Here is a 288358-nt window from a genome sequence, read left to right as displayed (position 1 = left end):
AAGAGACTTGGTATCGTGGTTGGGGCCTGGTCGGCAGCCAACCATCACGCAGTGACTCTCTCTCCCTTCTCTTCCATCAATAAGAAGGGACAGAGAGCCAGGCTTGGAGTTCGAGATAGGACTGGGATGGGGAAAAATCCCCCTTTATGATCACGAGTAAAAGGCAGACTCATTACGGGAAGGAAAAAAGAACATACATTTATTACAGACACTAACAACACATAACACAGTAGGACAGTGAGAAGCATTGCCACATCTTGAGAACAACTTCCCCCCACCCCCTCCTTCTTCCCGGGCTCAGTTGTGCTCCTGATATCTCTACCTCCTCCACCAGTGGCACAGGGGCAGGGAATGGGGGGTGCAGTCAGTGCTGCCACTGCCTTTATCTTTGGTGAGGGGAGTTTCTGGAACTTCTTCCCCCTGCTCCATTGTGGTCCCCCTCTCACAGGAGACAGTCCTCCACAAACTTTCTCTGACTTGAATTCCTCCCATGGGCCGCAGCGTTCCCCACGCTGCTCTGTCATGGGTCACTAACTTTCTTCAACTGTATTCTCTCCCACGGCTGCAGCCCTTCCCGAGCTGCTCCGGCGTGGGACTCCCCCGCATGCTGCAATCCTCCCAGCATTGAATTACAGCAGCGGGGCTACCTTTTTCCATGAGACCCCGGCCTTCTTCGGGCACAGAACCTTGATCAACTAGGCGGAAGCCACAGGCCATAAATCAATGTCTGCTCCACTGTAGATCTTCATGGGTATCAGGGGGGGGCCACCCTGCCATCTCACCACAGGATACAGGGGGGTCTCTGCTCCGGCACACCTCCCCCCTCCTTTCTTCCTCTGTTCCTCCACTGACCTTGGTGTTCACGCAGCTGCAGCAACTCCTCCTCACAAGTCCCACTGCACATCACCACGTCCCTTCTTAAATACGTTATCACAGAGGCACAGCTGACTGGCTCAATTTCCCAAACAGAAGTGGAGCTGGCTTGGAGCTGGGGGAGCTTCGAGAAGCTTCTCACAGGGGGCCATCCCGATAGCCCCCTCCCCTGCCACCAAAAAACTCCACCACTCACTCAACCCAGGACACATGGGTTTCATGAATTGACCACTTGATGGATAAGGAACTGGATGGATGGTCACAGTCAAAGAGTTGTAGTCAACGGCTCAATGTCCAAGTGGAGAGCAGTGACGAGTGGCGTTCCTCAGGGGTCAGTGTTGGGACCAGTGCTGTTTCACATCTTTGTTGGTGACACAGACAGTGGGACTGAGTGCACCTTCAGCAAGTTCACCAATGACACCAAGCTGTGTGGTGCAGTCGACACGCTGGAGGGCAGGGATACCATCCAGAGGGACCTGGACAGGCTAGAGAGGTGGGTCCACGCAAACCTCATGAAGTTCAACAAGGCCAAGTGCAAGGTCCTGCCCATGGATCAGGGCAATCCCAAGCACAAATACAGGCTGGGCAAAGAGTGGATTGAGAGCAGCCCTGCGGAGAAGGACTTGGGGGTGTTAGTGGATGGAAAATGGACTATGATCCAGCAATGTGCATTCACAGCCCAGAAAGCCAACCATGTCCTGGGCTGCAGCAAGAGAAGTGTGGCCAGCAGGCCGAGGGAGGGGATTCTCCCCCTCTACTGCACTTTTGTGAGACCCCCCTTGCAGTGCTGTGTCCAGCTCTGGGGCTCCCAGCATGAGAAGGACATGGACCCTCTGGAGTGCTTCCAGAGGAGGCCACAAAGATGATCAGGTGGCTGGAGCACCTCCCCTGTGAGGACAGGCTGAGAGTTGGGGTTGTTCAGCCTGGAGAAAGAAGGCTCTGGTGAGACCCTATAGCAGCCTTCCAGTGCTTAAAGGGGAGTACAGGAAAGCTGGGGAAGGACTCTTTATCAGGGGGTGTAGGGATAGGGCAAGGGGTAATGGTTTTAAACTGAAAGAGAGTAGATTTAGATTGGATCTAAGGAAGAAAATCTTTCCTGTGAGGGTGGTGAGGCACTGGCACAGGTTGCTCGGGGAATCTGTGGCTGCCCCCTCCCTGAGAGGGTTCAAGGCCAGGTTGGACGGGGCTTGGAGCAACCTGGTCCAGTGGAAGACGTTGTAACTAGATGATTTTTAAGGTCCCTTCCAACCCAAACCATTCTGTGATTCTGTGACTGTTCAGTTCCTTGCTGCTGTACACTATTAGGTACAGAACACATACATTGATTGTTTCACGATGCCTTTCATACACTGGTAGAAATTACATCTGTGGCAAAGCTCCTGATCCAAATCCATAATCCTGATCTGAGTTTCCTCCAAGCGGAAAAAATTGCTTGCATAATAAAGATATGCCTGAACTCAGATATTAATCTGGAGAGACAAAAATCAGAAGACAGGACTCTGGGATGCCAAGAGCTAGCTTATTTTCTCATATCCGGCAACAGCTCACTCTGTGATGTGAGGGAGTAATTTCGTCCCTGTGTACCCTGCTCTCTCCATGTAAATAAAGGTAATAATGCTTACCCTCACAAAGGTAATCTGAGGACTGTCACCAATGACCGCTATACACATTTATAACTGCATGGGAAATATTGTGTTTTGTTTCCTAGAGAATAATCAGGATATGCAGCTTCTACATAGTTTTGAGATGTTTACATGTGGCTGCCCAGATCAGCCCATTGTTAATACAAATCCTACAGGGTCTTTGGGAACCCCCATATATTTATTGTCCTTGGGTATGCACTGTAATTTATCTGCAAATACAGGAAGAAGCTCCTGTTTGGAGCTCTGTTTTTCTGTTACAGTGAATTTCTACTCCAGACATACTGGGAAAGGCGGAGAAGGGAAAGAGAGATCTGACAAAAGACACAATTTCTTAGAGCTGTGCTACATCTCTCTGGGAACTGGGCCACTTGCAGCAGACCCCTCTCTCCATGCCCAGCTCTCCTAAAGGAAGCCCGAGATCCTTGTGAGCTGCATGGTGCCTCTTCATGATGCCACCTGGGTACAGCCTTGCTGTCACCACTACCTGCTTTTCAGTTCAGCCTTGCTCTCTGCTGAGTGAATCTGACCTTTTTATTTCAAAGAAAACCCCATGCATCTTTATCCAGGAAAATATTATTCACCTGGCAGGGAAGAGGGTTGATGTCTGCGGCAGCCCTTTGTGGGTCGGCTGCTGGTGGCAGTGGTTGTCCCATCTGCTGCAGTGTGTTGGTACAGCTAACCCCAGGCTGGATATAGAGGATGCAAACCCTTCATTACAGGAACTTTGTCAGCTAGATACACGGTCTTTCTTCTTGCTTGTACTTTGAAGTGGTTTTGCGGTCATACAAAAGCTCTTTAGTCAGCACAGCTTCCCTGCCAGGCAGCAAAGTAGTTATTGGGATCAGGGATGAAGTGTCAAAGGAAGACAGAAATTGCACTTTTGTATTCATTTGGAAATTATGTGTTCATCTGTTTGTATTCCTGCAAGGTGGGAAGCATCTCCAAATTCACTTAGAGGTGCCACCATCTTCAGCTGTTCCCATCTTGGACTCGGAGTGAGTCACTGGCCCCAGTCCCAGTGTCTGTGCCCACTGTTGTAGGGTGGAGCCGAGTCATGGAGCTGCAGCTGGGGGTACGGGCTGCCAGCACACATGGCAGAGGCTGCTCCCACACTGCCTGCCCTCTTCCCTGCAGTAGAAAAGATCCCACAGTACAGTTTCCCAGGGCCTAAAATTGCTTCTACCTGTGGAAATCACCTCTTCTTAAATGTCACTAAATTATGGACCCCATTGCTTCCCAGCTGAGGGATATCTGACAAACAAATAGGACAGACTCTGCAAAGGCTTTGCTAGATACAGACACTTCTATCAAAGTCACAAGGATTAGGAAAAAGTAAAAAAGCCTGCCTGGAAAAGCATTTTACTAACCCTAAACACTTATTGAATTTAGAGCAGTCATTTCAGGGCATCCATTTTGTAGACCTCCTTACTCAGTCTCCACCTTTTGTTTACCTCTTATATTGAGATAGATCCCCTCTTTCTAAACTTGTAGTGCCTTTCATCAAACAGGGCATAGTCACTTCAAGTTCCTTCAAGGGATCCAGACCTTGGTTGATGGGGAGAAAAGAAGAAGAAAATAAAAAGCTTTCTCGGGTAGATGTATTGAGCAATACTGGTGCATTTGTGTATGTGATCTGCCAGGGTCATAACTCTTGTTCTCAAACTGTAGTTCACTTTTGCAAATGTTTGTGAGAAGTTCAGTTCAGCAAGAAGACAAAAAAAAAAAAAAAAAAAAAAAAGCAATAAAAAGCAATATAGAGCTGCCCAATCAACATAATATTCACAGAGCAAGACAGAGCTTTTAATCTGAGGAAAGTCTCCAATCTGCTGGTTTTTCATCAAAACATAAACTCTTTTTGTCTAAACATCTAAACTCTATCTATAAAATTGATATTTACTTGTATTATTGCATTACTTAAGGATTGATTCATGGACCAGGAATGCTATGTAGTTTCTTAGCAAATACATGCAGACCCACAGAGTTCATTGTTGCAAAGAGCTGATCTTAAAGGCTCAGAGAAAAAAGATGATAATGCAAAAACTTTATTTCCAATCTAACTCTCTTTTAACTCAATCATTTTTCTAGTTTCAAGTGTTCAAGAAATAGTGTCTTGTTTTATGTAGCTGATCAGTCAGTATTTCTGCCACATTGTAATCTGTGCCTTGATGTAGATTTATATATGAGAAAGCTGTACTTTGATTTTGTGTGCTCTACATGTATGAAAACTTTGAGTAGATTCATTTACCTCCAGAAGATTGCATTGATCTAACAAGTACACACTGACAAGAAATTAATTCCACTAGATTTTCAAGACAGTCAGGTTTTTACACATTATTTTTTTCCTTCTCAGTTTGGCTTTCTCTGTTTTTTTTTTTTTTTTTCTTCTTTCTCCCCTCGGTTCATCAGTCTTACCCTTTTTCTTCTGTCTCCTTGTCCTTCCCCAGTACATGTTACCCTCTGAGGTTTTCCTATTTGATGACTGAAATATAACAGGGAGCAGCTGCTTTTACTGCCACTTCTGACAATACAACAGTAAGCAAAAGGGTGATGAGGCTTCAAATAACAGCCACAAGTGCCTGTAAGTTGATCTTTTTTTTTTTTTTTTTTTAATGTCTCATGGTTTGAAATTAAAGGGAAATCAAACAGCCCAATACTAAGTCCCATGTTGAGCAAGTCTGCGTGACATGCAAGGGTATGTCCTTTATTACGGAGCAGCACAAGCAGTGGCACATCCTGAGGGTCAGACAAGACCTGACCAGAGTCCCGTTCCCTCTCCAAGGAAAGGGCTCTGCTCTCATCTCACCAGCACCCTCCTGGCAGCTGCGGTGCCGTCTGGTTCACACTACCCTCTTCTTTAGAGCTACAAATAACACCTCTGCTGAAGAGCAGATAGGAGTCACAACCAGGTTTTCAACGCCAGAGACTGGGCGGTACAACAGGCTGCTGTGCAGTTTGATACCTGCAGGAGACTGAGCAGAGCTGGAGTGGGATAGATTAAGCCTTTTTCATCTTAGAATTCCTTTTTTGAGACATATCTCTTCTTAGCAATATCGTTTCTTTTGCTATGAAATGTAGTTATTATTACTCCTGCTCTTCTGATTTGAATGGATTTACAGTAGAGAATAAAATCCCTTAAAGTTTTAAAACACTAAGCGTGCTAAAAGACAAAAAAGCTTCCTAAATGGATGAAAATATTATACTCGGAATATTTTTTCCTGCCATACAGAAGAACATGGTTGCTGTTAAAATTCAACATCCTGGAGGTTAAAGCCTTCTGCTTGCCAACGGGAAGAGGTGGCAGTCTGGAAAGTCTCTCACATTAGTCCACCAATGCTCCTGACCTTCAGCAAAAAGGGGACACCTCTGAATACAGCAAAGCTAGTTGACAAGATGACCCAGCATAGCTATCACCATTTTTAAACAGCAGTGGACTTAAAACAGTGCTCCATTTGGGAGCCAAGGTTCATCTGCTCAAGAGTTGAGGCCCATTTTTATAGAGCAGAGCCCAATACCCCTGTCCTCCCAACTCACTCAGGTGAGGAGGTTTGGTTCACAGCCCCAAGGCCCAGCTGAGGTTTACAGCATCTCTGCCCCTGCAGCTGATCTTCCTGCATCAGCCAGCCGCTTGGCACCGGCTGTCCTGGCACAGCTGTGAGGAATTATTTCATATAAAACTGCAGTTTGGAAATGCACTGGATTCATTCTTTTTAAGCCAGGGAGACTACTCTCCTTCAGACAGGAGTTTGAATTATAAATAGTGTCACTTATCTTTATAGTAAAAGATGACACTCAGTTAATAGGATGGCAAAGTTCATATGCTACCCTATAATTAAAAAACAAGGGGAAAGACAGGCCACTTAAAAGGGTTTCCCGCTGTGTCAAATTCTGTGGATAATAACATTTTCACACTGTTGTAAAAAGCTACTACGTTGGCTGTAAATTTACCAGCAAGGGTAATGAGTAGTAGAGTTAGCCTTTCATTTGTTTTGTAGTCTGATGCCCAACCTTTTCCGAAAATAAAAGCACAATGCTTGCCTCTCTTGATCAATTGATCCAAAATATATCTTAAAGAAACAGCTTTGCTTCACCTCCAGTGCCTAATTTCAGTTGTCTAATTAAAACGATATCATTTGCATTTCTGAGGTATGTGACTTTTGGTCTTCACAAATGCATACCATGTCCATGATTTAATTCTAGTATTTTTTCTCTAGCAGCTCACTTTTCATATATTCCTGTACATTGGCCTCATTTTATTTTGTTGGGGTTTTTTTTTAATATTATTTTTACTTTTAACTGAGTGTCTCAAAGCCTCCCATCCCCTCCTTCCACCATGAATTTTTGTGGCAGGGACCAACTTCTTTTGTCATCTGCCGGCAGCCCCTTAGCACAAAACCCTAGGTGAAACCCACTTCACAGTAGATAGCATTCCAAATCATAATGGGATCAACCTTTAAATTTCTTTTGCACCTTTGTTAACCTCAGAATATAGCCAGTTCACAGCTTTTTTTTTTTTTTTTTTTTGTCTAAAGTATAATGAAAGAGACCCCTCCTCCCATCCTGCCATTTCCTCCTGAGATTAATTGAAATGCAGCCCTCTAAACCTCCACTAATTTGTTTTGAAGCCAGCAATTTCCTCAAACAGTTGCAGAAGATGAAAGTTGTTGATAAGAGCTGCAAATTTTTTTTTTCAATTCCATTGTTACATGCCACTTAAATCCCTGGCTTTGCTCCCATATCTCTTGAAACATGTATCTGAGCTACCATGGATAAAAACCACAAGGCTCAAATACACATTCATTTGACCTGCAAGAGGGTTGGTTTGCTTTCTCTTGAACAGCTTTGTAACGGGCTGTGAATGCAGCAGCAGAGGAGGTGGGAGGAAGGAGCAAGGGTTTTAGCATTTAAGGTTATCATTTCACATGCCACTTTAGGGGTCAGATTTTTCCGCCCTTTCCCAGCCTGAGCACTTGGAAAGCACGCAGCTGCTGAGCCAACGCCGTGGTGTCCCCGCGCGAGGCGGGCAGCGTGCAGGGCGCACTGGTTCGGCTTGCAAAAAAAAAACCCTTGATTACAAGACACATTTACTTGGGCACTGGAATTCAAAGCAGCACAGAGAATAATTCTACCAAGTCATTGATTGGGAGATTAAAATTTGCCTTGACTATGTGCATGGAAGAACTAGCAAAAGCTATTCTCCTCTTGAAGGCTACACATGACTGGGTTGTTCGGACAAAGCTCTTGCTCCTTTTCTTTATCACTGCAGTTAGCTTGATTTCATCTGAGTCATTCTCATTCTTCGCATGACATACTCTGCATATGCTTGCTGCCAAATTTGCATTCTAAGTTGGTTGTGTCAAAACCTTCTGTACAATTATTTTTTTTTAGCTTCTCAAATGTAGACGTTTTCTTTCTGGGACTGAATCCCAGTTTCCTTCTGTTTATTATTGTCCTTAGTTTTTGGCTTGTTTAGGGTGGGGGGTTTCCATCACCCTGTTGGTGCTGGGGGAAGCTGAGCCGCAATTGATCTAGTACTTGACTGGTGTACTATGTTTCTGTTTCATCAGCTTTCCACACAACCGACGATAAAATTAAACCTTAATTTCTAAAACCTTTCAGCTGTAAAAATTACCCATTATGCTAATTTATTTGCTGTATGGGGTTTTTATTTTATTTATTTTTTTGTGTGCCGGTCTAGTACTTTGCATCTCAATGTTTCCATTAGTAAAAGATAAAAGGGGCATCTAAGGGCCACATAAGCAGGGAGACATGTAGCCACCAGGCTCTGAATCATGGGGTTTTTTTCCCACCTTTTGTTTCCACTGGCACTGGCAGTGTTCATAGCCCAATAGAGTCTGTAAGAAAATGTCTTCAAAGTGCAATTCTGTTGCTGCTTGACTGCGCTTGTCTATGGGGTTTTTGGCTGTCACTGAAGCATTGACTTAAGAATCACTGAAAACTACCATCAATTTGTAATGAGTAAGACTTTACCAAGCAGGTAGTTAAACAAAGAACAACAAAACCCACTTTTCTCTCCACCCCAGCTGCTTTTGATCCCATTGAATACTGGCAAATGGGTTAGAGTCATGCGTGAAGTTTGTCACTTCTGAGTTTCTGACAGTACCTACCTCAACGTACTACATGCTATAAATTTTAAATGATTTTATTGAAATAACCCAAAATTTATTAAAGTATTCACATCTGTTATGTAGCACTATTTTTCCCACTGACTACTGGGAAAAACAAGACAAAGTGGCTGCATCTTGGTGTTAGAATTTTTACTTCTGCAAGCTACAAACATTTCAGTTGCTGAAAAAAAGTAGTCACTATACCATATTCAGCCTATCTATTCCAGCAAATTTTAGTTTGATACTAAAATACAACTTCCCACTTAGGGCTGGCTGTGCTTTTACATAAATAAATATGTGAGAGGAATAAAATTTCTGTAGGTTCATAGTGATAGAAAAACTACATAGCAGACAAAACTGGCCTTCTTGTCTTCCAGCTTTCTAAAGGACACACTTTGCTGTACATGAGCCCTCTCTCTTTCTCAGCATGTTTTCATCAATACTGAAGGACTATGCAAATGCTGTTGCACATCAGACAATCCATCATGGACCCATCCATGGGTCCACACAACAGGAAGTATAACATCTCACTTAGGGATTCCTTCAGTATCAAACAGACTTCTCGGGATTATATTTAGTGTTGTGCTGAAGACTTTTTTCTGAGATATCTTTTGTGTAGAGGAGAATAATCAAGCAAAATAGTAGATCCCTTGGCAAAAAAAACCAATCCTGAGTATCAGAAATGTCTTTATCACCTACTGTGAAGAACACTTAATATAAAATAACCACCCTAAGCCCCACAGTATCACTATTTCATTATACATTTTAGACCATTTTTCCAAGACCAATAAGTATGAAAATATATTCATTGGGAATGACATTGCTGTGGTAAGATGTTAAATGAAGTTACTTTTTGTTTTGTTTTTAACCTTCAAAACTGCTACAAATTAAGGCATCATATTAAGTGGTGAAATAGAGAAGGTCCTTTTTAATTTAGTCTCTCTACCCGATCCACTCTAGAAAGCAGAGTTATTTTCTTAGGAGACCAGTTCTTCGATAAGATCTGTCTGTATCCAGCTATCTGATAAGCTGGGAACTAGAGATCCAATGTCACCTTTTATTTTCTTTACTTATTTATCTGTCAGTGGTGCAGGGATCTGGGGATAGTCACTCCAAAGTTTTCAGAATATTTTCTTAGCTATAATTTATAAATTAAATCCCCAAATACCTTTTTTTTTTTTTAAAAAAAATCACAAATGAAGTATGATTTTATGAAAGGAAAAAGAAATCTTTTAAAAGGTTTAGAAGCTGTAAATCCTATCTCCTAGGGATATCTCTTGGCATTTGTAGTCCAAACCATAAGGGATTGCCATTACTATTCAGACGTCACCTGTGTTGTACTGGCTTAGCATTTTGACTAGACAAGTAATAAATTGGTTTTACTGCTAAAACATTAACTGGGCTAACAAGCAATTCTTAACTCTGTATAGTTACCTTTTTTTGCTCACAACAAAATTTTGTGTGAAACACCTTGGACTAAGATTTTGAGATGCACCTGTTTCCAGGCTTTGTATTTTGATCTGTCCATCTGACTGTATTTTGAACTTTAATGCTCTGTTTTGAAATTCGGGCATGCTACTTCAAAAGAAAATGGCCTTGCAAGAAGATTTAAATAAATAATGATCAGTCATTTACTATTATTCAAGGGAGACTGCAATATTACATCTATTTTAACACCAAAGGGGTTTATATAATGAAATTATTGTACTAGTAATGTAATTATGACAAAACCACAGTTTGGGGCTATTTATTTATTTTTGTTACTGTATATGTATATAATGCAAGGCTTTCCACAAATCCTCTGTGTGGCTTTTTTATGCTCCGATTTGACCATATCTGGCTTTCCCTGATTAATGCACATTGATTTGCAACATTGTCTACCATATTTAAGCTTTAACTTTAAAAAGGTTGCCTAGTGTCTCTGTGAGCATGCCCACTCCATGCCTTTTTATCAGACAAAATCATCAGGAAGGAGGCATCACAGGAATCCCACTCTGGGCTCTGCTGACCATTAAAGCTTGACCTGTGACTCCATGGCATTCCTCATGTCTCCTGTGCCGTCATTCCTTCACTGCTACAGAAACTCCCAGTTATTGCTGGTAGCCATGGCCAGCTGCTTTGATCACCTGTCTTGCAGGGCGTGCTTGCTATAGAGGCAAACTATGTACACTCTGCCGGCACAGCTAAAAGGCAAAACTTAATGTTTTCCTCAATTTCTTCCTAAGTCAATAGTCCCTCAAACAAAAATACCATAAGTTTAAGCATTATTTTGACTGTGTCTGCATGGTGAGGAAGATGCTCAGCTTGCAGGGTTGATTTAGAGGCATGATAAATGTGAGCAAAATTAGGATCTGCCTCATCCCTTCTTGCTGGGGATTCTCTGTCCTATGTTATTACTACAGTTCACTTGATCATGGGAAAGGTGGCAATTATTTCTTTTCCCTTAAACACTGAAAATAAAAATCTTTATTTCCATTTGTTAACTATCACCTTCTAGTGAATACATCAGCTTCAATCCGAAAGTTTATCCCCAAGCTTGTTCCTTATCTTGTATTAGACTTTTCACATACTCTTACTTTTTTCTTTTCATATACTTTATGCAGCTGCATGGATATGTACATAACCATACAATAATATTTTTTTATACTCATTTTGTTTTCATTAATTTTTTTTTAAGTTGCTCTGGTACTTCATTTCATGAACACAATCTTACAAATGCTACTGAGAAATAAACCAAAACAAATTACATAGGGAACAGAGTCTTAGTAATGCCAAGATATTATTTTTTGCATTGCACATGCAAAGTTTTTCTAGTTAATTAAGAACAAACAGGCACACAGCACAACTAGCTCCTACAACATGAATTTCATTTCCTTGAAGCTAAATTAAGACCAAACAAAACTGTTCTGGTTACAATTTTGATCTTCAAAGGAGTTTATTTCCTTTTATAGGTCTGGGCAGCCTTGAGATATCTGTGTTTAGATTAAATCAGCACCAGAATCCTCCTGTCCCTCTTAGCTGTAAACAATGCTGAAATGGGAATGATACATCAGGATTAAAGCTGAAATTGGTGGGATTAAGTGGAAGGAGGTTGTCAAGAAGAAAATGTAGCCCTGGCCTAGACTCCCATGGTCTGGAGCCCCTGTGCTCTCCAGCACTGGGCAAACAGCTGGGAACAAAACCACAGTCCCCTGTTTGTTTACTGAAAGGGTTATCTATTCAAAACACACTAACCAGAGTATTAGAAGTAACACTAACACACATGAGTGTTGGTGAATCTATATGATGCATTCAATAATCTCATTCGTTTTCTCTGCCTTAAAACTGAGAGCTACACCTCCAAATTACAAAATTTAAACTATTGTTGTCCACTGCATTCTCATTTGTAAAGGGCTTACACTCCCTGCAGATTACTAAATCACAAATCACAGCATCAAGTCTAAGTTTTTTACTAGCCACCAATATTCCTAATTTTTTCTTCACAGTATTCAAAAAAATATGTTGAAACCTGTGAGCTGCCCATGACAAAAGAAAATATTGTCACTTCCTTTCCCTAAAAGCTGCATTTTGTTATGGCGATGTTGGAGCTGTATGGGAGACATGAAGCCAGCCGAGGAGTGATGAGTGCTGGATGGCTGGCGGAGCTGTGCTGGAGCCCACTGGCACAAGGACACCAGAGGCAGCCTCTGGGACAGGACTGCAGTCTCAGAGGTCACCCAGCATGTATTTCTTGTTTGAGCATAGCAAAGATGTGTTCAGGGTACTTTGTCAGGTGGAAACTTTGCCTCTGATAGGTCAGGAGAGGACAGGCAATTGCGTGTCAGCTAGAATGAAGGAGTATGGGAAAATTTATTTCAAAGCATATTATCTTCCTGTTATCTATCGGCATTGTTTAATAGTTTTTGATATACATTTTAAAATAACATGGTATGTGAAAAGTTCAGTTTGCATTGCAAGGTATAGTCTGTACAGAATGTACTTCTGTTCAGACAGAGGATCCCTGAAACTTAATAGCCTTGGCCCTCTGTCTTATAGCTCCTGGCTAGCATCAGAGCGCTCATTGCCATTGCCACTAAAAGATCAACTGTTCACCTAAAGCAGACCATCTGGCTAGACTGCTTGTAAACTCAATTTTCATGATTGGATAGAAAACATTACTCAAAATAATGCTATTTACAAGGCCCTTTATTATATTCTGGTTGCTCCTGTGCTGTCACTTGAGAGACTAGCTGAGATTGTCTTTGATGGATGAACAGTGGTTTATAATCCGGGGCCTACCTTCCCTCTCAGATTTGAAAATGCCAGTAGTGAAATCTCCCTGGAAGCCTGTGGAGTCACCGCAGATTAATATTAGAAAGGAAATCATAGTATAATACAATATTTCAATATAATACAATATTGCAATAACCCCATATTACCACTGCTTATTCCTAGCACGTTGTCTTTGTCGTTTCTTCCAATGAGAAGCAATTGTGTGGATTGAGCTGCTGCCTCATCTCAGGTATAAAACACACACTGTGAGATATCCCTTGCTTAATCCTAGAGTTTCCAAGCCCTCTCTCTGGCTTCCATCATTTTCTATAAACAGTTCCCCAGTAGAACTGAATTGTTGAATACTCATAGAAAGTAATCACTGTAGTGGTGTAAGCAGGACTGAGAGGAAATTGCTATATCTTGGAATGAACCAATGAAAAGAGGAATTTATGCCTGTGTCCATTGTCAAGACTGTGCATAGCACTCAGACTGATGTGAACCATACCTTGGCTCATCTGGGGAAAACCCACCCTACGCATGAAATAAATGTTTCATTGAGAGGCAAATGAAGAGCTCACTGTCTGCTCAGACCTTGTGCCAGCTGGGGGAAAAAGTGCTGGTTTGGGGACCTGTGTCCTTGTCCTCCCCATGGCTGTGCTGGTTTGGGCAGGAAGGTGCAATGCCAGCCCACATTCCCCTACCACACAGATCTCTATGAGGCAGTGAACACAGCAAGGGAAGTTTTTGACCCTGGACATCCCTGTTCTGCTCCCTTCCCCAGAGAGCGCATGGAAGCCAGTCCCCACCATTTCCCAGCCAAGGTGCAGGTGAGTTTGCTGGCATGACCGCATGTGGCATTGCTGCCATCAAGCCTTAAAACCGCAGTTATGGTGCTCGGGTGAAGGCTGCATGGGCAGGGATGTCACCATAGCAGGCTATCACACCCCATGGCTTGCTGCCAGCATCGTTCCTTCTGACAAGGGTTACGCCAGCAAATGGCCAGGCACCGTGGTGGGTGCCAAAAATGTTATGTTGACCTGGCTCTTGATTTAAGTCTGAATCTAAGAATCAGGAACAGCTCCATAGTCCCCAATCTCCTTTGAAGCTCTACACATCATCAGAGGCACTTTCCATGATCAGATCCCAACTTTTCAAACCCTCTGGGAAGTCCTGAGCTCAGCGTTACTTGGGAGGTCAAACACTGTGATCACAGTGGTCTCTCCCAGCCTTTTAATTGATGGGCCAATGATACTGGTCGTGTGAGTACTCAGATGGATAAAAATAGCAATTTTGAGTATTTGAGCAACACTAATTCTTAGAATCAGACCCACCTCAGCGTTCCTGCAGTGGATACTGGTGCTGAACCATTATGTAAGCAACTGCCTTTCCACAAGGTGAGGCTCAAAATTTTCTCCCGTTAGAGTAACAGCAAGTAAATTATATAGTTTAAATAATTCCCCACTATAACACAGGTCCTGCACGGTGACTTGCTGGCATATTTTCATGAAACTGCTTTTTATGCAATTAAAATAAATAAATAATACATTGGATTTTTAGTAGTAAACATAAAGTAAAACAATGTTGATCAAGAAAATTATGATGAATTATTCTCTGAACTCTGGTTAGGAGGAAGAATACCATGAAGAAGAAAATGATAATTTTATTTGAAATTAAGTTTGGCTAAAAATGTATTACAATATTTTTGGAACCAGTTATTTTAAACACAAGATTGACTACATTAGCTTCTGTTGGATAGCTCTTAAGTTGTTAAAATAAACATTCCAAGTAAAATAATATGAAATATGGTGAAAATATGGTATACATAAACTGTATGTAGAGCCCAATAACTTTTTTTCCCCTCATTGAACTACGTCTGCCATTGTTCAGTGATGAACACTGGCCAGAAGAAACAGAAAACTCACATCAAGACAGTACTGTGTTGAAAGTGCTGTGCTTAAAAGAACAGGAGGCTAATAAGGTCTTTGTTGATATTTCAGTACCTGAGAAGAACATAGTACTTATGGAAAACTTTTAAAGTTATTTATAAGGTATGTTAAATTGACTAATTCTCCTCAGACTACACTGGTGTGTGAGGAATGATGTTCTGTAAAAGCCAAAAGCCATTTCTTTTAATGAAAGGGATGCTTAATTTATATAGATAGAATGATTTTAAAACACTTTCATTTCCATTTATCAATATTATTGTCACAAGTAGCTGATCTTCTGCAGTATTGAAAAGCGAGTAAAGGTGAAGCTTGTCACTAATTTATATCATCATACTGGGCATGTTTGCAGGTTGTCTGCCTCTTAATCTCTTCTTATAATTGCAGAAATAATTGTACTTGCCCTCCTTTACACAGTACTTTCAGATCCAGAGGTGAAAGTACTATAAAAGCATTAAGTGTTATCTTACCAGTGGCAAGTATATTAAAAATGACTTCAAATCTTTTATGGAGAAAATGTTGCCAAACCTGAATGTAATTTTTATTGCCTCCTTTTTGTATTACAGAGACAATAATGTATTCGTAATAAAACTGAAACACGACTTCTTTTTTTTTATTATTAGATGCAATTTTGTAATTAGTTCCACAGTATAGCTCAGGAGACAAATGAGACAGATAAAAGTATTTAGCTGTTTCATCTTCAGCATGTGTGACAGTTCAAACATTACTAAACTGAATTTGCAACCGTCCTCCGGGATTGCAGACTGGCCATGAGCTGCTGGTGCAGTGAACCTTCCCTGTAGAAGTCATTCTCTTTTTGCTCTGAGCTGCCTCACCGCAACCACCACCAACACCCTGCCCTGATCTGGGGGCTGTGAAAGCCACATAACCCACTGGTGAAATGGGCTGCTTGTTTTTCTACTGCTGAAAAGCAGGAAAAGTCTGATGTGGACGGGAAACATTTCCAAAAGACACAGTTAGTCACAAGAAGGTTTTCAGCGTGATAACCCAGAGGAGGAAATCCTATCAGTGTGAGCAAGAGCTAGAATAAACAAGTCACTACAAATACTTCTTTCCCCTTTAATAAATATTTGACTGAGGTCATCAACCTTGCCTGAACTGGACCCGAATTTGATAATGCAAACCACTGCTTTGTCTTACAGCTGAAAAGTGGGTTTGCTTGTTTTAGAAGTCAGAGCTTGCAGATCTGTTTGCACACAGGCTTTTCTGCCCTGTAAATCAGCAAGCAACCAAAAACTGTTATTACTCAGGTATATTATCAAAATCCAAGGACATGGTCTCTATTCATTTTAATTAAGGCTAGTTAGTGAACATTTATTCTTTGTCCCTCTGTCCCAGCCCACCACTCAAAATTGTTTCTGAAAAGTAATGCACCCAGACCCATGTGCCCATTAGAGACAGACAAACCAAACTTTGACAGTTTACATCCATGCCACCATGCCATGCTTATCACTAATGATTCCAAAGAGTTTAGGTGACAAATCCTTCCGCTTTATTTGTCTCAGGAATGTTTGATCTATAGGGACAAAAGAATTCAAGTATTCTTCTGGTCCAAATTTCTCATGTTGTGTTTAGGGACACTCGGCTTTATTGTGCTTAGGTACACAGGATGAAGAATGGGAGGAAACCTGAGAAGCACTGAAAATGGTTATTACCACTTGCAAAGTATTCCCATTCACCTCTGTTTTCGGAGTTTTCTACCTAAATATTAGACCCCATCTTATGGAATCCTAATTACCTTGTATGACAAAAGCTCTCTAGCCAGCAGAAAGCACTGGGGTCTTTCCAACCTGCACTTGGCTTTAGAGTATTTTCACAGATATCAGCTTCTTTAGCATTTGATGAAAGATTATTTCCTCATACCATATATCTGTAATTATATGGTCTTACCATACAAATATAGAAGGTATCAAAATATTTGAAGTCCCACAGAGACAGCAACCATCACCTTGAGTTTGGAGGAAGATCCGTTTGATTATAGAAACAAGCATGGCAATTCTTTCTCAAATCCTGACAGCTGACATTGCAATTGTACAGAATGTGCTTCTCTTTGCTCTGTAAAACACAAAGCAGCTGATAGCTTGCAAGGAAACTGCCTGGATTCCTGGTAACCAGAAATTACAATGGCCTCACTTTCCATACACTGGTGCTGGTGGAGCACCAACTTCCAAAAAAAATAGTGTTCCTATCTGTAATACAGTGTTTCACATAGCCAAGTATTTCACAGAAAATGTGGCAAAGATCTTGTAACTCTATGTGAGAGATTTGGTAAGATATATTGTGTCCTAAGGGCTAAAGAAAACATGGCACAAATTGCCTAGCTGTCTGGGAGCCAAGGTGTTTAGTAATTTTCTTATCTCAAATTGTGTCCTGTAAATTTGGCATAAAGACTCAGACATCAACAGAGATTGCAGCTTAAAATGCCACCACCACTTATTGTAGCCAAGGAAAAGGTGTTAGAGGCTGGTGCTTCATAGGGAACCCAAGGGGGAAATTCTTAGGCCCCAAAACTTTATGTTTGCTGTCACACCTGTTACCTTACCATATGCAGCAGTTCCCAAAGTCTTTGGCTTTGCTTTGGGTGTTGATGTTCACAAATCTCCATCTCCCTTGGACTAGAGTAGGCAAAGTGAAAGAATATCTGCAAATACACAATTGCAAACATTCTTTAAGTCATTCATACCCCAACCACTGACGTATTATCCGTACAATCTGGCCTCCTCCAAGCCATGGCAGGATGCCCATGACTGTGCTGTCTTGCTATTTGAGCCACCAGTAGTAAAAATACTGAAAATCAAATACCTATATGTTCATATAGGGACACAGAGGTATGGACCTAGATTTCTTTTTAATAAACTCAAAATACACATCAGGTTTGACTTCCACAGCCTGTGGCACAAGTATTGATATGGATTTTTGAGAAGAACAAGCTTTCTCAAACATTTTTCCACTGCTGTATTTCTTCTAATATTATTTCAATCTGTTTCTCAGTGTGTTCCCAGTACATCCAAAGAACAAGAGCAAAGTCTTGTGACCATAAATTCTCAGAACATAGTGAAAGTTTGTGTGACCTCATGGACAAAGTGTTTGCTTCATATTTTGAAGGTCATAAATTCAAATCCTGTTAATAGTCTCCTTTTATTAAATGTCTCATAGCTTATTTTCAGCAGTATAATTACACATTAAGTCAGTTAATTATTACTGAATTCCTCTAGCAACAACAAAAAGGGCAAACTACCCACTAAAAACAACTAAGAAAGTAACACTTACAAAATTATTAGTAATTTACACAATCCAGTTAAATGAAACAATTAAGTTTAAGTAGATTTCTCATTAGAATAATTTTCTGTACTCATAACTATATAAAAGTCTTATAAGACTTTTTGTGAACTGGGGAGCTTGATGCATTTCCATGAATGTAAGCATGTCATGACGGGGGCTCATTTGTATGTATCTGTTGAAAGAATTTGGCTGGGGGAATTTATAAACACATGTATGGGAGCTCTTGGTCAGAGAGAGAGATCTATTTTCTTTAACAGAATCTTGTTTAACTTATTGAAAGACATACCACAGGCCTTTCCTGAGTTTATTGGGAAGAATGGTCTTATTCTATACTATAAGAGCAAATGACACCTTGTTTTGAAGCTATATTTCTTGGAGACGCGAGAAGATAATACAAATAAAAACAGCCTCCTGTGGAACATTATGGTTGTACATCAAAATTAATGTGCTGCTTCATTAAGTAGCTGTAACATTTTGCATGGAAACACCTTGCCTTTCCTGACATGGAAGAACATATACTTGTTTCTCAGGGCTCAGTGGCAATGGTTTTGCTTATATTGAATAACGCTTGACAGAATAAATAATAAGCCAGGGAAAATGCTTGTGATATAAAGGACAGACGTGTTAGAAAGTCAGTCTGCAATTATTAGTCATGTCTTAGAGTGTTAAAGAGGTTTCTGATTGTTAGTTGTGTTTTGTTTCCTGATACCCTCTTTCTTTTTAAATGTTGGATAAATGTAATAATGCCAGACAAATTATTCAAGCCTCTCTCTGGGAAAGCTTGCCCAGGGAAGGCAAGCTTTACCTGCCCACTGCTGGCTGTGATTTTTGGGAGACCCAGAGGAGACTGTAAGAGTTCTGTGTTCACCTTCAGGCATGTACCAAGAGAGGAATACCAAGCTGGGGAGAAAAAATTGTCATTGCCACAGATGACTGCAGCTCTGCCAGCAAGATGCAGGGCAGAAGAGCCGAGGCACTTCTCACTGAAGGAAGGGAGCCTGCAATAGCTGCAAAAGCCCAAAGCAAAGCAGCCCTCAGAGGGGTTTTATACCTGTATAACAGTGAAGAGTTTTGTATTTAAAGAGTAGGTTTTGATGTGACGATTTTGTCTTAAGGTGTCAGAACTTAAAAAGAAATAAAAAGTGACATGAATAAGAAAACAAATGTATTCTTTCCAGAGGTGACTTTCAAACTAAAGCCATGACCATTTGTCTTGAAGCTTATTTCACATTAGGACATGTTTCTTGCAATATGTTAAGCCCTAAGGGGATGCTAAGTTGAAAAATGTCTTTTAATTATTTTGTATAGGTTAAACAAAGAGACCTGAAACTTTATCTCTGCTTTCTACAGCCATCCATGCATGAAATTAAGAGAATTCTATAATACAAGCAAGAAAAATAAAGTGCCAACAGTACAATGAGTTTGAAATCCAGCACAGACCTCAGCACTGGGGGAAGAGGGCAGTAACCTTCCTGTGTGGAAATAATCCCACAAAATTCCCTGTTAATGCTTGTGCACAAGATATATCTATATCTTTTCAGATAGGTTGTCTTGTAAATTAAAGATGAAATTAACTGTCAGTAGCAGATATGAATCTATGAGTGCAAGTGGAAGTTATCAGAGGTAACACACAATGTTGTTGGTTGTTCCATGGGTGAGGATTTACTTTCCCTATCTATGATATCATATGAAAATACTTTTCTGTATAGTTATATAGTTATGGTTATTTCTGCACTGTTAGAGTCTAAGTTTATCCTCCTATATGGCTGCAGCCAAAGGAGATAAATATTTCCTTCTTCCAGACTGCTGGCCAGTTTGGCAGTCAGGATTGACCTTATGCATAGAGCAGAGGATGAAATAACACTTGAAAAGTGTTCAGTGATGAAGAATTCGTCATGCTGAGCTGTGCTACTGAGACTCTGAGGTCTTGATTTGAGATCTAGCGATAATAGGAAAGAAATACTGATGAGCTGAGGATAGCAAATGACACTTCACAGTGCTCTCTTGGAAGAGAAGAGATGTTTTTGTACATCTCTACACTGCTATATACAAATCCACAATCAGTAAATGTAACCTTAATGTTATATCTTCATTGCAAATTTAAAACCACTTGTGGTTAGCTTGTGCACTAACATGCTTTCTGATTTTTTCAACTTAATTAAAAAGTAGCTTTATCAATTACTAACTTATTCATAAAATCTACTGTTACAAAATTTAGCTTACAGCATGCTACTTATCAAAGAAATTTTCTTTGTTGCTTACATGATTGAATGCCAAGTGATTTCTCTTTAGTTCCCCAAATACTTTTTTTTTTTTAGTGGGAGATATTAGAGATGATAGTCAAATAGCTAAATAGTGTTCATGAATAACAAGAAACCAGAACTGTGCATTAGAATACAAGCTGGGAAAATTATTTATCTAGCTATTCTATTGGACATTCAATTAAGAAAATTATATGATAATTTTTATTTTTGTTCATGTGTTTTATTTCTCATTTCTTTTTTTTTGTTCCCTAAACCACAATTCAAAAAGGCTGAAAGGAGGAAAGTTTTGTAAAATAGGTACACAAGCATATTATGTATACAGAAACATTTTTAAACTCATCTGGGTTTCTTCAGTCTTGGCTTGGATGATCTTGACTGAGGTTATAGAATACATTAGCCACTGCCAAAATAGAATCCTAAACACTGTAAACTGAGAAAATATAATTCTGCAGCTCTCCCAGCTCAGGAAAAGCCAAGTAAAATCTAGAGCAGCCGTATTGTCTTGCAAAGGAAAAGGTCCTATCAAAAATCAATGATGATACTCCTTTTTCAAACTGTGGCCATGATTATGGCTCCATGAGAATAAATTTTTTTTGCGGTTTTGCATAATTATGTTTTTAATTCAGTTTGAATTTGATGAATGGTTTCAAAGAAATGAAAATATACTGAAACATTAATTAGCCCAAGCAGTGGAAAAGAACAATTAGCACTACATGGCTCCTTGCAAAAAGACAGTGAATCTTTGGAAAATACAGAAAAATAGCAGGAAATTGGGCTTTCTAACATATTTACCATATAAGGAAAGAAAGCATAACAAAAAAATATTAATGTTGACGTGTAAAGAATCATTGCATTAGACTTTCAAGCACTAGCTCTTCTTTAATGTAGATGTTATTTACTCTGTATACACTAGTGCTTTTGCCAGTCATAAGATGCAGAGATCAAAGTCAGCAGGTTGATGTAGGATTCAATAGATGGATGCAAATTAAAAACATATGAGGACAATAGGATCAGTTGGCTCTAGTGTACTTGCATGAATAAAGTTAGACACAACATGTGCAGGTCTGGGCCCAGATACATGCATTCCTGTAAAAACACTGAAGTGAAAGAATACAAGGAGTTAATAATGCCAGTTATGGTGGACTGAGTAGAGCTTTGCTCAGGATAGATAGTTCATGGATTTTGAGTGAAAAACATCACAAACTCCTGCTGTTAGTTCACAGAATCATAGAATGGTTTGGGTTGGAAGGGACCTCAAAGACCGTCTAGTTCCAACCCCCCTGCCACAGGCAGGGTCAACTTCCATCAGTGCTCCCAGCCCCGTCCAACCTGGCCTTGAACCCTTCCAGGGAGGGGGCAGCCACAGCTTCCCCGAGCAACCTGTGCCAGTGTCTCACTGCCCTCACAGGAAAGATTTTCTTCCTTACATCTAATCTAAATCTACCCTCTCTCAGTTTAAAGCTATTACCCCCTGACCTATCCCTACACCCCCCGATAAAGAGTCCTTCCCCAGCTTTCCTGTACCCTCTTTAAGCACTGGAAGGCTGCTGTAAGGTCTCCCTGGAGCCTTCTCTTCTCCAGGCTGAACAACGCCAACTCCCTCAGCCTGTCCTCACAGGGGAAGTGCTCCAGCCCCCTGATCATCTTTGTGGCCTCTTCCACTCAAGCAGGTCCATGTCCTTCTCATGCTGGGAGCCCCAGAGCTGGACACAGCACTGCAGGTGGGGTCTCACAAGTGCAGAGCAGAGGGGGAGAATCCCCTCCCTCGGCCTGCTGGCCACACTTCCCTTGCTGCAGCCCAGGACATGGTTGGCTTTCTGGGCTGTGAATGCACATTGCTGGATCATAGTCCATTTTCCATCCACTAACACCCCCAAATCCTTCTCCACAGGGCTGCTCTCAATCCACTCTTTGACCAGCCTGTATTTGTGCTTGGGATTGCCCTGATCCATGGGCAGGACCTTGCACATGGCCTTGTTGAACTTCATGAGGTTTGCACAGGTCCACCCCTCCAGCCTGCCCAGGTCCCTCTGGATGGCATCCCTGCCCTCCAGCGTGTCGACCGCACCACACAGCTTGGTGTCATTGGTGAACTTGCTGAGGGTGCGCTCAGTCCCACTGTCAATAGTTGTTTGTCTTTAGACAACCCCTAGTACTGTGTGTATTTGAACTGTTTATTTGGTTTGTGTTCTGTTTACATGCTCTGTTTTGCAACTGTGCCACCCATAGAAATCTCTCATCTGCCATCCGCAAAGAACAGTGCAGCAAAGTAAATACGTAACATGAGAAGAAAAATATAAAACTGGGAGAGGCCAAAGATGTATCTGATATGACAAAAGGGGATCATAAGCTGAATTTCAGTTCAGTGAGCATGCTGCTTGCCTAGTAATTACTTCTGATTTTTAGTCTAAAAGCTGCCATCTTTCAGATAAACCAACCTCAAAATAGAGAACTAAGTAATCACGCAGAAGTGAACTATATGGGAAAAATTAAGAGTTTGTCTCAAATAACAAAGGAAAATGTAGAACTAAGGTGTACAAAGCAAGTGAGAGGCAGGCAGAAATGGTAAAACCAAGTTGTTGTGTGTATTGAGTCAGGGCTGCATGCTGGAGTGACAAATATAGATGAAGGTTTCAGAAACAGCCAGAGGCTTTTGGGGGGATTTGTACTGTGTCAGCTAAGTCTCCTCACATGGATGCCTGTTCCCCTAAACCCTCATGCTATCAAAACTCCCAGCAGTTTCTATAGATGTTTCATCAGTAAGGAAGCAACAGGCTCGGCTGCTGGGAAAATAAGAAATCTGTTCACAGGAAAATGCTTCAGGATGCCAAACTGGATGCTACTGAGCATGGGCTTTTTGTTAGCTTCACCACCTTCAGAGGTAAAGTGTACCTGCCAATAGAAAAAAATAAAGCAGGCAAAGCACTTGCATAAGTGGACCCTAGGAATAGGATAAAATCCTGTTCCCACTGAAATCAATGTGCATGGGGTCACTGACTGCACTTTGGACAGGACTGATATCTAGGATAAGGGCGTCAATCTACTTATTGACATAAAGAATCATTTTCAATTATATTCATCTTCAAGGGACTATTTATAGAATTAAGGCACTTCAGATAGTTTTAATTAATATAATTCATAACCACTGTGTCCTAAATCTCCCTAGAAACTCACAGTCCTGAGCTATTTAAATCAACAGGAGTCTTTAATTGCAACAGAGTTCTCCATGGCTTCCAGTTAGGGAAGACTGAAGTTTGTGGCAGAAAACAGTGTTGACATTTCATAGTCACTGCATTAAAATATTCAGTAATGGGCAAATAACAGAAATTAGGGTAAACAAAAGAGTGTGCATTTATAGAGGTATGTACGATATGCCTCAGAGGTGCTGTGAGCACAGAAACGAAATCCAGGTGACTCAGCATCTAAGACAAGCACATTTATCTTTGGGACCGCACATACGTTCATTGTTCTACCTGCACAATGGCATATTATATTAAGAACAAAGTATTAGGGTAGAAGTATTTACATGCTTTAAATGTATACAGACCTTTTGTGTAATAACTATTTCATTGTTTTCATGTCAATTCCATATATAGTTACTCTGTTACTGTAGTTATGTCTCTCCAGTGATCTATAATTCTGTTCGGAGTTTCAGTGTGCACCTCATACAGTGACTGCAGGTAGTTGCTTTATGACTCCTTCATTAACTTTTAACCTCCAGTTTCCTATTTTCTCTGTAACTGTCACAAAAGAAATACCAACTCCATGGCCACTTGTATGCAATCATCCTGGAACCCTTTGGTGTGCACTACTACAGGAAAAAGGAAACAGGTTTTTAACTCCTTGAGAACTAAATCATCAGAAACCTATGAAAATGTAAACAGTAGTAAGCATAAATGAAGAGCAAAAATGAAAAACACATTTGTGGAGAGAGGAGTCAATATCTCAAGCAACAAACCCACTCCAGAGGTGACAGGGTCTAGGAAGGCTCACATGTCTGGAGGTGCTGTTAAAACAACAGCATGAATGAGGGCCTAGGAAAGGAAAACCAAAACAAACCAATTAAACTCATTTTTTTATATTTTGACCTTCCTTTAATCCACTAACTTGCCAATTATGGGCAACATCATTTTTAAAAGACTGCTTTACTCAGGAAAATTTTAAAACCTGATGCGCTTTGATAAGCTACATTCTTTTAAAGTCAACCTGAACTAACAGTTTAAAGCTAAATAATTTAGAGGCCTAAATTAAAATTCTGGAAAGGTTGTAGGTTAGGTCAATGAGCTTACTAGCACCTAGAAAATAAATGCTGCTTTCAGATATCTATTGCAACAGAAGAAACATGACCTTAGTTTATGATAGCATAGCCTCCTAAGAGATGGAAAATGAGGTTTCCAGTACCCCATCCACAAGGTTTCAGATGCTCTATTTGATGATGTTTTCTTGCAATGTGGGTGAAAAATCTTATGAAGAACAGATTTTCTCCTCTAAGGGCTGGAATCTAGACAGTAACATACAAACTCATCTTCCTATTTTCTTCCTTTCTAGATGAACCCCTGGGGACAGAGCAAGGGAAGGGGTTGTTGTTATTACTTGGATTTTCTGACTTTTATAAGACCTGCTTTGACAAGAGGAGTAAAATTCTTTGAAGTTTTTGAAGCCTTCAATACTTTCTCCTACAGTCCCACTTCTTCACATCAACCTAAAGCCTAGAGAAAACTTAGAGCCTGCTCTAAATATAAGGCACTTCAACCCAAGCTTCTTCTGACAAAGAATGTTCTAATCACAACATCAGGCTGACCACCTACATGTACCAGGGACTGTTTCTAGGTCCTTGATACCCTTTCCTGCAGGTACACCATACCACAAAGCCCATCTGTACCTAAAACAGAAAATGCTTATCTGCAGCCAGAGAGTCAAAGCAAAGCTCTCTACACCATACTTACTGGTTTGGGGGTTTTTTGTTTGGTTGGTTTTTCTTGTGTTTTTGTTTTGTTTTGGTTTTTAATTCTATTTTTTATTAAAGTATCCCAAATACTATTGAAATATAAACAAATAAGAGAGATAGACTTTGCCAGAAAACAAGACTATCATCTACTGATAATCAATACAGCCCAACTACTTGAGAGATTCCTCACCAGCCACTAACATTAAATACCACCCATTCCCCCCCTCCCCCCCCCCAAAAAAAAAAAAAAAAACACCAGAAAACTGAAAAGGCTCTCTAAACTGAATAAACTCTCTAAACTGCTTTTTTAAGCATCTTAACTCCCCTGGGCTCCACCCACCATCTCAGGTGAAAGTCATAATTTCTGGAGTCAGAAGGTGGGTGTTGTGATATATAAATAGTACACCTGGGTCAAGTAGGAGAAGATAGCCGTTATGTCTGAAGGTGAGCTATTAACAGAGGTGTTTTAATATATAGGGATCTGTCTGAGACTGGATGAAAGGAAGTAGGTGAGTTTTATATTGCTTTAGGAAAGAAAAAAAGTAGGAGAGAGAAAATAGAGAGTATATTAAATTACATATTTTAAGCTATTTTTTCTTGTAGGAGTAAATTCTACTAGTAGAGGAAGAGGAATTTTATATTTATCGATGTAATATATCAACAAGCATTTGGTGAGACTGAAGGCTCTTTTGTATCTTGAGAGATGCCTCCTGGGACTGGTTTTCAGGAAAAAAACGAAGAAGCGCTAAAGAGTAGTGGTAGAAGAAGGATGGGATCAGTATGCAACGCCAAGCTTTCTTATAAACTTGTGCTAAGAAGTAAGAAGGGCCTGGTACAGGATCTGAAGTCATGTTCTACAGACCCATTCAATATTTGCTTTACACACCATAATGATTCTTAGGGTATGCAATGACTTCTAAGATTACAGCCAAAATGTAAAAAGGTTAAATACCGGATTTCCCTGATGCAGAAAAAGGTGTACTGCTTTCTCGTGCTTTCTCATTGTCTTGCTCCTTATTCCTGTGTCTCTTTACCTTATGATATTAAGCTATGAAACAATTTGTATAAATCAGGGTACAGACTTAAAGTAATGCAGCAAATCTCTTATGGTAAATGTAAATATCAGAGGCTTAGGTTCTGTGCATAAATTGAATTTTTTTTGTGATCCCAAAGACATATAAAAATAAAAGACAATTATGAGAAGGGACTAGGCTATTAAAGACATATTTCTGCAATAAAGATTTTGCATAAACATGTGAGAAATTCAGTGGAGTTCAAATACAGTATAATCAGTGTAATTAAATTACAATTTAAAATATGTGAGCCATCTGTACTGCAATGTGAATCATAGTGCTACATTGGGAATATTGATGATGAGTCTTGTACTGTGTAGTAAAATAACATCTACCAAAGCTCTGGCTCTTTTCCTGTCCCTTCCATATTTGTTGTTAGAGCATTCCCCTTGGCATTATCTAACTTACTACTGAGTGTTACACTTCTATGACTCCATAATTGCTTCAAAGACCTTGCAAGAGCTGAATATAATGTGTTTTATCTTGTGTATGCCTTCTCTAAGTTCATAGTCAAAATAAAAGGAATAGCAGACACTGAGTTAGGTGAATTTACAGGAGAAAGCTTCAAGTGAAGAAATTGAAGCAGGCTGGAGACTATTCAAAATAAAAGCTTTTGCTGGATTGCTGTTTTTATGCTAGTAGCAAATATATGAAAGAGCAGCTGAACTAAATTTAGAAATCTGTTGGTGATATGTGTTTGTCTCATACTTTAATTTCTGATATTTTTTTTTGACCTTGAAAGCCATAGGAAACATACCAGGGAAAGATAGCTGACCTACTATGCCAACAGGTATCTCTCAGCTACTGAAAAACAGTGGTTTGGTTTAATGTGTTTCTTTATTAAAAGCAATATACAGGAACACTTCTGTTGCCTCTGATGTCAAGATTGAAACCCCTGTGAAAACCACTGGGATTGTGAGTGGACACTTGGAGGTGATGCTGTGTGCTGTAGACGCCCCTCTTCCTAGAGGATGCTTTCCGGGAGCGACCAGGGAAGATCCCATCCTCCCACTGTGTATGAGCCTGAGCCCTTTGTCCCCAGCCTTTCCACACCTGCACTGAACACTTCAGCAGGGGGGCAAGTGGCACTGAGGACCTGCTTGCCTTCAGCTCTCACTAATGGACTGAAGAACTTCAATATCAGGTGAATGACATTTTGCTGATTTGCTGGCTAATAGCATGCTTCCCTTCCTGGTTTTACTTGAATGCCAGAATAGAGGACTGAAATGTGATGTAATGGGAGTCCAACATCATGTTTCCAGGTGGTGCCATATGGTAGCCTCCTGCAATTTCCACAGCTGATCACTTTCAGTGGTATTTCAGGTTAATTCAAGAAGGCTAGGGTAGGGGGCAAACAAACAAAAGGACCATTAGGGGCTCTGGTAAAGAGAGAGGAAAAATTAAATGGGAGAACTTTCTGAAAGGAGTGATCAAGAAGTGGTGGGAGTTGTCTTTTAAATATTCTGAGAAAGATGTAGAAGAAGTTAGAAGTAATTTGGTAAGCAGACTGGGATATACAGCTGGACTTCCTGTTAAGTCAGAGGTGCAAACTAAATTGGTACTTTGTAGGATAGTTTGATGTAATTTTTCTTGTATGTTTTCCCTTTAAGAACAACCGTAGGAAGACTTTGGTGCTTTACTGACCAAGGTAAAGGTAAGAAAACTCTTAACTGTTTTGTATTGTATATATTTTGGTGACATGGTGTTTCCTCCTGAGCTGTGACATGAACTACTTGTGTATATTGGCTCTCAGATTGCTGAAAATCTGAGTACATTTAGGATTGGATTTGCAGTTCCATGTTCTTGCACATTTAAACAAGGGGAAGGATTAAAAGCTGGGAGGAGGAGACAAGGACAGATGGTTTTCACAAAGAAAATGCTTTTGCAAGGAAAAAGCAACAGTGAAAATGTTACTTCATTTGGATATTTGGTATAATGTAATTGTTAAAATTAAAGATGATAAAGGGTCAGGATTCTAGAGAACATTTCACAATAAAGTACAATAGAAAAGGAAAGTTAGCTAGGAGTGAGAATTTTCTTGGCCTGTATTGTTTATATGTGTTTGTAAACTTGTTTTTTAAGGCCTAATTTACCTTATAGATGCGAGGGGAAATTTGAGCCATGCTGTATGAGCATACATTTCTTTCCAGTCACTCCCATTCAAAAGACACCAAAACTATCCTGGGGAGATCCCTACTGCCACGTCCAACAGGGCTCCCCTTCGTGACCCTTCTCAAAAGGGAGAAGGGAAAGACTTTATAGACAAGTTCCATGTAAAACTGTAAACAAAGTGAATTGATTTAAAACAAAGTAAACAATAAAACCCCAGAGCATTGGAAGTCTGTGGAATTGATACTGTATCAGATAATACCTATATGTTATGCAATGCTGTTACAAGGAAGTCTTGATAAATAAAGAAATTTAACACCAAAGCTGTGACAGCAGTCCTAGATGACTGATTCTCACAGCTGTGAAGACTGCATCTGCACCAAAACTTTATTTCAATTTAAAACCTGTACCAAAGATAAATGATACACTAGCCAACCTCCAGTAAGTTTTAAGTGCACTAAGTAAAATTAGTCATGAGCAGAATCTCACTAAAACAAGAAAATTGCCTTAAGATACTGCAGGTCTATAAAAGCCATTAACAGTGATGAATTTCTAGTCTAGTTTCTGCAGCACATTACTGATAATTGGCAACTCCAGTATTGCTCACTCTGAGAGAATTCCTGTTTTCTATATTGGCTGGGGACTGTGATGCTGTGTAGTCAGAGAGCTGTGGTGCTCAAGATAAGGATGTTCATGGAGAGTACTTTTGGTCTAGACCTGTATAAAAGTCACATGCCTTACAGAGAAAGTCTAAAATATAGTTGTCTCGAAAATCCAAGGTAGATAACTTCCTTTTTATGTCTGTCTACATCACTTGTTTTGATTATAAGTTGTTAAAAGGAATATAGCAGTTATTGCTTCCTACTTCCTGTAGAGTAGCATGCTGGGGTGAAAGTGTGTGGTTTTGGTAGTTTACTTTTATTAATTCCACCCGATGTATCATTCTTCTGTATGCATGTAGAAATATTTAAGTGACAATTTCCTTACACTTAAATGATCTTATTTTGGTTGAATAAATACTATTGCCTAGGACAAGGAGCATAGAATAAATCCCATTAATGTTTTTTTTTCCTACAAAAGACCTCAGTCTTTGTTTTATCGATACTTAAACATAGGGCACGTGCTATTTATTATTCTTAACTTGAGAACATTAAAAAAAAAAAGCCCCAAACACTGAGCTGCTTGTTCTAAATTCTGCTTCCTGCTTTACATGAAGAATAAGAAAACTTAATGTCTTCAGTGTGAAAGATGGAGACAGACCAATTTTTAGACAAATTTATTGTTTGTCTGGAACAATTATACTTTCCATTGCTCATTGAGATTATAGTGCATGATTTGCATGTCTAATAAATAATGCATATTCCAGCTAGTCTCTGAAACCCTCAGAACAAAGATGAACTCCCAAAGGACTGCTGGCAGATATAAATTTAACATAAAATATGTATAAATATCTCAACTTACCTCTTTAGATTTTAATTTGGGTATCTGAACAAGGTCCCTACATGTTGTACTTCCTACTGTTCATGTCTTGCCTTTCAACAGTTCTCTGAGATAAAGTAGAAATGCGATATAGCTTTACTTGGTAGAAACCATCTTTCAAAATTAGCACAGTCTGGTCTTGCTACATTTAATCCAGCATTATATTAAATCATGTAATGATGTCATTATCAGTTTGGTAAAAATAAAAGTTGAGGGGAAGAAGACTGTCATGGGACAGTCTTATAAACTGTATTCCAGTCACAAGCTTTTCTTTTTCATCTCTGGGATATGAACCTCCAAAAAACCACAAGGAGTGGGTAATTGTAAATACCTGGCCTCCTGGGTAGGTCTAAAAGCATTTTCCATATCCTGAGTAGGTTTTCAATGCACATTCATGTCATGTCTTCCTGCAGACCCCAATCAGAGCTGGAGCATTCAGTTATAATGGCAGTGCTCTCATACCATTTTTTTGACAAAGGCTGTTTTTGCACCTGCATAGGGAGTTTGTGACATCAAAGGCAACATGTGAAAGGGAGAAAAAAACAAAACAGTAATTTTAATGATTTGGTTATTTATGTAAGTCATCATAGAGATGACATCTTTGTAGCCAGCACAGCCAAAGGTTAGAAGGTTATACTTAAGTGTGAACTGCTTTCCAGCTCCTGCATTGGTCTTCCTCCAGAGCAAGATTTTTAGTGCCATACAGTTTCCCTTTTTCATTTCCCCCCTTTCATAGTTTCCATAGAGAGCCATTGCTCATTCATTACTTTTGCAACTGCTGGAGAGATCAGTGCCAAAAGGTGTTGGGGTATAGCCCAATCTCCCTTTTGGTGTACTGTGGTCTTCAAACTAGCCCTCCAAATAAGAGGATATTTCAATGAAGTTGAAATCAGTCTGCTGAAATTTCCTGGAAACTGGGCTAGAAGCACCACAATAAAGTGATGGTTCTTGTGAAATCAGGCTCCTGCTGGAGACAGCCAAGTTGGGAAGGTGCTCTGAGCCTGGGAGATGCAAATTGGGCTCCTCTATGCTGAGAAGTAGCCTAATGTTGAATGTCACTGAAGGTCCTCTAGTCCCTAGTCTCACCCATATCATACTGGGAAAATCTGTTTTGCATCAATAAATGGTAAATTTAAAAGCATACTGGTGTTCAAAATATAGAAAAAGCATTTATTGTTTTAATCATACTTGATCAAGATAACTGTAGCTCATTCTCTTAAGCTAATTAGCTGAGATAGTGTTATCAGTGTCTTCCACATAACATGGAATTTTATACAAAGGTGTCCATTAGAGGAACTAGGTAAAATTTCACATCACTGGTCCATGCCAAAATAGCATTGCCTGACTTGGCAAGTTTGGTGCAACTACATTTACACGAGCTGCAGTACTACTCTTTGCCATGCATGGCATGCAATCCACAAGGTGAGTTTGCTGTGGGAACCCTAGCAAGCAGTGATTTCAAATTACAACTCAGGCATACTTTGGACTCACTCCTACTTGTGAAAGAAATCTCAGTGAAGTCAAGAGGATTCATTTAGTGAAATGCAGACTTTTAACATTAGTATTTTTAAGGCCTGATTCTGTTCTTGCATCTGAGTAATTTCTTATGCCACAAGACATCAATTTTCCTATGTTTTTAATAGAAAAGCATCTTTCAAATACAGAATTTCAAAGACATTTATCTCCGCAATATAATAATGAAAGGATTTTAGGGCTGTGAACTTAAAGGAATAAAAAAGTTCCTAAAGTGGAGCTTTTTGGCCTCTCTGTCATTATTATTCTACAGGTATGGGTGAAGTATAAATAATCACTTTGAGGAGGCAGTATGTGCAAGCTCAAGTGAATTTTCTTCTGTTAATTGGGCAGACAATTGGAGAAATGCATAGATGTACTAGAAAATTGCTCACAGGATATCAGTGATCTATCCCATGGGGCTGATGAGTGGATTAATTAGTAATGCTTGGTGAAATAGTCACAATCAATGTATTTTTTTTGGCTCGATTTTTTTTTTTTTTTTTTTTCCTTTTATTCCCTACCCCAACCCCCCCTCCATGAAATTTCCTATGAGGGGTGTATGGATTTTTAAAAAAGCATGTAATTGGGATAACAGTCCATCTGGATTTCAGATGCTTACCCAGCAAAGAAACCTTCCTGTCTGGACTTGGACTTTGGACTTGGACCTTTGGACTGCAGTCCCAAAATTATGCTGAAAATGTATTTCTCTGTTTCTTCACCTGCCTTCTCCATTGGACTGCTAATGGGGGTGAGGGCCTGACTCCTGTCTATCTGAGACTATAACATCTCCAATTCTGCCCAGCTCTAGGACACATAATGAGTATGGGTCTTGCTATGAGAGAGCATGGTTGTTTGCTCACCCTGCAGTTTGTTGTATAATGCTCCACTCCAAACATTTTTTTATCTTCAAGCAACAGTGACGTCCTTCAATAGATTGTGCATCAGACTGAATTTTGCCTTTAACCTAACAGTGCTAAGCTGCTGCAGGCAATTACCTAACCTCTTAACTCAGTGAAGATGACTTGAAAGAAATACCAGTGTTGATGACTTTAGGAAAAAAAGAAAAAGCACATTGTTGGGGTAGGCTTTTGGCTTATACTATTGAGGGAAACAGATGACCTTTCAGATCAGACCAGCAGCAACTTAAAGATACTGTAATGTTTCAATCAAGAGCTCCAGAAAGCTCTGAGAGAGGAAACTGCCATTTCCTATCCCGTAATAATGGATTATTACTTTAAAAATACTTCAAATGCATCCTGAGGCACAGAAAATTATCCTACATATTGAATACAGATTATGCACAGAGTATATAGGATAAAATGGGAAAAGTGTTCTTTGGAAAGCATGTTTTATATACATTTGTTTCACTGAAAAAATGTATTTTCTGCTCTTCTATATCAATTTTAATAGTGCTGATCAATATGAACTAGAAGGCATTAGAAGTGTCTAATGAGGAAGAGAAAAATACATTATATTTTCTTGATATTCATGTGGCATTCTAAAGCACAATAATAAGAAAGCAAGCAATTTGCATCTACATCACAGATTTTGTGTTTCATAGCAGTAAATTGCACTTTAAGTCTCAAGTGGTGGAGCAATGGATTAAATAATATGCTTGAAAGCAGACCAGTCACTATAATTTTGGAGAAAATACCCCTTGATGATTTCAGAAGGAAACGGGCTCCTTAACACCTATGGGCAGGTGGTGTGCTGGGGAGGGGGATTAAAGTTCTCTGAGTCAGTTGCTCAGGATTAACTTTTACATTCCTTGAAAATTACATCTAGGGGAAAATGTGATATGGCCTGTTTGTTTCTTTTTTTTTTGGTTTCTGTAAAAGTCATTTATTCTCATGTGAACATCTCATTAAAGGTAAGATCCAGGTGTAATTCTCAGAAGACTGAAATGAAACCAGCCTTAAGTGAACTGCCTCTCACGTTCCTCCCCAGCCCTGGGAAGCAGCGATGGGGCATTAAGTGTACACATTTGCAATCCTTCTTGCTTTCATCAAAAACATCTGATTAGATTAATCATGGGATTAAGAGAACATGTTAGGAAAGCCTATCATAATATGAAAGTGATGAAGTCTTTCTTTGAACATCTGTATGCATAGCGAGAGCATCATTTTTCAGCGGCAGTCATGTAGAAGGGAAGGGGAGCTAACCTCTCTGTGATCACAGCTGCAACATTTATTCCAGCATAGGCTTTGCACTTCTGTGCAGCGACCTTTTGTATCTCAGCATGGTTTAATTTAGCAGTGCTAATTGCGACAAGGTCCCCAAACCTTGGAGGGGGATGCTGCTCCAGTTGATGGGTCTCCAAGCGTTCCCAGAGAAAATGCCAGCTTTGAGACTGCCAGTCTGCTGCTGTTCCACAGCACACTGCTTACACTGATTAGTTTTGATGGATGAATTGCTTTGGAAATAGTATTATACGTCAGTGCGCTCGAAGTGAGTCTTTCATTCCCTTACGGATGTGATTATCCTCCTCCTCCTTTTGACAGGATTTTGTTGGAGAGGGGAAGGGCAGGAGGGGGAGAAAGCTGGATGCTCAGCCCTCGTGAGCCAGCTCGGCTGGAGCTGCTGCTGTTCCCCACATTGTGCAATTCTGAGGGGGCTGACAAGGTCAAATAAAGGTATTGAAAATTACATTAACAGTACTCCAGGTAGCAGCTTTTGAAATATCTAGTGACTGATGCATATGAATGACTAAACCCATTAGCTTTTCCTACTAATATTTCCACTAATGGTTTGCAATTGGTTTCTCTAACAGGGAAAGCCATACAAGGGAAATGAAAACAAAACCATTTGGTCTGTCCTAGGTAAAGCTCTTCAATTGGAGAAAATGGTACATTTTAAATAATTGGATCTTTTTTTTTCTCTCCTTTGTTCCCCCAAAGCATACAGGAAAATTGACAAAAGAACTTAACTAATAATTGGCTTTATGTCAATGTTCTATATGTAGCACTGAAGAGACAAAATCCTTCTTGAAAGCCTTAAGGCAAGCTGCTGGGATGGAGCATGGCCACTTTATGTCTGTTCCTTCAGCCCCTGGGCTAGCACAGCAGCTGTTACCTTCTGCATCTCTGAAGAAGCCTTTCCCAGCTAATTGTTTTGCATAAACATAAAGGGTCTTTTCCCTCAAATCTCCCCTCAAAGGCAGCCTTTTAAAAGCTGGCAAGAAGCCTACCTCTCCACTGAGCAGGGCTTTTTGTGGGACCCCTTTCAGCTCTGCTGCAGAATCGTTTTTACAGTCCTACCACCTTGCGTCGGGTCTCTGTGTGGGGTAAATTCAGTCGGGTAGCTCGCCTGTGACATCTCTTTGTATGCGTGTGTGTAACTCTGCCAGCTTCAGCAAAATGGATTGTTTGTAGGTAGGTCTGTACGTGACAGCAAACATCCGGATATTTAGCTCTCTAACAACTCTTCCGCAATCATCTGTCCACCTTTGGGTGAACCCCTGCAGTCTGCTCTGCTGTGGCAGCTTCTAGGTGCACAAAGAGTTTTGGAAATACCTGTGGACATAGTCATGTCCAAAAATATTCTTTCAAGAACTGTTTTATATTTGTGCTTAACAGTATTACAAATCAAGTCTTTTATTTATGCCTTGCATATATTTATGTACAATAAAGCTGTATTCAATTCCTTTTTTCTTATGCACATATAACAGAAAACTCAATTAGGATTTAACCTACCTGGTGCAATGTCTGCTTTCCAAGATAGTAGGCATCAAGTTATTTTTAAGTGATTGCAATGTTCTCTTGAACCTGCAGTTTTCCCTTGGGGAAGCCTCTGGCTTGTCTGAGACACCCTGCAGGTTACACTGTGGTCTGTGCTGCTGCCTCAGACATTGGTGCCGTCAGGTTAACTGGGTGCTATTTCCAGGAGATGTTATTTTCACACACCTCTCTTCCTAGATTGTGGCTTCCCCCCCAGCTTTGCTGGGGTACCTGGGGGACAGCTCTGTGATGGTCTCCTGTAGACCCTCTGCTAGTCAGGGCTGCTGTCATCACAAATGTAAAAATGAAATATATCCATTGGGTTTTTTTGTTTTTTGAGCTCTCTATTCCAAAGAAGCCCAGCCCTTGTTAGAGCAAATTTTGAAATGCTGAGGTTTTCAACAGAGCTGCAGTTTTGATTTTTCCACCAGCTGTACAGCATTGAGTGTGTTGCCACCTCTTTGTAATTAATGCACTGAATTCTAAACTTCGTGTCTCTTTTGATCAGACCCCCGTATAACTCCAGGCTTCATGGATTTGCTTCCCTGTGGTTTCTGTACAGACAAGGTAGCCAGATCTGTTAGCCACACAGCAAAAATTAAGGTCCTCCCATTTATGCCATGAAGCAAGGCTGTTCAGCAATTAGGTAAAGGGGACCAGATGGGAAAAGATTAAAGTGGGTGGACTAGAAGCAGTGTCTGTTGGGGTGGTGGTGGTCTGTGTGCATGACAGGCGTGCAGGTCAGAGGGATGGGAGCACGGGTTTTCTGTCTTACTGATGGCTTCTGGCTTTGTACTTGCACAAGGTTGTAATCAGGAGAGCTGATGAGCGCTGCAATTTCTTCAAACTCTGCCATATACCGGTAACAACCTGTCTCCAGTGGTTCCGTGCTCCCGAGAGCTCCTTCTCCTCTCAGCATATTTGGCAAGTCATTTAGTTTTGCCTCACAAGTCAAAATCTGACCTCTGGGCTGTCACTTGAACCCTGTAATAAAGGGGTTTGTGATATTTCTCGTAGGACCAGAAGGTAGTTAGCCAAAATGTGCTGCACATACTCTAGCTGGAGAAGCCACATCCACCTATGTGTACCTACAGCTGTCTCTAGCCCTGGAAATGGGTAACTATGTGTTTCTGCTGTTCCTAAAGGTGCTGTGCGGAGCTCCTGGCTCAGGTCAGCTGCTTCATCAGGATGCTTGAATGTCCCCATTACTCAGGTATTCTAGAGTTGGTACTGCACTCACTTGAGGGAGGACAGGGATAGGTAACTACAAAATTATTATTTGCATATCTGTGTTGTGTGTTATCAGAGATCATCACTGGGCCCAGTAGAGGGAGGTTGTTTTAAAGTTGCAGCTTATCAGACTTGAAAGGAAACTCGGGAAAGGGAACGACATTGATTCACTCAAGAATTGAATACTATGGTAAGCGTGGAAAGGCCGAAGGCCAGACCTTTGGAGCACACAGCCCTCAAGTTGTGCTGGTGCCATTTGGTGTCCTGAGGCTGGGAAGGAGCAGGGGAGGCAGCACTGACCCTGATACGGTGTTCCTCAGATCCGACCCCGGCTGTACCCAAAGTCTGCACCCAGGAGCTCTGGCCAAAGGGACCACAGGTACCCCTGGCCCCTCTCGAGCTACTAGGTCCTGGCTCCCAGGGGAAGCCCCTTCACCCTGGAACAAGCCACCGGCTTCTCAAGTTACCCTATTTATGATTACGTCTCAGAGCCGTAATTTTAAAAAAGCTTAAGTAGACGTATCCAATTAATCTGATAAAATGTCAAAATACTTCTGTGTACAAGATAATCATCTGTAGGCTTCCTACAAGTGCTCTCTGAGAATAATGGCAGCCTTGTTTAGAGAAAATACCTAGATAAAACAGCACCTTTTGAGGCAGGTAATCATCAGGAAGATATTCTGATAAAACAACCTATGTATTAGAAATGAGCTGTAGCTCTTGCTGGAGAACTACAAACAAACAAATACTTATATACCAATATCACCAAAATTAAATGGATGTCCATCTGTTGTATGTAAAAACTGATGTAGACCCCTTACTTCCAGTGCAGCTATGTCTCCTTTCACCACATGAGTCTATGAACTGATGTAATTAGAAACTGTGTCTTGAGAGGTAGTTTCAGGCAGGGCAAAAAAAGATGATGAGTGGCTGGACCGCCTCTTCTTACATTAGCCAAGTGCTTCTATGCTTATGGTTTTAATCTATTCTAAAAATATCAAACCTATGTACTAAGCTGATATTTTCCCTGGTGGAGGTCAGCTTTCTGGTGGTTTTATTTACTATTTACTCCAATAGAAATAATTCGGTAATCCTGAAGAGGAGAAAATGGAATATTTTACATTATTAAATAACTTTGGCAATCCTCTTAAAAATAAATGAATGAAAAGACTAACTTCCCATTTTGCAGCAGAGCATTTAAATTTAAGGAGGGAGTGATCTCTGTATCATAAGAGTTTCCTGACATGGTAAAGATTTTCTTTTGACGTGACAGCATTGATAGTATTACACTATTATTTTTCATATAACAGTGCAATAAATAGTATTATTTCATTTCCATTCAGACTGTATCTCTTCTCTCATTTCAGCCCCTTATGAACAAAGAGATACAAGGCAACAGGGCACATAGGAATTGTAAGTTGGAAATGAGTCCTTGCTGTAAGGCATAGCTTCAAACGCGACTTTCTCAATTTCAACCTCAGACTAAGTTTTCATTCTACTTCTTCCCTATGCAAATTGTTAACAGTGCAACAACATGAAGGATTAAAAAAACAACAACAACAAAAAAAAACAAAACAAAACAAACAAACAAAAAAACAACAACAAAAAAACAAACAAACAAACAAAGCAAAACCAAACAACAAAACAACCAAATAACAAAAATAGTAAAAATAAATGAGAGTTTCAAAAAAGCATGTGTATTTTGCTTCAGGAACTCTCTCTAAAGCAGAGATTGCCTTGCAGAAGTTTGGTAGTTGCCTGTTGTGGGTTTTCCGCACCTCCATCTCCCATCAGAGACAGGGTATGACTGATCAGAATTAGGACAATAATTGTATTAACTTCATTTGTAAGTTCATTTTGAGCTGAAAGTGGAAACTCAAGACAATCTTCATGTTATTGAGAAACTAGGGAGAGTCGCTTTATAAAACTCTGAATTGAATTTAAACTCTGTTCTCTTTTTAAATTGTTTTTCGCCACCACTTCCCCTTTTTTATTAACAAAGGCTTGTAAGGTGATCACTTTTAGTATACTGTAATGATTCTGGAAGGAAGATATTTCAGTGTCAAATGTACCAGTCGGAAGCAAAAAGCATAGTCCAGTGAAGAACATTATTTTCAAATTAAAACAACACTTTCCCTAGGTGCTTGGGGAGTAATGGTTCAATTCTTCACACAGGAGAATAGCATCTATGTAGTGGTTTAGAAGTGCTTATTAACAATAGGTTATAAGCCTAAATCCTGTATGATTCTCACATCTGTGTCATTAAAGATGAAATGTCTCAGACCAGAGGCAGTAAATTAAGAATTTTTTATATTTTGTGTGCACTGGATCTTTCAGATAGTCTGTCTTAGGCATGGTTTATTCTTTCTTTGCAAGAAGAACTTTCAGATTATGTCTGAGGAAAAGGAAAAAAAAAAAAAGTTTTACATCTTTCTCATGTTGTTTTGGATTTTCTCCGTTTCCTTTTCATTACCACGGTCACCTAATTGCTCCCTGCACATGTGTGTTTCCTCTTTGCTCCCCCCACCATCTCTCTAGTGCATCCTTTCTGGGTTTCCCCTTCCATTTGTTTTCTGCTTCAGCCCCACTTCTGGGCCTACTGATCCCTATGTCCTTGTCCTAATTTTTTTTCCAGACTGAACTCATTTCCTTTCTTGGCCATATTTCTCCTGACCCAGTCCAAGCTTCCTTTACACCTGCCCAGAGCTATTTTCCTGCCAAATCCAAAATACAGTAACTGTGCTATGAAAGTCTCTTAAAAAGGCCAAGCACTGGAAGATACAGAAAATAGTTGTGTTGTATGATGTGTTTCTCTGCACTTATAACAGCTTCTGGTGATCCAAGTATGGGCACCAGTGTAGACCAGATCAGGTATTGGGTAGCATGCATCCCAAAAACATTTCTGATGCAAAATTTCAGTAAATTCATGTAGGTCAGTTGTGATAATAAAATGATATTTTATACCAGATGTGGATTTGATCCCTGGAGGAGGAAAATACTGGAGATTATGAAATAAAGCACACTGAGTTTGCTGGTTTGTTTGTTTTCAGTGCAATAAACTTCCAGAGCTTTGTTTTGCATTGCGATGACATTCCTGGCATGTCTGTACTTTATCTTGCAGAAAAAAAATTTATCCCAGCCTGTTCTGTTTTTTTCTGAGCAAGAACTTCTGCATTTGCACTGCCCTTTTCTATTTCCTGTCTCACAGTTGGAACTTCGGTTTCTTTTCTCTGATTTAAAAGTCCCCTAAAGGCTGGTCAAGCACTGAGCATTAACCTTGTTAAAATCTAGGTTTGACCAGAACTTGTACATTTTCATTCCTCATAGCCTCCCTTGTTTTAAAATTAGCTAGTGCAATGGTTCCTACATTAGCTCTGCAAAATAGCATCACAGGAAACAAGTTACTATCGGAAGTTACTTCATGGTATTCAAATTGTGACAGGAGTCTGTAGTCAAAGACTAGCTTTTGCTTTAAATCTGGCTGAACTAACAGGAAAGACATACAGAATATGGTCATCTACGCCCCCACATACTATACTGTGTATGTAATCTAAGGAGTGGTGATGGCTACAGATGGTAATGTATGTTGCAGCCATAGCGTCTCAGGCTGTGATCTTGCCACATCTTAAAGTAATGTAGCTTTCAGGGCTGGTCTGTCTTTGGGAAACTTCCAAAGAAAACCTAAGTGTTATAATAAGTGATGTTGGTGATTTAAGAGGTGGCACTTTCATTTCGATATTAATTTTAAGCCAATGCCCCAGCATGATACTAAAGAGAATTATGTTTCTAGAGGTGTTATGCTTTGGAGGAGGTGCAAAATGGTGATGCATTGCTCATGTATTTATTTTCTGTCATTCTGTGATACCCTATGTGGAAGTTTTGTTCCTTAAAAAGCAGGTTGGAGACAACTATATTTCTTCAACCATTTGTTTCACACTTGTGTTAGGTCTTTGAAGTGCATTAGTGCAATGTTATTTTCTTATGATATATCATACACAGTAAACATGGGCTATGGCCACTGCTTCTTGGTGTTCTTCAATGAAATAGGGAGAAACACCCATAAGACTAACTTGCAGAATGCAACTAGTATGTAACCCAGTGCTCTTGCTAACCCTACGTTTTATATAGCAAGCTGAAGTTTCAAACCTTAGTTCTTGCACCATTTTCTCAAGGTATTTCTATCCATATGTGAAAACCATGCTCCTGAATGCAGATAGATACTTCCTCGTGCAAGTAGTTATTTTTACTTGAGGTACTTAAATGGTCTTTTTGCTCAACTGTTTTGGGATGCATCCTAGCATATTGTGTGTATCAATAGACAGATAATGAATAGTTGGAAAAAATACAGTCACTTGCATAAGGAGTCTAATAACTTCTCCCTGTTGGTGGTATTTATAAGACACAGATGTGGGAAACAGCAAGAGATCCTAATTGGTTGTGGTAGAGGAATACTGACAACAAGTAAAATAAAAGTAGTTGCAAACCAAGTTTTTAGTTCCCCATCTGAAAGAACAGCTGTACTACTGGAAAATAGTAAATGACAAAGCCAGGTAAACACTGAGTTCATTTTTATTTCCCGCTGTTCTGTAAAATCTAACAGGGTCAGGTTTTCAGTATTCCCTCTCTCCCCCAAATGCAAGCTGAATTTGATAGAATATCTCCTGTTGGACTTCGCATTGTCCTGTATATTCCCTCTACTACATCAGCACCTCTCTGTGATGAAAATCAGCTGTGCCATATCCCAGATGATTATAAAGTAGCCAACATCTCGCTCAGAACTCATCTTTCTTCTTGGCACTTGAAGGTCAGGGACGTTTTTGAAATTGATTTCTCTCCCTCCAATTATAAATGATCAATTCTCTTCCAGCCCTTGGAAGTCATCAGTTCTTCTGGGCTGCAAGTCCAGAAAGCTCTAGTGACGAAAACCTTAAGGTGTAAGACTGCTGTGGATTGGGGGATTTTTTTGCTTCATATTGCAGAGACTTCACCCAACTTCTGAGTTTCTCTGGGTTATGGGCAACAAGGACAGAGCAAAGGAGGTCAAGATAGGAGCATTTGCAGAGGCAGATGCAAGATTTTAAAAGAAAAAAAAAAAAAAAAAAAAGCAGTACTTGAGCAAAGATTAATCAATCAGCAGGCAGCAATCACAACTGTTATATATAAATGCAGTCTGTGTAAAATGGAGACATGGCAATTAAGCTTGCGACTTCTTTTTTTTTTTTTAATGTGGCTGGAGAAAAGGTTTTAAATCATGGTGTTCCCAAAAAAGCCCACCCTCCTTCTGTTTTTGACACATTTTCTTTCTGAAACTTTTATTTCTTCCAAAAATGAATTTGCCTCCATATGTCATAACCATTCCTGAGGAAAGATGTTTGATAGTATTAAAACATGTACATGAAACATTTGGGCTGTGATACACATTTGGGTATCATACAGTTTAATGGCCTCAGTCACCATGCAAAACTGTGATGATATTTTGAGATGTGTATATGGCATCAGTTGTGGCTTTGTCAGAAATCCAAGGTGCAGACGTCATTTTAGTACACTGCCCCAGGAGCAGAGGACAATTCATCATCTAATTTCCTTGGTAGACTGCATTGACTCTGCAGCTAGGACATGCTATGGTATGCTGACACAGGTCCACTTCCTGGTGTGCTTGCTGGACTGGAGTAAAAGTGCCTTTGCCCAGTGTACTCACCCATCTCCTCACCATCTTTATTTCTCTTACAATGCAAGAAGAAATACAGGGTAAAAAATTCAGTTTGTCAGACTACTATGCTAGCAGATGGACAGGCTACTGTTAGACACTAAAATAGACATAAAACGTGTTATACTTAATAACGAAAAATGTTATGACACCTTCTTTATGCCTTGCCAGTTCAATCTTTTAGTTAACAAAAGCCTTTACACAATGAACATGTTATTTTGAGTTCCAACCAGCTCAAATAGCAACATTAACAGTTAATATAAAACAAAATGTGATATAAAATTTTTTATTGCTTCCAAGAAAACCTAATAGCTGTGTTTGTAATAATGAGAAAAAAAGAATAACAAAAGGAAAGTAATCCTACTTTTAAACTCATGGCTAAATCCAAGAAGATTCTTGATTACTGTTAAGGCAATTCCAGATATTCACGTGTCAACCTCCATTATCCTGTTTCTTAGGCTGTAGGAAATTCCACCTACATCATTGACTTCCTGCCACTGTGGAAAATAGGTTTTGGTATAATGGTTTAGAGTTAGAATTAGCCCTCATCTGCCTTGTTCTCCAGTTCTCAACCATGCCAGTTTAATTACCCAGATATTATTAGTGCAGTCTTTCTCTTTTTCATCCTTTCATTCCCCAGAATTTCTCCTCTATTAGACAAAATCAAGTTTTTGCAAGCCAGAGCAAAAGTAAGATTTAAAGCAGTTAATGTTGCTCAGAGCAAAAATCTTTCTCAGTCTAAAAACTATACTGGACACAGGGAATCCCAAAACTGGAGGGAAAATCGTTGGTTCTTACCATTGAGAATAACTGCAGTGCTCATTTGCAGAGCTTTAAGGGCCAGTAATAATGCCTGCATTGCCTGAGCAGCAGGAAAGCTGCTGTTTCTCACAATTTAATCCAAAATGCAGCCATGAACTTTAGATTAGGGTTGCTGCTGCTGCATGTCAGAGCTGCCTGACAGGAGCTGCCCTTTTAGCTGGCTGCCTTTAGACAGTTTCCAGAGGTAGCAAGTAGCTGATACACCAGTGGGAAATTTCCGCTGGTTAAGGATGTGGCAATGACCTTCAGTGAACTATTTGGGGAGGGATTTTTACTTATTGGAGGACACGTGTGGCTGAGGCACTGGTGTGATTGAAGCATAATGGATTAATACAGGTGGTTTTAGGTCTTGTGCTTCATCCCCTCAGTCTCACTGTGCACAACAACATATATTTGTTGTTCATATCTGGCAAGAACGAGAAACAGAGAAAAGGAGATGATTCCAATGGTACTGTCAGCAATTTGTGCTTTTTGTTGTAGTTCATATATTTATAATCTCAAGTCAACACAACAGCAAGGGTAGCTGATCTTCTTATCCCTTTGACTGCTAAGAAAAGATTGAGAGCCTAAAATGGCAAATACCTTTCCTTGAGAGTAATTGCTTTATTGGTTTTACATTCATACCCCTAATGATCTATTTCAGGAAGGCAATGACTACTTATGTTAGCTCTGGAATAAATATTTGTGGGTTTTTTAATGAGCATTTTGCAACTCCCTCCCCATTCCCAAGTGAGGGCACTTCCACACAAGGAAGAGGAGGTGTCATACTCATCCATTCCCAACCCCCCCTTTTGGGTTTATTTTTCATCTGATGTGCCTGCCAGAAGCTCATTCCAAGGGCAGAGATTTCCAACCCAGGGTATATTCTTGTTTACACAGATTATTTTGATGACAGAAATGCCCTGCTGTGATATCAAATGAGAAGAAAACAAGCGGGACATTTGATTAATGAGCTGCCTGTTGACGTGGGGTTGCGTGGGCTGATTAGGCACAAAGGCAAAATTACCCAGCTAAACCTGGGAGCTGAGAGGGCTTCTCAAAGCACTAAGATATTTGCATGTGATTTTCATTCTCTAGACTGGCATCTTAATTCAAGCTCTTGGATGCAGTTTTTTAATAGTGAAACTGGGAGGCTTTGTCATTTGTCAGCTTACATGGGTAGTAATTAGCCATTAGAGTGCAGTCCTATTTTTTGTAATTAACTCTGTGTCAAAATTTCTCTGTTCATTATCTGTGGAAAACACTCACAAAACAATCAACACTCATTTTACTAGAAGTACTGCTGAATGCCCTTGGTTTCTTCAACCTATTCCCTTCTGATACCACAAATTCCCCTACTGCTTGCTATCTCTTTCACCTTAACATGCTTTGGAGGGATTGAATGAGGTTGGCATGAGTTTGAGGGCTTTCTTTTTTTTTGTCACCTCTATGAGCATGCCTGAATACTTAGCAAATCTCATTCAGTGCAAGTAAACAATACATAACTTCAATGATTGTGTTTAGAGTCATACCTAGAGGCTTAGTGTATATCTATCTATACTTCAGCACCATCAAAGACAGCAAAGCAAGGGAAATCTTTTAAACTAGCTATTTGGTTTAGCCCTACCTAGATACAAAATTTGTTATTGGTAACACATAACTCTTTGGGGCCTGATAAACCCTGCCCTGTTGATGCTACCCTAGAGAATGTGCAACAGCTGTCACCTTCAGAAGGTGAATTGAGAAGACAGTCTGCTGATCATGTGTTGATCCAGAACATTTGCCTTGTTTAATTCCATGAAAAATAAAGTTTTGGTTGTAAGTCAAGGCCGAGGATGATGCACTGCATGTATTTTTTTTTTTTCCATACCCTTTGATTTTCATGGGAAAAGAACATACTAAATTCATCTTTTCAGACTGTTCTCTAAAAACAAAGGAGGAAGTGGCGTCTGTTAGATAGAAAAATCACAGACAAATATTCATGGGAGATGACTCCTTCCAGTGAACGCCTTTTTTCACCCTCAGGCATCATGTAGGTATTACACGCATTCAGGAATTCAAAAGACAACAAAACCTATCCCTCTCCCAAACATTATTCTTTTCACTCCCCTCTTACCATCTGGAAATAGGCGGATCGCTAGCTTTGATGTCTAGGTGATAGAAAAATATCTATCTCTGCAAATATAGACAGGGATGTATTGTCATAGCAATAGACAGACATTTACTCCCCCGTCAGACAAGCCTGTCCTCTGAATGACCACTTTACTGCTAGAAAGCAAGAATTTTACCAGAAAAGGGTCCAAGTGATGAATAAGGCAGAATAGCACTAAGGAAAAGTCTAATTGGCCTAAAGGACATTCTTTTTCTGCCAAATCTGAAGTGAGCTAAGGAAAATCCCTCACAATGAATTGCATGCCAGCCTTTCTTGTCCCAGGGCTCCCCGACTTGCCTCCATGGGGAGAGCTGGGTGCTGGCAGCCAGGACCAGGGCACACACCCCCAGGATTCACAGAATTTACAAAACCTTCCCCCGTTTCTTCAGGACCGTGTGCCACTGCTAGGCAGTGCTTGGAGAAAAAATTGTATATAGAGATAAATTTTGTATTTTTAACACAGCCACAGCAAGGGTCAAGGTGTCCTTCAAGGTTTCTCAAGAAACCTGGGGTGTACTCACTCTTAATCCACCTACAAAGGAAGAGCAGGGAGGTCCCTTCCATGCCTTGCCCTGACTCCTGCTCTTTCTGTCCCCACCCTTCCAAGTCATCTACTCAGCTCAGAGGTGGTCCCCAAATGCTCATATAGGAAAGCCACCGACAAGGAAGCCTGAAGCTGCTGCTGTGTAAATCCTTATAAGCTGTGACTTGGCCTAGCATTCTTCTGGCTTTTCAGATCTTTCCTCATCACCTCTTATTTTCCCTTTTCATCCTAAGAGCAACTGAAAGAGCCAGTACATAGGGATTTTTTTTTCTTTCAGGCAAATATATCACCTCTTTATGTAATCAAACCAGATCTTTAATAGATCTCATTCCTCTCCATTTAAACAACAGGCAGCTACCAGGTGCAGTATTATTACTGTCCGTAATTGTAAAACAGCTTGAATAGTATAACACAAATTGGCTCCCAAGAGTCATGGGGACTAAACGTAATGGTCCATCAACTCTAATTTTCTAAAAAGTAGTAGGTATGAACTGCATTAGAGAAGTGAGTTAAAAATCCTGCATCACACAGTTACTTGCTTGAACTGCTCTCCCAAAGGACAAATTTTCCCCATGTTTATGCTCTGAAATTAAACCATTCCCTTCCATACCTGTTATTTTATTGGGTAAGAGGATGTCTTTTTTACAAAAGTTTTGGGTTTTCTTTCAATAAAAATAAATGCTATTATTTAAATCATGCTAAACTTCTCAAAATGTCTTGGGACATGTTCCACCAGTCACTGACTGAACTTGTACCTCCTTTAAAACATGGCAAACATAAAACACCCATCCACTGAATGCCCCTTGACACTATTTTCGATAAGAATGGGCAAGCCCAGCTTACCTCCTTTATTCCCTTTTTTATTCTGCTCAGTTGAATGTTTTCTTTTAGTCATCTCCTCCCTAAAGTGAGGGGGCCAACCTCTTCAGTCACTCAGGGCAGCCATCCCTAACCACATGAGACCGCGAAAGGGCTATTTGCAAGCTGACCTGAAGGCACAGGTCCTGCTGCAAGGTACCTTCCCATCTCCTTCTGCCCTAAACATACAGCAATTGCTGTAAAATAAGAGTATCGCATTCGCTTGCTTCAAAGGAGCACCTTCTTGGCTTTCTCATTTCTAACCCCGCTCTCCCAGCCAGCCTGACATTTTGAAAAGAAGAATCACTTCACAATTGTGGCTTTTTGAGGTGAGTAACATATAGGGTATTTTGTAAAATAGCACAGAAGACCATAAAGCTTTAGAAAAACGTTTCCTATTTATTGCAGAACACCTTGTTTTCCTGTTAGTGTAAAGACTAAAAGACACAAAGACCTCTTTCCCTCTAATCAGGTTACAACATCACAATATGGCTCTCTTTATAGGGGTCATTAGATCTTTTCTTTGGGAAAGAGAGTTCTTTCCATAGCTTTGGTGAATTAACTCTTTTGTCTGTAACAGAAGGTGCTTCCCTCAAGCAAGCCTTTTTAGGCTCTACAAAGCAGTCTCAACTGCCTGGAAGCTACATGTTTATTTTACTCCCTTTGTTTGCAGAAATACTTACTTTGTGAGAAAACACTACACAAACCTCACACTACCTCGAGTGCCTTTCTTTACATTCTGGCTTGTTGTTTATATGCCACTAGATCTCTGAAGAAACTTGGAATAGCTATCACAATATTCAAACAACATAAAACTTTTCAGGAAGGCTGTCAATGAAAACTCTCCGGTGATCATTAACTAACCTGAATTCTGGACGGCAAAGGCAATGTGTTTGAATTTCTATCCACTAAAGCATCAATTTTAAGAAGGAATGCTTTTCAAAGTAAAAATTTGTCTTCATTCAGTCAAGTGGTGTATGTATTGGCTAGTATCATACGGGTTTGTTTCTGATTTGCAACTTCTCACATCAGACTGGTTGCCCCAACCTTAGCTTCCACCTAAGTCCACAGCACCCTGCTAGCAGTGCTCCACAACTGGGGTTAAGTTCGAAAGCAGATAAATATAAAGATATATACAGATAGAGATATAGTTATGTACAGGTTCGAAAAGCTCTTGCTACATCTTTCCATTAGGAAATCCATAACAGAAAGTTACTGTTACCAGGCTCTTATTCACTAGATTTTCACATCTGAAGAACTCCTCTACAAAAACCATTGTTGCACTGAAAAATGCTAAGCGTCCTTCTGAGTTGAGATTTACATATCTGCTGCAGTTAACAGTAGGAAAATAAAACATCTCCACGCTTTTTATCTTGGGGCTCATTCATTACTGAAGCAATGTTTCCCTGTGAAGCCAAAGTGCCCCAATCAAACAACTCCTTTCGGAACAGAGGGGAAAAAATGATGTGATTAAGCAAGCAAGGAGGAGTTTTGAGAGAGCTGCAGTGACCTTGGACTAGGCAGCAGTCCCTGGGAGAGAAGCAACTGAATCGCCTTGTTAGCACGTGACTCTACAACAATTAACAGATTTTACCATAGCCACAGATGTTATCTACAAGGGGAATAATATATCATTGTATTATACCCAGAGGGTAAAAACTAGCTTGTGACATCCGTATATATTCACTGTAGCAAACAGGTAGACATCTAAGCTGTTAAATTCTTTGCCTGTGCTCTGCTGCTGCAGAACTGGTGGGCAAACCTGGATGGCCACAGATGCTGAGGAAAGTGGATGTCTGGTGGGATGCAGGTGGGGGACATCAGTCACTAGGTCACGCCGCTGGACCCTCACAACTGACCCTACAAGGGGCTGAAGAGGAAGCCAAGCAGCTCTGCGCAGGGCCAGTGACAGGGAAGGTCCCAGCTTAAATGCACTATCAGCTGGTTCCTATCCTAGAAGTTTGGGGGAGGAGGGGGCAGGCCAGCTCTGCCCCTCCAGGTGCCCGAGCTGGCTCCCCATTGCACATGTCCTTCCTCTGTAGTAACAGCCCCAGCCATGCTTTGAGAGAAGAAATGGAAGGCTCATTGCTAGGGAACACCACTCTCCTCATTCCCCTCCTTCTCCCTGCTCTGACTGGCAGGAAACCCTACTGTTGTCAGTCCCTGCCCGTAACTGCTGGCCTTCGCTTGTTCCAAAAGTACCAAATGCTCTCCCTGCTGTGAAAGACAAGATTTGGATTGCAGATGTCACTCAGAAATCTACCAACTTCTATTGCATATGTTACACTGTTCAGTGGACGGTAAGGAAGTGGTTAAATATGAAGATGGGAAAGAAAAAATGAAGAAACTACCTACTTATATATTATTTTTAAGATAAATAATTGTAGGCATTAAATGTGCCCTGCTAAGTATTTTCCACAAAGCCAGAGTAAGCTGATGGCATGTAAATAAAGGCTGAAACGTCCAGCATTTCAGTCAGAAAAGTATGTCACGAAATCCCAGAGTATCACAGTATGCTACCACGTGTAGGGGTCCCATTGACCACAGCCCACGCATGATCTGGACGAGCAGCCTGGATGGAGGAGACCTTCAACCTCCAGGCTGGGCAGGTTAAGGCTTTTCAACCACCACTACTTTTTGAGGTAACTTAGGGTTTATCTGCCTCTGCTATTTTATTTTTGTTAGACTTTTGGGTTTGTTTTATTTTTAAAATGTGGCTTTAGAAGGCAGTCACCATTCCATGTCCCTATCAAAATGATTTTGGAAATTAGAAGAACAAGGATAATTAGAATCTACAGAATCATCTATTTTTGCTGGCAGTACTTAGCACAAGTGAAATCTGTGCTTTCTTTTCCTCTTTCTCTCTTCTATTCATATACATATCTAATGCATAAAAAAAAAAATCACAATTTTAATAATACTTTGAAAAATCAAATAATAGTACAAATAATATATTGCCTGAAAATTATTCCTGAGACATCATGAAATTCCAAATGTGTTTTACCCTTATGACATGTTGGTTACTACTCAATGTTCTGCTCAACTTTGTTATCACAAGCAGAAATGCATGATTTGTCTTCCTTGAAGACACTCTAATTCTCCTTGCATGTTCCAAGGTCTCTTTCCCCCAGGAAATTAATCTTTGTTCCACTTGTGAGGGAAATTTTCTCCTTCCTAATTCATACTGAAAAATTTTGTAGTTTCTAGAGAATTTAAGGCTCCTGTTGCTGAACTTCAACTGAAATTCCAGCAATTCTATGGGATTTTATTTATTTTTTTTCTTTCAAGGCTACAATGGCTTTCCCTGTTTTGTTTTCCTTTTTTTAACTTGTTCAGTTGAAATCATAAAAATATTATTTTAAGGATCATTGGGAAACACTTTTTGTTATTTCTTTTTACCTTCAATAGCACATAACTTCAGTACAGATCTTACTATTTCTTCTACTCTTCTAGATTGGTGAGCTGTTTCAACCTTAATCATCTTGTTCCATTTGATTTATTTCCCACATATCTGAATTTGTTAAATAGTCTGCACAGCCTTGTCTTAATGAGCAGCCTCTGGGCCAAGAAATCATATAATTTAATTTACTATTCCTTATACTTTGGGGACTTTTATTCCTGCCTTTGCATGACATCTGAGCTCTGACTTTCTGTCCAGCTTTAAAATTGGGACAGGGATGCTGTTGGGATTGCATTAAGAGAAGTAACAACAGTAACACTCAGAAACTCCAGCTGAAGCTGAGAATCACTGTAGATGTTGTTCACCATTTCCAAGATGTCTTCTGTGAAAAGTTAAGCAGACAATTCAGATGAGGGAACAGCGGTAAAAAGAGGTAATGTGATCAGGCTTTATTATGGTCTCTGCAAAGAAGAAGATACCATTCTTCAGGCTCCTAATTTTGTATCAACCTTTTGATCACACTTCCTCCTGATAATCTGTTTTGCTATCAAACAATATTAATTATTACGTCATAAACTGAATGACCCAAAGCAAACAGATCAAACCCAGCCTGGCGGCAGAAAATAAACAAGAAAGCCATGGCAACACAACTGTAAAAGTAGTGGGCTGCTCTTCAAAAGTCTTTTCAAAACTGATTTTGCCATGTTGTGCTCATTCAGTAACCTTTTAAAGAACAATCTTCTTTTGCCAAATATTATTTTGGCACAAAAACTTAGGGAATAAGTTAATAAATCTAACAACATCTAAGAGCCTTTTGAAGAGTATTTGCTTCCACTCACATCTCCTCCTCACCCCACTCTCTCAGTTTACACTCCTGGCTTTTGTTTGTTTCACATAATAAATAATAGGGCTAATTGGTAGCATGCTAGAAGTCAGAACCTGATATGGCACCAGGCTCATGTGAGATGCTGACTCCAACGTCTGTTGGATGGAGAATGACCTACTTGGTTGCTGGAAGCCCATCAAAGCCTGTGGGGCATGTCCCTTCTGCAGTGTGGCTGTGGTGGCTGGTGGAGGACTCCACAGCACACTCTGCAAAAATAAAATCATACACTGGTCTCTTCTCCCCCTTCAGCATGATTACCACTGTAGTGGTTTTTCAGTTGTGAAGATGTACATGTATCATTTAATGGCATGTTTAATATATTGAAATGTGTCAAACAGAAGCTGCTGCATTTGGAGTCGTCCAAGGACTTGAACTTGAGTGTGTAACTGAGCGTGCAACAAATCAGACAACAGAGAGAAATTGCACAAGCAACAGGAAAGGTCCATTATAGGTTCTGATTTAAGTCAAGACCAATGAGTTTTCCATTCATAAGCCCACTGATCTTCATCATGGTTAAAAATACAGCAGCAGACACTAAGATGTACTGCTAACCTTTGCAAAGTACCTAAGAATAACTGAATAACTGTTTCCCCTAAATGTAACTACTACAACAAAAATCAGCTTTAAAGCTGTCTTTGAACTTACAGATATTTGGCCTATGTTTGTGCTGATTTTGATGAAAATATCCATGAACGAGGCCTGTTAGCAATAGACTGTGACCAGGTGTGTGTTTAGTTCGTTAATAGGCAGTTATAAAAGCAGGAATGCAGGTGGATATTTCTAGATCTGAGCCTGATGGGGAGGGGAAAATGAGGAGGAAATGTCTGCCTGGCTCATCCTGGATGTCATTTTAACACCAGCATTACTGAACAGCACCAAGCTGGACAGATCTGCTCCCACCTTGTTTCTGGATGATGGTCATCGTTTTTCTATGCTCTGCAATTTCATACTGCAATTATTTGAAGACAGAAATTATTATCTCGAGATTAATAGGTCGTCTTTCCACAGTCCTAATTCTTCTTGACTCTTGGTGAGAACACAGAACAAAGAGTATATTCTACTTCTTAATCAGAAAAAAATATCAATTCAAACCAAAGGGAAATTAACACTTTTTCCTTCACAGCTGCTGCCCTCTCTCTTGGTGAGACACTTTTACCGTTCCAGTCTGTTTGGTTTATTATATTTACTTTTTCCTCATATTCATTCATTATCACAGGTAACCTCAGGTTTACCTCTCAGTGGTCTCAAAACAAGCTATCAGAATACCTGGGGAAAATGAAAGCTCTGAAATTACAGTGCTTCGGGTGAAATCGTTGCTGGTGTGTCTTTACTGTTTGGGGTTTCCTTTGGGGGGGGGGGGAGAACATGGTGTTAGATAAAGCAAACCACTCATGCAAATCTATCTTTACCTATCCAGCATTTGAGTTGAAGTAATAAAAATAAAATTATGATAGTGTTTAATGGTGGTGAACCAATCTTTTAGCTGATGCGAATAGCCATAGATTCTGACTCCTCTATAGCTGTCCCCTTCTAAACCAATGAATGCAGGTGTCAGAGTCAAAGGGTGGAGTAGACCACTTGTGAGCTCACATTTTTGTGCTGACTAAATATTGTCTGTCCTACCCTTGACCTCAGTCAAAACACCTAAGAAGAAGGAAATTCATCATCACCACATCAAAACTTCTGGCTCTGTAATATACCTTATCACTATTTATTTTTCTATGCTACTCATCTTTATACATCAGTCTTGCTCTTTTTTTTTTTTTTTTTTTTCCCCTCCTTCTTCTGTATGTGAGTCTAGAAGCAAACATTTCTTTCTCAGGCCTACGACAGTTGATTTTCCTTTTCTGGGGCAACTACAGAAGTTGGTGACCTGAATTATGACAGAATAGCTCTAGCTACAAAAATGACAGTTTCTGGTAATGGCTTCTTCATTGTCTTGTCTTCTGCAGCATGAATGCAAGATTCATAGTTTTTGTTACAGTAAGAGATAAGTTTGTTGATAGGCAAACAAAAGAATACCCTTAGCCTGGAAATAATGTAATCTACTAGCAATTCAACAAAATTTTACACTGACGACAGACAAATAATCGATGCTTTGTCTATGATTTGCAAAACAAATCAGCTGTATTAAAATAAGAACTGTATTTATTCTGATACTTTTGGTTTTCACATATTCCTTCAATATTTAGAGCGATGTACTTTTTTTTTTTAAAAAAAAAAAAAGCAGCAAACTGTAAAGCTGTAAGCTTGCCAACAACTTCCCAGACCTCAACTTTAAAATCAGCTCTCTGCAACTAGGTGACAAATAACTTATTGTTTTACTGGATTATGCAGATGTTGAAAATATCGTGAAGTTTTCTTGGTTCCACTGAGGTCTGCTAGGCTGCTTGGGCTCGCCTCCACAGTACTGAGATTTGGCCAGCCTGGCTTTCTTGGACTCTTTGATGTTCATATGCTCTGTTGGGCTTCCTGGGATTTGCTCCTTCCTGATTAGAAAAAAATTAAGTACTTTCCCAAGCCCATCAATTCCTGGCACTTCTCTGAGCTATGAGTCACAGGAGGCTAATTGAATCAGTGGTGCTCAATTCCCTCCATCCCGAGACCTGCCCCCGGCTGCCGGCACCTATGTCAGGGAATTACAGCTGGGAGCTGCTGATATGCCGGATATGTATAGCAAAAAAAAAAAAAAGAAAGAAGAAGGATTCTGTGTAAGGAGGAGTGAAACGGTGATGGTTAAGTGGCACCTGAGTAAACGTTTACTGCAAAGGAGGGAATAATGCATGGTTATGAGGGCTACCCTCTGAGGTTTTTTTCAGACTAGGACAGATTTAATACCTCCCTGTTTATATATTCTTTACCATCTGTGCCTGAGCTTGCTGTGTCTCCTACACCTTATGCTGTCATCCCTTGTTTCAAACTAGAGAGGCAGGTTCAGCCATGCCCCACAACAGCGAGTCCAGCCAGATCAGCCTCGGACGGGCCACCGGCAAGCGTGGCCAGAAGACTAAGTTTCAGAGATGCTCAAGGCTACAAGAGGCAGGCGAGGTACTACTCCTGAAAAGAGGGTCGTCAGCCTCTGTCCATGCAAGCCGCTTTTCACAGCTCCTGTGGTAGCTGTTACACTTTTCAAAAGAGACTAGAAAACACCTCGGCCTGCAGACAGGGCTGTGCAGAGCCCGTGGGGCAGAGCTCAGGCCACAAGTCTCCACCTGCCAGGCAGCGCTGCAACCACGAGGGCAGGCCGTCATGTTCCTTCTTGCAAGCTCCCATTGAAGAGGGGAAGTACAGACGGATTTTGCAACACCTTTGATTACAGTTTCTAAAGTTTACAGAGGAGCCAAAACACACAAATAATATAAAACAATGAGAGAATCTGGATCTTCATGTTTAGCATGAGGTTTGGACTAGAGTCCTGTGTCTGGAAGGGAAATGAGACCTTCTTCAGGGTTTTGCTGGGACGTGTCCTTTTAGCACATGTCCTTTTTCTCCTAGAAGGCCAGATTGCAGGCACTCGCTACTTCTCAGGTAGTGCCACAATTTCATTATCTAGAAAAGCCTAGAGGAGAAAAATATGCCGGCTGTCACTATCTAAAGAAAAGCCCTATTGATTTACATTTAAATGCGGCTGTCACTCGCCGGTTATAGCCAGTAAAGCAAAGGCAATAAGACACGGTACTGAAACACTACAGGGCGCTTGTACTTTTATGTGCTCGCAAAGCACCTCGCTCTGCTGCTGTCTGAATAGCACAATGTGGCAGGAGGAAAACGAGTGGCAATGAATGCCAACATATGGGAGCGAACAGGCAGCTCTGTCCTTCCAGCTTCATGCACCATTCATGAGGGGCACGAGCAAAACCCACCCAGCTCTGGGGGGGGATTTAGGGGCTCTGTTTGCTTGCAGAGAATGGAGGGACTTGGCTACAGAGGAGAGCGGGGGGAATTGGGCTGCATGAGGGGAGCCGCAGCTGCTCGCCTCGCTGGCTCCCTCTCCCTGTGTTGCACATCGGCGCTTGCACGCATAAAGCGCTATTGTTAGCAGCTGAAAAATCGCCAGGGAGCATTGGACAGTACCGCCGCCTTACGGCATTGGAAACAGCACGTGTTCCCTCTCCCACCCGCACAAACACACACTCAACCAGTTGTCCAGAGCATCCCTCCATCAGGTGTGGAGAGGGGTATCGAAAAGCACCGCCGACTTCAGGCTGTCCCTCAGCCAGCTCCCGGGGACCACTCGGGCGCTCGGAGGGGTGGGAGGCGATGGATGGCCCCACTGGCCATGCACTTTGGTACTCCAGCTGGCACGGCCGAGCTCAGCAGCAACCATGAAGAAAACCTCTGGAATAGCTGAATGAATACCTGGTATTAAACTGCAGAGCTTATTTGTTATTTTTTTTGTATCTCACTTGGGATGGAATATTTGATTTTTACACGCAATTCTGGGGGGGTTTTGAGCCCTCTGAGATGCTTCTGAGTGTAGAGTGACATGTACTAACGATAAAAGGGAGTACTTCCCCAGTGCTAGTTTTTAATTCTGTACATGACAGACACTTCTTTCTTTAGTATTTCTTTCAACTCCATTTTTGAAGTTGATTTATATCTGCCTCCTGTTTTGCTCCAGTTTCAATCTTCTGGCGGTGTTTCTTGCCAAGCCAGCCTAATGCCCACATAAGCCCCATTAAGCTGCATGCTTCTGGATAGGCAGAAGTACATGTTTTTCCTGGGCTGAGCTTTGTTTGCCAAATCTGGGACTGTTTTCACAGATAATGACTTCCTTTTTGTCTCATTCTTCTTCTGTGTGCTTTTTTTTCCATGCACAGTCTTTTCAAAATGTTATGTGACCCTCAAACATCATTTTTATCAGCCTTATAAACCCAGCGTAGTACGGCGTATGATGTATGTAAATTCATGCATATAAAGGCAGTGAGGAAAAAAATCTTCTGGTTCTCTGTCAGGAACAAAAGAACACCTCTATGTCATCCAGAGTGAAGGTTTTTTCTATCTGAAACTATTAGCTACATCAGTCCTACATTTAGGATGAAAAACAGAAATACCTTCTTTTCAAGATGTCATAATTCATGTCTGCATTTTTTCAGATGTTAAGATTCTGACATTCTCTAAGTCACTTTTCATTTTGAAATGTATTTTTATGCAGTACTATAAAACCTTTTAAATCAAAATTCAAAAAAAGTGACCGACCAAATAAAATTTCACAGTTTTATTTCACAAAATAGTTGGAAGCTTTAGCTTGTTTTTCTCACTGGTAATGAAAAAACATTCTGGAGAAATGCAGAAATATACTTTTGGAATAGTATTCATCATGATCATATTTGTAGTGTTGTATCTGTGCGCTAGATACAGAATCATTACCAATGAGGTCTCACTGAATGGACCTTGGCCATTGAATCATAGAATGGTTTGGGTTGGAAGGGACCTTAAAGATCATTCAGTTCCAACCCCAAAGCACTCAGCTTTGCCATGGTAGCCAACCACAGTTTAAAGTTGGAAAGTAATTCTACAAGAAAAGAGTTTGTTTAGTTAGGGGCACCGCAAGAACATGGGGGAAGTTTTACGAAGTGTGAGAAACGTTCTCAGCGTGCTGTGAGAAAGCCCACACCAGCCACCAGCACCGCTAGAGAGCAAGCTGCAGGACACTGCATGCCAGCAAAGGATCTCCCATTGCTGGCGGGTCCTACAGTGCTGCATAGAGGAAAATTCAGGTCTCAGTGTTACAAAAGCTCATGAGGCTATGAGGTTTCAGTTTGTTATGTTATACTCCTGTCTATTGATACTCCCCGATAGCATCTGGGATTTCTGAGCACTACAGGGACTTCTGTAAATGAAGTCACCTCAACGATGTTTGTCCTAGACTGAATATGCTGAGGCAGACAACTGATAAGGGACCTACAAGCTTGACATCAATACACAGTTGCGCTGTCATAACAATGCAACCTCAGCCTCTAGGTTACAACTTCTCAGAAATAAGGAATGCTCAATAAGGGGAAAGATAATTGGGAGCGGTTTCCTCGAAAGGAAAGCCACTCCAGGCAGCTGCAGTGTTGAAGGCAGGCCTTCACAACAGTGGCATTGTTTAGAAGCCATTGACGTCTGCAAACAAAAATCTATTTAACTCAGTGTTACAGTCTAAGAAAAAAATATCAGGAATTTGTTGTTCTTCCGCTCCAAACCGAGTCAGCAGAGATTCAGCAAAGCTACCTACATCTGTAGATAAAACAGGTTTATGTTTCTGAAAGCGTTAATATGAATTCCACAGATTTCCTTTGAGGTATTTTCCTCTCCTCTGGTAGATGTGTGACTAGGCTATCTTGGCAAATATCAGAAGTCATGCAGGGTCAGAGGAGTAGAAATATTTTTCAGCAATGACTGTAATGAAGAATAGCGTGGTGTCTTTTTACTTCAAATTAGTTATATTTAGGTTTAAATGAAAACATTTATTTGAAATCTCCTAATTGTCATGTGTCTCAAATTCTTCAAATGTTACAGGCACAAGATAAAGCCATTTTTTAAAAGAAGATCTACTCAGAATTGAATAAAAAGTGTTTAACATACAGGCAAGTACCTCTAATATACAGAAACAGAGACAGGCAACTTTACCCTAGAGCTCTTTATTTTAAATCTAAAAAGCAGAGAATGGAAGGCCTGCAAGCCAAGCAAAAATATCTCAGATCAGTTTTATCAATAATTATTCTTTCCAATGTTACAGCAGAGACTGCAATCGTGTTCTTTAGGACATATCTTGCACTTGCTTAATGTCTAGTGTAATTCCACTTTGCTGACTTTTACACCACCCAGTATTTTAGATCCTTCATTATGTGGAAGGTAGAAACCAATTTATATTTGGTTATTAGAAAATTTACTGACCAAATATGTGACAGACAGAACTTGTTATGGCATGTCTTACACTCTTACAGACTGGAGGAATCGAGTCATTTGTGGCAGTATACTAAATCTGTGCCCCTTTGTGTCACAGTCCGGGTCAATACTGATCAGTAATTAGCACCTCTGAGGGAAGTGTCCACCAAGAGAGCAATTACAGGGACAGCAGCTCAACCCTCCCTCCTTGATGGCCCTCTCCAGAACCTGGAAAAAACATATTTCTGAGACCAGGCGTTAACTTTTCCGGTGGCATTACTTACGCTGTATGCCATCTGTGACCACACAGACCATCCAGAGCAAGGCAACCCTCGTACCACTGAATCTCTTTCTTCCACCATCCCTGCTCTTTTGGTAGAGCAACCTTCTTGCCTTTGTTTCTTACCTCATGTCTACAGAATTCCCACTGAAATAAAAATTCGCTCATGATTTTATATCTATGCTAAATTAAATTCCTTGCTAAGAAATACTAAGACAAACAAAAGCTCTTCACAAACAGAGGAGCAATTACGACTGGAGTTATGACATCAGTCCGTCTGATTATGTACACAGAGCATGCACCTGTGTATGTCTACTTCATCTTTTCTAAGTTAAGGTGAAGTTGACTTTTCTTACCAAATAAAAAAAAAAAAAAAAAAAAATAAAAAAACCCAAGGAGATGGAGACAGGAGGTTTTAAATAGACCCAGTTATGTCCATATTTGTTTTGACTCCTTTTTGCCCTCTTTCTTTCCCCCGCCTTCAAGACCTCCCTCCCTTACTCCCTCCTTCTCCCTCTATCTCTGTAATATGCATTGTTGCACATACATTGTGGTCAAAAATGAGAAGACAGAAGTGAAAGAAACATTAGGAAACTTCATGTTTTAAATTGTAAAGTCAAGACAATTTAGTAACTTTGTGGAACCAAAATCTTTTTCAGTTTTAAAATTATGAGATTTGCAGGTACACATATTTCCTTGTCAGAAAGAAAAAAAAAAAAAAAAAAAGTACCTGGAAAAAAATCCTTGATAGCCACCAGTTGCACATCAGTAGCTCCAGTATGCTTAACACTTGATGAACAGAGAGGTAGAAGTGAGGTATACAATGTTTTCTTTTTATGACAAAACCATATTTATGAGAAGAATAGGTAGTATGATATTTAGACAATTCTTTCCTTTTTTGTCCCTGAGGGATTTTTCAGTGGCTGTTTCTGAAATGAGAAACAAAAACAAAAAAGAGAAAACAAAAAGGAAATACTTTAATCCTATCCTTTACTTCTAATCCAGTGACACAGGATAAATTATTTAGACAAGTTTGTATCTGAGATGACACTTCTCAGTTCTTGCTTGGAGAGTTGCACTGCCTGTGCTGACCAGGGGTGACATTTTCCTCCGCAGTTACAGAGCATATGCCATGTCACTGCTTTGTGAAGCCAGTCAAAACAGTCAAACTATATTCGGGGATAGCTAGATCCTTGCCTGGATAAAGCATAGTTTTTGCATTCTTTCATCTTTTTGCTATTAATTATGGAGTTTTGTGGACTGCTGTAGACAGATTATTCTCCGTCTTATGAAAATTGAGATTTTATCTTTATTTTTTTTTCTTCTTGCGGGTGTTAATCGGTACAAAATGGAAGAATTGCTATGATGGTAATGGCACACTGGAAAATCCTCACAGCGTAAGTTTCTGAGCCAATCTGGCTATTAAAGCAGCCCCTATCTCCTGCTGTTTCATCCTGACGGATTTATAACACGCTCCTCAGCCGACCATATATTATTGAAGAGTTCTCTGGGTAAACATAGGCTACTGCAGTCCCTGGCTGTACAAGAGGCATTACCAAGGTGAAACTGTTGTGACAGCAGCCAACTCCTTTCAGTTCCATTTCTGACTCCTGCCTGAATCCAAAGGAAGAGCCTTTACTGCTGTACTCACAGAGAACACACCCTGAAGACTGTGAGAGGCTTTTGTCAGGTCCAGGGTTTCCCATCTTTAATGATGGCTTTTGCCTATCTTAGCCAGCCATAAATAAATCTAAGCCTGACCTTACAATACTCTTGCACTCTGAAACAAGAGAAGGGAATTTCTTAAATCACCTTTTAGTCAGAAGAAAAAAGGTGAGGATGTGGAGCTGAGGAACTTCTACAGTACCTGTGGCTGATAGATGGAGATGATAGGAGAAGCTCTCTAAACGTTAGATAGCCCACGTCTCAGCCTCAAAGCATGGCTTGGTGATTGAATTTTATTTGGCTTTTGAACAAGCAGTCAACACTTTTGCACTGGAGAAATCAATGTACCCGAGTACCAGCCACAGAGGGAAACCACCACATCTGAACCTGTGAAGGAAAAAGGGCATGTAGATATAGCTGGCTACCTAATCGGAATGAGGAGGGGAAACAAATAAGAGTACAAATACAAATAATCATGCATCGGTCTCTGTCTGTAAGACTGATAAAACTGACTTAATTTTATCTTTATCTATCGTTAACTCATCATGGACAGTGGGAAAACCATTGCAGAATGAATGTGGCTGAAGGTGTCAGATGATATGAACAGCTCAAAGGATCAGGGCAACTTTAATTACTAGTGCTTGATCCCATCCAAAGATAATTATTTCTTTCAGCCCTGCTGCTCAGGAGGTGGAGTAATACACACTCCAGGCTACATCTCTCTTCTACATATGACATATGAGCTAAGATACTTCAAGTTTTCTCCAGTATTTGCATCAGACAAAAAGTAGAGCATGCAGCTTGCTTACTAATTAGCACAGAAATTTAATACTGACTGTTTTACTGGATTAGAAGTATATTTTAGTGATTACAGGTATATTTTGGCAGTTACAAGAACCTACTGGATACTCTGATAAGGTGAAATCCTGGGAATTTTTTCATTAATTTAAATAAAGCCTAGATTGACCTCAATTCAGTAGAAGAAAGATGAACATTTTATCTTCTTAGGCATCTCTCAGTATTTTGAAACCTTTCCTCTTACGTTTAGTATTTCACATATGAATATATACAACATTTTTTGGCAAGCTCTTGGTTTGTTTTATCTATATTTTTAAAATATACAATAACTGGACATATGGAAATGCTTGGAAATAGATGAATTTACATAAGGTCAGTGTTGTTCCGAATTTTCTTCACTTAAGAAATTATAGTAAATATGCCACTGAAATTCATGCTCAAATAATCTCTGGTATTCTACTACATTTAGAAAATGCAATACTCCTTTTCCTCACTGTTCACAGTGCAGACATTGATTTCATGTTATCCTTACAGCCTTTATTGCCAAATAAAATTTGTGTTCCAGATTCTGATGCCAGATGCTATTATCTTGGAAAGCATTTGATATACGTAAGTGTAACAGCCAATTCTATAAAACGTTCCACGGCTGCCTGTGTTCCCATGCAGCACTGACAACATTTTGTTAATTAGGAAAATCAGGTTTGCCCAAGAAGGGAGAAAAGGGCATCAATATTAATAATGGCAAGATCTTTCTCTCATCATCTGAATCACACATTTCATAAGAAGAATCACAGGATTATGTTCTTTGGGGGATAGAAAGAAAATCAGTTTTGGCAAGCATCCATTGTAACAAGGGTAGAGAGGTGCTCTGCAGACTATGATGAGCAAAGTATTTGTTGTCTGAAGTGGACATACGGCAGCACAAGCTTTCAGATATGATTTCAGGCTCTAAGAGGAATTATGAGAAAGCTCTGCTCTACAGTACTGGTTAACGTGGACCTAGCAGTGACTATAACAGGGCTTTTCACTTCTGTGATGCAGCATTCCCAAGAATATCAAAATCCAAGGTGAAATTTGGCTCAACAGGATTAACTTTAAATGCGAAAGGAAGAAGCAGATGCCCAGTTAGCAGCCACGCAGAGGAGAGAGCTTTCCCTGTAAAAGAATAAAAACACGGCTGCCCCACTGGCTCCGAAGTGATGCCAGGAGGAGCGGGGCGTATGGGCAGGGTGCTGCTCTGCAGCTCTAACGCTTGCAACGCAGAATCCACAGGGCACGTGATGATCATTGATGTCTTTATTTTTTAAAGAGGAGGGTTGTCAGATGCTGTCAGCAAGGCTCTAAGGAAATACACTGACTTGGGAAACAGAAGGAAATCAAGAGGTACTGAGGGTAGCGAGCACTGCCTTTACAAACGTTGCAGGAAATGAGTGAATAGTGCAGGCGGGTGATAACCAGGAGGAACCTTAGCGGGCCTCAGGAATTTGCACAGCATCTGCCCAGCAGCACGAACAGGTTTTGAAATCGGCGTTGATAACAGAGCAAGGATCTGTGTTGTTTTTCACCTTGAGACTTCTTTGTTGGGGAACAAAGGGATGCGGGACCAGGCAGGCGGCACGGGGTCCCGGCGGTACCTCCTGCAGGCGCGGAGCGGGGAAGCCTCGGCAGCCTTCCCCAAACCACAGGAGCCTGCTTCAGTGCAGGAGGTGGCACGTCCACCCAGTGCATGCAAATCCACCTGCAGCAACCCTTGCCAAGAAAAACACCCTTTCGATTTCCACCATATCACATTTATGCCACAAATTTATTTCACAATGAAACAACACATGCAGACTAAAGCACCACTTCCTAGCAAAACAGCAGTCAATTTGCTCCACAGCGAACTACTATAATCCAAAGATGAGAAGATCCTAATCAAGGATTGTAAACTGTTTTTCTAGTAATCAGTTATGAATTGCTACTTTTCTATGTTTAGTCATCGTTCCATATCTATTACGTATCCACCAGAATGTCCCATTTGACAGTGGTGAGAAAGCTGGTGCACATGGATTTTGCTTGCTGCAGAATTTAATTGTGTTTTATAGGGATTCCCTTCTGTCATTGATTAGTTGGATATTGATCCACATGACTGGAGGACCTTCTTATTTTTAATTTTTTAAAAAAATAATTGATCTATAAGCAGACATTTGAAAGAAAACACACTAGGCAAGGAGAGCTTTCATCTTTCAAAATTCTGCCAGTAAAAAGCCTACTAATAACCTGCAGATATCTTGGAACATGTAATTTGCTGATGGAGAAAACTGAATATTATTTCAGGGAATGAACTGGAGTTAGAGTAGTTTTTTGGGTTTTTTTTTTTAATTTTTATTATTCTATAAGACATCCTATTATTTTTGTGGTGCACAACAGGTGCAGGAAGATTATTCATCTGAGGGCAGAAAGACCTAATCACAGGACTGCTGTTTAGATGGTACCACCTTGATTATCCAGATGCCATGAGGACACTGAATATGTTTGCATAATTAAGGCCTTGGCTAATGGTAGTGCTTTTAAATGTAATTAATAGCTTTCTGGGGATACGATTATTTTGAAAAACAAGAAGATTGTAGTAATTGAGGTTCAGATAACTGCGGTAGAACTAACAAGAGTTAGAATGAAATGAGAGAAGAATTACGTGAAAGATTAATTAATAAAGAAATATGGAGTTGCCATTCATTTTTGAGGATACTATCAACATATATTAGCAGATGACTTCCAGTCACAATATATATTTAACAGAAAGCATAAAAGCAAAATTACATTTGCAAAATTTTAAAAAAATTAAATGCTGTATTAGATTTAGAAAGGCAACTGACAAATTAATTTCATCATTTAATTAACAGTTTTCCTTCTTTCTTATTTGAGAAATGGTCATTCTCACTTTGTTCGAGATTCCTTCCTATATGTGTAACAGAAATAAGATACTTTCTTCCAGCACAATTTCCATTTTTTCCAATGATGTACATGATTCAAGCGAGCTTTTACTGTTTTTTTCTTTTTTTGGGAAAAAAAAAATAGTAGAATAAACTGAAGAATGATATGTAAATATCATACAAATATGCAAAATGCAGCCCCACTCTTAGAAAAACAAGACTACACCCGCACCAAAGGCAAAGCATCGCACCGGGCGGACGAGGGCAGCCCCCAGCGTGGCAGCCTGGCGCCCCTGGAGACGCGGGGGCCGGGGCCAGGGAGGGCTGGAGGCACCTCCTGCCCCTCCACTGGGGACGGGGTGCAGGGGGGACACTCACGCAGAAAGGTGGCTTTGTGTCCAGCAACGTTTGGAGACATAGTCCATCTTTTCATACGCTAAGACCTAGGCAGAGACAGCGAAGCGGGGTTTGCATAGATGCTCCAAGAAAATACTGAGGGTATTAGTTTTCACAAAATCTTTAACTTTTTTTTCCCCCTTTTAAAAAAATACAGAGAGCTACTGTACCCTGCTGAGACCAACATCTGTGCAGACAATTAAACCCTTTTAGACTTGGAGCTGGGGAAACTTAGAGGAACTGGCCCTTTTCTACTGCATCCTCTGAAGGATTACAGATAAAGAAAAGATTTTGCAAATAGCTAGGCACATACATAATTACAAAGAGGTCCCGCTGATTTGTTTTTAAATAAATTTGGTTAACAATGAAGTTTTATTTTCTGAAAAATACTTACTGATATTGGCACTTGGATCCGAAATGCAGCACTAACATCTTCGTTGTGTACCCCTTTTGGTAGGAAGCCAGATCTAAGATGACAGAATAAGAAGCTGAAGAAGTCCTTGGGTTTTATTCTTCAAATTTCACAGGAAATTATTTATCAAAATTTGATTCACGATGATATGACACCAAAAGCTCATTATACAGCATTCTGGTTTTCTTCTTTAAGGGTCTTATATTTTCCTTAGCTTTCTCTGTCATTTAGCTAAGGTTGGGCAAATGATGCAGAATATTTCTGCAAGTTATTTTTTCTAATTAAAGTTTATACCTGGGGTTATAGTTAAGAAAGGGACTTCAAACAAGGAGCGGGAGGCCACTGTGTTGTGGCTGGTTTAAATGCAGAGTGAGTTCAGTCCCTGCTCTGAAGGGTTTAAAATCTAAATGAACAAGGTGTGAGAGGAAACTGAAATGAAGAGTTCTGTAAAAGGAGGATGAATGAAAAAGACACAGTTGCAGATACCATTTTAATGGCACTTCTGCAAAATCTGCCCCAGGGCTGAGTATTAACAGCTCCCAGCACTAATCACTATACATGCGTCCTAGTGCACATACCATTCTGTACAAACAGAAGTCCATACATTTATCAAATTACGTTTGGTTCTGGGAAATGCCCACCAAAAATTTCAGCTTTCCAGGCAAACAGGCAGATTAGCTGTGGCCATCCTTCCTGGCACCCATCCTGCCAGCCTCTGCAGGAGGGAACTCCATGGAACAGGCAGGTTTTCAAAATCGCTTTTCACACCGTGATCTTGGCAGCGCTTTGGGTCACTTCGATGTGTAGAGGTAACACCAAGAAAAAGTATGCTGTGGGAAATACGGACTGCCTTCAAGTTGATGTGACTGAGTATGGCTGTGTGTGACACTTCCTGTCATAGAGAAACAATAAAATAACAAAATTTGACCTGCTGAGATTTAACCCCTTGGCATGTAAATGTGCAAGATGCAGATGTTGTCCCCTATCACACCATCATTTTTAAAAACAAGAACCCACCATGGCACAATATCAGGAAACGAGTTTTACACTGTTTCTAAATTGTCAAACCCAGTACAATTCTCTAAATACAACTTCAGGTTTAAAACAGCCTGAGGCAAATTTGCCTCCTGAGCTCCAAGTAGAGACTTTACATAAACATAGCAGTTCACTCTAACACCAATAAAGCAAAATTATTCCTGCAGACTTCCAGTAGAAAATGGGAAATGACAGACATTAGGACAAGTCGGGCTATTTTTTGCAAATTTTAAGAAAACATGACCTACAGCAGGAACAGTTCAATGGTGAGAAACTCCAGGGCAAGGAAGGAGGAGCTATCTCATTGCTACAGCACTGTGCCTGGCTCTCTGCCTCAGCACCCCTTCACCCCCCTTCCCAACACCCACATTTCCATGCTACAGAATTCTGAGGGCAGAAGCTGGGCAAGAGCTGTGATATTCCCTGGCCAGGGCCAGGGTGACTGATGCAGAAAGGCCACCAGGTCCACAGCACACCAGCCGCCTCCTCCAGGCACATTTGGCAAGGGCAAGGAAGTAAAGGCTTCTCTGGCTTCATGGGTCTTCTGCATCCCTTCCAGGCTTTGCCTCCTATTTTAAGGTCAGTGCTCCATCCGAGAAGTTATAAAGTAAATTTGAAGGTAGAAGATAAGGTAATTAATGTTTAGGTACATCCACCATGTAGCCTGCTCTGTCACTTGGACAGTGTATATTCTGAGGAACAGTTGGCGATAAACCTTGTTGTCTGTAAACCTGAGCTGGTCTGGCAGGAGCACCCCCAGGCAGAATAAAAGCCCAAATAGGAAGAAAAATTTGCTTATAGATATGGAGAGAAACCTTACCCCTCAAATTCAGCCTGATGCGTCATAACACTATGATATAAACTGTGATAGTTTTAGGATGCACCAAAACTGCAGTGATGAAAATGTTAATTTCAGTGTGAAAATATGAGCTTTCCTAATATTTAGCGTGTATTTAAATATTTGCTTTAAAATGTGGCTCAGATTATAAAGACAAATATTTTAAGAGCAAATAATTTTTTAATTAAGTTTATGCACTGGGTTAACTTCATAACAAGATTTATAGAACATGTAATTATGAGTGTTCATCTAATAAATGATCATGAGATGACAACACGCTCCCGTCAAAGCAGAAATAGTCAAAACTTAGATATCTGCAGTGCCTCCCCATGGTTAAACATATGCTGTCCCTGCTCTGTGAGAAGACTCTGCTGGCCAAGGGACCCTCTGCTTTCAGGTGCATTATGTATGAAGGAATTAGTTATGGATGTTTTCATGAAGGGACTGAAACGTGTTGTCCCTCTTTCCTACTGTGCCTGGAAATAGTGACTTTTAAATCAAACACAATCTTTTGGGTGATGGGTGCATTAGGAAGGGGGTTCTGGTAGGTTTGCTTTGTAAGGAAGCCAATCCTTTTTGTTCCTCCACTGAAGTCCAAGCTTCGAGAAACCAAATGAAAATGAGAATGTGTCTGTACGGTTCCAAGTGCTGTGCAGAGGTTGTCCATCACCGTTGCAGTGCCAGCTTCTGTTGGCTTTTTCCAGGACTTCTCAGGAATGGAGGCTGCTTTAATCCTTTCTCTCTTCACCATGAGTTCTGCGTTACAATTCCTACCGATTCCTGAGCCTGACACGTTCAGGAAGCATAATGGAGTGTAATGGAAAAAATCACAGTAACAGTAACGTCAACAGAAACATTTTAAGTGGGGATTTTGATTCTCATTACCTCAAAATTAAGTGGAAGCAGTCAACCGTAAAACAAAGGATAGGTCAAATGTAATGGAGAGTGGCTCTTCCATATGTATGGTGATTCCTCAAGAAAGTGAAGCGGCGTAGGCTGAAATACAGGCTTTCATACAAATAAATGGAAAAAACACCCTTGCTAATACAGGTGATCCTGTACTATAGCAAAAACTTCAAGGCAGCATTTGTTCTGAAATAATGCAAAAAGTGTATACTGCAGTCTGTCAATAATGTATTCACTAAGGAAAATCAAGGCAGAAATTTTAGTAATTACCTCTCCAAGAGCATTTCAGATAATGAAGAGGTGTAAAAGAAATACTTGCTGCGCTCATTCTCCCTCTTCTGGTTTTCTGTTTCTGTTGCTATTTAATTCCTTGATGGAGACAGACACATATATGTACACACACATCTAGGTGAAGTAGCACATACCAGAGAGATATATTATTAAGGTATCTAACAACCTGAAATCTGTGACGTCAAAGAGCATCAGACGGACTTTGCTCTCTGTCAAGGGGAGGTTCGAGGGGAGGGTTCAACTTCTTGCTGTGTTTGACAGCTATGCAAGAACACATGCTACCTCTGCATGGACACATATGGAGAGCAAGCATTAGGGAAGGCATTAAGATAGAAGTACCTGAATGCATGAAATCAGCCCCAGTATAATTAGGTAATGCTTGATTGTACCTGTGATGTAAGAGATGAAGAACGGAAGATTCTCATTTTATGTTTTATAAGAATAAAAAGACCTTAATTTCTAATTTGGTAGACCCACCATAACTTTCATATGCAATCTATTTTTTATCTTCCCTTGTTTGTTTTATTTATTTTAATAATGATGCACATTTCCACATTAAAAAAAGTTAGCAATTTTATAGAATTTGGTAGAAAAAAAAAATACTTTATAATCAGTGTTGTAGTTACCAACAACCCCTAGACACTTTTTCTCTGATAAGTACTATCTGCTGATTTTATATAATACATTTGACAAAGCTTTGTCTCTCAGTGTACATCATTAACCTCCCTATGAAATACCTATCTGTCTTATACTCAGTTTTATAACATTGCACATCAAAATGGTTTGGCACAGATCTCATGTGAGGGTTAGTTAGTCATGTCCATGTCAATCAAGTAAACAATACTGTAAAAGGATTGGATTGGCTTTACATGCCCCAGAGACTGGTTGCTTAGAAGGAGGGGTAAGCAGTTTCTGATTAATTATTTGCCTAATTGTGTTTCTACAACTGAATAGATATGATCTAATGAAAAGCAACTTCCATATTTGAGGTCTTGTAAGTTAAGGTAAGAGTAACCCAAGTACACTGAGTAACGGTAAGGCTAACTTTCCATTGAAGTTCATATTATATTGTGTTTACTCGAGTGCTCCTATGTTTCTCGAGACATGTATATGAACATCTTGAACAAATTTCAAGAGAAAGTTCTTATTTTGCTCAGCTCCAGATTAATCTGTCATCTTGGTATTATCAAATTCCTCTTACGCTTCAAGGGGCAGTTCTGTACAGAGACGTTAGGCAATATTCTACTAATCAGAGTTTACTTATTTCTTCTCAGATGACTGTTCCCAGGAGTGGCTGTTGGCATTTACCACGCTGTAAGGTGTCTGCTGTGACCAGAGCAGGGGTTGCAGGAGAAAGTGGCTCTCGACCACCCTTTGCTCGGGGCTCAGCCACCCTTTTAAACAAATGTTTCTTACCTTTTGCTTTTTTGGTGAAGCTAACCTTGAAAAATGTGAGTGCGAGGGGTGTCGTGCGGCCCTTCCTCAGGAAGCCTGCTATTGTTTCAGGGATGTGAACAGCCCTGGTATCCCCAGTGGACATCACCTCGCTGTAACAGTGCTATTACAAAGGTCAAAGCGTTGCTCCTGAAATCCTGCACCGTTTTTCCCTGGGAGAGGAGTCTGCAACCCTGCGTGGAGACAAGGGAGCCGGCACAGCAGGGGATGCGGGGGGGCCACGGCGCAGCCAGCAGCATCACCAGTGACCCCCCCAGGGCTCCATCACTGCCCTGGCCATGGGGGGCCAAAGTCCTGGGGTGCCACAGGGGCACTGCAGCTGCTTCTCCAGAGGTAAGTAACCATTCCTCAGTTATTGTCACCTGATGTAATTTCCAGCTCCCATTTACAATTCCCGTTCAGCACTTAGATTGTTATATTTTACCTTAGAGTAATGAAGGTACTCTTTAGGATGGCATTAGGTAGCAATATAAAGTGACTATGCCTTACCCTTAGGGTCCCTTCATGATATGTTAGAATTTTAATATTACTGCCATTTTTTGTAAAAATAAAATTCTACCTTGGTTACTCAATCAGTGAAAGATTAAATGTTTAATTAACATAAAACATGCTGTATTGCACCTTCTGTACTGCCTGAAGGCTCCAAGGTTTTTCCTTTTAGTATCAAAAAGTCTTCATAGTAAATCACCATGTGATACTAGAAGTAGAGACATAAAAGTCTTGTTCTGTGTTATTCCAAGCCTGATCTGATTCTGAGATCTGTATTTTTTTTATCGAGTGTGGAATACAGTAACTTGCTTTAAGGCAGCCTAGGATAAGGCCTACACATCACTTACATCTCACACAACTCAGTACAGAGCCTGCATGTTGTTTGTACTTGAATGCTTTATAGTTTTTCTAATGTATTTTTTTTTTAAATGAGGGAAGCGGTTTTGTTCTTTTTTTTTTTTTTTCCTCTCTGTAGAGAGTACACATTTCTGAATGTTATGCAGATACTGCCTCTTACCTAAATTTAGTTCCTGCTGTTTCTTCACAGGTTATTACCTATTAGCAACTTTGGTATCCCAATGATGATTTTGAGGAGATAATCAGCAGGGGATGAGCCTTGTTAGTTGTCACTGCATCAACAGCTCACTATGAGCTCGTTTATTTAGGTTTATAAGCAGCTGTGGCTAGGGCTTGGTAGAATGGGTTAAGGTGGAGGTTTGGGCTGTTTTAGGATTTTTATGTATTTTTCTACTGTATCTAGCTGCAGGATGCTGGGAAGTGGGAGCTGCTTTTGGATGGTGCTTTTGGTTCTGCAGAACAGCAGTGCAGTGATTGGTGGAGACAGCCCTTGAAAATGTCTAAATTATGGTAATGTATGTCAAAAATCTTTCTAACCAGAGATTTTCCTAGCTTTTCTTGCTTTATCCTCTAATTACATCCATGCTGAAATAGCTGGGATTGTAGGACAAATATACCAAAATTTTATTTTTCTGAGCTCCAAATATCCATTATGGTTACTTTATTTCTCATTCTTGAACAAGGGGCATCATGACAAGAGTGTTAGTAAAACACTGCTGAGCATCAGGAAGATGATCAGTAAAGCTGTTGGACACCAAAGAACAGATTTAACTTTCAGGTTTGTAGATTTGCAGAGCTGTTTTACTGGATAATAGGCTGTATTTCTCACTTAGAGACAGGTTTTTTAATGAAGACTGAGTAAAAGCCCAGCAGCTCCACAGTAACTGATGTACTAAGCTGTATTACAGATTTACTGGATTCAAATCTGTTTTTTCAATGTTTCATTGTCAGTAGTTGCATCCCATTACTAAACACATCAAATGAGAGAATGCCATCCAAAGGGTATGGTATACAGATGCTTCAAGGAGTAATGAGATGCACTCATTTACTTGCCTTCAAATAGATAACAAAGGGTATGCAAGCAAGAAAAAGCTCTCCAAATGTTTATATAGTTTATGAAAAAATTAAAAGGTTGAAATCGAGCTTCTGGAACACTAGTAAAATTAATTAGTAATTAGTTAACTGTGCTATATGTTCATAGTCCAGGCGGTAGTAACTCGGTGTAGATTATGCTACTACTCAGCTGAACTATACCATCTTGTGGGTTCCCAAGAAATTACAGTTTTAGTACCAAAACCATCTCTAGTAGTTTGTCTGTCTAAAAGTGTTGAAAGCATCGCTATTTTTTATGACCAAGTGGCATACTATGAACAGAACACTACTAAAGCTTTTCTGTAATTTGCACTTTCCATTTGTGACTTTCCAAGTCATAGTGCTATTTATACATTCCACTTATTCCAGTATTTTCCAGTTATTTTACAAGCTTCTAACTTGATCTGTGGAAGTTTTACAGGGCAACTAGAAAACAGAATGATGTAAACCTTCTGTTACTATTTAGTCTTTTAAATGGTGTGATGAGGCAATCAGAACAACAAAACTTAAGAGAAAGAAGTGAACAAAAAAGAAGCATTAACAATCACTTAAGAATCCCTTTCTTTCTCCTGGCCAGTTAAGGTGTCCTTCAGTGCCTGAGATCCAGTACAGTTTTATCTGGGAACTGTAGGACTTCTGCTTGTTTGGGGAGCAGAGGGTTTGTATGGTATATTGGTGGGGTTTTTTTGTTTGGTTTTTTTTTTTTTTTTTTTTTTTTTCATGTTCAGAAGTGATGGGAATCTTCTGCTCATTTGATGAGAATATGACTGAGTGGGACAATGCTGAATTTAGCACCTGACCCGTAGAGGATGTCTTTAAAAACGGGGCAGCTGCTGGCTTCAGCAGGGCTTCACCAACAGCCAGGCCATGAGCTAGTTTAAAAAAAAAAAAAAACAAAAAAAAAAACAAAAAAAAAACCCTCAACAAAACAAACCCTTCAATTTAAAAACAAAAATGCCACAGCCACGATGTATAGTTAAGAGCACTGCTGAGTACTCTAGCTGTTAAAGGAAAAATAAAACTTACTGTTACAGACAGGTCTTGAAAAAATAAAACTACTAAGTTCAGACCAGTATATTCCTAGGCTATAAAACATGGTTGGAAAAATATTTTAATGTTTTTTTTTCCAAGCACAGTGAGTCTATTAAGTGCTAAATATCAAAAGACCAATTCAGCTCTCATTAGTGTGACTGGGAAGGCAACTGAAAATTGAATCAGACTTGAAAGAGCTGATGCTGCTGTCACTACCTGTAACCTCAGTAACACATTATGACTATCCCAGTCTAAATTCTTTAGTGTCATAGCAAGAAAAACTTGAATGTTATAGGCATTAAATGTGGCATATCGATAACAGGGCTCTATGATGTGTTATCGATGTTGCTTTTTTTATTGACACAATCTGCTTACAGTGACATGTGAGCCTGAGCAAGCTCCCTTGCAGCCTTGATAGGAGACAAGTGTACAGCCACAGCAAGGGAAGGAAGAAATAGCTGACTCCTGCTAGCTGTTTCTGAAACCAGTGAAAAGTGGGTGTGCATGTTGAAAACAATAACGCCGCGCATGTCTGCATACAGGATTTCCCACAGAATATCAATTTCCAGAAAGATTTCCTGCATTGAGGTCATAGTTCTGAGCCCCATGACAGCATTTATCAAAAGGTCCTGGGCAGAGCTGGTTATCATGATGTGAGTTCCAGGGAGCCAACTCTCCCTCTCTTTTCCAGGAATAATAACAGTCTTGTATCTTCACACTTGCAGACTTTAAAATATGTCTTTCAACCAATGACATGGACCTTGGGAGATCTGTGAAAGACTCCTGAAAGTCTGTATGAAAGCCAATTGTGGAAAAGCAACCTCTTGTCAGGAGGCTTAAATTATCTGCAGTTACACTGCTGCGTTGCTTGCTCGTGGCTACAGGTTGGCTTCTGTTATTTCTAATTCACCTGTCACCCTACAGTTGGCCACCTGTATTCAGACCTCTGGTTTTATGCAGAATAATAGTGAAAAGGTTGGGTTCAATACCTACTGATTTAACTTGTAATTTTTCTGCCTCAATGACTGCTAAATTGCATCCTGAGAAAAATATTATAATATTTCATTCCTTTAATATCAAAAGAGAAAACAATGGAGCAAAGGTGTTTTCCACTGTATCTGCCCCTAACTGAAATACAAAGTGGTGTTACCAATTTGAATGCAGTTAGTAAAAGAAATCGATGGAGAAAAAGCTCAGTAGAAGAACCAAAGAGAATTAGATTTACTCATTTATCAAACAGATGCTGCACTTTTTAAAATAAATGTCTCAGAGGAGACAGAGGAATAAGACAAATCCCTTTTCAGATAAAAAGCTAGGAAAATATTTGAGGAAATCAAGAAACTTAAATGAGAAGCTGGTAAGAAAAGGTGGGAAATTCTTTTCCTTTGCCACTGTATATTTAACAGAATACAACTAATAAAACCCACATTTGCCATCAAGTTTTGTAGTGGGAAATTCATAATTTTATTAAGACCTAGAATTTCCGATTGCTGTGCTAGCCTAGGGCCTGAAATAACATTTTTGGGGGGAAGCAGATTCCAAAATGTGCCTGTGATAAACCAGTCTGAAGTCTGCACTCTTGGACCACTTTGAGGACGTTCACAATTCTCAAGCAATTTGGTCATCATAGCACCTCCAATAAAGTCCTGCCAAAACATAGAAATATCACTTCAGACGGGGTTTATAGGCCAATAAAACAAGCTGGCTTGGACTGGCATCGAGACATGGAATATAGGCTTTAGCAACAAATAAAGAATTATCAAATGTTACTTTATGTTAGTAATGACAAGACTGCTCCCATGTTAAAAGCTCCTGGAAAAACTCACATTATACCACTGATGAGGAAAACATTTCTTTTCTTCAAATGCAAAAAAAAAAAAAAAGAAATATAACAAAACCCAATATTTGCTGTACAGGTCAAGAACTGCAGCGCTCATTTTGCCTGCTGTAAAATGATACACCTTTACAAAACACATGAAATCCCAGTGAGATACATAACTGGAAATCTACTCTGTCCTGCCTGAAATAATTCCCTCCCAAAAACTGACAAGTAAAAATGAAGTTACTTTCCCCAAATAAAAGCAACACAGACAATTGACCCCAAACATGGACACCTGTAAATGCAACTTAAATCCTAACCCCAGTATCAAGTGCTAGTTTAGATGTCTAGATGGTATTCTGAGATCATAAAATTAGGCTTATTGACTTTCTATTTAACACTAAGACTATAAAGCAGCATGGCTTGAAGAAATGACTGATATATGCTGATATAAGCATGTGCTTTAAATTTTGACTGAGGTATAATTCTGCCAGGAAAACAAATATTTTTGTTAACTGCTTTCAATGATCTGAAAGATCTCCTCCATTCTTGGCAGCTGCTGTGGACTCACTGTATAATTTGTCTCTTTTCCCAGCATCTGATGGCTGGGTACAAAAATGTCAGCAAAGCAGCTATTCTGGATTCTGTGTATTTAAAAAAAAAAAAAAAGAAAGAACAGTATTAGAATAATTCTTGGCTTTGAGGACCTGGAAAGCTCATTTTAAACAAATCCTTGAGTATATCAATGAAATACTAAAAGATGGTTAAATATTAATATTATACATTTACACAGGCTGGAGGGGACAAACTGGTTAGTCTGTTGTCTGTCATACAATCATGGAAGACTTCTGTGGTGTGCAAGCACAGAATTAGAGCAATGAATGCCAAGCTGGTTTGTAACATATTTAAAAATAGGACTTATCTAAGAAACAAACAAATCGAAAAAATTAAGTTTGATATTGGTTTTGTGAGTAGCGATAAGGGTTCTTTACAGTATTTAACTTTATCCCATATGAATCCTGTTAAAATTTCCCTACCTGGAGAGTAGTCTGTGCTCAATACGCTAACACAAGTGGACTGATAGACCCCAAAAAATGAATGAATGAGTTAGCTTCATTCTTCTAAGATGTTTTTAGTGGCTCTGCCAGGAACCATACAGTCCTGGTCAAATACCATTCCAGATCTTTATCAATGGTCTAGAAGGAAATAAAATTATTTCTGATAAAAACATCAGCTGACAGCAAAATATGCAGTGCAGCAAAATGGTAAATCAGAGTAATTTGGAATGTTTTTTGACTGAGATACAGCACACATCATATGAAAACATAAAACTGAGTGGTAATGTCCCCAGACAAGCTGCATTATTAGTTATCTTTACCTACTGGGAAGCTGAACTCGGACCAACATGCATTTTAATACAGCATAAAGTTGTGTATATAAGAAGAACAAGGAGCGTAGCTCACACCGAGAAGGTAGCTGCTGGTATATCACTAGGACACACTAAGATTTTAGAAAGATATCTGCCTAATTTCCTGACTACAAAGCTCCCCAGCACAGTGCTGATGAAAAGTAAATGGATTCGACTGCTGCACGTAGGAGTACAGGAATATCTTCCTGGAGCTGTGTGGTGACATTTCCTTTAGATATCATCCTAGTGAAACTAGACACTACTTCCTGGGAAGACCTAAGCTGTCCTCTGAACAGCTTCCAGCTCCACCACATGTCCTTTCAGGAATGACATTAGGAAGGTGAGAAGATCAAGTCCATCCTAAAAGTACTCTGACATCTCCTACCATAAGTGAAGCTGGGGTCTGTAGATGATCATAGAATCATTTAGGTTGGAAAAGACCTTTAAGATTGAGTCCAACTGTAAACGGTAATGATGTAAATGTGGGCAGGATTCCAGCTGCCTGCAAGGAATAATGAAAATGCCCCATGCCAAGTCCTGCGTTACTCCAGTGTCGTGCATCAAACAGGGCTTTTGTGGTCTCACCTTCAGCTCATCAAATAGAAAACACAGAAACCTACCTGCCAGATCTGCTGAGTTCATAACCGGTTCCTATTCTGGCTGCAGAATAAAACTCTCTGCCTGTTGTAAGACCTGATTATAAGCCTGAGACTTCTTAGGACTGTGTGAGACAATAGGTACATATCCAATTTTCATTTAGCTTACACAGGAAGAAAATGTGTTCAAAAACTTTTTTTATTCCCTATAAGGCTTTTTATTTCATTCTTCAGCCCTCCACTTGCTTCTCTACTTTCTGGGCTGTCCAGCACAACATTTCAGCAGCATCACTGGCCACTTTAGGCAAAACAACACTGGAAACACATTAAACGTGACAGCTAGATGTGTTGATCTGTTGACACTGGACACTATGAGGCCGCTATTAAGACTTTTCAGTGGAACATGAGCTGGACGGTGCTGGGATTAGATTGCTTTTGCTGTATCTGGAGGTGAAAGCCTGATGAAGTGTTGGGCTGTGTTATCAACAGAGCTGTAGGCAAGACACAAAGTGCAAAATGACTTTTTCTTCACTTTGTTTCCGTTCTTATAAGTTACGAGTGGTGGAAGACTTCCTAGCACAGCCTTAACTGTCTCTAAATTTATTTGTGTTAAGCTAAAAGGGGTCAAAACTCTACCCATGCTTATGCTGATGCACCACCAAAGTAATTCCACTGACACGAGAAGGGCTGCTCTGGACTTAGGCTAATGTGAAGTTGGCTTAGGATGTCTTTCTGTCAAGGTTTACTCATAGGCTCTAAGAATTGCAAAGAGGAAACAGATCTACATGTAAAGTTTCCAGTGGGCTTCAGGGAAGAATTTGGAGAGTTTCCCTGAGTTTTAAGACCTCTCTTCTTTTTTTTTTTTTTCTCTCTCTTTATTACCCTCATGTTAGGCAAAAAGAAACTGTCTTAAAGTGCCCAGAATTTTAGTTTTTTGCAGCAACTCAGGTAGTACTTCCACTAGAGATGGTCAAAGTTTCCACAAGTTTTAGTTTTTTAGCAGCTTTCCTATGCCAACAAAATCATGGGGTAGTTTCAGTTTCAGTCTGAATAATGGGAACAAACTCTGCTGGAGGTGATGAATGATTTTTCTCCTGCTTCCTATACCAGCAAGCTCCTCATAATGACTTTTTCTCAAGGCAAGACGGGGAGTCCTCGCCGCAGCCAGGCACTCTGCTCACCTGAGCTGCTCGGCGAGACCCAGCCCCGGGGTGGCCGCTGGCCGGGACCTGTGGCTGGCAAACCAGCTTTCCTTATTGCTCTTTGTCTGGCCTGGCCTGTCTTCTTACCACTGACACGTAGAAATAGTGCAGTGTCTGTGACAGTCACATCCAAGTCTTCATATTAACGAATTGTTAATCTTTCAGGAAACAAAATTAGGGGCAGTGACAGAGGATAGAATGGATCCTGAGGGATTTATCACACGGCTCCACTAACTCATCTGAAACACATCTTGCTGATAGTACCAGTGACAGCATAGGGAGGTTCATGATGGTTTATATTCACCATATCTGCTCCAGTTTCAATTGATTATTTTTTTTCTTAGCCACTAAAATATTTTTTTTTTTAATAAAAAAAGAATAAAGTAAGATTGTTGTTCTTAAAACATACTCTAACTTTGGCTACGTTTCAAATAGAAGCTCACATTAAAAATATAATACAGCTGCAATATGAACGTTATAAAATTTTTATGCCCAAAATTCTTTTGGTAACTGAAAATTGACTGTAAAATTTGATATAATGTTCTGTAATCATTTTGATTAAAACCCCCCTTTTTGAATCCTATGAAATGGAATTTTGATATACTAAAACACTTCAGGAATTTAAGAGTTGTTTTTTTTTTTTTTTCTTTTGTGGGTGTCTTGGATCTAGAAATCCATCTAGGATGGCTTTACATCTATGGATACAAAAGGCTTAGGCAAATTCTGTCTTTGAAACAACTTGCTGATATCTACAGTCATCGTAACAGGTCAGTGATATAATTCCAAATACTAAATTACAGGGCCTGTAAACTGACACATAGATACTGTTTGATTTTGTATCAAATGAGGGTTGAAAAATTTTGCAATGTATCATTTGTATTAATATACTGCAATGTATCATAATTCTGGCATCTGATATTCACAGGCATCATTTGCAAGTGTCTAGAACAGCATAAATCTGGTACTTTAAAACTTATTGTCTAGATATTCTCCTGTTTTCTAGATATTTTATTTTCCAGAATTTAATGCAACTTACTGCAGATGTACAGCATTTAAATACTGATGCTGAGTTTTCGTATATTTGAATTTGCATACTTTTGTAGTGGCATTTTTAATTTTGATGCTTGAGAGAGGAGCCCAGAGGAAAGTGAAAACGGTGGGCACAGAAAAGCTTGAACAACATTAGAACAAGATTGTGTCTGTTCCACACATAAAACACTTGGTTAATGATTCATCCTGACGTTTTCCTTAGTGAATGCACCAAAGTCCTTCCAGGGGGTGTCAGAATGCCCACTGTGTTTCTCAGTGCTGTGTTCTCAACTTGGAGCTCAAATGTATCTGGTAGATATGAAAAATACCACGTAGTGAGTGAGAAAAACCTCCAGTGATCAAGCCATGGTGAATGCTTGAAGAGTTATTCTAGCTAAGGCTGATGTTAATGTACATTGGTAATCCTCCACTTCATATAATCTTTTTTTTCTTTGCAAATACAGTATTGCTCCTGTTTTCTGCTGATTCTAAACTCCTCATCTAAACTGGAGGCATTTTTGTGGTGCAAATAAAGAAGCCACCTAAGCACGCAGGGCTGCCTTTTGAGAAGACCCAGCGAATTTCTCGCTGCCGGCAAGGGTCGATGCACGCCTGTAGATGGAGTTAAATATCAAAGAACTGGTGCAGACCTGAAGGGCGTTATGTGATCCAGGCAGGCAGACAGGACGGGTGATCCCTCCTGCGCTGTCGCATCGGTTTACTGCCCAGCTCCTTGCAAGCGGGAGGGAGGTGTTGCCACTCGGAATCACTCGTAGATGAACTTGCTGTCTCCTACTGAACCAACTAGTGCAGCTAGGAAAAGCAGAGCGCTTTCAGGCACAAACGTCCGTCTCCAGGTCGGTAGCAGGTACCGAAAAGCGCAGAACTAAACACAGGCTGAGGACAGCAGCGTCTGAGTGGGAAGGTCCCCCGCGACAGCCGCGCTGGCAGGGGGTGGCCACGCAGGGGGGCCAGGCTTCCCAACCACATCAGCCCCCCGCGCTGGCTGCCGGGCCCACGGGGCTTGGGCTGGCCCTGGGCGTGGGGCTCCAGTTCCTAAAGGAAACAGGGATTTGCAGGAGTTAACGGTCTGAAGTATCTCTCTGCCTTAGATGACAATACCATCCAGGGACAGGAACCTCCTGCTCCTTCCTTACTAACCACTCCCAGTCAAGACCCCTGCTATTGTTTGTTTGATCTCCCCTTTTTCATCATATCCAGGGCAATAGCGGGGAACAAACCGCCTTTGACACCTTACCCTCCCAGCTCTTCCAACTCCACATTACTCATACGCTCTCCTCGTTTCTTTTTGTCTACCTTCTCTCTTTTGTTACTTTTCCATGTTGGAAAAAACACTGCCAGGTTCACTGACTACTTCACAAGGATAAATAAACTCCGTATTTGCTGATTTGTTACACGGTTATGCTGGATTTACCTTGTCAGCATAATGGCTGCCTACAGGTTGGTCGACGGCCGTGTTTACACCCGTGCTTGCGCTGAAAGGTTAACAAAGTCTAAATGACGACTTTGACTTCCACGGCACCGCTGGTTTGGGGGCTGCCCGCGCCCTCACGCTTGGCGGTGACCGCAGGCCGGCGGGATTAGGGCTCTCCGGGTCACGAACGGCTCTGCCCCACCGGGACGGGAGAACCCGGGGGCTTTCGGGCGGGCGGACGTCTCACCCAGACCAAGGGGCCGGTGTCGGTGTGATGCTCCCCCTTTTACCCCGCGCAATCCCCAGCCCCGGTTGCCGGGCCGGCTGGCGGGGCAGCAGAGGGCGCTCCCGGCCCGCGCGTGGAGGCCGTGGGTGGGTGCGGGGGAGGGGGGGGGGGGGCGGGCGTGGGGAGCCGCGGGATGCCCGGCACGCCGCTGCCGCTGCACGGTACTTTGGAAGTTTACCCCGCTGCGCAGCGGAGCATCTTCCCGGGGAATAACGTGCCTCGGCTGCCGCGCAGCCTTTAAGTACATTCCTGAGCTGCTTTAAAAAAATAAGGCGCCCGCCGCCACGTCCCCCGGTGCTCCGCGTCCCGCTCCGCCCCAGCCCCCCTCGGGGGGGTGTGGGGGGGTGTCCCCGCCGCCCCGACTCCCTCCCCACTCCGGGCAAGAGCGAAGGCCTTTCGGCGGGGAGCTACCCCTCCCTCCGGGGGCGGCCGGACTGATCCCGTCCCACCCTCCCCCCCTCGCCCCACTCCGCCTTTCCCCGGGGCGCAAGGAGAGAACCCACCCCCACTCCCCCCAAAAGGTGCGAGGGGCAGCGGGGCCCCCGCCGGGCGGGGCGGGGCGGTGGGCGGGGCGGAGGTGGGCGGGGCGGCCAATGGGAGGCCGGGGGGGGAGCCGGCCCCGGGCGTCAAGAGGGAAGGGATCAATGAGCGCCGGGCAAAGTTGGGGCCGGGCGGCGGCGGCGGCGAGCGGCGGGGCCGTGGATTTACAAACCCGGCGGCGTCCCGCATCGCCGGTGAGCGCCCGGGCATGGTGGCGGGGCGGCGGGCGCCGCTGAAGAGCGGCGAAACCCCGGGCCCCCGGCGGTAGCGACGGCGGCTGGCTGAGCGGCGATGCGGCGCGGCGCCCCCGGCCGCCCCCCAGCCCCGGAGCGGCGGCGGGAGGAGCGGCGGCAGCAGCGGCGGCGGCGGTAGCGGCAGCGGCAGCGGAGCGCGCCCCCGGGTCTCCCCCCTTCCCGTCCGCGGCGGAGCAGGGCGAGCGGAGCCTCCGCGGGTGAGGAGGGAGAAGGCGGGAAGCGGGAGCGGTCGGGGCGGCTGCGGGGGGGGAGGTGGGGCCCCGCTGAGAGCGGCGGCGCCGGGCTCCCGCCTCCGGGCGCTGACCCCCGGGGCGCCATGGGCCGCCCCGCCGCCGGCCGCGGGGCCCCCCCGCTGCCGCCGCCGCCGCCGCTGCTGCTGCTGCTGCTGCTGCTGCCGTGGCCGCCGCTGGGCGCCGCCGCGGAGCCCCGCCAGGTCTTCCAGGTGCTGGAGGAGCAGCCGCCCGGCACCTGGGTGGGCACCATCGCCACCCGTCCCGGCTTCACCTACCGCCTGAGCGAGCACCATGCCCTCTTCTCCATCAACGCCACCTCGGGCGCCCTGCACACCCGCGCCACCATCGACCGCGAGAGCCTGGCCAGCGACGTGGTGGACCTGGTGGTGCTCTCCAGCCAGCCCACCTACCCCAGCGAGGTGCGGGTCCTGGTGCTCGACCTCAACGACAACGCGCCCGTCTTCCCCGACCCCTCCATCGTGGTGACTTTCAAGGAGGACACGGGCAGCGGGCGCCAGCTTATCCTGGACACGGCCACCGATGCCGACAGTGGCACTAACGGTGTAGACCACGGCTCCTATCGCATCGTGGCCGGCAACGAGGAGGGGCGTTTTCGGCTCAACATCACCCTGAACCCCAGCGGTGAAGGAGCTTTCTTGCACCTGGTTTCCCGGGGTGGGCTGGACCGGGAGGCTACCCCCACCTACCAGCTGCTGGTGCAAGTGGAGGACAAGGGCGAGCCCCGTCGCCGGGGGTACCTTCAGGTCAATGTCACCGTCCAGGACATCAATGACAACCCACCCGTCTTCAGCCAGACCCTTTACCAGGCACGAGTGCCCGAGGATGCGCCTGTTGGGGCCAGTGTTCTCCAGGTGGCTGCAGCCGATGCTGATGAAGGCACCAATGCTGACATCCGCTACCGCCTGGAAGGGGGTGATGGTGGCGGTGGTGGGGAGGGGGCTGGCAGCCTCCCGTTTGAGGTGGACCCCGAGAGCGGGGTGATCCGCATCCGGGAACGCTTGGACTACGAGACGCGACAGCAGTACTCGCTGACGGTGCAGGCCATGGACCGAGGGGTGCCAGCGCTGAGCGGCCGGGCTGAGGCTCTCATCCGCCTGCTCGACGTCAATGACAATGAGCCCCGCGTGAAGTTTCGCTATTTCCCGGCCACCTCCCGCTTCGCCTCCGTGGACGAGAACGCGGCCCCTGGCACAGTGGTGGCCCTGCTGACGGTGAGCGATGCCGACTCCCCCGCGGCCAACGGGAACATCTCTGTGTCGATCCTGGCGGGAAACGAGCAGCGGCACTTTGAGGTGCACAGCAGTAAGGTACCCAACCTCAGCCTTATAAAGGTAGCAGCCGCGTTGGACCGGGAGCGCATCCCAGCCTATAACCTTACGGTGGCGGTGGCGGATAACTACGGGGCCCCACCGCCGCCCCCGGGCTCCCCCACTTCTGCCCTTTCCCCTGATGGGACGCTTGTGGCTCCCGTGAGCCGCTCGTCAGTAGCTAGCCTGGTGATCTTTGTGAATGACATTAATGACCACCCCCCCATCTTTGGGCAGTCGGTCTACAGGGTGAACATCAGTGAGGAGGTGCCCCTGGGCAGCTACGTGCGGGGCCTGAGTGCCACGGACCGTGACTCGGGCCTCAATGCCAACCTCAAATACAGCATCGTTTCGGGCAACGAGCTTGGCTGGTTTCGCATCAGCGAGCACAGCGGGCTGGTCACCACGGCCGGCCCTGGGGGTAGCACCACCGGGCATGCCGTGGGCACGTCCGTCTCCAGCGGGCTGGACCGGGAGACTGCTTCTCAGGTGGTGCTCAACATCAGTGCCCGCGACCAGGGGGTACAGCCCAAGTTCTCCTACGCACAGCTGGTGGTGACCATCCTGGATGTCAATGACAACAAGCCGCGCTTCAGTCAACCTGAGGGCTACCAGGTGTCCCTGGCTGAAAACTCCCCGTCTGGAACTGAGCTGCTGGTCCTGAGTGCCACAGATGGGGACCTGGGAGACAATGGGACTGTCCGCTTCTCCTTGCAGGAAGCTGAGCCAGCGCTGGCAGCGGTTGGCCCCTCCTCGGTGACCTCTCGCCAGATCTTTCGCTTGGATCCCGTGTCAGGCAAGCTCAGCACCATCTTGCAGCTGGACCGGGAGGAGCAGGCTCACTTTTCCCTGCAGGTTCTGGCCACTGATTTAGGATCTCCTCCCCTTTCTTCCATAGCCCGAGTTAATGTGAGTCTCCTGGATGTGAATGACAATAGCCCTGTGTTTTACCCCGTTCAGTATTTTGCCCACATCCAAGAGAATGAGCCAGCTGGAACCTATGTGACCACAGTGTCTGCCACGGACCCTGATCTGGGACCCAATGGGACAGTCAAGTACAGCATCTCAGCTGGAGACACCTCCAGGTTTCAGGTCCATGGCCAGACAGGGGTCATCACGACAAAAATAGCCCTTGACAGGGAGGAGAAAACTGCTTACCAGTTGCAGATCGTGGCCACTGATGGTGGCCATCTTCAATCGCAGAACCAAGCCATTGTCACCATCACCGTTTTGGACACCCAGGACAATCCTCCCATTTTCAGCCAGGGCATGTACAGTTTTGTTGTCTTTGAAAATGTTGCCCTGGGTTACCACGTAGGCACTGTTTTTGCTTCCACTATGGACCTCAACACCAACATCAGTTACCTTATTACAACAGGTGACCAAAGGGGTATGTTTGCCATCAACAGAGTGACAGGGCAGATCACCACAGCCAGCATTATTGACAGGGAGGAGCAAGCATTTTACCAGCTGAAGGTGGTTGCTAGCGGCGGGGCGATAACTGGAGATGCTATGGTCAATATAACTGTCAAAGATTTAAATGACAATTCTCCACACTTTATTCATGCAGTGGAAAGTGTAAATGTGGTTGAAAACTGGAAAGCTGGGCATACCATATTCCAGGCCAAAGCTCTTGATCCTGATGAAGGTGTTAATGGTGTGGTCCTTTATAGCCTTAAGCAAAACCCAAAGGGCTTGTTTTCAATCAATGAACAAACAGGTGCCATAAGCTTAATGGGGCCACTCGACATAAATGCTGGGTCTTACCAGGTTGAAATCCTGGCCTCGGATATGGGGGTGCCACAGCTGTCCTCTAACTTCATCCTGACAGTTTCTGTCCATGATGTAAATGATAACGCACCCGTGTTCGACCAGCTTTCCTATGAAATTACTATTTTGGAGTCAGAGCCTGTGAATTCCAGGTTCTTTAAGGTGCAGGCTTCTGACAAAGACTCGGGAGTGAACGGTGAAATAGCTTATAATATAATTGAAGGAAATACTGGGGATGCCTTTGGCATATTCCCAGATGGTCAGCTGTATATAAAAAGTGAACTGGACCGTGAACTTCAGGAAAGATATATTTTACTGGTTGTTGCCTCTGATAGAGCAGTAGAACCACTGAATGCTACTGTGAATGTTACCGTAATTCTGGAGGACGTAAATGATAATAGGCCTCTGTTCAACAGTACCAACTATGTATTTTATTTTGAAGAGGAGCAGAGAGGTGGATCATATGTAGGTAAAATAAATGCTGTAGATAAAGACTTTGGGCCAAACGGTGAAGTCAGGTATTCATTTGAGCATATGCAGCCAGATTTTGAGCTGAACACGGTAACTGGGGAAATAAGAAGCACTCATCAGTTTGACAGAGAGGCTCTTATGAGGCAAAGGGGAGCTGCGGTATTTAGTCTCACAGTAATAGCAACAGATCAGGGGTTGCCAAAGCCTCTAAAGGATCAGGCAACTGTACAAATCTATATGAAAGACATCAATGATAATGCCCCCAAATTTTTGAAAGATCTCTATCAAGCTACTATTTCAGAATTGGCAGCAAATCTGACACAGGTTCTGAGAGTTTCTGCCTCGGATGTTGATGAAGGGGTTAATGGATTGATTCACTACTCTCTAATCAAGGGAAATGAAGAAAATCAGTTTGCAATAGATAGTAGCACAGGCCAAGTGACCTTAGTAGGCAAACTAGATCATGAAGCTACTGCATCGTATTCGCTTGTTATCCAAGCAGTAGACTCTGGAGCAGTTGCCCTAAGTTCAACTTGCATGTTGAGCATCGATGTGTTGGATGAAAATGACAACAGTCCTTCCTTCCCTAAATCAACCTTGTTGGTGGATGTCTTGGAAAATATGAGAGTTGGTGAACTAGTGTCATCTGTCACTGCCACTGATTCTGATTCAGGTGACAATGCTGACCTCCACTATAGCATTACAGGGACAAACAATCACGGGACCTTTAGCATCAGTCCCAACACAGGTAGTATTTTTCTTGCAAAGAAACTGGACTTTGAGACACAATCTCTGTATAAGCTAAATATAACAGCAAAAGACCAAGGAAGGCCACCACGGTCATCTACAATGTCGGTGGTAATTCACGTTAGGGATTTTAATGACAACCCTCCTAATTTTCCTCCAGGGGACATCTTTAAATCTATTGTTGAGAACGTTCCCGTTGGTAGCTCTGTAGTTTCTGTGACTGCTCATGATCCAGATGCAGATATTAATGGGCAGCTAACGTATGCAATTATTCAACAGATGCCAAGGGGTAATCATTTCCGTATAGATGAAGTGAGAGGGACAATATTTACCAATGCTGAAATAGATCGAGAGTTTGCTAACCTCTTTGAGTTAACAGTCAAAGCCACCGATCAGGCTGTCCCCATGGAGTCCAGACGATTTGCTTTGAAGAATGTGACCATTTTGGTGACAGATCAAAATGACAATGTTCCTGTGTTCATATCGCAAAATGCTCTCGCAGCTGACCCCTCAGTTGTGATCGGTTCAATCCTGACAACGATTATTGCTGCAGATCCTGACGAGGGTGCCAACGGAGAAGTGGAATATGAAATAGTCAATGGAGATACCGAAACCTTCATTGTGGATCGCTATAGTGGAGATTTAAGAGTAGCTTCAGCTTTGGTGCCTTCTCAGCTCATATACAATCTGATAGTTTCTGCCACGGATCTTGGCCCTGAAAGGAGAAAATCCACCACTGAGATGACTATAATTCTGCAAGGGGTTGATGGGCCTGTTTTCACTCAGCCGAAATACATAACCATCTTAAAAGAAGGTGAGCCTATTGGGACAAATGTGATCTCTATTGAAGCGGCGAGTCCGCGGGGCTCTGAAGCTCAGGTGGAATATTACATCGTGTCCGTCCGATGCGAAGATAAGAGTCTCGGGCGCCTCTTCACCATTGGGCGCCACACTGGTGTCATCCAGACCGCTGCCATTTTGGACAGGGAGCAAGGAGCACGTCTCTACCTGGTGGATGTTTATGCCATTGAAAAGTCATCTGTTTTGCCCCGCACGCAACGAGCAGAGGTAAAGCTTTTACTCAGTAACTATTTACCTGTTTGCTTTCTAAATGAGTTGTTTTGTGTATTTTTGTTGTCTGTTTCACAGACAGAAGACCTGAAAGCTAATTCAGATCTTCCCATGCAGAATTCTGCTGATTCATTAGTTGAAGATAACCTTTCAATTGGTATACCTCAAACTGTTTTTCAAAAGGCCACCTCTAGAAATTTGAGAGGCTTAAATTTGGCTACCGTGTGCACAAAGTTGGTCAAATAAATTTTAGGTACTAAATACTTTAGGTCTTAAAAGCTTTAATCACTGGTATTTTGGAGTTTTGGATGCCTTCTCATTTTAGCAATTATTAATTATTTTAAATCTTTCTATTCCTATGTGAGTTATAACTGAACTTATTTTGCTACAGTCATGATGTCAGTATTTATCTGAGAACTGGCCAGAAAGGGATTGCTCTCTGAACAGCTCATCTAGTGTTTCAAGTCCTGGATGTGCTTGGCATCCTTGCATGGTTAAGTCCCTCAGAAAGGTCTCCTCGTGCATCTCCAATGTAGGTTACTTTTTTACCCTCACTGATGAATATGAAAATGGTCTTGTTTATGTTTTTGGATGTGACAGATGGTAAAAGTCTAACATTTTAGCTGGCAACTTTCATTATCACAAAGTCATTTGCCTTGACTGAAGGGTCTTTAAATGTTCTCTGCATGAGTGGCTTCAGGAGCAAAGGGTGGAAAACAGGTTTGAAACATCATCTGTGAAGTACAAATGTTTTATTTGCTCTGCCTGGTAACTGAGCCCCAGAGCTGATTGTTCACACCACTCTTGCCGTCTCCTGCAGGAACACTGAGAAGCCTGGTGTGAAAGGGAGCCTTGGGTTTGTTTTAAGTTGCACCATCTTCTGAAGCTGCCTTCTGCACTTCGTTGTGAGCCATTTAACTTGCAGTTCCTGCAAGTTTGGGGCTGGTGCTGCTGAGTGGGTCAACCAGCAGAGGATGCTGGTAGCGTGTGGTGGTTCAACCGTTTCCCTTGCCAGCTAAACGTATTAACTCAGTATTGCATGGCCCTATGCATCCCAAGCATCACCCCCAGCTATACTTCCTCTTCAGAATGATGTCTTAGTTTTGAACCACCAAGGATACTGTGGTGGTTTGTGTTTTTTTTTTTTTTTTTTTTTCTTTTTGACTTTAGCAGATGTGGTATTTCTAAATCTTACTTGGCAGCTGTAGATTTTTCTCTTCATAGCCACTTTTTTTGTTGTTCTACTGTAATTTAAGTATGCTCTGTATAGGTATGTAACCTCACTCTCCTGTACTGGCAGTGACTGATGTTCTACAAAGTAATTGTTAGGCAGGGAGTTTGAGCACTGTTCAAACTTAAAGGTTTCTTAGCATGTATGAGACAGTTCATCTTAGTGTGTGTGCTATGTGCTGTTGATTATCATGTTTTGAAGAGCAGTAATGTATTGGAAAATGGCCTGTTCTAGTAGTGCTGCTGGTTTAAATAATTCATGCTATTTTTATGAGAATATTCCTGTTGTTTGCACACCTGCTAGTAATTTGTAAAACATTAAACTTTTATATTTTTTTTCTTTTATTATTATTACGTCAGATTTTGTTTTGATGGACAGTTATTTTGAGGGTTAAGCCTTTGTCAGTGGGTATTTGGATCACAATCCTTGATCTTTGAGTCTGCCCATATAACCGAAAAGTTTCTTGACTGGAGAAGGTCTCATAGGAGACTCTATGGTTACAATAGTATCGTGCGTTGTAGAAGTATTTAACACGAATATTTGGTGAGCAGGGAAGAGAACAACCATTGAAACTTTTTAAACAAATTTTACATTGTTGAATACAAACCACTCCTGAAATCAAAAGCAAATGTTTTATTCTGTAATGAACATTTAAAGCAATAGTTGGGAGCTAGGATTTCATATTACTGGTTGTATCTTTACAGCTTCTAAAATGCTTCTTTTCCTAAATGTAATTAGCTTACTGTGCTTCTTTAGAAATGTATTACAAATTATAATCAGCTATCAACTTTAAAAAACATAATCATATGCAGTCTTTCTCTTGACTGAATTTCTCTGGAATGGCTTTTGCTGTCCCACACTTAAACAAGAGCTACTACAGTGGCATTCTTTGTGCAGGCTGACTGTCAGTGGGTGCTGAATAAGCAATGCAGCTTTTTTCCATGTTGCTTTTGGATGGCAACTTTTTTTGTTTTTGGTTTGATGTATGCAGTGCACACATTTTGGTTTTGGAGTTTGCTGCCAATCTTATTTCATAAAAAAACAGCCAGTACTGAAGTGAACACTACCCCTTATCTTTGGAAACCCACCTTAAAGCACACTCATGCTAAAGTCTTTGTGTGTCAAATGTGTAATTCAGAAGGTTTAATGTTTTATTCCAGTCCTGGTTTTTAAGGTGATTGCTTAAGTGATGGTATAATCAGAACACTGACAGGGAACAATGAATGTGTGTCAACCTGTAGAATATCTAAAGCCACAAAACTTAACTGTTTCTTTTGCCTGTAATATCTTCAGCTTTGTTTTGGTATATACATAGCAAGGTGGAGACTGATTGATTTTTAGATTTCCCCCTGGAGAAATAAGTTGTAAAGCACCGATGCAGGTGTGCAGACAAAGCCTAATAAGTCTGGTACCACTATAACTGACTGTTTTCTGAGAAGATAAGCTGGATATAAATTTTGTTTGTCTTCAGTTTGGGTTGGGTTGTTTTTTATGAGGAAAAAGCTTGAACATTGTGAATTGTCTTTCTTCCTTCTCTTATGAAGAGTATGTTGGGTTTTGTTTCTGAATATGGATAAAGAAAACGGAAAAAGTATAATAGGATATGCTTAACAACTTCTGCTTTCTTTGCTGCTTGCTATGGTTTCTGCCCTGATGCCAGACATCACCTTAATTGTGTTGTGTCACATGAGCAAACCACTGAGCACTGAGAGCCACCTGGTGTTAAACTTGCTGGCTGAGACTGATGAAGAGAGCAGGAGCAGCAAGAGAGTTAATAGCTCTTTTGTCTCCTGTAGACTTTAGGAATGGTTTTGGGTGGCAGATACCTGGTGTGAAATAGAGATGTTTACAGCTTCGAAACAGTGACTAGGCATTATCTAGCCAGCAGGCAGTATAAAAGAAGAGCAGGCGTGCATGAAATCACTTACTCTAGAAGTGAATCAATTTTTGTCCTTTGGAAATGGTGTGATTTTTTTTTTTTTTTTTTTTTTAATTTTCCCCCTAAATTCTGTAACTTTTTTTTTTTTTTTTTTTTTAATAGTATCAACTATATTGAAAAGATCCACCCAGTGCTCCAACTGAAAAGGTCTCTTTCCAGTCTTTCTCATCCATCCCTGGGGTTTGCCCTATAGGATCAGCTTTGATCCTGATTGTATTGCTACCGGGGTTGAAGAGAGGGTGCAAGGGAAGAGCTGTACAATGGCAGGGCTGGGATGAATCCCCTTCTGAACCCAATGCTGCTGACATGCCTTGAAACTGAAGGGTTACATTATGTTTTCAGTAAAGCAACAGCAAAGTTTAGAAAACAAAGAACAGCTTATTTACAGTTTGTGGTGTTTTTTTTGTTTTTTGTTTTTTTTTTTTTTGTTTTTAGCACTAGGTTTCATATTTGTGTAGGTTTCTGTACTTGTTATTACTATATGGAGAGAAAAGTGTGTGTGGGGGTATGTCAGAAAAGAGCAAGTCATGAGGTAAAGCTTTATGCTCAAAGTACCAAATTCTTTGAGATTTGCAAAGAAAACCCAAGTGCTTGTTCCACTGTATTTTACAGCTAAGTGGTGTAATTCTGGAAAGTTATTACTGATTTTGAGAGCTTTTAGCCTATTTCTGTGTAACCTACAGCGACAAACCAGATGATTTGACATTGTGTGAACATATTCTGTGATCAGTCTTAGTTTTTCCCTCTCTTGTATTAATCCTAAAGTGTTGCACTGTCCTTCTCAGATAAGAAAAAAAATAATGTAGATGTCCTGAAGGGAACTCTTCTGTGTGCAGTGTTACACTTTTTTATGTGTTTCTGCTGAAAAAAAAAACCCTCAGTAATTGCTTAGCTCCTTTCTCTTGTCTCCAATGTAAATTCTCTTTTAACCTCTTCAGGCAGGGCTGAGGGTTTAAGCATCATGGTTTTATATTTAATATAGAATGACTAATGCATATTGGCATCACTTGAAAACCATGTGACTTTTATTCAATCCTGCTTCCCAAAACAATGATCATATGCAGTGGGATATTTTGGGTGGTCGTATGTTGTACCCTGTTTCTCGGCTGGCAGTAATAATAGGAACCTGGGGACAATATCTCATCTTCTGTGCTGTGTTACTAGGGATTAAAGAGAATTAGACAGGATCTCTAGCTTGCATGTTTAACCCTTCAATGAACGGCTTCCTTGAAAGGAGTAGCAGGTTTGCTAGGGACCAGCGGTGTTAACATGTCTATCATGTTTGGCAAATGAGATGGTAACAGTTTGGGAGGTGAACTGCTTGGTCAGTTAGACATCTTTCATATACTTTAAGTAGACTCATAGTTTCCAAGGAAGGGAGAGAATGGTATAAATGCAGAAAGTGTATAAATGTTAAATGAGAGATTTAGTGATGGTATTGATTTGAAAATGGAAATTCCTGGAGAGGAGGGTCAGTGACTTTAGTAGCACTTTTTTACCTGTGAATGCTAACATAGTCTCAAAAGATGGGTTGTTGTCTTCATTTTCAGATGGAGAAAGGTGAGGCACTGAGTTTTCTTTTGCATTTGTACATTTGTAGCTGCTGTTTCTGCTACATTTCATGACTGGCACTATTGGGAAGCTTTGACTTCCAAGCTGGGTGGGGTTTTTATCTCCCAAATACAGTCTAGCAAAATAAGTGTTCATTCTTTAATAAGGAAAGATAGAGGAATTTTAGACAACGCTTACTGCTGGCAGTAAAGATCTGGAAGTTAATGAAGGTGGGCAGAATGAATGAAACTCTACTGGAAAGGAAATCATAGGACATTTCACCCTCAGTGTGAACTACAGCCATGGCCATAAAACCACAATCCTGGGATGTAACTAGTTGACATGGAGCTTTTTGACTCAGCCCAGTCTAGGTCCTGTGGCTTAGCTAGCTCTATATCACCCCTGCACCCCTTGGGTCCTCGCTGGCCCTAGGAGTGAGATGGAGGTACTCCAAAACCATGTCCTCCACTGCATGTACCTGGTGCAGAGCTCCAGAAACCTGGACTGAGAAAGGGAAGATGCTTCTAAGCAGGAACAACAGGATACGTTGCAGGAGAGGCTGCCCAAGACATAGGTGCACGATGCATCCCTTGTGCTGTTTGGGCTGGGTACCGCCTCAGGGATGTGGGGCTCGACCTAATATCCCTTTGAGAGAGGGAAAGGGGTGGATTGGTAGGGCAAAACATTGAAGGTGTTACTTTTCTAACCAAGCTGGCTAATGGCAGAGGCCTTTAAATTTAGCAAGAGAATTTGAAACACACTTCAGAGAAGTCTTATCTGCCTGTCTCATATTTACCAGTACAAATAAGAACAATGGGGTACTCCTTGTATTCATACTATTTATAAACTGTTTTATTCTTTAATGATACATGGCACATTAATTGTATCTTGACAAAGGAAACTACTTATGAAACGTTTGAGTAAACAATGAAAATCTGCTGCCTTCTGCCAACTCCAAAGCCACGTTTTTTCTTCCTAATGCTGATACTGCTGATTTTGAGAAATGTGTAATTATTTAAGTTATTGCTGTCATTTGCACTGATCTGAAAAGGGATCTCTAAGCTGTCCTTGAACTAGAGTGGGAGATGAATGTGCCTTATTTTGAAAACTGTTCCAAACCAATTTGTGGGTTTTAGTTCAAAGTTGTCCCTTTTTTCAACCTCTCCAATTTCTTTAATGATTCTGCCTCGCTACATTTTCTTAATATCTAGAATTTCTAATTTCTTTGCTATTTTAGCAGCCTCTGGGCATTTTTGCATGTGAGGTCACTTCATAATTTTTGTGTTAAAAATCACAAGACTTTAAAACCAACATTCTTTATTATGGAAAATATTATTTTTCATGTGTCTCTAATGCAAACACTAGAAATAATAGCCAAAAACCAGAGCAAAATTTTCATGTGCTTATTTTTGCTAAGTGTTAAATTCTTCATACAAATCTCTAAATGATTCTTGGGTTCTATCGATGTTAATAGGCGAGTCCTTTTCCATGTAAAATGATACCCCCAGAGCTCCTGGAGTGCAGGTTTCTTTCCATGTGTTAGTGTTACACAAAGTAATCGGTGGTTGTTCACTTAGGAGAACTGCAGAAGTTGGTCACCAAAGCCTGCTTGTCCTCTCAGTGTCTCCAGCTCTCACCACTAGCTTTACTGGAGTTAAGACTACATTGTTGCTGGCTCTTGAAATCTCTGCTGTTGTCTTTTCCTGTCTCTTGTGCATATCTTGAACCTCAGAACTGCATCTTATCAGAGGATGCTTGTAGCCTTTTGACTGACGGAAGGAGGCTCCAGGCGTTTCCATGGTCTCTTCTGAGTCTTTTCAGAGGTTGGATTTTGTTGAACCACCACTTCAAGGGCCACTTGTCACCCCTCAAATAACAAAGTGCCCATTTAATTTATATCAAAGGAACCCCTTAGCATGACATAGTTCTACTGGTACAGTTTGTTTTAACTATGTCTAGACTAGGGAGTAGCATTACTGCTAAGTCAGTTTGGTTTCTTACCCATGTAATTGTGTCTGTGCAGAACATGTGGGTAGACAAGTCCTAATACTCTTGGGTTTTAATTAGAAAAGAAGTTTACGGTGACTAAAATTGAAGTGAAACAAAGAGTTTTCCTAACATATTTTTGTAGTCAGGAAAAGTGATGCCAGATCAGTATGGTATCATACTGATTTGTTTCAGTAAATTTATAGCCTTACTCCTCTTTGCCAAGAATAATACCAGATATGTTAGAGAACTGTGTCTTACTGTGTTTTACTACAATGTTTCTCTCTACTCTAATAAATCTTATTTTTAATTAGACCCTTAGTCTAGACTATCACCCAGGTTTGTGTTTGTAGTGATCTATTTTTGTTTACTTCCTCAGAGCTATAACATGCAAAAAGGACAGTAGAACAGATGGAAACTGATAGCTATGATTGCACTGTAAAAATACATAGTTAATGCAAAAGAATTTCAAAGAGCCTATTCTGAAGTGGTAATTTATGTGCCAACAGCTATGCAGAAAGTAATGAAAACAAGTGTTTACCTCAGCTTTTCATATTCGGCATATACTGACTGTTAATAGTCTGTTGCTTTTATTGACATAATAATCTTCAATTAGTGTTTAAGGGTTCTGCTATATTTAATGCAGCCATCCAGAACATCCAGCTCTACAGACAGAAAGGCATGCTCCTGGTGAAAACATTCAGCAGCCTCTGAGGCTCAGACAGATGGAAGGAGCTTTGGGGGCTCCTTCTTTTGGGGAAGAGCATGTTGCAGTGCATCACCTTCCCCCTCTCTCTACCCTGTGGCATGGAGGTGGCATCCCCTGGCCAAGTTTGGGTTCCCCACAGTGGCCAGGCAAGGGAAGCTAACTCCTAGGAGCCCCGTGTAGTTCATCTAGATTCTCTAATAGAGCTGAAACACAAAGATCTCACAGATCTTCAAGTGAAACAAATACCAATAGATTGGAGATGTGCCATATGACCAGTATGTGAAGTATCATCAGCATTAACACAAAATCATAACTTTCTTGATTTCATATATCCGCATTTCCCAGCTTCATGGCTAGCTGTGCTCTTCTAAATATGCCTGTACATGCACTTGTCAAAATAATTATCTCTTCAGCCACTCGGTTGGATGTATGTGGAAAACAACCAGACCGGATCAAGCAACACTGTAGTTTTGTCTGTAAAATCGGCCTGTACTGTTTTCATTTCTCATCAGGTACCTATCTGGACTGGTCCCAAGCAGGAGTCAAGCCCCAATCTACCATTACAAGCAAAGAAGCGTGTAAAAGGCAAGGGAAGCATGCTGAAGTGACTCTTTGTGTTAGGTTTTTAGGAGATTCAGAAGGGAAATAAGGAGGATGCACTTGTTTCTTCCATAGTACCTGTGATACAAGATAGGTGACGAAGGTTCAGAGCAAAATTGTTGTGTTTGGTGTGGCATGTGTCTGCTTTTGTTGTGCTGCAGTTTGACCCTAATAACCTGAACTCTGACTTTTTTTTTTTTTTTTTTTTTTTTCTTTTTAATAAGTATAAGGGCATAAGAGAACACTGAAGCTGCTGCTTCAAGGATTGACGTCGGTAGGTGTCTTATGGGCCTCTGCAAAACTCCCCCAGGAGCCGGGGTTTTGTACCGGAGCTGTGCTGCTGTGCCCAGCCTGACATGCGCCGTGTCTGCATGTCATAGTCTACTTATTTAATTTTGTATGAACGGCACTGATAAAACGGATGAGCTGTAGACTTTGTGCCTTACAAGTCAGTTCTGATGCATTTCCAGGCCCTCGGTTGGATAAATCTTTTACGGGGCAGCTTATTAGTACAGAACACAAGTGTCACCGTTGCTGATGGGCCCGAAGAGTGGATTTACGGGCCGTGATGTGAGCGTGACCGCTTTTGGAGGCCTGTGTGGCAGCGCTGCGGTGCGGAGCAGCGCGGCGGTGCCCGTGTGCCCATGTGCCCGCCGCGGGGAGAGGGGCCTGCAGCCCCCCCCACCTCCTGCCAGGCCCGGCTCCTCCCTCCCCTCCGCGGTCGCTCGTGAGGCGAGTTTAACGTCCGCTGTGAAGAGAAGAATGAACTAAAGATAACTTTTCACCCCATGAGTTATGCTAGTGCCTGTTCGTTCTAAAATCATTTTTTTTTCCTTAAGGATTCCTTTGGAGGTATATTCAATTTTAATGCTTTTGAAGCTTTTTTCAAGATGTGTTTTTGTCTAGAATGTGAATGAGTAAACTTACATTTCTAAGCAAGCGCTTCATATCTAGTCCTCTTTGGGTTTTCAGGCAAAAGTTTTATTCTTAGTAGCTGCAACGTTTCTTGAAAACATAATCCAGGAGAAGACTATTAATTCTAAGAATGTATATGTGATGTTTCACCTACCCAAATCTGTAGTCGTCTTTTTAAGCTATGTTCAGAATTTCCATCCTGCTTGGACCAAATTAATTTAAATAGCATCCAACAGCTAGGTAGTGCTAAAATAAATTCAGCAATAGCAACTGACTATCAAAACAAGAATTTGATGTGTAGCATCCTGAAGCAGCTGGGGAGAATAAAAAACAAGTTCACATCACGGGGAATATATGTATATTGAGATAGAAAAGGCACTACTTAAAGCTTTAAGCCCTCAACTCGGTTTTCTCTATAGCTCTCCAAGGCTTTTCATGTCAACTCCTTTTTGCATAATTTTTGATAAATTAAGCGAATTCTACTGAAAATAGTTCAGAGGAATAAATAAGATGCCTGAGCTATCATACACATCTGTGGTATATCTGCTTAAAGCTTGTATTTTCCATAGGGGTTTTCTTCTATCACATTACACTTCAGGTTTCCTGGTGCCTTTCTCCATTTTACATTCTTTATTCTTTTCAATACAACAAATCTTTTTATCCATCAAAATATCATGCTGTCTGGAACACGAAGACATGTTGAAACTACAAGGCTGTTTAGAAACAGAAGGTGAACTCAGTAGTTTGTTGCACTCATTCTTTTTGAGACCTGCATTTTTGTTTGTATTTAAATGATTTTTTTCTGAGCATGATTCTATTCCCTTTGAAAGTTGCATAGTAAAGTTTTTATGCCTGCCTGCTTTGAGAAGAGAGTTTGAACCTTCATGATTTCAGTGAACAAATTAATGAAAATCCAGATTTTAACCCCAGTAGGGTCATGTCAGATTGTCTGGAAACTGATTTATGGTGGTGGTGATATTATATGAAGTAGAGATTTTCTTTCCACTGTTTTCTCTCTCCAGCAGTACACTTAACGCTTCTAACTTTCAGGGAGTCAGCTTGTTTTGTTTTATTTTTACATATAAGTTTCTTAACTTCAAATAATTCCTATGATCAGCATTGAAAGTTGCATGGGTTTTTACTACCTGTTTATTTCTCTGTGCCATGTTATCAAGTGGGGCTGCAGTTACTCAGAATAAGGTTAAGTGATCATGTTGAGATCATAATTAATTAAACATAAGCACCAGTAACGTCCTATTTGAAGTCCTGCAACTGACAGACTGAGAAGGCAGTCTGACCCGCATGCTGGTGGAGAGGGGAGGAAGTGGGAGTGGACTATTTCTTGCAGGGCAGGATGATATTGGGTAGGAGCAAGCTGCGCACACGCCTGCCAAAATACTTGGATCAGACTAGAGGAACACAGATGGCTGAGGCTGATAAAGGTGTCTCTTATTGTTGTTTTTTTTTTCTGCTCCGTACTGTTCTGAGTTTGTGTGTGAGAGGGGTAAGGGGAGAGGAAGACGACTACATGAATATGTTTATTTTAATACATTTTACAGCGTAGGAAAGGAGTTGTATAAATTCAATACTCCTGCTCGGTAGGATGCCAAAGGCTGGAGCTAAGCCCTCCTTTTAGGTTTCTATAACAAATGAACAATAATGTGTCCTCAGGGAATTTTGTCATGCTGTCCGACCTTCAGTTCTTATCTGCTATTAGAAAAATCCTGATGCATTGCTGAAAGTAATGCTAAAAATTGGACTGAGAAACCTTAAAAGCATGTGGCTGCCTCTGCTCATAATGAACCTCAATGTTAACTCTCCTCTTCCGTGGCCCCTTTCTGTCTCCTTGTTCCTCCAGTCATCTATTACCGTGATTATTTGTTTATTACTGTTCTTTGTGATGTGTGTGTATATATAAACATGTATACATGTGTGTACACACAGATATATATTAATAATGTCTTGTCCTTTGAGGAGATAGTGCCTAAGTCTGCCTGCAGTTTGTTTGGCAGAGGAGGAAGCCAACCCACCGCAGGACAGGGACGTGTAAGTGAGCTCATGAGGGAAGAGCAAGTTCCACAGACTTTTAATCTGAGCAAAGTCTAATTCTTCTTAGCATTTGTTATTTATTGTTGTAGAAATTAAGTGGTCGCTGCTATCTAAAAATGGTATGTCTGACCTTTAAAGTTGCTTGCAGAAATAAATTGTTGTCACCAGATGTAGTGGTGGTTCCAAGTCTGTCGGATCTGTTACACCTATGAGCAACACCATCTATCAGGGCAGGGCTGAGGAGAAGGGAGTAGAAGCAAGGCCTTTTTTCCTTCCATCTGTTTAAAGCAACATCCTAAACAGGCAATTTCATTAGAAGGCCTTGGGTAAAATCCATGTTTTGTAAATGATGGCAGTAATGTTCTCCTGCTCATAACAGCTGGAAATCTGCAGGATGTTCTTGCTGGTGAGCATGAAAGAAAAATGGTACTTGACTTCATCCGAGGACAATTAAAATTAATTTTGAATATCTTCTTCAATTCACAGTAATAAAGTAGAGATATTGCAGTTGTTTCTTATGGAAACTAATATATTAAACATTTAGTTGCAAAGCCATACTCCTAATGGTATACTGTAAATAACTTCATCCAGACTTCATCCAAAACAGTGCTGTTTGGTCTATTGTCTTCTAAATGCTCTTTCTGTCCTTCCTTGGTCACCCCATATGTATATGTTTTTAAAACAGACATTGAAATACTATTTTTTCTGGTGCAGCAAATATGCCTGAAACTGATGGAAGGACACAGTGTTTTATTCTGAGATTCAGTGCTATAGAAATGAATGTGCTTTTTTGATGCCTTTAAGTGTCACATGTGCAAACAGTCTCTTCTATAAATACACCATAATATTATGATTATTAATTGTGGCTACTACCATACAAATAGAAAAATAAATGCAGCCCAGCTACAATCCCTCTGAGAAAAAAAAAAAAGCCCTTTGTGTAACCAGGAAAATACTATTTTTTTTTCCATGAAAATGTATCATTGTTATTACAGCTTTGGCTCTGTAAAGGACATATGAGTCTGAGAATCTGGAATTTATAAAAGAAATTATTACTAACAGTGGACTGCCTTTTCTTTGAGTTATGCTAATTTTCCATCACTGTAACTATGTTTTATTTAATTAAATTACTCTTCATTTACATTGGTATAACGAGGCAGAAAATGAGGCCCAGAGTAAATAAGAAAGACCTTCTCTTTGTGTGAATTAAAATCTATATTGAAAGTGACACAGAGTAAACACTAAACATCTAACAAAAAACTTGCCTTTGCCAAGGAAATAAGGAAATCAAGACATTCTACAGTCTATAATTAGGCACTTTACATGGATGTAGCTCCGTAAAAAGGAATACAAGACAATGGTGTTACTACTCCAAGGAAGAGAACTAGTGACAAATTATAGTGTGAAGTGGGCTACAGGGTAACTTAATGGAGAACAGTTTTGTATGAGCCTCTGTCAGGAAGTCAGTTAAGCTCTAGAAATTAATTTGTAAACGTAGACATTGCTCGCTGTTCATATAACTTTAAAGGGGAGCTTTATCTAGTATTAACTTTGAGCGCTTTCTGTTGTGGCGTAGTTTACAACATACAAAAATTAGCTGCTTTATCCAGCCTAGATCAAGGGGTAGGTACTTGATCTGTACATAGACTGGTGAAAAGAATGTAGAAACCATCTAAAGTAGTTTGAGGGCGTGTGAACAGCCTAAAAACTGTACACATACCCCATCTATTCCAGCTACTACTATCTGCTTGCACTTAAGGAAAGAAGAGGAGTTGTACGGATATGTCCACCTAAATAATCTTATGGGTTTTTATCTTAATTAAAATCTTATTAAATATTTAATGGGAACAAGAATGGTTCTTTATGGGGGGAAGAGGTAGGCTTAGAAAATATAGTTGTTGAGAAACTTGAGTGTGTGCATGCATAAAGACCTACCTACAAAAGCCTGTTGTCTTTACTCTTCTCGTTAGTTCCTTGGAGACCAGAAGGACTACTAGTGTAAGGCTAACAGAATTTGACCTTTCGATGGCACCAAGATTTCTTATAGGCAATCTCCTGATTTACTGGAAAATAAAGTATTTCCTATGTAAAATAAAATGGGCTGCCCAGTAACATGGGAAGTCCTTAAGAAATGTTGAAGTGCACACTGTGGGGAAGGACTTCACCAAAGCCAGTTTGAATGGAGCTATTCTCCTCTTTTACTGCTGCCATGACCAGCAGTCCTTTCTGTTAAGTGGTGGTGAGCTGTGGAATCACCTTGCAAGCCCTCATCCCCTGCAAACTTTCTCTCTCAGTATTTGCTTAATGTGAGGACTATAGCATTATGATTGGGGTACTTCATTTGGCTCTCCAGATGCATCTAGTGCTTATGGTTGAATTCAGAGCATGTAACTTCAGCTTTGTAAGACTAATAAGCCATTTGTCAAGGCTTCTGGTATCTGCTCAGGAAAGGACAATAGATCTTCCAGAGACTGTCCTTCAAAGGCAGTCAAAAAGAGGAACATGCCCACCTATCATGGGGTGGGAAACGCCCTCCTCAAGTGTCCATGCTGTAACCTGTGTGACTAGCTTAAAGTAAGCCACTGTGAGATTTGTCTGAATTTAAGTAGTGAATCCCATAACAGATGCGGGTTTCTGTCTACATCAAGAATAGTGACCAGCAAATGCTAATAGCATGCTTGAGAGCAGGTTGGTGTTAACAGGTCTACCTTCCTATGGCCCCCAAGTTCACCTGCAGATGGAAGGGTAGGAAATAGACTGTGTATTCAGTGGTTCATAAATGTTTAACCAAGTTTACATGGCAATCTCTTCTTTAGAGGAAATTCAGTTCATTTATAGTTTTTTAAATTTTCACTCAAGAAATTTGTATTGAAGAGTGAGAATTACTTTTATTAGGCTGAAATACACTGGTTTTCACCACCACCCCAAAATATATTTTAAAGTTGAATATATCTGAGTGTGCATTTCTTCATTTAAAAACCAGAAGTCTGATGTTTACAATACAGGATTCTGAAACAGAAATAGTGCATTAGATTTCCTTTGCGACTCGCAGGGACATTGATTAATTAGGACAGTCAGCATGGCTTGCTTTTAGAAAGAAGCTTAATGATTAGCTAAGTTCTTTTTCTGTACCTCCCACCGAGCATATAAAATGCCTATGAAAGAATGTAGAAATAAAGCAGTTGGAGTTGTTGTGTACAATAGAAACACAGCTGTATATTTCACAATATACTATATATAGCCAGAAACATTAATTTCCATGTGATAGCTGTCAAGATCTGAATATAATCATGTATGTTCCAAGTAATTCAGTGTCTTTTTGGGAGAGAGAGGCTGTCATTTTCCCTGGTTGCAGGTAAAGTAGCACCTATATGGAACGATTTAGTGACACCTGGTTTTACATATGTTGCATCTGGAAGTGAAAACTGAGGGTTTGATAAGTTTTACCAATTCGAAGCTAAATGACATTGATCTGGCTTGACATTTCTAAATGCGTAGTGAAAAGTAATAAGACTGAAGATATGCCCTCTGTCAATGTCTGAATTTTTTCATTGGTGTCATCTGGGGAAATAAGAAATTTGTCCCATAGCTATGGGAATGGCAAGGCACCCAGCCTAACGCAGTTGGCAATGGCTGTCATGTTCCACTTGTAATTCCATGTTGCTGGTGACTGCCAGCAATGATTGCAGCATGCTGAAACATGTAATTAAGCATCTCCTGAATGAAGCCTACATAATATTCAGTATTTCTTTTACCTGGATCAAATTCAACTCTGCTGAAATTACATCTTCAGACCAGAAAAATGTATAAAACTTGGGCATATGCTTTTGCAAAACATGTTCTTGAGATTTGTTATATCAAAATATTAATCTTCTTATTTCTCTCTAAACTGGGATTTGATTTTTATCTAATGGAATAGCAGGCCGATAGCTGAGCTTCTCATGTGTTTTAGGAAATTATTTGATTTTACATCATACAAATCTTCCAAATTATTTAAGAATGTATCCTTCACATAGGGGAACTTGCAGAGTAGAGGTGTACTCAGGGAGCAGGACAGTAAGAGGGTTGATGGATCTTGGATGATTTAGATTCAACAGGAACAGCACAATGTATATAATAGATGCAAAGCTTTTGGAGATACTGTGATTTGTGGGGCACTGTGGGTTTTGCTCCTGTTCAGTAACATTTGTTGCATTTCTCTGTTCTTAATTTCTCTCAGGACCCCTGGTTTACTTTCTGGAAACTCTGCTTTTTTGGGGAAGTTTTCCTTGTAGTAGCTGATAGTGCTTTGTAAATTGCTGTTATTTTTTTTTTTTTTTTCCTTCTCTCTCCCTAGTCACGTGAAGAAGAATAGCAGGATATAGCTATAAGACTCACCACAGCTTTTAAAATATGGAAGTTTATGTAACAGTGTTGTACACTTGAATCAATTTAACAGATGTTATGTATTGACTTATGTGAAAGTTACAGCGGGGTAAATTCAATGTGGTGACTTTAATTTATATATTTTGAAAGATATACCCTTTGTAAAACTACTTTATAAATATGGGTTTACACAGTCGATGCCTGTCAGCAGCTTCCAGCTTGATGTTCTCGTCTGACCTGTAGATGTTGTTTTCTAAGTTATTAAACTCAACCAATGCTAGTTTCCTAAGTGCCAGCTTGCACACACCTAAGCATTTGCAATTTAGTTTTATCTTGATGGACACTGGAATTGGGTCTCTTACAGCATGTGAATGTTGTCATCAGAAAAATTTACAATTTCAAGTCCAAGTTTAACATACACTTTTGAGGGAGTGTTTGTGTTACAGGCTGATAGGTTTTGTCTGGCTCCCCTGGCTTTGTAAAACATTGATGGGATGATGTCAGGTGGTGTGATGGTCTGGTGGTCTCTCATCTCCAGGATTTACTTTCTTTTGAGGAACATAAATTTTACTACAGGCTGGTTTGTGTTAATTTTTATCGTGACAGTGGCTTTATTTTTTAAAGTGGCCTGCATCGGACATTACTATCAATGCGTTCTATAGGTTCAGAGTGTTCAGGCATCTCCTAGGACTTTGTTCCTTTCTTGTGTGTCAGTTTTGGGTGGGAAGGGGTGTTTTGGTAAGGCTGGAGTTTGTTTTCCATGAGAAGGGCCACCATACTGTATCCTTGACATAACTGGAGCCACCCAATATCCCCATTTTCTTTAGAGTCTTCTCTATACTAAGCCTTCATCTATTTTTTTTTTTTTTGGTTTTCTATAAAATTCAGTTATCTGTCCATATATCTTTTTTTAATAGAGGCTTATGTTTTTCTTTATCAAACAAGTAAACATGTTCTTAATTTTTAAAAACATAACTTATATGTTTAATAGCTATTATTTTGAAGACAGAAGTGTTGTTGTAGTCAGGTTTTAAGTGTCTTGCAACAAGTCGGCCAAAAAAATAAGAAAGTTATCTAAGGATTTAGTTAGTAGTGCAACTGCTCTCTCATTTCAAATGCAGAGCAGCTTGGGTGGATAATGGGATCCAGAAATGGGAGGAATGAAGGAATGCAGCTGGATCCCATGGCTCCAGGAGAAGTTAGGGTTGTCCACAGCCAGGGCTTCAGTGATCACTGCGGATGAGCACTTGGCCGGTTGCAAAGTGATCCTCCCCAGTCACAGAGGTCTCCTGGTTATTGAGTGCCCTGGCAGGGGAGGCAGGTAAACACCCACATCCCTCTTGCAGAGCATAGAGAGCCTTTGATGCATCACACGGGAAAGCTGAAGAGGGCAAGGTGTTAGAAAGCGGTAAGATATGTCACCTTCCCTAGGGAAAGAGCTGAAGTAGAGCCCCTGATCCAACTAAACATTGTTGCTGGCTCTTTTTTTTTTTTTTTTTTTTTTTTTTCTTTTTTAATCCATTGCTTTTGCCCTCCCTCCGAATGCTGTAGCCCACATCTCCAAAGCATCATCCAGGCTGTGGCCTTACATGCTGCACGCATGCGCAGTGATGCTTGCCCCAAGGGCTCCCACCCCTGCGTGCCTCTCATGCTCGGTTTTCTGAGCTACTTGCTAGTGGGTTGCCCAAAGTGAAGTCACTGCAAGGTAATTCCTTGTAAGAACTCAGGCCTTGGCTCAAAAGGATCACTTAAAAATAGTAAGGTAACATGCCTTCACTTTAGAAGACAGGTGCTGTTTTTTTTCTTTCTGTTGTACTCTAGTTTTCTCTATCACTGATGCCACCCATGAGTACTTTACTCTTCTGTTAATTTCCAAATGTTAATGAGGTATGCGTGTGTGTGTCTGTGTTTATTTTAGTGTATAGTCATTTGTATTTATTGTTTTTATTTAACATGTCTTCCTGCTCTGTTACTGGCAGCAGTATTTGGTTTATTTCTGTGATTAATTCTTATCCCTTTGAAATCCACAGAGCCTTTAAAAAAGAAGAAAGAAATCCTAACAATATAATAGTAGCATTCAAGTTCCTTTATCTTCATTTTGTTCCAGTGCAGTGGTGGATATTCCAAATTCTCCATGGTAATAGAGAAGTATTTCAGAAGCAAATATCTTGCCAAATCTTTGCATTTTCATTACAATTATTACTAAGGAGAAGGAGTACTTTATCAGCCATAGGCTTTGTAGCACTAGAACATGGATGTTTAAAGCTGATGCAAATGAGTGTTCTCTTTTCATTGTGAGTTTACTGCTGAAGTAGTGCAATTTTTTAAGAACCAAAGATCTTTTCTAAGAAAAACTTCACTGGCATCTCCTTGGTAAGCAAGCAGCGCAAGGCATCCCTGTGGTTTCTTACAGACAGAACAGAAAGATCTCCTTTACTTGGCCTGTTTTGTTACTCATGGATTATGTGCATTAGCTGTTATCCCATTATATGGTACATTCATAACTGTTCTGTTCAAGGTCTTAAGTAACCAGGTTGGGACTGTGTATAGTCCCGCTGCCATGAAAAGAGCACAGACAAAAAAGACCTGAGTGTTTGGCTACTGAGTGGACAAGTAATTAACCAAAGATTTTTATTTATTTAAATCAGTTCAACATTTATTTCTTCTTGTATGTTTACCTGCCTGACTGCTAGTCTCAGACAGGCATCTCCCTCTTTAGTGTCACATATCGCATCTGGCCTTAGCCAAAAACGGGAAAATAATTTGTTGCTCCTGAAGGTTCTGCCTCATCTTACCATGGCACAAATAACTACACTGTAAATGAACTGTCTTATGAAAACAAAGGTGGGAGGCTGCGGAGCTTCTCTGCCTTAATCGAAGAAACAGTCAAATTGCAGTAACAAGTACATTCCCTTTCCTACAGTAATGTATTTTTGTTTTGTTTCATTTTCTTAATACCATAACTGAGGTCTTACTTTGGACTGAATTTAGAATTAGTGTTAAACCATTTTAATATCCATTTATTCTGCTTTGAGAATTTATGGGACAAACACACCACTCTTCAAAGAAATAATTTTGTTGTTTTAATCTAAGCTTTCTTAGACTAAAAATAGTTTTTGTTGAGTAAAGGGTAGGAATGAGTGCAGCACTGTCCTTGATGGGACTAATTACCGAATACTTCAAATTAAGGATATTCATCAAGTAAACCCGCAAAAGAAGTGATCTAATAAAAAATAGTATTTAAAAGCTTTCATCTCCAGTGAGATTGCTTGCATGAGTCAGCTGAAAAACATTCACCTTTGTTCACTGATGTTTAAGTAATTAAGTAGCTTGGAGCTATTTGTTATGTTGTAGTTACTTAATACTTAACTACCAATTGATGCATCTATAATACGGAGGATTAATTCTCGAGAAAATGATAGCTAATCTCATATTTAAGACTTCCTTAATTGCTAAGCTAAATGATTATTAACAATAACACTTAAAAAATAATTATAATAATAATTAGTATAGTAAAACTACCCCCCGTTCCCTTTATGAATATGGTATAATATCTTATTAAAAATTTGTGCACTTACCAAGTTTTGCCTGCAAGGCAATGGAGGTTTGTGAGACTTGGGCAGACAATGGATCCAGCCACTCAGTTATGTCTAGGACAAATATAATAATGCAAGGCAGAATGCATGGAATTGTCTGCATTTGGATTAATTTAAGTGATTTTTTTTTTTTTTAATTAGACTGCTCTCTTCACCAGGCTTTGATCCGCATTCCTAGCGGCATAGGAATATGCATGTTGGTGGGAAGAAGAAAATAATAAACTATTTTATGCAATTGTGAGAGTTGAGAACATTTCAGTCAGATCTGTCATGTATATGTGTGTCTGTATCAGTGAAATATATGCAATAATATGTAAGTAAATGAAAAGGAATTGTTTCACTCCTCAGAGGCTTCATACACTTACAAATTTTCATGTTGATGGATTATTTTTTGAGAAATCTTTTTTATGTAGATAAACATTTCAATCCAAATGGTAGTCTCAGCTGTGGAAGATCTTAGACATAGCAGTACACATTATGTAGAGGACAGCCAAGAAGTGGATGTAATCATCCTGTCATCGGCTTTGAGAGATTTGTATGGCTCTGCTGCTGGGGCTTGAGTCCCTACTATGACACTGCAGAGGATGACATGTTCCTATGGATAACATACTGGTAACTCTTGAAGGTACTGCTGTCTATTCTTATAATGTTATCCTGATAACTTTCTGTTATAGCCCAGGAAAATTAACAAAGAAACAGAAAAAGACTACTATAGAGAAGGATGAACTTCTGGTTAAGGCCTGCGATACTGGGCATTGATGCCAACACAGATGCCAAGGAGATTACTCAGTCTGTGCCATGACAGCTCACCCAAAATGTGTCAGAAATATTAATCACCTGTTAGTTTAGATTAATGAAGTTTACAAATTTGTATTTGGCAGGTTTGGATAGATATTGCTAGTTTTTTCCCCGTAGTTTGAGAGGTAAGACACAGGGAAGCATGCCCCATGGGACGGTTATCTATACCAGTACTTGAAACCTCTGCATCTGCTCTGTTAGCGGGGGCCTGGTCACTAAAAGTCAGAGCACCCCACTGTTACCCAGGGCAGTTTTCTCCCCCTCCAACTCTTAAGTTGATTTTCCCTGGTCCTTCTTAAAGCTTGAGCACATCACTTATTTTCAGAGTTCTGCCTTGCAGGTTCTCCACTTCTCTTTATTCACAGGCTGTCTTGGTAGTCAATCCTTAATTTTGATTGATTCCAATTTTTAGTAATTTTAACTGAGGGGAATATTAGTATTAAAGGGAACCCTAAAGAATAGAGCTCTATCAGTTATATATTGTGCTGCATTGCTGCTTGGTGTAGTTAAAGAGCTCACATCACTAAAATATAATCTCATTACTGAAAAGGAAAGCGTTGGTGTGGTCAATCTGTTTGTGCCACACTATTTTTGAAGCATAAAGAAGACTTTTGGATAAAGAAACTAAATTGTCGCTACCTTCTAGATCATCATATTTAGTACTAAATGCTACTTGCTTGGCACTGATGCATATAGTTAACTTTTAAAACTGTTAAATCCATATTACAGGATACTGTGCTATTACTAGAGATTGTTTATGACAGGTGGTTCTTACACCTGAAAGATTATAAACTGGTATAAAAGACAGCAAACAAAAGCAAAAGTCAGTAACATGGGTCAATGAAAACCTGGTAATTGACATCAGCTGTAATGCCAGGGCTCTGTAATAATGCCTGGAGCTTAGACACTGTTTGAGAAGAAATCTTTCAGAAAGATGTAGTCCTATGGTAGTGTTCACAGATTTTTATGTAGTTTTTTCCAGTAGGAGCAAGGCTTTATTTAGGCAAAAGCAAAACAGTATTTGTCAGATGATTTTTGTGAAGGGGAATGGTTAGTTAGAGCAGGACACGGTATTTGTAGGTGCACAGCAGGTAGAATTAAGTCTTAAGATTGGGTAGGGGTAAGTCTGAAACGGCGTGGGACAAAAGATGAAATTTTATGTAGGTATATTCCTGTAATGTTGAGTGCAGCTGCGTTGGTGACACTGAAGTTAGTTCTCGCAGTGAAGACACATAACTGCATCAGCGTCAGCATACCAAGAGCTTCAGCCTAGTAGGATCTTAGCATGTGCTTATCAACAGCAGCTGCCCATGTTCTATTGTTTTCTGCACTACCTGAGTTCAAGTGTGCAAACAGGTAACTCTTCTAGTGATACAGCTTTATTTTGCCATGCAGAGGGTTTTTTTCTAAGGTAGAAAAGTTTACTTCAGTAAAAAGCAGGCAAACAAAACAAAAACCCAACTGAGAAACAGTGGTAAAAAATATTTCAATAGAAGCATTTAGAAGAAATTTAATAAACAAAATGGAAGTAGTATACAGTACTTAAGATTCTAAAGGATGGTGCCCTTGCAAACAATCCTTGCTATATAAATGGAGGGAACTGACTAGAGCTGCAGGGAGTTGTGTTGAAAGGAGCATGAAGTTTTAAGCACAGATCATCTGGTATAACTCTGGAGACAAAATGGAATCAGAGCTGATGCCTGCCTGATAGGAGCGGTGGTGCCTCAGGTGAATGAATGTGTTCAATAAACTGTGATTCAGGTAACCTGATTAATGGCAAAAGATGTCATGTGGATGTAACTTAATTTCAGTGATTTGTCAATGTCTGCCTGTACCCTGAAATGGCTAATATAGATAAACAGCATTTCTTAATGAAACTTGCTAGATATTTGTCCTCATTCCTATGTTTCATTACATGTGGGGGTTAACTTCAAATTAATATTTCATATATTTCACTTAAAGTTCATCTTAACTGTCACAAATAAAAGGAAGTGCTTGGTTGTCCTTGTAGTATAATATTTAAAAGTTTTGGAGTATTTTTGTCTTGTATCATCTTGTTTTCAGACATAGTTCAGTTGTGTTCTTGTAAGCTGAATGAGGAATTACTCATTTCTTAGAGGCAATGAAGTTTTTCTTATTTAACTTGCTGTTGACAAGTGGTTCTTTTTTTAAAAAGTAATGCTCTTAGAAGGTCATTTGACTTTTGAGGGTTATTCACTTTGTTAGCCCAAACACTAAAATCTCGTGTCCTTGGGTTCTGATTAGTGACACTTTAATAAAGTCATTTGAAGTTCAGTAGACTGAATTTTCCACCTTTTCTAATGTTTCTATGGTCACAGGGAAGCGACCTGTATTCAATCTTTTAAATGCAAATCTTTTAAAAGTTACTGTGCAATTTTGTGTACCGAACTTCTTCATGGGTTACAAAAAGTGCCTTTTTTTCTTTTTTTTTCTTTTTTTTTTTTTTTTAAACAGCTACAGCAGTGTCTTTTCTCTTTCTATTCTGTTTTCCTCCTCGCTTTCTTTCTAGTGATGTGACAGCAATTGACTGAACTCTTTTGGGTCCTTTGGGATAACAAAGGATTGAGAAAAATCTTAAAGGTTTTTATTGCTGCACTTTTTTTTTTTTTGGCTGGGCCAGAGCAGACAAAGGCCTTTCCACTTGATTAGATAATAAGGCTAACGTGGGCTCTGAGTGAAAAATATCTTTGCATTCTGCTCTTCTTTTTCCTCCAACCAAAAAAAAAAAAAAAAATGTGGGTGGTGGGGAAAGAGAAAACTATGCCTAATCAGCCACAATTAAATCTTTCATGGTGAACTCACTTTGGAGGAATTAATGCATTTTGTATTGCCTAACAACTCGACTGAACATTAACAACACGTGAGAAACTGAAGGGAAGAAAAATTATGGCCGTCTTTTCTTGGTTCTCAAGGAACAGGGAAGGGCAGGTCATTGACTTGATTTTCATGGGAAGATTGACTCCGGAGCGCTCGCATATCCAGGAACGGAGCGAGGGGGGTATTGACAGCTGGGGCTTGGGGAGGGGAGCGTGCAGGAGCCGTGATTGTGCCATGGCTTGTTGGGGAAAAACAAGGGAAGATGGAAAACAAAGCCCAGAGAGGAAACAGTAGCTGCAGTGTCCCAGGGCTGCGGGGCTGCTTCTCCTCGGTGGCTGGACTCAAGCGGTTGTGGTAGAGAAATATTAGTATAGTGAAAGGGGCTGCCCTTATGTGCAGAATGGTCTGCTCTTAATGAAGCTGAAGTTGTACCATGCTCCTCCATGCGTACATACTGAGAAAGGGTACAGAAGATGCTCGTTCAGCCCTTTCATCCTCCTTGCTGCTGAAGAGCAGCTCATGCAAAAGAACTTTGGGAATCCAGATGTGTTTTCCCAAGACTTCCTAAGTAATACTACAGGCTACGAACAATAACTAAAGGTCGTTTTAATTATTATTTTAAAGTTTTCTTTCTTCTGATGCCTGTTTTGTTTGTACACTATGATTAAAAATAATCTGGACAGTGAGGGGTGCTCACGTGAACGTATCAGTCCACTTATTTCCCCTTCACCTGCATGGGTCTTGGACTTTGACATAGGCACCTGGCTGGACTCTTACACATGCCTGGGAATGCGGATATTCATACAGTCTTCCCACCCCTTCTCCTCCGAGGGAAACGTGCACGCCCCATCCTCTGCTCATTGTTCAACCCTACTGCCTCTGCCACGCACGTCCCAGACCTTTTCTTCTTCCCCCCTCCACTCATGCGCGCCCATTCCCAAAACGGTCACATCCCTATTCATTTGCCTGCAAGACCTCAAATCATCATTTGTCTCCTTTTACACGATTAATCTCATGTATTTCTCATCCCTCCCTCTACCTCTACCAGCATTCCCCATTCTCACTGGATGCCAGCGGCTCTACCCCTAGTTAAGTTTCCTTCTAATGCAGTATTTTTTTTCAACTTCTTCCCCAGGAAGGTTTTGGTCCTTTTTGAGCATCATGTGCATGATACAAGACTGTTATTCACAGTAAATAAATTTTTCCTGTAAGAAGCCAACACTTACAGTGAAGTTGCAATACATTCAAGCCTAATCTCATGAGCTCTTAAAACAACTTTAAATTTGCATTTTTGTTTGGGTTATGTGGTTTTGCAGGTGAAGGAAACCTGGTAAGAGCCAAAACAAACACGTTTGGCCCTTAAATGTTGCCTGAGAGAAGGCACTTGTCAGTTTTTAAGGCTTTTACCTCTGTTCAGGCTCTCATCTGGGCTCTTAGAGGTGGATACCCCCATAGTAGCCAAGTGAACCCCTCTCCTTGCTTCCTTGCTCCAGGATCCCATGCCTGGTTGTGTAGGCCAACCCTGAATGTTTCACCACTGCATAAGGAAAAATAACCACCCAGACACTCAGAACCATTTTGTTGTTTTGTTGTGTTTTTTTTTTTTTTGTTTTGGTTTTTTTTTTTTTTTTTTTTTTGTTTTTTGTTTTTCTCTTTTTTTGTTTTTAAAGTACTTAACCAGGTTTTGGCAACAAAACCCTTTTCTATTATGTCAGAAGTTTCTTCAGTTCATTCAACTAATTCAGGTCATTTAGAACTGGGAAACTGATTAGAAGCTGGAAAAAATTGAGAAAGCATATTTTCCTTATCCAAAAATAATGATGAGACTGTGAGAGAATGATATCTGCTAATTGCAGGCTTCTGGAGAGCAGTGTGACAAGAGATGATGGCTAGGTTTTTCTTTCCGGTCTCCAAGGCCAGAGGAAAGGTGAGGAGGTATCTAACTCACTGTAGTCTGTTTTATAAGCTTTTATCTGACTAGCAAACAAGTAACTGGATTTTTTTTATGTTTCTCTGTATTTATCAGACCCTGTTTTAGTGTACATTGTGGGATTACCACAATGTTAGTGGCTGTCACTTCATAGTGACAACACATCTTTGTAGTCTCATTTTAATAGCCAGAATTTCATTAATCCTTTTGAATTGCCCATAGTGGGCTTGGAAATATATATCAAGATGTGCAAACATATCAAAGCTATTCATTTTATTTAGGTGTATATATGATGTTCCTCTGGGATGGGCTACCTTATTTTTTTCTCATTGCAATACTTATTACTGATTTGGTTTTTTTAATTGTTTTTTCATGAATTGCTTAGCTGGTCTCGTGCAAGTACTTTTTTTTTAATTATTATTATTTTTTTAAAAACTTCTGAAATTAATTAGCTGAATTTTCCTTTTTAGAAAACTGGAGTTACGGTTCACACATGTAGCTCTTAAAACAATTTACACAGTTGCTCTGAACTTGAACTGTTCTCTGCAATGGCATGTAACAGCTATCCAAAGCAAAGTCTACAGTTTTTGATACTGACTGAAAGCAAACCGACCCACACTCCCTGGCATCCAAAAAACCCTGGGGTTAGTGCTGCACAAAGATCACTATAGGAAGTGGCTGAGGGTTTTTTTTTACCACTGTCTTTTATCTGAATCCCTGCTTTGCTTGAGCTTTAGAAGTCAAATGAGCAGAAGAAATGCAGTAGATGATTTGAGATGTGTGTGGGAAGAATGGAAGCTGAAAGATTGACTTTCTGAAGGCTTCACTCAGTTCCTGCCTTCCCAAAGAGACCACGGGGAGGTTATTCTTCCTGACTGCATCTCTGCAGCAAAATAATTGCCTTGAGGATGCCGCTGTGGAAAAACACTTGTTTCAGATGATCTTTGTTTTAATGGAGGTTAAAAAAAAAAGTAGAGGTATGGAATTATTTTGGCTAAATTTAAGTGCTTTCTGGATGATTTAGTAATTATGAGTGGCATCATTAAAATCAAACAGAAATGTGGATTCCTAAACACGATGGCTTTAAGTAACATGCTGTGTTTCTCACAGTGGCAGTGGTGAGTGCTGGAACATAGCTGTGCTTTGTGAGTTCCTCAATCCGGATGGAAAGGGGGTCTCTTTATGCTTTTACGTGGTGGGGGGTGAAATGATGCAAATTTTGGTGGAGGAAGATCAGGTATGGGGAGATCTTCGTGCACTGGAAGCTCAAAGCAACCTTGTGGGTACTGCAGAAATGGGACTCAAACGTGGACTCTGGCAGCAAGTTTTTTCTGCTTGCCTGAGATACCTCTTACTGGGTGTCTTCCAGTGGTCTGCCTGAAGAGCTGGAAACACGTTGCACTCTCCCTAGCACCCATCAGATCAAATGCTGTCCTTGGTTTAGATCTATGGTACCTTAATTAACTAGTCCTGGGAAGCGCTTCCAGCTGTAATTGGTCAGATCTGTAATTTTACCACCTCTCCCCTCAGATTATGCATTTTTAGCTGATTTGTGGGCCAGCAACCTGCACTTCCCAGCAGGACGCTGCTGTCAGGTCACTCATGCTTGCAGCATTCTATAGCTGCCTCTTTTCCTTCTGGCAGCTCAGTGCCCCTCTAAACCAGTGAAAAGAATTGACTGAAAAAGGAACATCAGGTCAGGAGAAGATGGCACTTGAGTATTCAGAGAAAGCTACTCACTCAAGCACAAAAAAAAAAAAAAAAAAATCTGCTTTCATTGAATTCTGAGCTTTCATTGAATTTAGAGCTAGTGCATTAAGATGTCAAATCATGGTGATGTATGTTGTAGATAAACAAATGTAGTGATGTTGCATTAAATAGAGCAATATCTGTAAGGAACTGAAGGCACAAAGAATGAAAAATCTATTCTTGCTAGTTAGTATTTCTGCAGGCAACTGCCATTTTAATTCCAAAGCTGTTTCCTAGCATTAGGGCTGTTACCCAATGTATTTCATAAGTTGCAGCCCTTTTGTCTGAAGTTAAATAAAAAATTTCAGATCTGACTCACCGTGCATATTTAATGAAATTCCAACAGGAAAGTAGGGTGGAGAGTCATTCTTAGACCTGTGTCTTATTTGTCAGGATGTCAACGTGACTTCCAATTACTTGCCACACCTTCATTGTTGCCCCAGTACAAAAAGGGAGTGCTGGCCCACAGGCTCTAGACATTACAGCTGACCTTTCTGGACCCCACACTTTATGACCCTTTGGAAAGCCTGGGGTTTTTGTATTTCTACCCCTTTCTAACCTCTCGAGCCCTGAAAGGGTGGAATCTCTGATTTATCACTTCCATTGTTTGTATTAATCTAAGCCTTGAATAGATCTATTCTCGATCTTCAGCTTTTATTACTGATAGTTTTCCCGAGTTGCTTGGCACTTTTTCTAGTGGTTATATGGTTGAATATCGCATAAATAAGGTGTATTTTTAATTTTTCTGAAGTTAGTAAAAATCCCATTGCCATTGCTTGCAGTAGAATCTCACGATCTTGAAGAGCAAGCTGATTCTCAATGTAGTTTCTCAACTTTTTCTCTGTGCGTTATTAGAATAAAAGCACATATTCTATGTCCAATTTGGGATAGACAATTTAGATGATGTAGTTCTTCTAAGTTAGACAGCTTTTATTTAAAATTCATGTAACCAATTAAGTGGCTTGGCAGCCAGTCAGAATGATTGCTTAAGTACCGCAACTTCACAGTAACTTCAAAATGGAAAACCAGCCAGTAATTTGGTGATATCATTGAGAAACATAACATTCTTTCAAAGCAAGCAGAGACGTTATACACAAGGGACAGACATCATCCCTGCTTTGGGCTATTGCTGGCTCATACATTCCTATACACTGCTTTGCTCCATGCTAAGCAAAAATGAATGTTGAGTATTTAATCTAGTGCAAATTTTCCATTTGCTAAAGCTATACAAGACATTAGAGCACATCCACCCTAGAATTACAGACTCCTGCTTTGTGCTGTGTTAATCGGCTTAAGTTGTTACTGTTATCTCTTCAGGAAGAAGCAAGCTCTTTCTGACAATGTTAGTATGGGACAGCTTGTTTATATGGAGTGGCTGTGCTTTGTCATAAACATTAGGAAGCTAACTAGCAATGCTGGCTTGCCAGTGGTGATATAACTTTCCACCTATAGAAACAGCACAGACTATGATCCAGAAATCCCTACCATTCACAAGACAAGATGGGCAGTAGCATGGGAAGATACAGGCACAGAGAAGTAAGTCTTCTGAGTCACACTCCAATGCTGTCCCCTAGGTTTGTGTCATCTTCCATTTCTACCAGCTTTTTTACTGAAGGCACTGTACAGACTGGTGGAGTGTGGCCCATTATGGACTGAAGAATTTCTGTTCCAGTTGCGAAAGCCACCTCATTGTTTTGCCGTGTTGCTCTAATTTCCTACTGTTCATTTTCAGGACTAAAATGAATCATTGTCAGGCTTGAACATAATTCCATGTTTGGTCCTAATGCAGAGCTTGCCTATAAACCACACAAACATTTATATCATGGGAAATGTATTTTCTTATAAGGGGAGGCTGACAAACAATGGCTTGCTCCAATTTTCTTTGCAGAAAGGCTTAGTCTTGTAAATAGTCTCTTAGGAGCTACTGTCTGGAGGCACACATCAGTGCATACCTGAAGTGGTTTTTAGCTCTTGCCCGGCACTGTTCTCGGGTCTTGTTATTCTCATGAAGGTAAACCTGTCTAAAATTGGCACAGGGAAGCAGGCAAGAGTCGGGCTGCTTTGTCAGAGCGCTGCCTGTGTCGCAGCTGCATCCTGTGATTGACGCGGTTGCATCCGGAGAGGAGCAGTCCTGCCGTTTGGATCATCTTCTGTTTTCTGTCCATGGCGTGTGTCTCACGCTCTCCTCGGTGGTGCCATGGACCCTGAGTTGATAAAAGGCCTCCTTGTCACCATGCCTGTCTAAATTATTTGGGAGATGAGGGTCCCTCCAGCGCACATGGTGGTCTTGTTTACGCGCTCTCTCCTCCCCCTTACAGCGGTGCACGTCCCTAACTCATCTCCACCAGCTGCTTTATCCAGCAATGACTGGAAATACTAATTATTGAATAATTTGCCTTCTCTTGAGGGAATAACAGATGAGACTCGTGCGTGTTACATTTAGCAATGCCACAGCTTTAGGGGAGAGAATGCCAATAGTTAGATGATCCATTTTAATGTGATTTTAGATCATGCTTGCGTTCTCTGCATGGCTTACAACCCTATCCTTGCACAGGACAAGGACTTTCTGGGGGTCCAGAGGCAGGGGGTGTCCTTGCCCTCCCTGCCCAGCAGCCACAGAGGCTTGCTGCATCCCCAGGGGTGGTACCCACCCTGGGAGCACTGTGCCCATGCTGAGGGCAGAGAGGAGTGACCAACCCCAAGGGGTCTGGAAAATCCCACCCAGGAGTTCCCATAAGTGAAGCAGCTCTTCGTGGTCCCAAGGGTAGGAGTCAGCCTGAAGGCACGAGTGAGCCTGGTGTTTAACAAGTTGATGTAATCCAACCCTCAAGCTTTATCAAATGCCATTCGGTGTGGTTTTGGTCTCCGATGTGATGTGCGCTTCCTTAAGTTACATGTAGCAAGGGTATTAAGATAACGTTTTTGTTTTGTTTTGTTCTTTCATCCCTGTAAATGAAGGTGTTTCCTGAGAGAGTGCCAAAAAAGATTCCCGTTTGTTTGATAGGAAGTGCTTGTGATGTTAGAGAAATTACAGCTCTAAGCATTCAATAGTTGTCAAGAACAGTTTGCTCTTGAGAATAATTCTTAATAATATAAATAGTTAAGACACCCAAATGCCCTCAGTAATTACAAATTAAGAAAAATGCTCAAATCACATAACTAGAAGATGGTTTAGGCAGGAATCTGTTTCTTAAGCTCGGTTCTTCCAGCTAGTGATTTGCCCTGTACTCAAGGATATCAGGCAACCGCTACCAGGTGGCAACATCCTGAGAGCTAAAGCTCTGAGGAAAGTTTTTTCCATAGCATGGCAGATTGTATCTGCAGACTGCATTGCTAATGTATCAGTGTTGAACTGAGCCATGAGGTAATTTGTCTTGAAGAAAAATTTACCATGTAACTGAGACAGAAATGGGGAAAAAAGCTAGTTTAACAAACGACTTTTCATAGTCTCACAGGTCAAAAGTACTAACAGAATAATTGACTAAGTATGGACCAAAAAGATCTTTTATAGTCACTTATATTGCAGAAAGAACATGTGATCATACAATCTTTTTATTAACTTTTTTTTTTTTAAAAAAAAAAAAAACAACTTGCTTTCAGTCCTGAGCAGCACTACAGCACTACTGTCATTCTTCTTTCCATTAGCAAAATTAAATCTTTAGACCCTTCCCCCAGCTAATGTTTTTCCTCACATGGTGACATTCAAAAACCCATTGACAAGCTGCAAATGATGTGTGAAGCAAACTCCAGGATTAAGTTTATAATCTTTCCCCATGGGGAAAGAATTTGGAGGCAGGAATGAGCTTGGGATAGTAAAACAAAAGGGCACAACTGAGATGGATCAGGAAAACTCATACTCATATTTAGCTAAATGAAAAATACCAGCCAGTCCTAGTTTATGTGGTATCCCAAGGGTTTTCTGCACAGGTATGTAGGACGTTATTTTATAGCTCCTTCTCACAGGTTTTACTGCTCTCGCTAATGAGAAACTACATCTCTCTCTTCAGCTTTGCAGCTGGGATTTGAAAGTATGATAAATAAAATATAAATGATAGAAGATGGAGGACTTACGTCCCATGGATATGTTTAAATCTTGGGTTTCAAAAGGCATGTACTTTCCTCCTGGGGGGCTGTCATTTACTACTGTGTTTGTTGTTGGATGGGTGTGAATAGGCTTTGGGGGCCTTTAGACACTGTTAAATTGCAAATGTTAATGAAGTGATGGAGCTAGGGACCTCCTTCCCCACAGTAATCAAAGAAACAGCTAGTTCCTTCACATATCTATAAGATTATTTTCTTTCATCTGCCAGTATTAGTTTCTTTTGAAGTCGTTTAATCTTTGCTCCATATAAATTGAGAAAAGTTATTTTAAGCAGCTCAGTGGGCAAAAGAGAGTCTTGTGACTGAGTATTCACAAAAAGAGGTCCAACCACAGGAGTCAGCCCCTGTAACCCTGGCATCTGGTGCTCACCGAGGATGCTTCTATTTAGTTGGCCCCTGCTCTCAGCAGGATGCCAGGGTGAGTTGTGCCCAGACAGAAATGTGGCTTTACTGGAAATAGATAATTGAGGAGAACCACAATATAAAGTGGTTTAAGGCTTGCCAATTCTGCCACTTCTTAAAAAAAAACAAACCAAAAAACCCCAAAATAACCCAACCTGGGTTATAAATTCAGTAACAGGTATAAATCGGGCCTTGGGTAATTCCTAGGAAAACCAATAGATACTCTGAAGTAAAGCAAGCCTGGTGGGGTTAAAATGGAGTTCAGACATGGCCATAAAGCGAGCAGTGCACTTCAGTCATAGAATCATAGAATGGGTTGGGTTGGAAGAGACCATTGAAGGCCATCTAGTCCAACACCCTGCAGTGAGCAGGGACACCTTCCACTACATCACGTTGGTCAGAGCCCTGCCCAGCCTGGGCTTGAATGTTTCCAGGGATGGGGCATCTACCGCCTCTCTAGGCAGCCTATGCCAGTGTTTCACCACTCTCATTGTAAAAAATGTCTTCCTTATATCTAGTCTGGACCTACCCTCCTTTAGTTTAAAACCATTATCCCTTGTCCTGTTGCAAAAGGCCCCAAGAAGTCTGTCCCCATCTTTCTTATAAGCCTTCAAGTACTGAAAGGCCGCAATAAGGCGCAGTGATCTGACCAGAGCTGGCTTCCCAGCGCTCTTCTGTGCGCATGCGTTACTCAACAAAGTTTGACACTTGGGCTTTTGGCTTGTTTTTGTTTCCTGACAGCATACTTACAAAAATGAAAAATCATGATGACTTGCTAATGGTTGCCAAAAATGCAGAGAACTCCTATATAAAGCTGAGATCCATCAGCAGGACAATACAATGGGACAAATTCCTCTTGCCAAATTAAGATGCATGCTTGGAATGAGAGGTCAGGGCCCTGTGTCGTTACTGCGTCTGATGCTGCATGATCACCAATATGATAAATTACTGTCCTCTTTGTGGTTAGCTGTGGAGCGGCAGCATTATTCCTTCTAGATTTCAGAGCTGTGGATTGTGTTTTCTGTGTTTTAATTTTTTAGAAAAATATCGCTTTTTTTTTTTTTCCTCTTTGGGTCACTGTATGCTTTTGGCACTTCTGCTCCCTCTGCATGGATCACTGTTTTAAGGAGGGACCATAGTTTGGAAAGACCACAAATGTGCTCTTTCAGGAATTCAAGACAGAAAATATTTGGCAAGGTTTTTTTCTAGTTACCCTTTGGAAATACGATAATTCAAAAGTAAATATTAAGAAATAAATTCAGTACGAGGGGAAAAAATTTTGGTAATAACCAGCCTTTTGTATATAAGAACGAAGTTGTTGGTATCATCTATCTTTTTAACTGCAAACCATGAGTTCATATTTGTGTTTCCATCCCTTCTCTCAGCACTCACAGCCTGGATTGCAGGCATTCCTTCTGTGTCCACATCAGGGATGATGGAAAGAGGCAACAAACTATGTACAGAAACTAGCCAACCAAATTATGAAAAGTATGTAATCACACATTGTCATCTGCCGTTCCCCCAAGTACAGAAGAGTTCCTTTATCTGTAATGCCCCTCAGAAGATGAGAACTGGGCTCTGTCCCTGTGAAGTCCAGCTGGCACCTTTGGAGCACAGTTTGCTGCAGGCTGTGTAAGGAGAGTCCTGCCCTCCCTTCTTGCCTGCCCTCTTGGGGAATCATGGGGCCAGGTGTTTCTGTGACTGACAGAAGTGTTTACGGTATGAGGGCTTGGGATGGTGTCTTAAAATCTTTCCCTTAACTAGGCTTTTGTAGTCAGTTTTACTTGATGCATTTCAGAGAAAGGAGCGGATATTTGAGTATCTGCTCTCGTGAGTGTTACGTCCACAAAAGAAACTGAGATATTGCAGAGCCTGATGGTTTTTTTGTCCCAAAAGAATTGAAATATCACCATTTTTGATTCCTGAAGTGCTCCTTAAAAAAATCAAGACATACATATGCAATCTTTGGACACTTTCTTATATTTGAAAGTATGCTTTTCATAGAATCACAGAATGGTTTGGGTTGGAAGGGACCTTAAAGACCATCTTATTCCAACCCCCCTGCCATGGACAGGGAGACCTTCCACTAGACCAGGTTGTTCAAAGCACCATCCAACCTGGCCTTAAACACTTCCAGGGAGGGGGAAGCCACAACTTCTCTGGCTTTTTTTGTTCCTTTTCTTTAAAAAAAGCCCCTGTGTGTCACTATGCATTGTAAGACTCTTCATGGCTGAGATTTATTTTGTTAAATATTACAATGTCTTCAACAGTTGTAGATAATTCAACATCTGTCCTTCTCAGCCCTGGACCCCTGGTGTGCTCTGGCTGACCTCTGTCTCTGGGTGTGAAAGGGTGGTAGTTTCCAGTGACCTGATACGTCCCTGGTATCTCCAAGTTGTAACCTGGACGTGAAAGTCTCTGGGCTGCTGCCCGGCTGCCTGCTCCCTCTGGTCCTCTGGCAGGGATGCTTCTATGGGGGAAAAGTGGTGACAACAGATGATGTTTAACAGAGCTAAAATCAAACTGAGGGAGGGAAAGTACCCCAAAGTGGAATACTCCAAAGTGGGAAAACAGCTGAAAACTGTGGGTTTTTTTTGTAGGAGTCTGGAGCACCCTGGTCCTACACCCCAAATATTTTTCCTGTAGTCAATATCAAGCCCTGAATGTGATGTTTTGGCAATGTTTACCAAACATCATGGTAAAAAAGTATCTCTCCTGTTGAATAATGTAATTTTTGTTTTTACATACTGTTGTGTTGGAAGGTTCTGTGTCATTCTGTGGCTTTGAGCTGCGATATCCATCAAGAGCTTCCCTATTATTACTTAAACCCTTACACCAGAAAACATGCACATTCCTTAGGCTGTTTCATTCGGGTTTTGGTGTTGTTGCACCTGCTGCTATTGTCTAAGCCAGAAGTTGGAGACGATGGTAAAAGCAGATGGAAGCCATGGCCATCCGGAGTCGTGGCAGTGGCCAGCAGTGAGATTCCATCAAGCTTGGCCAAGAAGCTCATGTTGGATGTCTGGCCTTCTTGTTTTCAAAGAGACTTTGTTTTTCCTTGCTCTTTTTTGTAGTCCTGTTTTATAGTAGAAATAAAAGAGCAGATTACTGTTCTCTGGGAGAAAGGAAGGGAAGAGGAGACCCTTGTGCAGATCTTCTTTGGAGGTTATCTCAGATGGTTTTCAGATGATCACAGAAGAGGAGTGTGCCAAAAAGTTGAATCATTGCAACAGTGTCATACCAGAGGATTGAGTTTTCCAGAACACTTTTGTGTCACAAATAATGCCCACATCTTGGATGCTGAGCTCTGAAATGTTTTCTCAGTGATCCTGCAGTGCTTTGATGAGAAAAAGTCTTTTTGAATTACAGGGATTGGTTAGCTGTCTTTTAGAAAAATAAATTCCAAGTGGTCTTTGTTAACCACTGAATGATAGGTTATTGTGGCATAAAATAGAAGTTCACTTAGACTGCACATTTTTGTTCTGAAATCGGCAGGAGGAGGAAATGCTGATATGGGTGTATACATGGGAAGAAGATTTATCAAAGAAGCATACATTCACACACCCTCTCTTTTTTAAAGTTATGGTCAGTAAATTATAGGCTTCCTTCCCTTGTTTTTGAATGACAAATAGATTTCTAACAAAATTATTTATATACACATCCCTTTTAAAAATATAAAGCATCACCAGGTCAATGCAAGGCCTCAGTGTACAGTTTAAAGTGGGAAATTAGGAAACTTCAGGCAAAACCTCTAGCCTTTCCTGTCAGCACAATTTCTCTTCAGAAGGGAAGATATATAATGTGAATTTAACATTTTACTATCGATAGTTTGCATATCAGTTTCTTGCTTATTTTAATGTGTATGAACTGCAACAGACACCCCTTGCAATTGGCCAGCTTAAGTCTTACCGCTGTAACTTTGAGCATCTTTATGGCTTTTTGCTGCTTTTGTGTTGCGTCAGGCTCATGGTGTCAATGGCAGCAGAGCTGTGTGTGTACGAGCGCAGCAGCGAGGCCGGTGCCCCAGCAGGTCGGCGCTGGCGGGAGGAGCTGGTGCTGTGGCACTGGCTGGTACCCGCTCCCTCGCAGCATGAACGGGCGCTTCTCCTGCCTCCTCCATCAGCATGGCACCTTGTGAGCTGCGAGGCACCTTAGCGTTACTTTTTAAAATAATGCAAGCAAACACAGACAAAGGAAAGTTATCCAATCTGCAATCCTAAAACACTAGATACCGAGGGAAGTATTTTCCCTAGACCAAGGAAAACTATATGTATAGAAAGTTTGTGCTTCATTGATAGAGCTTCTATGTGTATTCTATTTATATTGTTGAACTCTCTGAGACAGTCAGGATGTAGGTTTCAAAGCAAATGAATGTGTATGTGTGCTTGCATAGCCTTCCTTCAGGGACATTCTTCCTGTTTCCTTTTCAGTGATTCTCCTAAAATTAGTTTCTTTCTGACAGTAAACACAATTGAGTACTTACATAAAATATTATGGGTAAAGGGGAAAGATATTACTGGTTTTAATAGTCTGGCTGTGGGTCTGAGTGATGCTAGTAGGGATTAATTAGTACCACTTGCCATTTTACTTGGTAGTGTTTAAGCTCTAGAAACTAAGGGCATGCTTAACCATAAATGACCAAACCATCTCCTGAAAGGCTTTGTGTTTGTAACTGGATTGAATGATCTGTAAATCTACAGAAATGTTTCTTTCTTTAGACTTTGTTACTTACCTTTACATTTTAATGGACAACTATAATTAGTTTTATGGTTACCATTTGTCTAAAGATTTTAAACTTCTCCTCCCTTCTGCCCCTGCCATACGGTGGTCCTGTGGGGAAGGCGTCCTGGCCCAAGGCAGAAAGCCGGGCTCCCCGTGACTGCCGCGCCGCCAAAGTGCCGGCTGCGGTGTGGCAGCAGCCCACGGAGGACAAGCAGTGGGTGTTTACAAGGGCCAGTCCATCGGATGTCCTCCAACCGGCTCTGCATCACCCCTGGGGAGGGGACACCTCAAGCCCTGGTGCATGTCACCCAGGCAGCTGGGACAGGATTTAGGGGTCCCAAGTGGCTTAGACTGCCACTTGGATCCATTGTCTTAGAAATCAATTCATTTAAAATCCTTCGTGTTTGCGTACTTCACTAGTCTGTTTAAAAATCTCCTCCTCTTTAAAAAAAGGGCAGAAAAATTAGTGAAATAGAACGAAGCGATTGGCAGAAAACCCAGCAATCTTTAGGTTTGATCAAGCTGTATTTTGCTGTACTGCAGCAAGAGCAGCAGAGGGAGCACAAGTTAACACATAATTCCTTTACCAAGAGCTGTATTGTCATCACTGTTGACATTTTGCTCGATGGATGAAGATCAAGAGTTAAAAAAAAAAAAAAAAACAGCCTAGTGAGTTTGCCATATAGGACAGGAGAAAAATGTCCTCTGCCTTAAATATGGAGGAGTAGCAAATGAAAATGTATCCTATTACGGCTTCTGTTTTAAATTTTAGGTTGTGCTGTCTATGCAGCTCCAGGTTGCATGATGTCAGTACGATTTCGTGCCAGGGTGCAACCAAGGGAAGATTGACGCTGTGTAGTTTTGGAAGGCTGTGGTCCTGTCCAGCCTCACAGTATTCTCTTAATAGACCTGAAGCAGCAGATTAATAATTGTAGGTATTGAAAGGGAAAATGATGACGTCAAATAACTGGCCAGCTTATCTTTGGTGGGTGAGATCAGAGCCATGAACTGGTCAGGCTCTTGCAGCACACAGCAGCCTGACCTGGCCTCCAGGGAGTATTTAAAGCAGAGCTTCATTTTTCTTGAGTTTACAGTCACGTATTAAAAAAACCCTTTTCCTTGAAGTCCATTGTGTCCTTTCAGACTTGGGCAGTGTGGGCTCTCTTCTTGCCACCTGGCCAGGGCAAGCGTGTGGGCTTTCGGAGCAGTTTACCATCAACAGTGTCACCAAAGCATATTTGTCACTGTCATCTTAACCCTTAGGCCTGCAATTTTGTCAGCTGTTTTTCGCATAATCAAAACTTTGGACAGGACTAAATTTCTTCCTGCCAGTCCCCAAAGCAAAGTCCCAAATAGGGTCAAAGAGGAGAGATTTTTTTTTTTTCCCCCCTCTCTGTGAGTTTTAATAAACAAAATCCAAGCTCTAAATTTTTCCTTCATATTAGAGATTGCCAATAGTAAATCTTTGCTTTGTTGAATTATTCAGCAGGAGTAAAGGTTATTGAAACATGCACTGATAGATGGCTGGAGACCCAGAGCGATAACTTTGAAAAGCCCTGGCAGCACTGGGGGCAGGAATTATTTTCGGTCTCAGAGAATAGAAAGAGTAGAAATTTCTTCATGCAGAAAAAATAAACTGTACTTTCACAAAATCACTCTCTCCACCTTGCTATTTTATTCATTGGTTTATTTTGTTTCCGAGGCCACCACTAACTGTATGCTGGAGATAGGCATGGGCCACTAAGAAATGAGAGGTTATCTGAGCAGGTCAGGCAGTGAGTTCATTGTTTTCCAGGAACACTTGTTCAACATGCAATTGTGTAATGCTCAGAGCTACTGAGCAGAAGTTGGATGCACCGATGGTGGCCTTTATTATTCACTACTTATTAAATTAATTACCAACTCCATAGATTTTTAATGTAATTTACTTGATAGCTGCTTTTAAATACCTTCTGGAAGTGACTGTTTATTCCCCTAAGTATTGATTTTTGTGTTTCGGAGAAGCTTCCCTGGTGTATCTTATTCCTAGTTCTCCCTTGAATCTTCACAAGGATCAGCTGAACTCCAAACATGTAAGCTGCTCTTCCCAAACCTCTGTAGGTTTTTCTGTGTGCCAGAGCACTGTTCTGCTGCTGCCTAGGAGCCCATCTCCTGTGGCCATGAAGAGGGGATTAGTAGATTAATAGCTTCAGGCTTCGAGACCAGAGAGACCACTGTGATACCCAGCCCAATCCCCAGCTTTCACAGGCCACAGTGCTCCTCTGCTTACTAAATGCGTCTCAGAGATATCTGATATTTTCTGAAGGGCTATGTAACAACACCACAAGTAGGAAAACCTTGCCTGTTTTTACTCATTTCATTGGTGGTTCTTTTTCTGAGGGACAGTCTCAGGTTAGAACAAGGTGAGATGGAGTTACCAACTCATTTGCATGAAGAATCTGCTTATAAAAACATTTAAGGTCTAATACAAGACATCTGGCATTATGTATCTGATACAAAACATGCTCACCTATTGTAGTCTGTCTTTTTAAATGACTCCCTTTCCTTTACCAGAAGCAGGGAACTAGAGATCAGAAGCCACAAGCAGGTGTCATCCCTGTTACCAGTGGTGGATAGAAAGGTGACTTTGTCCAGTATTGGTACTTCATCCATCTAATACTCTTAAGTGCAATAGTTTTAAGGAAAACCTCCAGATGCTGATATTGGAGAGGTAGATTTTTTTTCTCATTTATAATGGTGTTGGCTATATTTCTGCCATGAATATAAATACCATTTATCACATGCCTTGCTTTAGCTTCAGCCAGCTGTTTTTTATTGAAGGGCTGATCATGTTTCACCAGCAGGAGTGCTCAGAAGTGATAGAACTAGCACCCAAAGTGCAAAATACGGAGTCTAGTATCATCTGTAAACTTCCAGCACTGGCTGGTTTTGCTTCTAACCTTTCCTGTTTGTTTAATATAAAAGTTGGAGTTGTGGCGTTTTTGTGTGAGTGAGGTGTGAAGGTAGTTCTCTTCATGTGTGCCTGTATCTTACCAATATCCTGTGTGGAGAGAGAAAAATGTACATTTGCAATGGAAAACCAAAATGATTGTAATTTGTGACTAAGTTATTTTTTTGATGTAGACAACGCAAAAAGCAATATATGAGCATATCTGCCTGTACAGATGTAAAAAAAATGTTGAGCTTTGGGACTGGATTTACACAGATGTTTTTGCAATTATAAAACCTCTCTGCAAATAATGAGGCAAAGACAATCGGGTTTGTCACTTCTCATTTCTTTCCATTCTTCTTTTTCTCCCCCAAGGGGCAAGGTTTGGTCACCAGAGCTCTGCTTATGGTTAGTGTTTAGCCGTGATCCTCCTGGTGCTGCTTCACTGGTGTTAAATTTTGGTAGGCTTGTCTCTGTCAAGTCCCTCGATGCAGGTAGTCAGCAATCGCAAGAAACAGTGAAGCAGTGAACAGTTGCATGCCCGGGAGATCCATTTTTTTCATTTTCTTAGATCCAGAGAATACTTTGCTTTATCCTAATCCAGTATTCAGTTAATAAATGCTGTCAAGGCATTGGTTCTGTTTCTGAAATCATTTTCCTGGGTCTTGAGGGACAGACCATCAAGAGGAGTATAGTCTTGCTCTATCAGAGTGCTATTTGAAACAGCACATCATGTCAGTTTAAAGAAAAAAGGGGTATAAGGAGCTATCAACTTGTTTCATCTCCAGAAGAGATGGAAGGAGGTGGTTCTCTACACAAGTGATGGAGCTGCACAGTAGAGCTCCCTGCCAAAAAGCACTGTGTGTACTAAAAGTCAGCATGGGTTCAAGGGGACGTTGGACAGTATATAGACACCACATCTGACTTGAGAAGTCCTTGAACTTGAAAACAGCTGGAAGCTGGGGAAGTGTGTGTGGGATTATTCTTACATGCTTTCCTGTGCTTTTTTTATTTCCATAGCTTGAGACTTGCCTTTTCAGCCCCCAATTATGGGGGGAGAAAACAAAATAAACCCAAAACCCACCAATAAAATGCATTTTACTTAAGAAAATTTTCTATATGTACTTTTCATAAATCGCATCTTTCACAAATAGTAACTATATGGACTTGAACTTGGGCTCTTGCTTGTGGCAGTGTTGAAGGCCTGAGCAGCTGAGCCTTTGGTTTATCCCAGCATGATTGTTCTCATGCCATTACATAGCAGTACAGACAATTAAAAGGTAAGAGGGCAGCAGGAGAGGAGATGTGCCAGCTCTCAGAAACATGGGTGATTCCTGCAGCTCCGTCTATTGGAAAACAAAAAACGCTATTTTTGGCTTGCTACATCAAGGGAGGGATTGCTTAGTCACTTGGACAACTTTTTAATAGCTAAGATAGTAATGCCTTGTAAGGGCATGTCCAGGGAGTTTGTAAAATAGTTCTTAGCATATATTTATTAGAGTGGTTACAGAAGTGCCTGTCTGGGAGACCACAGGTACAGTTGATCCTCTTTTTGGGCATGGGGATGAACCAACTAGTTGATTTCCAGATTTTTCCAGCCTTATTTTTTTTCTGTTTGTAATGCAGGACAGAGGAACTTGGCATTGTTTTTAGGACTGCTAATCCTAGCAGGGTTGAATAACTCAGACGTACCCAAATTCTGGGCCAACCTGAAATATAGTACAATTAATAAATAGCAATTCAAGCTGCAGTGCCTCAAAATAAGAACAGATGCATTCTGAGCTGGAAAATTAATTAAGGCATTTACAAATGAATTGCTATCAATGTTAGAAGTTTTTTGTATGGCGGCTTACCTTTCTACATACTAATAACTGTTAGTCCTATAAACATTCTAGGTAGGTTTAAACAAAAAAAGTTACAAGATATTTTTTTTTCCCATCTCCTCTTCTCCAGTAGATTAGACAAGAAGCAATGGCTCGCTTGCAACCATTTATCTTTCTCTAGCAAATACTTACCTGAGGTGTTCTGGTGGTCTGTTAAGGTACACGCTTTCTCTGCAGCCCAGGGTACTGCACTGTTCTAGCGAGAACAGGGACTGCCAAAACCAATACTAAGCTGAGATTTCAGGTTCATTTCTTACCCACTGTTGCCTTCTTGCAGTGCATTCCTTCTTCAGTTAAGAGGATGTGTTTCACAGTGTCAGGAAAGGTAGTGTTTGTCCAGCCCCTGTGTTAATTTCTGAATCTTTTTTCGTCCCAATTTTGGTTAATAATGAAAACTTCATGCAAATATGTATTTTGGTTTTAATTTACAGTTCTTCAGGTGCTGCATAGTGTGTATGGAAAAAAGGTTTTGCCTTCTGCAGCGTTGTGTTGGGGGTACAGCAGAAATGCATTGTTTCAAAAATGTGGGCAGAAGCTGGTTAACTGGCTGCCTTTCTCAGGGCATCTTATTGAATGTAAAAGACACCAAGGGTTGCTAAAATATTCATGTACTGCCCTAACTCTGGGGAGGAGGATACATCACCTGAAGAGGTCAAAGTGGGGATAAATAAATAAACAATGCACATTCAGAAGCTGTTGATATTAAGTAAAGGTTGAGCAAGCCACAGGTTTTATTGAGGTAATGTAAAGTTTCTTATAAAATCTGTGAAGTCTAAAGTGGGAGATCTTTGATTTTTTGCTGTCAGGGTCAATATTGTATAAGGACTTTATAGCAATGTGTAGATTACAATGTTAACTCCACCGTCAATATTTGCTTATGTATACATACATTAAGTAAAGACAGCAAACAGACTTAAGCCCCACAAAGAAAAAAAACAAACAAACAAAAAAACAAAAAAAACAAAAAAACAAACACAAACCTGAGATAATATTTAATTATTCTTTTAAAATTGTATTTTAGTCTCTCTTTCTTTGAATAGAAGTGGATGAGGTGATCTTCCATCACCTAAAATAGTGTTAATCTTGATTAAAGTAATAATTTGGAAGATTTTTATTTTTGTGAATGGTTTGTCATGGATCTAACTGAAGTTTAAAGTCCTAATGTCCTTTACACATGGTATGCCAAAATTGATGAATATTGTTCTCTGAACTTTACAGATGATAATCTGTCTACCAGGGACAGATTTCATTAGGAGAGTGATGGGGGTAATTAGAATGAAGAACAGACTTACAGAAATGGGAGACATTTGTTACTAAGAGCCCTATAAAAATATTTCCTTCTGTAAACACAGCTGCTGTATGAAATGTTATTTTAAAATATATTGTAAGTGTCATATAAATGTCTAATTGACAGCTGAGATATTGCAGAATGTAATCTATGTGTATAGGTCAGGAAAAGAAAGTGATAATTCAGTGACAAGATTGTTTTTGACACATCAGTCGCAAATTCAAACTTCATGTATGCTTCTTGTTTACAGATTTAGATAATATGTACCTTTTCTTATGGGACTTAAATCTTCCAGGACATTCCTCCTCCCCATAACACTGGTTTCAGCTTCATCAAGAACCTGTTCAAAACCCTCTGTTGGTTGTTTGTGGAGGGGAGCGGCGCAGTGTATTTCTGTGCAATTTCATGGCCAGGCCTGGCATAAAAACCTTCAGTTGGCCATGTGTAGATGGCAGCATTTACCTACTGTACTTTCTTCTCAAATGACTTCAGGTGATGGGGATGATTAGTTGTCAATGCTGGAGTAAATAATCCTTCAAATAAACCAATAGGGATAAGAACTAATTTTATCCCAACAACAGAAATAAGTGGGGTAGGTGAGCGGGTAAAAAACATATATGCCCTGCTGATGGCCTCTTTATGTTTACCAGAAAGACAGCAATCCTGATAATGGGGATGGTGCTTTCTCTACAGGGAAAAAGTTAAAAGCACTGTCTGCCTTTGAGGGTTTGTCTATTTGACCTAAAAAAGGGCAGCACTAGGTGTTGGTGGGTCCCGATGAGAAGCGCTGCCTTGGGACCTTGCCTCTTGGCCATCGTGCCTGCAGTGGTGGCTTGCCTCTCCCAGGAACAGCGTTGCCGTTGGTTTGGGTCTCATCTCCCTCTGTTGTTTTTCACTGTGAAAAAATCTATGAGTGTTCTCCAAGTTGTTTTCACCTATTTGAGGTTTGACGTTTTTATTAAATGGCTTATTTCTTGTTATTCAAATTTAACTTGAATACATAAATTCTTAGAGATCTCTCTGTATGATTTTTCTTATTTATTTGAAAGCATTTTAAGTAATTGCGTGCTGAAGGATTAGACCCCACCCCCTCCCCTCAAAAAAAAAAAAAAAAAAAAAAAATCTTGCCATGAAGTCCAGCTTTTGGGCAAGTAAGAGACAGTTTTTGGAAAGTAAATACCATATGACACAGTATTTGAATGGCTGACAAGCACTGCACAAGGCAGCCCTCTTTATTTTGCAGCACTGGGAAGACTTTTAAGGGAGAGTTTTCAAATCACATTGCTATTTGTCTTTGACCTAGTTTATCCCTTAACTGTAACGTGTTTATAATCTGTTAAACCACTACTATTATTCCTCCCATCACCTTGCACTAAGCAATCCGTTGTAGGCAGCTCACAAGCAGCAGCTCCTGTGCTTCTGGGCAGGCGACTAGCTGGTACGTGTGTGATGCTGTGAGAAATCCCCTGCGGTGGTTGTAGAGACACCCTTTACTCCGGTAGGCTTTAGGCTCAGCCTTAGCCTAGGACAGTGCTTAGGTCAAACGACGAACCAGTGTGCAGTGTATGCTAGTGAGGATCACAATTCAGTATTCTACCTTCTTCTGTAAACTCAGACTAAGATACATGCAGAACAGACTGCCTCTGCCCCAGCGAGTTTGCAGTATAAATAAAATCATCAGAGTGCACTGGGAAAGCAAAAAGGAAATACCTAAGATTGAAAAAAAAAAAATCTTCAAGTTATTATTGTTGACTCATATTTCTGGCTATTATATTAAATATAAAATGAGATGAGAACAAAAACAATACCTGGAAACCCCACGATGTCCAAAAGTTGGAGCAATCGCACTGTACAGGGGTTTAGTATTATAAGATTTTTATAAGAGTCCATGACTTTGCAAGTTCTGTTGCCATAAGGATTGGCAGTGAAGCATAGTAAAGTAATAAAAGGGCAAGGCGTGGAGCCAAATACTTCTGTTTGTAATTGTGGTGGTGATGTGTAGAGCAGCAGGAAGAGCAAATCAAGTGCAGATGTTTTTTGTATGAAGTCTTGACTTTTATTGGTGATAGTGCTCAAGGTGGTGTTGACACTGAAATATCCCTGAATAAAGGCTTGCATTATGCAGCATTTAAAAGGGATGCAGACAAGTATCCTGCACGTCATGGATGGTGCCATGCTGAGTCTGAAGCATCATTTTGGTTGCTCCCTCAGTTTTCTCACTGAGGTTTCTACCAGGTTGGTCTTATCAAGTGCTGGTAGTAACTGCTCAACTAAACCGTTACCTGAACTGATACGGTATCTCAGGAGAGAGGGTTGGCAGGAGCTTGTGCGTTTTTCAGCACAGAGGCAGGACCTCGTGTGCCTTGGTTGTCCCTGGCAGTGGCTTCTCCTGCTCCTTCCTAGATTCTCCTCCCTTCCAGCATTGCAGTATTTCCTACTGTTGCTGACCTAAGTTGCTTTTATTACTGTTTAAATCCTCTGGTTTTCAGACGTGCAGAACAATTCATTCTCCTTCTCTTCATGCTTGAAGGCTATTTCCATATGATTTCTCCCAGTCTTTTTCTAGACCGAATCTCAGCTCTTTCAGTATCATTCAGCTGGTGGGTCACTTTTAATGACTATGGTCATTGTTGCTCCTCTTCTCTGAGCTCTTTCCTTTGGTTCTACACTATTACTAGATTTCTGTACTGCAGTTTGATCTGAGTGCTGTAGCTAAGGTGAGCCTATGAGTAGCAGAACAGAAGTATTATTCCTTATGCCATACGCATGGCACTCCTGGTTTTATGCCCTAGCATGTTGTTTGCCTTTCCTACAGCTGAGGCTCATTATTGGCTTGTGTTCAGATGGGAAAACACCCTCTAATAGAAAGATGTGACATCTGTGGCTTTTCCCCTCTACACATGGTCTGTTGCTTCATTGTTGCAGTAAACTACGCCTATTTTACACAGTTGGCTTTCTGCTGTTTTTTGTCTCTTTGTTGTCTTTTAGGTACTTATGAACCTTTTCTTTGGTTGTCTAGGTGACATCTCTCTCCTTTTGTTCTCCTCTAGAAAAAAATCTACTTAAAATCTCATGCCAATGGCTGGGGTAATCTTCCCTCCTTCCCTCACTTGCTTGTCCTTCAAGACTGATCCAGCATGACATGGAAACAATGCTGGGACATAACTGCTGTCCAAAAAGGATATATTTAACAGCTTGTACCTCCCATGTCAGACGCGTGTGTTGGAAGGTCACTTGTAAAACATCAAAATATACTGACTGCGCGTAGCTGTCGTGCTGCATTGCCCACAGTGTTGCCTGCTTGCTCAAGAAGGATACTGAAGCATGCACAGAAGAGCAATAAAAATTATGAGAAGATTGCAGATAGAGTATAAGGCCAATGAGGAAAGCTTAAGGGAGCTAGTTAATTTTTCAGTGGTTAGAAGACAGATGCCTTAGCTGTCATTCAATCTGCCTACTTACATACAGAGAGAGACATATGTATTAACGGCAATGGAATAAAAGTAGTGAGGTTAGGAAGGGGCAGTGACCTAAGTCAACAGAAGGAAATAGGTAGATTTCTGGAAGACTGTACTTTCTGTGGCAGCACGAGTGCCTGTAGCAGCTAGAAGAGGAGGGGATGAATTGTGGGTGAAGTTGGGAGTGATACCTTGGGTGATCTTTTATTCTCCTTTCCCTAAGGAAGGGTCAGACCCTGCAAATCCCACATTCCAGTGTGCAAATAGGTGAATACTCTGCCAAGGAAAGCAGTATTAGACTCTTCCCAAATAAGTCAGATGTAATTAATACTGTTACATTCATACACCCATAGTCATGTTAACTCAACCGATTTGTAACTGTGCAGCTGCATTTTGAGTGAGCTACAAAAAATTGAAGAGTTCTCACAGCATTTTTCCAAAAAATGGGATGTATTAGCGTGTAAGAAGTTGCACCACAGAGGTGTGAACCACCACTGCTTCGGTAGGAGGAGAACACAGTACAAATTTCATGTCTAGCAAAATATTTGGACCTCCTCCACTTGTTTCACATGTACTTGGCAGAGCAGAGACTGAAAATGAGATAAAAGGTCTTGTTTGCCAGCCCTGAAATAATCTCTGTAGTGGGCACCCAGAGGGGGAGCAGCCATTCCCACAGGATACTGCTCTGCATGGAGCTGGGAACAGGGAATAAACAGGCAGTCTCTGTTAAATACTGAATATATTTCACCTTCTGTTTGAAATCATCTTTCTGACAGTTTATGTGGATATTCACTTTGAGGATATTCAGTAGCTTTCAGCTTTGAGGTCTGTCACATTTCAAACTCCCACTCAAATTACTCAGTTATCCATCCCTCCTACTGAGATCCCCCTGCATCTGGTCAAGGTTTGCTCTGAACTAAGTGTTAATTTGATACCTTCAGAAACATTTTTAAAATATCAGGGAGTGTTAATGCTGACAGCTCTCTTTGGTTTAAAATGTGACGCTTTTCTTTTCTGACCATAAACTTTTTGTTTTGAGGAGACTTTTTACTAAGGTATATTTAACAGGACATTTTTATTAAATTCTTTGTTTGTAGAACACCATTCCTAGCCAATGAATACTTATGATGAAGCTTTCCAATGGAGATTTTTCTTTTGCTAATACATTCCTGGAAGGTGGCTCTTCCAGTTTCACACAAACCTTTTTGCATTTGAAAACATAAAGCCCAGTCCAACTACACACACCTTTTTTAAACTGAACTTTCATCTGGTAAATCATTAGCTTAGTCCCATCAGTGGTCTCATGCTCGTTATGTGAACTTCATATATTTTTTCACTTGGCTTGAAGAAGTTGTGAGATGATCCCTGGTCATGTTTTTAAGGTTATTATTGACAGTGCTGAGCAGGTGCATTCAAGCACATGCAAAGGCTTAAGAGCAGATGCTGTAATTAACAGAGTTATGGATGTACTAATTTATTCTTGTTTTTAAGACCTGCATTGATAAATTGTTAGGAATTAAATTTACCTCTTTTTTTTTCTTTGTTTTTAAACTGTACCCTATAAGTACAGCTATATTTTCTGGTAGGGTTTGCTGAGAGGATGGCTCACTCTAAAGCCACTGCCCTGAATGCATTGAACTTTAAGGCTGTATCTGGTAGCAAATGCAGTAACAACCTGTTGTTTTCCATTGTGCATCAGCTCTGTCATTATCTAGGTTACTGGAGCATTTGGCACTTGGCATGCCTTACCTGGCCCTGTGCCAAATGAGACACACGACTTTTGTTGCTGTGGTGCATAAGCTGTAGAAATCAGAAGATTTTTACACCAGAAGGAAAAAACACGTCAATTGAAATTCTTAGTCACCTTTTCTTAGTCACATTTTAGAGAAACGAGATGGTATCATAGCCATTGTACAGAGTTACACAATTCGAAGGGGCATGTGGCAAGGCTGAGTAAAATCTTTTTAGTTGGCTTTATTTTGTTACATGGTTGCTGTTTTCTGTTTTGTAGCAGATGACTAACATAATGCACTACTTTATGGCATAGTCAATAGGATTTGCATCAGCAGGAATTTTGATGTAATTTAATTATGATTTCAATACCAGGAAATAAGCTCAAGTTTAGAAGAAAAAAATTAAAGTGCTGCTCTGTTTCTCTGTAGTCTGATGATGTTTGTCAAACTGATTATCAAATTTGTGGTGTTAATAGAATCTTAATAAGTTGCATACATAAATGTACCAAAAAATTAGAGGAGCTGAGTTGTCTTTGTACATAAATTAGGAGATTTGATAAGCTACTATGATATAAAGTTAGTGTGGTACAGAAGGCTTAATTAGGAAGTACAAGTGAGGTCAATGACTGTACAGTATAAAAATTAGTGCAGAATTTGATATGCTTTCTGTGATGATTTTATTAGTTCAGCAATGTATTTGTAATGTTGTAGCTGTGTGTTAAGTTTAAGATCTAGAAATACTGAAAATCATGGTTTGCATCACACTTTCTAAATCTGCAAAGTATAGAATTATTAAAACAACACTATAAACTAAGCCCCAGAACTAAAAGTTTAAGGTTCATCAAGCTCTTACTAAAATACAGTGGGTAGATATAATTTTGAAGCTACTTGCATACACTTAATGATTTTTTATGCAAAGTAAGTTATGATAATATACTTCATAAGCTGCTTTCTAATGCTGTTCTGATGTCTGTGGTGTTTTACCAGGGACTGCTAGAAACCTAGGAAAAGACTTTTTTCTAACATTAATGGCAAAAGGATGTCTTCATATGTATCAAATGACTTTAGGTAATTATCTGTCAGTAGAAAATTGACTTCGGATTCCTGTTTGAATTTCTACTGTTCATTAAGTATGTGTTTGTTAGCCTGAAAAAAAAAAAGAAATGAGTAGAAGCATGGATTTATCAGAGGTGCCAACAGGACTTTCACACCCCAGGTGTGTTCCTCATATCTCCTGGATGTGGGGACATCCAGGCTGCCCAAAACCCTGAAATGCTGCCGAAGGGATGTCGGAGCAGTTGGACTCCTTTGGTGAGTTTGGTGGTCACCTCTGCTCGGTTGTGCCCCACCGTGTGCCCCGGTGTGCTGTGCCGTGGCTGTGGGCTTGCAAAGTCCCACTGGGAAACTTATTCTGCTTTGTACGGTTGAGGTTTTTTGATTTTGGTTTTTTTTGGGGTTTTGTTTTTTTTTTTTGTAAGACTTTTTCATTTGCTTGTTTTTCTCTAAGGGCTAAGATGGAAAATGTTTTAAAACCAACATTGGGTATAATCATCATAAGCCTCAATTGTGGCTTTGCTGATGCTCTACATGAAAGGTATTGCTGTCTAAGTCTACAGATCATGGAGGAGATGAAAGCAGTTTGCTTTGCCTGGTTCCCTCCAGCTCTGGGTCAGACCTGTTTTGCAGCTGGACTTGCGTGGGCAGGATGGAGTCAGGAGGGGAGAAGCTGGTGGGGCTTAGATACTGACTGGGGTTAAACCACAACAATTCTGAATTCATCCTAACTATTTTAATCATTAGTAATCTTAATGCTTAGCAAAGCACATACTCTCTCTTATTTTACATTACCTACTGAAACAAGCAGATAGAAAGTAAATTGCTTAAAGTATAACCTATTAAGGAAGAGTACATTGCAAGTATTTGTTGGTTTTCATTCACCTTTTGAAAGCAAACTGTTTATAAACATGTTTTCTTGTTTGCTTCTCTGTAATATCATCTTCCATATTACAGCTCTAGTAGTTTCAGTTGCTGTATATTCTTTATTATCTGTAAGTGTGACTATTTTGGTGATGACTAGCTATCAAGTTAGAGTTTCCTTCCCTAGGGGAAAAAAAAAATGCAGAAAGATTTGTATTTCTCAACTTGTGAAGCATACAAGATTGTCTCTTTACAAATCTTTCTTGAGGATGAAGGTGTTCTGTAAGGTTCTGCTCTGGATTTAACTTCTTGCAGTCTACTGCCTCTTAATAGGCAGGAAAGTGGTCCTCCAAGGCTAAAAGGAGTTTTCTCAGATGAAGGACTTTGACTACAACTTCCCCCGCCTCCCCAGTGTTTGTTATTTTACTGTTCTGATTCCAGCCCTGGATCTGCCCCAGCTGAGGAGCACAGACTCAAACAAGAAAGCTTGGTTACACCACCACTGGGTGCAGGAAGCCGGCACATGCTATTGAATATCAACTTACCCTGTGTGTTGGAAATAAGGAGATAGCTGTCACTGGAGATGGGAGAGGTGGTAAAACATTTCCTTTTTGCTGGTAATGTAAAAAGAAGGATAATTAGAATCATAGAATCACAGAATGGTTTGGGCTGGAAAGGGAACTTAAGGATCATCAAGCTCCAACCCCCCTGCCACAGGCAGGGACACCTTCCACTAGACCAGGCTGACCAAAACCCCATCCAACCTGGCCTTGAACCCTTCCAGGGAAGGGACATCCAAAACCTCTCTGGGCAACAAATTAATTACTAATTAATTAATTAATTAATTGGCCAGATTTAATTTCCCAGTAATTCAAAGTCCCGCTAGCTGAAGGAGATACTGCATTGTGTCAGTGCTCTAGGTATAAAGTAGATAAACGTTGGTGTGTGTTGTGGTAGCTGGTTCTCAGTTCCATTCACTTGGCTGTTTTCAATATAAAATTAGAAAGAGTACTGGCCTGGCCATTTGTGCAATTGCAGCTGGAATGTCACCCCAGAATATTAGGAAGTTGAACATGGTTATTAGTAGTGGAAGAGAGTGGCAGAGCGGTAACTTCTCATGAAAACTTTTCATTCATGCTGAAGCTTGTCTGTTTGTCAGGTTTGCTTTCAGTAGTAAATGCCAGAGAAGAGTATAAGATGATTTCAATAGAGTGTAAATGAGTAAGTTAAAATATGGTATGACCAGTATATTTTTCTGGTTCTGAAATTTCTGGAACATCAATATATGTAGCAGGACAGAAGATTAAGATAAAGCAACATCAAAGTCGAGCCTTCATTTTTGACCAATGCATTTTGAGACATGCCATTGCCTACACAAGAGTTTTATCTGAGGGTGCTTGCAGATGCTTCAATATAGACTAAAGATGCAGGGATTCAGGGGGTGTATGTTACTGAGAGCAAATTGCTAAAAAACAGAATTGTTAATGTCCCAGCTGTGTCCTGCCTGCTTGATACCTCCTGAGCTTCACATCGGCCTTTCCCAGCAAAGAGAAAAGCCAAAGGGGAAGGGGATCGTTACAGTTCCGGTCAACTGAGGTGAACTTGTGAGTTGCGTGTGCTAATGGGTATTTTGTATTTGCTCTGAGGTTCAAAGTTAAATCGATCTCCAGAGGCATTCCTAATTTCTTCAAGCCCCATAGTGGGGACCTTGGAACTGATGGGACAAAAGGGCTGTAACAGAGCAGAGCTTTATATGAAACAAGGCTGTATGACTTAACTGTAACTTTTCAAATTAGCACATTCTTTCCTTACTATGAGAACCTTTTTCCATGGATTCATTGTTTTGAAATGAATATCCATGAGTGTTTTCTAGCAAATAGAAAGTTTTGGCTGAGTAAAGTTATCCAGCTTCTCAGCCCCATCTTGACTCTCTTCTGTCACTGAGTTGTGTGCTTGCTTGCCTGGTAGCAGCCTGGACCCCGATTTGGATGCGCATTACTTTTCTGTTCATGTTTCTGTGGTCTGTTACTAACAAGTTTGGAGTTTTACTGTGGCCTCAAGTAACCCTCTATGGGTTAGCAAAGATGATTAAAACGGTGGCAGATTCCATTGCTAGTGAAGGCCTCTCTGTTGCATCAGAGGGGTAATGGACTGTAAAATATAAATACCACAGCTAGAAGAAAGGAATAGATTTTCTGTAGCAGTTATTAATGTGAGGCAGACTGTAGGTTCTGGAGGTCTAGATGGGAGAACTGTAATGTTTCTTCTGGCCTTTCTCATTAATTTTGACAGATTTGAGGGGTTTGCTTTAATGCACAGAGGCTTCAATTAACCCCTTTAACTTTCCTGCATCATAAGTTCATTTTAATTTATTCAGCAGTGTTTACCAAGTACATTAGTCTGTGAAGCACATAAAAAGAAAGGCATTAACCTTGCTGGAGTCCCTCGGGATTTGTTTTGGGATAACTCAGAATAGAATGTGAATCCAGTCATCAATTAGCATTGCTACAAATATTTCCCCTTCATTTTTTTTTTTTACTGTTGTTATTTTAACCTGAATTACTGTAGTCATTACCTGTAACTTTCTCCCTGAAGCATAGTGCAAATACTTACATCATTTTGCATACCATCTCATGCTGGTGAATTACCATAGCCTGGTTGGAGAGCATGTGTGAATTGCTGGGCTTCAAGAAGTAAGAAAGCTGTTGTGTGTTGTTTGGTGATGCCTATGTAAGAAATACAGGTTTGAAAAAACACACAGATAATAGTTATCAGGAAGATGGTTTGAATATACCAGGAATCTGTAAGTCATCATCTTAAGAAGTATCTTCAGAGACAAAATATAACATGTCTGCAAATGGCGCACAGCAAAGCGTGTGTCATTGATTTGTAAAGCATAAAGGAAAGGTAAATATGCCTTTAAAAAGGCATTTAAGTACTGTGAATAAGAGGATAGTAAACCACAAAGCAAGGTAATGTATCTGAAGTTATGAGAAATGTATATTATCCTTAATATTTGTAAGTCAGGATGGTAACATAAATCCATTTTTTATGTTAAAAATGCTACCACACTCAGCTGATACTCAAAAACAACCTTAAGTATTTATTTCTGTTGAAGAAAAAAATTTGCTGGCTATTTTTAATTTCTGCGTCGTTAAATCTCATTTTAACGAGTTTACGGTCATTTGCACAGTTAGCCCATCCCATAGCTAATGATGAGAGGGCTGAGGACCAGGCTACATGTGACAAATTTACCATATTTATTCTAGTTTCATAGCTTTCCATTCCCTGCCTGTTTATGATCTACTCGCATTTATTGCTTGCCACCAAATGTAACAGATGAGTATGTCTCTACAGTACTGTAGAAAGAGAGCACCACTTCTTAAGTTCATTTCCTGTAGCTATCGAAAATCCCCTAGGGAATGTTGTTTTAAATTAAGTTGACCTGGAAGATGAAGACATTAAGAGTTATCAATATAACTGTAATGAAAGGTAGAGTGTGGACGAGGGACAGTTTTTTACCAGCTTGGCAGGTGCTTAACTTTTGCCACACTATATTTGCAAAGGCATTTACAACTTAGAACTTTAATTGTGTCCGTTAAGATTGAGGAAATTAACATACGTCTCCTAAGCATCAGAACTAAACCTATCTCCAGTAGAAAGGTTGGTGACTTGATCAAATATGAGAATGTCCAGTTTCTGAGATACATCTAACAAAATTCCTTTAAAAGCTCGATGAGTGGTGTTGAGTTAATGAGAGTGGTGGTACTTGTCAAAACTCTCCTTGAGTATCTAAAATGAGATGCAGCTTGATTTTAAAAAGCCAAACTGAAAGAAACTGCTGTTAAGTCTAATTTGCCTTGTTCTGTACTGACTTCAACCAAATACCCACTATGCATCCATCTAAAATTACTCACAAGCAAAACTTGTGCCAGACTATTCTGTACAGTCTGAATATGCACAGTTGCTTATAAAAGTGTAGTTCATTAAAAGTTGATGCTAGCTTTCCCCAATCATCAATTTTGTTCTTTATCGCACTTACACGTCTCACAATTTTCTATCCATTTATTCAGCTATTAAAGAAAAATTTGACTTTTGTAGTATGTCGTACTAGCGCATTATGAAATAATTGCTAGATACATCTGAATTTATTATACCATAATTTGTTGTTTTAATGTCAAATTATGATGTAATAAATTCAGATGTGCATTTTAATTTAATATCATATTGAACATGATATTGTCCTTTAGGCTTTGAATTTGATTGAAATTTATCTGTGAAGGAGGCAAATCCAAGACTGGCTATATAAGTCTTAGAATTTCATATGACATCTTGCTAGGCAGGTTTAGTCCTTCTATTCTATTGTTTTCAAGGCTTTTAGTATTATTGATGTCACTGTAATTCAGGATTTATGGTTTTAAATGCCATTTAAATATCCAAGAATAAATGAAAGGCAACAGAGGTGTTACTTTTTCTTTAAGGAGTTTAATAACCTCACTCAAATGTTTCAAGATTTAATTCATCTGGTTTTAACAGCTAGGCTTGCAACATAGATCATGTTAGGGAGCAGTGGTTGTAAGTCACTAAATGCTGAATTCACAAGGAATTTTCAAAAATGCTAATTATCTCCTCCACTTCTTTTTTCTTCCATAACACAGTGGTAACAGGTCGAAGTAATGGTATCTATGTTTAATTATTGTTATAAAGCAGAATGATTCAGATCCAGATGGAGGTACAGGTTTAAGCTATTGTGTTATTTGGTTCCTGGTGGCATCAGTTCAGATGTGGATATTGTTCAGGGAAGCGCAAGTAAGTTTGCTAGTGGTTTAACTGAGCCAGCTCTCAGTAAGTTTTTTCTTCAGCTTGCTTATTCAGAGGACATTTGTCCACATAAGAACTGAGTAAATTGTGGAAAATTGCAGCAGAACATTTAATGTGTTCTGAACTTGTGCATGCCTGTATGATATGTATTTACTTAATAAATGGCCTAGAAGTGTAATAGGGTACACAAACTGGGATTTTTTTGTTCTATAAATAGAGAAGCTTGACAAACTTTCGTCTGCTCAGTTTTATACATATATTCGGGGAATGCGGGGAGCTACAGCTAGATTATCTCACCATTATGGTCATCACTGTACCAATAGATAGTGAATAAACTTTGACCTTGTGGTAGTACATTTCCATGGTAGTTTTACAAATGTAAAGTTACTGCATAATTATTTTTTTATCTTTCTGCTGCTTGCAAACTGTGGATTTTCAAAATGCAGTGTGTCCTTTTTAGACAATGTACCCATCCAAAATGGGGATACTGTTGATCTTACTATCCCTTGAAGTGTTTTCTGTATTAATAGCAGCTTTTGCTTCTCTGCTCTATAGTTTCTTCACAGAAGTCACTGAAGGAATGACTGCATTATACACATGCTTGGGGGGTCTTTTGTGGTGCTGAGAGCAAGACAGAGATTTCTTGGGAGAGGTTTCATTCCTTCCTTTGTCATTAGTGTCCATACAAGCTTTTGGATAATGGCACATTCTGACTGTGAAAATCAGGAATGATGAGGGCTTAGGCCAGCAGCCAGATCTGCCATAATCTGCACTATACCAATGGTATTGCCTTATTTCTCTCCTGGAAGACAAATATAGCAATCTTTTTACTGATACAAAGATGCCTGTAATCATGTTTGAGAAGTCTGCTGGAAGTTTGTTGTAGGCAGCTATTGATAAAGGCAAAAATTGATGTTATTAATTTGTCAGAAATGCTAATAGTGCTTTTCAAAGAGTATGTTTCTAGATAGGTATTTATATTTTCAGTTATAGAATATTTTTAAACAGAGCATCTGCATCTCTATTTCCTATGCAATAACCTGTAGTAGGAGAAGCAAATCCTTGTAAAGCACAAGGTACACTATGATGGCTTTGAGGTATAACTCTTCCCCAGTTGCCCTATCACCAACTGTTCATTATGAAATTACATTGGTAATTATGTTGTTGTCACAATTAACACTATGAGCTAGTGGAGGCTTCTGAGTTGTTGACATTATTTTAATTATTCAGAACTCTTTGGCTGCCTTGTTTTCCTTCTTTTCACTGCTTGATGACTTCTTCAGAAATCTTTCAGAATTACTACATTTGCACCTAGAAAATAATTTTTTACATGAACGTTTTCCTCTGACATTCTTCTACATTACGCTGAATTAAAAAAATGAGCAGTGTCATACTCCATGGAAGGATCAACCAGACTGAGATTTAGGAATTTTAGGTGGTGGTGGTGAAACAGTACAAAAGAAGGGGGAAGGGGGAAATGCAGCATTATTTTCTAGACCTCTCCATGACGCCCAGGTTTGTTGCTGTAATTTTCTTACTAACAGTCAATATATTACTTTCTTTTGTTTAATATGTCAATTTTTGCCTACCCTCTGTTTCTGTTCTCCTAGCCTTTAATATAATATAATCTTCACTGTAAACTGTTCCATTTTTGTCCTCAAAGTACTTTTTTTCTTGGGTTGTTTGTGAAACTGTTGAAATGCTTCGATTGTGAACATACAATGAAGGAACATCCTCTAATGTGTTCCACATGGATAGTGGGCCAGTTTGTACATCCAGTACATAGGACTTCTTGATTCAGTTAAAACCAGCAAGACTGATGCTGTTGCAATTTAACCTAGGAGATCACTTAGAAAAACTATACATTTTTTAAAAATCGCATGCCACAGCATAAACACCTTATTGAAGACTTGACATATATCATCACCTATGAGGAATGGAGAAGCAAGACAAAGGATAAATGCAAACTAATTGAGCTTAGGTTCAATCTTCCAAAGAAATAATGATGTCTTTCAGTTCTGTATTTAAGGGTGCTTAAACTCTGTGAAGAATTTCTGAATCTTTATGGTTTCATTTGAACATTCAATCTGTTGGGGTTTTTGTTTGGTTTTTTTTTTTTTGTTTGTTTGTTTTTTCTTCACTGAGTATGTTCTTCAGAAGGGAACTGGTGATTCTCAGCACTGCTAAAATTCTTCCCATACGTTTTTGAAAATCCAGAGGCTTGTAGTAATGACCAGTGGTGGTGAGCTTTCAAAGGATCAGAGATTTGGCATGAGGAGGATAATAACTGAAAAACCCAAGTGCTATAATGCAAGGGATATCTGAGTCGCTTTAGTCAGGACATCAGACAGGGACCCAAGCAAGAAAAGTCTCTTTGGTTTCACTTGTGCTGGAAATACCATGAGAACCCTTCTCTTGTGGTATTTCTGCTTCTTGCCACACTAAAATTAAGATACACACAAATGCCAGTATATTTCTTTCTTCTATTTTTTGTCCCTTTAAAGTTTACTAAGATTATCAAAACTCAAAGTTAGTTTTGACTTGATTGAAGGGAGGCTTTGGTTTGGTCACTCTTTGTCTGGAGTAGTCCAACTGGCCTTCCTAACAGCTGCGTTTGTACTGTAATTGTAAACTGCTGGTGATATTTCTGACTCAGTAATCAGGACTTGCTTAGGACCACCCACAATAAAACCATGTTCTTCTGATGTCCTTTGGGAGCAAGTAGCTGTGAAGTGTCCCCAGGTCAGTCATGGAGTGTCCCACAGGAGGGCCGCAGGACAGTGTGTACCATCAGGCGTTAGCCTCCATCCTCTCCTCCCAGGCAGCCTAGAGGTGTACTACACTAAAGCCAGAAAAAAAGGAAAGCATATCAGTCAACCCTTTGAGGAAGGAATTAACCACCGAAACTATTAAATAAGTTCACTCTGCTCATGTGTTGTGTCTCATGTGTCTCATATGTCTACAGTCTCTCTCTGCTCTTCTGTTAAGGTGTTGTCTTTGAACACGCTGAAGTGAATGACAGATTGCATGTGGTTCAAAGTCAGTGGTATTGCGGGAGAGCACTGTGATATAACATTTGGATATCAATATAGGATTTGGACTATTAAAAGTTCTCGTTATTGATTGTAGTGGCCAGAGAGTGTAACTTCATAGGCTGATGTAGGTTCTACATATAAGGAAGGATGTAGCAGATCTTTAGGAACCACTAAAAGCAAAATCTCTGAATTTATGCTCAAATAAAACACTTCATATTCTTTATTAAGGAGGATGACTCTAAGAATCCCACATAAGCACACTGTTCCAGCTATTCCAGCTATTTCTGTGAATGCCTGTTTTTTTTCGCTTTATTTTTCTTCCGTGCAGAAGGTCATATATATATTTCGAGAAGTGATGAAATGGTAAGTTTGAAAGGTACCTTTTAATTAGTCTTTAATGCTTGATTGTCTAAATTCTTCTATGTCAAATCCAAAGTCCAATGGCTGAGTAAGAAAATTCAAAAGGTAAGTGTGGGAAACTGAAATTGTTGTTGGCTGACATGAAAAATTTTACAAACTGAGTTTCAGCCACCTTCCACATCCCTAGGCCAAAAAAAATGTGTTATTCAGCTATTCAAAACATTTCTGGAGATCAAAGTTTGTAGTTATATGAAAATCTGAATCTTCCCAGTTTGATAAAGATCCAATATAGTGGTCTGTTTCAACTTCAAGAAGGGTCTTACTGCAAAACCTCATGGCTAGAAACAGCAGTTTTTTAAGGAGGGATAATGTAGACCAGTTGAATGTTGTTGGGCAGAAAAACAAAGTTTGGAGGCATGTAAGACTTTCTTTTTTGTCCAAGTGTATGAGTTCGTCTAAGATGTACTGCAGCAGCCTACTGCTAGCAAGAAGGACTTTCTTGATAATTGTAGTAGAGATGGTATAGTCGTGATTGACCAAAATGATAACTGGGGTAAGATTTGCATGAAGATACAGCTGTCCTAAACAAAGATTCAGATATATGTGAGAAAAGTGGATAAAGGAGGGCTAGTGTGCCCAGAAAATTGGAGTTCTTGGCTGTTTTGCTAAATTTTCATGAGGTCAGCAGGGAAAGTAGCATGACTATATTTTGAAGATGCAGATTTGGAAAGAAAAGGGAAACAGAAGGGTCTGCTTCTCTAAAGATAGGTTCCCCAAACCTGCAGCCCTGCAGGGTTAACCTTTTTCATTGTTATCAAGACACTCAGTGAGCATGGAAGGCCTTTGGGGTGGGGGCCAAGGAATGGCAGTGGAGTCCAAGGGCTTACTTTCACAAGCGCTCGTCCCACCAATGTGCATTTTGATGTCCTTTTCCCAAGCTGACAGTAGTCATGGAGCTGTTTTTTCCCCCAGGAGGAGAAGGGCCTTTCCAGACAGTTCTCAGCTGCCTGACCCCATGGTGGAGCGATGTTCCTGCTGCCTTTGGTGACTCAGGGGACATAGCTCAGTCACACAGTGCCAGTGGACCCTGGTTGAATGCATGTATTCCCATTTCAGAAGAGCTGAACAGCTCTGGTTTACTTGCTATCATAACCATTGTAAAGCTCCCCATCATGGATACTTGGGGGCTGTTGTCTGGGTCTCACAAATAAAACACCCCACATATTTCCAAATGTCCCCTAATCTGATTAGGCTGAAGCTTTGTCTCTCTCCTTGGCAAATTTTCTTGAGATCAAGGAAGCCGGAAGAATCTAAGCTGAATTTATTTTAGCCTTTTAGTGTCTGCCCCCAAGATGTTCCAGAGAATGTACAGTATTTTTAAAATTCCATGCGACCTATGTTTGTTTGAGCAGGCCTCCAGTGGCTTTTGCAGCCATGCAGAAGGGAGGAAAGGCAGAGGAGTGTGAATCTGCAGTGTATAGCCAGGTGGTGTGGATTTGCTGGCATTAAGCGAACTCACCGTAACAAACCTCTTCATGACCCTTTGAGTACCCAGAAACTTGCCCTGCTGGCAGAGGAGATCCCACCACCATAGCCTTGATGGTCAGCTGGGTCTGCTGAGGGCAGCCACAATGAGAAGGTCCATCTGTGGCCACAAAGGCTTTCTGGCCGCAAGGGAACCTCCTGCAATGCTGCAGGAGCAGATGGGAAGCTGCTGCAGAAGTGTGCAGCCTGCAAATGAGAAATAAGGTGAGGAAGCTATTTCCCTGGAATTTGTAGATGTTGTGAAAACATTTGGAGTTTCTAGCCCCGGAGTTGCCTGCTAGCAGCTGGTTGATGCTGTGGGGGGAAAAGCTTTTAGGTATTTCTAGAAAATGGCCCTATTCTTATAAATGGGGAACTGCGAAGTAACACTTTGTTCCTCTGTGTTTTATATGCTAAAATCTATTTAGACTCATAGAGTGTTTTTTCTCAGAAAGGTGCCACTATAAAACCTTATAACACTGCAAAACATGAGTTGGCATTCAATCCTATGTCTTCTACTCACATAAGAAAACCTGTAATTTCATAAGTGACTATAACAATGCTTTTTCTACCATGGCTCTGGGTAAAGAGCTTTTCTTCTGCCGTTTGGGCAGCCTTCAGTGATGGAGTGGATTTATCGTGTTGTCCTGATGATTTAATGTGTCTTAAATGTCACACCTGTAAGTTTAATTAGGTGATTTATTTAATTTAGAGGTGTGACATTCCCATCCTTGAACTGCTGATGCTTACTTTTTCTGTCTTTATCCTTCTTTTTTTTTTGGCATGGACAGAAATGTTCTTACCAATTCAATCCATTTCTTATTACATGGCAGTAGACCTCATTTAATTAAATGCAAAGTTATAAACTAAATGGTTCCCAAATGTATAATGTTTTGAGTATTTAAAGGAAAAAAAAAAAAAAGAAAAACCTCACTAGCAAGTGTTTGCCAAGTGTTTGTATTGGTTTGGCAGGTATTTGGAATAGGCTTTGTAACTAGAGGTACTGGTAGATACAGGAGAATTAATGTCTTTATGAGAAAATCACCCCTTTTATCAGGGGAAATGACATAGGGCCACATGTGTGCGTGTGTCCCGGCATCCATGGGTAGGCAGTGAAAGGATGGCTGGAGGAGTTTTTCTGTTCCCTGCAGTGGCCAAGCAGAGCTGCTGACTCAGCGCCTGAGGGAGGGATGGAGCCGCTCTGCTTGCCCTGCCCCCCTCGCCATGCACGGCACCTCGACGGCAGCACAAAAAGCAACTGCACCCCCGAACATGTGCCATAGTAAAGTGGTCTTTCTGGTACATGTAGTGGTCCCTCAGTGCCAGCCCAACTATATGTTGGTCCCATGGGGTTGCCATTTCTGGGCAGACCTGGTAGAAGTTGTAATATGTTAGCTGGTCCTTTTGAAATGGAGTTCAGAATAACTTATTTGAACAATCAATCTCTTTTTTAAACTGCATGAATATTGACTGAGCTACACATGTTACTCATTTACCAGTACTGACAAAATAACCTGTATTTCATTATGGTTTTGGTGGTGAAGGGGGGAAAAAACATGACTGCTTGTGGCATTTCTTATCATTTTAATTCCTTGTACCACTTTGATGTTTATCTCTCATTTATTGTGAAGTTGGATTATTTTGGGTTTCCATGTATATGATTATGTATGTTTTGATGTGTGTTTTAAAATCGGCGTGCTGTTGCTTTCTTAAATTAGCCAAGGTTTGAGTAGTGCATTCCTTAACCCAGTCTTAATTCCCTCTGTTGCATGTGAGACCGTGCCTCTTTTTAGAGAGCAATAAATGATGTAGCACTTAAACAATTACTTTAAAATATTGATTTCAGGAAGAGTGGGAATGGCAACGTGGCTTGCTTTGCCTCTAGAAAAACATCTTTTTCTGTTCTGACTTTTCAAACAGTGAAGTCAGCCTCCAAAGCCCTGCTCATTGTTATTGTACCCCATCCTCAGCAAGCCTTTGCAGGTGTATTAGGATGGGGAACGGAGGTACTGATGTCCTGTCCTGGCTAGTGGTCTTATGCTGGGTTGGCAGAAGTGGTCACATTTGCTGGAGCAATGCCATCAGTCATGGCTGCATGCGTGTAACACGCCCAAGCAATAAATAATTGCTATTTGAAACATAGCCTGAATTGTTTGCTTTACTTGAATTTGAATATCCATCCCTTCCTGTCGCGGTGCCCCAGGGTGCGTAACACAACATCGTGACAAACCTTTGCCTGGAGTGACCTGGCAGGGCCTCTGAACACGTGGACAGCTTGGTTGAAGTGGTGGGAGTCAGTCTGGGGAGCCCAGAGAGCGTCTTTTCTTCTGGTTTCAGAGCCGGGAGCTGCCGTGCAGCGGGGGCAAGCGCCGGGGTCCAGTGCTTTTTTCATTAATGGCTGTGTCGGGATACCGCTTGGGTCCCCTCCGGTGACGTACGGTATGTGTGCGAGGAGTAAGTGCTGCAAACAATAGTTTCTGAAGTTAATTTCTATATGCTGCTCTGGTGTTTATTCGTCTGTTTCCCTGAGAATGCAGAGGGACACGACTTACCAGCCACACGTGTTTACTCATGGGCTCACAGTGCCGTTTCCCATGTCACTGGTTTTAATGACTGTTCTGCCCAGGTATTGATGGACCCCTAGCAGGAATGGATAAATCATGCTGCATGCCTGCTAAAAGTGGTGCTTGCAGCTCTTTCACAAGAACGAGCCATTTCTTTTCAGTGGCGGTATCATCTGGACTTTGCTGTAAGTTAGATGTAACCACAGTAGGTAACACGTTTCCAGACAATGCCTTATTGTCTGCACAGGCAAGCACAAGCTGGACGCAGAGACCTTGCATACCTACTTAGAATCAAGATTAAATTACCAACCTTTTGGTATTTTTATGTAAAATGTTCTTTATTATGGTCTTCTCATAGCTAAAGCATGAGTCACTTGCAAGCCATAATAGATTTTGGCTATGCTGCATGATGAAGTGTTCTGGATGCAGTGAAACATTTAATCAAGACTCCAGGCACTGCAACTCCCAGTGGTCACCTTAACGGGAAAAAAAAAAAAAAAAAGGGGGGGGGGGGGGGGGGGGAGGGGAGGGGAGAAAGAAGAAACAAATTATGGCACCTTTTCTTTACATGACTAAGATGAATATTTGTTAGAGACAACACAAGAAACTGACAACTTTTTAAGTAACAATGAAAGCAGATGATTAACACCTGGATTAGACTAGATATAAGGAAGACATTTTTTGCAATGCGGGTGGTGAAACACTGGTACAGGTTGCCCAGAGAAGTGGAATGTTTTCCTCCCTGGAAACATTCAAGGTCAGGTTGCACAGAGCTCTGAGCAACTTGATCGAGTTGAAGATGTCCCAGCCGATGGCTGGGGAGTTGGACTAGATGACCTTTCAAGGTCCCTTCCAACCCAAACTGATCTGTGATTCTATGATTTTTCTAATTGTGTCAGTTAAATCACTGAGTTTTTGAAAGCACTCTGATCTCCCAGCACTTTTTAGAAAACATGGATGCTTTATAAAAGTGAGCTGGTTGCAAAACGTCAAATTGCCTCACAAAACTGTACTTTACAATATGATTTTAACTCCAGGAAAGTTACACATGTTAAAATACTGGAATTTGAACCCACATATTAAAAGTACCTGGAAATTCCATCATTACATATAAATCTTATTAATCATGTTTTCATGCATGTTTGTTTAATGGAGAAAATGAAAGATGTTGACAAAATGTATTTAGCCCTATGTTTCCAAACAATTTTAAGGCAAACAAATTTATCAGTAGTAATTCCTGATTTTGTGAGCGAAAAGGAAATATTGCTATAATCCCTATTCTAGATAGGTGCAAAATATTGTCTTTTTGCTGGGTCAAATTTGATCTGCATTGGGGTGACTGAAGTGGGCAGTCATGTAGCTCAGGACAGCTTTCACATCATCTCTTTCATTAAGGTACTCTTGAGCTCAGACACTGAAATTAAGTCTTGTGCCCTGTTCTCCTTCGCTGAAGAGTTCCTAAGTGTCTAAGTGTAGAGCTGATACATCAGTTTATTGCCTAAGTGCTTGTCACCGTCACCTAAAATTAGGAACTTTTCCTGAAATGTACTAGGAGGAGTTTGAATTATATTCACTACAGTGATTTTTTTTTTAAAGGTGTTACCCCAAAACTCAAAGATCAAGTGAGTGCTGCTGCCCCCAGACATTCAAACTTCTCTTTTTTTTTTTTTTTTTTTTTTTTTTCCTTCCAAATAGTGCCTTTTTAGAGGTTTTTTTTTCACATTTTCTCCCCAGCTGCAATCTTCCCACTGTTAATAGTGGGATTCTTAACAACTTTGTATTTCTATTTAACAGGTTTGCTGGCCTGCAGCACAATAGACTAATGTGATTTTTATTGTAGTAGCATGCCCTGGGATTGTTTGCCTCCTGGAAAATGGGATATTCAGATGCCTCGTTCAGCCTCTGTCTAAGCAAAAGCTATTGCCTTGTCCCAAGACGTTTTCTTTATAAATGGCTTTCCATCTTGTTGTGGAAATTGTAAATATGCATGGTCTGTAGTTCAGGTATTCCACCTTCCTGAGGTCTGCTATTATTGGTGATTCAAGTAATTGTAAAACATCAGTGTTTATTTTTTGACCCCATGCTTACTGTTTCCCAGTATTTTAGTTAGAGAAAGGTGGGAAACTGGTTCAGGATAGCCTATGGGTTTTAATAATTATTAGAAACAGTATTTTAGAGATTTTCAAGGAATACAAAGAGAAGGTTTTTTTTTAATTATTTTTCTTCTTTTCTTGAAATGCATTTTTGCTTGGTTGTACTCTGACACTTAATCTTTCTATTCCATTGCCTTCACAGTTCGGAGGAATCACGCACACACTGGTCCTGCAAACACTTAGTATAACCATAACTTCACTGATGTGAGTAGCCAATATGATTACTCACCTCAATAAAAAAGGAATCTACACACACATGTGTGTTTTTCAGGATTAGCAAAGCATCTTTTGCTAGATGAACAAAAAGGCTGAAGTGGTGGAGGCAGGAGAAAAATGGCTAGTGCTGGCCAGGTTCTTCATTTAGTTACATAAATTAATAGTTGAATTTTTCTCTTTTATCATGAATGATATTATTTGGAATAATTACCAAGGGATGGGGGAATAGAATCCTTTTGCTTTTATTCTCTTAAAATTGATAATGCACTGCCATGGTCTCCAGCAAAGAAGAATAAGCTCCTTAATTTTTTTGAAATGAAGGATCATATAATGGCTTAAGCATAAACAAAAGTCTTCAGGGCCATGTGTGCCAATGCTGCCTGTAGATCATTAGATGGTATCTCTTGAGAGAGGCAGTGAACATCACGGCAGCAAGCAAAGGGAAGAAGAATGATTCAACAACGTATAAATTGAAAGAAAAGATGTTGCCTTTCCACTCTGTTTGATCTTTAATCAAATAGCTGCAGCATTTGAAGAAGTATTGAACATGTGAGACATCTGGCAGTTCCTTTCTTCTTAGGTCGTGTTCTATCTATAGATCTCTGATTGAGTGTGTGTAACGTAGATAGGGCGGCTGCAAACAAGATTTACTGCATGCATTTTGGGACTCCCGGTGAAACTTGCTGCTGCCACATGAGCTCATTCAGGTTTCCTGTGGCATCTTTTTTTCCCCTCATTTTCATTCAATAGATGGAAGAATTTTAGAAAAGTATTCTGTCTATAAACCCTCCTCACCTTGAAATAAAAGAAAAATAAATGTTAGTAAGTGTAGTAAAACAGAGGGATAGGTTCTGGCCAAATGGGCCTATAGAAGGTGTTACAATTGGATAGAATTTGGCATGTTGCCTTCCAGTGCAATGTTTTATTTTACATACCTTTGTAGCTCATAAACCCAGTAGGTTTGGTCACTAAAATAATTTCTTGTTCCAGAATAAAACTCTCATGTTAAGCTTTTAATGTTGAGCATGGAATTTGTCTAGCCTGTTCAGTAATAATTGTCTGGGGTACCAGTATTTTTTAAGTGGATTGGTTCTTTTGCTTTAAGAAATGAAACTTCGTCTTTTAGCGACTGTTTCTTAATTCAACAAATTATTTTGAATATGTATAAGGATATTCAAATGCAAGCTCATGTTCATTTTCATTAACAAAAAAAAAAAAATTCCTTTTTTTTTCTTGGTTTACATCATAATTGAGTTCATCCTTGCCCCTCCCCGCCCCGCCCCCATAAATTGTTTTCAGAACTGTGTACAAAGTATGAAGCTAGCTATTGAAGACTTTACACTGCAGCATCACTCTTTGTAAAGAGCCTCTTTCACATAGACTCCTCATAAATGCCATCAGTTAATTCAAATAGGGTATTTTCTACTTTCTTCAAAGCATAGACAACATTCTGAAACAACAGTGAGTTTCCCGGTGACTTCCTGTGTTCAGGCTGATGCCGTAAATGCTTAAATAGATACTGTATGCTTTATGAAGTGAGGTCCTGGTATGATTCCTTATATCTGCTAAGACCTGAGGTTTGTCTGAATAGAGAAAAGAACTCTTATTTTCCTTACATCATCTACGTTTAAGGTAAATTGAGGCAAAACTGTTTGAGGTGAGTGCTGCCTTGCCTCAATCTGTTCTGAATTTGTTTGTGGAGAAAAAACACTAGAGATGAATTTGAGCAACAAATAAGAATCTTAACAATAATAAGGTAATTAATACTTCCTCTGCTTTTAAAATGTCTGTGACAGCAGGCTGCAGCAATCAGATTGCCACAGATGAGGATGGGTTGACCATCTGTAATAGTGGCACGGGCATGGCATTATTGTGAGAATGTTACTAAGCCTGCAGAGTTAGAAACTTGATTCAAATACTGGGAAATTTGTGGTATCGTCTGACTCGCTACTTTTGCTAATCTCTGTGGTTTGCTGTATGTCTATATTTTTGCATCATAGTTTAATATAGGTTGAATCAAACACAAAACAAACACATAAACAACCAAACCAAACAAACGCACCCAAAGGTAGTTTGCATAGAAATTGATATGTAAAATTACTGTGTTTATTTTACAAGGCATAGTAAATAAGCAACATGTATTTTTTCTGCAGAATAAGCTGAGGGAAAGCTTTAATTTTCAGTCTTTTTTTCTAGATGAGTTAAATGTGAGGGAAAAGCATTATACTAGAATCTGTACAAAATATTTGTACAAAAGAGTAATTCTGTGGAGATTTACACACATGTGCATGTGGATGGAACAAAGCTTTCTGATTTTTTCGTTTCCCCTTGAACAAATAAAGCAAGGCAATATTTTGAATCTATTCATTAGTTTTCCATCATAGTATTAACAGATTTGGAAGTATCTGTGACTATTTATGTTCCCATGGCTTCTGCAGAAATTCAAGGCTCTTCAGAGGAGTAAAGGCCACATCAGTGCCTGGACCACCAGAAATAGCAATTTAGAGAATTAAAAGGCACGAACATGTGGGAAGACACGCTTCACTACCTGCACTGCTGCTGCACTTTTTTTTAATATTTGAGCTCTCTGAGTGACAGGAAGTTTTAGGTCCTATGTTAAAGGTACTGTTGGTATAAATGGGAATTGAGGATTTGTCAGGTGGAAAGTTGCATAAGCATTTGGTCAGAGACCAGCCACAGTGCAGTACTTTGAGCGGTCCGAGGAGCGCTCTCAGGTGACTGGTTTGTGACTCTGGCTTGCTTTCTAGTCACACTGACTGATGGATTTGAGGTCAGGCAAGAATATTCCCCACATTGGATAGATTTGGAGAAGAGTGTGGTGGTTATCCCTTCCCACATTGCCTGGGCATGTTGCTTCCTACAGTCATACAGATGTTGTCACCTAATGGTTCCTTCCTGTTTCAGGGACTGAGGTTTGGACAAATCCCTTAAGCTCCCTTTTTTTCTCCCTGTGGCAAATGTCAGGTTTTGAGGCCTTTGGTTTCCTAGATATTGATTCTTGTACTTGCTGCTGTTGCTGATGAGTGTTTTGTCATCGCTGCAAGCTGAGAGCACAGCACACGTTCTGTAGACACTTCTGAACATGATGCCCATGGCACAGATGGCAGCTGGTAATACTGCCATGACCACCTTGTCTTGCCTTCATTAAGTCTGAAGCAGAATTGTACATAATTATGAATTGGTAGCATATGATATTAATCAAACTGTGTATCTCAAGAATCTGAGTGACACACATAGATATATTTATGCGTGTGGGATTAGAAAGATAGAGGCAGTTGGTTGGGGAGACATTTAGTTTATATGTTTGATTAAAGCTTTATGATTTTTTTCTTTTTCCTCACCAGTGAAGATGTGATGAGACATGCTGAAATCTTCCAGTGCCCTGTGGCAATGAAAGACTTTGTGGTTGTGGTTGTCCTGTGAGCTTCTGCTTGGGGTCAGAACTTCTGAAATAATTTCAGAGTGAAATTAATTTCTGAATTTCTGAATAGAAGACTGGACATTAAGTTTACACCCGAACTCGTTCAGGATGTATACTTTCTTAAATGAGGCCTTTGGCATAACACTTAACAGACTGTTTTGTTTTGGAGAAAATGTGAAGATTTTTCTCAAAGATGTATTACTTGAGTGAAATTTCTGCAAACAGGCACATCCCAGGATCTCATTCCTTATGTCTGCAGTACTGTGTGTAAGCTGAAATAATAAGTTATAGAAGAAGTAAAAACGTAGCTTTACACAGGGATGCTAATTAGACTTAGCCAACAGTGAATTATGAAGCAATATGCATTATCTAAGGCCTGTGGTTAAATAGTAAATCATGGTATAGACACTCTTTAATAATACTGTGGTCTCTTTCTAAAAACTTCTCTTCCTTATTTGAGAATTTCTTACTTTTCCACCATCTGAAGCACATCTTCAGTATAAAATACAGTGTCTTTGTTTACTTGTGAGCTGTTTTTTCAGGATAAAATTACTTCCTCTATTTTCCTCCTTTTTTAGTTGTCCAGAATCTAACTTTATAATTAATGTATTTTGTTCCACAACCCTTCGCCATCTGTATTCTTGGATTCTGACTATTTTACATTATGCAAGCTGTAGGCAATGCACAACTCCTAACCCAAAACCCCAGAAGTTGTCATGTATTTCTCATATGGTGTTTACAAAGGGCAATCTCTCATCATGAAAATTGGTTCTGGTGGTGAAATGTCACCTGCAGCTGAAACATGAGCTGTGTATGACATATATGGTATGAATAAATAAATTGCTGAGCTGTGCAGCTGCTTTACCTTGAAACCATATCTGGGGAAATGCTATACTTTGAGCAGAAGAGCATACATAGTTTGCTGTGCCGGTTCAGGGGCTAGGACCTGCTTGGCAAGGATAGCTGGCAAAATCCTTCATCTGTCAGTTCTACTGTGTCTCTCCCATTTCTGTGATTAATTGTTACCCAGATGCAGCACTTGCCATGAAAACCAACATAGGCTGTTTTATTCTCTGAAAGTTTGTGTTTGGTTAGTTGTTGAATCATTGTGTGTGATGCTCCGGTCAGCACTGCTTGTGCTTCTGTTGTCAGAGATTTAAATTTGACAATAATACCTCCTGGGTTTATCTGTCAAAGGCCATGGTGTGTTTTATGTACCATTTGTGAATGGCCAGAGGAATTAAATATGGTAGAAATAAATAATGGCCTTCTATAAAAGGCCATGTAGGTCCTATAGGACCAGTGTTTTGTCTGTTGTTCCAGCAGATATATCTATAATATTAATGTAATATTTCCTCTATATTCCTATAATATTTTAAAGACACTTCAGGTCTCTTTAATGCTTTGGAAAAGTTCTGGCAGGCTGACAGTAACAGTAACCTACTGTGGGAATAAATACCGAACCCTGAAACTGAAATAAAATAAAATAATTAAAAGAAAAAAGCTAACTTACTTGAGGTGACTGAGGATGGCTTTGACCCCAGGTGGAGAGTGTCTCCCTGTATGGCATATATACTGACCAGAGACAGAAGTAGTCATAATGTTCACAATGGTCTAGATCTCTCCACCCTTCGAAGAAATCCTGTTGGAGGAAAAATGGTCATCAGGGAAACAGCTGAGCTCCTTGCAGCCTTCTCTGAATTAGAAACATCCTCCAAGGCAGAAGACGTGGGTGCATTAGGATCAAATATACTCTCAGAGTATTTACATGTCTACAGCAATTTATATTTTCAGGGGTCTTTGATGAAGGACAGTAGCACAAGACACCAAATCTGTTCCATCACAAAGTCTAGCCTTGGTGGAAATGTTATGCTTTCTGAAGCAGTTGCCTCTGGGAAGACAGAAAGAAAGAGCATCCTTTAGGATGCGGTCTCAGGAAGCCCACAGAGGACTGATGACCCTAGGGTGCAACCACTGAGAGCTCGGGGAAAGATGCAGCAAGTGAGCGCAGTGACTCAGTTGTTCAATGGGGACAGCCACGACTCTGTCACTAAAATGCTTATCTTTGGGGTCGTCCTGGTGATCAAGACAGAATGGCTTGGCAATTGGTGGCCTGTATGAAAACAGAATGAAAAAAGAAAATATTACGGCAGGTAACTAGAAATAGTAGAAATCATAGACTTCAGATCACCAGAAATGTCTGTGCTGATTATATCCAGAGCAGCCTAACCCATATATTTTCAGCTAAGTGCAGGAAGATCCCCTGTGGATAATGGCATGTCAGGTACTGTAGCATAAATAATATTTTGTCTGTTGATCTAGGCATCTCCTTTAAGTCATACATACCTTTGCCTTCCTTCCTGTGCAACTGCCCTATCTACTTTTCTCTGTTCCTTGATGAGCAATAAAGACAGACTTCCTTCAGCTGTTCAGTTTTCTCGTTAGTGGGTCTTTAGAGTTTGGTCGCCATTTCATATTTTGGGTCCAAAACAAGCCTTTTTTTTTTTTTTTTTTTTTTTATGATAAATGTAAAACAGCTGTGTCCTCTCTTTTTTGGAATATTACATGCTATACCCAGCAACAAGGGAAAATGGAGCTCTGCAGCTTTTTGAATTTTCATCATCAGGGCAGTAATCTTGCTTATGAAAAACTAGGAATAAATAACACACAATGACTATTAAGAAACTACCAAGGCCAGGTTGGATGGGGCTTTGAGCAACCTGATGTAGTGGAAAGTGTCCCTGCCTGTGGCAGGGGGTTGAGACTAGATGGTCTTTAAGGTCGCTTCCAACACAAACCATTCTATGACTCTATGGTCATTACTACTTGGAAAAGCATACTGTCCTGGGTTGAGTGAGTGGTGGAGTTTTTTGGTGGCAGGGGAGGGGGCTATTGGGGCGGCCCCCTGTGAGAAGCTTCTTGAAGCTCCCCCAGCTCCAAGTCAGCTCCACTTCTGTTTGGAAAATTGAGCCAATCGGCTGCGCCTTTGTGATAACGTATTTAAGAAGGGACGTGGTGACGTGCAGTCAGACTTGTGAGGAGGAGTTGCTGCAGCTGCATGAGCACCAAGGTCAGTAGAGGAACGGAGGAAGAAAGGAGGGGGGCGGTGTGCCAGAGCAGGGACCCCCCTGTATCCTGTGGTGAGACGGCAGGGCGGCCCCCCACCGACACCCATGGAGATCTACGGTGGAGCAGACATTGATTTATGGCCTGTGGCTCCTGCTCAGATGATCAAGGTTCTGTGCCCAAAGAAGGCCGGGGTCTCATGGGAAAAGGTAGCCCTGCTGCTGTAATTCAGTGCTGGGAGGATTGCAGCATGCGGGGGAGTCCCACGCCGGAGCAGCTCAGGAAGGGCTGCAGCCATGGGAGAGAATCCAGTCAGAGGAAGTTAGTGACCCATGATGGAGCAGTGTGGGGAATGCTGCGGCCCATGGGAGGAACTCATGTTGGAGAAAGTTTGTGGAGGACTGTCTCCTGTGAGAGGGGGACCACAATGGAGCAGGGGGAACAAGTTCCGGACACTCCCCCCACCGAAGATAAAGAAAGTGGCAGCACTGACTGCACCCCCCATTCCCTGCCCCTGCGCCACTGGGGGGAGGAGGTAGAGATATCGGGAGCAGATCTGAGCCTGGGAAGAAGGGAGAGGTGGGGGGAAGGTGTTCTCAAGATGTGGCAGTGCTTCTCACTGTCCTACTCTGTTATGTGTTGTTAGTGTCTGTAATAAATGTATGTTCTTTTTTTCCTTCCCGTAATGAGTCTGCCTTTTGCTCGTGATCATAAAGGGGAAATTTTTCCCCATCCCAGTCCTATCTTGAACCCCAAGCCTGGCTCTCTGTCCCTTCTCATTGCCGGAGGGGAAGGGAGAGAGAGCTGCTGCATTGTGGTTGGCTGCCAACCAGGCCTAAACCACGACACATACAAATATCACATGTGAAAAGAACATTTTTTTAATTGTGCATATGCAAGGAGAGTAGGTGCTAGTGGGTGCTTCTAAAGTAACATTTATGTTTGCAATTAGAGGAGAGCTTTGAGAGAGAAAAACAGATTTTTTATTTTTTTTTTTTAAATATAAAGTGCAAGGGTGTTTTTTACTCCCTCAGAACGGAGAGCTGCCAATATATAAACATTTCAGAGAGAATTTTACACCACCTCATCTTTATGTCAGGCAGCATTTAATGGTTGAATGATCTCCTGCCCTGGGACTTGGCAGCTATCCTCCAGGGGCCGACTTTGAGGGTTACAATGACAGTCTATCAGTGGATCTTTTCCAATATAAACTAGACTAGGACCATTTAAAATCAGTTGCTATCAACAAGTCAAATTAACTTTATTTATGTTAGAGGCTTTCCTATGAGTATTTTATAACCATGTGGAATTTTAATATCCGGAGGGGCTTTTCCTGTTGTTGGTGTGATTTGGGAATGTTCTAATTCATGTGATTAAGAACAATTTGCCTGATTTCTTTCAAAATTATGTGATTTGTAACATTCAGGCCCAGTCAGCATCTAACTCACAGTGCTCACACAACTTTTTCTGATTCCTGCTTTTTACAGGTGGAAATAACACTTCAGGATATCAATGACAACCCACCAGTATTTCCCACAGATATGCTTGATCTGACTGTAGAAGAGAATATAGGAGATGGATCTAAAATATTGCAGCTGACAGCCATGGATGCAGATGAGGTAGGAACACCGTTTTGTATTTGAATACCTATACTATAAATGCTATTCTGGAAATACGTGTTTTTACCTGTTCCCTTCATGAGAGCTTGGCTTTGGGGGTAATTGTGGTCATGCTTTAAACTGTGTTTGGCCCATTCACAAAACTGTGTTCAGTATCATGGAGTCACACAGAGGCAAACACACACGAGCAAGAGAGACACATACTCTGTTTCTTGAAGGCTGCTCACTGGTTTGTATATAATGAATTAATGTTTTCCTAACATCTCTTAATGAGCAGTTCCACTAATGACAAAAAGTGCCCCACCATTTGGTTTTAGATGGTATTTTTGTTACCAGTCTGATCATATAGCATACCCAATGACTTGGCAAAGATGCTGGACTGCCCAGCTTGTGACAAAGGTTTTTTTAAATTCAGTTTAAGATCACAGCTTACTTGAGATCTAAAATAACTTTGACGCAGAGATGTTGTAGCTTAGCCCAATTTCAAGGTGTGAAATAAAATTAATGTGAGACAAGCCTTTGAAAACAAGAAAACTTTTGATAATGCCTGGTCGCTCATTGACTAGAATACTTAATATCCATATTCTTTCCTAAAGCAGGATTTATTTCACCAAAAAGAGAGGAAAAGAAGTAATGCTAAAATGTGTGTTCTGTACATAAACCTGTTTGCAAAATAGTTTTGTCTGCTTAGATTCATTACTGTGAGGATGCTGCAACTGCAAGGAACTGTTAAGAAACTAGCAAAAGCCTTTGAGCAACTGGTTTAAACAGTTTGCCACTTGGCTTAGTGAGCAGTCTTGTTGTATGCATCAAGCAAATACATCCACATATAATTCGATGTATTAATTTCTCTTGGAAAGTAAGTTATGAGAATGTTAATCATATTGTTTCATTCACTTGAACTGATTATTTCCACTAGGGAAAGGCCTAAAAAGTCAATATGAGCATGCAGAGAAGTTTGTGTTGACATTAAAATATAGGGTTACACTTGACAACAACGAGCAATTCTTGCATTCAAATAATAAGGTAATTCAACCTCCTCAAGAGAATTTTATTTCTGGCCTTTTTTGTGTTAGCTTAGTTAGTCGCCTGTGATTGTTAATTGATGTACTTAATCTTACTGCTACAGAGGGAACCCCTGGAACACTCCCAGGAATGGTACAAATGTGATGATGAACTTTCTGTTCTTCTCTTTATTTTCTGGTAGCAGCCTGACATACAGACAGAAAATAGGATTTTAGAAAGGTGTATATCTGTAACAAAAATTCTGGCCGCTTGTCTTCAGATTAGGAAAAAGTAAATATTGAACTACCACTCTGCTGTGATATGGCAAACAGATATCTAAGATTTTAGCAATATATTATGCTCCAGCCTCTTTTTGATCATTCCTAAACTGCACCTAATATGTTATCCATTATGAAGCACTCCATGTAGTAGGAATTAATCTGTTACCTTAGACAGAAATCGGTCAATCTTTTTATAAAAAGGGATGATTTCAATTTCCCTACCAGAACATTTGTAACTCAAGCCCTTTAGAAAGAGTCTAAGGTTATTTAGCAATGTTCAGTTTAGGGTCAAGATACTGACCTTTTTTATTCTTTCCTCCCCCTTTAAATTTGAGCGCAGAGTGCACGCTCCTTGGTTTTCATATAATATTCTTGTGACATAACACTTCTCTGGCTTCTTTCTTTCCACGTGCAACCCATATATGCAGCTTAGTAAAACAGCATGCTACCTTTGCTACATGCACAGATGCTTTCAGAATCAAAGTTTTAGCTTCAAAAGAGTAAGTGACAGAACCCTTAAAACTCATGGCTGAGCGGTGTACAAGAAACCCTCTTACAAATATTTTAGAATGGTAGTATGAGGGCAGAAAATTTCAAACCCTTGTCTATTATAATAAGAACATTATAGAGATCTGAGAAAAGACATAAAGACATTCTCTAGGTGTTAAGTGGTACCAAAGGCTTTAACAATTACAACAGCTTCTAGCACTTTGCAACTTTTTAAAGTCAGCTGTCAATAGGAGATTTCTATACAGCTTTTTAACAGGTTTTACATATTGGTATTTTGTTTTGCTTCTCATCTAACTCATGTAAAGTTACTACTTTGATTAAACCAGTATCACATGTGGCTGCGGTTTTAGCTGTGGTCTGTTAGGAAGTCTCTGGCTAGTCAAACAAGCGGTGAAGAATGTGATCACCTCTGAAATCTTAAATTCTCATCAGATGTTTTTGCTAAGCTGCACAATTGGAGAAAAGCGTGTGATGTCCCCCAGGTACACCTGAGCACACAGATCCTGTGTACGCTGAAGCACTGCATGCCGCTTTTCAGGGCTGGGCACCTGCAGGAGCTTGTTTTCTTTTTAGATTTCATGTTATCAGTTAGTTCAGTCTGACTCTTTGAAACAACACCTCAGAGAAAATGTTTGGCACGAGGCACTCTCATAAGGTCAGGTGACTGACGCTTGTCTCTCATCTCGCATGTACGGGTGTTTATCTCTGTTAATGTGCTTTTTTAGGCAAGAGTGTTTGAAACAGCTGTAGAATTTCTTTTTCCCTGATCTCTTTGATCTGTTGTTCACCACAGAAGTGCCACTCATGTGCTAACAACAGGTTTCAGCTATGAAAGCTGCCTTCTAGTACTTAAAGGGGGCCTTCAGGAAAGATGGGGAGGAGCTCATTATCAGGGCATGTAGGGATAGGACAGGGGGTAACAGTTTTAAACTGAAAGAGGGTAGATTCAGATTTTAGACATGAGGAAGAAACTCTTTCCTGTGAGGGCGGTGAGGCACTGGCACAGGTTTCCCAGAGCAGCTGTGGCTGCCCCCTCCCTGGGAGGGTTCAAGGCCAGGTTGGACGGAGCTTGGAGCACCCTGGGCTCATGGAAGGTGTCCCTGCCTGTGACAGGGGGGTTGGAACTAGATGGTCTTTAAGGTCCCTTCCAACCCAAACCATTCTACGGTTCTGTGAAACCCGAGCTCTGGCCTGGCACCAGACAGCACAGTAATTATCTGCTCACTCAGCAAAACATGTTGCCGGGCATCGTCAGCACGCGGGATAGAGCTACCCGTGTCCGATGCTGGAGGTTACCAAACCTTCACCCAGGCCGGTGCTGCACACTCTAGACAGCTGCTTGTAGCCCCTGGACCACCCTCTGGCTGCAGCATCATGCTGTACAAGCCATCCCTAGGAGGTGGGTGAAAACAGAGCTCAGGTAGCATCCCTTTGTCTAGGAAGCCTCAGTGCTCCTCAGAGCTAAGACCTGTAAGGCAGATGAATTTTCTTGTTAATAATCAGTGATACAGGCTGGATGCAGGTGGATTTTCTCAGTGTTTGTGACAGGGTAGTGCAAAATGTTCTATGTCAATATATTTTCAATGGAAGTTTCCATACTTTTTTCCTAAATTCTAATCTCAACCTTTAAGGGGGGAGAGGGGGGGAAGATAATTTTTCTATGTAACATTAACTTTCATTTTAACCAAAATGCTGAGAGTCCACATGAATCTTTTTTTTCCAAGGATACTTTGTTTGACCCAAAAGCAAATGCATTTGACTTCCAGCACAGTCCAAGAGATCAGAACTGTGATTTTAAACACACATGGTTTGTCACTTCGGGGCTGTTTATTTACAGTGGTAAATGTATCTCTATGGAGAAAATGTCCTTTGAAGGGCTGCTGAAAGCATGGCTCCTGTGAGTTTCTCCTGAGTGGGAGCTTCAGCTCTCGCCATGCATGCTAGCTTGTGGAGCTGACGTGTGGCCACCCCTGGTCCTCCCTCTTCTCATCCCGCCATCCCATCTCCAGAGAGCAAGAAAGGCAGAGCTGATCCCACTGGCAGGGTTTTAATTTAACCTTTGAACATAAGCCAGAAAGAATAAACACTGATCCTTGTTAAGAGGGAAGATGTTACAATGCTCATTGATGCTGGCTTGAAATTAAAACATGTATCAGAGCTTTATTGTATCAACTGGATGCGATCCTTTCATAAATAGTGGAGCAAAAAGCATCTGGGTAATCTTGTCATTTCACATCTCATACATAAAAACTGTGTGCGTATGCATCTTTACTGGGGGACTGAAGCAGGGACTGGGCAGGAAGGCTGTTTATTAAAGGAAACTGTTCTGAAAAATAGTCGCCAAGTGCAATTACTGGAATGATTCTTGTCTTATTGAAAATTATGATGTGGTTTTCCTGGCAAATAACTTGATTTGACCACTTCTGTTTTTACTTAGGGAGCCAATGCCCTCGTCACATACACTATTATTAGCGGTGCGGATGATAGCTTCCACATTGACCCCGAGTCAGGAGACCTGATAGCCACCAAGCGCCTGGACCGGGAGCGCCGCTCCAAGTACTCCTTGCTGGTTCGTGCTGATGATGGCCTGCAGTCCTCAGACATGAGAATAAACATCACTGTTAGTGATGTTAATGACCATATCCCCAAATTCTCCAAGCCAGTATATTCCTTCGACATCCCAGAAGATGCCACTCCAGGTAAGTAGGAAATGGCCCTAAAATTGACTGCTTTTTTTTTCTTTTTGTCAATCCACAGAGGTTTGAGGGGGAGGGGGTGGCAGACCTGTCTGACTTGGCCAGGAGACAGAAGATTCTGAAGGCGTCTGTCGGGTGGGATGGAGAAACAGAGGAAATCACATCATCCTGAAAGTCTGCTTGCTAGGAAATCTGTACCACTAGTGAGGTCAAATAGAGAAAATAGAGAAATGGTTGCCATTCAGATCCTAGGTGCAGAACAGGAATATGCATGAATCGCGATGGAAGCCTGTGTATGACTACATAAAAAATAGCAAACAGAAAAGGAGGAGGAGGAACAATTTACAGGGTACAAAGACTATAATCTATCATGAAGATGTAATGGTGATGCTAGTAGTGATTTAGTGAGCTGTCACCAGTGAAGATGACTTATAGTACTTAATTCATCAAGTGTAGGATCACAAAATGGGTGATCATTGAGCAGCCAGTAATACACTGATTCCTTAATAATACTCCCTACATGTGCTCAGTTGCTAACCCTAACATCATATTTCCTTGATCTTATCTTTGACTTCTGTTTTTTACAAGGTTTTTGTAGAAAATCTAATCTTTAGATAATTAATTCTAGTTCCTAAGTATGATCACTGTCTTCTTAAGTTGTTTTTTTGGTCTTTTAAAGCTTGTTTCATATGCAAGAGTGTTCTGATGTCTAAAAGTTAGGTTGTAAGATGGAAAATATTTAGACCAAAAAAAAGTTTTCAAAAACTGTGCTATATTATATGTCTCCAGATGAGAAATTAATATTACTTGCAGTGTTTCCAGTACAGACTGCTAGTATAAAAGCAGTATCTGTCGGTATTAGTAACTGAAGCATCTTAGAAGCTTGTTCTAAAACATGAATAAACAAAGGAGATTCAAATGACATGGTGATAGCTTTCAAGCTTTTATTATGGCTTTGACTTATAAGTGTGGGAGACTCAGCTTGGGACAACCAGGATTATCTCCATGCCTCCAACCTCTGCACCCTGTCCCACAGTCACAGTCCCAAAATTCAGTGGTGTTTTGTCTTAAATGATTAAAGTGTGATCAGCTGCACCTCGGGAATCTGATGTGGAAGTAATTGAGAAGTCTGTGTAGGATGAGGTGGTTTGGTTGCTGATCCCCAACTGTGCTCTTCTCTCTTGTCACTCAGAGTCCCGAGACTCGGTCTGTTTTAGCAGGAATAACCCTGGAAATGGTGAGCATAACTTCCTCCACATTAAGATGAGGCTTCTCTCTTTAATCATTGATGGGGTGCACATTTGTGCCTTGTACCCAGCTCAGCAGTTGATGGATGCTGAAGGAAGAAACAGGCTGACTTTGTACTTGAAGTGCTGCAGCATCCCCTTTTCCGCTCTCCAGCAGTCCCGGAGCAGCTGGCAGGTTCACCTGGAGGGGAAGTGCAGCAAGGTTTCCCCTTCAGGGCTCTTCTCTCTGTCACAGAGAGTAATTCCTGTTCCCCTTGCAGTCTGGCAGCTGAGATTGGGAACTGTACCTTCCCTGGGCCTCAGCAAGGTTCTCTGCTGAGTTTCCCTAACACCACCATGCTGCAAACACGCTGGAGGGCTGACGTTCCCATCCAGCTTTGGAGCAGCCCTCTTCACCTGTTAACATGCAATCAGAAAGGTCAAAGTATGAGGTAATCGAATGTAAAAGATACCAGCCTATTCAGCTCGAGGGTGGTGAGGCGCTGGACCAGGGATGCCCAGAGCAGCTGTGGCTGCCCCCTCCCTGGGAGGGTTCCAGGCCAGATTGGACGGGGCTGGGAGCAACTGGGCTGGGGGAAGGTGTCCATGCCCATGGCAGGGGGGTTGGGACTAGATGGTCTTTAAGGTCCCTTCCAACCCAAACCAGTCTATGGTTCTATGATTAAAAGAAGTTGTAGCACTATTCTTCATTCTGATGATAAGCATTTTACATTGTCACATTGCTCGAAAATAGTTAACTCTGCTGCAACGCATGTAATTCATCTGGTTCCATGGAACAGAAATTAAATGATTTATTTTCTTGGAAATGAGCTGATCCTGATTATAATTAGTGTTCAAAATCCTAAAAAGTGACACTTGATTTCCAAACTTTAGTAAGATAGGTCAGTTGTGCGAATGCAGCTATGTAGAAATGAAAACAATGGCACAAATTCACAAGGAGTTGAATTTCAGAAAACAGAGAAGAACAGACCCCTATAAGGTTTCTAATTTTCTAACCACAGTTACCCTGTGAAGGCACTTTTTCAAAAAGTAGAGCTGGGATATTTGGTATGTACTGACATTTCAGTTTCTGCCTTTAGAAAGAAATATCTAGGGGGCTTCAGAACTCATATTTGTCTGTGGGGAGGAGAGGGTCCTCTGAGATGTAGGAGGAAAATACCTAGCAGGAGAAAAGGTATTTTTGCCCCAGTTGATATCTAATCTGGACACGTTCCCATTTAAAGATAAAACCAAATATTCCTGGCCATTTCTTGGGGGTTTTAGTAGCCCTTTAAAATAAACATCGTACTGAATACTCTTACTTTCAGCTTTGAAAAACCTTTCATAGTAGTTAGTCATGCAGTATTGGGGCTTGAATTTCTACTGGAGTTTACCTCTTATTCTCCAGAGCTGCTTGATGGTGAGCTGAGTCTGACCACACACCAGTGAGGTGCCTTTTGTGGGTGACTGATTTTGCCGTCCCGTTGTGCTGTGCAGGTTCCTTAGTGGCAGCCATTCTAGCCACTGATGACGACTCCGGCATCAACGGGGAAATCACATACACCGTAAGTGAAGATGATGAAGAGGGTATCTTCTTCCTGAATCCCGTTACCGGAGTCTTCAACCTGACTCGCGCACTGGACTACGAAGCACAGCAGTATTACATTCTTACCGTCCGCGCAGAAGATGGAGGGGGCCAGTTTACTACCATCAGAGTGTACTTCAATATATTGGACATCAATGATAACCCACCAGTGTTCAGCATGACCTCATACAGCACGTCTTTGATGGAGAACCTGTCTCCAGGATCCGCTATTCTCAACTTCAGCGTCACTGATGCAGATGATGGTAGGTGCTTCCTCATATTCTGTATCTCTGATGATAAATGCATATTTCACCTTAGCAACATATTAGAAGACTTAGTAGAAAGGGCAAATAAGAGCTATCCTTAGGATGCCATCATATGCTTAAATTCCTGGCACACTGTGTAAATAGGCGTTACTCATATTTCACATTATGTTTAAGTGGATGGTTTCTTCCTTATTTTTATTTGTGATAAAATAAAAATACAGTCAAATACTGCTTTTAACTGCTGTTATGGAAATCAGTTGCAGAGCTGTATTTTACCTAGAGCATGTTACAGCAGTTGAACACCATGACTTCTCCCCTGGTGCTTATGTTGCACATTTAAATTAGACTTAAGTGTTCTTTCAGATTAGGTTTTTTTTAAAGTTTATAATATATTCTAAATGGGGTTCTGGCAATATAAGACATCATCTGCGATCATCTTAAGTATACTGTAACTTTTAAGTATATAATGAAAAGAATTGTGATCTACAGGGTATTGATAGTGGAGATTAAAAAAATGATTAAAAGACATTTTCTCATTAAAATAAGATTTAATCTTGGGATTATTTATGGCATCTAGAAGGTGTTAATGTGTTGGAGCGTAAAAGATACAATCTTTATAGCTTGCTTAACCATTTCAACATACGGTTTGTGTCCAAGGAAGAATAATTGTAGAATATGGCCATAAAATACATAGAAATTGTTCCATAGCGTACTGCGTTTTCTTAAGAGTCCACAGACATTAATCAGTGTGACTTAATATGAAATTATTCATAGCACTCACAGTGACTTTACAGGTGAAGGTTATTTTTGTGACATGTTAAGCAACCTTGTTTCCTTTCAAATTGACACTGGATCAGCAAACCCCATAGAAATCTCTTGCACTGAAATGTGTGCTTCCAGTGCAAAGCACCTACTTGCTTCCAGGAATCGCAGTTTGTGCATGTAAAATAACTGAGCTGATCAAGATTATTCAGTAAAGCAGTTTTTCTTCAGGAAATGCTGAGTTGTTGAACTCAGACATTTTTGTGGGAACATAAATTTTGAGCTGATGGATAGAACTTTCCATGGTAAAAATTGTGCAATTGGTTTTGAGATCAAACTGAGAGAGTGAGCAAGGAGAGATTCCATAAAATAAACCAACAAGTCAGAAATTATAGCTTGGTGATATTGGCTATTCTTGCATGGATCTCTCTTTCACCACTCTTGTTAAAGCTTTTATTTTATGTAAACTAACTATAAATTCGAGGAGGAACTTGTGCTTGCATCATGTGTATCCGGGGAAGGGATTGTTTCTTCAGACCTGTAGACAAATGGATTTGGGTTTAATCTATCTCCTCTTTTAATTCTTACTTTCCTGTGAGGAGTACAATGCTTGATTTCAAACCTTTTTGGAAGTTAATTTCACTTAACCATTATGGGTCTGTTTTCCTTTTCTCTTGCACCTCATACATTAATATCCATCTGCATGCAGTGGACGTGAACTATGTCATAGCATTAACGTATCATTTTACATTCATCATGCACTCAGTTATCAAGGAAGCAAATGAGTATTTGAGGAGAAATGCAATGAAAAGTCGGATATCTTGCCTTTTGTATTTTCTGGCACACTTCCTTTTCTAACAGGCAGGATTTAAAATTAATAGGGCAGAAATTTTATTCCAAGAGCATGCCAGGTTGAGTTCCCCCATAGGACTGTAACTTCAACAAATGTTATGATCTATTGGTGTTTCTGTTTCAAGCTCAAACTTGTTATCCTGTATTGTGTTATATTTATCTGGAGTACAGGAATAGCTAATACTATACTCCTCTGCATGTGGCTCACAGATAATACACTCAATGCTCACAAATATAATTTTGTTGGTTATTTATGTTGTATGATTGCATAGTTTGAAGGAGCTCTGGAAAGACATTGTTTTATAATGAGGTATGCCGATTGGTTTAGGATAAACATTGACACAAGACAAAAGCATGGTGATAGTGAAAAGCTCTCATTTTCATTTTCTTGTTTGACACAGTAGCTGTTTATTTCAGCTTCAACAGTTTCATATACAAATACATAGTAAATACCAGCTCCAGCTCTTTATTATTTGCAGAGCAATAAAGAACAGTTTCCTTAAACACATTCATTTTGAGATTCAGATTTTAATTTTTTCCATATTGAATTAACAGGAAAAATCTCAGGGCAAAGCACAAGCTTGTCTATTTGTTTAAAAGTACAGCAAAATATTCCTCCAGGCAAATACTGATGGGATTTCCAAGTTTGACTTTGCTCACTGGTAAATAAATAAAATTATCTCATTAGTAAATAAATAAAAATAGAAACAAGACCCGTAAAAGAGCATATTCCTGAAATTGGTGACCTCATGTCTGAGCTCTCACTCAGAGTTTTGTCATATTAACCCTCAGATTTAATAAATCTAAAGCTCAGCAAAGAGGATGCCCCTGCATTCTCCCTAAGAAAAGCCCACTCCAAACCTGGGGAGAGGGGGTGGATGAGGCGCACAATGCCAACTTGGCATGCTGTGTTTAAAAAATGGCGGCAGTCCTGGAGCCAGTAATATTTAGATAACTCTCCTTCTGCTTCACAGTTTAATCTATATAAGCATTAGCAGCATCAAAACCTATGAGAATACAGGACAAGGAAGGATAAGGTACGTGGAGGTGAAATAAAGAACAGGCAGTGAATTTTATAGGAACAAACACCACTATAAAAATGCTGGGGGCGTGTAAGAGTATTTTTAAAGGAATTTTCTTCTGTAAGATCTAATTTCCTACCCATCTTCAACGTGAATTGGCAAAAATCTTGATTAACCAGAAAGTACTTTACTGAAGAAGACTTTCATCCATATTAGTAATTTGAAAACACAGCTGAACAAAAATAGACTTTTATTAAGCTTTCATAGTGCTTCACTTGATAAAAGTAATGCAGAAACACTAATATCTGTCATGTAAACATATTGATTTCTTTAAATGCATTAAAATATTTTGTCTTTCATGTTTGGTTCTATTTAGTTTATAATTAGGTTCCTACAAGAGAAGAAGAGAGAGGGAGAGATGCCAATTAGAGTAGATGCTGAGGGAAAGGCAACTAAGACTAGAGTTCCCAAGTCTGAGCAAAATCATCAGCAGAATAATCTTATCAAAGCAATTCAGTCAGAGGAAAAAGAGCTTCTGAGTAAAAGTGACAAAAGGCACAGCAAAATTGTCAGCTACTTAAGCAGACAGCTTGGTTTCTTTGCATGAAAAAGCGAGTTTGAGGGGTAAATTAGTAGTGAACGGTCTGTTACTCTATTAATCCTAAATCACAATCTTTATGACACAACACAAGAAAACAAAATTTTCAAAATTAATTGAAATAGGAGTAAGACACACACACACACACACACACATATATATACGAGAGAAGACTCATTTCAATTAGGTGTTCCCAAATATTAGTTGTTTAGAGTGAACTCTGGAGTTGAAGCAGTAACATACATTTGTTTCCTGTGTGGCATATTTAAGGTCATTTCACAGCCTTGTCAAGACTCAGAATGCATTTCCTTTACCAGAATTATAAATCTCTCCCTTGACCATAATTGCTAGTTATGTTTCGATCATAAGATGAGGGCTGTTCATCTGATATTTTGGAATACCATGCCGTATATGGGAAGCATACCTTTCCCCAGTATTCACTCTTGGCTTGCTCCAGCTATGCTTGGGAGTTTCTGCTTGTGGCTTTTTATGATTGGGTGGAAGAATTCATGAAATAATTACATTAATAATAATGTTGGTTAGTTGAACTTGGGAGAACAGAGGAAAACAGATGTTCGGTGAGCAGCAGAACTATTGAGTCTTGGTTTCTGAAGGAAAACCCTTCAAAACCTTCATCCTTAACCATTGTAACGGGGAAAAGTTACACGTTACCACCATGCAGCTCCTGCTGAATGAAATGCAGGGATGAGGTCTGCTGGCCATTCCCTCAGCAACTGCTTCAATTAACATCCTTTCCTCTCTCTCTCTTCAACCCTTGTCAGAAAATAATTATTTCAGAGGCTTCTGCTCCACTGTGTAACTTAGCTGAAATTAGCTGATGGATTCAAAAATGGTTATGAGGAAGCTGAACAGGCAGCGTGATTGTAGAGTCCTCATTTCCACGGGAAATGAGTCCAGAAACATTTGTATCTAGGTCGGTGGGATGAAGTCATGTTCTCTGCCTTTCTTCTTCCTACCTCACCAGGCTCCAACTCGCAGATGTCCTTCAGCATTGCGTCCGGGGACAGTGCGGGGCAGTTTGGCATCGACAACAGTGGGGTGCTGAGCATCAGGCAGCCTTTGGACCGGGAAAGCCAGTCATTCTACAGCCTCGTCGTGCAAGTCCACGACATGGCCCTTCTCCCAGCCTCCAGGTACACGAGCACAGCCCAAGTTTCAATTATTCTGCTGGATGTGAACGACAGCCCTCCGAGCTTTATTTCCCCGAAGCTGACCTACATCCCGGAAAACACGCCGATAGACACGATTGTGTTCAAAGCACAAGCAACCGATCCTGACAGTGGTCCGAACAGCTACATCGAATACAGTCTGCTCAGGCCTCTGGGAAACAAATTCAGCATCGGCACTATTGATGGTGAAGTGAGGCTTACCGGGGAGCTCGACAGAGAAGCCGTGTCCAACTACACCTTGACTGTGGTAGCCACAGACAAGGGTCACCCATCTCTTTCTTCATCTACAGATGTGGTGGTTATAGTCCTGGACATTAATGACAATAACCCGCTTTTTGCCCAAAAGCTGTATAAAGTAGAGGTGGGGGAAAATACTTTGACAGGGACAGATTTAATCCAGGTATTTGCTACAGATGGAGATGAAGGTACAAATGGGCAGGTCCGCTATGCCATTGTGAGCGGAGATCCCAATAATGAGTTTCGGATTGATTCTGTGACGGGGGTGATAACAGTTGCCAAGCCTTTGGACAGAGAGAAAAAGCCCTCCTACGCACTGACTGTTCAGTCGGCTGACCGCGGGAGCAGCCCGAGGACCGATACCACGACAGTCAGTATTACTCTGAAGGATGTCAATGATTATATTCCCACATTTGAACTTTCTCCCTACTCTGTGAATGTCCCTGAGAATTCAGAGACACTCCCAAAAGTTATTCTTCAGGTGAGAACATTCAGCAAATAAATACGTATCTCCTACAATAAATAGCATGCATCAGTATATGGTATTAATGTATAGTGTCTTTCCTCCAAAATTAAAAAGGTGCAAGACAATTGAAAAGTTCCCTGTTGTCTGTAATCTAACATGCAGTGGTTGTTGGCTTGTTTCCTTTCAGTTTGTTTGGGTGGGGATTTTATTTAGCTTGTTTTTTCCCAGAAGTTTGTATTATGCTTTGTAGTTTTGTTTGTGTTTTCCCTACCTATCTTTTTTCCTACACTGGGATTTTTAAATTTGCTCTATCTCTCATCTCAATCTCAGTTTCCATACAGCAAATCTCTCAATCTGATCATTGCCTACATGAGATGAGGCCCTGTGCCAACTGTTGAAAGAGCACTAAATGGATTCAGCCGGCAGGACATGCAATGCTTGCTTTAATATGGAGCTCAGCCTATACCAGATCATCTGTGGTTTTCACTGAGCCCCAGTACAGTCTTTACTGTATTTATGCTTGAGAATAATAAGTAATCAACTATTTAATATTTTCATACTACGCTTTTATGTCTGTTACCACTGTGTTAAATCATTTTTGTAGTTACAGCTAATTTATACTAGCCCTTAAAGCATTTGGATTAATTCAATCCGTTAATTTCAGTTACTGTCATAGAGAATATTTCCTCTATCCCAGTAAAATTTTACAGACTCTGCACTCGTCAATTCTTAATATTTATTCCCACGTATTTGTATTGCTTTTGTAGGTTGTAGCAAGGGATGATGATCAAGGCCTAAACAGCAAGCTTACTTATGTGCTGGTGGCTGGAAATGAAGAAGGGGCCTTTACTCTCTCGGCCAGCGGAGAGCTGCGCTTGGTGCAGAGCCTAGACCGGGAGGCGAAGGAGCAGTACGTACTACTGATCACAGCTGCTGATGCAGGTAAGGCAAACGGGCAACCTCTTCTGGTGAAATCTCGTTGTCACTTGAAAACATTGCATTCTGGATAGAAAATAAATATTTTCATGATGGTCTGAAACTTCAGTGAATGGAGATTGATACCCAAACTTACGGTTCAGATCTCTTTGGGGAGAGGTGGGCTTACCAGATATCAAAGGGATTCCCGTTTCTGGAAGTCAGGATTTTATCTTCATGTCTAGTTGTCTGATATTAGTAGGACTCCGCACAGATTTAGGTGGGTTGATTTTTGCCCTGCAGTAGTAAGTGGTCCTACCTAGGTCATAAAAGCCTCATGCATGGCGATAAAAAAACAATATAAATGTCAATAAAACCCAGTATAATGTTGTCATCAGAAATGTGCAGACAGGTCAAGTCAATGGCCAGAAAATAGCTATGGACTAGTCAGTTAATCTTACCAAAATCTTACCTCTGAAAAGTAATGGCAATTTACATTTCAACATTTTAATTTTCTGCTTTGCTCAGCATCCAGTCATACATTTGCTCCAGAATCTCAAATGTATTCCCAGTTCCCTCACTTTGAAACAGGACATAAATTCTTTTTACAAAGATTAATTACACTTTCACTTGAGGTATCCGAGCACAAAATTTTGCTTTCAGATTTTGGTATGAGTATTGGTAACGAAGACATCCTGCATCATGTTCTGGACTGATCTCCAGTCCCCCATAGCCCAATGGATTTAATTTACTGCAGAACTTGTTCTTACTTTCTAATAATAAAAATAGAAGCAAACCCAGCTTGTTGACAAGTGGATACAGTATTGTTTTCTGCCATATTGTGTGCAGTATCTTGTGTCAGTGACAGTATCTATGGCTTATATTTTCCTATTGCAGCAGCGCTCAGGTATTTCACAGTCTGAGCACAGCTGAAGCTGTGAAACACAATTTTAGGGCTTGACATATCATTTGTCTTGTACTTTGGCTAAGGATACTGTATACTTTGTATTTTTTACACAGTCTTTCCATTACTCTGTAGCCGCAAACTGCTCACTTGTGAGTTGAAATTGCTTGGGCTTGTGCACCGTTATGCTCCTTCAGAAGCTGAGACTGGATATGCAAGGGAAAGCAGATCCTTGATATTTGTTTACTCTCGCAGTCCAAGTTGGCAGGACTCAGTTAGGACTGTGCAGAATTTACTAGCTCTACATACAAAATATCTGAAGACTGAACTGAGAAGCAGTGCCAACAAGTATTGTCCTCCTTGGAAAATGGAGAAGAGCAAGAAGTCAGTTGTAGCCCACACCTAGCACCATGTGCCAGCCAAAAGTTTGACAAAAGCACAATCTTTTCCTAGACTGGGGTTCCTAAAAAACATGAAATCCAGGAGATTTACCTAACCATAACAAATGAAAATATTTATTCCTGTTGGGTGATGTCTGAGTTTTAGGTAATCCAGGGGAGACATTAATACATGAAGCGTGCCTGGGGCCTTTGCTGTAAGTGGCTGACAAGAACAGCAGCATGTTTTATTAGTTCCTGCATTTAAACATGTAGATATTTTGCAGATTAAACACTATTTGAAGCTGTTTGTTTGTTTGTTTGTTTATTTATTTACTATGTTTTTATAAAGCAAACTCACAAGTTATTATTCCTTCGTATCAGTTTTAAAAGATACTAACCAAAGTCTTCAGAAGCAGATGTTGAATAGTAACTTTAAGTTAAATTTAACTGTTACACTGTGTTTAAATTCACAATCTGACTAATCTGCAGGTAGTGTGATTTGGTATAGTTTTCAACTAGCCTGGTGAATAATATTAGATAACATCATCTGATTAGACTGAAGATTTGCTCTATGTCATCAAAAAATACATTTAAAACTATGTTAGTCATGATTTATCTGAAATAAATCATCACAGGAAAGTGTCCAGCTTCAGTAGAAGTCAATGCCAGAAATTCTCTTTATTTCGTGGAAGTGGGATGTGGACCACAGTCATAATAGATACTTTAAGTACTTTAAATACATTACATACTTAAGAAAATCTAAGGGATCCCAGTTATTTTTGAATTAGTCACACTGAGTTCAAGCAATCTACATGGTAAAGAACACTCTGGCATGTAATTCACTGGAGACTTCTTAAAAAGCCATGTTTATCACAATGATGTGGAGCAAATGGACCAAATTACAGACTCTGTGATTTCCGTTGAGCTGCATCTCAAATTTTATATTACTGTGAATTACATTATCATACATAGAATGCACATGTAGTTCTGTAGACATTTGGCAGCTGAGTTAGAAGAATATTATGTGGGAGGAAGCCTTTCTCAAAGAGTTGCAACTTCTCAGAAGAGTGTATTTTTTATTTTTATTTTTTTTTTAATATACAAAATATAACAAAAGCTACCGGTATGGGTATGTGATGGATAGCCAGGTGGCAACAGACTGACCTTTGCTGGTCAGTGCCTACTTCATTAAATAAGGTAGTTCTAGCTGTACCACCAGAAGGATTGCAGTGACACATTCTTGAAATGGGTAAGAAAAGTGTTCTTAGTATTATATTCTTGAGTAGCTGCTAAACATTTATAAAAGAAACTCTCACAGGCACATCCAAGTCTTTTTCTAATGTTAAGTAATTCTTTAGAGTGTCTTAGTTTGTGTTTGTTTGATAATGCTTAGAAAGAAGGTTTTTGCATAGAGACAATCCAACCAGAAGCACACATGCAACACAGGTAGTGCTCTTCTGTAGGAAAATAATGCCTGCCAAAATGTTGAAGAAAGCAGACTTGCTTGAAATTATCCACATCCAATTTATCTTTGAAAATAAATGAAGGGAAATGTATTATACTTTGCATTTAGCTTTTATTAGTGGTAATAAACAGTCTTTAGGATTGTCTTTAGCAGCCTGAGCCACAGTCTTGCCATATATGGTGCATCTTATTTAGGTGGGGTTTTTTTACAGATAAAAATCATGGTAGACATACAGATGCCATTAACTCTGGAAATGTCTGGATAGCACATCAAGAGCAAAATTCTGTCTGTCCAATCCACTTCCCATTCTTCTTAGGATCTGCATCTCAGTTTTCATAGGCTACACTGACTGGTTTAAAACATGATGAGACAATATCCTGCCCCCATAGAAGTGTATGCCAACTCTTCCCTTTCTTTCAAGGAAGCAGACAAAATACATACTTAGAAGCACCTTTAGACATAAGAATTGATGGATTCCCAACTTGGTTTTGGCTGTCTTCCTGATCTCCCTATACATAATCAAGGATTTCTTACTTTTCTTATGTTTATTATCACTTCATAAACTTTTGACTCTGGTTCTTGTAGTGTTACCCTAGCCTGTGTATGGGGAAGTTGGTGGAAGTAGAAGGATTTTTAATTTTTCATTATTTTTAGAGGTGTCAGTCCAATGTACTGAAAACAACCCGTGGCCTCAGAAGGGGCAGCCACTTTGGTAGAGGCTGTTATTCCATCCTCAGTACCTTAGGGGCTTTATAGCACGTATTGGCAGCACGTATACTGAGTCCGTTTGTAGCAGGTGAAGGATTAGGACATTGCTAAGCAGCAGCTCACATAGCCTTAAGCGGGCAGGGTTGCATGAGGTGCTGGCTCAGAAATCTCTGTGCTTTGTCACACCTTGCAAACGTGCTCTTCCAGAGCCCAGATCTCAGTCCTGAGCACATGACAAGAGTTGTTGAATTACTAAGAGTTGAGCTGCTCATAAGCATGCTGGGCAGGTCAGATGGGGACTGCTGGTGGGACTACATGCACCAAATTCAGGCAGTTGTTGAAAAAAATGCTTTCCCAAGCAAGTACTCCCCTCAGGCCTAGAGAAGTCAGTCATGATATATGCATTGCCCTGGCTCTGGCCCAACTCTTCCTTGGCCTCGCCTGCTAATCCTCCACCCAGTCCTCAGGGTGGATCTTGGGCCGGCAGAGAGTCTTCCCTCTGCTCTGGGAGAGGGAAAAGATTGATAAAATGTTTTCTGGCACTTGGCTCAGTGATTTGTGGCTGTGTAGCTTGCTTCATGCCCAGTTTCCACATGAGAGTCTGCACAAAGGTTCTTGAGTTCAACTTTGGTTTATAATCACTCTTCCCTCACTTCTGCACTTCCACCCTTCTCTAACTACTGCTGGGTCTCAGATACTAGACTGCCACGCTAGGCAGTGGGGATTTACAAAGACACACAAAGCATCCATCACTAGGAAAGTTCAGCTTCTTCCAGAGCTGTACACCTGTAGCTTTGGTTGAGAAATAAAACATAATTCAACCCCAAAGTTCAGCCGTCCAAATTTAGAGCCCCACTTTGCAGCACAAACTGTAAGACCAGAGTGCATGAATTATAAATATAATGACAGGCAAAATGATGGACTGTGGAATAACATGATGGTGTTTAGATTGCAGATGCTCCCCTAAAATGTCTGCTAACATAAATGCCAAGAAATCTACATGCAGCTATTTGAATGTGTCTTTATGGGTCTGTTTCTACCACATAAATCATTTGTTTTGCTTCGCTATACCCTTCTTCGTGGCAAAATGGTTGGGAAAGGAGACTTTCTAAATTTTTTTTCCACCCCATCTGGTGGGGATTCAGTGCTGGGTAAACATTCAGCTCTGGCAGAATGACAAGAACTGGTGCAGCTGCTTTTATCATCCCTGTCTTTAACTCTTTGAGCAATTTTCTGGAGCAAATGTTAGCATTCCAACAGCCCTCCTCCTTTTATTTATTGGTTACAGGGATGTCAAGTAGCACATCTGCAAACCTGCTAGCTGCTCAGGACTACTGTTTAAATAAACTGCAACAACCATCTCTTGAGTTGGTTGATCAAAATGACACATTGACACAATAAAGCTAAAATCAAAATGTGATGTTTCTAATTAGAAGGTGTATTCCTGTGTTGGTTTTTTTTGTTGTTTTTTTTTTTTTTTTTAATAATCTAATTACTAATTTAGATAAATAGTTCTGAAATAAATGAATCAGTGGATTGATTATTATATTTAGTTAGCTGTTCTTTGTATACATCCCTGGCCTGCATGAAAAACAACCATATGTTTTTTCTTTAGAAAATGTTGGCCCCCGACTTATGCATTCTTTCCTTCAAGAATGCAGGAGGGCAACCAAGCAGAGAGGTTATATCCTCCTCAGGAATTCTCTTTTGAGATAGGCTTTTGGTTCCCTTCAATGCTAAAATCAAATTAAGTCTGACAATGTAGTTGTATTGCTTTTTAACACGTTTGAAGAGATTTCCCAGTTTGGTGTGACAAGTAAAGAACAACTGTATTTTCTAGTAATGGTAAGAAAGAGTCTCAGGGGTTAATATTGTGGGAGATTTATGTGACTGGGCTTAAAGACATTTATATTCATCCTGTTTTCTTAGCATACACTGTATTTCTACTTTACAGGCAGTCTACAGTGTGAAAAGATGTTGCCTGAAAAGAATGAGTTATATTTTTAAAACAAATTCAGATGTTTTTAAATCTTGTTGCTGTCAAAACAAACAAGCAACTCACAAACTTCACTTGGAAACGTCTTTTTTTCTGTGCTTTCTGTGCTACATCTAAATATACACATCACTTCAGAATTCAGTGAGCTAAATGAAGCTGACGTATGCTTACCTTGGTGCTTATCAGTTTCCACATTGATTGCTCTCTTCTGTGGTCTTGTTTTATACCACAGCTGTTTCAAAATTACTGTTGGTTTCTGTCCCAGCTCCATTTATTTCCTTGCCCTTATGGAAGCTCTTTCTCATGTCAATGCTGTCCACTTAAGTCTAGTTTTACTGCTTAACTATTTTACTAGTTTTATTTCTTTTTTTCTCTTTTAACACTGGTACTATAAAGCTATCCTTTTAGTAGTTTTTACGATTTTTAATTTATTTATAAATGACACAGAGGGAGAACTGAAATAGTGTCAGACTCATCAGTGAATTTGTGTTGTTCATTTTGTCTTAAGATCATCTAAAATCAGGAGAGAAGTTAATTGAGAGTGGCTTTTTATAGTTGTGGGAAGCTAATATCAGGATCTTACCCTTTCACAGAGCCTAGAAACCGTTAGCAATTTTAAATTTTTCTCTGGAAGACAAAAGCTCAGAAAGCTATTTAGGAAGCACGTTTATGGCAAAGTCAATCCAATGTCCCCTAGGGAGTAATTGTCAAGGAAGAGAGCTTATCAGTGTCTATATGATGTGATACTTTTACTCCCCAAATGAGATGAGGCCCATCCTTTCAGAGGGCTGCCTCATGAGATGTGCAATCAAGCCCCGGAATACCATTTGAGGGATTCAGTCTTCTATTTGGAGTTAAACCTCGATTATTAGATCACTATTTTCAAAATTGTTCAGTGAGAGACTCTGGGCTAAATCCCAGCGTCTGCGTTCTCTGGGGTGCAGTGCAAGAGACACGTATATTCAGGTTGGCAAATGGCTCAGGCTGGCTAGTGTGAGCTGAAATATCTGTGAAAACAATGAAAGTTTTTCACTTAGGTTAAAATCATGGACAGAACTTCAGTTTTGAAACCAACTCAAACTGATGGTGGATTTTATTTGGACAAGGCAAGCAGAGTTAGAAATACATGTTAAAGATGTTTATTCTCTATAGTTCAAACATACTTGTGGACTTCTAGAAGAGTTCTCAATTTAAGTGCATGCCTGTCCATTCAAACATTTCTCATGTGCGTAATTCCCTTTCTGCTCTCTGCAGGGATCATGGAGAATCCAGCAAGTAATTGATGGGCTTATTTAGGATGGGATAAACTGCTTCTAGCTGAGGTTTGTGGGTGAGCTGTTCTCCATTTCACTGCATTCAACAAAAGAAGGAAAATTGTTTTAAATAATGTTAAGATCTCCTAATTTGCTGTTATTAAACTACAGCCTTGAGAAATATTATCCTTTAGAATCAGGTCTTCAGAGGTTTTGCATTGACAGAGATAGAGGCAAGAAGGTTCAGAAATTGGGGTGTTGGAAGAGAGACAGCTATGGCAGAACTGACGTGGGAGGGGCTCATCAAACACAGTGTGTGCATGTTTGTGCTTTGCAATATAAAACCTGCAGTTTATCCACACAAAAATATAGTAGTGCTACTCTGATCCAAGTGGTGTTGAGAAACACACCATAGGTTCTACCTCAGTATGGGTGCAAATCCCATAATTGTTTGGTTTGGTTTGGTTTGTTTTTTTTTCTAATAGGCAAGGAGAATCCTAATGAGGTTAATGTATTTCTCATCGAGAGTCTAGGAAAGCATAAAATAAGATGTAGTAACACAGCCAAAAGTTTTAATCTCTCTTCTGACATTCTTGGAATTATAGTTGAAAATACCAAGTTTTATTAGGTAACTAAATCTTTTGCCTCTTTGCATCCCTCATAAGTAAAAGAAATCCAGACTGTTGGTAGAAATATCATTGTTTATTAAGAACTTTTGGTTAGTTGTAAATGTTGGTGAGAATTGTTGTCTATTTCAAGGAACATAATTTTCTGCCACCTAAAAAGACTGTGTATGTGATGGTCTTTCTTATTCTATCAAGTTACCTCATCATTAATGAGGTAAACAGGAATATCAAGTAACTCAGTGTTGTTTCTTAGCATCCAGACTTTCTTACAAAAACCTTGTAAAAATAAGAAAGGAAAAAAATAGAAATAAAGGGCTACAAATACCAGCTTTGCCAGGGATGCATGTGCCATGAACTGTCAAAGCTGATTTCTGCTCCTTCTTAAAAGGTTAATCTAGAAAAAAGCAATTAGCATTATCTCATTATCTTTAATACAGGATTACAGATTTATCTGATTAAAGTTTTAAATATTTTCAGTCATAAATGATAAAAGTATTGGTCTATGGTAAACTGAGATCAACTGTACTATGTACTGTACTGTATGGAAGACATAGTTCAAAGAAGTTCTTACTGTTCTTTTTTTCAAGTAGCTTATCTACTTGGTAGGGATATTTTTTCTCCTTTATTTCTATCCACGTTAGGATGGAAATTTCCATTGCACAGTTGGGAAAAAGTCTTTTTTTGTTTTGGTTCAAATACCATTGTTTTCTCAAGTTGTGTGATCATATCATGTGTTAATTTCTTGAATGTCACCCCCACATTCACAAAAGACTCGTGGGCACTTACCATAATATGTAGCAAATATGAATGGGATGCAGTTACTTTAGGGGTCTGCTTGAGTTAGTGTGAAGTTCATCAAATGAGCCAGTTACCTGATCCTCAGTCTCACCTCATGTGCATGGTCTTAAGACCTTCTCCTCTCAGCCTTAGCCACAGTTGCAGTACAGCTTTACTGAGTGTATATTGGACAGTCAGGTAGGCACTGTTACCAGTAAACAGTTTAGTGTGAACAGATATAGGGGAAGTGATGAAAAAGTGAGAATTGAACATATGAAATATGCCAGGGCAGTTCAATTTTCATTGAGTTGCCATGATACAGAAAAACATTGTGCAGTGTTGATCCAAATGAATGAAAACATGACTGTTGGATCTTTAAGCTGTCTTCACTGTTGCCCTGGGTTTTGGTTTTTTTGTTTGTTTTTTTTTTTTTTTTTTGCTTTACTATTATTTCTTAACTTCTTGGTACTAGTTTGATGGGAAAAATAGCAGGTATATCTGTCTGAAAAAAGATTCAGATGTATTTAAGCTGGAAAGCAAGCTAGAATATAATGCTTAATGTGTAGTAGACAATCAAAAATTTCAAGGAAGAACTGTCAGTTTGTAAATTTTCAGGCTGTTACACTTCCTCTCTTATCTCTTAATTCATCCATCTTACTATGATTAGTTTAGAAGTTTTAAATAAAAATTAATTTTAAATTCTTGTCCTTCTACTTACATTACTTATATGAAATTCTACTTCAAATGTGCTAATAAGTTTGCTGAATGTAATCTGCTTTGAAGAAGAATAAGATAACTAAAGTAGTCATTATGCTATGCAATTTCTCAGCCTTTGAGAAAAACTAATCTTTTTCCAGTCTCTGTGATCCTAAACCATTTTTTGAATTAAACATTACACCTTATAAATTGAAAGTCTGCTAGCCTATTATTCAAATACAAAGCTACAATTTCTGGAAGCCTTAATTGTGAGGATAAAACAAGTAAAACATGCACATATGGCCTGAACACTTATCCTGCTGGTTAATCTTCGCTATTTATACAGGGTGTTTTTAAAGCATAATTCAAAATCATGCATTACAGGAATTTCGCTGTGGGATATTCAGGAGTCACAAGCAGTCAAAAATTGCCTTAGTCAGCAGTCCCTGCAGGAGCCAACTTTTTTTTTTTTTTTTTTCCTGTTTACAGCAATAACTTATAACAAGGAGAAATAATTTGGTTGTTTTAAGAAAGTATTTTTTTAAATGTCTCTGCCTTTCTTCTAAGTTGCAGTTCCACTTCCTTTAAATCTTACTTTGTTCACCAGGGGCCTTGGTGGTGCAAATGGTCATGCCCGCTCTCCCAGAACTGCCTGCAGTGCAAGCACAGGGAGATGCACCCTTGCAACCAGTCATTTGCCAGGTTTTGTTATGAGCATTATATTCAGCTGTGAAAAGTTTTCCTTAAAGATTCATTTTCTGAAATGTATTTGGAAGAAGACGACTTCTTGCTCTGGAAATAAATGCAGTTCTGGCTGAGAAACCTGTGACACCTACATGTGTCTTTGCTAAGCACCATCTCCAATGACCTGTACCTTTGATGTTAATAGATTACAAGCGTATGTCAAGTGGTTTATGGCACTTGGGATTAATGCTTGTACCTTTCGTGGAGGGAGAATGAAACCTGACAGCCGCAAGTCGCTAACTGCCATCTCCCAATGTCAGCAACCCTGTATCCAGCTTACACTGTGGGCAGTGGAGCAGGACTCTTTTAGGCTTTCCTTCATACATTTTGAAATTTGCTAAAGAAAAGCAGAAATGGAGAAGAATGCTAAACTGGAGGAATATATTATCTACCATTTTTCAGTTTATGATAATGTGCGTGTGTACATGTAGAAAGAGATTGTTACATGAAACAGCTTGAAGCTTTGCTAAATATATACTATACTTTTGATTTATTGCATATGTTTTGTTCTCAGTCTCTATCTGTATTCCAGTAGGTCCAGCTCCATAACAGTACAACAGATTTTTTTTCCTTTCTGAGTAAAGAACTGCAGGTAACTTGTTCTGATGAGAAAATCAGAGGAAAGGAACAGGGATAAGGAATTGTATATACACCAGAGGACTTAAAACTGTCTTCGCATGTGTGTGCAAGTCCCACCCTTTCAACATCTTTTTAAATGTATTGCAATGTAATGTCCCTGTTGTGAAACTGCAAAGTTTAGTGAATTTATAGGGTGCAGTCAGTCAGAAACTTTGATAAGAAGCTATCCAAATGTAAAAATAATGTGGATAAAACCAGAGGAGAGATCTTGCATTTCTGTTTGGGATAAGGATTCCTTTTGTACTGTCAAAACACGTGAGTATGTGAGTTTGTACATGTGCATCAGCCTAAGCATGGCTGGACATGTTGCATGAACAAGGTTCAACTCTGTCTACTGATTTATTTTTTTTTACTTTTGATGGCGTATGTTCCCAAAGTAGGTCTCTCTGCTCCCAGTTTTATTAGGCTGGTGAATGAGGGAGGATATTGAGGTTTTTAATATCTGATGCAATACAGAAAATTTTTTTTTTTGTTGTCAGATAGTCCTTGCACAAGTGAAGATCTATCCCAACAGTTCCCTTGTTCTTTCAAATACAAGTTCTGTTAAACCAGCTTTGGGAACAACTAGCTACTTTGTACCTAACTATCAGAAAAACTCAGATTTGACACACTCAGAAATCTTGAAAATCTAGGTTCCTGCATTCACCAGTCATGCACTGAACTGAATGAGAATAGGTCTAGCTTTGAAGCTTTTTATTATGTTTGGTTATTGACTTCTTATTTCAGCTTTTGTCTCAAAATATACTAGATTCACCAGGCTTTTTGAGACTTATCATGGAAGCCTGTAGTGAAAAATTGAGTAAGAGGAAAATAAAACACAGTCAACATATCCAGCCAGGACAAATATTTGTGGTGCAATCTTGTAAAAAGAACTACTTATTTTTCTCATTTCTCAGACGCACTTTCTTTTGTGTTCCTGGTAAATAAGTTAATTTAAGGTCATCCACATTTCAAATCAAGCTTCGTCTGCAGTAGAAATCCAAAGCATAATGCAAGCTAGTTGCATTTTAACTTACTCTACCTCCATATTTATTTTAAAACTTACCGGTTGTGTGAGGCTCAGCACACTCTGTCTGCATTTAAATGCATTTAGAAAGATTGGCCGCTTTATTGTGAGAAAGGCCTTGTTTACTTGAGTGAAAAAGTTAATGCTCTGTAATAACACATACAACTTCTAGTCCTGGGACTCATTCACTGAATGTTTGACTGGAGAAGTGAAATCCGCTTTGTTGCAAAGCAACACATTTCAGTGAAGCAAAAATTCCATTTCTGTTAAATCGCTTTCCAATTTTCAGGATAATGATGTGTTTAATTTACCACAAAACATGGTAAACTGCCTGCAGTACGAGTTTTGATTAGTCATTTAGATTCATTTTATTTAATTTTAATCCCTTTTTTTCATTTTAGTGAAATGTATCTGTAGTTTTTTTGCCGAAGTTTATTGTTAGTTTTCTAGCACTTAATTTTGATATTTTAATGCTAGCAAAAACTTTGAGTTCCTGGTTTCTGAAAAGAAGGATCATTTTACTATCTGCTGTGCTAAGCATGGCACAGACAGGACCCAGAAGCCATTAAAGCTTCAAACAGTATGTGGATAATGTGCTGAACACATTCTCCTATTTCTAATTTTTACTGTGAGCCATACAGCCGAGATAATTTCCAATAGCATCATCTTTTCCTGACCTTTCTTGAAGAACTTCAGTGGCTTTGCAAGTTTCCTGCAATTGTTTTCTTTTACCACTCCAGTCCACTAGGTACTCTGATCATTCCCCACTCATGCTGGTGTCCAGCTGTGGTGTGGAGAGTTGAACACACACTGGAACAGACCGTGCCATGTGGTTGGGGATTACAGGGAGACAAGATAGTTTACCTTCCTTGTTCCCCAGGACAAGGGTGGATGAAGATAGGAGGTGGCACTCCCTTCTTCTAAGGGTGCATGAGTAGGCCAAAGCAAAAGAGAAAACAGTCTTTAGGTGCATCCCCTGTGGATGACTTCATGGCTTGTAAACATTAGCACAAATTAGGGGAATGATCGATTTATGAGCAGTTCACCCAGAAACATGTATTGTCCTCTGTTTGTGGTTATCCTGCATTTGAGAAGTAGAAATTGTCAGTTTAACTGATATTTCTCCCCAGTCACCTTCCTGCATTTAGCTTCCTTTCTTCTACTTGCGTTGCTGCACATAGCCAATATTTTTTGTCCCCCTTCTCCTGGATGGGGTGAGGAAAAACTTGAGAGGGCTTGTCATAACTTCTAAACTGACACATCTCCAACAGTGTAATTTTGTGGCAATCAGCCTCAACAAGCGTTGGTGAGTGGTGCTGAAGACCAGCTTGTAGGTCTTTAACAGTCTCACCTTGCTGGGAGAAGAGAGGTCCTGCTCCCATGCTGCCTCCTGCCCACCCCACGGTCCCCCACGGCTGTTTCTTGATGTCACCTCCTCAAATGTCCCCTGCCGAGAAGAGAGCCACAGCCCAGCGCTGGCCAGGCCCAAGGTGGCCTCTTGTTACCTCCCGCTGTAACTCATCCTCCACCACAGGCCTCCAAGGAGCAGGCTCCCAAGGTCTGCTCCTTCTCTTCGTCCCCAGACACGTGTTTACTTGCAGATGTAAGCAAAAAGCTTAAATTTTTGGAAGAACATCCGTGGGAAGAAATTTTCTTCCTGAACTCAGCATTACTATTTTGACACTATCCCAGGTTGATCTTTATTTCAACAATAACGTGTGGATGTTTGTGGGACTGTCTGCTTAATGTATATGTACAGCTGTCACCTAGAAAATAAACTACTCAGTTCATAGAAACAGACCATAGCACACAGAGATGGTAAATTAATAATAATGATAGTAATAATAATATATTAATGTCATCATCATTTAAATTTTAAAGACTTGATATTCACTGAACAGTCAATCTGATCTTTCCCATTTAGTTCACATAGTTAACTTTACATTCTCCAGTTATTAATTGTTTGATGGTTCTTTCATTCCTCCACCTTTCTAAAAAGCTTTTTTTCAACATGGATATCCTAAGCATCTGTGAGACATGGTATTTTGGGATTTGAAGAAAAACTAGTAGTAGTATAGCGCTAGAAAAATGCTCTAAATAAGATGTGTCTGATAAAGAAATAGTTTTTGCTTCTGCTGAAAAATAGTTCAGACTATTATGAAAAGTTGATGGACATTTTAGTGCAAGTACACGAAGGAAAAAATGTATGTTTGTTTGTGGCTCTAGCCCTCAGGGCTGTTTGTAGGAGTACTCAGAGGCTTGTGTGGCTGTGTACAGCAATTTTTATATAGGTTGTAACATGTCTGGTTTATTAAAAACAATTTAGAGGGCATCTTGACTGTTTGGATAATATTGCAGAATTCACACAAAATTTACTGCACTTATTTATGCAAAATGTTAAGTGCAGAAATAAAAAGAGATGATGCATAATAAGAATAACTGATGTGGGGAAAATTTGCTGTCGAAGCAAAACTAAGAAATCTGGGAACTCAGCCTAACCATGGAAACTACTTCTCTTACCACAAATATGACATGTACATTTTATGAAACCTGCTTATTACCAGGGGCCAAATTCTGTGGTCCTTATGCAAGCACAACTTTCACTGAAAGTTCACTAAGGACAGTAGAATTTGGCCCTGAGTTATTTCTTTTCCATAGAAAATTACTTCATTTGTAATTTCCTCTTCTTATATTTCTCAGTAACTGCAGAAATGTGAGCTAGACATTTAATTTCAAGTGAATAAAAGATTTAAGGACTCTCTGTGAAATTGCAACTTTATCTTTAAGTGTAATAGAATAAAGGAGTAAATTTGTGGACGTGATGTTTTACTTAGAGGAAAAAAAACATGTTTGGATAACTACGGAGACCAATGTAAATGTGTGAGTTTTTCCATCTAAGTAAAATGAGAAAGATTTTGGGGTTTGAAATGAAGAGGGACAACTTGGGATGTTACAAACAGCTGAATTAATATTGGACTTCTGGGATGTTTCTGTGAGCACAACACAGCCACAAGCTAGCACTGACTTTGGTTACTTCCATTATCCTAGCTAATTTTATTAGTATGGTGCTCAACCTTGGCTGGTATATTCACTTCTCTGAAGCTAATATAAATATGTCCATACTGTGCTATAGAGTGCCTTGTAGACGCATCTGATGGGGAGATGGAATTTGGAGAATAATGGCATGGAATATATTGGAGGCTGAGTCAAGGGCTGGAATCTGACCCTTAGAGAGTTTGTTCGATACCCTGCAAATTCAGATTCATCAGAGAGGAAAAGGGTCTGGGACTGGTTGGAGTCAAATGTCTGAGTCAAAAGCTGCTGCTGTCAGTGTAAGCTGCAGCAGGAAAGTATCCTTAGCCCATAAGCCGCGATTACATCTGACATCCCCTTTGACCATTTTCATTACGTGACCAAAGATTTAATAGCCATGCAGAAGAAAGAACAAACCCGTTGCAGCATTTTGCTGTTAGCGTATATCCACATGGTGCTTTGCCAGCAGACATGAACGAGTTCTTCCCATTCTGCTCTCTTCACCTGTCCTGTGAGTGTAAGTAGCACGGCACTGAGTCTGAGCCCAGTGCTCCCAGCTGGGACAGGGCCAGCCTGCAGAGCTGTGCTGGAGCTAGTCCCATCGCCCCTGAGTTGAGACACCTCTAAAGGCACTGCTACTACAGTTCATTTTTGTGAATAAACCAACAGTGTGAATTTTCCGGCATCGGCTCCTTGGGTTAGCAAATAAATTTTAAACAATGAATTTCAGGTTTTAGCTGTGAGTTAGCTTTCTTTTCCAGGATGATACTGATGCTCTTTGAATGTGACTTATGCAAGATTAATTTCTGAATTGTGTATAAATTGTTTAATCACCTGTGAAACTTAACAACTTTCAACTTTTCATTTCATTAGCTGCGAGATGAATGTGTTTGGAAGGCCAGAGCTTGATGACACATGCAGCAAACACCACTGAGGACTCTGTTTCATTTAATGCAGTAATAATAAACACTCCACAGGCAATATTTCAGCAATCAAGAGTGCTTTTGCAGTCTTGTCTATCTATATGTTTTTGGCTAAATGACAAAATCCGGGGGGAAAAAAATGGGTAAAAAATGAGTCAGACTTATTGCCTTAATGTAACCTTCCTGGCTGAAAGTATATTAATTGGCAAAATGAATTACCTCAGACTAGAGCAGAGAAAGGCCTCCATTGTGCATGGCCATGGCGTGAAACCTATACTCTTTGACTTGCGTGTTCTTTTCTAGGCATCATGATCCATCCCGTCCGATCAGCAGGCTTCAAAGCCAGCCTTGCAAGATTTATAGCGCCTTTCAATTGGAAGCTCTTTTGTTCAGTCCGTTTATGCATTAAGCCAAGTAACTTTGAAGCACTTAGTGGTGAAAACCCTCCTTCCCATGCAGAAGCTGCTCCCAGCTTCTTCCCGCAATGCAGCATGGTACTTCTTTCAACCTGAAAGGGTTAACATGGGAAGATGGGTCATTATTTCTTGTTTTATACAAGAGCTTGGTGTCTGGAGCCCTTGCCAGGACCACATGAGACCCAGGAGCAGAGCCTGCCTCCTTCCCAGGCCTAAGGTTGAGGTCCAGCAGTAACCTCGGGTAGCGGTGACCCCATCCTCTACTGGGTTGGAAGGACTAGGGTGGTTGCATGGGGGCTGCCTGTGTTTTATCAAATGACAGCTCCATGTAACATGATTGCCTTGCAGTAAGGACTTGAACCAGTGTCTGGCCCAAAGAATTTCATTATCATCACTTTTTTCCCAGTCCAGCAAATGTTGAATTGTTGTATCTGTTTGAGATTGAAGGGAAAAGCGATGCAATCTTGGGTAAAACAGGCATGGTCATCATCTGTCTTTTGAGTAAAAGGGGCCATAATTCATGTTTTATGTTCCACTATCACTCTTTCCTCCTCCTTTCTGTTATGTATTCAAAGAAAGGAACAATCCCATTTTTTTCAGGGACCCTCAGCAAAGAATTTGGTTAGCAGAAGATGTCTTGCTGATTCTTGGCTGAAAATAAGCATAATAGACTGGCAAAACTAACATGAACTTGTAAAACTCTTCATTGTCTTTTTTTTGGATTGGACAAAGGAAAAGCTAAAGAGAATAAATACTGAGAGATTGCACATGATTAAACATGCTATTTCTCACTCGTTTCTTCTCATCAGAGTTAAATATTAGAATAACAAGGAGGATAAAAGCCGTAGGTTAAATAAGCTCGGTCTGTTTTCCTGTAAGCCTATATCCCATCCAAGCAAGCATTCTTGTTTGCTATAAATGCTTGCTTCTGCAGAGAAATTGAGTCTGAATGGGATGGAGACTGTGCAACCTTCTCACCCACTCCAAGAAGGTCTCCCCAGGTCAGGGGTGTGATCGGCAGTGGAAAAGCCGCATGGAAAACTGGGGTTTGCCACTGTTTCCACTCTATTTGTTCTGTGGATAAATAAATTGAGGGCTGGAGTCTTAACGGCTGTCAGTGTGCCACCTTTGAGCATCTTCACTTAGAGAAATAGGAAAGTTAACCACATGTTCAAATTGGTCCTAATTGTTACAGGAAGGCTTCTGAGCGGTTCCAAGACCATCTTTTTCCACTGAGCTTGTATTACAAAATATTTCTGGAATTAGATGGAACAAGAAAAATAACTTTTTTTTTTTTTTCCCCCACAACTTGTACTTTACATCAAGATGCATTTGAAACAAATCTGACCCTGTCCTGTATGTTGAATTAGCTTTCTTGCTCTGTGAACTGTGACATACTCAAGCACTGGGCTTTAAATTGGTGATGGCAGACCTCGGATTAGCGTGATGGTATTTGTAACCTCTAGCATTTTGTATCCTGTTTTCCCGCAGGATCTCCTGCCCTCACTGGCACTGGAACCATTGCTGTCACAGTGGATGATGTCAATGACAATGTCCCCACATTTGCCTTTAATATGTATTCTGCCACTGTTCCGGAGGATGCTCCTACGGGGACAGATATTTTGCTCGTAAATTCCTCAGATGCTGATGCTTCTACAAATGCAGTTATTAGGTAGGTCATTTACTGTTGCTGTATGTAATATTGCCTCATACCTTGCCTGAAGTTTTTTTTTTTTTTCTGGTGTCCATCATTGACATGCCATAAAGCTGTAAGACACAAAAGGACAGCTGTACATGTGTAGCTAAATTGTTTCAGCAAATCTGGCTTTTTTTTTTATTCCTTATAGGCTTTTAGAATTCTATTAGGGACAAGTAGTGTTGAAGTGTTATTTTATTTTTTTTACTAAGTAAAAAGGAAATTAATTTAACTTGTACCTGAGTGTAATTGTTAATAGACTAGATTTGTACCTGAGTGTAATTGTTAATAGACTAGATTTATATGCCTAAAAAATTAGAATTTGGCATTTTTGCTTTAAATGCCAAATGATTTTAAGACCTCAGTTGATGCATCTTGACTGGGCAGTGGGCTGAACACTGGACATTCCCAGTTTCACAGACAAGAGTAATGAAGATGCTGAGTGGCAGTGACAAACTGAAGATTATCCACTGAGAACTGTTTTATTGCGAATAGAATACAAACCGGATTTCTTTTAGTTACTAATTGGAAGGACACGTAGGTAATCTCATCATGTTTAACTGTTGTGACTGCAAACACCTGTACCTCTGTTTCCAAACTTACAAAACAGGATACAAAAGTAGATTCTTTATTTACTTTTGTTAGTTCACCTCAGTTCATTCTTCAAAGCGCGTAAGTATATCACTGTGGTTGTCACTTTCTTTGAAAAAAGGAAATAAAGTAGAACTATGTTATGGCAAAGGAAGTGTGTATAAAATACTGTAATATTTTCTTTCCAACTAGCAACAGGCCAAAAATAGAAACTCGATGTTTTGGCATCTTTAAATATTTGAAAAGCATCCAAAATTAGCATTTATTAAATTGTGAAACAATGAAGCTTTTAATTCTATTCACTCTTACTCTAAGAAACTATTTCTGGCAAGCTCCTTAAGAAAAAAATAATTCCATACAAAGCATGAATGATTGTAATGGTTGCATCCCATAATCAGAAATTATCAGGGTGTTCTCAGATTTCTGTAGTGTGGTTGAATTGCTTTAATATCTCTGACATTAGTCTTTGTCATTTACTCAGTACCTCATAGTAGAATACTTGATAAAAATATTTTTTTTCCTTCATAAGTAGCCATTTAAAAATTGTTTTTAGGTTTTGTTTTACACTTTTTAGACTTGGGAACATACTTTGTTTTTCTTGGACGGCATTCGTCCAGATTCAGCATTTAGAGTAATGCAAATCTTAAAATATGACTGGTATTACAAAACCGGCAAAAGCCAGAGACCAAAACATGTAAGGCCTTCTTGTCAGAGATGTTGAGCACTCAGAACTCCTTTTCAGTCTTGTTAGAACCTTTTTCAAAACCAAATCTCTGGTTTCCAAAGATGGTATGTAAAATCCTCTGCTAAAATATTCATATAAAGTCAGAAAATGGACTGTGTTATGCAAGAAGTAGATAATCTTCTGCAAAACTGTTACATGCCCATACATACCAACTCTTATTTCTGGTCATAACCTGTGAAATCATTAAAGGAGGCTGATGAGGTTGTTAATAGCAATGCACACTTGAGCAGTCTTTTTAAAGAGGGTCAGCACAGACTAGTCGAAAGGCCAGATTTTAAGCATGTCAGTCAAATTCCTTTTATGCTAGTTGTCACCAGTAAAGTTTTGGGGATTTTGGTTTGGGGGATTTTTTGGCTTGGGTTTGGAACTTTTTTGTAACTATGCTGAGACACACTTACATTGTCCAGTTGGTTTGCATGCAGTTGTACTTGGATATAACTCAGAATATCCTATAGCAAATATCATTTAATATAATTTGGCTTTATTCTTTTTTATATATATAAAAAAAAAAGGTTCTCACAGCATCTTACCAGTGCTAAAGCTTGAGCCTTTCTATATATGCAAAAGAGGAAGTCTGTCTTCTGCAACACCTCGTACAGGGTTAAAATGTTGCAAATCACAGGTGAAATTTTCCTATGCTGCTGGTATTTAGAGAGATTTAAGTCGTGCTTTAGGCTTTGTGCACATTCTTTCCACCCTAGGTGCACGTTGTTATGGCTGGAGAATAATTACATATGGCCATCATATTATATCATAATTAAGCAATTAAAATATGCTCATGGCATTCTGTAGAGATTAATGACTGAACAGGAGAAGTTGTCACAGCTTATTACACAGGGTGGCTATCAATCCTCTAGGTAAAGCTTCTGGCCTGTGTTATTATTTCAGTCATAACCTGTCCTGATTTTAAAAAGGTGAAGATAGGAATATTACTCTCTTTCATGAAAGCCATTTTTCTTCTGCATCTTTTATAGAATCGTATACCTCAAAAGGGCTGCTACTGTGCTGTACCAGGCTTCTCTGAAGAAGCAATGCTAATCACACCTGTATTGTTTTCAGTCAGGTTTATAATATTTAATAAGGGAATTGTTCATTTTAGCTAGTTTTTGTTTCCTTGTTTTGTAGAAAACACATTATCTGAATTAATAAAATATGTAATATTTAACCCATTACCTTTAAAAATACAGCCTTTAAATTAACCATAAAGTATCTTTAAAAAGTACAGAACTGAAAAATTCTGTACAAACACAAGCTGGGTAAACATTCAAAGAGAAAGGACAAATTCACTGTGCTAGTAACCCAAAGGTAGCCCGTACAACACACTCCAGTAAGCATACAGTCAGTTCTTATCAGATCACATTTTTGCGCACACACATGGATGTGTGCACATACATACACACCAATCAAGGGTCAAATTATGGTCCCAGTTAGTCTCTATTAACGCAGCTCTGTGGTTACTAATTTGGTATGAATTAACATTGAAATCTTGAATAGTTAAACTTAGCTCAGTATCAGGAGACAATATGGATTATAAATCCTCATATTATTTTGTACAATTGTGATCCTTTTATTTCAGGAAGTAGTATTTTTTTTCTAATTACATTCTGTGGATTCAGTTAAGAGGTATATCAGCCTTTTGGAATAACACTTAATGCATTAGCTCAAGAAAATAACTTTGACAGCATGTCTGACTCTATCTTGAAATGTACAAAAGCTCAGTCTGATCCTCATTTATTAGAAATCTATCTGTGTTAAGGAACTGCGCTTATAAATCTCCAGAAAAGTCATTTATGACAAGTCTCAAAATATGGAAGGGAAAAAAAGTGAAGACAGATGGACAGTCAGAAGAAAATCCGTGTGTTGATACCCATCAGCCTGGTGGTCTGAAGAGTATAGAAAATTATTATCTGAAGGCAGCGGGCTGCCTTATGAAATACTAATTGAATTTTTCTTCCTTGTTTTTTCTTTCAAACAGCTATAGGCTTACTGGTGGCAATTCGCAATTCACAATCAACCCATCAACAGGACAAATCATCACCAGTGCTCTCCTCGATCGAGAGGCGAGGGAGAACTACACTTTGGTGGTGGTGGCAAGCGACAGGGGCTTTCCCAGGGCCCTCTCCAGTTCCACCAGTGTGCTTGTCACTGTCGCCGATGTGAATGACAACCCGCCCAAATTTCAGCACCATCCCTATGTCACCCATGTCCCATCACCTACCACATCAGGTATCGCGATCAGTGGCAGTGCTTGAGATCCTTTAGAGTGCATAAACTTAGTGCAGCGCAAAGCTGTGTCACAAGAAATGTTTCTGAGATGTTCCTTTGCAGCTGTTGTCCAATTTTTGTTACCTTCATGTTGCACAGGAATGAATAATGGCAAGGCTCAATATGTCACCCACAATTTAGAAATTTTTTTAATTTGTTCCTTCCATCCAAATTCAGTTTTTCCTGCAGTTATGTAAAGAAGACATAGTGGAAATGAGCACCCACTCAAACACGATTCAATTATTTTTCCAGGGTGAGGAAGGCAATGGCCTCTTTATTTCCTCTGAAAGTTTCCTCCTGCATGTAGATGGTTCTTTTTCCACTCCGAGCAGTTCTTAAAGAGGATTTTGTCAACCTCTTCCAAAAAGGCTGTATCTGTATCAGATGTTAATTATGTTGCCTTTCCTTGAGCCAAGTGGTGAAGAAAAATAAAATAAAAAGCCAAGCAACAACCTTCATTTTGTGGTTGCTACACCCAAATTAAAGTGACTTCACTCAGTACAGGAATTAATTTCTGATTATGTTTTATAAAGCCTGATAAATAGCTATTTGAGATGGGTAAGTCCAAAATACTATTTTTTTCTATTTGCAGAATTGACATTGCAAGGGAAAAGAAAGGAGAATGTGTGTATTTGCTGCATGAGGATGGAGAGAATTTACTGAAAGATTCTGCTATTTTGAGAATTTTTTTTCCAGTCTTTAAAACAGACTAATACCAGGACCTCTACTATCTCAAAACAGTTAAAGGATTTTATTATATGATCACTTTATTACCATAGATTCACCTGCAATCAGGGTGGTTGGCTGTGGAACTTGGCAACGCTGTGTGTTTTTATATGCATGCACATACATGGATATGTGATGTGTACAGAGAGGATTCCTAGACAAATAGTTTACAAACCAAGTTTTCCTTTAAAAGAACAAAAAAAGGGCTTATTTCAATGTCTTGGATCTTCTCTCTAAATTTTAAACAATTGCAAATACTTTTTATGGAAGAATTAAGTTGTTTACATTTCTTCCCTGTTTCCAGAAGAGCATTATGAAATTATTTTATTATTGTATTAGTGAATCTTTGTGTATTCTGACTAGGGCACAGTATCTTTGTGCAGTTCTTTTTGGGGTGCATTTCTTTAAATGCATTTATGAGGAATTCACATAGTTTTAACTGATGTTTTCTGGCAATATCTTTTCAGATGCTTTTTGTACAAAACCTGCTATAACTAGAAACATATAGAAAGCCTAAGTTATTTTTACTCTGGTTTTAACTTAGCAAAAACCTAGGGATGCATGCACTTCTTTATTTGCAACTTTCTCAGTTGATAGTTCACTTTCATTTAAAAGGAAATTTTAGTATCTTGCGACATTATTTTGAAAAGGCTCTTGACAGTGATGTTACAAGAAGTCATAGAGTTCATTAAAACAAAAAAAAAGAAGAAAACAAAACAAAAAAAAAACAACAACAAAAAAAACCAAACAAACAAAAAAAACTTTATTAGAATCCAATGTAGTGTCTGAAATAGCTTAAAAAAAAAATCCTCATAACTTGATCAAGACTTTTGTTTTTATTCCAATCACAGAATATCTAGTGTACATTTTGAAAAAAAAAAGCTTAATTTCATTGTTATTTTTAAATCAAGTTTAAAGGGGGGAACTAGTAATAATAATTAATAATATAATTTGCTTAACTGAAGCAAAAATCTTAATTTTTTTCCTGTCCCATTTCTCACAAGGGTTTGAATACTGTTCTTGTCTAAATATTCCTCCCCCTGGAGTACAAATCATTGCACATGACAAGTAATGACATGAAGTATAGTTTTAAGGGGATGCTGTCAAAGTCATTCCTCCTGTAAATGATTTTGCCTTAAGAGGTTGAATATGACATGATTTTTAAACAGGAGTGGGTATTTTCTAAATTTCAGTACCAGTAAAACATCAACAGGGTGTTCTACAAATTGGTTGGACAGTGTCAAATTCGAAAGATATACTGTGCACTAGACCTGTAAACTCTGCTGTAAAAGAACACCCTGGATTCTCCTTTCAGATAGGCAAATATAGAGATTAATGCAAATGGTGTGTGTATGGTCGAGCTCATTGTGAAGCATAAATTTGAAAGACCTGAAATATAATATATTCATGTTATTGCACTACTGTACAATAGTTTTGTATTTCTGTGTGATTTTACCCCTATCTTAGAGGACAAGCATGCTTTTAAAAATGAAGTACCATTAGTTACTGTCCTCAGCATGGTCTTACAAAATCAGAAGCAAGAGGCTATTGGGGGCAAAGGAGCAGCATCTGGGAATAGGAACAAAAAAGGCTGCAAGGGAGGTGGGTGTGCAGGGTAAATGTCCATGGGTGCAGTCTGTTCATTTAGGTAACCTTAATAGTCATTTAATTCCAGGTTTTTTTTTTACATGGATAAGTAAAGTATGAGAAATTAAAAAAAAAATCAAAATAACATTAAATCTTATCAGATTTATAGCTTTCATAATGTCAATGTTCTAGAAATAGGACTCTTAATTTCCAAAAAGTTTCAGGTCCATTTTCCAGTGCAGATGTATGTGTAGCCACTGACATCTGTACATGCATTTCTCTGAGTGCAGTGACCTATTTTTCAAACCCACATTTTTTGGCTGCATGTGCATCTTGCGTGCTCACAAACTCACCTACCCCTTGTTGAATTTAATGTCTTGTGAAAAAAGCAGTTCATTTTCAGAGCAGTGTAAGGAAGAGCATACTGCTCCAGGGCATGCTTCTGAGTGAAAAGCTGGCATCGCGTTTCCCACAATTGGTGCAGTCACTACAGAACTAACTTTGTTCTCCATTTCAGGTTCGTTCGTGTTTGCTGTGACTGTCACCGATGCGGATGCTGGCTCCAATGCTGAGCTCCATTATTCCCTCATGGGGAAAAACTCTGAGAAATTCCACATCGATGCAGCAAGAGGGGCGATCCTGGCTGCAAACCCACTGGCAGGAGAGTCCGAAGTCACTATTTCTGTTCATGTGAGGGACGGCGGCCGGTACCCCAAGACAGACTCTACGACCGTCACCGTGAGGTTTGTGAACAGAGCAGAATTTCCTCATGTTCAGGCCGATCAGGAGACCTTCACCTTTCCTGAAAACCAAGCTGTTGGTACGCTTATCACCACGGTTTCCGGATCTTCAGCCAGAGGAGGCTCCTTGTCTTACTACATTGCCAGTGGTAACCTGGGCAGCACCTTCCTGGTTGACCAGGTAACAGGACAGCTGTCTGTTGGGCGGGCTTTAGATTTCGAAGCCATACAGAAATACGTGGTTTGGATCGAGGCCAGAGATACAGGCTTTCCTCCCTTTTCCTCATATAAGAAACTGGAAGTAACGGTGATAGACGTCAACGATAACGCACCAGAGTTTGAGCAAGATCCCTTCATTGCAGAAATAGTGGAGAACCTGTCTCCGCGGAAGATACTGACAGTGACTGCTGTTGACAGGGACAGTGGTCTAAACGGACAGCTGAATTATGAAATAATTGAGGGCAATACGGAAAATAGTTTCAGTATCAATCGAGCCACTGGTGAGATCAGAAGTGTCAGACTGTTGGACAGGGAAAAATTGTCTCGATATATACTAACCATAAAAGCTTCAGATAAAGGTACCCCACTCCAGAGCACAACTGTCAAAGTTATCATTAATATTTTAGATGAAAATGACAATGCTCCAAGGTTTTCCCAGATATTCAGTGCTTCTGTTCCTGAAAACGCACCTCTGGGTTTTACGGTAACCCGAGTCACGACGTCAGATGAGGACATTGGGGTGAATGCGGTCAGCAGGTACTCCATAAGGGATATAAGTCTCCCATTTACTCTAAATCCCAGCACCGGGGACATCACCATCAGCAGACCACTAAACAGGGAGGACACAGACCGTTACAGAATCAGGGTCTCTGCTCATGACTCTGGGTGGACAGTGAGCACAGATGTCACCATATTTGTCATGGATGTCAATGATAATGCCCCACGATTTACAAAGCCATCCTATTACCTGGAGTGTCCTGAGCTTCCTGGGATTGGTTTGAAGGTTACCCAGGTTTCAGCCACCGATCCTGATGAAGGATCAAATGGCCAAGTCTTCTACTTTATAAAATCCCAATCTGAATTCTTCAGAATTAATGCAACCACAGGGGAAATCTTCAACAAGCAGTATTTAAGATACCAAAACTCCAGCGGTTCAAGCAATGTCAACATTAACAGGCACAGCTTCATCGTTACTTCTTCAGACAGAGGCAGTCCTCCATTAATGAGTGAGACAACTGTCACCATTAACATAGTAGACAGCAACGACAACGCACCACTATTTCTTGCTCATAAATATTTCACTCCTGTTACTAAGAACGTAAGGGTTGGCACAAACTTAATTAAAGTTACTGCAGTGGATAACAAAGACTTTGGCTTGAATTCTGAAGTGGAGTACTTTATCTCTGATGAAAGCAAAGCTAATAAATTCAGACTGGACAGGACTACCGGCTGGATTTCTGTGTCATCTTCTCTAATGGCTGATTTGAACAAAAACTTTCTGTTTAAAGTGAAAGCAAAGGATAAAGGTAATCCTCCACTCTCATCAGAGGTAGCTGTTGAAATAGTAGTAACAGAGGAAAATTACCATACACCTGAGTTTTCTCAAAGCCGTATGAGTGTTACTATCCAGGAGAGTCACGCTGTTGGAACAGTGGTCAGGACGGTTTCAGCCCGAGACAGAGATGCCGCTATGAATGGATTAATCAGATATAATATTTCCTCTGGAAATGAGGCTGGCATCTTTGCTATTAATACAACTACTGGTACACTGACACTAGCAAAACCACTTGATTTTGAGTTATGCCAAAAGCATGAGCTAGTTGTTACTGCCACGGATGGAGGATGGGTGTCCAGAACAGGTTACTGCAGTGTCACTGTTAATGTCGTGGATGTGAATGATAATTCTCCAGCATTCAGCCCTGAGGACTACTTTCCCAATGTGTTAGAAAATGCCCCCAGTGGGACAACTGTTATTCGTTTAAATGCCACTGATGCTGACTCTGGACCAAATGCTGTGATTGCTTATGCTATTCAGTCCTCAGACAGTGACCTCTTTGTCATTGACCCCAATACAGGAACGATCACCACCCAGGGATTTTTAGATTATGAAACCAAACAAAGTTACCATTTAACAGTAAAGGCTTTTAATGTTCCAGATGAGGAGAGGTGCAGCTTTGCTAGTGTCAACATCCAGTTAGAAGGCACAAATGAGTATGTTCCCCGTTTTGTGTCCAAGCTTTATTATTTTGAAATTTCTGAGGCAGCCTCCAAAGGTACTGTTGTTGGTGAAGTTTTTGCAAGTGATCGTGATATGGGAACTGATGGAGAAGTCCACTACCTTATCTTTGGCAACAGCAGAAAGAAGGGCTTCCAGATAGATGAGAAAAGTGGCCAAATCTATGTTTCAGGACCCCTCGACAGAGAAAAAGAAGAACGAATCTCCTTGAAAGTGCTCGCAAAAAATTTTGGGAGCATTCGTGGTGCAGATATAGATGAAGTAACTGTTAATATCACTATACTGGATGCCAATGATCCTCCTGTTTTTACCTTAGGAACCTACAATATACAAATCAGCGAGGGTGTTCCTCCAGGCACCCATGTCACGTTCGTTAGTGCCTTTGATTCAGATTCTGTCCCTAGCTGGAGCAGGTTTTCCTATTTTATTGGGTCTGGCAATGACAACAGTGCCTTTTCCATCAACCCACAGACAGGACAGGTGACTGTCACTGCAGAACTGGATCGAGAAACGTTGCCTGTGTACAACCTGTCTGTGCTGGCCATTGATTTGGGAACGCCATCTGCTACAGGAAGTGCCTCTTTGTTGGTAACTTTGGAAGATATCAATGACAATGGCCCTACCTTGTCCACCAGCCAAGGAGAAGTCATGGAGAATAACCGTGCAGGAACACTTGTGATGACACTTCAGTCGTCAGATCCTGATCTCCCTCCAAACCAAGGTCCCTTCACATATTACTTGCTCAGCACTGGTCCCGCAACCAGCTACTTCAGCCTTAGCACCGCTGGTGTCCTGACAACAACAAGAGAGATTGACAGAGAGCAAATCAGCGATTTCTACCTGTCGGTGATTACAAGAGACTCTGGTGTTCCTCAAATGTCTTCCACAGGAACTGTGCAGATCAAGGTAATAGACCAAAATGACAACCCGTCTCAGCCCAGAACGGTAGAAATCTTTGTTCACTATTATGGCAACCTCTTCCCAGGTGGAATTTTGGGCAACGTAAAGCCACAGGATCCAGATGTGCTAGACAGCTTCCAGTGTTCCCTTACATCAGGAGTCACCAGCCTCTTCAGCATTCCTGGGGGTACTTGCGACCTGCACTCGCAGGCGAGGTCCACGGATGGCACGTTTGACCTGGCCATCCTCAGCAATGACGGGTTGCATGGTGCTGTCACCAGCAGCGTCCGGATTTTCTTTGCAGGCTTCGGCAACACCACCATTGATAACAGCATCCTCCTCCGCCTGAGCACCCACAGCGTGCGAGATTTCCTGACGAATCACTATCTCCACTTCTTGCGGATCGCCAGCTCCCAGCTGACAGGGCTGGGCACTGCTGTCCAGCTCTATGGGCTGTACGAGGAGAGCAACCACACCTTCCTGATGGCAGCTGTCAAACGTGGCAACAACCAGTACGTGAATCCCAGTGGCGTGGCCACTTTCTTTGAGAGCATCAAAGATGTCCTCTTCCGCCAGAGCGGGGTGCGGATCGAGGCTGTGGACTACGACTGGTGCCTGCAGAGCCCCTGCCAGAACGGAGGGAGCTGCGTGAGGAGGTTGGCGGTGAGCCCAGCTCTGAAGAGCCATGAGAGCATCCCCGTCATCATCATGGCCAACGAGCCCCTCCGGCCTTTTGTGTGCAGGTGCATGCCAGGGTACGATGGGAGTCTGTGCGAGACAGACATCGACGAATGCCTCCCTTCCCCCTGCCACAACGACGGGACTTGCCACAACTTGGTGGGGGGCTTCTCGTGCAGTTGCCCTGAGGGCTTCACTGGCATGGCCTGCGAGAGGGATGTCAACGAGTGCCTTTCCAACCCATGCAAAAACAGTGCCGCCTGCCAGAACTTTCCGGGAAGCTTCAACTGCGTTTGTAAAACTGGGTATACAGGTACGCTTTTAATTCTCTGTATCTTACAGTCCAGAAGAGATGGAAAGTGGGTGGAAACATGCCTTTTTAGCACAAGATTGTCTGAATATGAGCATCCCCAATAGGTGAAGAGGTCATAGAAAATGAGGCATTTGTAGTTATGAAAACTCAGAAGACCAGGGGCCCACGGTATTCTTTTATTTTAGCTCTGTCTTCAGGCAAAACTCGCTTACCTGATTTGCATTAGAACATAAAGATTTTTACAAGAGCTATTTTAATTTTTTAAGTATGTAGACATCATTTCCAATGCTCGAGTATGTTTTTTTTTTTTATATTGTTATGCATATTGTGGTAGCATTTCAAGTCTGCTAGGAGTGTGCCAAGCAAGAAAATCAGCCTCTGCCCCAGGTTGCTTACAGTCATACAAGACAGAAAACAGATGAAGGATATGGGTAAAAACAGAATTCACACGAATTGATCAAGCATGTTTGTTCCGTATTTTGTCCCTTTGTCATTTATTTTTTTATTCGCCAACAGAAATGGATGCAGCATTCCTACCTCTTCTGAGTATTTTTTCTCTAATGTTTATTACACATTCAAACATAGCAGCACTTTATCCCTAGAAAATCAGGCTGATGTCTGCTTCCACCATGAGTATGATGATTAAGGAAGGTCTGAACAATTTTCAGTTTTAACCATTGCTTTTGGCCACTTTTTACAGACATCATAAAAAAATCTAACCAGAGAAGATTAGGTAAGGCTTTCATTACCTTTTCTAAGGAGTACTTCGGTATTGCAGATGCCCCATGGCATCCCAGCCATGGTCATTATGGTGTTAGTATTCGGGCTTGCCACCATTGCCACCAAAACTCATTGGTAACCAGGAGAGTGATCAAGGGGTTGATTGTTCTTTTGTTTTTTTTTTTTTTTTCTTAAACCAGATTAGCACTGGAGATGTGATACACTTTATTGCAAAGGAGAAGGTTAATCAATTTCAAAATTAAGTTTTAACTACTTCATTTAAAGCACAGCTGCAGCAGTGGGTACATTGTCAGTGTGAAAGGTCTGTTGATATAAAGGACACTGGTGTGATCTTTTCTGTGAACCTCACAAACTACCCCAGTCTTGGGTCAGGAGCAACTGTTGTTAATTGACAAGCAGTTCTAAGTAAGTTACCAATCAGGTTTTTATTTCATGTTGTATTAGTACATCAAATTATTTTTCCGGGAGCATGGCAAAATAATTCTAGGGCACCTGTCCCCTGTAACTCTTTAGGTCATTAGCACCAGAGATTACATGGGCATATGTTTGCTGTTGCAGTGAGGAAAACACTTCATTAACTCTAGCAGCATACTAGAGTAAATGCCTCTAGCTTATAATTTGAAACATTAAAGAAACATCCAGCTAATTTTTTCTGGTATTAAAGCTCGTATCTTAATGTTCAGCCCTTATGTCAGCTGAAAATAAAGCTCTGCACGTGACAAACTTGAAAAAAGAAAATGTGATGAGAAACTCTTACAGTTTGAAGTGTTGGAATTCTTTCACGCCATGAATTAAATGTGGCGTCTGATATGAGCTTTCTTAAACTCCTTGTCAACACAAATAGCTTTAAAATAGATTACTAGTGGGGTAGACATTTCTATTTGGGATTCAGATCTTTTTAAATTGGTTGGGCGTTGCAGAATGAAGAATTATTTAAGTGTCTGGAGGCTAACTGATCAGGACACAAAACAAATGGCACCAAAGTATGTAATTAAAAAACAAAACATCTTCAGAGCTGAATATCAGCACAGTTTATTAGATAAGATCACAATTAATATTCAGTGTATTTAAACATTTTATGTCTGCAAAAGCATATTTGAAATTCTGCAAATTTAATATGCAATAGGTTCTGCAAACAGCTATCAGAATACAGATTGTTTGAAAATGCTTGACATAGAGACTATTATGTCATTATTATACTGCCAACAGAAAGAGAACACAGCTGCTTGGGCATTTAATCTTGATTCATATATGATTAAAGATAGCCATAGTGAATATAAAAATAAAACCTCAAACTGTTTCTTTATGCCTCAGCAAAAAAAAAAAAAAAAATAGAGATACCCAAAGCAGTGGATTTCTAATTCAGTTTACCATATACAAAGCTGTACTGCTTCTCTTGGAATGAGAATACAGTTTCATAATTGAATTTGTATGCTCTGTAAAAAAAAAATATTTACATGGTACTGCATACAAGTAGAAATTAGTATTTTCTGAGACAAACTCTCTGTTCACCGTAAATTAGAGTACATGAGCTGTAGACCTTTATAATGGCCTACCTGAAAACTGAGTCTTACTTTTCATTGATTTATTATGTTTTGTCAGCTGCATTTCACTTCATCACACTGCAAAGGTAATGTAGTTCTTTTCAATGGATAGGATTATAAAGACTGATTACCTCAGAACAACATCATTAGGTCTTAAACAATCTGTTATAATTACATCTCTTAATGATGATTGGCTTTTGTTTTTAAAATAATCACTTTCTGAAGGGAATATACTTTGAGATTTACAGTAGTTATCTGCCCTTCCTTTGAACCCTTCATTTCCTGTTTTCCAGGACTCATTAAAATGAAGGAATGTAGGTTTGTGAAATTGTTTCAAATGCAAGATTAAAATATTAGAGCAACCACTTTAAAAGATGGGCACAGAGAAGCACGAAAAATAAAACTCTCAAATCAGCTGAAATCTAACCCAAGAGCATTCATCTGGTATCTGTTCCTGTTACGTTTTTCAATTAGAAAAAAAAAAATTCTCAGGAAGTTAGACTTTTGCATAAGCCCTTGCATGTGATATCATCAGCTTGAGGTGATGAATGATAAATGCTGAATGCTGTCTGTTACCAATTATCCAGCATAATTCTAATTTTCATGGTCTTCAGAAAAAGACCTTTCTGACACAAAAATGAATACCCCAGATCTTTCAATATTTCAGCTGAAAAGAGATTTATAAACTCAACTAACTGCGACATTCACCTGAACTGGAGTGTTACTGGAGTTACTCTGGTTTGGAGTCTCCCTGGTTCCCAAAACACTGGCTGAGACATTTCCTTCCCCGCTCTGGATTTGATACCCTGAAACACTAGTCAAACATATGTGATTACCTTAGTTCTTTATGCTGGTCAAATAAAATTATTGCCCAGGTGAGAAGTGCATAGTAGTCCGAATGTGTGAAAATGCTTCTTGAAAACTGATTTGCGTAAGCCGTGAAAGCACATACATCTCATAATTTTTCAGGGCACATTACTTAGGTGGGATAAATGTCTATCAGAACATTACTCTTAAATTCATGTTGTAAAACTTAAATCAGCAGACTGTTGTGGAAAATGACCTCTGAAAACCAAAACCACTCTAGTTTTGTGAGGTTAAGATCATTGGCATTATCTTTCTATAAAGCAGGAAAACTGAGCACTTGGTCAGGTGAGGATGCTTTTATGTATAGTGCCAAACAGTTACTTATCTTCTTCAATCCAGTAAGTTTCCTTGAATGATTCTTTCTATCAGTGCAACAGAGCATTGCAAAATGGCTAGCACTTGTGTAAATTCTCCACTCAAGAAAAACAGTCCCCTTTATTTTTTTTTCTTCTTTTTCTCTCCACAAAAAATAGTATCTAAATATAAACATATTATCTTAGCCAGAACAGCAAAAACAATGTGTTTGCAAACTATGTTTTGTTTTTCCAAATCTAAATCTTTAGTACACACCTTATTGTGTCTGTGACCCGTGAAACTGGTAGGCAATCAGGGTGGACTTGAACAAATACACTCTTTTACTAAGGTACTGGAAAGCTAGCATTAGCATGCTCTAAGGGAGATAACTGAAAGTGGTAGGACAACCTGCTGCCATCTTGGATGGCTCTACTTGATAGAATAATAAAGTGTAATAAGAAAAAAAGTCAAAGTTTCGTAGAAGTTACAGAAACACATACAGTGTGACTGGTAGCATAGCAATTTATCTGGAGAAATCCTCACAGTGGAGAAGACAAATGAGAAAAACTCTGCTGGGTAAAGCTCTGAGCAACCTGATATAAATTTGAAGGTTGCCATGCTTTGAATGGGGGTTGGATATCATGACGTCCAAGGTCCCTCCAGCCTAACTTTTTCCATTATTTCTGGAGTATTTGTCCTGGTTCAGAGGTCTAGAAAGATCCACATCTGCCTATCAAGTTTGGGCAATAAGAACAGAAGAAAAAAATAGTAGCACAGGGGGAACATGGTTTCGATGAAAAGGGAAGAGTAAGAGGGTGCAGTTTGAATGCTGATGGACCATCCAAAAGCCAGGAGTTAATAGAAAGTCTCTGAATGTCATCAGAGTAACCAATGCAGGCTGCCAATAATAGCTTGAAATATGGAGACCTCGCCTTAGAGGATGGACGAGGAATGCATGAGAGTTTCTGTCTCAGAGGAGTGTAAGGGGAGGGACTGACCAAAGATCTGAAGTAGCAGGAAATCTGGATGAATTGATGAAGTTCAGGATTCTGCAGCAATGAGGAAATGAGGCCTTGTAGCAGCAACTGTTTTCAGAAGAAGCTGATGTAAGGTAATTGGTAGGTAAGATTGCCTGGAGGGATACACATGGGAGAAATAATCCAGGTGAGTTGAAATCTTTTAGAAGAAGGAAGAAGTATAACTAAAAATTATCTTAAAGCAGGGAAAAAAAAAAGGATGTCTTTAAGAGTTTTAGGCGGTTATACCAGGATTTTATTTTTCAAATTGAAAATTAGTTATATACTAAATAAAAAAAAAAAAAGTTTCTATTCTTTTGGTAGTTACATGACATTGTATTAGACTGCTTACCTATTTATTTATTTATCAGTTTCTAGTTTATAACTCTCAACATCTGTTTACCAGGTTTTTCTAATGTTCTTGCTTTATCAAAGTAATTTATTTTAAATCCTTATACAGAACAACTGTAGTGATGAACTACAGTAGTATTCGCAAGTTATACTTTTGTCCTGTTGATATCTGGCTGAAGGACTCTTGCTTTCTAGGATAAGAATGCTTAACATGCTGTGGTGGATTGACCCTGGCTGGACACCAGGTACCACCAAAGCCGCTTTATCACTCCCCTCCTCAGCTGGGCAGGGTAAAGAAAATATAACAAAAGGCTCGTGGGTTGAGATAAGAACAGGGAGAGATCACTCACCATTTACCCTGGGCAGAAGAGACTGAACTTGGGAAAAAATTAATTTAATTTATTACCAGTCAAGTCAGAGTAGGGTAATGAGAAATAAAACTAATTCTTAAAACACCTTCCCCCCACCCCTCCCTTCTTCCCAGGCTTAACTTTACTCTTGGATTTCTCTACCTCCTCCCCTCCCAGCAAGACAGGGGATGGGTAATGGGGGTTGTGGTCAGTTCATCACACGTTGTCTCTGCCGCTCCTTCCTCCTCAGCAGGAGAATTCCTCACACTATTCTCCTGCTCCAGCATGGAGTCCTTCCCACAGGAGACAGTTCTCCATAAACTTCTCCAATATGAGTCCTTCCCATGGGCTACAGTTCTTCATCAACTGGTCTAGCGTGGGTCCCCCCCACGGGGTGCAGTCCTTCAGGAGCAGCCTGCTCCAGCGTGGGTCCTCCACAGGGTCACAAGTCCTGTCAGCAAACCTGCTCCAGCGTGGGCTCCTCTCCATGGGGCTACAGGTCGTGCCAGGTGCTACCACCATTGCTGATGGGTGGCCACCTTGACCAGTGGTAGGTCCAACTTGGAGTTGGCTGGCGTTGGCTCTGTTGGACATGGGGGAAGCTTCTAGCAGCTTCTCACAGAAGCCACCCCTGTAGCTTCCCTGCTACCAAAACCTTGGCATGCAAACCCAATATAGATGCATTTAAAGAGGAAAAATAAGCTTCATAGATGTCTCTTGTTGGATCATTTTTCCAAGTGTAAATAGATACATTTTTCTCAGGTCTTTAGCACTTCCGTGAATGGCAAAGAATAGCTGAAATTTCTTCATTTTAAATAAATACTAGTTTTAATTGCTCTGATGAATTGCTAAATCAGAGTATTCATCATCTCCTGTGTCAAAACAGTTGGAATAAATGCAAACACACTTTTATTAGTTTCATGAATTATTCAAACAATTGTTAAATATTAAGAAGATGTTGTTATTCGCTGGTTAAAATATGTGCAGCTCAAATAAACATCCATATTCCTGACTCAGCAAATATGCCACCTTTAATGTTAACAGAGAAAAAAAAGAGTACTTAGTTAGATTGAATTGCAAGTAAATGAGTAAGCCTTATTAGCTACACTTGTTTTTTGTGAAAACTAAGAAACATCACTGAGCTATTCTAAGCATCTCTGCCTCACTCTTGCTATGTCTTCTCCTCAGTAAGACAAAGATCTGTACTATGTACCATAATTTTAAAATAAAGAAAACAGCAAAATCTAACATAAAAAGTTAGCTCATCTTTCAGTCATGCCCATTAGAGAATAAAATATAAATAAATACCCCCAAAGCATAATTAGATTCAGACTGGAAAAGTTTCCTGGATTTATGGTGAATCTACAAGTTACGTATTAACCACAGGAATTCTCCAGTGCTCTGTTTCCATCCTGCTTGCAGTTGCACATGGAGGGATGATGCTCACATGGAAGAACTGCCTGCAAACTTCTTCAGGTTAAACAAAAAAAAAAGAGGGGGAAGAAAAGAGGTTTTCTTAATTCAGTGCCCGAAGTTGTGAAAATCTGAAAAAGCTAGCAGAGTTAATATAGCACAATCCTGAATTTCTTCAGTTTTAGGGACCAGCAATCCCTAAGAACTGCATATTGTGCATTGCTGTCATGTGAGATGTAAGAATTACAAGATATATGTGACATATAAGAATGGACACCCTCTATGCAAGTTCACGTTGTACTTTTACCTTAAACGTATATTATATTTATATGGTATAAGGAATAAAATAACTCATAATCAGTGCAATAAGAAGCATTAAGGCAGTATTAGCCTTTGCTGTGTTTATAACCTGACCTAGATGAAGTTCAAGGAGAGGTCTAGAAGAGCATGGCTGATTTTGCCAGTTTTTGCAGAGAAACATGAGGGACAAACATGATACTTTGAAGGTTTTGCTGAGCAGGCGGCAAAGGCTGGCACTGCCGGCAGAAGGAAGGCGGGTACCAAGAGCAGTATATGATGGAAGTGTTGCTGAACTGCTAAAAGCTAAGCAATGAAAAACTTAGAAATAAAGACCAATACTTTGTAGTTTAGTGTTTCCATACAAAGAAAATTTTAGTTTTGTACAAAGAATCCCCTTATCAGTATTTAGCATCTGTTAAAATCTTCACTTTTTGTCTCGGTTCCCTTCCGCGTTGAAATAAATTATGTTATTTCAGTTTATTCTCTGGTGAATAATATTTACCACATGTGACAATGTCTTCTTAGAAGAGTACTGTATCCAAGGTAACTTGTTTTTGCTCCAGAGGACTGTGATCCCTCAGAGTCAGGAAGGAGGTTGTAATTGATGAGGAAAAATAAGAAAAACTATATAATGTACAATAGCAGTCTGTGTTCAGCATACTGTCTTCATACAGGGTCCAGCAAGGGCTGTCCATATCTCCTTCACACTAATGAGTACATTGCAATCAATGGGGGAAAATTATTTATTTTAGTTCATATATACATATATTCATATAATATTTTAGTTCAGCATCTCCTTTAATTTCATGATCTCTCTTTTACGGAGACAAGTTAATTAAAAAATAAAAAATAAATTTTAAATTTTTAAAATTAAAAGATAAAATAAAAAAATAAGCACCGATACCTATATGAGATAATTGCAATGAGACACTTGAAAAATAAACTTATTTTTTCTGGGCCACACATTATGCCTGTGTCAGGACTGGGAGCAGCCCAGCATCATGTCTGTGTCTCCTCGCCCCATCCCACAGCCACAGCTGGTCCCTGGCACACTCCCTCCTGGTTGTGCAGTCAGCATTGGTTCATAAGCTTATTACCTAAATACCAGCCTGATTTTCCTGTTGTCCTGAATACTCTGACCTGGAAATTGCTTTTATACCCTAATTGCAGGGAAAACGTGTGACTCTACTGTCAATTACTGTGAGTGCAACCCTTGCTTCAATGGTGGATCCTGCCAGAGTGGGGTGGAGGGGTATTACTGCCACTGCCCCTTTGGTGAGTATGCTTCTCTCCTCCTCTCTGCTTTATTTTCCCTTTCCCTGTTAATATTTCTCTAAATGCTATTTTACCTGCATAAAACCAAGGGGTGTGCATATGAATCCCGATCCATGGGCGGGTGTTGGTCATCTCCTGGCCCCATCCTCTCTATTTTTCCCCAGCTGCAAGAGGGAGAAGCCAATATTTCTGCCAGCACGGCAGGAGATGGAAGCATGTGGCAGTGTTGGGAGGGGGATGGTCACTGTGACTGGAGGGGGGGGGCACACCAAGGTCACAGAACAGTGCTCGCTGTCCTGACTAATAGCAGACACTTTTAGGAGAGCTGGAGAATAAGACCGCTGTAAATAACATCAATATTCTTGTGTCCAACACACTTGCAAAGTGCAAGGAAATCGCCATCATGTTAAATTAGAAAAAGCAACTTTGGGATGATACTGAGCAGAGAGGGCTTGGTTTTCTTTTGAGAAATTTGCATAATTTGTCAAAATATCCATAAAGCAGAAATTAGAGAGCACCTACATTTTTCTGCAAGTCAGGAGCACCTCCCGTGTGAGGACAGGCTGAGAGAGTTGGGGTTGTTCAGCCTGGAGAAGAGAAGGCTCCAGGGAGACCTTACAGCAGCCTTCCAGTGCTTAAAGGGGGCTACAGGGAAGGTGGGGAGGGACTCTTTATCAGGGGGTGTAGGGATAGGATGAGGGGTAACAGTTTTAAACTGAAAGAGGGTAGTTTTGGATTAGATCTAAGAAAGAGATTCTTCCCTGTGAGGGCGGTGAGGCCCTGGCCCAGGGTGCCCAGAGCAGCTGTGGCTGCCCCCTCCCTGGAAGGGTTCAAGGCCAGATTGGATGGGGCTTAGAGCAACCTGGGCTGGGGGAAGGGGGGCTGGAACTAGACGGTCTTTGAGGTCCCTTCCAACCCAAACCATTCTGTGATGATGGTTAGATATTGGCACTTTTATATTTAGCAGATTTGATTGATGGAATCAAAACAGCTTTGTTAGCCCACACCAGTACTTGCCCATTCAATTTGTTGTAGATTAATAAAGTTATGAATTACAAAACTGGAATAGTATTTCAAGAATTAAATAAACTTATAGTACTATCAAAACAGTTTACTAAATATCAGAATTTAATTATTCCAAATTTGGTTTGTGGAATTAACCAGGTAGGAGCATAAAACAGCACAGTTATTTTAAGGTATCATGATATAATTGCAGGAATATTGGTTCTGAATGCAGATTGATCCAGACTCGTCATTGTTCATATAGAAAAGCATGGAAGTAAATGCAACAGATTAATCAAAAAGCAGATAAACCTGAGAAATCATTGACAGTGTTTTAAGGCTGTTGAAAACCCTCACACTTAAGTATGGTTCTCAATACACATTTGTAACTACTTCTGAATACAGTTTTCTACTAACGTGGAATAATTTCTTTATTCTGTTTTATTTCCTTTGTTTTACATTTCCTCAGAGTTTATTAATTTCCTATATAGTCATAGTCCGTTGCAAGTGTAACTAATATTCATAAATTGTTTTTTTTCGTTGTCACTGCAGTAGAAACAATCAAGGGAAATTATGTGGCAGAGATCTGAAAAGAGATACGTAGAATGCACCAAAATACTCAGATCAATAAAAACATGAGAAGACATAATGTTTTAATCACACATATGCTTGTAGTTCAGATAACAGCTATAAAGAGAAAAATAAGCTCAAGTTGCAAATTTATTTCCATAACCAGATTAATAAATGCCTGATGATAATTAACAAGCATATCTGACATAGCTGTCAAACTTGCTTTTTTTTGTTTTTTAAAGAAACCATAGAGCTCAGTGAAATGTACTTTGTTTTTCAATGGATGTAACTGTCAGCTGTAACTCAGTTTTTAAGTTTAAATATGTATACTTCAGCACCCACCTATGGCAAATAAGATTCTTCTGTTCAAGTTGCATATTTTCAATCATACATTAGAGGTTTCTTAAAAAGCCTGTGTATCATAGCTATGTCTAGAGCACATCAATACTTTGTTTCTGGGGGAGAATGCACAGTGAGGAAAAAGCTATTTGATACCAGCGTTTACTTTTCATTTTCCAGGTGTTTTTGGGAATCATTGTGAACTGAACAGTTATGGATTTGAAGAGCTGTCATATATGGAGTTTCCCAGTATGGATCCAAACAATAATTACATCTATATAAAGTTTGCCACTATAAAAAGTAATGCCTTAATGTTGTATAACTATGATAACCAAACCGGAGAGCGGGCAGAATTTCTGGCCCTGGAAATAGCAGAAGAGAGGCTGAGATTCTCCTACAATCTTGGCAGTGGCACATACAAGCTTACCACAACTAAGAAGGTGTCTGATGGACAATTTCACACAGTTATTGCCCGGAGGGCTGGAATGGTAAGAAATGCTAAAATGAGAATTTAAGACCAGTTCAGCCAAGTCACTTTGGCTTCCACATGAACTCAGAAGAACATAAAATTAGTAACGTTGCATTTGCTAGCAGAACCTCCAACTTTGGAAAAAACCTCCCTCATCTCTGTCTTACTCCAACTGACTGAATGATTTGTTTAGTATGAGGATGATAAAGAACAATCAAAAAAACATGTGCAATGTCCTGTACTCTAAATGTGAAAAATGAGAAGCAGGAATAAATAATGAAATAAATTATTACATATGATGCTAATTAACTGATGCAGATTACAGGGATGGTTATCAGGGAAGGCTAATTAACCATAGTAACTAGAAAAAGCCTCAAAATAATTTTTCTCAATGTTTAGAAAATAGAAGTGGACAGACTTAAAATTCCAGGTGTCCCTGACCTCCTTGAACTAGTTCAGAGATTTTACCAATCTCATCAGACTGGAAGCCTGGTTTTTTTACAGAAAGCATCAGAGGGAAGAAATTCTGCTAAAACCAGGACTGGGACAACTGATTGCCATATGCCTGGTCCTCTGACCCCTCTCCTGCCTTTTTTTTTTTTCCAGTAAATGTTTTCTATTCCTCTTCTCTCATTTTTTAATAATATTTCCAAAGCAGAACATAAACCAAATGCTCTTTGAGTTAAAGCCAAGCTTTTTGACTCCACAGTGTTTGAGTTAGAAATGAAACCAAATCTATTTGCCATCCATAACCAGTAACCATTGCCCAACAGCTCCCTTCTCAGGCAGAAATGGCCAGCATACGTGGAATCCCATATTCTTCCCGTGTTTGAAATTAAAGTCATATAAGAATAAAATATGGTTGGGGCTCCACTTCTGGCATGAAATATATAAAACAAAATGTGATGTAGGGAATAAAAGAATAAGCTGTTCTACCCATTGTGGCTCCTCCCGAGTCCTTGCAGAGATTTCCCGTCATGAGGCACTTGAATTTCCCACTGCAGAAGGCAGTGCTGCTAAGATACAGCACTGATATTTTTAAGTTGCTTTGCTCAGAGCACCCTGCTGAAGAGCTTCAGGTCCGGGATAAGATGTCCATCGGCACAAATGTCCTGAGAGCAGAAAAGGGATGTGTTACACTATGGTCTGTGGTTCTTTGTAGGACCAGGGTTGTCTCCTGACCTTCTTAAATGGTGTTTTTTCTTATCTCTTAGAGAGTCTTGAGCCTGAAACTGCATTTTGATTGCATAGTGCAAGACCCGATTTCTCCATTTATTGAAGGGGGGATGGTTTAGTCTTGAGCTAGCTTTATAAATCCAGTTTTTGTGTGTTTGTAGAAGTTACATATCCAAAAAAGATGAAGGATAATTGTGGTGTTCAGTATTGACTTTGTTTTAACATGCCTTAGTATCAAATACCTAATAATTTGCATCACAGCTTCCGAATGGTAAAGTCCAAAGGTGCACCTAAATCTTGAAAGGCACCAAGTTCCCATTTTAGCAACTAAATCATTGTGATATATTTATCGATAAGATTTAAATGGCACACATTAAAAATTGCAACAAATAAACGAAATACACTTAAGAAAAAAAATAGAGCAGGAAAATGTTTTACTTGTAGACATGCCAGAGGGCTAGACTACAGAAGAGATAACATTAAAAGGATTGTTTACAGAAAAATTCAATTATGAATGCTTCAGGCTGAAAGCAAGCATTTAAGACAGCCTATACTTTTGTGTGATTTTTTTTCATGTTTAAACCTTCTCAGTAATGTCAGCTGTTTACAAACACAGTATGTGAAAAGAATCGCCTTTGTCTTAGATATTTCTGCTGCAGGAAAAATGTCTCCCAGGTGTCCAAAACTGTATAAAATAGCCCCCCTTCAGGATTCCAAATCTGTCATTTCCTACAGCACAGTGGGATTTTATCGGAAACTGGTAAAATCATTAAGTTGTCAGTCCTGAGCTATTGCAGAGTGACAGGATAGAAAGTCTCATAATGCAGCAAGGTAACCGTAGAGTAATGCTTAAGTAACAAGCAGGAACATTTGACTAACATTAGAAAATAAATTGTATGAACTCTGGTCCAAGCAAAATATACTCTCAAATATCCAGCCCTTCAGCTGGGGTCGTAGCTTGGCTTTCACAGCGCATAGCAATGTGAGCTAGGGAGATTACACTGATTGAGCTAAGAACAAAAAACTCATTTCATTTTTTGTTGTTCATATTCTGAAGGAAAATATGTATGCATGTGATGGCATACAGACCAGCCAGCTTATTATTCTTTCTATGAATTGTTTCATTTATACAGGGCTATAATCTGCTTTGGAACTGCAGGCTGGCATTTCTCTGGAGAAGCAGTTTGTTCATTATGTATGGAAAGAAATTCAAGATAAGCTTTCATTAAAAATAATAAGTTAACAATTTAGGCATACTGTAGGGCATGGTTTAGGGCTAAGAGCAGTGAATTTATTTGGTCAATATAGCATGGCAGCTCACAGTATGTATTTGGAAATAGCATGGACAATCTGTGGGCCTTTCAACAGAATGTTGTTAGTGAACTTAGCTGCAGGCAGGAAAAAAAGCCATTGCAGAGTAATGACGTACTGATAGCTATTGCTGTTTGCTCAGCTTCTGTAGAGTAATCTAAATCAAAGTATAGACCAAGGCATTTTTAAAAGTGACGTTTGATTTAAATTTGCTGTAAAACTGTACCACACATCTAGCTGAAACATGAGAAGCTGATATGTACAATTTGGAGATTATGTTTATTTTTCTGAAAATTTGTTTTAAGGAATAACTAACCTTCAGGGTTTGTTTTTTTTTTGTTTTTTTTTTTTTTTTACAGCGCATCTGTTACTAATAAATCGCTGTGGGGAAAATTCTTTGCTAAATAAGGAATAAAATAAAAACTCCTTTTTAAATCAGCAGGAATTATTTTATTATTTTAGTGAAAGCTTTGGTTAGACTTTTAAAGATTACAAATAAAAGTGCCATGAATCACTTTAGTGTAAATGACTGAGATGGGTAATGAGGCAACCCCGTTGTCTGGGGCTTGATGGCTTGGAGATAATAACAAAGAAGAAGACTTCTCTAAGTGCTGGTGATGCCTGGTGCTTCTCTGAATGTCAGCTTGGTCCCACTGTAGGTATCTATATGTTTCACCATTATCAACGTGGGGCAAATATTCCTCATGATATATCAGTCTAAGAGTTACCTTAATCAGGTCCACTTGGTTACTCTTAGAGTATTATTGAGTGGTTGGTTATTATTCTTAACTAGTACTCTCCATGTTTGTACTCCCAGCTTTTGTAATGTGCTTTTTATCAAGTTCGAGCAACATGTTTAATGTCACGGTCAAGCCCCTGAAGGAACATCCTTTGTGTTTGGAGGGAGCAGCTCTCTGTTCAGATCAAGAGTAGGATACGGTATGAGTCAAAATAACTGCACTTTCAAGGAGTAAAGCAAATAAACATGAAAAAAACTCTACTCAAATCTGAAAACTTTAAATGATTCTCTATATGAAGGAGGCAATTAGCTCTCTGTTCATATCCACATCTTGGTATTAACTATGTTGATGCAGAATGTAGTTGATCAGTGGCTCTGAAGCACCCTGTGATCCCGTGACATAGTAATATACCAGTGCTCCATTCTAGCCAAGTCCTTGATATAATAAATTTAATCATAAATATTTAATGTGCTTGGGGACTTCAAGCTTGTAATATTTGGCATATTTGTGTGTGTGGCTTTTGCAGGCAGCATCACTGACAGTGGATTCCTGCTCTGAGGATCAGGAGCCAGGCTACTGCACTGTTAGCAATGTTGCTGTTTCTACTGACTGGTAAATAATTCTTCGTTTTGTGGGGTGTTTTTTTGGAGTAAAATGATAAAGAAATTGCCCTCTAAAGCTGGAGAAATCTGGAGTAATGATTACATGCCCTGAGCCCCTCAGCTGCACTCCTTTGAAGGCAGAGGCAAGGCTCCCAAGTGTCATTTTCTCCCATCTTTGCAGAAGCAAATTAAATTTTCCAAATATACTACTACCTTCTAATTCAGGCTATATTTCTGCATGGAGTTTATTCATGACAAGTTTATTCAGAAATCCCCAATTCTCGACTCTATCTCTGTCCCCAGGCTCTGGTGGCACACAAGAAATGTACAACCATGAATGGTCTGCACTGTGATGTAAAATGGGGGTATTGCCTAGTGCTGAGATTTCACATCATAATCTAGAAGGAGTTAACAAATCAGAGTATCAGATTCTTATAATTACTGACAACTTGTAAATCTTACACAATAAAGCACAAATGTATTTGTTATAATCAACTGGCTCTTAAATATACAGCACTACTCTTTGACATTTTGAAATACTACAATATGTAGTGCTACAAATCTTTAGCAAAGCCTCCTCCTCTTTTATATTTTGAATCTTATCAATCTTGCCAAAACCAGGATTGGGCTTAAAATGCTATTACTCTAGTAGCACCTATATTTCACTCAAGTGTCCAGTTTTGGACTTTGATTTGGGGTCTTGTATTTATTTAATTATTTAAACTGCACCTCTCATTTCTTATAAAGGTGTAAGAAATAACATCTCCTGATTATTGCTTTCTTAAAAAAAAAAAAAAAAAAAAAAAGAAGAATTACTTTTACATTATTTTCAGCAATTTCCAGATGTCATCTTTTACAGTTTTCATTTCTTAAACATTGCCCAGTACAGAGAACAAACCTTATGTCTTGTGTTTACCATAACTAGCTCAGAAGCCTTTCTGTTACATCTTCAGATTGGTTTTGGAGATAACAAGAACTTTAATCCCAATCACTTTGGCTAATTTCTTACAATAATCTCAATCGTATTTCCTGTCACATGCGGTTTCCCCACTAGCAAAGGTATTATATCTTTGTAAAATAATTAATCCATCTTCTAGATATTTAAATATTATCTACAATTTAAATTATAATTTAGTAAAACACCTTATCCATTATGATTTCAAGCATGCTGCTTATTCAAGTGAATAGAAATTTTGACATGAAGTAACTGTGAGTGAATTTAGAGTCATACACATTGTAACTGTTAGTTCAAGTGATACTGATCTCTGTCTCCCCTTCTAAATGTAAAATATGAAGTTTGGAAGAAGAATTTTAGCCTCAGTCCATAGCTGATGGTTACAGCTCCTGTGTCGTCATTACTATCTTAATGTCTGATAGTGATAAATTATTTTTCTGTCTCTTTTATAGGACTCTTGATGTACAACCAAATCGAGTTACTGTTGGTGGCATCAGGTCTGTAGAGCCCATCCGCCAGAGGAGAGGACAAGTGGAAAGCCATGATTTTGTGGGCTGTATAATGGAGTTTGCAGTCAACGGACGTCCCCTGGAGCCCAGCCAGGCTTTGGCAGCTCAAGGAATCTTAGATCAGTATGTCTGTTATATATGGCATCAAATGGACTGTGTTTACAATAAAGAAAGCCATCATGAAAATCAGACACTATTCCATTCAGACACAGTCAGATATTTATTGTAAAAAAATGACTGTAGAGTTTATTGGAAAGTGTGAAAAACGTAGGAAAAAAGTGAATTTGGATTAAAGGTTCACAAAAGATTATAGGGGCTTCAAAAAAGCAACATCGTTACATTTCTATTGCCAGTTATTATTAATGTTGCTTTGCAGGCTGAAATAGAGTAGCCCTGCTATTGGGTTTCTTCATTAATTCCACCTGGGTTTGACTGTACTTGTACTATTTGCTAACCTTCTATTTCCTCTTATTTCTTTTTAATCCACAATGTCTGTTCTATCACTTTGCCTATCAAGTATCCCTGAATTTCCCTCATATCCTCTGAGTGGTCTTTCAGAAATGATGAACTATCTGATTCTATTGTTTTTTCTATCTCAGTATTTGAAGTTACAGTTGTAGCAATAATATTAGTCCAAATTTGTTAGCTCACTCTTCCTTCTTCAACCCCCAAGTTTGCACTGTTCATTGTGATATGAAGTCCCTGGAGGTCTGCAGCATAAAAAGCCCCTAAAAGTTTCTTCTTCTCTTGTGTAACATACAGTGTGTTTCACTGTCTCTGAATTCCTTTCCCTTTCATAAGACTGTTATAACTTGATGCTGAAAACTGGGGTCTGTTTAGAAACGTGAGCTGTCTATGGAAAAGAGCCTCTCCAATTTTGCCTCTTGCGGGGGAAGAAAGAGGGTATCGTTCCAATGCAAGACACCTCCCAGCACACTTGCTCCACTTATTTGTGCACACATTCTTCAGCATCTACTTTACTGATTTGTTTCTGATTTGCTTCAGGTGTCCCAGACTAGAAGGTGCCTGCACGACCAACCCCTGCCAGCATGGTGGCACCTGTGTTGATCACTGGTCATGGCAGCAGTGTCACTGCAAAGATGGACTGACAGGAAAGCACTGTGAAAAATGTATGGAGGGGATTTTACTGTCTTTCTCTGTAACGTACACCTTACTATGGTTTAACCAAATGCCGTTAAGAGTTTATTTTCAGGTGCAGGGGATAATGAATTTTATAAAATAATGAAAACAAGCAGCATGTCTGCCTCTTGAATAATTTTGAAGGAAAAAGTCCACATTCATGAGCTGAAAATAGCAACCAGTTACGTATATTATGTTTTCTGGTCTGTATATTATATTTCAGGTAACTTGCACCCATTTAAAACTACTGCTTCCCAATAATGTTTAATCAGTAACTAAAACACAGCTATCCTGTAGGAGGGATTTGTCTTCTGTGTGGAGGTAAGAGGGTAAGGGAAAACCCTCCCCTTCACATAAACATTGTGTGCATGTGCTTATGGCTTCTCCAAACTGTAGGCCTTTTAATCAAATGACCGTCAGATTATATGCGAGAAAATATGGTAAATGTAAATGAAAGCAAGCCATTTACACTCTGGGGTTATTAACTCGCATATGGATAGCTCTGTAAATCAATACGGAATTGTCTAGGAGAGCAAAGTGATTTATTTCCATGTAGTTGTAGTATAATGACTGGGCTTTGTTTTCTTACATGTCCCATTATTGTTTAACTGATTTATATGCTTTTATTGCGCTGGTTTACAGAAGAATTTAGCCATAATTTTAACAGCATTTGGTAGTCAATGTTCTGCAATTTTTTATTCTTTTTTTTTTATGCCATAACAAATAGAAAGTCATTATCTCTGCCTTGAAGAGCTTAGAGTTCAATATATCATGAAACCCTGCTTGCAGTAATGGAAACAGTAACATCCCTGGGAAGGAATTACAGTTCTGAGAGCCAAATTTTTTTCCCTCCTCCCTCACTTGTTCCCTAGCGAGTTTTAATTTACTACTGACTGATAGCAGCAGTAAATTACTAGCACACTCCCACTCGCAAACACATATTCTGGTCGAAGCCAAAGAATAGAGGGGCTGAAACTGCCATTCGCTCCTGCTCTCCCCCCTGACCTGCTCTGAATTTGATCTCTGCTCTGAAAGAAAATGGTCGTTATTAGGCAGATGACTGCTCTAGCTGTAGCGAGCTGTGTACTCAGTACTTCCCCATCCTTGTTCCAGATATTACTGCCGACACTGCCTTATCGCTAGAAGGCAAAGGACGACTTGACTACCACATGAGCCCAAACAAGAAGCGAGAATACATGATGAGGCACGGCACTCGAGGCGCTGGCCCGGGACCCCCAAGTGCAGACCGCTTGGAAGTGAAGTTCAGGACAAGAAGCGAGAATGGCGTTTTAGTTCACGTCCAGGAAAGCAGCAACTTCACTACCGTGAAGGTAAGATTACAGCTAATGCTGAGTTTGATTTGATTGGACTGCCTCATACATAGTGATCAAAATCACATTTTTCCATTACTCTTGCTGTTTCCTTTATAAAATATTAGGTCTTTAACTGAGGCTAGGCACTGCTCCAGTATCATTCATCTTCTCAACAATTCCCTCGCTATTTGCCAAGGTATCAGAATATCTTGATGGTTTTGTATCTAATCAGTTTTGTCTAGACTCCAAATACTGACTGTTTTAAGGCAGCAAGAACAGTACTCGTTGCCATTTTTGTTGTCATCATTAAGTTACACTCTACAGAACAAATCGTTTTATTACTGGCCTTTTATCTTCTGGTTTTTCAGGCCTCGAACCCAGACCCTCCTTAAGCTAGCAAACAATTGCCAAAAAGTTTTCATTAATTCCTACTGGCATGGCTCATGCTTATCAACTAGGAAGTGAGGGATAACTTTGAATGCATGAGGTTACCCATAGACCAATGTCAATACCAAATTATTTTGAGATACATAGCTGAATTAGTGCTTCAAATGCCACACAGTTTTGGTTTTTTCCCAAAGAGTTTATTGCTGCAGAAGTTACCTTTCTCAAGAGAAAGTGATGGTTCAGTTCCTGGCTATGACTCAGTCCATTTACTCATAACTCTAAATGAGTACAGCAGTGATGTTGGCAAGCCCCTTTATTGGGTTGCTGTAAGCTCCAAGTTTCCTTGACTGCTGTAAGGCTTTCCAAGTTTTTTTCCTGACTTTTAAAGAAACTCGTACAGAAATTCACACTTTCTAAGCTTCAGCCCCATGGATATTCTCCACCTGCCTGATCAGAGGTACAGAGCTTTCCTGACACACCGGCTGCATTTAAGAAGCAAATGTGCATTACTTCCCTGGCGTATGCTTTTACCACATCATTTGATAGGAAGTTTCTGCCTCAGTCATATTAGCAGATGAGATCTCATTATTTTGAGTTCTGGAGAGAAAAAAACAAATACTACCTTTTTCTCTCTAGTAGAATTTGGTACGTCAGCTCTACAAGCGTTATTAAAAAGAAAGAAAAAAGAGGGTTGCCTTTCCTGGCTGAAAGCACTAGTGGTCTGTTTATGCAAACACTCTTACTATTGTTAATATCGGTGAAGTTCTACAAGTAAGCAGAGGGAGTCAGGTCCCAGACCCAGCTGTGCAAGGGCAAAGAATGGAGGTTTGCCTAGTAACAGATGCAGCATTTTAAGGAATGATAGTTAACATCACTGCACTGATTATTGATGAAAAGTTCCCAGATGATGCTACTTAATAAAACTGTAGTAATTTAACTGCAGTTAGTGCAGTATGGATTCTGCGCCTCCACTCATACCCAGAGTAGGTATCATGACAAACGGTTCCCTTGGAGGTGGCCCAAGATGTCAGTGAAGCCAACACAAGTGTAGGTCTCCCTGGCACCTCAGTCCACTCCTGGTGCTGAAAAGATGAGCTTTAGGGATTTCTGTTTACAACTCTCTTGTCAATCTTCAAAACAGACAATTTTATAACTTGATTTTTTGGTCTTTTAATATCCTTGTAATCCAAAGTATAAGCATTCAGATAAAACCTGCCATGTGTTTTTTAATATTACCCTATGCTAGGTAAAATCTACAAGTCCTGTGGCTACTTCCATGACTCCACATTTTTCCACTTTTAGTTAACTGGTTTTGGTGTAGCTGGGAGTGGGGTAAAATCAGAGAAATGGTAATAAATCAGACCCACTGAGATTGTGAGCAGCTGATTTACTAAATGATAGATACAAACTCCCCCCAAAGAACCCAAGAAATATCTTTATGATATAAAAGGATCCTTAATTGAGGAAAGACACAAAACCTAGCAGATTAAATTAAACAATGGTCAAATTCAGATGGAAAATTCCACCCCCTGTCAAAACCCACATAAAGGAAAAGGATGAGGGTTCCTTCTTACCAAAGCTCTTTGACACAGCTTATTTTCCTACAAATGATATACATTACAACTAATTCAATTAGAAGTAATAGGATAAATACAGCAGGTTAAAGTTGATATTGCCTGCGTTTAGCTGAAAATCTCATCTGAAATCAGATTAAATTAGCATAACAGTAGCTCTGAGATCTGTGAATCATACAGGTAGATAATGTGTATTACGTGTTACCTATATGAGCTAACATATGTATATGTTAGGGCGGTGAGACACTGGCCCAGGGTGCCCAGAGCAGCTGTGGCTGCCCCCTCGCTGGAAGGGTTCCAGGCCAGGTTGGACGGGGCTGGGAGCACACTGGGCTGGGGGAAGGGGGCCCTGCCCGGGGCAGGGGGGATGGAACTAGGTGATCTAAAGATCCCTTCCAACCCAAGCCATTCTATGGTTTTTCCCACATATCAAGTTGCAGGAATAAATCAGAACATAAATCTTTTAAATGATATCTCAACCAGTGGGCTATAAATCTGTAAATGCTAGTGCTCAAATTTAAAACGAATAAGAAGCAATTTGTTCAGTAAAAGAGACTCAGAAAATTAGTAAAATTGAATCATCCTGGTAGTTAGGAATACGTTTGCTTTAGTGGCTCATTCTTTTCATTATATTCTACTTGTCAGTTGTTCTGCCATTTAAATAAAACCCAGAAATGGGTGTTACTCAATATTGTCAGCATCAGCATTTGTTTCAAATTTAGAAATACATTGTGTTTCAAGGAACTGTGAATAACATTCCTTATTTTTTCCTGGTTGGAGAAGTCATGGAATGGTCTTGTCTCTGGAAATTGTATTTTCCAAATGCCACTAGTATATTATTTATGAGCCTGATAGCATTGGTCACATGCAATTTTAAAGAGATAGAAATAGAACTAAGGAGTCATGCATCAGTATGGAAAATATTAGTTGCTGACAGGTACATAATTCTACAATTCTTCTCTAATGTAGAATTAAAAGTTATGATTCTGTGCTTAGTCTTCCCGTAAGTTTAGAGGATATTGTCTGATATGGTATATTTCTTTTCATTTACATAAAGACCAAAATACAAGGCAGTATTTTCATGGAGCATAAAATACAAAATAAGACTAACGAACCAATTACAGGTTACAGACATTATATATATATATATATATCCCAGATAATATTTTTATAAATACTTTTGATTGTGGCAAATGGTGTTTAATATGTTATAATAGTCTATATGATTGCATTTCCAAATGTGGGATTTTCTTTGGGTGGTGTGATAGTTCAGATGTATGCCTCTCTGTTTGCCAGTAAAAAGAACATCCTATGTCTGAGGGGCAGCTTTATCAAAGAGTCTCTCAAACAATACATTTTCAAGTAGTCCAAATTATTGCATTTATAAATTAAATGTGTGCACATATTAACCACTGTATTTCTTGATCCAAATGGAATACGTGCTAGATACATTTAGTTCAGGCTGCTGCCAAGACATGAGCATGGCCTTACAGCCATATTAAAGCTGATCTGTATGAACAAAGTCCTCGGCTTGCATCACTAAAGAAGTAAATCCAGAGCATTTAACAGTTTCTGGAAGTGAGAGCAGCATTCTTGTAGCCAGTGTGTCACCGCACAGTTCTTCCCAGGTGAGCGTTATTTTTCCTGGAACAAAGCATCCGAGGCTTAGAGAGCTTTCAACAAACCCAGGACTTCAACCTTTCCTGGACTATGCGGATGCACTTTCTGCACGTTCGTGTTACAGATCATGGACTGACCGAGCTGCCGCGAGGAAGGCGGGAAAGTAGTTGTCTTCTCGCACGTGTATGACCAAATGTGCAGAGTATGGAAGGGAACTTGCAACAAGTTGCAGAGCCACCCTATATGAGCTGTACACAAGTCTGCACGCCCTTAGGAGGTCAGCTGATGTACTCGACTTTTATGCAATATTTGAGAAGCTGACAGGGTTGGATGTTGTTTTTTTTTTTTTTTAAATTCCTAGATCTTAAATGCAGAGTTTACACTGATCCCATTTTAGGATCATTTAATATTGAGCTAGTAAGAGGTTTGAAATCCTGCATCTCATGATTCAGTAGAATTGTGAGGCATCGGTCCTAGAGGAAAAGCCAAAAAATTTTTCATGGAATTTAATAGTACCATTTCTTCCTAACAACTCACAACTTTAAAAGCAGTTTGCTCAAGTAAGCACCAATTGAAAATTCACACAAAATCATACATTTGAAATTCTTCAGAAAAGTTTCTAAAATACAACTGTTCTTCTGCAAAATGAAAATCAGCAGAAAGAACAGATATGAAATAGGATTCTTAGTCAAGTCCTGCCATGCCATATATATTTCTACTGTGTCATCATGAAAGATGCAACTTTTTTCGGCAAGGACAACATCTGTTTACCCTGCAAATCATTTTCCACACTGGCATTGAAGAAGGAGGAAAATTTATTATTTTTTTGGTTAAAATGCTGTGTCCTGTGCATGCCCTGTTGCTGGCCTCTCAGTAGGTTTTTCTCTTATGAGATTAACCAGGGAATGAATGGATGGCAACTCTCGGTTTTCTACAGATGCAATGATATATTTAATTATGGCCAAATTTTTAGTGCTAAATAATTAATGCATTTTTATTACAAAGCAATAATTTGGAGAAAAATATACCCAGGTTTCTTATTACTACTGAAGCCACATATTACGGTAGCTGTACTGAGTAGGCACTACATTGGTTATGTGTGTATAGGAGTGGTTATGTGTATATCATTTTAAAAATATGCATTTTGTATTCTTCTGACCAGATAAAAGGTGGGAAAGTGCATTATGTATCCGATGCTGGAATTGCTGGGAAAGTGGAAAGAAATATCCCAGAAGTGTACGCTGCAGATGGTCAGTGGCATTCAGTACTCCTTGAGAAGAATGGGTCTGCTACTATCCTGTCGGTAGACAAGACACATAGCCGAGACATTCTCCATGCCACACAAGACTTTGGTGGACTAAATGTTCTTACAATTTCATTGGGAGGCATCCCATCAAGCCAACTTTTCAAGAACACAGTTGCAGGTGATTTTTATTATTTTTTTTAATATAGTGCACGTGAGCACATTTGAACAGACAAAGGGTCTCTGTTTGCTTAAAGGTTTTAGAAAGTACTGTAATTCTTTATCAGTAATTAGTATACTTCCATCCTTTGCCAAAAAAACTGCAATTTGAATGAGTAAGAATTGCAGACTTTGTTCCTTCAATACACGTGGCAGCTCTGTTGTTTCCAAAAGCAGGCACTCCATCTGCAGGGCTTTTTGGAGGCAGGGGGTGGGTTTGCTTGCTTGTCCGTAAAGCAGTTGTTATAATCTTGTTATGCTAATAGAGAAGAAAGGATCTGTTCTTTACCTGGGTCAGAATCTGGAAAATCAAGTCAAGTCTCTTACTTGGACAAAAATGCTAAATGAGAACTTTGTCTCTGTAGGGGTTTGGTAAGCACTGCAGTATTTAGCCTGTTATTAATATGATTAAAATATTTTCTGAAGTTCCAACTTCCTCCTGCTTTATCCTGCTGTCAAATGAAGAATAGGTTTTATTTCTGAGCAACAGAAACCAAGGACAAAAAAGAACCACCCTCTGACTGACATCTAGCTGTTAGAAGTAAATCAATCTCCCTTAAGAGGTAAAGCGACTGTCTTAGACCCTGGCAAAAGAAGTAGATAACATGTATTTGATACCATTCCCCCAGAGATAAGTAAAGATGGAAGTGATTTTTAGCTACAAACTGTGAGATACTCCAGACTGCAGGCATAGGTTTCACAGAGTTTTTATATTTTAAAAATGGCTTCCTGACTTCAAGAATTGTGACCAGAAAAAGTGTCTTTGAGTGGAGCAAATTCATACTTCACATTTGTGTGTTGTGAATTTGTATGAAATGTGGCACAAAATCATATGATTGCTGTGCTAGCCTTTACCATTTTTACATACATGTTTTATGAGCAGCATATGCATGGAAAAGTCAGAGACTTAGGAAAGCTGGAACAAAGAAAATTGAGGACACTAACTTCTCACCATGCCTGATGCTGTGGCAGACAAATTAGGAATGTCTGGCTTCCATTAGGAATACACAATCCAAAATCTTATATTCATATGATTTTATTTTATTTTAATATTGGATTACATTGTGTACGACATACCAAGGATTTACAAGGGGGAGGTATAAAACTCTGCGTGAACTCAGAGTCAAAAATGTCTGCAGTACTGTTAAAGGCAGACAAACATGGGTGACAGTTCCAGGGCTGTAAAGCTGGTATATCCAGTAACATTTTCAAACCCAGGTAGACCTGACAAAATCCCCAGTTGCTGTTTATCACCTCACTGCTGCAAGGGACCACCAAGCACGCAGAAAGGTAATCGTCCATTTTGCTTGGGCTCCCACCTGGACCTAAATCCTCAATTTCCTCTTTATTTGGGAATGTAAAAACAGGAGAAAGTGAAAATATAAGTAATGATGAAAAAACACATCTCTTTCAGAATGGAAATAATACAGAAATATCGTGCTTGAAAAACTTAGAAGGTTCTTTCATGTCCCTTTACTCCACAACTTGCATCTCTCAGAAAGGGTATTTGATGTTGATACCCACTCATGTTTCATTTCTGACATCAGAGGGTGTTCAAATTTTAAAACAGCATACTTTGAAGATTATAAAACTGTAATATCACCTCATACAACTTGAGTATATTTGGTATTTCATGGCACAGTAAAATTTCATAACATTTATCTCTGTGCTACCTGTTTTACAGAGATTTTTACAATTATTCACAAAGTTACCATTCATAGTGGCTGTTCTTCCATTCCAGCAATATGTCTGCAGAACTGAACCCTTCTCTGGCACCACTAATGCATGGAAAATTTGCTCCTGTTTATTGTTTCACCCAAGTGCCATGCTTCAGAACTGAGCAGTGGCACTTTCCTTTTCTGATTATTTTTATTGATAATAGCCAATAAATTTGGTCTAGAATAATATCCTCCTGTAAAGCTGGCACCACACACAGCATCACAATAAGAGCCCATCAGAAATTAAGGAGAAACAAACAAGTTTCCTACAGAAACCACGCATGTGGACACAGGACATAACTTACAAACACATCTGCGTACCATTTTGTCGCAGCTCCAAGTAGAGGTCAGCATAAGGTTGAACTATCCTAAAACCCTTGCAGAAAGGATTAAGTCTGGAAAACACAGAGAATTATTAGGCTGGCAAAAGGCTGGATTTTTCCTGCGACCTCACGCACAACCACCACACAAAGGCTGGGGATAATACCACCTCCCTGGGCTCTCTCAGCACTGAAACTCAGCATCACCACTGACAGGGTAGTCCTACAGCCAAGCTATGGGAAGTTTGGGAAGAGGCCACCTGAGGTTCAGAGACGTGAAAGTATTGCCATGATTTTAGGAGACAGTAAAACAGGAGGCTTAGCTGAAGCACGATAGACAACTTCAGCACAGAACAGGGGAAACTGGAAAGGACACAAGCAAAGGGGAATGGAAGCTAATGTTTTCTGCTAGCACAGCCAAGCCAGCTGCACACAGGTTTCTCTCTGTGGATGATAAGAAGATTTAGAAATATGAGAAAATTAGGAAATAAAACCATTTAAGTATATTGAATGAAGTCATGAGAAGGAATATTTGTTCGAATTCATTTTAAAGACATTAAATACTATTAGATGTTTCCCTATGGTAACCATTTGAATTCTTGGCTTATTTACTGACAATGGAGCCTTTCAATTAGCTTCAGTGAAATAGGTCTATAAATTGAAAATTGAGTCAGTTTAACAATATATTTTTTTTAAAATGTAATGGTTCTGCAAAATCCAACCATTTGCTTATTGCTTAGTATTCTGGCAAAATAATTTTGCTTCAAGGGGAAACTACATTATAATAAAGATCTGAGAATATAGCCATCAGACTTCCTCAGATGAGTCTATCTGAAAGATAAGCACACTACAATCACAAAAGCATCCATTGGCATTGCAAACCTCTGATCTAACCTGTTCAATGAGCAGCAGAGTTGAGTCTATCTGTGAGCAACCTATTTTTACCAAAAATGCATTTTCTCATTTCATATTATGTTTTTTTTTTCTCAATTTGGACTTTATTCACAGTCTCCAAACCTGAGGTAGATAATTCCTAATCAGACAGTAGTTCCTTCTCCTATGCAGCCTACAGAATTCTTAAAAGCCAGATCAACATTTCAAATTATATTTGGGCCTCTGCTTAAAACCGCCTGCTTTTTTCAGATTTACTGAAAGCAATGGGAGTGCAAAATGTCTTACATGCCTTCTAGAAAACATGTTCATTTCAGCATCTTAATTGCAGGTTTTGGTACATTTTATTTACTCACCTAAGAATATTTCCATTGCTTTGAAATCTTAGTGTTGAAGTTAAAAAATGGTCTGCTTCTGAATTCTTGTCACGTTTGAAAGAACCGAGATATCTTGGTATCATTTATATAAGTTCCATGCATGTATCTTCAGAGAAATTACTTAATTGCTTTCTTATCTCTAATCTCCATTTCTATGCACAACTTAGATGTGAAAATCATTCATTTTAAAAGGTGCATGTATAGAAGATATGTCAGAAGCTCCAGGCATGACCAGCCTTTACTTAATCTTGTTCTGATTAAAAATAGATTTCAGTTCCTATCTAATATGAACACCCTAAAATTATCAAAAATTTATGAACAAAATAACTATTACAATGTAAGAGGAAATATTTAACAGAAGCAACAAATATTTCTTATACCTGAGCCTAAATGATTCAGTGCATATTGTCAGATACTGAAAAAATCTGTGAATGGGCCATCCTTGTAGCGAAATAAGTAAAGTTGCTCAGATATTGCACCATTATATAGTTAATATTGCAGATATTTTTGCATTAATCACAACACAAGGTAAAAATGTGGGGAAGCAACTGTAAGCTCAGTACATGTAAGATTCAGTCATGGAGACAGAGAGGCTTCATGTGCGTAACTAACAGCATGATTTACCTTGCACGCTGCTTAAAACCACATCACGAAGTAAGGCTGTCGCCTCCATTAGGTTTTCCATTTTGTTGCTCCTGTGTTTGTGTTTCCCCGTTCATTTCAGGGTGCAAGAGGCGCACTGCAGATCTTGTCATCTGCCGAGCCAAAAGGTTTCCCCTTTAGCCTGACATTGGTGCTCAGAGTGTCTGTGTTCTCCCTTGACAATGCATGCTCAGTCTTCAAGTCCTGACTGACTGTTACTTTTCCTCCCAGGCTTCGATGGCTGCATTTCCTACATCAGGTACGGCGGGGAGAGCCTTCCCTTCGCTGGCAAGCATAGCCTCGCCACTCTTTCCAAAACGGACCCCTCAGTGAAGATTGGCTGCCGCGGCCCCAACATCTGCGCCAGCAGTCCCTGCTGGGGCGAGCTGATGTGCATCAACCAGTGGTACGCCTACCAGTGCGTCCCACCGGGCGCCTGTGCCTCCAACCCCTGCCAAAACGGGGGTAGCTGCGAGCCCGGGGCACACACCGGCTTCACCTGCAGCTGCCCTGAGGCGTACGCGGGACGGACGTGTGAGGCGGTGGTGGCCTGCCTGGGGGTCTTGTGCGCCCCGGGCCATGAGTGTAGAGCGGGGATCAATGGTGGCCACATCTGCCTCCCGTCCCCACACCCCGCCGAGCTGTCCCTGCCCCTCTGGGCCGTGCCGGCTATCGTGGGCAGCTGCGCGACGGTCCTGGCGCTGCTGGTCCTCAGCCTCATCCTCTGCAACCAGTGCCGAGGAAAGAAGTCAAAAGGCCCGAAAGAGGAGAAGAAGACGAAGGAGAAGAAGAAAAAAGGGAGCGAGAACGTGGCATTTGATGACCCTGACAACATCCCACCCTATGGCGATGACATGACCGTCAGGAAACAGCCTGAAGGGAACCCGAAACCCGACATCATCGAAAGAGAAAACCCGTATCTCATCTATGATGAAACCGACATCCCGCATGCCACGGAGACAATACCCAGCGCCCCGCTGGCTTCCCCTGAGCCTGAGATCGAGCACTACGACATCGACAACGCCAGCAGCATCGCCCCCTCGGACGCCGACATCGTCCAGCACTACAAGCAGTTTCGGAGCCACACGCCCAAGTTCTCTATCCAGAGGCACAGCCCGCTGGGCTTTGCACGGCAGTCCCCCATGCCCCTGGGAGCCAGCAGCTTGACCTACCAGCCCGCCTATGGGCAGGGCTTGAGGACAACGTCTTTAAGCCACTCAGCATGCCCTACTCCAAACCCCCTGTCTCGGCACAGCCCTGCACCCTTCTCCAAATCGTCAACTTTCTACAGGCACAGTCCGGCAAGGGAGCTGCACCTCGCCATAAGGGAAGGGAGCCCACTGGAGATGCACAGCGATGTCTGCCAGCCTGGCATTTTTAACTACGCCACTCGGCTAGGAAGGAGAAGTAAGAGTCCACAGACCATGGCAAGCCACGGTTCCCGACCAGGAAGCCGCCTGAAGCAACCCATCGGGCAGATCCCTCTGGAGACTGCTCCTCCAGTGGGGCTGTCGATCGAAGAGGTGGAGAGACTGAACACCCCTCGCCCCAGAAACCCCAGCATCTGCAGCGCAGACCATGGCCGGTCCTCTTCTGAGGAGGACTGCAGAAGGCCTCTGTCCCGGACGAGGAACCCGGCCGATGGTATTCCCGCGCCCGAGTCCTCCTCCGACAGTGACTCCCACGAGTCCTTCACCTGCTCGGAGATGGAGTACGACAGAGATAAGCCCATAGCGTACACCTCCAGGATGCCCAAGTTATCCCAGGTCAATGAGTCCGATGCGGATGACGAGGACAACTACGGCGCCAGGCTGAAGCCGCGGCGGTACCCTGGCCGCCGAGGCGAGGGGGGGCCAGTGGGGGCACAGGCGACCGCCGCCAGCGCCGGGGAGGGCTCCCTACCCGTGAAGCTGGGGCAGCAAGCGGGAAGCTTCAACTGGGACAACCTCTTGAACTGGGGCCCGGGATTTGGGCATTATGTGGATGTTTTCAAAGATTTGGCATCACTTCCTGAAAAAACAGCAGCAGCAGCAGTGATTGAAGACAGCAAAGGTGGTACAACAAAGCCTGTTTCCAAGGATGGGGAAGCAGAACAGTATGTATAGGCTTTATGTTCTGGTATTGCCACAGTGCAAAGCCATGGGGACCAGTCAAACCATTATATGGTTGTAGAAAAGCAAAGGTCAGCATCTGAACCCCAGGCCAGTTTGGTTGGAGGAGACTTTAAAAATAATAACCATTATGCTGCTGAAAGAGACTTAAAACATTTTTAATTTAATTGTTCTTGGATGAATTTATTTCTCCTGCATGCATTGTATTTGAAAACAAGATATTTGGCGTGCAGCCTTTGAAAAGGGTTTCCTATTTACCATTGTTTGGTTTGTGATTCTTAAATTAATAATGCTTTGTTCTGAAAATGAACTAATTTTTTTGTTTTTAATTGTGAAGGATGTGCATATTGTCTCCAGCTACTAACATGTTTTATGATTCAAGAGTATTGAGGATTTAATTTTCCTGAAGAAGTGCATGGAAGAAGGATGGTGAATGAAGGAATTACAGTAGTAAGGTGTCTCAGAAAATGTAGTTACCATATCCTGAAGTTGCTCACGTGTAACTCTATGGATTAAATCAGCTTGAATAATTGCTGGCAACAGTGCTGTAAGTCTTATTCCATACAAGAGGTGCTAGAAGCAGCTCAAGCCAGTCAGCACTTTAGGAGTTTTTTTTTCTTTTCAGCTTATTTGTTTGTTTGTATTTTTTCCCTCTTCCCCCCCTCCCCCCTCCTTTTATTTGTTTTGTTTTGATTTGGTTTGTTTTTTGACAAAGTTGTGTGAGAGCTTCTGAATCTCTATGAAATATTTGGGGATGCTTAACCCTGGTCCCTGCCTGCCCCCCTCAGTGGTTCCAGTGGGAGGGGAGCCATTGGCATTTGTCAGCCCAGCCAAGTAGCCTGGCACCCGGCAGCGGCAGTGCCATGATCAATGGGAGCGAGGGAAAACCCCTTGGATTTCCACATCTCTTGTTCTCTCATCTCGGCTGTGCCGCTGCTGCGGTCTGTGCTTCTCCCCAGATTTCATTTTCCCATCTGTACTACGGAAAGGTAGGAAAAACACCTACCTCACAGGGGTGTTGTGAGGACTAAGTAGTTAACTTGTCTGAAGTGCTTAGACATTATAAAGCACTATAATAAGTATTATCATAATTATTATTAAAGCACTGCCTAGCCTTTGTGACCTTGGAGTGGCATTTTCTGCATTATATGATTTTCTGTGATGGAAACTTTGAAGAATTATTTATTGTATAGAAAATTACTGCACTCTAGCATTTTGGAGCGGATATGAGGGAAAACTACTTGTAGATTCATTAATGTAGCTTATTGTTTGTCCCAGATTCCCTAAGGTTTTAGGTAAAGTAGAACCTCACAAATTTCTTACATCTTCATGCAGATCTGATGAATCTATCGTACTCTGTAAAAATTTCAATTTTTTTTTTTTTTACTTAAGCTGTGTTTTTATATCAATATTTTCCTATGCTGAATAGTTTTCTTACTTTCAGGGAAGGTAAGAAAAATACTTTTTTTACATTTGTTACTTATGTAACATCCATATTTTTCACATTTTGATAAAATTGTAACATACTGTATGCTTTCTACCTGTAAATGCCAATAATAGAATTAAAATATTTATTTAAAATCTTCAGTGTGTGTTATTGAAAACCTTTCATCTTTTCTCTCTCTCTCTAATTTCCACTCCTTGGTCTTCACTTTTCCTAGCTTTTTATTCAGAAGATGGGCTTTAAGAAGCAAGGTGCTGATGTAAAATTATGCATTCGGAGTTCATTCACAGTGAATGCAGCACTAGTATTACTGTGGAAATTAAATTATTCTCTCTGCAGAGGTGCAGCACAAGCCCAGTGCACTTCTTGAGGTCCTACTGAGTCCAGTGTGGTTGTCCCTTAGAAAGGGATGAATTTCACCAATGGTGAGAGAAGCATTCAGCATATCCCTCTGGTATTTCATGAGTGAGCTTGATATGATCAAAGAGCAGCAGGCTTCACCTGTCTCAGGAAGATGGAGAAGAGGTGGTATTGTGACGTTGTTGAGCCTAAGATAATGCCCAAAAGTACCAAATCTACTTTCAGATTTCTAATAACATAATAAAACTATATTTCAATACATAGGGGTTTATTAGTAGCAACTGGTTTTACATTTGTTAACCAAGACTTCCACCTCTGCTCAAAGCTGAAGCTTTCTATTACATAGATAGTTAGGAGTGTGAGAACAAGAGCTTTTTTTAATAAAGCAGCAGTTGAACAATAAATAACTGCATTCTTGTATATTTGTAAGAGAGTAAATCAAACTTAGATAACTTCTTGGAGAATGCAAAGAGTGAAAAAGTTAAGACTGTAGGCAAGAGGTGAGTTCTGAGGTTACACTTTGAATTAGTGGCATTTTATTTAAAGAACTTAGAATAACAGTTTTAGTGTTTTTTATCTGTTACTTTTTTATTGTAGATTTTTTTGGTCAGCTTGTCAGAAGCGGAAATGAGGAACCAACTCTTTTTGGCTTAAAATGCTGCCAACTTTATCTTGCCCCACAATAGTGAAAAGATAATGGGCCAAAGTAGCCCACATTTGTATGTAAGTAGTTTCATCTGAAATAACAGGAGATCCACAAATGATTTTGGAGTTTGAGAAGTTGCTGTAACTAAACATCTGTTAAAAAGCTGTATGTTTAGTTCGAATATTATCCCTTAATACAAACTGTACCGCATCCAAGCAGTGATTTTAATAATGCATGAAAACTTTAACAAATTAAATATTTTAAATGTAACACCAAACATATTGAGAACTGCATTATGCCAGTTAAGCATTCTGAGATTATCAGAAAGTTTTGTTAAAGGAAAATGTGGATTTACACAAAATTTATGTCATGACTTTAATGCAGTTTACAGTTTATCAAGTTATAGTGCATTCCTCAAAATTTCAATACTTTCTATAATAGACAAAAGGATATTTTACTGATTTCCTTGCTTCCCTGTTTCTGAAAAGCGTAGAGATGTTTTTGACACTTAAATATATGATCCATTTCTGTCTTTTTTTCTTTAATTCTTTCATGATGAGGATCAGAAAAGGGGTCCAAGTGAATCATGTGAGACAATCATCCAAAGTTATTAGTGTCGTGAGGAGTGAGCTGCATAATTCCCCTTGTTCATCATCGGAACTGCACAGTCTTGTTTCAAGATCTGGGACATATTAGAAGCCACAAATATGTGAAAAGGAAAACAATCTGCACTGCTTACTTCAGTACACAGGAGCCTCCAAACACAGCTAATGTCAGCAATTTGACTTAGTGACCTATCTTTCTGCTAGAGGCTTGCAGAGAGACACTCGTGCTTCTTTCCCATGGGATGAGGGAGGGAACTGTGCCACTGTCCACCTTCTACTAGAGGGCTACAGCTCAACTGTCATTGCCATCTCAGACGGATGTTTTATCCTGATGACTTAATCGGATGAAAACGGATAGGGATATGGCAGATTTACTCATCATTCTCCTGTATACCCATGAAAAGGAAAATTTAATACAATTTTGTAATACTATAATTTCTGGTAGGGGGATAAATTATTGAAAGAAGTAAAATCTAGATTTGTCTGATTCAAGGCCTTGCAATATTTTTCATCAAAATTATATAATTAAACCCACAAAATTAATAGAACCCACAAAATTAATAGAAAGACACACTACATTAAAAGTAACATAAATTCCCACATTCTGGTGAAAATATGCCCCATCAACAAGCAGACTATGAGTCTACGCTGCAGACCACAACCTGTGCCAAAGAGTATCAGCAGTGCAAAATCTGGCAGGAGCCGCGTTACTCCAGTCTAGAAATCAGAAGGCTTGGGGTGGGAAGGGGGTGCAGGATCTCGCTGATGCCTTCAAAAACAGTAGAGCCAGACGCTCCTCAGAGGTGCACAGCAAGAGGACTCGAGCTGCCAGTGGTCATAAGGTAAATTCCCATTGGAAACGATGGAAATTATTCTGGCACTGGGAGCAGTGAGGTGCTGGAAGAGACTGCCCAGCAGTGTTGTCACATTCCTATCCCTGGAAATACTCAAAACCCTGTTGGACAACATACTGTTGAACCTCATCTAACTTCATAGCTGGCCTTGCTTTGAGCAAAGTGTTGGACCACATGGCCTCTGGTGGTCTCCCAACCTGAACGATCCCGTGATTCCAGGTATGTCCATCACCCTCCATTTCCCCTCCTGTTGTTATAGAAAGGAATGGGTGAGATGTGCTGGGGCACCACTCCTCTAGCACCAATATATTTGGAGATCTTTCCATCAGAGTCACAAATGAGGAGTGCAAAGAGCACCTCGAGCCAATATCAGCAAATTAATCTAGCTTCACTAAGCATTTTACGGTATTCCATTTATTCCTTCTGTGTAACATTGACTGTAATTTTTGCCAGCCAACTCCTACAGGTGGTAATCTGAAGTGTCCATGAGATAATGTATTGTGTGCTTTTACTGATAACCTCTTGTGCCACTTTAAGGGTGCTGTCTTTTTTATTGTATTGTAGGTTATATTTCTGAAGCATAAAATTCCAATGATGATAATATCCTTCAGTGTAAGTATTTAATTTTAAAATGTTGCCATAAAAAGGACACATTCCTATCTGAAATACATAAAAGAATCCTAATTAGTGTTTTCTGTGGATCTTCCTTGGAAATTTGGGAAGGAGAATGCAGAGAAAAATATGATTAAGAAAAAAGGTTGCTATTTTTTGAAGTAGGACTGAGGGAATAAGAAAGTGAAAAGGTTGATCTCTCTGCTTTCTCATGCTAGTGTTTTACTGTTCACTCTTTTATGCTTTTTCATGTCCATCGACGTATTCATTCAACAATCTTTCCTCTGCTCTGTGAAGTCAGTGCTTTGTTCATCCCAATGTGCTCACTTTGGTTTTCTATAAATAGCACTTAATGAGGATGACCGACAGCATGTGTTCAGGTTGTCAGTGAGCATCACAGCCTGTCTTTTTTGAAAATTTGGATATTTGCACTCAATTGACCTTTCCTATGTTTTGTACGAACCTCACTTTTCATTTAGCCAAGCCTTACAAGAGCTTTTCCAACAAGCAAATCCAGTTGGCTTCTTAGTCATTTTTACAGCCTTTCCTTTTTTTCCAGTGAATTCCAGGTTTCATCATCCTTCTGTACTGAGATGATCAGCAGCAGACAGAGTGTTTCTAAGTTAGATTTTATGTTTAAAAATACCTTTATCTCCAGCCTTCACAAAGTAAATTCTCAACAGAATCACTCTTCCATTTTATGGCCACATGTATTTCATTTAGGAGTATGTACAAAAAATAAATAAAAAATGTTGTTGTAATAGTAGCAGGAGAATTTCTCAACAACTTCTACACTTAAGGGGAAGAGTCTACAAAAGCAGCACCAGAAAGTTTGGCAACCTGCTAAAACAAAACCGCAGGGCATTTCAGTTGATTGCATTCTCCATTGGGAAGAAAATACTGACAAGCGTGTCTTCCGCTAATGATGAAAACCGCTTGCCGTTTAACCAGCTAATGATGAGACGCCCTCAGTAGAGATGGCGTAGAAGCCATCTTGTGTGCGGTCCCTGTTGGACCTGGCCATCTTGCAGGCCTCAGCTGGGATCCATTTCTGACAGCACCCAAGGCCAGCAGCTCTTACAGCATGCTTTGAGTTTTTCAAGAGCCTTAGCTGAGGGCAAGTTCAAAAGCATTACTATCTTTTGCCTCAGTCCAAAGTGAAGGGCTGGTTTCCAGTGGCCACTCTGAAGTAATTCCAGATGAATGACCAAAATCTGTTTCTCTAATTTGCCATTTACTGGTGGGGAAGAAAAAGATGCTCAATCTGTGGTTCCATGGAAGTAATTTGTTTTGGGGGATGGATGCAATTTTTGGAAGTTTCCATTAACTTGGCTCAAGCTCCTCAAGCCCTTTTTCAGCTGACAACTCATGAAGGGCTGGTTATGGAAAGATCCTGCTCGGTGCCTTATGCCAGTCAAATGGCAGTATGCTCTGCCTGTTCTTTGTGGTTGTCTTGGATCATACCGTGGCTGCTTGCAGCTCTGCATCATCCCGTATCTTACATTATCATCCTGCTTCTCTGCTTTCAGTGCGGGGCAAAACGAGGATCCAGCAAGGGGTTGTGTTCCCTCTCCATTACAACTGGAAAGCAGAACTAGTAATAGATGAAGAATGAGAAGAAATGGTTCCTCCTAACCACTGGTAAACAGGAATTCTAAAGTAAATGCATTTAACTTTTATTTAAATCATTTTAGGAGGAAACTTTTCAGGGACCTTTTCAGGCAGTCATCAAACAGTGTCAGCTAGAAGAAAATGAAGACAAAAGCCCCACATCCAAAAATTTGTTTCAGTCAGCACAAAACAACAGCATACCAATTAAAAGCCGAAATCATTACAGTCTTTCTAAACTTCTGCCTGAGTTCCAAGGACACCGTGATATTTCAGATAACTCACATGTGTCAACTACTGTGTTAAAATTGTCAAGAAAAGAAAGTGAGATAGCTTGGGGTGGAAACTGTAAAACAGTAGCCACTGAAGATCAGAAACTTCAGTGTGAAAAGATGTGCCAGACTGAAAATCCAGGAGTAAAAAAGGAGATTGAGGAAGCAGCAGCAGAACACAGAAGGCCATGATGAAATGAAAATTCTATATATTTTTCCCAAGGACCTCCACCCTCATAGAACACCCTCATTGCCACAATCAACATGCACAAGGAGACAGTTCAGGTGCGTGTGATCAGCAACTATAGTGTAGTAAAAAAAAAATATGTCAACAGAAACCCTCTTTACAAAAGAGGATGACTTTATACACACATGTGTAAGTTGATGTGCACACATAGCAACATATGTGTGTAGACATTCACAAACATGCTTTCCATATGGCAATTAATACCTTGCAAATTCCCTGGCAAGACTCCATGACTGGAAAACAGAGAAGCAACCTCTCTCCCCCCAGTAATAAAAAAAACAAGCCACTGTTCTGTACAGTTCTGTGCATTCTTTTAAAATACTGTGACTCTCTGTGCAGCCCATCAGACAAAGAGTAGGGAAAATAAAAATGTCTCCCCATTTGTTGGTTTATTTCCCCCGAGTCTCTTAAAATCCAGTCTGATTTAGTAATTAGTGTTTGTTCTTGCATATCTTGTGCAATTAGCTAAAACAGCAAATTAGGGAATAAGAAATAAACATTCATATAAAAATTAAACATTAATAGAAAAGAACATATACCAGATGAGAAATTGATATTGTTGAGTCATTCAAAAAGCATACTTCGGTGTAATGATCTAGAATACTTCCAAATATGCATTGTAATTTCCTTTAAAATACAACTCTCTCTTAATAATGTAAGTCTTTATTAAAACAGTTTGTTAAACCTTGGCAAAGACACTATGTGACAGCATATTTTTATAAGAATTCCTTGTAATTTGTAGAAAGCTAAGTGAGAACTGGAATGGTTTGTCTCTCTTAAGACAACTGCTAGTAAGCATATTAAAAAGGAAAAAGAACATTTTTTTTACACCTCTAGAATTCATTGCAGTCATCAAAACAGGCTGGACTTTGTAGAGCCACGTGGCAGAGAATACCATTTTTGTAATGATGCGGAGATAAGGCTGATGGCACCTCCCTGCTTTGTAGAAGGGGGTTGCCATTGACAAGGCTGGTTATTAGGAAAAAAGTTACTATACTGTAGTGCCAGAGACAGAACACTAGTTTTGAGGAATGATGGTGAGCTCTGATACAGAAATCTGCCCTCAGCCTCAGAGCAATTGGACCAGGCTCAGGTTTCAAATGCAGTCACTGCTTGCGATATTGCCAGGACAGTATTCATGAACTTCTGCCTAAATACTTATTTACAATGGAAAAAGTGTTTTTTGCAATGGGACATTGATTAGCATTTCAGTCTGAACCCATTACTGTCACCAAGAAAAATGATAGGCAAAAGCTTGTCATCTTCTCAGTATTCCTGGAACCTTTCTTGTTTTCCATGTTCTCCTTCAAAAGCTTTTTGGCTGAACAGGTGAGCGAATAATACTTTGGGAAGGCAGGAAAGAAGCATGTTTTCCAATGATGGCTGCAGAAATGATGAAAATCAATAGCACTTGTTCCTTTTCTTTAGGAAAATCAACTTGAATTTCTTCTGAAGGACGTGGAGGTTACGAGGACAGCCAAAGATGGTTCTTGGCTGTCATATGCCTCTGTGTCAGAACTGCATGGCCTGAGAACGTGTTTGCCTTCCTAGAGCCGAGGCCATGTCAGGACACATAAACATTTCTCCAGTTGTATACTAATTTTTCAGTGTGTGGGCTGGAAAGAGGTCACCATGGCTGCTGGTTAGGTACTGACCCATCCAACCCATCCCACAAGCAGAGGAGTGCCCTGGCAGCCTGGCACTGCTACACAAACAGGTACTGGCTCAGAGATACCGTTGTATGGTTTCATCTGACTGCTGTTCTGTTTTTCAATTAGAATGTATATAGGCAACATAGACTGGAAATTAGATTTTGTTTGAGTTTTAATCAAAGTTGAAAGCACTTACAAGTAACAGAGTGTAAGTGTGCAATCAATTAAAAGCCAAAAACTAATGTATCTAATCTACAGGAGCACCCCAATGTTTCAGCAATTGTATTATGAAATTGCATAAAACTCTGGCTTCCCAGAAATGCCACAGGAAAGATAAATAACTGGATTATTTAATCCATATCAAATCTACTGATATCAAAATTACTCACAGAATATACAGTGCACTGGCTGTACTAACAGCACTACCCAATCACTCAAAGCACAGCAAGTAGAAGACAGATCCTGATGGAAATAATAGGTCCCCGAGGATGGCAAATGTTCCCTACTTCTCCTGAAGGAGATCATTCCTGTTAAGTGCCAGTGATGCTCAAAACCTGTAGCCTGTTTTATTAGGAAATTACTTTTCAGCTAGAGCAAATCATGCACTATGGGTGTCACTGGGGGCTTTTCTAATCTTGTTACGTTTAACCTTTTTTCTTCCAAAGTAGTTTGCAACTCAAGTCATGTGAAAGAAGTAAGAAATATTCTCATTACTTCAACATAACTGATTTTTGTGATTGAAGTTCTTAATTGCAGTAAGGAGCCGTTTATTATGATGGAGATTATATTAAATTATATGCACTTTAACTTCTTTTCCTACTGTTAGCAGAGATTCTGTTACTGTTTGTTGTTCTGTACCCCATTTTGTTTTCTCAATATTAGTTTTTGTTCACCTGTTCTTAGTATTAAAACCTACAGTAGTTTCTTTATTAAGCTAACACTGCAGATGGCAATGCATTCAAAACCCTTCAATACTGCTCAGCAGTTTGTGGTGAAGGGGGCCCTTCTTTTTCATTGATTTGAGTACACTTACTGAATAATTGCATCTGACAAGGTTCTGAAGCTTTGACAAAGTTTCCTTTGCCTTCTGATTTTGGTTGCTTCTGTTTTAAGACATCCCTGGACATTTGTCGCAGGAAATGAACTTGGCTGTTTGTTTTGTTTTCAGTGACATTCAATACTCTGAAGAAAGAAGTTGAGTATGACAAGTCTGTAATTGTGTCAGTTTTTCTTTTTCCATCCATGAAATAGCTAGACATGTAAATATCTAACCATTCTGCTCCTGCAGTACACTATGTCCCAGATTTTTGATAGGACTCCTCTGTAGCTAGCTTAGGAGTCTAGGATTGGGTTTTTTTTTACACTTATAAATGAACTTGATGACTTCTGTAGAGCACTGGGAGTTTTTAATCTGGCAAATGTCGGCAATGAGAAAAGCTGTGGTATAACAAGTAAGAGAACTTTTTCCAGTTTTTTTCATCAGTATTTCTCTGCCCTTTGGCGGAAGACACTGTCACTTTGTGAAAAACAAAGCTGCAGAGCCTATAGTGCCTGAAAAAGAAAGGTAGTAAGGAAAACTGTAGAGTTCATGCACAGCAAGCACCAGGTTAGGAAGTTAAAATCTGCCCATAATAAATGTTTTTAATAAGATCAAATTGTGCAGATTCCTGGGTTTAACTGCCTCATAATGATTTTTGCTCTAAAGGGAGGATAATCCTGGTGCAAAACTGGCTCCTCTTCGCTGAAAACAAGGGCACCTTGCTGATTTACAGAAGCTGAAGATCTGACTCTCCGTGGTTAATTAAGAAGAGCACAGACCCCCAAACATCTGTGAGTAGATCTCTGTTCCCCCGGTGACACGCGTGTGCAGTTCTGAATCAGCCAGTCTGGGTGAGGCACATTAGCCAAGTTAGATGCTGCGCCTGTATGTATATACAGGCTGGCTTCCTACCGATGCACTGAGATACCAGCTGCATAAAATGTTGACTCAAACATGTAAACTTCCCATGTTAGCCATCACCATGGTACAGTTTACACACCACAGGCATTTCCCTGCTAATTAACCAGCACCAACAGCAACACCTGCCTGTTCACTGTTGGCTGCAGTGACAAGGGCTTCCCTGCATTAACCAATATTTGTGCCCTTACAGACACTGGCAGCGTGTGCAGATCTCCGTGGTTACAGGCTGCTGTGTTTCAGAACCAATGCAGTAAGGGTTCGGTGGTACTTTTAAACGAGTGGGTCAGAAAAGGATGAACCTGACAACAGGTGGGCTCACGTGTAAGCAGAGAAACAGCACGCAGGGGGAAATCTGCATTTCAAACCTGTGTACTGACACACGTAGTTGTTGCTGGTTTGGACAAGATGCTCCAGTTCCTTGAAAAGGCAGCTGACTGATAAATATTAGTGGTCAGTAAATGCTATCATTTTTCACTGAGTTTTCACTGAGGGGGTGATACAGATGAAAAACTTGTTTTGGTTCTACACTGCTGCGTGTCTGCTGACTACCATGGCATGACAGTATCCCTGAGGGGATAAAAAGACATACTTGAATCAGACAAGGCTGTCACCTGTGAACCTCTGTTCCTACTTAAAAAAGCTGCTTTGTCTTCTCTAATAATAATTATTAATTAGACTTCTACATCTTTGACTTAAAACTATAATATGCAAGACACCAAGGGGTAAGGCAAACAAAGCCTCAGCTCTGGGTCTGATGTCCAGCTCGTGTGATATTTGCTGCCTGATAAGACTTCCATAGATCCACTGAATTGCCTCCTTAGTTGTGTAAGTATAAGGAAGAGATTAATCCTCCCCCTCTCCTACCCCTAGCCCTGCTCTGTATTTTATACACCTACAGCTGTAGGCCATCTGCTGAGACAGAAGATTCTACATAAATAAGATGTTAATGTAAAAAATGTTATTTACATTACCTAAAATGAGAACTGTTAGGGAGACGTCCAAGAGGCTGTGTATCTTTCCTGTGACGGCTGGATGGAGGTTCCTAAACAAAAAGCAGCAGGCAACCTAATGTTTTCAAGGAGTCCTTTATATTTTTGTAAACTCTAAAAGTTCTGTGGAAAAAAATTTTCAAGGTTCCTTTTCCACAGCCCTTTATGGTCTTAGTTGCTCTATTGTACTTTCCTTTCATCTTGTTCTAATGGTTTCTTTACCCTGCTTATTGAGGCTTAAAAAATGATTGGGAGGGTCACACACATCTTCCAGATGACCTTCCACACCGGACAAAACCCACATGGAGGAAAGAAATCTTTGTCCACCTTTGAAAGGCATCAGGGTTCAGCTTCCATCATGAGCTTTTTCTTTTGATTTTGTTCTTCTAGACCCGATTTGATGCCAAAACAGTCAACAATCAAACAGATCTGTTTCTTTGTTTAATCTTTTTACTTGATCCCAGGTAGAGCCTAGAGCCTTGTTAAGATCGGCACTGTGCTGTACACTCAGGGATTTGGACCATACAACCCCATTTTCAGAAGATGCAGGTTACCCGAACAAGAATTTTAACAAGGTTATGCAGATCCCATTGCCAGCCAAAGAATCTCAGCCAATTTCCCAGCTATGGGATCATTAAAGGCAACAGCTTCTGAGTTTTCACAGCCAGCACTGAGTTGTGAGGGTGTGAAAGGCAAGCAGCTCTATATTGCCACAGCTGCAGCTGCAAGGCTGCACTGCTCTTTTGCTTCAGAAAACCATACTGAAGTGACCTCAGTTTTCAGGGTCCCCTTTTATTGATTACATTGATCTCACACCTAGATATGGGCAACATGCAAGGAGTTGCCTATTGATTATAATCACTTTTGTTAACAGAGAAAGCAGTCTCTTAAGTTTGCCAGACTTCAGCACTGATACGGCAAGCACAGTCAGCAGGGAAAAACATGCCATGTCAGCAGTACAATATGAACAAATAAAACCATCAGATTATTTGTGGTTGGATGTTTGTTTCATGACTCTTTTGTCACTCAGCCACCCTTCTCTTCATCATGTTTTTTTTTTTTCTTTGCTGCTAAACCGCTTTGACACATTTTCCACTCTATACGTCACCAAAGACTGCTGCCCTGGGAGCGGTTGTGGTAGGACACATTCCTTCCTCTCTATCCCTGATTTCTGACATTTATAGCGAGGGAATGGCCCTTCGGAGTGTGACCGGATGCTCCTGGGGCTCAGGGATCACCTCACTGCTCCCTGGCATCTCTTCTGTTAGAGATGTGAACTAGCACTCTGTACCTACTTGCTCACCGAGGAATTAAAGCAAAATAAAAAGGTAAGCACATGCAAAGCTATGAGGTCTCCTGCCAGTGGGGTAAGACGTGAGGGCCTGGTGAAACCATGCTATGTTGCAAGGATGTTCTGTTGCTCATATAAAGCCTGATCATTTCCAACGATCATTTAAAACATTAAACTTCCATGAGGTATTCAGGCATTTTAAGTTATTCTCGACAGTTTGAGCCCAGCCACCAGTTATCTAGAGCTTCTGTGATGCTTTCGAGCCAATGCAGGACTTCTTCTGTTCTCAGCTCACTTAGAGCTGATTTACACAACCACATCTGTGTTTCCCAGCTGACTTCCCAGAAGTTAATCAAGCAGAAGAGAACCAAACCTGGCTTCTTGTACAACCCTGGGTGTTCAGTACAGCTTGCAGACTGGAACCGGCAGCGCTCCTCGTGACCATCAGTGCCCAGACCAGGACTGCCCAGAGCCATATCCAATCTCAAAGCGGTGTAAGGGGCACCAGCTTCGTGAAAAGAGGCAGGCTTTGTTAGCATGAAAGCCCCAGCACAGCAGGGACTTTGCGACTGGATGTAACCTGAGTGACCAGAGTAGAACAAGAAGAAAAATAAAAGAGATATGAGGCTGCTGTACAGTAAGGCAGTAAAACTATCTGATGGTCAGAGGTAAGCACACACAGAGACTCCTCAGGGATCTTGTTTGGTACAAGATCCCGACACAACGTTCTTGCTCTGAATATTTCCTGATGTTGGTTTGGCTCCCAGGCTAAGAGCTGCTGCAGGCTACTTCCCTCCTGCCTTGGCAATAGGCTAAGGGCATTGCTTGTATAGGCTCATTCAATCCTACAATAAAGAGTGAGCCTTCCCAGTAAATGGCAGAAAGCTTATGAGTTCTAAAAGAAGTTTCTTGACAGCTTTAGATTTGATAGCAGATGATGGTTTGTCTCTAAAATTCTGTGTACAGCAAATTAATTTCTCAGCATTGTTTTAGAGTCATTAAGCATATTAATATTTGTTATTTACTCGCTGTGCACAGTTATGAGATATCTACTATCCTGAAATCTATGCTTAAAGCATTAAATTTTGTCACTTCAGAAGGACCTCCAACATTGGCCTCCTTTCATTACAGTGAGTGACAGCAAACAAACCGCTTGTCTTCAGATGCTTTAGGAACTCGTGTTTATGATTGTTGCTGATCCTAGTTTTAATGTTTCCACTAGGCCTGTGCTGAAAGACACACCATGTTTAGCAAATGTCTCTTTTGGACTCTCAATCTTGCAGAACAGGCTAATGAATTTCTTTGCGCACTGCTTTTCATTTGGTGTTATTTCTCCAGCAGCTGTTATAAAAAGAGCTCTGTCAGAAGCTGCACTTCAAGTTTGTATGCATAAGAAAGCATGTATGTGTAAAATGGACAGAGAAGTTTTATTTTGTTTTTAAAACAATCGATTACCGTTGCTTTTTAACTCAATGGAATTCTGATTATTCCACAAATGGGTCTCTTCAGTCCCACCTCTCCCAGTAGGTAGGTACCTCTCCCCAGAGAGTCCCACTCCCTCTTTGGGAGGTGGTGCAGTGTTGGTGTTGGGTAGCATGCAGCTCTTCACAGTGTGCTGCAGCTCTAACCCACATCACCCACCCAGGCTCCTGGGCACAGAATCAGAGATGCGTGCACAAGACAGTGTTTTATACCTGAATTTAGATTCTGAGAGGCCCTCCTTAGAATAAGAGCACCCACAAATATTCATAGACTGAAATGGAAACACACGAGAAGTGATACTGGGTTAAGTGGTAGGATACAGGTCAAAACATTGAAACTTTCCTTTCTTCAAGTTATGCAAAAAACCTTGCAGTAGCCTTCGTTAATATATTAAATGAGTTAGCTTTTCCCTGGGCCAGTGGGATTTGGGGTCAAGAATCAAGAACAAAGAAAAACATACATAAGCTATGTTTTACACGATAATGCTCTGGTCACCCACTAACCAAAAATGCTGAAATAGCTAAGAAAACTAATTCATTTGATGCAGAACCGCATGAAAGACTGTCTTAAGGAGCTCCCCACTGCAGACTTGCCACTCTCCGTTTTTTTCCCTAAAGACACCAGCTGTGGCTTATCCTCTCCTCCCCTCCTTTCCCCACTTAAAAAGTGCTACATTCCCGCTGAAATCTCCATTCCTAAAGCAAAGATAATCATTAGTTACCGACACTTAAAAACTACCAAATCTTCCTGGGCTGAACCGTATCTAAATAATATATGGGGAGGATGTACCACCCTTTGCAGAGCCAGTCTCACCTAAGCGAACGCAGGCTATAGGGCCACATCAAGACACCCTTCTAGTTTCTCCTCAAATAAAGACTTATCCTCCAAACTCTGTGCTCCAAACCCCTGATATAAGCAGTGATACACAGGCAGGATTTAGACCCATTTCCTGGTTCCACAGTCTGCAACGAACTGGGGTAATTGATCTACATTTTGTTGTTCCGTCTTTCCCAGCTTTCGATGACTTCTTCCACTTGTTTATACTGCACTTATTTTAGCAGTTTACGTGATCTGTATGTGGCTGATCAATTATAGCTAGAAGATGTAAATCTAGGAAAAACTGCAGAGAAAATGTAGCACTTAGCAAAGTGCTGATGGAGGCACACCCAAACAGAAATTTAACCCTCTGTCATCCATAGAAGATCCTCACTGTGCTCAGCATTGCTTGACTGAGCAATGAGAAAAAGTTGTGATGGGAAGAGACTGTATTTCTCTTTGTGACCATTCCCCACTCCCCTGCCTTGCTAATTAAAGGCAGATTTATTTGGCTTCATTGATGCTAACTGGGGTTAGAGCTGCATGGGGGTATGTGTATTTTGTGAGAGCTTTGTCAGTTCTAAAGGGCTGATAGTGCAAGTATTGCTTTGCCCATTGGTATTGAGGCACGTAAGGTTCGGGAGAAAATCTCCTATGTGTTTTGGGAATAATAGTAGTTGTAATAACATCCATTCAGCGTTTCGTGCCACAGAGCACAATTATATGCTTCTCTGGTGTGCAGGTTCAATGCTGTTAATCACAAAATGTTCCACATTGTCTGCGTTTTTGATGGTTTTAGCTGGGAGACCTGTTATATTGGGCTAATGAAACCTTTGCCTTGCTTGGAGGGATCGTTCTTTAAATAGCAGATAGAAAGAGGCCATCAAAAAAGCAGTTTTGATTGCACAGTCTGCCGTGCAGAAAGAAAAAGTGCCTGTGCGAGCCTCTTCCATTGCAGCCTGGTGTGAGTAGCTGTGATGGACCTTGGCTCTCGAGCAAGCCCAGGATCTACCTGCTCTCAGAACACTGATTTCAGCCTATCAATTTCATCCTTGTTAAAGGCAATCTCAGCTCTCCAGTTTACTCAAGTGATATACCAGATTGCATGACTGCAAGGAGCTAATGGCTGCTGTCTTTTCGGCTGTCAAAGCAGTCCCACATTAGCTCTATGCTCTGCCCGCATGGCCCCTTAACAGCATAACATAAAGCAGGGCCCTTCTGTGTCTTACCAGCTGTAATAGCTCCTTGCATAAACTTTTTCTATAAAATCAAAAAGCTAAGCCAGCATTTAGTGATTCCAAAATACAGCATTATCAAGACATAATTACTTTTCTTTTGCTTTCATAACAGGAAGCATAGCAGAGCATTGTCAGAGTGGATTTTTTCTATAATTGCTGCTGGAAGAGTCTGCTGGCATTTATGTTGTGAATGAGTTCCTTGAAAAAATTATAGACTTATTATGGATTAACTGGGAGCAAACATTCGACCTTACAATAGCAAAAAAAAATAGCAATATTATCCTTTCTATCTGCACATTGTCTTTACAAGAGCACTCGTCTTTGTGTTGCTGGGTGGTTCTTTCTTTGGAGGGGAAGGGTTGTTTTTAATACTCAACGATAAGAAGACTCTGAAAAAATAAATAAACTTGCTGGGATTGGGAGGCGAGTGGGGGGTGGAACTGCCCTCAGTAAACCATTGTGTTTCCAAAGCTTTACTCTTTCAACAGCCTGGCTCTGGAGTCATGACTCTGTATGTTTATTATTGTATTATCATTGTATATATTGACAGTCTGACCAGTAAAAATCCACTAGCACCATTCTGCAAAATGCTGGTGAGAGAAAACAGTAATGAACCATCCAAAACAGTACTTGCTGAAGATATTTTAATCTGTCAAAGAACTAGCAAACTGCAGTGAGTTTGTTCATATGGTCTCTTTCTCTCCCTATCTTCCCTTCTGTTTTGTGACTTTTTCCTCTCCTGCCCCCTTATTTTTTTTACCCATGTGGCATCTGTTGGCATAACACCAGACCACAGAATATTTGGATGCATTTTTCAGGGGGGAGGGAGATAATAATGCTAAAACCTCATCCTGAATTCACCAACAGACTTGATAATGGTCTGAGCTGGTGGCAGGGATAAGAACAGAAACTTGAGAGCAATTGCTTTCAAATTCCCAGCACTAAATTACAGTCAGGCCACCTCTGAGACTACATAAATTAGCTGCCCCAATTTAATCATCTGCAATAGCTTCAACATAATTTCCGTATGGCCTGTCAGCCTTCAGAAAGGTGAGGCAAAACACCAATTTGGTTCTGAATTGCTGCTTCATCACCCAGCTGGAAGCCTTTCCTCTACCTCCCTACCACTCCTCCTTACGGCTTTCTAGACTAGAAGCCCTTTTTTTTTTTTTGGCATCCTTTTGTTTTCCTTCTTGACTAATTACAATCTGAATCCGGGCTAGTCAGAGCACCAAGACAAAGTGCTTTGTATTTCTATATTCTTGAAATACAAACAAGGGTGAAGAAATACTGTTCAGAGAGACAAACTGGTTTAAGCACTGAGTGAAGGGAACAATCTAGCACCTATCCAGCCATCAGTGCTTTGGAAAATGTGTTTGCAGGCTTTCGTCTGAGGTTGTTACCTGAATGACGTGAATGGCATGAGGTGGCCCTGACTGCTAGATGTTCCCCAGTGGATAACGTGGCTTGCTGGGTGTTCCCCAGCTGAGGAGCAGCTGTGTGTGGTGAGCAGGGGCGATGGGGCTGGTGCTCTCAGCCATGAAGTGACAAAGAGCAGCGGTGCTGGTTTATGAAATTCACCTTGGGCTTGTAGCCTCATATGGAAAAATATGCCTTAATAGAAGGGAGTAATTGGCAGAACGTAAGGGAGAGGGAGAACTCAGCCTGAGTCTCCATTCTCATTAGTTTTAGATTAGTGGAACTCCATTGGCTTCACGGGAGTTATTTCTGATTTGCACTGAGATAACTTAGATCAGAATCAGATGCAAAACTTATTGAAGCCCTTGGTGTTTACAGTTGTGTGATGGTCCTGCGAAAACAGCCCGGATACTGCTGTATTTGGCTGCTCTGCCAAAGGGCCAGTGCCCAGCAGTGCACCATCCAGCACCCTGGTACCCTGCCCACAAAAGAAAAGCAAAGCACAGCAATGTTTTGTCACAGGCCTTGCATCGTGCAAAACTCTGCTGATACGCTGCATGTATATAATGCATTTTTCACAGAAGTATGGAAAATCCATTAGCAGAATTAATCTCTGATTTGAGAGGTGATGTCTCCACAAGAAAAAATGCTCATTCTGTTAAATCCAGTTTGCTGATAAATAGTTTATGATGGTGCTGAAGGCCAGCATTGCCATGATTATTTATACTGTGTTATAGTGTATCTGCTATGGACAAACTGCACTGCCGGTCCTTCAAGCCTTATTTCTCAAAATGAAATGTTCACTCAGCAGCCAAGCTTGTTTTTGTAATTAATAACATTTAAAGTGACAGAGGCTTAGTTTCTCCCTACAACTTTTCTTTCAATACTATTTACACTGCAGAGATTTATTGACTTCTTTCAGTCAGTACCAGTTAAACATAATCTAACATTACTGAGGTTTGCTGTTCCTTGATTTTTTTTCTAATACTTCAGTTACACTGATTGTGTTTTAATTGGGTAGGAAAACATCAGAGTCTGGCAGAGACAGAAGAAATGAAACCTGAGAAAGTCAGTGTGTTACAGCAAGCCAGGCACACTCAGCATGCTTCGTGGCAGCTCCAAAATCTATCTGCTCTCTGCTGACAGACAAATTTTCGTAGTGTGGGCTTTGCTCAGGTTTATTTCTGCACTTCTGTAGTTTCAAGTGGCTCGGGCTACGCTATCTCAGATGTGCACTGAGGTAGCCAGGAGCAGAATCTGATTTGCAAATTAAACTTAACAGTGAAACCAAAATAATGACTCCATAGTGGAGTCATTAACATTATTCAAAGGCCTTTAGTACGCTATGAGTAAAATTTGGGCTGTTCTTCTCCTTTGCTCATTCAATACTACCACAAGAAACAAGCCAATTTGAAGGAAAAAAGAAGTGATACATTTTTTAAAAAACAGAATAACAAATGTTATTCTTTTATTTTGAAAATCAGCTTCTGCTAAGCAGGTGAACCTATTATAGAAACAAATAACTGTACATTTACCTATCTGTACCTACATTCTGTACAGGCATGGGCTTGCTTCCTGATCATTTGCAGTGATTTAAGGTTCTGGCAAGACAACATTACTGAAATACATCGAGAAAAGTTGTGTTTCTGTAAGCAGAATAAGGTCTTAAAAGTACCAGAAATCCTTCATGAAAGCATGCTCCCAAACTTAACCTTTTAAGGAAGTTTATGATGATTCAGATAAGGCTGGAAAGAATTTCCCAACTTTCAAGCACTTACCCATTTCTATAAACAAACTGAACACCTAAAATTCTGATAGATTACTCAAGGGTTTACCCACTACACACTGTAATATATTCAGATGCAGCGCTGATGTCTTCTGCCATTAGGGTCTGGTAAAGGCAGCGGGGGGAAATTAAGATGTGCTGCAGTGATTTCATGACCTGAACCATAGTTATTAATTTTAGTGTATCCCATTGTATTTGTACCACAGTCTCTAACCACACGGCTATGATTCAACTGGGAAAATAGAGGGTTTGTTTGCAGTGACATTTTGGGTAGCCTGAAATCTGTCTTCCCCAGCCTCAGCTGCATGATCTCATTTGCAGCCTGCCTCAGCATTTATGATACAGCTGCTCACCGTATGTGTCCTGACCCTTGTGCAGATCCCCTATTTCACTGAGTCCTGCTTCTCTTTCTAGGCTTGACTTTGTCGATTAAAATTAGAGACATGAAACATAACATAATGACATTATAGCTTAATAAGAATGAAAAAAAGCAGAATATCAGAGCTAGGGTTTGGTCTGTTTGTTCCTGGTTCAGGGGCTCTGGTTTTGGGGGGTTACGGATGGACTGGGACACTAGTGCCTTATGTCTTTGCTACCTTTCCATCTGCTCAGACTTAAAGTTTTTAGTGAGATAATGAGTGTGAGTTTGATGGTGGTTTTAAAATCTGTGCTTAATTTCAGCTCAGATTGAGAGTCCTTACTGACTAATTTGGGAAGGGAGGGAAGGAAGGCTGTAATTAATTGGTCTGAAGGTAGTGAAGCATTTAATGAGAGCCACATTTATAAGGTGTGATCATAAATCAAGCCTTAGCTCTGCAGTGCCATCCCTGCACCCCAGACAGGTGCATGGGTACTTGGCTAACTCCAGTTCCAAAGGCAAAGCACCGAGTGACATCTCTACCTGGCTGCTGGGGTTCAAATGGTCATATTCTGCAATGCCTCCAGGATTATACCCTCCTCCTACACAGGGCAACTTAGGCACTTTCCCAAGATTGTGTGGCAAGCCTGGGACCATACTCAGCTACATATGTCAAAGGAGGGTGCATATGTATGAGGAAAAAGCCTTTTAACTCTGTGGAAAGTCCCTGCTTTGGAGTACCTATTCTGCAGTAGATTCAAAGAGGTTGTGTAATATGGTGTTTGGTGGCCATTTCACAAATATTAAAGTGGGTTTGCTAGAAAAGTGATTTGCTAGGAAGGCAGATGTAATTCCTGCTTATAGCATCAAATAGACTTTCAGCTGGGCACACGTCTGAGGGGAAAAAAAAAATCCTGAGTGAAGATTTCAGGGTTTTTTCAAAGGATGGCCCAACCCATTAGCTGAATCCATTCAGCTACTGAAGCTTTGATCTTCTGCAGAAGGACCTTTAAAGCAGTCAGGCAAAGAGGGAGAAATGAAGAGAAGGAGAAAAAAACTGTCAGCAGTCCAAATGTTCCTAACACTTATGCAATGTGTATTGTGCTAATTGACTTTCTTACTTCCAAGCCAGCTCGTCATCTTCTTCATTTGAGGTTTTCCACAGAGCAGTGTAAAACAATTTTCTGTAAATCTCAAGCCTAACAAAAATAATCCTTCATTGTTTAGCACTTAATTAGTGCTAAAGTGGGTCACCCCTTCAATTCTAAACAGAAAAATATGTCTGTTACCTGTAGGGGAAAACAAAAGCACATCCTACATCAAATCTAGTGAAAGTCACTGAAGTACATCAGTAGATCTGGGAACATATTTTTTCTGGTAATTAAAAGTCAGTTTGGCAATCATTGGGTGAAAGTGTCTGTTCTTGTCAATTTCAAAATGGACTGAGATCACACTGAAGGTTACTTACTCTTAAGTAAACTCAGATTAGCTGTGTACTTCTGTCCTGGAAGACAAGGCACTGTGGCAATACAGACTAAAAGAAAGGTGCTTCCGTCATGGGAGACATTCAATAAGTAACTAATTCATAATATAAAAATATATTACTAAAATATTTGTATTTGATGCCTGATTCCAGAAACTGAGTTGCTTCTGGACGTTGTGAGCACCTGACAATTAGAAAAAGTATATGGCAAATTCTTTCCCGCTGTGACTCTAGCAAGCCTATTGATTTCATCAAAGCCATACTGGCTTATGCTACATGTAGGTATAACTATATGGGATCTCCTCAAGCTATGAGATGAGCTATGACAAGGCTGATATGCTCTTACCCTTTTTTGAGCATGTGCAGCCCCATTTTAAAAGCTGATTGTTTTTTTTTACCACTGTTGTTTCTTTATGGTGAGCAAATTTAATGTGAAATTTGCTGGAAGACATTAAATGTGGACATCCATACTATCACTCTGACAGACACTTTGGTAACAGCACAGCCACGCTCTGGTATTGCTTAAATGTTAGTTGTACTTTTTTGTACTCTGATCTAATTCTTGTTTCCCCCTCAACGGTCAAATAACACTGGTCTAATTAAAATCAGACAAATTTTTTGTATCATGTGTAATAGGTAATATAAAGTACATATGTAATGATTTAACTGAGCATCTAAGCTTTGTATAAAGAAAGCTTTCTATCTGTCATTAACTTCCCAGTAGACAGAGATCAATGACTGTTGCCATTTGTGTTGGAGCTCACTGATAGACGCTGCATGGGTAGTGCTAGCCTTTCTATAGGAATTAATCAAGCACAGCAAACTCAAAGTGGGTTTGTTTGGTTTTTACAAAAGAAGATAGAACAACAGCAAATTTTTGTGATACTTCTGCGAGTCTGTCCCAATCTAATCTCCATTTGGTTATGGTAGTTGGATTAGTATGAAACATTAGAAAATTGTATCTCTGGCCTCACAAAACCAAATACAAATATTTAACCTGGCTAAGGATTTTTCAGTAACAATCCCCCAAAAGTCTAAGAGAAAATAAGCCTCAAAATACTTTTAAACTGATAAAATACTCATGTGCCAGGCTTCAGCCCCTGTTCAAGAATAGCAGAGAGGAATTCTCTCCAGCCAGGGCTATCTATTCAGAAACAGAGATATAAGTGTTTTAGTCCCTTATGAATGTTGAGAAAGAGTCCACCTAAATTCCTAGTTTTTCTCTTCAGATTTTGAGAGATGAAAAGTAAATGCAGGCACTTTTCTATAGCTCTGGCTGTGTCCAGTGTACCCAAGTTCTAAAACAGTGTGGTGAGAGGAGATGACTTTGTCAGTCAGTGGCCATCCACTGGAGGAATGGATAAAGGGGGAGGTATGTTACTGCTGAAAGAACAGTACGAATATTTCTATTCCCTCCAAGGTCTGTGACTGTAAATTGCAGCATAAAACTGTAAATCCTTTCCCTTTGTTTTCCAAAATTAGATATCAATGGTGTTTCTCCTATTCTGCTTTTAAATAGCTGTTTGCTGCTATTTCTATTTTCCTTGGTTTATTAAACAGACTCATCTACAAAACACAAGGACAGCACTTAAAAAACTTAGAAAGTATGCACACACAAGCACACTCTTATATGTATTGACAGGTTATAACAAATATGTGAAACTTATTATCAGAAGTTATTATTATTAGGATCTGACAGGAATTGAGAAAGTTTGGGCATTAATGTAAATTCACATCTCCATTATGCAGGATTAAGAAGTAGTATAGGATTAAAAAGAGAAGAATAGAAATCTTCATGCTTTGTGGCATAAGCCAACTGTTAATTCAGAGTGCTTCCCCTTGGGGACCTTTTTTTCTACCTGTATTCTCTTTTTGAGGCCTCTCCCACTGGCTGTTATCTGAGAGAAAGGATAAAGTGGTTCACTATGAATCAGTATGGAAATTTCTATACTTAAGATGTTTCTCCCATTCTCCACTCTCCTGACTTGGATAAGAGTGAAGAACGCCTACATCAGGAATCAGCATTACCAAAAGTTCCCAGAGTCCAGTCCCATTCATTGCAATTCCTATGGCACTGGGTTTTTTATATTAGGAATTGAAAAATGCTAGTTTATTGTTAGAGGAAGGAGTGATTTCCTTAGATTTCCTTTTTTTTTTTTTTTTTGGGGGGGGGGGGGGGAAGGGAAATATCTTTAAAAAATTTAGACACCTAAACTGTTAAAAAAAAAACCAACACTAATATGAAATAAAACTTTTAGTTTTGCTTAATTGGAATAATTTGCATAGACAGTATTTGGCAACTCCAAAGAGAATTAATTGTGATTTTCTTTGATTGCATGTTTTCTTCTCCCCTAGAACTGTGGTCAGCACATGGACTCTATTCTTAATCACCTCCCACTCCTGCTTTGCTGGCTGGGGAGGGATGTAAGTCAGACAGCACAGCACCTCAACAAAAAGCCCTCTGACACCTCTGGGAGGGAGGACAGCCTCTGTGCAGTCCTCATACCAGCCAGCTCTCACCGCTGCAAGGGCATGCAATCAGGAGCATCTACAACTTGGACTGCTCAGATTTAGGTACACCTTCACTTCCAGCATCTTTGGGTGCAACTAGTGCCACAGCCTGAAGCAGACCCCTCAAGGCAATACTGATTTTCATGAATGAGTCTCCTCCTTTCAAGTTCATCCCCTATGTGCTCTAGAGCACTTGTACCAGCACAGTGAAGGGGACAGCTGGGTGGAAACAAGTGGTGGGAACTTTGCTGTGAACTGCATGAGCCCTCCAATAGCTTCAGGCTAAACACATACCAAAGCAGCAGGGAAATATAGTCACCAAGAGCCCAGTTGTGTAAAGGCAAACATCTCTTTTTATTAAAAACTATGGACTTTTAACCCACCCTGAACAGAGTTTTAGAAGTTTAATTTGACTTGCAGGGACTGTAAATTGCATGATTTTGTATTTAGCCAAGGCTCCAGTCCTTAATTCCAAATACAGCTGAAATTATGCTCACAAGCATGACCAGTCACTCTGGTCCTAATAAGACATATTGATAGATTCAGCGAATCTTGAATTATGGTCAGTTGGGCACTGCCATTTCAGCTCACTTCTCCCTATCTCTTCAGCCTGTGCCTCCCACTCATCCACTCCCGCACAGTTGCTAATTGCACCATCATTTAATTTTTGTTTCTTTTTCCTTGGACTAATTCATAGAATCATAGAATCATAGAATGGTTTGGGTTGGAAGGGAACCTTAAAGACCATCTCATTCCAACCCCCCTGCCACGGGCAGGGACACCTTCCAATAGACCAGGTTGCTCAAAGCCCCATCCAGCCTGGCCTTGAACCCTTCCAGGGAGGGGGCAGCCACAGAGAAGCTGGGTAACCTGGGCCTCATCACTCTCACAGGAAAGAAGCTCTTCCTTAGATCTAATCTAAATCTACCATTTTTCAGTTTAAAACCATTACCCCTCCTATCCCTACACCCCCTGAAGAAGAGTCCCTCCCCAGCTTTCCCATAGCCCCCTTTAAGCACTGGAAGGCCGCTGTAAGGTCTCCCTGGAGTCTCCTCCAGGATGAACAACCCCAACTCTCTCAGCCTGTCCTCACAGGGGAGGTGCTCCAGCCCCCTGAGCATCTTTGTGGTCTCCTCTGGACCCACTCAAGCAGGTCCATGCCCTTCTTATGTTGGGGGCCCCAGAGCTGGACACAGCACTGTAGGGAGGGGTCTCACGAGAGCACAGTAGTTGCATAGAAGAGCTTCACATTCCCCACCAGCCCCACTTTATTGGTGAGAACAATATCCAGCATAGTACCTCTCCTCATTGACTCCTCTATCACTCAGAGAAGGAAGTTCTCATCAGTGCTTTCCAGGAACCTTCTGGATTCCTTGTGCATTGCTGTGTTGTTGCTCCAAAAGGTACTGGGGTGGTTGAAGTCCCTCATGAGCACCAGGGCTTCTGAACCTGAGGCTGCTCCTATCTGTCTACAGAGAGCTTCATCTGCTCAATCTTCCTGGTTGTGTGGCCTGTAGCAGACCCCCACTATAACATCTCCTGTCCCTGCCCTCCCTTTAATCCTGATCCATAAGATCTCAATTGACTTCTCATCCATCCCCAGGCAGAGCTCTATGCACTACAGCTGATCACTGACATAGAAGGCAACACCTCCACCTCATTGCCCCTGCCTGTCCTTCCTAAAGAGCCTGTATCCTTCCTTTCCAACTCTCCAGCCATAAGAGTCATCCCTCCGGGTCTCCATGATGCCAATAAGATCATAGCCCTGCAGACATGCGCATGTCTCCAGCTCCTCTTATTTATTCCCCATGCTACGTATGTTTGCATAGGGGCGTAATTGCACCTTCACTGAATCCAAGCAATGAGCTCAGTGGCCAGTAGCAAGTATATCTTCCCAGGAGGAGGGAACCGGTGAATCCAACGAATTTTGTATACTAAAAAAAATACTCACTAGAGTAAGGGATTGAAACCTAGATTTGCCCTCCAGGCATGACACCTGCTTTATAGAGCTGCACTCAATCCCCTGGTTGCATAATGAATTCCATGTAAAGTGGAAGGGCCTTTTTCTATCCCAAATTCCAATGGTACAGTGTGAAAGTGCTGCTGTCAGACAAACTCTTGGTGCTAAGCTTAGAGGACTTTGGGAAGAGTATTGTGATGCATGGTTTGTGGTAGCCAGTGACGTACATGTTCAGCTGACTCCTGAAAATCTGTCATTGATTGCACCATTGGTGCTGACTGTAAAGGCCCAGATTGGAAGGGCTAAGTGGAGACTTCCAGTTCTGTGTTACTAAAATCAGGGGGTCTAGGAAAGAAGGGTAAATTTATCTAGATGTTTCATAAGCTAGATGGGAGCTTCTCAGTTAATGGGGGAAAGTGAGTACATCTACCTCATTTTTCTGAAAGGAAAAATACCCACCTTGGCTTTATTTACCCCTCTAAGAGCCAGCCAAAGCCTATGAATTGTAACAGGATGGAAATATCTTTGCATATTAATGAATAAAAAATTCCGAGTCCTGGACAGATGTCAAGATGCTCAAGTGTTGGTATGTGGCACGGCCAAATTTAAAACCAGTCTATGCAGTTAGGTGTAGACAGACATGAATCCTTCTGCTGACACTTGCAGCCAGCTGCACCCCTACCATCTCCTGCCCAGACAGTGCAGGCTGTGTCAGTGCCGTGGTGTGCCTGAGCTGATGTCAGAGAAGGGGACATGTTACCCCACGTATGGCTCTTAGCTTTGGACTGGCCATATGGAGCCAGTTTAGAGCTCAAGCAGAGCAAGGTGGGGATTGCAAGCACGAAGGCAGCAACTTTTAATGTGGGGGCTCTCCCTACACCCTGTACAGGCATAGCCTGGTGCCAGGGGCTCCTTGGGGACCCAAGGGAGATGTAGCCTGGGCTGGTTAGCTGATCGCCACTTGCAAGGCTTTGTAAAGTCTGAACAGGGTGAGGAGATGTTGCCCTGCCAAAGGAATAGAGTTGTGCAGGCGCCAGGCAGGGGATTTCTGGGAACAGAGTTCTGGGGTTGGCAACAATGAGGTACCTCACTTCTCGTGCAGGACTTTTTCAAAACATCTATAAAAGAGATATCAGAGCAAGGTAGATGCTACAAGCAACTGAAAGCAGTTTTGTCATTTTGAGGCCTCGCTGCTAAGGAGAGTGGCATACATAAGGTATGCATGGCCTATCTAAGGCAGTGGTGGGTCAAATTCCTTTACAAGCAGGATCTGGCAGAGGCAGGGTTAAAAAAACGGGCCCTTCCCAGGGGAACTCCCTTTGCAACAATTGTCTGTGGCAGGGAGAGGAGCCACCTGCAGCCCATCCACTGGGGAGGTGGTGATGCAGACCCAGGGCTCTTCTGAGCAGTGCGAGAGCCACACCTCCACCAAGATTGTACAGCAGAGCCAGGAGGACCTTGGAAGTGGAATGCTCATGCTCCTGTAAGGAATGAAGCATTTAATACTATTATTTCTGTAATATATTTAGCTTTTCTTCACATTAAGAATTTTCTGAACTCTGGTATTTTTTCTCCTCATTTCTTTCCTCTCTGTCAGCGTTCCTTTTTGTTTCTTGTAACAGATTAATAGAAAAGGACTTTTACCTCCATAATTTGGACAAGGGGATATTTGAAAGGGAGCATAACTCTGTAGCCTTGCTTGGTGGCTCACTTAAACTAAGCTTGTTTTTAATCTTAGTTACTAAGGTTGGTGTGTCTTTATCAGTCCAAACAAAAGAGCTGATAAGGCATTGCACTTAAATCACTAGGATAGTAGTTTACAAGCATATACCTTGCTCCAGGTTTCCTTTTGACAGCTGTAAATAACAGCCTATTTCTTCAAATTCAACCAAGCTTTTAAAAATATGCACATCTTATGTCTGACTCTGCATATTGCAGTTCATCTTATGTTGTATCCTTAGACTAAATCTAATGATTGGCTTGGACTAGAACAAAGAATTTAAATTCTCTGAAAATTTAGCTGCCACTCAGAGTTGTGGGTGGGGGGGCCATACCTGTGTACCCTCCTGTAGTAACTGATTTTGACAGCTGAACTGTTCCTGTTTGATCCCTGCCCCATTTCTCCTGGGGTGGGGGGAAAGGGCTGTGTATATGTGACCAGTGGGTAGTTTCTCTTGTGTTTCTGCCAATCTCATGGAGCGAGTTAGATGCATCAGACACTTGCTTCAAAGTCAGCACCATGAAGTGTGTCTGAGGAATAAAGCTGTGGAGACAGAAGTGTTCAAGGCTTCATTTGACTACTGTTGTGACTGTAGAACCTGCTGTATCTAATCTGCTGTTAAGGGTGATTGTCGTAGTTGCCAGCACTGTTCTTCCCTAGCTGGGAGAGAGCTAAACCACCCGAATGCTGATTGGGTAGACAAAGTAGTAAAAAGCTAAACCCAAAAAAATGTTTGGCTGCCTTTCCTATTGCAAATAGCATTGCCAGTCTAAGATAGAGGACTTCTCTAGAGGACGGAAACTGAACATTTACTGATGCTCATTAGTTTCTGAAAAGATTTAAGAAATCTGTTTATAAATGGACTGGTGGTGATATTATTTTGCCTGATGTCTGGGAATAATGAAGACTTCTTTAATTTGCTTACTAAGACATTAAGGTCTGAGAAGTGAACAGAGAAGGCACTGGATTACCTCATCGTGAGTCAGAAAATTCACAAAAAGGTCCTATAGTCTAACTCCAACAAGAACAGCTGACTTCGAAAGAGGGCAAAATCTTATCTGTGGTTCTCTCTTCAGACAAGAGCCTTTGAGCAAACTTGTGTAACATGCCTGCTGGGCATAGCAAGGGAGCGGAAAGCCATGCCCTGGTGTGCTGCTGTCTATCTGCCGCCCTCCCACTCCTTATCTGCCAGGCTGCTGCGGGAGGGGTTTTAAAACTAGTCCTTTACAGCAGGACAGCTCTTATTCCCCAGGAGGCAGTGGGAAAAGGAGGGTCCCGGAGGGGAGCGAGGTGTGTGCCTCCTACCAGAGTGCTCCTGTGGAGAATGGCAGCTGAGGTGAGCTGCCACGGCCACAGGGCAGGCGGCTTGTGGGAATAATAACACCATTTCTTGGAGTAGGTATAAAAATCTAGGAGAGTATTAAAGTTCGTATTCATAAAGAGTATGAGCTGAAGTATATGTTTTACCCAGGAGAGTGAAGGCAGACATAAAAAGGGCTGCAGGAGGTAAGGCTTAGCTCAAGGTAAGGTTTTGATTAGCTCAGTACCAGGTCAGAGCGTGGGATCACTTGCATTCCCAAGCTGAGAACCAGACATGCCGCTCAATGTTATGGGGCACAGGACCACACTGAATGTGCTGAGAGGCGATGATCACAGCATGGGTGAGAGAAAACCTAGGAGACCCAGGGAGGAATGAGAATTTATGGATATGGTGACTGCAAAACGTAGTCTGATGGTGAGATTTTAAAATTGACTTGCTAGAGTAATTTGGTATTTACAGGTGCTGGGGGCAATTAGATAGCTCTGGTTTGCTCAGTAGGTAATGTTTCAATACTGAAAGTATCAAACTAATATGAAATCCTAGCCAATTCTGATACAATAAATCACCAATCAATAGAAACTGGAGAAGTTCAAGAAAGCATTTAAGAGCACCAAGTACTGTTTCCTTTGAATGCAAATGGGTGTTGTCCCAAGAAACCTGCAGGCTAGGCTCGGCTGTGATTAAAACTGAAGATGCTTCTGCAAATCTAATCACACAGAATATGGTTTCTGCTGTGGTATAAAAGGGGAAGCATTTTTCACTGCATGAGTGGGGTAAGAAGCTGGTTGTTATTCTGTAAAGTAGAAACTACTTGATTTTATAAGTCTTGCTTCAGGTTTGCTTGGTGACTGTATTATATGGGTTATGTTTCAAAACTGTAGCATGAAAACTAGGATGAAAATGCAAATCACTGTTCTGGGGACCCCTATCAATCTAAAACACACTCTACCTCCAATACCTGTCTATAATATCCCTTTTATTACATGGTCATATAATTCTCTTTCATGTAGCATCCTGCTCAGCAGCTCTCCCTTATGATTGTCAGGTAAGTAATAGCGTGAAGAGAGCATAATATCCTATCAGATATGGAAAATGCAGTGTCGGTATTTGAGAAATTTGAGACATAAGGATTGGATTTGGAGGGGAAAAAAGGTGATCGAAGGAAGCCTAGGGCCTGAATGCTTTTAAAATGCTGGCTCAATGTCTATTGCACTCTTAATTAAATCCTGATCCCTTCTAGCCTTATGCATATGGTTGTCACTGAAGCCAAAGTGTTTTAAGAAGACTGTTCATCGCATGATTTCTCGTGTTGCTCAAATTGCTGCCTGAGTTGCATAAGTTACACTTCATTATTAAGGACCTAAAGAATTACATATTTCAATAGTTTCATTGTTTTAAACCATTCTTCAGTGTCATGATGTAATTTATATCCTGTGGAAGGAAAAACACCTTATTCAAATTGACACCTTCCATGTCCAGTGGAGTGTAGATATGGGAAGGAGAAAACGAAGAATGAGAAATTTGGGGATGTTTGTTGTTATTGTCACAGCATCAAGAACGTACTGAACGTACTGAGCAAAAGTCCAATGCTAGTTTGCTGATAGTAAACAACCAACAAACAGAAATTAGTGAGACCACATCATTGATATTTTAAGTCTGCATTAATAATTGTGAGGTTGATATGACTTTGAAACTGATAAATGATTTATGCATAGTAATGACCTTTAAGACTATAATTACTGTAGAGTTTAGTTCATCCTTTATTTTGCTTCTCTCCCTCATTTACTGCTCTTGCGTCCATTATTTATCTTGTTTGTTGGGAATGATTTGTGTGTTTTTAAGTCTGATACATGTGTTTTTAATGTATTGGGAAGATAAAACAGTATCTTTTGTCAATCAAGTTAGAGGCTGTAGCCAGATCACAACTTTGCAGAACAGAAATGAGTCCCCTGTTCTTCTGGGTGTATGGAATGCTTTTGTTATTGTTACTCTATGTCCAGGATTGAGTTAGTATAAGGACACCTACCTTTTCTTCCTTCCAATCTCCTCCTTCTGGGGGAAAGCATGGCTGCTGGTATTTTTCTTCTTCCAGGGGCCTTAGATAGGCTTGAAAGAATGCAGAGAAAGAGAGATTCGGGAATCAAACAAAAAAATGTCATTACATGAATGAAGAAGCCTTCTTCTCTTCTTAAACAGACAGAGCACTTTGAAGAAAATACCATTTTTTTCTGAATTATATCTGGTATTTTATTGAGCACATTTTTATGCTACATGCTCCTGCTCAAACATTGTTGCAAATATTTGAGCTGTATGTGCAATAAATGCACAACACAATCATGGATAATTTGAAGGAAATGTACTTGACTGACTTGAACTGCAGTAACATCTTTTAGTGATTCCCATGCAAGCAAGATTTCTGTATTTTTTTACTTTGATTCTGCATGTGTTTTTGCTTTGTATGTGTTTGCTCATTTGGATCACTTGTATGCATTGATGTAAAAAACACTAAAGGCTCAGCATCAGTGGTATGCAGGGCAAATACCCTGCTCTGTGATTTGGGCATTATCAGTTCTCAATGGCAAGTTAGGTGAGCATGGGTAATTCCCATAATTTTGTCCAACCTCCTTCAATACTGTCCATTTTTACTCTCTTGAGCGCTATCTATTCAGGCCACAGCTATTCTTGCTGTCAGTACGAGCTGGTCAGCACTCCAAGGTCTCTGTAATATAAACAGTATTCATGCCTGTCCCAAAGTCTTGTAGACTTCACTGGATACTTATACAATTTCAAAGTTTGTTGCTCTCATAACAAGCTAGTGGTTCCTTACCTCGTGAAAGTACCTATTCACCATGATCTTTACATTTAAAATATTTTACCAGACAAATCTTTCAAGATTGATTTTTATTTTTTTTTTTTCCTTCAAATGCTGTATTGGGAAAACAATGTTTTATAACCCTAGTGCATAATTTCCAAAACAGTATATTCATAGGACAAATGCCAATAAACTAGAATGTTACACAAACAAGAATGCTATAAATTATGTGTGGGCTATTTACATAAAAACTTCAGTTTGAGAATTTACACAATAATTCATTTTTAAGTATTTTACAGCATATTCAGTAGAAAAGAGGAAGGTAACAGAGTTAAACCATTTCTTTTGTAACTCAGAAGTTTAGAAAGGAAGATTTATCGGATTGGCAGTCAAATTTTGCATAGTCATGAACAATAAACACTAAAGTTACTACAGCTGTAGTTATTTGACAGAAAAGACCCTTCAGCTACCATAAGCCAGTAACACTAATTGTCTAGTTGGCTCTGTAAACAGGTGTTTATGCATTAAACTCCAGCGACTAAAGGAGGTGATTTTGTAAGGTATCTGGTATTTCTTGCTTGATATTAGTGGGGTTATATATATACATTAGAAGGGAAGAAATCTTACTGTACTTTCTGATGATAATACTTGCACAACTAAAGTTGGATCTCTGCTGCTAATGTTTCTCAAGTCTGGCAAAGTTGGAGAGCAAGGGACTGGGATGTGAAGACTGATGTTCCCCTTGCTGCCTGCTGTGCTCCTGTCAGAGTCCGAACTCCTCCGCCGGTCGCGTCATGTCTTCGACTGAGCTTCTTGGGCATTTTGACAGGATACTCAGTTTTAACAGATTCTTTCCTTTACATCAGCTAAAGTGGAAATGTTAACATGATTTATAATAATTTCCTTAGTTTTAAACAAAAATCTGAAGGGGTTAAAACCACATGGACAGAAGATCACAGGCTGAAGTTTAAGATTTGAGTTTTCCTGATAAATGAAGAATGTTTCTTGATTTTGTTTCTGTTAGTGCTTAATATGTCATTCAACAGAAAATATATTAATGTAAATTACAGCTGAAATATAAAGCCACCTTCATATACAAAATAGAGATGCTATTTGTTTAACCTCTGTTGTTCTCTCTCCCCCAACATAGCAAGTTTAAACAGGTTATAATGAAACAAATAGAATTGTGATCTACATAAACCTGCTATGTCAGAGGAGAGAAAAGAGCAAAGTTTCTTACTGTAGTACTTTAATTTATGATGAAAACTTCAAAACTTTTGATGTTCTGACAAGTTACAAGAAATATTTTTCTTCAACTGAGTAGCCACAACAACCCAACAAAAAATGAATCTAAATGCTTCAGCCAGGTGTACTGCTTGAATGCTTTCAGAGGCAAATGGCATCTTCTTTCTCTCTTTTATAATACAGACTTTTTCTATTGCCTCTGTCTTTGTTTCTCCTGCAAAACCCCCAAAACTTCAGAGACTTAATATTCTACCATTTCCCAGAACTAATGATGTTGAGTGGTATGAAATATTTCCTCCATTTTAATACCTACAAGAACTATCTTTAGGACCTGGCAGTCCTAAAGGAGTGGTGTATTCTCGGACACCGCTCCTATTCAACACAGTTTTCACAGATTCAACAAGAAATGTAGAAATGTATTTTTAAGAGAACTCTTCACATTGAGGCCAAATATAGCCTAATTTTTAACAAAAATCTTTGTGGAATCTCTATTCTTATATGGAATAGGGTAGTTGGTAAATTCCTCAGCTGTATAGTTTCTAGCCTGATTTTTACGCTTTCATGGTCTTCTAGCTTACACATTCAATAATTTTTGATTTTGTAATTGAAAAAGTGTGCTTCAGGACAACATCCCAGTTCAGTTTGTTTCTTTGGAGATAACACTGTGATGCTTGTGAACAGCATTTAAAACAAATTCAGATTAAATGAATTTCAATATTCAGAAACGTATATTTAATTTGGTTCTTTAAAAGAAGAATTCTATTGATTCTTCTTTTGTTTATTCTGTCACCTTTGTCAGAATTAAATGCACAAATATAGTAGCATCAGTGAATCTGCACCTGTATAAAGCTACAGGATAGGTTTTTTGTGTTAGTGTATATATAAAAATGTGTATATGTAGTGAAAGTGAAATTAACAAATTGTTTTGAACATGTGACTGACTAAAAAGTGTTGTTTGTATGTTTACACACATCCGTTTTCATCCTGTGAGTGTTTAGGTTTATGTTTATCAAGCTGACTGGAAAACTCATGGGAGCTCTGAACTAACTCCTGCTGGAGGCATGTGTAGGAATGAAAGGCCAATTGAACTCAAAGATACGCCTTTTATAATGTTAGGCAGAATTGATAGTCTAGTGATCCCTCATCACATTTTTCTTCCAAAATGAAACCTGGTCTTGGCTACTCTTTTATAGCATGCCATCTTGATTTAATGTACAAAGTGCTTGAGCTGTTGGATATGACCATAAGGCCTTTTACCTTAGTTTCAGGTTTTAAATTTTATCTCAGTAATAAGCACCTACTTTTCATTACAAGTGAATGAGACTGTCTGACTGTAAATCATGGCAATTGGATTTGCTTCCTTAGTAGATGAGTGGACTTCAGTTTCTTGCACATAGCTCACGTGCAGGGATAGGAAGAGAGAGAAAACAGTTTACTTGAGTCTCAGATGTAAATACAGTGTCATCCTCTTCAGGATAAACTTTAGTCAGGGTTAATCCAAATTTAAATTTAAGTCTGGCTTTAGCCAGCACATCAGTGCAGCTTTAAGTATAGCAATCATAAATAAAATTCCAGAATAACAAATCACATTGAGTGACATCTCTCTTAGTTTGTTCCCTGGAGTTAATTGTCCCTGCTCTGATGAAGTATAACCTCTTCTAACAGACTAATATGTTTGTTTTAAAGTGGTAAGCATACCCAGATACATCTGTATTTAATTAGATCCCTGTTGGCACACCTTTCTGTGCAATGTCTGAACCCCAGCTGGGGTAAAACCTTATGATATTGGAAGCCTCCATGAAGCTCTGTCCGAAGAGGGCTGCTATGAGGACACTATGCTTGATTTAACATATTTCTGGATTTTCTTTTTCTTCTGAGCTATGTGTTCTTTGTCCAAGATTTTTTAGTGTTTTACAGCTGTGTCAGACTATTAAAGAGATACTGCATCTACATACTAATGATTCCTCTTCTATGCCCTTAGACTGTTACAGTTGCAATAATACTGCTGCTATTAAAATCTTTGCATTAATCTTTTTTGGTTTTTTTTTACTAGTTTTTCTGTGAAAGGAATTAGAACTTACCCTGGTAAATATCTTTTTCTTCAGGAACGTGATAGTTCTGTAGCTACATAGTAGCTTAATTGTTATAATTTTATGCAGATTTAACATTTTAATTTTTTTACCTTTTTAGGAAAGGCTAATGAATTTCATGCTAATTTATGCAAGCAAAAGTAGGGGTTTTTTTTTAGAAACATTAATGAAAAAACTCTAGTGTAGATACAGTTTAAATGACTTCTTGATCTTTGTATTTTAAAATCCTGTGAACCTGATAAATAGAGCACGATACTACCTTATCATTCACCCTTGATTGAAAAAATCATTCACCCTTGATTTTGAAAAAGGGATTCTTTTGTCTGCAATTAAAAAAGTATCAGTTCAGTAGATATTAATATGTTTGCATTTTGGTTTTTCTAGACGGATATTAGTTGCTGTTGAAATGGCCCTCACAATAACATCTTACCAAAAAATTCCTGTGTTTTTATAATGTTCACAGACTGCCTGTGCTAAGCAGGCAACGACAGATAAATCTCTCTGCCCTGCTACTTAGCTGGACTCCTTAGTTCAACTTCTGAAAGTACTGGATTTCTGGTTGTGGCTTCTCTAGATACGAAGTCTTTTAGAGCATCACCTACAGAGTGAAGGTCCTGTTAAATCCCAGAATATCTGACACTGGTACTTTATCCTCCCTGCCTCCACATCAGTATTAATATTTTAGCTTCTTGTTGGCATGTAGGTTTTATCTGAAGAACTTTTTCTTCTTTTAAGATACCTTTTTTTTTTGGTCTGTTCTTACTTTGTTTACATTTTTTATTTAAAGATTCTAAAGCAAATGTTGTGCTAAATGCTGGAATGTCTAAAGGCAACAATAAAAGTACATGTGTATATTCTTCTTTCTCCTTCTCCATAAGATACCTAAATAATCATAATTTAGCAAACTGTTAATCTCTTAATACTGCTCTTAAACAATTCAAGTGAACCTGATCACATACTCAATGAATTAAACCTATGCAGTGTTTATATGTTTGGAGGTTTCCAATTCCAAAGCAAAATCTCACCTTAAATAAATACCTTCATAGCCAAAGGTCTTCCATGGACATCGATCAAAGATAGTGTTTCTTTGACTTGTCCGCATTCTTGTTTTCTTCAGCAGTGCACAACAAGAGGGAAGGATACATAAAATTAAGGAAAAAAAAAAAATCCTGTCTAATTGAAATTCAGCACCCTCCCAAGATTCTTAATATTTGTTGGATACTGTAATTGTGGAGCACTTTACAAATCAGACAACCTCAAACAAAATATGCTGAGTTAAACAACAATATTAAAAAATTAACAGGATAATATTTGCATGTGCTTTCATTACCACAGGTAGGCATTCCTGCATGAAGCTTAACAATTTGATTTATGCTTTCAGCTTCCTCCTCCTGTTTTGTCTTTTGAACCTTACTAGTAGCATCTCTCTCCATCAGAAAACCTCCATTTGTTTTCTCCCTTCCTATTGGTTATGTATTGGGAAATCAAAGTCTACTGAGTTAAAGTCAGAGGTCCAGATAAAAAAAAAAATTAGATGGTCAGAAGCCCTTTAAAACAAATTATAAATTTTAAACTCTATGAAGTTAAAGCTTGTAAGAGAGTTTACTGCAATATTAAAGAAGTGTAACAGATATTCTCTCTGCTCCAGATATTCTAAAGATCATCCTAAAAGGATCTGAAACAGAAACTTTACCATGGAAAGTCAGAGCTCAGGTTTTCCAAATGTGTCCTGTTGAGCACAGGGGTCACTAGTAGAGCTCCAGATGTTTGTGTGTTTTGGGGCAAGAGGGGGCAGTTTAAAGTTAATCTCTGCTTTCGTCAGCAGATCTGCTCCCTCCTTCCTCTGGGTGGCTAAACTTTGAGTTTTGTTTGCCCTGACCTCATGGTGAGATGGTTCAGCATGTCGAAATGATTTTCTGCTGCTACAATGACATGAAAAAATTGGAGGAATCCAAGCACAAGATCTGACACCTAGTATGCTGAGTGTATGACACCACTATGACAAACAAATTTTAGGTAACTTTAGGTATCAAAGTACTTTCAAATACATCAGAGATTTGCCTGAATTCTCTTATGTAACGCAGAAGATACCATAAACAGACTTTCTGTTTGGCTATGATTTTAGAGTAGTGAGATTTACATTTTGATGCATTCACTGTTGGAGACCACAGCTCTCCTGCTAGAAAGATGTCTGTTACACTCTTGGATTACCAGCAGAGTGCAGATTAGATGGTAGGCTTTTTTCTTGCATGAAAAGAGAAACAGCATGAAACTGTAAGATGGTCCTTTCTTATCACAGTTTGCAGTGAGGAAAGAACAGATCAGTGTGTCAGGCTATTACTTAGCTATGGTGTTACTGATGATTGAGGGCTGTTGCTTCTTGTAAGGCTGTGAAGACTTCCATGTCTGCACAAATAAGACACAGCAAAAAAACAAGTCAGTTGGCTGAAGTGATGGGTTTTAAAAGGAATCTTGAACAGTTAGTTTGTTTAATAGAAAAAATGTTAAATACAATTATTCTTTTTCCTTTAGGTTTTCAAGCCCATGCTAAAGGAGTCTATCAGGCATTAATGTCATAGAAACTGTAGTCACAGAGCAATCATACGCAGAAGTGATCTTTAGTCAACCAGGCTGAACTATAATTCAATAGAAAGGTAATCTTTGAATTTTTTGTATTCCATATGAACCTCCCATAATACATGTTTTTTAGTGGCTCGCTCTTATTTTATTTCAAGTTTTCTCTTTTTAGTGTCCTCCTTCTCCCTTCCTGATCTCCTCATCAAAGTCAGTCATTTAGAAGATATGTTTTTACCTACATTATTTGGATATGTGGAAAAATATGACTAAATACAGTTTAGATCTCATCTTTTAAAATACACTGTGAGTTCAACATATTTTATTTTCTCCTGATGCTTGATCAGGCTTTAGTTATACCTTAGACACTGAACTTATTTATAGCTTAATGATGTAACTCCGTTTTGGTGAGAAACACCCTGTGATCATTGCAATCTTGTCCACTGCTCAATCCAGCCACCGTTTGTGATCCCTTCCAACAAGTTCTTCATCCATTTCACTTGGAAAGAGAGACCATGACTTCCTACCCACCTTGCATGACCAGTGGCAGCAGCTGGACATACAGTGCTTTGAGCACATGAGAGTCACAACAACGGGAAACTGGACATCTTATAGATGCTTCAGTTCACATCTTGTAGTTACAGACACTAGCTGTAATCTCCAGTGGTGATAAACAGGATTATTTTTGTTGATGGCATTCAGCAAAACGTTGCTTTCCTTCCTGTTGCTCCTGCCAGCTCAGAGAAGAAAAGAGGTATCCAGGAGAAACAGTACTGAAGGATGCCTGTAGAGACAGGCAGAAGAAAGTCTCATACAAGAACCACATGTTTCCACCCTTACTTGCTGCTCCCTAACTAGTCTCCAACAATAAATCTTGTGAGGGGTGTACTTCTTTGTGGGAATTAAGGCTGTGTCTACACTAACTGGAAGACTGTGTGTGTTTCCTCAGACATCTGAGCAGGGGATGTATGTGGTCCAGCTCACATTTAGTGTGGGGTTGGTTCACATCTGATGCAAAGGGCTGCATCAGATCCATTTGGACATAGTCATGTGTTTCCTGGCATTGCTCACAGTCTCAGAGACAGTTTCATCCCAGCAGATCCTGAAATCCTCTGGCTTTTGTCCTTGCCCTTCAGTTAAATGAAGAGCTGGATTAAATTCACATGTTGCTCATGCAACATGTTGCTTTCTCCTCTCCCACTCTTTCTCGTGTAGGTTCCTTTATTCATTTTATGTGGATGCTGAAAGTAATGGCCACTGTTGGTGAAGGACTAGGACCCCTATCACTTAAAATATTAATCCTGGGATGACTAAGTGAGCAGCACCTGGTTGATCAGATTATTTAATTGGTCTCCCAGCCACCCAAGACTGTCCCCTGGTGTAATTAACTTGTTAAAAAGAAGACACATCATTTTATGATTTGAAGATCCTGAGCAAGCTTCTAAACATGACATCATGGCAAATGCATCTTTCTTGCAAGACTAACAGTATTCAGCTGCAACCTTTATGAATCTGTTTAATTAGCATCATTGGAAAAAAATGTTATAAATTCACTGAGAAGGGGTGCATCTGTACATATGTTATCACAAGTCTCTTATTTTTAACAGGGAAAATAATAAGCTCAGACGGTTATGAACAACCTAATTTGTCTGGGCATGTGATATACATGAGGAACAGATAAAAGAAAAGATTTAATAGTTTCAGTCCTTGGCAGTATATTTTGTTCCAGTAACCACACAGAGTTTAAGCTGTTTGTGTTAAACTTGAACAAAGCTAAGCAGAAGAAAAGAGAGATCATGCTGATTTTCACAGCCAGTCAGAAAAATCTTTTTGGAAACTTAGAAAATGATGACATATTCCTTTCCCCAGAAGACTTTCTGTTGGATGAGTAGGCTCCAATTTGTGGGGTTCCTCTGAGGCCATTCAGAACAAGAGGGTATCTTTCTTCTTTATCAGGTGAGTGGTTGCCAGGTACCAAATGCCAGATACTCTAAAGCAAACAGGATTATTTTCATTATTATTATTGTTAGAGTTATTTAGAAGAAACAGTGCAATCTCAGATGTGATTCCAACCATGACCTTACAAACCGGCACTTTGGTACCTCCTGCAACCTGAATTTCCTTCAAGTTGCTTTATAAACATTTTTTACCATCTTTTGTGCAAGTATTAGATGAACTCCCAAAGTCAGTCTTTCTGGTAGGACACTCATGTTACACCTTTTGCTAAGTTTTTTAATCAGAATGAGCACAAGTTATCTGCTAGTGAAGCAGAGAGAATAATAATTTCTGAAGGTATTGGCACCCCTAGACTGTAAATTGGAGAGCACATCAGGGCTTGTGGACCTACCAGAGGATAGAGGAAGAAAATGTGAGAGCAATATTCTGAACAATCAGAAGAGCAATTGTAGTTGAGCTATAAGTTCATCCTGTCTTGAAACACCTTTACTTTGATAGCTGGATGTGGCCAACCACACAGGAAGGAATAGTCTGAGCAGCTCTTTCTCTCACTTGCTTTGTCTGACTTCCTTGGCTCTGCTATATGTGTGACAAAATTAACAATTTGTGCTGAAAGGAATGGAGGAGAGGTGTTACAGTAACCTTATGATCAACCTACCATGTAAACAGGGGATAAAGACCCGATTTTGTCTCGATCTTTCCTATGCTTCCTATTGGCAACCTACCTATTATTTCTTGTCAGAGCTGAAAAAGCCATGAGCCATGGCAGAGATCCAGGTGAAGGATTTCCAGCAAAGAAAAAGAAATTAGTGGACAAATGTAATATTCAGTCAAGTGTTGGTAAAGAAATAATTTGAGAGTTTGTTAAACTTCTCCTCAGCTCCTATGCACTATTAAAGTCACTTGAAATTAATAACTTTTCAGTACTGGCTGGCAGCTGAAGAACTTCTATAAAGACGAATTAACTAAGAAATGAGGGAAAAGTTCGCATCAGAACATAATGGCATTATAATTTGCACAAGAACATTAGTCAGAGAGGAAATTATTACTAAATGCTACAAAAGAGTCCTATAACAAAGGAATCTTATGGGAGGAAATGTTCAGAGTTTTTTATGGTCTGTTCTCTGTTTCAGTGCCTGATGTAACAGCTAGCTCTAATGTGCATAGTCAAGGTCATTCAGTGGAACTTGAGCCAGCAGCCATTTGTTCCAACAGTCCCTCTATTTCTTCTCAGGTCTTACTGAATTTGTGAAAGATTTTCTTCCCATTGTTTAGCAGAAGCTGTGTGAGGTCTAGGAGTTGTCTCCTATTCTTTTTCTTTTTATTGCCTTCTTTATAATTTCTCATTCTCTGTTTTCATTACCCCTACATAATTCATTTTCTCTCACTGATTCTATATGCGAATTCTACATGTCCCAAGAGAATAAAAGCCATGAGTATAGGTGCAAAAATTTTGTCTTTATTTTCACTGTTTTATGCATCTTCAAGATGTATTGCTCCTGTTTGAATTTCTCTAGTGTGCTCCAAAATCAGAGTAACTTTCTCTAGCTGGGAAATTTTCTCAACCCAGGAAAGCTGGCTAGAAGTTGTGATGTATTTTGCCTCCTACTTGTATGTCTCCACATTTGTGAGGTCTTACAGTGTTTTGTGAGTTGTAATATTTGGAGTGTAATTTAGGATGATTCAGCATTATTGTCTTGGTTAGAAAGGCTGAATCTTCAGACTGCGTTGTCTCATGTACATCATGAATCCTTGTGTTTTATATATGTGAATTTTAGAAAAATTCCTTTTAGATGTGTCACTGCCACTTTTTGGAGGCATCTGAACACATTAGTATGTCATCTGGGAAACCTGCCACAGATCCTAAAACCAGACCAGTGGTTGTAAATTTAGTCTAGAGTTGGGCTCTTCCTTTGGCAGGATGAAGGAAATGAGAAGAGACTTGAGCACCACAGCTAGTCCTGTCCTAGGAAAAATGGGAATGTGGCTCTTGACTACACGGCTGGTGAGGCGACAGCAGTGCACACTTCCTAGCCATGGCTATCAGGATCTGCAAAGGGTTACACATCTACAGTGTCTGCCTATGTAGGTGTATGTTAATTTAAAGAAACAGCATTTCTAAGTGGTGCAAGATACTTGGAACAAATGAATTAATCCAAATTATTTCACAGAATGGATTGCACTAGAATAACTCTGTTCGCTGAGGAAAATACCTATTTTTATTATTGGTTGATATGATTATATATTGCCAGTGTTTTCCTGGTTATTTCCTGATTATAATGTAGCTCTGAGCTAAATTAAAGTGTGATATTTCAATGTGGAGTTTGGAGTCCTAGCTAGAAAAATGATTAAAACTTTTCAGATTTAACTAGATCAGTCAGGTCCTTAATCCAAAATTTGAAAACAGATAATCCTCTGTTTCATTTTCACTTTCCCTAAGAAATGGCCATGTAACTAAGGGATCTTTCAAGCCCCGGACATTGCAAGCAACTACACATGGAAAATAGGTAGTTTATAAGAAGTCTCTCTCCCATCTCCAAAAATTAGCTACACCTGTTCTTATTCAGGAAGGTAAGTGCCATTAAATCAGGAAATTTTTTATGATAAAACCAAAAAATGTAAACGCAATGAAGACTCCGTGGTGCCAAAATTAAAGCTTATATTACACCAGCTGATAGCTAGCTGGAAGTCAGAAATATGATACATTAAAATAAACAGTTTGAGATTAATCTTCAGCTATCTGGCAGAGCATGAATTAAAGCAAATTTCAAATAATGTCAACATCAGTTTAATTCTCCTTCCCTTACACCCTCTTCCATTCCCCAGCCCTATACACATTTTTAGTTGAATCACAAGGTAGGGGATGGACTTTCAACTGCTAGCCTGTGGACCCACTTTCACATGCCCAGGCACATGGGAGCACAGAATTCTAACAGGAAATTCCCCAGGTCATCTGGAAAAGGAGCAGGACTCTTCATAATTTTCCAGCCGATTCTGCTTTCCGAATAGGTAATTGAGAGAGCTTGGAGTTGTTCAGGTTTGTTATTTATCTCAGTTTCTAGAAAAAAGCCATTTGATGTTTGAAAATCAGATTTGTCTTAAGGCTCTCATTACTGTATATCACCTACAACAAAACTTTATGGTTTTGTTGCAAAGAGCTGCATGCCAAGCAAAATTTAATAGTGTTTGGATTTAATATTGGAGCAAGGGCAGATCATATAGAAAATAAAAAACACTCCCCTGTTGTGCAAGATATACTTATATGGCTCTGTTCACTTGAAAATCTGTTCTCGTTGATCTTAGTCTGACTCTCTGCAGGGTTTCCTTGGTCAAGGAGGCTAAAATTGATTCAAGGCCCAAAGCTCTTCAGCTCAGTGTTGACAAAACCTAGAATCCAACGTCCTTATGTCAACACGCTCTGACTTTTTTGGATCTTCAAACCACATTTTGCTGTATGACCAAAAATGGAAGGTGGATCACAATGAGAAACATATGGCAGGGAATGGAATTTCAAACTGGAGGATAAGAAAGGAGGAGGGAGGGAGATTGAGAGGAAAAGAGCAGAGGAAAGTAGAAAATGAAAAGAGAAATTAAATTTAGACTCCTCTATTAGGAAGAAGGAAAACAACACTCTCAACTCTTCTGGTGACCTTACATGGGAACCTCATAGAGCTTTGTTTTTATGACTTCTCCCTCTTTCATTTATTTCCTTTCACTGTTATTTCTATATGTTATTTCTATATGTTATTTCTATATGTTATTTCTAATGTGCTAGACATTAGATTTGGAGATAAGATGGAGAGCTACAAATTTTGAATTATTTACCTGCTTTTCAGGGTATTTCAAAAAGGCATGTGATATGTTTGAGTATAGAGGCAGGAGCCACTTTGTAAATTAAGAATTTTGGCTATGACTCCATAGTTCAAGGCTATTCACAGAAATGTCTGAAACAAAACCTCATCCAATTAGTTCATAATTAGGGCTGACTGAAGAGCAGCAACAGTTCTGCTATGTGGCAACTTGTGAGGTCCAGAAATTTGGTTTTGCTCAAACTTGGCTTTATCTATTGGGAATTTTAAAATGTCCACTCTTCATTCTGACATGGAACAAATTTTGGGGCTTTTTGTTTGTTTTTGCAAAATACCAATGTATTTTTATAGGGAGGGGAAATGAACTTTCAGTGAGGTGTGCTTCATAAGGCTTAGTTACAAGAAAGGACAATGCATGGGCAGTATACCTTACAGCGTCTGCCTATACATGCAAGGTGCCCCTAACTGTCCTTGAAGACAGCATTGACCCTTGCTGGTGGCTGCAGAGGGGGGTTTCTCAGATGGGTCCCACCAAACCCCACTGCTCTTTGTCCTTGGTGAAGCTCTGCAGCGTGACCGAGGAGTCCTGCCAAACAGAGACGAGACATTGAACACAGCCAAGCACAAATCAGGGTGAGGAAGGAGCAAACGCAGGGGCTGCAAGCCACCCACCCCGTAAGGATGGCATGGCCTGCTGGTCCCCCTCGGGAGCTGTGAAACCAGCAGGCAGCGAAATGACTGGCTGCGGGGAACCAAGCAATGCCCTTTGTGGTCACACGGGTGAATTCCCACGCGGTCCTGGCGGCTGCAGACTGACTGATGCCCGCTCCTGGGAGGCTGGGCGCAGGCTGGTGTCACAGTGATGCTGGAGACATGACGGGGTGGGGGGTAAAGGGACTTCTCAGAGGACTGCTCGGAGGAGCTGCCTGGCTTCTGTAGATACAGTTTTCAGCTGGGGTTGCCACTGCTGTATGGGGACACCTCTTGGGCAGGGGCCCCAGTTATAAAAATTGATCTGCATTTTTGGCCAGGTTACAGGAGAGGCATGTCTTACAGCATCTAAAACAGCAGAGCGTGCCCTGTATTTAGACAAATAAATTCATCTGGTGCTATCCATTGTCTTTAGAGTTATAGATGCTGGTTATTCAGAGCTGAGAAAGATCTCCTTGTATCACATATAACTGCTCTAATCATGTGTTAAGTAGTCATCTTATTTTCATAAGGGACACAGAAACCAGGACTTTCCTGGCTGGATCGAGACATTATGTCTCTTGCTGCAGCTTTCCGAACTGTCATACAAAGAAAAAGGGAACAATACCAAATAAGAGATGCACATGATTCATACCAAATTCCCTGTTTCTAAAAATGATGATGCAGTGGAGACGCTACAGTTATGCTGCTTCAGACCTAATAATACTTGATAGCCAAAATCATGTCCCCTATGTTGGCAACGTTCCCTGTGAACATCCCAGGAACAATGGCTTGGAGGTAACATTTTACATGCAGTGGCTGCTCCTGGACCCTGCTTCTAAATTCACTATACACCAACCCTGCTCTCATCTAAATCATTAAAAAAGTTCCCATTGATTGCACTGAGTGGTAATAACTGAGCTGATTGTAAGTGATTCTTGGTACTTCAGCTGAGATTTTAGGGGCAGAACAGAAAACCAGGTTACTACTGACAGGTGCTTCTTTATATGATCTTGACAGTGTAAAGAGAATTTTATACAGATAAAGAGCGTGATTAAACACTGATGTAAGCATCAATCTGTACTAAAATTTCTAATAGGGAACCAGATTGTGTCTTTAACGGGTAGCCATACTAGATGCAATAAACACACTTCAGATTTTTATTTATAAAATTAACTTGATATGACACTGACCAAGGTTATGTGAATGTTAACTGTTTTGTACAGATGGATCTTGGAGCATTCTGAATTTGTTTGTTTTTAAAAAAATAATAAAATAATTCATCTGTTTTGGACAGCCTATTAAATACTACACAGTACAGACTGCTTTAAAAATAGCATAAGCTAAACATTGATGGTTTTTAATAAACCAGACTTAAACACTGAGTAAGTTTAATAAAGAGGATACTTAAGACAAGCATAATGAAAGGTGAAGGTCTGTTTTCTTTTTATTCCATTTCTTAACCTCTACTCTTCAATCCCATGTTTGCTTTGGGGTTTAAAATAAATTATTCCTTAAATGAAGTAATAAGAGAACTAGAGTGAGGAGCCGACCTGTGCAAAGAAATTTATTGCAGAGAAACTAGCAGGTAGGGAGAAAAAAGTTCCTATATTAACTACAAAACAGTAAGTGCTAAGACTTTACTAACTTTATTGCAATGAAAATGTTTTTCATAAAGTCAAAATAGATTAGTTGCAAGAAAAAATATTTAGTTCTTCTACTTGAAGCCACACAGTGCAAATTTCAGTTAATCTAAATAGATTTATGGCTCTCATCATAGTCTTTTCCATCTGATGATTTGGCACCTTTTTTTCTGTAACCAAACACCTTGAGACTCTACGCAGACTAGAGAGAAAAGCAATCACGCGTGCCCCATTGCCCTTTCATAGCCTCATGTCTCTCATCTCCCCCTGGTTTCTTACCAGTTCAGGTCAGTGCAACTGTGAGGCGCTTGCACGCTTCTAAGTGCTGGTTTGGAAGGAGGTGAGCGTAAATCATTGCCTCTTCTCCCCAACTTCTACAACTTGAGGAGATATTTGACTTCAAATTTTATGATGCATTGCCCCATTTTGCATTAGTAATTTTTGCAGCTGCTCCTAATTTTTTTGCCAGTGCTGCCAGGCCTCAGTAAATGCAGAGAATTTTCCCCAAAGCTTCTGTCTCTATTGAAAACAGCCTTGTGCTCTGAAGATTTCAAGCAGAATTGTTTCTGGCAAAAAAAAAGAAGTTTCAACAGAAAGTGGAGTAGAAAGGAATAATTTTCAGTTTTCATTTTACTGATTCCTGAAAGAAATATGAAGAGAGATATATACATATGAAACTAGTATAAGCTTATTTGTATGTAAGCAGTGGCAAAAAGGGTTTATTAGTCATATAGAAATATTAAGTTATTCTGAAAAGAAACTTTTATTTGGAGAAAAGGTATTGCAAGGTCATGAAAGCTGTAAACAATTTAAATTTGACAAGTAGAGGAAAAGGAGAAGATTTTTTGGTTTGTGTACTTGTATATAGATAAACAGTCATGTTTATGAACTCTACCAATTTTATTGGGAGGGACCTCTGTGTATCACAGTTTTACAAGTTACAATTTGCAACTATTAGATGATAGCACTGTAGTAACGTATTACTTTAACAGTATACTTCTTGTAACTTTTTTTTTTTTTTCTCTAATTTACATTATATCTAAGGATAAAAGTAAAAATTTTCTTAATGGCAACATTCAAATTAGGGCCACTGGCATTAATGGAAGGAGTTGATCACAGTGGACTTGGGTAACTGTGATCTGGTGACTGGAAAAGATGCTTAAGACATATGTGGATTTTGCTTTCTTGAAGAGGTATTTTAGAATTTGAGTTGCTTTTCCAAGTTTAAGAATGTTGTGTTGCTAAAACAGAGGGAAGTCAGTGTAGGTAAGAAAGAGAATAATCCTGCTAACAGAGGTGTTAGTGAGTTTAATTAACAAAGTTACCCAATACCATTTTCTGATCAACAGATTATTTAGGGATTCTCTTGAGCTTTCTCCTACTTAGTCTGTTTTTCAGATAAAATATTCCTGATGAAAACAAGTCAATAAATTCTGTAAGAGTTACGTGACATTCCCTAAATAGGATCTCCTTTATGTGAGCCTAAAAGTTACATATATACCTTTAAAAAAAAAAAAAAAAAGTCGTATATCCTTGTTGGTAAGGTCATGCATGTGTCATGAGATTTTCAGTTGTTTTTGTTTTCCTGCAAGAAGGTATATAACTCCTTAGCTATCCTACACAAGTTTAGGATTCAATGGCTGATGATGTGAGAATAAACTTTAATCAAGGCAACAATTTTTAAAGCATTTGCTTTTATAGTGGTGTCAGTACTATATTTGACTGAGAGTTGCATTCTATTTTTCCTTTGTGTGTGGAAAACCATTTTCCTGTGCTCCTACTGTTAACAATGTGCTCCAACTCTCTCGACACTTTAAGCATGAAAATGTGTTGTCCAAGAGACCGCATTGTCTTTCCTGAGACATTTCACCTGTTCACTGTGTTATTCTGAATTCATTAAAATAATTTGCAGTTGCCGTTTTCGTGAAACAGAAAGGGAACCTCATTTTAGGAAAGGTCATGACGTAGATTGGAGAAGGATGGCCTTCCTCTCAACAGGCAAGGTGAGCATGGATGGACTGTTCCCAGAAAGCAAGGCCCCGCTCTGCGCTGTAAACCAGAAACCAGCTTTCTTTTTCTTTAGTGCTGTACTGAGAAGAAAAAGAAAAAATTTTGATGTTTTTTCAGCCACGATGTTGATGGGTAACTCTGGGTAATTCTGCTTACAAGGCAGCAGTGGCTTGTGGAGTTTTGTTTCATTTTTTTTTTTTTTTATTAGTTCACTGCGACAACAATCTTAATGCATTAGGGAGTGGGCCTTGTTGGAGAGGGGGACTTTTTGGAACTGTGAAAATGTGAAAGCCCTGTATAATATCACTGTATTGGTTCAGACACCACTTCTAACAAGACTAACTGTGATAACATGCAGAGATGAATTTTAAGTGTCTGTTTATACAAGATAATCTCATCGCAGAACATCAGAAGAATACGGCCCCCTCCTCAGCCATGCGTGCCTTCCCGGCCTTGTCCCTGTGGGAGCTCACGTATAATTTCTTGTAAGCCTCGCTCTCTGCTGGGTGGATCAGTTATTTCTGCTACTTCAGCTGCAACTCCTGAATTTGTTATGTGGCACATTAAATAACTCCACTCCTGAGCCCAAAGCATTTAACTGTTGAGAAGACTTGATGCAGAACCGTAGATACTCTGAGAAACCAAATATCATCCATTTAATTGGCTTCCCAACTTCTCTGCATATTTGGAAAAGTTAAGATGCTTTTGACTGTGTAACCACTACATTTTTAATCCCTTGCTTGTTCTACCTGTGCTAATCTCCCATGACCTCTTTGCGGACCATGTGTGCCATGTTCAGTTCTCATAACTAAGGCCCCTTCCACCTTGGCTGTCCCTCTCTCAGACCCCTAGTCTGCAATTTCACAGTCCGTGTGTCCACATTTGTTCCTGCAAGGACTATGACTGTACTCAGTGGGCATCTCCAGGAGTTGCTGCCGTAGGGGAATTGAAAGTCAAGCGTGGCTCAGGCACGCTGAGCCCTGTGCCTGGGTTAGGGATGGCCTGCACAGAGACAGATGGCTCTTCATGGTAGTCCTGACAGCAAGGATATTGGGAGCTAGGTTGGAGGGGATGCAACATGTGCAATAAAGGGTGTGAGGATCTGAGGAGGTTCAAACATTCCCCCTCCAGGCTGGTATAGGCAAGATATAAATGTCTGCTGTGTCTTTATGTTATGGGAATGGGGGATTTCAATGGCAGCTTTGGGCAGATGAATTATAACTGAAGTCATGCATTTGGATTTTCTGGATTATTTTTATTTAATTACCTTTTATTTAAGTTCATTCTGCCTGGAAATAGTACAGAAATACTGTCACATTGATTCTTCTGTGGTGGTGCATATAACAACTTATGCATACCATGCCACATAAATTGTATATTGTTACATGAGGGATCCTGATCCTTCAGTTGTTGAAGAGGACGCAATTGGGTTGATCTAATTTTTGAATCTTTCTCTTGAGGTGTTTTTACACAGTCAAGACTGAGAAGCTGAGTAATTTTCTTCCTAGTAGTATGAGAAACCTACAGTTTGCAGTAAAATGTCTGTTTTAGTTCTGTTTTTTTTTTAACAGAAGATGTGTCTTAATATTTAATGCTTTTGTAAAGAACTTGGTGGAATGAGATACTGCAAATTCAAATTATTCATACTGCTTACCAAATGCCCTACACCTTTTAAAGGACTGCTCTGAGATGCTCTAAGAGCTCCTGGTAAAGAAACACAGTGGCCACATGCTGCAGCCGCACATTTCCTTGCTTGTGACACTGGGTCGCTTTACTCGTACAGCTGGGCTGTAGCTCGGGAGGTGATGGAGCACACAGCTGTGCTGCTCCACACCAGCGTGGAGGCCCAGATGTGATGCTCACACTTTGTTTGCAGTTTTCTCCTTGCTGCCAGGGGGGATTTGTCACCTGGCAGGGCAGCACAGATGCCTTTCCCTCCCAGCAGGGGCATCCAAAAGCCTCCAGAAAGTCCCACAATTTTCCACCCATTCACGCGGGAGGGTGGCAGTATCCCATAATGGGGTGGACAGGCTCTAGAGATGGGGCATTTATCTGCCCCGTGTAATGATGCTTGGAGAGGCTGGGACAGCTCTGAAGAAGGTTGTACATAGATGCTGACTTGGTGCCCAAAAGCAGTAATGTCACATAGGCACCACGTTGGGCTTGGGGCAGGAAGCCTGCAAGCAAGCACAGCTGTACCCTGCAAGCACAGCCATACTATTTCCAGCTCACATCTTTGATTCTAAAGAAAGGTGTTGCGCACAATATGCATACTCTTTGGTAGCCCTATATGTTTTACACTGCAGCACTGGTATGCTTGGATCCCTGGGTCTTTTAGTTTTCTTCTCTGTCCCCTCCCTCCCTTCAATCCCATGTTTTCTTTTCTCTTTTTTTTTTTTTTTTTTTTTTTTGACTAGGCTAGGTTTGTGATGGGCATAATGGAATGAATTAAAAGGTGCCAAATTAAATTAGTTCACAAATTTGGAAGAAAGCCAGTCAGGAAATAGCAATTGCTTTTATAAGAAAGCATGAGAGAGGGAAGGGGAAAGAGAGAGAGGGGAATATCTGTCTGCCTGTGTGCATGTGCAAAAGGAAACCCTGTGCCCAAAACCAAAGTCAAAATGATTATAAATGTTTTGGATCAATGCAACACATTTGTGAGTGATTTCTAATACATATTCCTGGCAAAATCCCTTGTTTGTTCATAGAAACAGCCAGATGTGCAGCATTCATTGGGAACAGGATTAATTTCTGTGTTGGTATTTTGTATGTTTAAAGGTTGTATTGCTATGCTGATTTGTGAACGAGCTACCATCTATGCCTTAGTAACTTTATGTAAGAATGCACAGTAGAAAATAAGTGCAATGTATTCAGCCCACTAACTACATAGTAATGGTCTTTAGTTCTCCTCTGAGTTTAGTAATGCAGCAGCCATGAGGAAATCTTTCCAGCTACAGCTTGCTTTTGCTTTACAAGTTGATCTCATTTCATTTGCTCATGTGACTTCCAGCAAAGTTAAATCTGTGGAGGCTTCCTCTCACTTCATTTCATCCTGAACTTAAAATAGTCAAAAACCTTTTATATGGCTTGCAACAGAAAACAGCCGTGGTGGCTTTCAACCAATTACATCATGATTATGCAGTAATCTGTGTTTTCTCTGTGTTCAGAAATGTATTTTTTTGCCACAAGTGCCTGTTATAGTAGATTTATGGAAGAAAAAGGGGCATACTTTCTGCTTTGTAAACCAAATATTTTATTATATTAGGGGCTTGCCAAAGTTCTCCTAATATATTTTGTGTCAGACTGTTGTGGGAAACAGTACAAAATGGAATATATTTCTTACTTTCTTATGATTACTAATCTCTGAAGAGAAGTATGGACTATACTCCACCATCTTGTTCTTGGTACAGCACTAAACATCTATATGAGATTATAACTCTTGGGTAAACTTACTATACTGCTTTAATTCACCGTTATCAATGGCACACATGTAATAAAAATACATTGCTTGAAATATTGACATTGTGGTTATTAAATGTGTTTTGAATCATCTGCATGTATGTACCTCTACTGAAGGCCTTCAGAGTTCTTTACAATGGCTACCTTGAACATTTTTTTATTCTACATTTACAAAATATTTAAGATATGCTACATAATATATATTAGATATAATATATATCTTGCATCAGTATAAAGTAAAGTATAAAGCTAAAAACCAGGAGAAACTAAGTAAATGACTTGACAAAGCCAGAGAACAACTGAGGCAACATTAACAATAAAAATCAGAAATTGTGATTCTTGGACCTTTATTCTAAGCATTAAGCAGTACTTTTCAGTTCTACACTGCCTTTTTATAAACACTTGTTGTTTAAGAGAGGAAATGCATAATGAAACAGCATTTTGGAAGTCTTCTTCAGCTTCCCAAATCTGAAGTACTTTGAAAATACCATATGACCACAGCTCCTTTAAGGAGCTGATAATGTGATAAAGGCAAGTAAATAAATAGGTGGGAAAAGCCAGTGTGTCTTTGGTATGGGAATAAATGGTAGTGGTAGCCAGAGCAGTAGTTATCTTGCTGCTCTCTCCTTCCCATGCTCTTTTCTAGCTTTTAGCATCCTAAAGGTCAGTGACCATGAGAAAGAAAGAGAAGGTTACTTTCTTTATATGAAACTGTAAATGCTCACTAAGGCTGAGACAGTGGGAAAATGATAACTGGCTGTTCAGACTTTGCTCATCTTTGCTCATAGTGTAATGGATGAAGTGATAGATTGCAGGTATATTTACAATTAATTTCGTAACTGAAAGTAGGGATGGGTGAAGGTCACTCAGTCCAAGAAACTGACTTCTAGACTGGCTGAGCAGTAAATTGCAGACTGCTGAAAAGCCTCTTTGCTCAGAAAACAAAGAGGGTCCTAAACAAAATATTGGCAACTGACTGGACAGAGAAGCATTTTTTCCTCTTTGTGGAGAGATAACCATCCTTCAAAAGAGAAGTAATTCTGGAATTCAGTATGGGACCTGGCACCATTGGGTTCACTTTAGATCTTTGATTTCTGCACGTGTTTCTCCTCATCTTCCTCTCAGTCACTTTTATTTTTCATGTGTGAAGATCAATAATAGAATTAAATGTTTAATAATTTTGTAACTCTAACTAGGGCTCTGATGTAGCATTTATTTACAATGATTGCAGCTAAAATCCTTTCATAAATAACTCCAGAGCTCAAAGCTCCTGTACTTAAAAAGGAAAGAGCCATAAAACAGACTGTGTGAAGATATCAAATGAGATATCTTTCATGTGCTTGCGAAATGAGACTCTTCATCTATTTGGCTTTGAAACATCATTTACCTGTTTCACACAGCTGAATGACCAAATTCTGGGCACTTTGAGATGCTTTTTTGTTTAACAGCACCTTCCCTCACTGAGATCAAAATGATAGAAGTAATTCATCTGTCTTACATGGCATTGATAAGGGGTTTATTTAGCCACAGCAAAGTAATGTTTTGTGAACAACATCTTGCTTCCAGGTTTCCTTTTCACCATGATGCCACTGCATCTATTTAAATGCATTCATCCAGAGGTGCTAGCTGTTTTGCAGCATACATCACCAATCTCACAAGTGTTTCTAAAGCAACCAGAAGATGTATCAGAGCATTGTGTTTTATGCACACCCTTTGAAGATGTCCTGGTGAAGAATACAAATTGGATAAAAATATGAAGTATAATGCATAGTGAATTTCTGAGAGGAAAATGGGCCCCTGAGTTTTTGAGACTGGGAGATAGATTGCATTTCATTTAAAAAAACACTTTGCCTCATTACTTAAGTAGGCAACCTTGAGAAAACCTCATATTCTGAGCTTTATTTCAAGTTCAATTTAATTATTCATATGATTTTTCTTTCCTAGGTTCCTCCATTCTCCATTCCATAGTCTGACAATAAGTAATATACCTAACATGCCTGTACTTTTGGACCAAGGAAAACTCACTCAACAGTGAACTTATTTTGTGTATGGCAATCAAAGTTCAATAAATATAAAGTATTAATCTGCTTTTCATTTATACAAGCACAAAAATGTATTTAAGAAAAATCAGTTTCCTTTGTATTTTGCACTCTTTAAACTCCAACTTGGCTTTAGTGACTTTTTTTCCGACTTAAAACCTTGTTTGCCAAGATTCAAACTGAGTGAATTTTTATTGCACAGTTATAAACCATTGAGGGGGGAGAATTATATAATGGAAAAAATTTGAAATAGCCTTAACTCTAAAAGTGTAAATAGCATAGAGCACCCATTAGAGAGAAAAAAAGGTCATCACTAATATTTTCATCAACACACTCCTATAATGCTTTAAAATGCACCCAGGGTGCATTTCACAGGTGGAATCAATGAACATAATTAAGGAGTAATGACCAATGGGGAGGGTATTTCCTGACAGCTAATGACTAGCTGGAGTAAAGGTATGGTGAAACCACCAGGCCCAAGTTCCACAGGTCATTAACTGCCAGGAAATGCCAAACTCGAAGGTCATCATCACAAATGAAAGCTGTGAAAATCCAAAGTTGTAAATAAAAATAATTAATATTTTTATATATTGGAAATTTAGCTATGAAACTGTTCATTGTATCAGATACATGTTTCTGTTTATGGGACAGGCTTTCTCCTTGTTGGCTGCAGATGGCTCAGCCATGGGAGCCAAGTGAAAGGGAAGCGTGACGTTAGCTGCCCCATTCCATGGAGTTCACAGCACAGGGAAAACCCCATGGGTGAGCTTGAGAACTTGCTCATGGTCATCAGGAAAGAAGATATACATCAGGTGAAGACATTAAGCACAGGAAAATAAGTATGCTACATTTATCATTAGGCTCAGCGTTAATTATAAGGAGAAAGATCATCTTAAAATACCAAGTATAAAGGTCAACTTCCTGTCTCAAAGTCAAGATCCAGTCTTACTTATCAGCATCCTGTTTAAAATTTTCTGCAAGTAAAAACATTCTATTGATTCCTTGTCTGGCCCTCCTTTCACCAAACCTACTGTATGTGGTGGGTGCAAGCAGAATGAGGGTATTTTTGAGAAGAGAAAGGGGAATATTGGGGCCCTGATGATGTTCAGGGTGTGATGCTTTGATTCTGGTGGCTGGATGAGCATCCTGATGTTCTTAGCTGTACAGGAGGAGGAAGAAGAAGGGGCAGAAACACCCAGGGAGACATCAGCTTTATAATAACCACCCAGGGAAAGCTGGAAAACGTTTGGTCTCTGTTAGAAATGATTTGGATATGCTTCCAAATTTTCCTTTTTGAGCCTGACAGCCGTCAAGACCTTCATCGGTTGCTACTTTGTGTAGTGGGATGAAGGTCTCAGTGATTATTTGTCCCAGCAGAGCACAGCCTCCAGTGATTTTCAGCACAACTTATGCAGTCAAATCTTTGGCTAGTTCAATGATTTAAACTGAAATACCATCTGGCAACAGTATAAAGTCCAGTGCAATCACTGAGTCAGGTGAGAGGTGAAACAGAAGTGTAGGAAATGATCAGTAAAAAATAAGACTGGGAAAAAAAGAGTTCTGCCTCAGCAATAGTATCAGCATACTACTATTGTCAAAATACTGTCAGGGTCAGTCTAAGAAATTCTATGGTATGTCTTCTTGGTTCTCTCTTATGGTTAAGTACCTTTATGAGAGTACTGTTCATGAAAGAAAACACACAGCTTTGAGGAAAAGAACCAGCATTCTTCTATCATAGAAAACTATTTTTCTTTGGTGAAAGATGGTTATTGACATTTACAAATGCATAATAATGAAGGGGTACAAATAACATTCATTATAATTCTCTTGAACCAACAATCGGAGTCTGTTTAAAAGTCAAGTGTCTAACAGTACATGAATTAACTTGACAGGATTAGGAAAATACTATGGAAACTGGAACATGTACTACATAAAGCTGACTCTGTTTTCCCAATTCATACTCCAGTGCATTTGTATAATTTTTACACATAAATGTAGCATTGTGTAATCCATGTAAATCATTTATAAATACTGAGAGCTCTAGTATCTAGAGCATGAAGTGTATGGAGCCAGAGAAAAAACTCTGAAGAAACAGTAATGTTGATGTGATGACTGAGAAGTAATCGCATATCTTAACTGTCTGTAAAATAGAAAAATGTTATCTGTTACACAAGAGGCATAATTATTATAATACATCTTTTTCACAACTTTTGAGGACAGCATATATATCTTCATGATTTTGTGCAAATTTGTGCATCAATCTATGCACCAATTTCAGAGCAATCAAAACTTTTGACCTTTTAAATTTTAACATCTATTTTTGTATTATTATTTTTCTATTATTACTCTATGTGTGAGACAGCAAAATGTTCCCATGTGTAGTTTCATGTGACTTTTATTAACATTGATCTTTAATTTGATGAAACTCCATTTGTTCCCATGAACATTATTTAAATTAATTTCTTCAGGTTTCACAGACATAATGTTTTAAATACAAGTTTCCCAATGCTTGCTGTGTTCTGAAAGACAGTAATCAGGACAATAAGAGCCTTAGGTTTTATTCAGTAAATGAAGAAATGCTGTAGAGACATCAGTTGTTTAGCATGTTCAGAAAGCAAATATCCAAAGGCTCCTTACTCAACACCTGGGAAAAAAAACCTCATGGCAAACTCTCTCAAGATACAATGCACAATGCACAAAACCTTTTACTTATTCATCAAAAATCTCTAATTTTAAAAAATGGAGTCTTTACCTGGCTGCCTTTGTCCAGTAATTCTGAATAATTTATTTGTTACAAAACTGTTTTTTTTACCAGGACATTCAAATACTATGAAAGTAAAAAAATCTAAATATAGATACAACAATCTCAAACAACAAGATGGATCCTCAGTAACTTTCAACATAAGAATATCCAGAAGCATAAAAATAAGTTGATATTCAGTAAATCAAACCAGTTTTGCATGTTGCAGGAAGAGTGAGACTTCAAGAATGGGAAAAAGAAGAATGAAATGGCATTAGAAAGAGATGAGGGGGTCTCAACAGAAGAAAGGAGAAGAGATGGTTAGGGGAGGAATTGATTAAATTTCTATTAAAGGCCAGCCAGAATGGAGAAGGAGTAATCAGTTCATAAGGTTTACTAGCCAATTATCCTGTTTGAGGACTTTCAGATGGTCCGACATAATACTGTGTTTCTCTTTTTCCTTCAATAACTGCAGGAGACTCTTCATAGACTATACTTCCTTGCGTCTGACATCCACAGCATGAGCAATGGTCCAGATCTCCAGCACAAAACAACAGAGTAACAGTTTGAGTGAGTAAGTAAACAGGGACACCCAAGCTGAATTTACTTTAAGAAAGCTGACTTGTGAATTTTGTTCTGGCAGCATTACGGTGTTTTAATGGAACCCTGAACAGGGTTCCCTGTTGGGTTTCAAGAACAGGCTCATTCAAAAACCTTGTCTTCCTGGATATCTTCATAGTACATGCAAAGACCAAGCACTTTCCTCAGCTTTTGGCAAAGTATGAAGTACCACTATTCATTTCCAGGCCAGGGATATTTGAAACTTAGTTGTTAAACCTGTAATAAAAAGCTTTCTCTTGAAAAATACGGACTATTGATCCAAATTGTAATCCATATTTGTCCATTAAGCATGATTCCAAGCTCATAATTTCAGTGCTCTGTCATGACTGTAAAAAGCTGCCTCACTGTGATGAAACGCTTGCTAGACTTTTCTAGGGTGAAGATATGAACCTGGATTTCTCACTTCTTCCTTTTTAAGAACATAAGAAACAAGGAAACCAATTTCACTGTTTCACTGACTGATTTAGAACTATGTTTTCCACAGTAGACAACTTGAAAAAGCAACAACCCACCTATTCACTGACACAGATATCAGATGAATCAAAGAGTTGTTTTTTTTTTTTTTTTCTTTTCCTACCATAAGGCTACACAATCTCTGTCTCCAGGAGTTAGATGGGTCAAAAAACCTTTTTCTAGTTAAGATTTTTGGTTGGAAATGGGATTACCATAGGACAGTGTGGTCCTACAGCAAGTAGGCAAAAACTTCAAAGGCAAACTTCTCATTAGAGGTTTGGCAAGTAAAACACAAGAAGCCTCTGCCAAGCATCCTATGTCCAACAGTGCCTAGCATCCTACGCAGAATGAAGTCTAGTGAAACTTTTGATACCTTAATGAGCTAAAGAGGCTGTAAAAGAGTAGTGTTTATAATACGTACGTTGTGCCAGAGACCAAAATGAATCTACTTGTTCTCTCCCTGTGTGAAGGATAAAGAGGGAATTCATGGCAGAGAAAGAAATTACCTCAGGCTTACAAAATATTTTTTTTTTTGTTTGAAACTTTCTTAGATGCCTTATCAATTAATTACCATAAAGTAATGTTTATCTTTGTTGCATTTCAGTGGCAGCTCTGGCTCCTTATGATTTCTTTCCAAAGTAAATGTTTGAGCCTTTTTGACTGAAATGACAGAATATACCATTTCCATTAAAAAACAAAGCCATAAAAGTCTTGTAAACAGCTTTTACAGATGCCGCAGTCACCTATCTATGTTTCTGTAAGTGGACCAAAGGACACAGAGCCCTGCCAGAGCAAAACATTCAACTGGTGTTTTCGGCTGACGACCGGCACCGCAGCCCGGTGTGCGCAGGCAGGCGGCTGTGCCGCTGCTGTCGGTGGGGTGCCAATGGCCGGCACCCAGGGTCCCAGATCACGCCTCTGATCCCGCAGCTGCTGGGGGGGTCCCCTGCACCTGTGCCCACCCATCCTCACCTGCAGATGCTGCCCATGCAACAAGTCTGCGTCTGCTTCCACCCTCGGCCAAAGTTGATGGGAATGGTTTTTGTGAACTTTGCAGTGTGGCAAGATACTCGATGTGAAAAATTTAATTAATACTCTGAAAGGCCCATTGAGAAAACGCACATTCTCATATGCCCTCTATGCTCTGATGTAGTCTGTTATCCAGGGAATTTCCTTTTTCTTTCCTTTTTAACAGTATTTAAAATATATGTTTATAAGTATTATTTCATATTTTATATTTTATAAATATTATTCATAAATATTTATTTATACCTATTTCTATTATGTAACATCACATGCAAAAGACCTCAGGAAACACAAATGTTATTCTTCAACAGCAATATATTTGTAGCAATATAGCTTGTATATATGATTTAATATGTATATGTATATACTTGTTTTACCATCTGACCACTATTTAGCTGTCGTTCATAATGTCAGCAACATACTGACTGTGTCTTGAACTTCAGCCTACTGAGCTTCTAAAGCAGATCACTAAAAGCCACATGCTTACACAGAGGAGGAAGTTGCTATACTATTTTGGAGTTTTTATTATGAGAGAGCATAAATTTTAAAACTCAGAATGTCTTTTTGATTTACTGGGCTAAGACTAAGATGTTCACAATAGTTTTAAAGATTTCTGTGGGAGGATCTAATGTCTATGTATAAAAGACCAATTCAAGCAAATCACCTTTACTGCTGTTAACTCACATAGGTCCAGAAGGTAGCATGAAGCTTTCAAAACCAGCTGATGGTTTAAATCAATATGGTTCTACCAGATCTCTTTTTTGCATCAAAGAGCTCTGACAGAAGAGCACAGTGGACATTTGTGCCTTAGAAGTCACCTCAAAGTGAATCTCAAATTAGCTTGTAAAACCTCTCAGATATATTTCATCCGCTTAGGGTTGATTTGTGTTGATGGAAGTGTGTCTTGAAACACACTGTATAAGCCATGATCCAGTGGAAAATACAAATATATACTTTCTTAAAATATATTAATGGTATTCTGAAGTAAAGTTGTAAGGATGTCATAAATGGACTCACCATGTCCAATCTCTCCTTCCCCTTCTCTTCTCATTAATGCAATGCTAAAGGTCTGAAACCCTGAGCTTGCCTCCTCCTTCAGAGGTATTAATTGTCCCACTGCAGGGGAAGTTTACAAAAAAAAAAACAAACAAAAAAAAATTGTAGGCATAATCTTTTGTTGCTGTTTTGTGTGCTTTGTATTACTTAAATTGCAAAACTGGTTTTATGCTGCTTGTATGGAAACTCTTTCCCCACTGAAATAATGTCTATTCTGACTTCACCAGCTTAGTTTAGTTCTTTGCTAGAGGCCTTTCCCTCTATTTCCTCTTCCATTCATCCCTAGTGCCCACAAATATCTTTAGGGAAAAAGGTCCATTACTTTTCTTGTCCTTTTACTTAAAAACTTCTGCCAGAATAAGTGCCTCTTCTAAGAAACATATAATGGGCATTTGTCTGTATAGCCACTCACAAATATTTATTATGATACAAAAAAAGTTATCAGGGCAACTAGTGAGCAGCATTGCTCTTTTGAGTTCAAAAATTCATTTGCTGACATAAGACGCATCATTGCTGCATCAGATGTCACTCTCCTTGTTAAGATTCCTGCCACAAAGGGCTTTGCTGGGGATTTGCTCTGAGGAGTCACCAGTGCCATGCAGGCAACTGTTTGCATGGGGCACGTGAAGCACAAGAGGACAAAACTCTGGTGGTCTGAGTCTGTTTAAAGCCATAGGTCAGAGTTTCCATCTATAAACATTCTCTTGTATGTTTATGGTTTTATACAGCTTGATTTATTGGAGGTGAAAAACACTGTATACTAACTTTCTTAAACTAACTGATTAATTATTGTTGATAGTAGAATATGCTCATCAGCAATAACTCAGATGATCGGCGCATCACACCATACTATTAAGTTTATGTGCATGATGAACTCTTTGGTTAAATGTGAAAAAAGTGGATGTGGATTTTTTCACCTTTTGAAAAAAAATCTATTTCATAATTGTAATGTTGTCATTTAAAAATGTATGTTTCCAGAACAGATGAAATGTCTCTATTAAATTTCTGTCTGCATGAAATCTCAGAGCCCTGGTACACTCAATGGGTGTTTGTTCATAGATTTTCAGTGTGAAAAGAACTTTATATTGGGAGCTGGGAGTCATTCCTAGGTCTTCACTCTAGACACAGACATACCT

At 40.1% G+C, this 288358-nt stretch overlaps 1 protein-coding gene across 1 annotated transcript; it reads left to right on the top strand.

Annotated features, from left to right (window-relative positions):
- Positions 1–80593: 80593 nt before the first annotated feature.
- Positions 80594–229949, top strand: FAT4 (FAT atypical cadherin 4; the record flags this gene model as incomplete). Its single annotated transcript, XM_032997838.2, has 17 exons — positions 80594–85840; positions 157201–157332; positions 161566–161827; positions 164548–164898; positions 169121–170043; positions 170796–170970; positions 188001–188181; positions 191517–191767; positions 194637–198986; positions 207033–207137; positions 209229–209536; positions 213271–213356; positions 214754–214933; positions 215816–215940; positions 217064–217281; positions 222007–222268; positions 226486–229949. Coding segments are annotated over 17 exons (15030 nt in total), but the record flags the coding sequence as incomplete, so codon positions are not given.
- Between the last annotated feature and the right edge of the window lie 58409 nt (positions 229950–288358).

This window comes from Tyto alba, unplaced genomic scaffold, assembly GCF_018691265.1.
Source record: "Tyto alba isolate M040663 unplaced genomic scaffold, T.alba_DEE_v4.0 Super-Scaffold_23, whole genome shotgun sequence".
Lineage (NCBI taxonomy): Eukaryota > Metazoa > Chordata > Aves > Strigiformes > Tytonidae > Tyto > Tyto alba.
The sequence above is the reverse complement of the archived record's forward strand: the minus strand, read 5'-3'. Positions and strand labels throughout refer to the sequence as shown.